At 52.9% G+C, this 212,163-nt stretch overlaps 17 protein-coding genes and 1 pseudogene across 35 annotated transcripts; 9 read left to right on the top strand and 9 right to left on the bottom strand.

Annotated features, from left to right (window-relative positions):
• Window positions 1–11,745: 11,745 nt before the first annotated feature.
• Window positions 11,746–14,329, top strand: TMEM218 (transmembrane protein 218). Its single transcript, XM_066203422.1, has 3 exons — window positions 11,746–11,852; window positions 12,119–12,221; window positions 13,804–14,329. Exons 1-3 carry the CDS (start codon window positions 11,749–11,751, stop codon window positions 13,936–13,938), a joined length of 342 nt encoding a protein of 113 aa, XP_066059519.1. The 5' UTR covers window positions 11,746–11,748; the 3' UTR covers window positions 13,939–14,329.
• A 5,085-nt stretch (window positions 14,330–19,414) lies between these two features.
• On the bottom strand, window positions 19,415–28,809 carry SLC37A2 (solute carrier family 37 member 2). Of its 4 annotated transcripts, XM_066203492.1 has the most exons (20): window positions 28,718–28,809; window positions 26,847–26,928; window positions 26,651–26,738; window positions 26,214–26,292; window positions 25,892–26,027; window positions 25,401–25,477; window positions 25,140–25,306; window positions 24,740–24,777; window positions 24,324–24,503; window positions 24,098–24,188; window positions 23,958–24,020; window positions 23,396–23,481; window positions 22,526–22,574; window positions 22,157–22,230; window positions 21,584–21,662; window positions 21,403–21,500; window positions 21,025–21,089; window positions 20,700–20,748; window positions 20,126–20,158; window positions 19,415–19,670 (listed from the first exon to the last, which is right to left on the bottom strand). In XM_066203492.1, exons 1-18 carry the CDS (start codon window positions 28,774–28,776, stop codon window positions 20,706–20,708), a joined length of 1,554 nt encoding a protein of 517 aa, XP_066059589.1. In that variant the 5' UTR covers window positions 28,777–28,809; the 3' UTR covers window positions 19,415–19,670; window positions 20,126–20,158; window positions 20,700–20,705. The 4 variants fall into 4 exon arrangements, with proteins under 4 accessions (XP_066059589.1, XP_066059591.1, XP_066059590.1 ...); XM_066203494.1 differs by lacking the exon at window positions 20,700–20,748; XM_066203493.1 differs by lacking the exons at window positions 20,126–20,158; window positions 20,700–20,748.
• Window positions 28,810–30,196: 1,387 nt separating this feature from the next.
• Window positions 30,197–44,030, bottom strand: CCDC15 (coiled-coil domain containing 15). Of its 3 annotated transcripts, XM_066203457.1 has the most exons (11): window positions 43,903–44,030; window positions 43,344–43,535; window positions 41,594–41,743; window positions 40,628–40,792; window positions 39,810–39,887; window positions 36,464–36,625; window positions 35,297–35,416; window positions 33,535–33,638; window positions 31,467–31,637; window positions 31,247–31,395; window positions 30,197–30,562 (listed from the first exon to the last, which is right to left on the bottom strand). In XM_066203457.1, the coding sequence occupies exons 1-11, from the start codon at window positions 43,906–43,908 to the stop codon at window positions 30,456–30,458; spliced, it is 1,404 nt and encodes a 467-aa protein (XP_066059554.1). In that variant the 5' UTR covers window positions 43,909–44,030; the 3' UTR covers window positions 30,197–30,455. The 3 variants fall into 3 exon arrangements, with proteins under 3 accessions (XP_066059554.1, XP_066059556.1, XP_066059555.1); XM_066203459.1 differs by lacking the exon at window positions 43,344–43,535 and having other exon boundaries at window positions 43,903–44,029; XM_066203458.1 differs by lacking the exons at window positions 43,344–43,535; window positions 43,903–44,030 and adding an exon at window positions 36,105–36,267 and having other exon boundaries at window positions 41,594–41,682.
• A 1,123-nt stretch (window positions 44,031–45,153) lies between these two features.
• HEPACAM (hepatic and glial cell adhesion molecule) lies at window positions 45,154–51,387 on the top strand. 2 transcript variants are annotated; one of them, XM_066203300.1, is made up of 7 exons: window positions 45,154–45,584; window positions 47,766–48,136; window positions 48,356–48,637; window positions 48,743–48,836; window positions 49,278–49,351; window positions 49,438–49,508; window positions 49,619–51,387. In XM_066203300.1, exons 1-7 carry the CDS (start codon window positions 45,214–45,216, stop codon window positions 49,904–49,906), a joined length of 1,551 nt encoding a protein of 516 aa, XP_066059397.1. In that variant the 5' UTR covers window positions 45,154–45,213; the 3' UTR covers window positions 49,907–51,387. The 2 variants fall into 2 exon arrangements, with proteins under 2 accessions (XP_066059397.1, XP_066059398.1); XM_066203301.1 differs by having other exon boundaries at window positions 45,427–45,584; window positions 47,795–48,136.
• Window positions 51,388–51,485: 98 nt separating this feature from the next.
• On the top strand, window positions 51,486–59,933 carry ROBO4 (roundabout guidance receptor 4). The gene is given in 21 exon segments (XM_066203299.1): window positions 51,486–51,765; window positions 51,768–51,819; window positions 51,822–51,962; window positions 52,084–52,128; window positions 52,218–52,496; window positions 52,574–52,712; window positions 52,787–52,914; window positions 53,609–53,721; window positions 53,816–54,035; window positions 54,124–54,245; window positions 54,638–54,809; window positions 54,889–55,039; window positions 55,126–55,256; window positions 55,919–56,095; window positions 56,176–56,467; window positions 56,552–57,103; window positions 57,191–57,343; window positions 57,434–57,793; window positions 57,874–58,205; window positions 58,323–58,460; window positions 58,548–59,933. Coding segments are annotated over 21 exon segments (3,855 nt in total). The 5' UTR covers window positions 51,486–51,732; the 3' UTR covers window positions 58,673–59,933.
• Window positions 59,934–59,988: 55 nt separating this feature from the next.
• On the bottom strand, window positions 59,989–71,745 carry ROBO3 (roundabout guidance receptor 3). The gene is made up of 25 exons (XM_066203298.1): window positions 71,598–71,745; window positions 68,477–68,803; window positions 67,552–67,709; window positions 66,970–67,090; window positions 66,757–66,895; window positions 66,101–66,228; window positions 65,896–66,020; window positions 65,390–65,561; window positions 65,088–65,299; window positions 64,796–64,877; window positions 64,543–64,711; window positions 64,290–64,456; window positions 63,925–64,049; window positions 63,625–63,844; window positions 63,432–63,544; window positions 62,840–63,320; window positions 62,633–62,759; window positions 62,449–62,552; window positions 62,164–62,373; window positions 61,918–62,074; window positions 61,682–61,849; window positions 60,626–60,732; window positions 60,466–60,543; window positions 60,283–60,390; window positions 59,989–60,203 (listed from the first exon to the last, which is right to left on the bottom strand). Exons 1-25 carry the CDS (start codon window positions 71,743–71,745, stop codon window positions 59,989–59,991), a joined length of 4,161 nt encoding a protein of 1,386 aa, XP_066059395.1.
• An 8,104-nt stretch (window positions 71,746–79,849) lies between these two features.
• Window positions 79,850–102,710, top strand: MSANTD2 (Myb/SANT DNA binding domain containing 2). 5 transcript variants are annotated; one of them, XM_066203679.1, is made up of 4 exons: window positions 79,850–80,329; window positions 92,174–92,432; window positions 94,137–94,197; window positions 100,818–102,710. In XM_066203679.1, exons 1-4 carry the CDS (start codon window positions 79,850–79,852, stop codon window positions 101,668–101,670), a joined length of 1,653 nt encoding a protein of 550 aa, XP_066059776.1. In that variant the 3' UTR covers window positions 101,671–102,710. The 5 variants fall into 5 exon arrangements, with proteins under 5 accessions (XP_066059776.1, XP_066059777.1, XP_066059778.1 ...); XM_066203680.1 differs by lacking the exon at window positions 100,818–102,710 and adding an exon at window positions 97,726–98,236; XM_066203681.1 differs by lacking the exon at window positions 100,818–102,710 and adding an exon at window positions 97,671–97,726.
• A 1,417-nt stretch (window positions 102,711–104,127) lies between these two features.
• On the top strand, window positions 104,128–112,908 carry ESAM (endothelial cell adhesion molecule). The gene is made up of 7 exons (XM_066203685.1): window positions 104,128–104,208; window positions 109,577–109,731; window positions 110,822–111,035; window positions 111,112–111,267; window positions 111,436–111,558; window positions 111,657–111,795; window positions 112,165–112,908. Exons 1-7 carry the CDS (start codon window positions 104,163–104,165, stop codon window positions 112,514–112,516), a joined length of 1,185 nt encoding a protein of 394 aa, XP_066059782.1. The 5' UTR covers window positions 104,128–104,162; the 3' UTR covers window positions 112,517–112,908.
• Window positions 112,909–113,700: 792 nt separating this feature from the next.
• On the bottom strand, window positions 113,701–118,722 carry NRGN (neurogranin). The gene is made up of 3 exons (XM_066203686.1): window positions 118,539–118,722; window positions 115,915–116,121; window positions 113,701–113,904 (listed from the first exon to the last, which is right to left on the bottom strand). Exons 1-2 carry the CDS (start codon window positions 118,551–118,553, stop codon window positions 115,915–115,917), a joined length of 222 nt encoding a protein of 73 aa, XP_066059783.1. The 5' UTR covers window positions 118,554–118,722; the 3' UTR covers window positions 113,701–113,904.
• A 4,485-nt stretch (window positions 118,723–123,207) lies between these two features.
• SIAE (sialic acid acetylesterase) lies at window positions 123,208–128,826 on the top strand. 3 transcript variants are annotated; one of them, XM_066203521.1, is made up of 10 exons: window positions 123,208–123,340; window positions 124,885–125,046; window positions 126,103–126,266; window positions 126,351–126,489; window positions 126,575–126,758; window positions 127,050–127,159; window positions 127,244–127,377; window positions 127,547–127,701; window positions 127,780–127,975; window positions 128,051–128,826. In XM_066203521.1, exons 1-10 carry the CDS (start codon window positions 123,289–123,291, stop codon window positions 128,330–128,332), a joined length of 1,578 nt encoding a protein of 525 aa, XP_066059618.1. In that variant the 5' UTR covers window positions 123,208–123,288; the 3' UTR covers window positions 128,333–128,826. The 3 variants fall into 3 exon arrangements, with proteins under 3 accessions (XP_066059618.1, XP_066059619.1, XP_066059620.1); XM_066203522.1 differs by lacking the exon at window positions 123,208–123,340 and adding an exon at window positions 123,386–124,345; XM_066203523.1 differs by lacking the exons at window positions 123,208–123,340; window positions 124,885–125,046 and adding an exon at window positions 125,937–126,015.
• A 168-nt stretch (window positions 128,827–128,994) lies between these two features.
• On the bottom strand, window positions 128,995–132,076 carry PANX3 (pannexin 3). The gene is made up of 5 exons (XM_066203535.1): window positions 131,896–132,076; window positions 131,091–131,233; window positions 130,777–130,991; window positions 130,018–130,652; window positions 128,995–129,165 (listed from the first exon to the last, which is right to left on the bottom strand). The coding sequence occupies exons 1-5, from the start codon at window positions 132,074–132,076 to the stop codon at window positions 129,119–129,121; spliced, it is 1,221 nt and encodes a 406-aa protein (XP_066059632.1). The 3' UTR covers window positions 128,995–129,118.
• A 1,064-nt stretch (window positions 132,077–133,140) lies between these two features.
• RPUSD4 (RNA pseudouridine synthase D4) lies at window positions 133,141–136,423 on the bottom strand. Its single transcript, XM_066203281.1, has 7 exons — window positions 136,236–136,423; window positions 135,076–135,241; window positions 134,666–134,867; window positions 134,366–134,459; window positions 134,123–134,273; window positions 133,748–133,845; window positions 133,141–133,608 (listed from the first exon to the last, which is right to left on the bottom strand). The coding sequence occupies exons 1-7, from the start codon at window positions 136,392–136,394 to the stop codon at window positions 133,423–133,425; spliced, it is 1,056 nt and encodes a 351-aa protein (XP_066059378.1). The 5' UTR covers window positions 136,395–136,423; the 3' UTR covers window positions 133,141–133,422.
• Window positions 136,424–136,534: 111 nt separating this feature from the next.
• Window positions 136,535–141,809, top strand: HYLS1 (HYLS1 centriolar and ciliogenesis associated). The gene is made up of 2 exons (XM_066203282.1): window positions 136,535–136,593; window positions 140,887–141,809. Exon 2 carries the CDS (start codon window positions 140,911–140,913, stop codon window positions 141,652–141,654), a length of 744 nt encoding a protein of 247 aa, XP_066059379.1. The 5' UTR covers window positions 136,535–136,593; window positions 140,887–140,910; the 3' UTR covers window positions 141,655–141,809.
• On the bottom strand, window positions 136,721–143,039 carry PUS3 (pseudouridine synthase 3). Of its 2 annotated transcripts, none has more exons than XM_066203279.1 (5): window positions 142,949–143,039; window positions 139,536–139,965; window positions 137,926–138,476; window positions 137,421–137,611; window positions 136,721–137,115 (listed from the first exon to the last, which is right to left on the bottom strand). In XM_066203279.1, exons 2-5 carry the CDS (start codon window positions 139,920–139,922, stop codon window positions 136,835–136,837), a joined length of 1,410 nt encoding a protein of 469 aa, XP_066059376.1. In that variant the 5' UTR covers window positions 139,923–139,965; window positions 142,949–143,039; the 3' UTR covers window positions 136,721–136,834. The 2 variants fall into 2 exon arrangements, with proteins under 2 accessions (XP_066059376.1, XP_066059377.1); XM_066203280.1 differs by having other exon boundaries at window positions 142,954–143,035.
• On the top strand, window positions 143,029–148,771 carry DDX25 (DEAD-box helicase 25). Of its 4 annotated transcripts, none has more exons than XR_010723726.1 (11): window positions 143,029–143,273; window positions 143,843–143,978; window positions 144,064–144,156; window positions 144,265–144,367; window positions 145,000–145,114; window positions 145,460–145,637; window positions 146,284–146,521; window positions 146,654–146,816; window positions 146,947–147,135; window positions 147,626–147,934; window positions 148,278–148,771. XR_010723726.1 is itself a non-coding variant. In XM_066203277.1 (10 exons), exons 1-10 carry the CDS (start codon window positions 143,048–143,050, stop codon window positions 148,340–148,342), a joined length of 1,506 nt encoding a protein of 501 aa, XP_066059374.1. In that variant the 5' UTR covers window positions 143,029–143,047; the 3' UTR covers window positions 148,343–148,771. The 4 variants fall into 4 exon arrangements, 2 of the variants coding, with proteins under 2 accessions (XP_066059374.1, XP_066059375.1); XR_010723727.1 differs by having other exon boundaries at window positions 147,626–147,968; XM_066203277.1 differs by lacking the exon at window positions 147,626–147,934.
• Window positions 148,772–149,703: 932 nt separating this feature from the next.
• VSIG10L2 (V-set and immunoglobulin domain containing 10 like 2) lies at window positions 149,704–154,832 on the top strand. The gene is made up of 12 exons (XM_066203290.1): window positions 149,704–149,779; window positions 149,855–150,208; window positions 150,952–151,236; window positions 151,742–152,017; window positions 152,168–152,452; window positions 152,752–153,012; window positions 153,101–153,394; window positions 153,489–153,791; window positions 153,992–154,114; window positions 154,198–154,222; window positions 154,294–154,472; window positions 154,565–154,832. The coding sequence occupies exons 1-12, from the start codon at window positions 149,704–149,706 to the stop codon at window positions 154,639–154,641; spliced, it is 2,538 nt and encodes an 845-aa protein (XP_066059387.1). The 3' UTR covers window positions 154,642–154,832.
• Window positions 154,833–157,148: 2,316 nt separating this feature from the next.
• Window positions 157,149–211,660, bottom strand: CDON (cell adhesion associated, oncogene regulated). Of its 3 annotated transcripts, XM_066203288.1 has the most exons (22): window positions 211,553–211,660; window positions 210,475–210,680; window positions 209,680–209,854; window positions 192,585–192,721; window positions 190,276–190,548; window positions 188,597–188,743; window positions 188,116–188,259; window positions 187,099–187,380; window positions 185,994–186,263; window positions 184,735–185,073; window positions 180,254–180,546; window positions 177,610–177,784; window positions 175,322–175,450; window positions 173,816–174,022; window positions 172,992–173,173; window positions 171,730–171,835; window positions 168,407–168,529; window positions 166,753–166,980; window positions 165,424–165,698; window positions 163,028–163,107; window positions 158,374–158,630; window positions 157,149–157,479 (listed from the first exon to the last, which is right to left on the bottom strand). In XM_066203288.1, the coding sequence occupies exons 4-22, from the start codon at window positions 192,658–192,660 to the stop codon at window positions 157,313–157,315; spliced, it is 3,753 nt and encodes a 1,250-aa protein (XP_066059385.1). In that variant the 5' UTR covers window positions 192,661–192,721; window positions 209,680–209,854; window positions 210,475–210,680; window positions 211,553–211,660; the 3' UTR covers window positions 157,149–157,312. The 3 variants fall into 3 exon arrangements, with proteins under 3 accessions (XP_066059385.1, XP_066059384.1, XP_066059386.1); XM_066203287.1 differs by lacking the exon at window positions 211,553–211,660 and having other exon boundaries at window positions 209,705–209,854; window positions 210,475–211,113; XM_066203289.1 differs by lacking the exons at window positions 209,680–209,854; window positions 210,475–210,680.
• LOC136300890 (cytochrome b-like) lies at window positions 175,517–176,855 on the bottom strand (annotated as a pseudogene).
• Window positions 211,661–212,163: the final 503 nt, after the last annotated feature.

Genomic DNA, 212,163 nt, shown 5'->3' with positions numbered 1-212,163 from the left:
TTGGGCTCCCCTGACTCCAGCCCGGACTCCCTCGGGGTCTCCCCTCCATCAACCCCCCGGGGGGTTTGACCAAACCCGTCCACCCCCTAGCACAACCTTGATATTTAGGGTACCAGTGAAATCCCACCCCAAACCCCTCCTGTGGTATTATCCCAGGCAAAATACTCCTATTTTGGAAATATCTATTCGTTATGGTTAATTGGGGGAGGGGGTCTTCTGACCAAGCTCCTCATACCCAAATTTTGGTCCATATGAGACGCCAACTGCCCTTCTCTGTCCCAAAGACCTGAAGTTGAGGTTTTCCTGGAATCACATTCATTGGGAGCACTGCGTCCTACAGCCAAATTTTCCCACATTTTGGTGCAAAAGCCACAGATTTTTCTGGATCTGTCTGGCCATAGTTTTTTTCTCCCAATTTTCCATCCCCTTCCCTAATGAAAAATGCCATCAAGAATGGCTTTAATGAGAAGCAAGCACTGAATTTCTGCCCATTTCCTAAAGATACTGGGTGGGGGACAGAGTCACTCAAAAGAGCCCCAGAATTCCTTTGGAATAGGTTAAGGTTGACAGATTAAGGAATAGGTTAAGGTTAACAGATTAAGGAATAGGTTAAAACTGATTCCAAAGAGTTTCAGAGGAGTGCACGAGCCAGGGCCACTAAATGGTGTGTAAGGGATGGCCATGGGGTCAAGAATGCAATGGGAAAGGTGGATAAACAAATTAAATTTAAGGCCAGGAACCCAAAACACTTTAATTTTTCCTCCTCGGTTTTCCAGAACAAATGGCCTCCTGAAAACTCAGCATTCCTGAATCCCTCCTTCTAGTTTCTCCCGAAAATAAGTCCATCCAGAAAATATTTGCTCCACTGTTTGTACTTCCTACTTGGGAGCAGGCTCTAACACACACTGATGTCCTTTGGGTTGGCCAATGGAGAGCGAGGGAAAATAGATGGCTCCCGCTTGGAATCCATCAATAAAATAACAGAGAGATGCAGTGGGTGGTTGGGATGAATCCCATCCACCCCCCTCCAAAAAAAAAAAAAAAAAAAAAAAAAATCACTGCATTGCATCACTGAGAAAACCAGCAGGAACTCAGAGCATCCCCCCAAGTCCTTTGGAGATGTTGGAATGATTTATAGGAATTTCTTGCCTTGTAAATCAGCCAGCGGGACATTTTTCCCCTCCCTTATTACTATTCCACAGAAGCGAGCAAAGATGAGGAGCCATAAAGCTGTCGCCGGTTGTTTCAACCAGCTGGGGATGCCAGACAGAAAATATTTCGGGTTTTTGCAGAAGCTGGAGAATTGGAAAGGAAGAGAGAAGGGGAGGCAGATGGAAAAGCCATCACCGTGATATCAAAGGACCACTGGATCATCCACACTTGGCGTCTCATCTTTCTCGCATCTCATCTTGGAAAACAGGGATGTAAAAGAGCAGGCACATGTGGGGCATATTTTAAGCTACATCATTGCCAAAAATATCCAAGAGCTCAAAATTTTAGGGTTCTCGTGGTACAGGGATATTTCTTATGGAGCCAGCAGCAAGAATCTCCTCACATTTGCTCCTCAAGCATCCCAAGTTCATTCCTCAATCATCCCACATTTAATCCTTGAATATCCCGCATTCACTCCTTGGGCATCCCTCATTTATCATCCCCAATTTGTTACCAATCACCAAAGCAATTCCTCCACTGGTTTTGGAATCTCACTTTTAAACTCCAGGGAAAGTATCCAGGCCCAGATTTTTCCTTCACAAAGGCAAAAGCTGCTTCTTCCCTGGAGAGTTTTTCCCAGAGGTTAATTATCATCAATTATCATCCCTGGTAAAAAAAAAAAATACATTTCCCTGTTGTATTGGCCACTTCATCACTCAGCCATGGGAGCTTGTTGGAGATTTTTTTGGTGATAAATTAAAATTCTCTCACACTCAATCTCATAATTCTTTTCAAAAAAAAATAGATAAAAGCATCTTTCTGCTGCAACAGGTCATTACTGAGTGATTTTTTTTTTTTTTTGGTCAGGTCTCATCCTACAAACCCTGAGCCTCCAGATCTCCAGGAGCAGGGATGCCTGGCTGCCTCCCTACTGAGAAGAGTTTGGGTACCAACACACTTCTTCCCACCCAGGGCTGCAGCTGGAAGGGTGGTCCAAACCCAAAAACCAGGAAACCCTCCTTCGGAGACCTTTTTCCATCCCTATTCCAATCCAGATTGCTGGAAAACCTCCCTGAAATTAAATGCCCTCCACTCAATATTCCCCCACATTCTGGGGGTCGTGCCATTTCCATGCCCCAGACTGGAGCATGGGCACCTCAGGGAGATGTTTTTGCACGTGTGGAGTCAGTGTTGTAAATATATAATTGCCACAAACTCACTGGCACTTCTTCCAGAGGACAGGGACGGGTCCCTTCCAAAAGAGACGAGTACTCAGAGCAGGTTTGATGAAATATTAAACATTTGGCAAGAGCAGCGACATACATAACCAGCAATATTTACATTTTTACATAACGGGCTTCAGGAGAAAACAAATTACATAAAATATAGAGGTTTAGTCTCCATCATTTCACTGCTCCTCCATAAATAATTCAATTCTCTTTCCAAGATTGTATTATTGCTCGTGTCAGATTTCTCTAAGAAAAACTGTGACGGGATTCTCCGCGAGATGCATAAGAGCAAAACCCAGTAAATCATTCAATGATAGATATTAAAAACAAGACAGGGTTTTGGGACATTTCCTTGAGGCTGAGCCTGGCTTAAGCACTGCAGCAGGTTGGAAAGGTACAATGTCCCTTCCAAATTGCTTACAGGGAGGGTGTCCAACCCGTCAGGAGTTAAAAGATGCTACAAAGGAATCCCTAAAGACAATTTAGGACTTGTTTCAGGCAGGGTGTTTCTCCAAACTGTCCCACCAGCCCTTCATCCCTCTGGCTCGGACACTACATTTGGATCTGTATCCAAATCACTCATTAAAATTTGTGCTGGATTTTTAGGAGATGTTTAAGGACAGGAATATTTCCCTACACCTTTCCAAACTCTCTCCAGTAATGACTTTTAAGAAGTGAGGAGAAAATTCAACATCAACCAATTCAGCCTTAAAAGCAACGTAGGGACCATCCACACAGAGAGTCGTCTGTCCAAACCCAACAATGCTTGGGCCAAATGTGGGATGAAATTAAAGGATTCCCTAAATTTCAACTGTTTAGCTCATGGAAGATTTCTATATAGCTTGATTTTCCCTCCATTTTTAGTACTTCACTTACTCACAGGACAACTCCTCTTTTTACCTGTGCACATGATCTTCCTGGAAATAATAAGAGTCAACCCCAAAAGATTTAAAACACCAAGACAACAGTGTTATTTTTGATGCCACCATCATTTAAAACTATCTCAGACACACAAACGAGCATGTAATTTCACAACTAATAGATAAATACATGGGAGAATATAATTAAAGGGTTTATCAATAATCCATAGGGACAAGGAGGATATATTAAGGATAAATGATCAATGCCAGGATGGCTCTAGATTCCCAGAGGTTTTCCTATGCAAGATTAAATAAGATTAGGTTTATTTCTTGTGAGAGGTTGATAGATTGATAATAAAGAAAGTTAAAGCCAAAACAAAGGATTTTTCCCAACTGATGGTTAAAAATCCACCAAACAGCTGGGATTGAGTGGGAAAACATGTGAAAAATGGGATTTCTCCCCTCCTCACGCTGGCTGAGTGGGGGTTAATGATGGCTTGTTGAGCCAGGAAAGCATTTTGGGGTCCTTCCAGAGGGCAAGTGATGAATAAATGGCAGGTTATATATATTTTGATTAGAAAATCCCTGCTGCCAACTTACTCCTCTTAAATGTTTAATTTCAAGGCATAATAAGTCCTCGGCTGGTTTTTGCTGCTCCTTCGGGCTCTCCTGTGCAAAGTTACTGAAAGCATCTGACTGACTGATCCTTTCCCAAGCATTTCCAGGGATAAATAATAAAAAAAGAAGGCTCTGGATGTTTAAAGTGACTTACCTCCAGCACTCGGACAAGCTTTGGAGTCTATTTTCCAGAGGCAATATCAGCTGATTGAGATAGAGATGGGCTGAAGGGATACCCATGGGTGGGAAACAAAAATTATAAATAATTGTAAAACTATGCCTTGTGCAAATACTGCAGAAAACCAAACCCAGGCTTGGTCAATAGGCTGAGCCCCCCCTCCAATTTATGTTTCCCTTGGATATCTGCAGTACCTGACAGTCGGCAAACGCGACGCGGAGATGCTGATCCTGCCCTTTTAAATTTTTGACTCCACCTGAGATGTTTCTTCACCTTGGCTGGGCTTTGGCGCTCATTCCCCATCCTCCTTGGGGTTCAGCTCGTGATGGGAGTTCAACCTTCACCTGCAGCATCTCCTCACTGAGCTATGCCAGCACCAGCCTGGCTTCCCGGGAGCTGGTGAAGGGAGAAGCGGAGAGATGGTCACAACTCTTTAAAGATGCAAATTGAGAAGCAGCCATCATAACAAGAGAGCTCTGCTAATTCTCTTACGAGTATGCAGATTTCGACGCTGACTTTTCCTAGGCTTATTTGTTTTATTTAGCAATAAATTTAATACCAGGTCCCTGAAGCAAAGAGACAGATGGACTATAAACTTTGAATTTTGAGTAGTTTTACTTCCTTAGGTTCGTGTCATCTCTGATGTCTTCTGAAATTACATCTTGGAAAGTTCTCAGGGATTGAATTCTGCTTTTTTACAGCCCTCAAAGCCATTTGATTAGCTGCCTTTTATTTTTTTTTTTTTCTTGTGCAGGTTACCTGAAGGATCTTAAATACCATCTCAGTGATTCACATCCTTGGCTGCCAGAGCTGTCTCAGGGAGTTGCCAGTGGACCTGAGGAAACCAAACCACTACACAATATCTTCTCCGCAGGCAAAGAAAAGCAAATTTAGTTTAATGCATCCTTTGGGATGGAAAACCTCTGAGATCTGAGACCAAAACCCCTGGGCTGAAATAAAATGGTGCCCTTGCGGAACACAGGGCAACTGGGGTGGGGTTTTGGAAGGACCACAAAGTCATAATGCAGCAGGAAGGATTCATCTCCTTTTTGTTATTTTTTGGTTTTTGTTTTTTTTGGGGGGTTTTTTTTTGGGTTTTTTTTGCCATCCATCAGCAATTAAAAAACTAGGTTGGAAATGAGGAGAAACAACTGAGAGGTTGGTGCAGCCCAGGGAAGCCCCTGGGAGGAGGGTGGTCTCCATCCTTCAGTTGTCCACAGGTGGCTGGATGAATCCATGCGTCCATTGAATATCATGATGGTCAGATACACAAGAACATCCTTTTTACCGACAGCCCTGAGGTGTGTGAAAATTTAAAATTTAATCTGGAGGTGTAAAAACCACATCCCATGTGCTCAGGAGTCAGGGAGAGGTGAACTTAAGGGTGACACCGTGACTTTTGAAGTTAACTGCTTCGACCCAGCAGATCTGGGCCCAGCCAGGTCCCATCATGACTAATCTCCTTACCGCCACACACAAATAGGGAAGGAAATTAAATTTAAAGAAAAAGAACAACAACAAAACCCCTGCATCATTTCCAAGCTCCAGCTCAGGAAACAGCGGGAAAAAAAAATCGATATGTGTCAAATGAAAAAGGGGAAGAACAAAGGTGTTGCAAGGAGCCAAGAATAAAACCAGAATGAAAATGCAAACGGGCTTGACTGCCAAAAAATCCACCTGCCTGAAAGTCCTGCAGGTCTCAGCAATAAATTTGGGCCATTTCAGCAGTTGTTGGTTGCTTTCAGTCATCCAACATCCCACCATGGGCGGGTGTTGCCATCACTCAACCCTTCCCAGTTTTAAGACATTATTGACTGCTCAATTGCAATGGAATTATGACAGATGATTATTACGGGCACATTAAAGTCTAATGAGCGGCCAGTGATTAATGAAATTGTGAAGAATACCAAAAGAACTAATGAGGATGAGCCACTTGAGATGAGGTGGTGTGGGTTTCATTATCAATGGCTCCTTGGTTTCTCACCTGCAAGCTCTTGGGTGAAAAGGAAGAGGAGGATTACACAGCTAAAGGCACAAGGATTCCAAAGTGATGTTGCAAGGAGGACCCATATTGGTACTCTTTAAAGGTAAGATTGGTGGGGAATAGCATTTCTTGGGGAAACGTGTGGGAAATAGAAGTTTCTTGGGAAAACGTTTGACTGTGGGCTTTAGAGCCTTTGGGAATGTCATTAGAAAAGCAAATTTTAATAGTTGCCATCTCTCCAGACCCTGTTCTTGACTTTCTTTTTCTCCTCGGTCTTCTTATACTCATTTTCCATTAATTCTTTACCTCTTTCCTTTAGCTTTGCCTCTTCTCCATCCCTTGCAGCACTAATGGAGGTCTCTACAGCCAAATTTCAATCTCTCAGGTAGTTTGTCTCCTCCTTCCTCTCCTCAACTGGAACAGATTTTGCCACAATATCAACCCATGTTGACTCCGTGGGGATATGTCATCCTGTGTGGGCCTGATGACATTAAAACACCCCCAGGAGACCACCACAGGAGCTTTCTTTTTGTAGGGTATTTAGGGAAATTGCAGCAGTTGCTTGAACTTCAGAGAACCAGGTGTCCAAAAGCACCAATTCACAAATTTACTGGACTGAACTAAAGTTGCATTTACTATAACAAGTCACCAAACCCAAATGATTATCAACTTCCTTCCTCTTGGGAGTGATGTGAACCACAAGAGGAATCATAAGGTGTGATGACAGAGACACCCGCTCTTCCTCCATCCACCTTCTCCAGGTGCTCCTGGGTTGAGGTCAGTCTTGTCCCACACAGGGAAATGTTTTCTCTCCCCCACCAACCAGGGCCTTTTAGAGGCATTTCCACTTGCTGGGATGGGATTTTTTTTTTCTTTTCCATTTGAAAAATGACTTCATATTCCATTTTATTATTTCTGAATGTTGCAGGATTTATTCTGTTTGAAGTCTTACATCCTCGTTTCCTGTCAGGATGATTAAAATTGATTTCCGCCATCAGCTAGAAAAAGATAATCTGAAGTGGGTTCCTGTGAGAGAGAGCTCTATCCCCACTGGAGACATTACTAACCCTCTCCTATTATTTTAGCTTTCTTTTTTGGGGGGTTGTCTCTTTGGAAGAGGACAACTCAGTGCTTCTCAGCCATAAGTGTCCTCCAGGTAAGCTGGGAAGAACGATTTAACCTCATTTTCCCCATCACAGAAAGTGGACTGAGGGATTTAAATAGCTCTTGTTTACCACTGCCACCCTCCTGGCAGTATTTTTAGAGAAGTAATTGGATCCTCCTGACGCCCTCGCTTTGCTTTCTTGACTCTACATCCTCTGACCCTACACCTGCACCTGTCCCAGTTTGTATCTGGGCAAGCTGAAACGGGATGGGTTTTTCCCCAGCATTAAGCTGGGTGGTTCCCAGTGCACTCAGAGACTTTGCAGGAGGAGGAGGGAGGGATTTGGGCTGGGAAACCATTGGGAAGCTGTAAAACATCTAGCCGACAAAGAAAACATGGAAAAAATTAGTTCAGAGGACAAGTGGCACTCAGGGATACAGCAGTTCCAACATTTACCCACCTCTTAAATCGACTAAACCTTGAATATTCTAAATAAAAAAATCAATCAAAAGAAATTAAATTATTTTTTTCTAAATCAAGTCAGTACATTTTTATAATTGATTAAATAAATTTTAACATTAATAAAATCAACTAAATGCTGGATATCCTGAATAATCTCCAAAATATCCCTAAAATATAACTAACATCGTTCCAAGCTGAAGGATCCTGGGGCCTCATGACCACGCTGGTCTGCAGCAAAACCCCATAAGCAAATTTATGCAAATGAGGGGGACCGGTTGTTCCTATCACACCAAGAATGAAACGTTATGTGTGCACTGACACTTTTTTCCCCAACCACCATCTCCAGCCTCCCAACCCACAAGGAATCCCCCCAAAAAAGGGGTCCCCAGACAGGTCCCCACCATCCAACAGATCCCCATCACAAGGCTTAAACACCCTTACAAGAGAGTAATTTAACGCCATTCCCAGCTTAAGCTCCATATCTACCGGGCGTGAAATTAGTTCCAGCAAGCTGCAAATTTGCCACTAATAAAAATATTTAGCAATTCGCTAGTCTTTAAATCAGGAGCAGAATATTTTCTTTCTTGCATCAACGCCTGTTTCTTTTTAATTCTAATATTGGAGCATCGGGGAGCTCCAGCCGTAAAACTGGAAGTCTCACGACGGCGCGAGCGGTTTTAAATCAGTTCCCTCAGCGCTTCCAGCTCCGCCACCAAGAGTTTGATCATTTATTATCGTTTGACACTAGGCCATGGTGGTTGTTTTGGCCACCAGGATGAGCTGGGCATGGTGGATTTGCAGGTTTGAACCCAAAAGAAGCCGTCCCCACCCGAACCCGCCCTGTGTCCAAGGGCTGCTCCTCTCACAAGAGAGCTTTGATCCATGTGATCCCATCTTGCAGGCCTTGAAGGAAGGTGACCTCTCTGTCCTGTGCCAAGTGTTTAATTAGCCTCAGCACTAATTGCATCTCTCTGCCAAGCCTGTTTCATCCAATGCCAGCCTCAGGATCTTTGTCACGCCTTTGCCAAGAAATGCCACAATTCCCTGATCTCTTCCTTGGAAAAAACTATGCACGGTGATGACACATCCTTCAAATCACTCCTTTTCCTTGGCAGGACAGCAGAACCCATCCACTGGACAGCACTGAATTATTTGTGCCCAAATAAATCCTTTGAATTGGGTTTTCTGGGCCACGAGCACCCAACAGCATCTGTATGACTCCGCTTCTCCTTATTTAAAGCAGATTATTGCTTGAGAGCCTTGCCAGGAAAGGCTTTATGATACCTGTATTGTGGATATCAAACACATTGGAGCTGGAATTAATCATCACCACGTCATTTGTCATCACTTTGATGTGTCCTGTCCCCAGCACAAGGGTTTGGGTGCAAATGCCACAGGGTGCAAATCAAAAGTCTTGGAGAAACCTGAATGTGTGACACCAGCAAACTTCCCAACATCAACAGTTATCCTGGAAAAAACCACCACAGATATGAAACTTCTCCCAGAGTCATTCAAACAACACAAAAATCCTCAATATTTGCTGCTCTCCCATGTTTTTTGGTTGACCTTTAATACCCAGTATTGCTTTTCTCCCACTTTCTGTTACTTCTTTTTTCCAGGTGCAATGCAAGACTGACACAAGCACTAAATGGGACGAAATCCCAGCAGGTAAAAGCTGGAAGGAAAAGTCATTTTAGGCCATCAATAAACGATTCTTTGGCAATAAACTCAGAGTTTTGCATTCAACTTATGGGCTGACAGAGCAGTCTGCAAGGCAAATCCCCAGCAAGGCATTTCTGACGCTGGGAGGCGGCTGAGATGCAGAAGAGTGACGTGTTTAGGGTGATGAGCTTTGCTGCAGATGAGTTGAAGAAATTTCTGGTGAAGGTTATGCTTGGAGATATCACACCAATGGGGTTGGTTTTCCCAGTTTTCCTTATCTGTGGGTTTATTCGCCTTCATTGTGCTCAGAGAAACCTGCAGCCTTGCTGTGATACCATATGGGCTGTGCAAAAACATATTATTAAATATTATGTATCATATGTATCATATGTGATATGTTCTATATTATATGAAATATTAAATATTGAATACATTCAATATTAAAGGGATAAATATATAAGTATTTTGGAGGGTGTTGGGCTGCTGGGCATCATTTAAACTCCAAAGTTGTGCTTGAGTTACCATCAGCTCTACTGCCATGGTGGGGTTAAAACCAAGAAGCAGCATGGCTCAGAGCTGGCCATTGGATGTACATATAAATGCAATATATACAATATACAGTTTGCCCGGCTGTCTATTGCATTTATTTTTCAACTTCTGGCCAAATATCTGGGCTGTGGCATGCTCCACCAGCCGGATCAATAGCTGGATGACTCAAGCTCTCTGCTTCAAACTCTTGAACTGGCTGGACATTGCTGCTGCTACTATGAAGAAACTATCAGGCAGCACCAAGACATGGAGAGGAGAAATAAAAACCCAATCAATATGGGAAGAGGTTAATGACGCCGTTGGAAAAGCTGTGGATAGGAGGTTCAAGAGAAAAATAAGGCAAGGAAAAGACTTACTGGCTGATGAATAAAAGTTATAACTTCTAGATGAAAAGCCAAAAGATACAAAAGGAATGGCAGAAGGAGAAAGCCCCAGTTGAAAACAGTTATGAGAAAGAAATTTGGGTTTTAAGAAACTACCACTTCCAAAAGAATGCAAAGAAGTGGGAAAACAGAGAAAAGCAAAGGGAGATTCCCAAACAATGGGAGCAAACGTTTAATTACTTATCACCAGCAGGAGCAGGAAGCACAGGGAACAACAGAAGAGAAAGACTGGGAAAAGAGCAGCAGAGATGGACATCAACAAGGCGGGGATTGCAGAGGGGGAAAACCCTGCCTGGTGGGATTAACAACACGAAGCGGAGCAGGAAGGAGTTTGCCATCAAACATACGTTTTTAATATGTTGGCAGCCGGTTGCCACTCTATGCCAAGTAAAGGCAGGTGTCGGAGACAGTTTGTGCTCTGCTTGCTGGAGCATTTGGTGTCATGCTGGCGACTCTGATCTCATCACAGAAAAAGGCAGGTCGGTGCTGCACAGAATAATTAACCGCTGGTTTATTCCTCCCCTTGAAAGGAGCGACAGAAAACGCCCACTCAGGTGACATTCTATGCAGCCAAAGTACTGCAGACTTCAAGCAGTTGAGACAAAAAATATCAGTGTTTAGGGTTTTTCGGGTTAACTGGTAGGTGAGCCTGGAGTGCCTGGGGTTGGAACAAGATCATCTTTAGAGTCCTTTCCAACCCAAACTATTATGTAATTCTGAGATTCTATGATAAAGTCACTCATCAAACCACACTGGCCTCGGTCTGATGGGCAAGATGTGATGGTGAAGAGACAGGATTTATAAACAAGCTGAAATATTTATTTTAAATGGAAATTCCTCTTGCGTTGATACCGGAAGATGCTTGTTAGCATTGACTACCCTCCCCAGCTTGGCTTGGCTGCCCCAGCATGACTGTTCCAGAACCCTGCTGTAGTCCCCATGTCAGCATTACTGTATTAACGAAATCTGCCTGATTTTGGCCCTAAATATAATTGACGGTGGGGACAGCTCAGTTTGGGGTTTTGGGGTGAAAGCGTGTTCAGAGGTGCTCCCTGGAGCAGGGTGGGCAGGAGCTGGGTGGCGCCGGCCAACGCGAGGTAGCGAAGCACCGATCTTTCTGCACCGGGAAAGGTGCAGGGAAAGGAGGGAAATTCACATTCCACCGGGAGCAGCTGCGAACTCCGGGACGGGGGCAGTGCCGCGGGCTGGGGAGCGGCCGGAGCGGGATCCTGGGGATTCCATGAGGCCAGGAGGGCCGGGGGTCAAGAGGACTGGGAACGGAGTGGTGGCCGGGATCGGGGCCGGGATTGGGATCGGGATCAGAGCCGTGGTCGGGCACTCGGTCCCCGCGGCGCGCCCCCGCCTCCGGCGGCGCGCGGAAACCCCGCCCACCCCTCCACCTTCAGCCAATGGGAAACGCCGAGAGGCGCCAGGCCGGGCAGGGAAAGCGGCGGCCACGCCCCTCACTCCGCCCCTCGACCAATAGACAGCGCGGGGCGCGCTGCGGGCAGCGCTGATTGGCCGGGGCGGTGCGGTTGCTAGGCAGAAGCGGCGGCGCGGGGCGGCATGGCGGGCGCGCTGGGCGTGGGGCCGGGGGTGCTGGCGCTGCTGCTGCTCTGGGCCATGGCGCTGCTGCTCGTGCTGGCGCTGGTCCGCGCCGGCCGCGCCCGGTGAGCGCGGGGACGGGGACGGGGCGGGACCGAGCCCGGTGAGCGCGGGGACGGGGACGGGGACGGGGCGGGACCGAGCCCGGTGAGCGCGGGGACGGGGACGGGGCGGGACCGAGCCCGGTGAGCGCGGGGACGGGGACGGGGACGGGAACGGGGCGGGACCGAGCCCGTGAGCGCGGGGCCGGGCCGGGCCGGGCCGGGAGGCGCGGTGAGGCGCGGCGGTGCGGGCCCGCCGGCGCTGAGCTCGCTCCCCGCTGTCCCCGCAGGGTCGCCGCGGTGCCGGTGGCGCTCGGAGCCGCCGCGCTCACGGCCGCGCTGCTGCTTTTCCCCCGGGAGGGCGAGAGTCCGGCCCCGGCCGGCGCTGAGGAGGTGAGCCCGGGCGGGAGCGGCGGAATCCCGGCGGTAGCGGCTGTGCCCCGGGGTGGGCCCCGAGAGCAATGCCTGGCCCCGGCTCCTGGCCCGAGGCCCCGGGGATGGGCCTTTTCCTTGGGAATGGCCCCGGATGGATCTTTGCCCCGGGGATGGGCCGCCAGGATGCCCTGAGGCCCCGGGAACGGGCTTTGACCTCAGCGATAGCCCCGGCAGCATCCCCGGTGCCCAGGAGATTGCCCCGGGCTGCCTTTCTGGTCTCCTGCGGCTCCTTCTCCGGCAGTGTCCCGCTGGCACAGGCTGTGTCGCTCGTGGAGCCGGTAACTATTAATTCCTCTGACTAAATTGCTGATTTACACACTGGTCGACCTGACCCGTGGGCTTTGGCTCCTCTCCCCCCGTCCCCAGGGGCTCTGTGCAGGGGTTGCTCTCCTGCTTCTGTCCCTCCCAGCTCCAGCAGCCTCTGCTCCCTCCCTGCCCTTGCCTTTCCTTATCGTTTCCCTTCCAATTCTGCAGCCTTTCACCTTCCCCTCAGCTCTGTTTTGTGATTCAAGCCCAGTAACAGCTCTTTAGCTCTCTTGTAGGTTCTTGCCGTGCTTGAGCGTGAAGCCATCCGCGCGGTCAGGCACAGGGATCTCCCCCAGTTTTTGGATCAGGCTGTCTGAGCTGCCACCTTGAGCTCCCCCAGAGCTCCTTGGGCTTTGAATACTCAAACTTTTGTGGCCTTTCAGGTGCCGTTTCCTCTGTTCTATTATTAATGCATGTTAATTATTGCTGTTCTTGTTCTGTGTAAATCGCTACTAAAAGATACTTGTAATGTTCTTTTCTTCTGCCTGTGTCACATCTGACCTGCTCGTGTGAAGGTTGGGAGTGAGATGAAGGGCAGCCCGGTGCGTGTTTGTTGCCTGGGAGGCAAATGGAATTGGAAAGCTTATTTTTTTTTACGGATCTTCAATTGGACTGGACCTGCCCTGCCTATCAATAATACATGACCTGGGCTTTCTGCACCAAAACTCTGCTAATTGGCTAATTAAAAAGTGAAACGTGCAGAAGGAGCCGGCGCTTGGCTCACCAGAGACTCTCTGCAGGAGCACCAGGGCTGAGCTAATGCGATGGATAAAGCTGAGCTGGGGCTGAGCAGAGCTCTGGGGGGTCTGGGGAGCAGAGAGGGGATTTCATAAACAGCCTCTTGCTTGGGGCTTCTCTTTGTGTCTTGCCTAGCTACCATAGCTTTCCTTTTTTTTTTTCCTTTTCTCACTATCTCCCTTCTGAAAGGGAATCAGGGCTGGAGGTTTGTGACTGGGGAGAACTGCTTTAGGGTTTGACTGCTGTCTCTTCCCTGTGCTCGGTACCGTGCTGCTCCACATTAGCATCCCCAATAGCTTTTTGCAGGGATCCTTGTTCTCGTTTGTCACACACCGTGCATCCCAGAGAGTGCCCATGGCCAAGGATGAAAAGCAAGGAGAGAAATCTGGGGGAGCCCCAGTGGTTCTTATTTCCAGGACACAGTGTGCTCCTTCCAGCTCCTGGAGCAGGCTGGGGCTGTGACGTGCTGGGATCTTTGTGTTTCTCTTCCCTGCAGATTGTGGACACCTTCCTCATCGGCCGCTTCATCCTCCTGGCTGTGATGAGCCTGGTCTTCCTCGGGTGCCTGTTCCTGTTCCTGATTTATCACCTCATGGAGCCTGTGTATGCCAAGCCACTCCACAGCAGCTAGAGACAGCAGTGTCTGCAAAGAGCAAATCCTGATTTCATGGGAATAAACCTGAAAGAGAGACCAGCAGACTGCTCTGGAGGTGACCATGATGTTCTTGCCAAGCTCAGAAAGAGCCAGCGAAGCAAGTGAAGTCTTTGCTTCATCTGAAAAAGCAAAGTTTGGTGTGAGCACGAGCCCCTTCCTCCCCAGGGGGTTCAAGCCTCTGCACCTGTAAAGGTGTGTGAACCTCTGAATCCTGCTCTCGTTTACGGGAGAGCTGAGATCCAGGCACTTGGTGCTGCTCCTGGTTCAGTGCAGTGAACTGAACCGAGATGGTTTGTTATTGTTATCCACAAGAGATGATTTGTTACTGCTCCTTTTTCACTGTGGTTTAATAAATTTCTTTGAGAAATCCCCGGCTCAGGCTTTATTTATTCCACAGGGATGTCACATTTGGCCACACTGTGGTGAAAGTGCCCATGAGAACTGCCTTTTTCTGAGGCAGATGTGGGGGTTTGAGAAAAAAAGAGCCAAACAAACATCAGTGTGTGGCTGTGGATTGTTTGGGATGGTGCCTTGGACTGGAAATCAGGGGCTTTGGAGTGGGGAGTGAATAACATGCAAAGTGATGCCAGAACAGCGAATGGAAAGCTGCCCTCCCCAGGAGTGAGGGAGAAGCTGTGTCTGACCTCCCTTGTGCTGAGCAGTCCTGCCAGCCATGGAAAAGCCCCTTGCTGATATCTGAGTGTTGCCTGCCTGTGAAAGCCCTGAGGTGACACTCTGGGTGCTGCCAAAGGCTGAGTTGCTGCTGCCCTAAAACTTCAAACCATTGCTGGATGCAGATCCTGCTGAAGCTGCTGATCAACACCTTCCCTGTCCCTCTTTTCCCCTCTTGCAGGAGAAAACACTCTCTATGTTTTGCAGGAGCAGCAATGGGGTTGAATCCCATTTTTGTCCCTGTTTTTGGGAGGAAGCCATTGGAAGAGTCTGTGCCCTCAGTGGCAGCAGTTTATTTTCTTGCCTGAAATCTCAAAAGGCTTTTAAATTGCAGGAGAGAAGCATTTTTGGTGGCCTGGAGCATCCTGTGACTGTTCTGTAGCAGGGAAGAAGCCTTTACCCTCCCTGCTGCACTGGGGAGAGGTTCCCACAGGTGCCCAGGTCACAGGTGGGTTGGTGGGTTCTGTTATGGTTTGTGTTCTCCAGCCCCACAGGGATGGAGCTGCTCAGCCTTCCATGGTTGAGCAGGCAGTGAGGTCAAAGCCAGTGAGACAGCCCTGAGCAGTGGCCAGGGTCAATACAGCCAAAAACTTGAGGGCAGAAAGTCAGATTTTTAATCTTTTCCTGTTTTGGAGATTTTTTTTTAAATTATTATTTTTCATTTTGAACTAAAGATAGTAAATTAAAGAACCGACTGGCTTTTTCCAGCCCTGTCCTGACAGCTGTCAGTCACCAAGCAGGGCTTTCAGGACATGAAAGATTGATAAGGCAGAGCCAGTGGGCGTGGAGGTGATGCTTCCCCGGCAGAAAATGCCCCAGCACCCCAGAGCACTGACTCAGTCAGCTAAAAAAATGTAAGTACAGTCCCGAAAAAAGCAGAGAAGAGGCATCTCCACTTTCCAGACTGCAGCCACGCTCAATCCCTTCCTGTCCTGATGCCCGTGTCCAAGGGAGCCGAACGAGCGTGTTGAGGAAATGCTGAGCATTTATGCAACACAAGCGTATTGGGGTCTCCTGGTGATTTTGATGTTACGCCTGAAACAAAATTCATATTTAATTCATCGTCTTAATAACGTTTATGAACACGGGGTTTGTCTGGCAGCTCCAGCTCTGTGCCTGCTGTGTTGTTATCCCTGTGTTTGTGGGATGATTCGGGGCGCCTCAGCGGCATTTCACCAGGGCTTCAGTCCAGCAAATGGGAGGGAAACCACGGCAAAAGCACCTGGGGCACGAAAAACCCAGCCCTAAAAACAGAAATGTGAAACTTCTCCCCAATTTGCACTGTAATTAAACCCAAATAAAGGCTTTTTCTGTCCCCTTAAACTGTTTGTGACTAAAATGGGTCTAAAGGCTGATAGTGCAGCAGTTATTTTGGGGAGAGCGGAAAGCCGTGCTGCAGGAGAGACACAGTAGCTCCTGCTAAAGGAAGCCATTTCAGCATTTTCCCAAAAACCCCATGAACGGGGGAAAGAGCCTCTTGTGTTTGCACCCCCACCGAGACATTCTGAGCTTCATCCTTCGCAACCCTTGGCAGTGGGGAACAACCAGCTGGATGAACTCAACCCGGGCTCTCCGTGTAGTTATTTGTTCTGGGGAGTTCTGCTCCTCCCCGCATAGGGGCTTTCCAAACGGTTCCTGTTTATTTTTGGAAAAGGAAAGACCACGTCAAGGAATTGGTATGAGTCAGAGCTCCTTCCCAACCAGCCCCAAATGGTGGGATTTTTGCTTCCATCCCCATCCCAAAGCTCCAGCTCCTGGAGGATAACCCCTTGCTGGCACATCTGCCTCCGTCTAGCAGCCTGATCCTTTATTTTGGAATAGATGTGCCACAGGAGGGCAGGTTTGTTTAAACCCCAACCTCTCAGTTGCTGGTGAGAATTCTGGGACCTCGGAGGGTGTTATAGCCAAGGAGCCCTGCTCCAGCCCGTTGGAATTCTGGAAACTTAGATTTTAAGATTTCAGTACATAGCAATAAATGTGAAGCAATATGGAGGATTTGGGGCGTTGTCTAAGTCCATTTTACCTCTGTTTTCCACCTTGCTAGTTACAGTTCACAACTCGTGAGCTCTAATAATAGTAATATAGATAAGAATTAATAACCACAGAGTCCAAACACGAAACTTCAGCTCCCGTGTATTAATCCCGGTTCAAACACGAAGAAGAAAAGAAGATAAGAAAACCAACATTAGCACAAACTGATCCAACCTTCCTCTTGCAGGATAAGAGAACCAGATCTGCTGAGTCCCGAAGTGCAAGCTCCATGTAGGCAAAAAATCAGGCTGAACCTCAGTGTAAAAAGCTGTTGTGCTAAAAGATCCCACGTGTGCCAGGATGAGGGCAGGCTGCTTTCAGGTCAGCTGGAAAACCAGTCCTTTTCTTTCCCTAAATTCTCTGCCTGGTTTGCTAGAAATGAGCGGGGATGCCCCTGCACCAGGATGCTCACCTGCCTGAGGGCCGAGAGCAGTGCCAAAGCAGAGATGGAAGGAGCGGGGGTGTCTGCAGGGGAAACTCCTCTCCTTGATTTAAGGTCCTTGAATGACGGCAATTCCTCATGTCTCACGCTGCTCTCTGCTGGCACTTAATTACCCTCACTGGAAAAACTGCCCTCAGATTTCCACCTTGACTTTGCTGACTTCAGCTTCCCTGCTGTTGGATCCTGATTTGCCTTTGGCTGCTAATTAAAAAGCCCTTCAGCCTTTGCCAGCTGCTCCTTGCATAGGTAATCACAGACCGTGCCCCAGCCACCTCTCCACCTTCCCAGCAGACCAGAGGCGTTCCTCCAAAATCTGTGCGGCCTCCTCCCAGTCTGCCTGCTGGTGAATGGCATTGCTGTGGTGGGGGACTGTGGGGGCACCTCTAGAAAAACGCAAATGCTGCCCTTACCGAACCTAAAGAGCCCGTCTGAGCTGGGATTTGTCCCATCACAGCACAGAGGTGGACACCTGTCCCTGCTCTCAGAGCAGTGCCAAAGGGGATCGTGGCAGAGGGAAAGCAGCAGCCCCTTATCCAGCAGAGGAGGAACAAGGCAAATTGTCTTCCAGACTCCTCCCAGAGGAGCTCAGCTCAATTTAAACAGTTTTTTTGGCTAAGGCAAACCCAGGGGATCCCCTCTCTGCCTTCCCGCTCACCCTTCAATTCCAAAACTCAGTGAGATCTGGAGTTTTCTTTGGCATTTGGCTCTTCTTAAGTTTAAAACTGCCATGGGCTGTGTGCCCTTTCTCCTCACTCCTGACAGCGGAGCCAAGGCTGCTCAGACTTTCCAAACATAAGTGGGACATGGCCCAGACCTAAATTTGTCCCGGAAAAAAAATGTAAGCAGCTGAAAGAACAAGCAAGAGGGGGTAAAGGAAAAAAAAAAAAAAAAAGGGGGGGGGGGGGAAGAAATCCCCCCCTTATTGCTGTTGCAATAAGCCCTCACGGGTGTCGGGACTTAAGGAAATTCTTGCTTAAAAAGGTATTTTGAACTCCCCTCTCTCTCCACAAGAGAATGGTCGTTAAGCATCGCTGACAGAGCCATTCTCAGCCCAGTTCATGGATCTCTGCTGAGGACAGACCCTGTTCTGACACCTCTCCCTATGGCTCTATCAGGGTTTAGCCCAGTGGGATTGACATTTTTCTGGGGAAAAGGGCAGTTGGGGATTTTATTTTTCTCTGCCTGCTCCATCATTTTTCCTGCTTTTTTTTCACCAAGGCCCATTGAACATCACTGGTCAGACTGGAGGGGATCAAAGGCCATCACTCTTTGGCCACCTCAAACCTGCAGCTGCCACGCTCCAAGCTGCCCAGTCCCCTGTGCCTTCACCTTCAGAGGTTTATAGGGAGCTGGTCCAACTGGCTAGCAAGTTTCCTCCTTTATTTCCCCCCCACCCTTCTTTCCCCTTTGCTGATGAAATCAGCACCTAATAAAATCACATCAGGCCCAGATGTTTTCTCCTCGGGTCAAGATCCAAGGAGGTGAAGTCAATTAGAGATGCAATTTATCCCAGGCACACACAGAGCCCCCGGCACCGGGCGCTGCTCTGCCCTGGGCAGGGAGCCCGAGCCCGCCCAGGAGCGATCCCCGGGTGGCGAGGGGATGCAAACACATCCCGGGGGATGCAGTCCCATCCCAGGGGACTGCAAACACATCCCGTGGCTCCCAAGCGCCCCACGCTCCCCGGCTCGGCGTACATCAAAGTCGGGCTCCCCCGGAGCACACAGCTGGCTGCACAGCTGGCCCTGGCTCCAGTCAACTGACACCGCGGGGGCTCCGGAGCCCCATCCCTGCCCGTGGAGCCCGCAGGGCTGGCAGCCAGCGGCACCGCCTGAACCCCCCGGGGCCCCTGCTAATTAGGAAGAGTCTAACTAAGATCATCAGCTGCCCGCATCGGACCGAGAGCAGCCGGAGCGTCTGAATAGTTCATCGTCCTGTGGGGGTGGATGCACGTCCTTCTTTTGGAGCTAAATGGGATGATTTTGGAGTATTAATAATCAGGAAAAACATGGGGTCTTTTTTTTTTCTTCTTTTTTTCAGTGGGATGAACCGAGGAGTAAACCCAGCTTAATTTTGCCTCAGCCCAGGGATGTTCCCGGTGTAGAATAAGCAGCACCTTGTCGGGGAGGCAGTGCCTAAAGTGATTTGGCATCATCCTCTCGATCCAGATCCTGCAATGCCAAGCACCTGGATGGGGCAGGCTCCCAAACCAGAGACTGCACGTGGAGGAAAGCAAGGAGAGGGGTGCGACCACTGCCCCCAGGTATTCACCGACTCGGCAGAGCCCTGGCACGGAGCGGCCACACAGATTTTGTACGTTTTTATTAATAAAACGGCCGATGGTGAAGAATTGACCCAGAAAACCGTTTGGCCAGGGCCCTTTGACTACTCCTCGCCCCTGCCTCCGTTGGAAGCAAACCCATGGCGGCAGTGAGCCCGCGGGGCCGTGCCCGAGGCCGGGCTGCAGCTTGGCCGAGACGCCGGCGCTCCCGGTGCGCCCCAGCCTCTCTCCTCCCTCTGGGCTTGGGGCGGCTCGCAGGGGGCGCGTCAAAACTCCTTAAACCTGCGGGGACAGAAGCGAGCGGCTGAGGGCACGGGGCATCGTCCCGCAGCTGGCGAGATGGGTGGTGGACACTGCGATGCTGCCAGAGACGGGAAGGGAAAACAGCTCTGCCGGGAAAGCCCAGCCCCATCCACGCCAAGAGTAGCAGGCGCAAGGAGGAGATCCAGCCATTGTTTTGTCTCCGGCCAAAGCTGAAATGTCCCCAAAAATCCTACAGCGTTTGTGCTTCCTCTCTGCAAGCTGCTCCAGAGACACTCCCCAAAGCCTCAAGACACTGCAGTACGGCCAGAAACTGAGCCAGCTGCTTCCCCCAGCAGAAACCAGCCAGTATTTGGTGCAAACATGGATGCTGCGAATCCTAGGACAGCGGTCACCCTAACCAGCCCTGGCACACCAGAGCAGAACCTGGCAGCCCTCCACCAGCAGCCGGAGAAGGAGATTTGGGCCACACTTACCGCAGCACGAGGACCAGACTATTGGTCTTTCACCTGCAAACACAAGACATGAGGGACTAAATGTTCCCAGGGGGTCGGGGTCTGGCAGCCCCACGGCCAGGACTGGCTGTGGCCCCTTCCTCTAGGTGTCACATGGGGATGTTGGTGGCAATCAGAGCCAGGCCAGTGCTGATTTGGAGATTATTTATACACTCACTGCAGTGATTCGGCTACAGATTTGATTAGTGAGCCCTGACTGTGTGTAATCAAGCTCAGTAGCACAGGTGGGCAAAGCCTATAAATTCAGATGCTTCAAGTGCATTAATCAATTCCAATCGATTGGGCATCTGGGCCAGAGACAAGGATGCACTGCCCAGCCACATCCCCCTCTCCCCCTTCCTCCCACACCCTCGCACCCTCCCACTCTTCCCCAGCCATTGCAATTCGATCTTTTGATTCCCAAATCTTGATCTCGGCCCTAAAAGATTGGGGGAGTGGCCATTTCTAGGCTGAGCCTGCAAAGCGAAACTCGGAATCAGAATGAATCAGGCTTCCGTTTGCTTTTAATCCTCAGGGCTCAAGTGAAGATACTTACACCGAGCTACTTCCCATCCATCACTGACTCTGTTAGCTGCACACTAGAGCTACAAAGACACAAGGACGCTGTGTTTAGCACCCCAAGTGGGGTTGTTTTTTTTTTTTGAGGTGCAGCTGGCTAAAATCCCCCAGGTGCTGCCTTGGCTCGAGGTGGAAATATCTCTGCGGCCACAGGAGCGAGGCATGGGGCAGGCGGCCTCGCGATGCCCGCGCGAAGATGCAGCAGCGACAGCAAGGGATAACAAACATCTTTCTGGAGCAGCACTGACACCGTGTTTGGGCACTGTGGGACCCGAGGCTGCCCCGGGGTGGTAACTACATACCCTCTCTGCCTCGCCATGGGGCCGCACCAGCCGCGCGCCTCTTTGACCACCACACGAGCCAGGAGCTGCAAGAGGAAGGGTGGAGGATGGCTGCAAGGCTGGTGGCACTGCAGCCTCCAGCCCTGGCATGAGTGTTCCCATCACCAGGAGATCAATTCTACAGCTCTTCCTAGCAAAGATCGTATGAACTAAACCTGTGCAAGGAGGAGGTTGTTGAGAAAAGCCAAGGGAAAGCAGAGGCTTGGAGTCAATACAGGCCTTTGCAGTTTGCCCTGTGCCTGGAGAACTATCTGTGCCCTCCACCAGAGAGCAGGCAGCTGAAAGGGAGCCTGTGACACCCCGGGGTAGAGAAAGGAGCCCTGCCAAGGAGAGACCTACCAGACAAGCCAGGACGTCGGCTGCTATCAACATGTAGAAGACGTTATTCCAGCCCGTGGGAGAGATGAGCCCCGCCAGCAGCGGCCCCAGCGCGGCACCTGAGGGGGCACACGAGGAACATCAGCCCCTGCTCACACAGGAGAGGGGCCCAGGACACCCCCCACACCCCGGCCATACACACCGACAGATCCCGTGCCGTCGATGATGGCCGTGACAGTAGAAAGGGCTTTGGCATTTCCTTTGAGAGATTCGTGGGTTCCCTGTAAGGATGGAGGAATAAAACATAAGGAGCAAAAGCAGCTTTGGGGTGCATGGCCGGCATATCCCGGAGTGAGGCCAATGCCCCAGGCAGCAATTTCCATGTGTCAGACCCAGCCACGGACAGGAAGACCAAACTCAAATGCTGCCTGCAGCCAAACCATGGCAAAACCTGGATCGCCAACAGTGGGCAGAAATTCCCAGGGGATTTTCCACCACATATTTCCACTCTGCTTGTGCTCAGAGGGAGATGCAGCAATGTTAAACACAGTCACGTGGCCAAGGTGAAAAAGCAAGAGTAAAAAACCCTGTGTTTGAGGGAAGGTGCAGAGCACAGCACCAGGTGTGACAGCTCTGCCCTTCTCCACTGGGCTTCAGAGGCATTGGACAACAAAGGTAAAGTGCAAAAATCCCAGCAGAACATCCCTCTGGGAAAGAGGGAACAGCCTCTGTGTGGGCAAGGGCAGCGTGGCGGAGTGTGAGGGGCACCTCTTACCAAATCTGCCGACACCGCTGTTGTGATGAGCGCGTAGGGCCCATTAACCAGAGCACCACAGATGATCAGCATCGCTGCAGAGGTACCCGGGAAGAGAATAAATCTTTCGATGCAGGGAGCAGCAGGACATTGAATCCATCATCCCCAGCCCGTGTGTGGACACTGCTGTCCCACGCATCCACCTCCTGTGCATCTCCACTCTCCCACGGAGATCCCACCCAGCAGGCAGTGAACACTCCCCCAACACCACCCTCCCCCAAATTCAGCCTGGGAGCCTGGCTCAAGAGGAGGAATAAAGGGAGGTGAATCCACAGTGTCTTCCATCACCACTTCAGTGACAGGACCAGTCTGCACCACAGAGCTCCTTACCTATTGATGTGCCAATGCCGTTCTGACCCACGTGGTTATACAGGAACAGCTGGAAAAGAGACACAAGGTGAACCAGTTATGGCTACTCCAGCTGTTTTACCGAGTGTTTTCCTTGCAGCAGTACCCTGGGGGTTGGATGGAGAATGTGGAGACCTGAATTAGTGCTCATGCCAAGCACCAGCTGGGATGGGGAGCTGAGTGGACCCCTGACCTCTGCATCCCACTGGCATGATGAAATACCTGGCAGCTGGCAGACAGAGGTGCTGCCACAATTTATGGCCAGTGAGGCTCTGCTGTCTCCCAGGGCTGCAGCCAGACATAATCTGGCCCAATGGTGCTCGTGGGGCTGCTGACGTGACACAGCCCCTCTGCTTCCCAGCGTGCGCCAGCTCCTTCGGCAGGAGAGGCTCCCACCCCAGAGCCAGCCAGGATTGGATTACAGCTAATTAGCCATGCTGTGGAAGCCAAAGCCAAATGAGCTCCGTGCAGGTGCTTGGGAAGGATGTCCAAGCCAAGCTCCAGCAGAGCATGAGGCTGCTAGCATGGGGGCTTTTGGGATGAAAATCAAAGAAACAAAAGCTGGACCGGCTCGGTGGGACCCCCAAGGCTTTGAGCAAAGTTACGGCAGGATGGAAAAACCTACAGGGTTTTTTTGAGTTGTCAAGGTCTCTGCAATCCCTTCCCAGCCCCTAGAGCTGGACATCCTTCCCAGGAACATCTGGGCACGCGAATCAATCCCAGCTCTCATCTCAGCCGAGCGCGTGACCAGCTTATCCCGGGCGCTTGGGAAGAGGAAGGCAGCTGTGACTCAAAGAAGCCGGGGCAGAGGAAACCCTCGTGACGGCGTTTGGAGCCCGCGTGACAGCTCACCATGGGAGCAGCGACCACCAGCATCACGCAGCACGTGGTGGCTCTGCCGCCCGTGTAGTCAGAGATGAGGCCGGCGAAGATCCCCCCTGCAAGAGTGGCAGGTGTCAGTCACACCACCCCAAAGGCAGAGCTTTGCCCTGGCTCAGCCTGAAATCCAACGTGATGCTCTTTCAGCCCCCACCTTCTGACCACTGTGCCCCCAAGGTTAATCATAATAAAATCAGAGTGGAGAGCTTTGATTTATCCCTCCCACTCCCTCCCTGCGGATGGTTTCTCAGCACTTCCATGCTCTTCTGGTCTCTTCCATGCTTGCAAACTGTAGGAAGAAGAGTGCCTGAGCAAGCGAGACCCGAGGAAAGAAGCTGTGATGGTCAAAACAAATGGATGTCAAAATAAAACCGAGGGGCGTTTGCTGCCTGCTGAGTGCTGTGAGCACTGAATAAACCTCTCGGGGGAAAGAGATGGTGTTGCTTGTGGGGGGGACCAGCCAAGGCTGGTCAAGGCCAGAATTGTCCCTAAATCATCCCTGATCCACCCCCTCCACGCCAGTATGTCAACCAACCTAAAATCCCCCCGACATCAAAGAGGGTCGACAGGTCCCCGGCTTCCTTGGCACCGAAATGAGCTGCGGGCGAGAGGAGAGGGGTGAGGAGATGCTTCCCTTGCAAGGCTCTCTCCCACCTCCCTGTCTCCAAAACTCACCAACATTGACAATGTAGAGGGGCAGCCAGTACAGGAAGGTGTAGCTCACCAGCTTGGCAAAGAGCAGGCACAGGGAGAACTCCACCACACCCTGGGAGGAGAGAAGGGGACATCAGAGGAGCCTCCTACCCCCAGCCTCCTCTGGATGGTGGATTTTTCCCATTTTCTGCCTTGTGGATGCTCTGAGCTGCTCTGGCTTTGCTCTTTCCTCCATCCCAGCACTCACAGGTATCCGAAGTGCCCCAAGGAAGCTGATGGCTTCAGGCTCCTCAGCTGGCTCCTTGGGGCTGCTGGAGTGATCCACACTGCTCTGGCCTGGAAGGCTGAGTGGGCCCTCATTGGAGGTGACTGCTTCGGGATCCTTCTCACTGGTGGTCACTCCTCCAGGATCATCATCAGAGGCCATCTAAAATCAAGCCGAAAGCAGCAGATGTGGCTCTCATGGCCGGAGGAGGCTGAAACATCGGCTCTGCTGCCGGGGCATGACCCAGAGGATGCTCCCAGTGGAAGAGCAACAACCATCCCCTGTGACAACTGAACATTGCTCTAATTCCTGCCGTTACAACCTGAGGACCCAGTTGTCTCACTGTGCCCTGAGCGACACCCAGCCCAGGACAGGCCCGTCGGGAATCAGCGACTCACGTGGTGCAGAGGTGGACTGCAGTCAACATCCTCAGGATCTGCAGGGAGAAAGAATACCCTGTGAGGAGAGCCTGGACCAACCCCACTCCATCTCACAGGGGCTGGGAACCCCCAGGTCTAGGCTGCACCTCTGGGTACCCTCTTCCCCAGTAAAAACCCAAAGGACTTCCCTGGCATTTCCTAGAAAGACAGGCTCAGAGGAGTGACTGGCATGGGGGATGAGCCTGCCTGGACAACTCCAATGATGCTGAGTATCCCCATGGTGGTCAGATCCACATCCTTGCTAGCCACGGGTTGGAAATAAGTATTAGGGATTGCCAAAAATGCTTGGAGATGGGCAAGGTGGAAAATTATAAATATTACACCGGTTGTCTGCTGTGCCCCAGATCACAACACTCACACTCCACGAGGAAGAAGAAGCAGATGATGCCCACGGCGATGATGATGATGCCGGGCACAACAAAGGACAGGCCCCAGGCAGAGGAAACCCAGGCACCAGCGATGAGCGACCCTAAGATGTTGCCAACGGAGGTGTGCGAGTTCCAGATGCCCATGATCAAACCTCTCCTGGTGGGGACACAGCCGGGTCAGTGCCACTGGGGTGGCTGCCAGGGTCAACAGGGACCAGGACTGGCATGGAACACATTGGAGAAAAACTCACTTTCCTTTGCCAAACCAGTTTCCGACACACGCCACGACAGCAGGCCAGCCGGTCGTCTGCACCAGCCCATTGCAGACCTGCCAAGAGATGGGGAGCATCACCCAGCAAGCACCGACCACAGCCACGCACCCCCTGCACTGTTTTTGGCAACTGGGCTCAAAAATAGCCACCCCTATTCCAAAGCTGTTAAGAAAACACTTGGTTTGTTCGGTTTTTTTCCCTGCTGGGGCAATCCTGGAGCCGTTTGCATCGTTCCCATGGCTAAACTGGGAGTGGCTGGTGTTGCCAAACCAGCTGCCCGCACTGCCTGGAGACGGGCACGCCCGGCGGTTTCGACGCCCACGCCACGCACAGCCAGGTTTTGCGGGGAGTGGAGATGCTCAGTGCTCCCCTGCTCAGAAACTGGGCCACCCCAATCCCTGAAGGCCACCGAAAAACTGGGACGATGCCATGGTGATAAAGCCTGGCATTTATCCTCCAGCACAACACACCTGCACAACGATGAAGTACCAGAGGACATGGATGTCCCAGAAGTAGCCGAGGCCAAAAAGGGCGGTGAAGAGCCCGCTCAGCACCATTCCCCCCGACAGGTAGTAACGCAGGGGGAGGCGCTCCCCAAAAATGCCGCTGCAGAGAGAGGGAAGAGCACAACATTGCTGGTGATGCCAGCAATGGGCATCATCACACCGAGCCAGTACCCGAATCCGGAGCGGATTGCTGGCTGCTTTCCTGTTAGCATGACCCCATCCCAATGGAAACCAGCTTCCGCCAGACTGCAGCAAACTGGTGAGTGGAGGGAACGGCCCTGGGTACCTGATAAACATCCCGATGGCGTAGGCCACCAGGAAGGCATTATCCAGCGCCCCAAAAAGTTCCTTGTAGTTGTCCCCATCTGGAAAACAAATATTAGGGCCACCTCAGCCTGGTCCCTATCTTGCGTCCCCTCCCCGTGGCTGCTGGCTCAGTTTTGGCCCCCATTCCCAAAAGTCTGGTCTCCGTGGGGGCTTCTGGGGGCATGGCCGGGTGCCACCACCCCTGGGACCTGGTCCGGTCCTCTCCTGGATTTCACCACGCACTGCTGCCCTTTGGCCCAGGGGCATGGGACAGACATTTATCACTTAATTACCTCCGGGTGCCTAATGAGCAGCCGGCCCCCTGCCAAACCGTGGCCACCACCTGGTTTTAGGGGGGAGCCCAGCTCGGCTGCCACGAGTGTGGGTTTTGGGGCACCTGGGGGGTCTCAGCCTTACCAAAGGGGGCCCAGCTGCACCAGTTGGTGCTGTTGGAGTCATTGTGGGGGTTCGGGCCCAAGGTCGAGCAGTTGGGGTGCAGCTGGCTCTGCAGGGAGAGAGAGAGGAGGTGAAATCGAGGTGCTGTCTGCACCCCCCTGCCATGTGCTCCCTCCAGGTTCTCTGTCCCCACAGTAGAGGTGAGGCTGGAGCTCACCTTGACGATGCTGATGGGTTTTCGGGAGAGGTGGTAGCTGGTGTAGGAGAGGAAGGTCAGTACCAGAGTCAGTCCCCGATAGCTGTGGGAGGAAGGAAGCAGAGAGGTCAGGGTTTGTGGGACAGGGATGAGTTGCCTCAGCACCCAATGGGATTCTTCTACTGGATTGGTGACCTGAATCAGCTCAGCTGAGCTGGTCAGGAAGTGAGGAGAGCACCCCAAAAAGCCCAGGATGTGGCTTAAGAAGATCAGCTGAGTTTTGTGGGGTGCATCAAGCAGTGTTTCCATCTCCTCAAGCAGTTACATCCCACCAAAACACGAAACACGGGGTGAGCAAGTGCCTTCCTGGTGTCATGAGTGGAAACTGTGCTGATTCATCATCACTCCCAGGGTTAATCAAAGATAAGCTGGGAAAAAAAAGCAGGGGGCGGGATGCCCTAGGCAATACCAGCTCCCCTTCCTCCACCAAAAACCCATTTCACCCTCTTTGCTTGGATTAAACGCAGGAAAATGGGGGAGTCGGGGCTCAGGAAATGGGGATGCTGCACCCATCAAAGCAGACAGATAAAGCCTGGAGAATCCCAAGCAGGATCGAGCATTCTCTGCAGCAAGATGAGTATCTCTGAAGGAGCTATCCTGCCTTCAGGAAGGGGTTTATGGCAGCACAGAGGATGCAAATGGTCAGGGGCAGCTGCAGCACACAGACGTCACAGGGTTGCTCTAAGTTTAAAATAAAACAACAACCTTTTTTTTGGTGGTTTTGTCCCATCCTGCTCCTCTTTGCAGTTTCACTTCTCCCTGGAGCTGCAGCAAGGACGGGTGCCTTGCAAATCCAGGGCAACTCCCTGTGCTGTGGTGCCGGCTCCAAGGCTGCACTGTGGCTGAGAAACTGCTGCTCCCCACCCCAAAAAATGAAGAAACCACCCAAAATCACTGCCAGTGACTGCAGGGCTGATCCAAGAGGAGCAGAAAGGCCAGAGGGAAGGGAAAGATAAACTTCTTATGCAGTGCCCCCCTGGGCCAGACACTTGGGTGTTGGGTTTTTTCTTTTTACCCTACATGTTCCGGCAGGGAAAATTCCAGCAGATGGAAAAGCAGGGGGAGTGTCTGGCAGTGGGCTTCCAAAAAACCCAAATATTAATTGAAATTAAACGGGCAGCGGTCCCATCACCTCGTTAAAAGAGAAGGCAGCAGGAGAGGTCTCTGTGTTGGCCACATCCCACTGAATTTTGAGTGTGAGGGCCTGAGACATCTGGAGGCTGGCGGGTGCCGCTGCCCACCTCGAGGTCCCCCCTCCCCAGGCCGACTCCAAAGCCCTGGGCTGCAGCCGGTCTGGGCTGATCCCATCTCACAGTGGGTCCAGTGCCTGAGGGCGATGCTGGGGGGGTCACCCGTCATCCATGTCCCCACCCCAGGTGTTGTCCCTGTCCCAGTGTCCCAGATAAAGTCAAGTGGTCTCCAGCCCGGCTGGTCGCCGTGCTGGTGCCGGTCCGTCGGTCCAAGGTCAGTCTCCATCCCAGTGCCAGCCCCCATGCCCAGGGCCCGTCTCTATCCCGGCTCCACTTCCAGCGCTTGCCAGTCCCCAGCGGCATGACACTCCCTCCTCCCTAACCCAGGGCTGATCCCTGCGCCGGCTCCGGTCCCCATCCCGGTGTCGGCTCCCACGTCCAGGGCCGGTCTCCATTCCAGCGCTGGTGCACGAAAGGGTGAGCCCCGTTCCAGAGAACGTCCCTATGGCGGTGCCGATGCCCTCCCTGCTCGATGTCAGTCCCTATGCCGGGTCCAGACCCGATCCCGGTGCCGGTCCCCATGCGCAGAGCCAGTCCCGCCGGCGGTGCCGTGCCCCCATCCCGCTCCCCGATCCCGCTCACCGGCTGTCCCGGGGGAGGGCGCGGAGCAGGCGAACCCCGGGGGCGAGCGCTGCCCTCATGGCGGGCGGCGGCGGCGGCGGCACTCGGGCAGCCCCCGGCTCCTTTTCACCGCCCCCGGGGCCGCCGCTCCCGCCCCGCCGGCCCCGGTCCCGCCCCGGCCCTGCCCGGGCGCGGCCCCGGTTCCTCGGGCCGCGAGGGGGGAACCAGGCTGTCCCTCGCTCCCTCTAAAGCAAAAATCCACTTCAAATCTGGCTGGAACGAGGGAACGGCCGCGCGGGGCAGTGGGAGGCGGCAGAGCCCCGAAGGGACCGACCGGCCCTTTCTATATCCCCCCGGGGCTCCGTGAGCTTCTCCCGATGCTGTATTTTCCAGCAGAAAAAAAAATGGATTCAACTTTTCGACTCCCAGCCCCAGCAATCCTTGAACAGGCTTCACTGCACTGATGGTGACCGAGCTACCCTAGACATGCTTTGGGGTTATTGCCAGGGATTTTGGGAGTCCTCCTCTAACCCCACCCCCTTTCAAAGTATCCCATTTATCCTGCTAGGGGCAGATTGAGGATGAGGAACAGACACAGCTTTATTGCTTTGACTAAGCCCCGATTCAGCCCACAGCCCCTTTGGGGATCACTCCAGAGAGGTTGGAACAGGGGTTCCCAGGGCTTGAGCAAGTTCCTTGGGGACTTGCCAAGGAACTGCTTGTCCTCAGCTGCCCTAGAGCTGAAATCAGTTACAAAAAGCCCATTGGCAGCTCTAGCCCTTTGCTTCCTTGCCCCCTCAAGGGGCAGATCCTGCCCCTTCCAAACCCACTCCAACACCCTGAATTAGGGCTGCAGCACCTTCCCCTGACGCAAGCGGCTGTTAATAAACAGCATCAGCCACCACAGATCCCTCAGTGAATGATTCTCCAGGAGGAACTGAGGAGCAGCCCCTGGCTCTGTGCCTCTGTGCTACCTCTGGACCAGGGGTGGGTTTGCTTTGTGCCCAATGGGATAGAAACAGGGAGAAGAAATGATCCGGCACGCTCGGCCACCCATCCTTCCTGCCATGGTTAATATTGGAGAGGGCGGCCAGCAAGGAGTAAATATTAATGACAGGGTATGGAGTAACCTCTGCCCAGGACCACGTTATCTCACCATAGGCAGTTCTGGGAAAACCCATCTTGCTGCAGTCATTCCTGCAAAGGCCTGCAGATTTTTCTTAGTAGAAAAATGCTCCTTCCTTTCAGGAGCAAAGTAGAGGCTGTGGGAGCATGGGTCAGGTACAAAGTTGTGCGGGTCTTGCTGGAAGAGAGGTCCTCACACAGAAAAGGAGGGAACAATAAATACCTGGAAGGTGATCCAAGTGGCAGGGGCTGGGAGAAGCCCTAGGAAAAGTGAGAGGAGGGAGCAGGGAAAGGTTAGAAATCCTCTCCTAGGAGATACTGACCCCTAGCACCTCATTTCTCCTCCTTTCACACTTCGAATGAGACAAACAATCCTTGAAAACAGTTTATTCCACAGTCAAATGCTGGAATGCAAGTGCCTGCCATAAACCAGCCCCACAGAGCAATTGCCTCTTTCACCTCGACCAACTGCACACCTGGAGCAGAGTGGGAGAGGCGCAGCACAAACCGGAACGCACAAACCAGGAGAGCAAAGGTGACACCGTCCTGGCAGCTGGCGTGGAGGGGGCAGGCAGGACACGGCACAGCCCCACTCTCTGCTCACCCCAGTCGCTGGGACACGGAGCTGCCTTGGTCACAGACGCTTCCCTGCACGAGCACAGAGAGCAGCCAGGTCCTGGAGAGGCCGTGTGGCCGCATGGGCGTAGGAGGAGATCACCGAGTGCAGCGCCTGGCTGTAGGCTGAGCGGGATGGGGACACAGAAACACTGTCAGGGCATGGGAATTGCACTTATGGCCCGAAACTGGGCTTGGCTCTAGCCTTTCACCACAACACAGAGACGATTGGGGTTTAAGGTAAATCGACATGCCTGTAGTTTTCCACACACTCGTTTGCACACTCTGTATGCTCCCGAACATAAAGCAGTACACAAGCGAAAGATTATTTTATGGACACAAATGTCTTCATTTTCACTCCCAGATGACTCCCAGTTTTCCAGCCAGGTATTTTTCCAAGCTGTGCTCAAGGTCAGAGCACTCCACCACCTAAGGAAGGCCCTTACCACACCTTTGTGCTTGTGCATCCTCCCAGCAGAAGATTCAGAATTTAAGGCAGAGGGCTCTGTGTCCCTAATGAGATGCTTTGCAGCATTTTCCTCATGGTTGTGTCCAAAGCCACATGTGGCTGTGTCACAGCTGCGTTATTTAACACACTGTAGGGACTGGCACGTTGCTGAGACTGCCACTACACTCCCTAAGAGACAGAGGCTGGCTCAAGCAGAAAAGCCCTGGCTTGACCTCTCCAGGGCGTATTTGGAGGAGCATCTCTGCCCAGCAGCCCAGGAGCATGGAAAAACCTATCCTGGCTTAATTTCTCCCTGTATAATCAGGCTCAGACGTCTCCTCTCTGAAAGCAGAAGCTCCTACCTTTGTGGTTTTTGTAGAAGACGCAGTTATTGGCACAGGTATCCGGGTGGGAATCCCAGAAATCAGACCCACAGGAACACAGCGGGGGCAAGTCGATGTTACAGAATTTGACTTTCTCTCTCATCTGGGCTCTCAGAGCTTCAACATACCTGCAAGGGATCAAACATTCACCTCTGCCAGTGACACCTGGCTCTGTACAAGGAGTGCACACTGGCTGTACCTCATGTGCTCCTTATCCCGCTGCTGTCTGTCCCTCACTCTCCTCTCCTCCAGCTGGAGCTGGGCCAGGGCTTCCCAGGCTCCCTCTCCCCGGGAAGGCTCTCGCTGCTCAGCCATGTCTCGCATCCTCTGCTCCTCTGCCCAGCGCTGATTCTCCTTCTGCCTCTTAATCCTGCAGGAACACACATGATTAGAGAAGGAGCTTCCCCATCCCAACTTCCATTCCTGGCAGGTCCCCAGCTGTGAGGTCAGGGCACAGGAATCTGGGTGATGCTGCTGCTTTCAAAGGCAAAAGTAATTCTGCACTAATCACAGCATTAAATATAAACAAATATAAACAAATATATTAGCTTTAAACATAGAATGGTCAAAAAAGCTCCCCAAGCCTCCATCTTTTCCCCATATGGCAACACCAGCCTGTGAATGGTCTCCTGCTCTCAGACTCTTCTTGCCTGCCTGTTTTCTCACCATCATGGACTTCCTCTTCCAGCTCCTTCCTGTATCACATCCACATGTCGTCCTGCCACCCTCAGTTCCCCAGAGCTGCACTTCTGTCCTTAAACAGAGCATGTAGGCTGGGCTCTTTAATACCACCCAGAAAGGACCAACACCTTGGCTTCCCAGCTTCCCCGCTTCCCCACTCCCCGTTGCTTCTGATCATGAGGCAGCTTCGATCCTTCTGGAAGCACCTTCCAGGACAGGGCAGCGTGACAGGGCTGGGTACAACAGAGACGTTCCAAGGATCCCACTCTTTACTCCAAAACAGGCTTTAAGATATACTTTTAACCAAGTTTTCCTAGGTCTCCCTTGCACCTACATGGCCCTCCAGCCCTTTAGTGGGACCTGGGTTGTGTAATTCCCACCAAACAACACACATTCCCCTGACAAGCAGCAATTGCAAAGCACAAAGACTTTACACCAAAGTATCTGACTTTTTATTCCCAAATGCAACGACATGTCACAGGCCACTCCTTGCCAGGGGGCATTAAAACCAAAATCAAGGTTGGGAAGAAGCCAGGACAAGACATTTCAGACCTGACTTCATACAGGGGGTCAATAGCCCCCCATAGTCATCCAGAAGGAAAGTGCTGAAGTCGAACTTCTCTGGTTGAGTTATAAACTCAGATTTTTTTTTTAATGAAATGTAGAACCCTAAGTACAGCACCATAAATCTGCTCCAGAAACTGAGGCAAAGGCCAGCTCGGGGCTTTACACCCCATAATTACAAACCCTGCTCCTCTCTGCACACACTCCAAGGGAAAAACTACTAATAAAAAAGTATCACACTACCTAGGAAATCCCTGGGCCCTTGCCAGCATTCCCAGGGTAGGACAAGCTCTCCCAAGGTCTCAAGTGCCATTGGAATGTCAGGATGTGGCTCAAGGAGCACTGCTTTAGACTGGCAGTTTTTGCCAAAAAATGCCTATGAAAATCCTGCCCTGTGGTGCCTGTCCCACTCCCCCAAAGCCTGATCACAGAAAAGCCAGGACAGTCAGCTTTAGGTCAGTTCAGTCAAAGCCAAGCTTAGAGGATCTTTCCTATTTGGCTGTGAATTTGCAGAGCGTCTCCTCAGTGAACCCTGTCACGGGAGCAGGTGAGAAAACTCCAGCACAATTGATACCTTTACACAGATACCAAGTGTTAACTCTGGAACAAAAGCCTGGAAATCATTTTATTACACTGTGTAAGTTTTTATGGCTATGAAGGTGAAGGGTCTGACACTAAAAATGCAGGGATAGTTACAGCTTAACACAATGACGTGACCTCACCCAAAAAGTTTCTAAACACAGGCTTAGGTTCCCGGAGTCATGGTTTGGGAAGCTGCACCCCCCTCCCAGCCCCATGATTTGGCTCCCAGCTCTTAAACAAGAGACTTCAAAACTAGACAGAGAAGCGCTAAAGGACTCATCATGGCCCAAGGGTCTCTGCTGGGGGCTTGGCTGTGTGAATCCCACCCTAGGGGGGTTACACAACAGTGCCTGGCTTACACCAGACAAGCTCACAAGACTTTTCCAACCTTCTGAAGGACCCTGATGCAGGAGGTGACCCCACCACCTGCAGGGACTCACTGGGCAACTCTGTGCTGCCTCTCTCGCTGCCGCTGCCGCTCCCTCACTCGCTCCCGCTCCACGGCCATGAACAGGCGCCGGCACCGCAGGAACTCTCTCTGCCGCTGTGGAGGAGAAGAGAAGGACGTTGGGGGAGGATGTCTGGGATAAATATCGAGCCATATCAGTGCTCAGCCTACTTTCTGGAGGATGGAACCTCGCTGTTTCCCCAAAAGACCCTCAAACATCTCCGAGTGCACGTGACCCAGGATTGGGAATTGGAGAGATGGCACCAAGGTAGGAAAGACCAAGTCATCTTGAAGCATTGGAGAGCTTTGTACTGGTATCCCTCCACTGAAGCTGCTTATGGATGGAAGCTCTGCCACCTGGCAAGTTCCTAAACTCTCACTTTGCTGAGGGGAAAAGAGCCAATTCCAACCGCAGCCCGCTTGAATTTGGATCCACCTGGACTCTGGTGCTTCCCTGCAGTGCACTGGAAGCCTGTATCTCCTCCAAAAGATGAACATATGACACCAAGCTGGATTCTCCACATGCAGGAGAACCACAGAGGTGGCAAAACCACTGCTGAGGCAAATCCAGGGGCCCTGCAGGAAAGAACTCCCATATGGGTACTGAGGGTTTAGTGTCTGGGCTTTGGCTGATCCCACTGATGCAGCAAGGGCAGGGAAACCTCCTGGCTAAAGCTCACATCAAAAACCCTCCTGCTGTGGGGTACAGAGATAGTTTGAGCTCCATGACTCCCAAAAGTTTAATGCATAGATTTTTCTTCATGTGAATGCCAAAACCTTTGAGCTGAGTTTGTCCACCTCACTCAGTGGAGAGAGCCCAGCACAGCTGGAGATAAAGGAGGAGAAGAAGAGATCACCAGGCTGCCAGTACAGAAAACCGGATGGAACAAACCCAGGCAGAGTGCTGCAAAACCAGTTATCTTAGATGGATCAGAGCCAAGGAGATTAAAAGCAAAGGGAAAGGGAACTGCAGGGTTAGGAGGAGCAACCTGAGAAGTCCCAGCTGTTGTCACACTGGCAAGAAACCACAACCGTATTTGAGATCAGTTGGCTGGAAAACACTTGAAGAAACAAAAAATACAAATTGTTCAGAGCTTTGCACTGCAGGCTGCAAGAAAGGCGACAAAAGGAGAGAGAAATGTTCCTCTCCATGGCAGGAGGAAGCAGGAAAATAAAAGTCATTGACTTTAGGCATCCAAGACAAACATCATCCCTCTGTATCACCAAGATTAGCCTGAGACAAACTGTCCAGGACACAGGCTGTAAGCCCTCACTGTGAAATCATCCACTTGGCCTGCAGGCTGGGCTTGAGGCTATTCCCAAAATCAGAGAAACCTTTATATTCCAGCCTTGTATTTAAACAAGATAAACTTGGCTTTGTTCTTTTTCTTTTTTTTTTTTTTTCTTTAAGCATTTTTGGCAGCTTCTTGGGCTCCCTGCAACTACAGCAAGCACCCCTTGGTTTTGCCAGGCAGAATGAAAGGAACCTGTTTCTCCTTCAAACTTCTGGTGTTACTGAGATCCCAGATTTTGAAGGAGGAGTAGGTAACAGTTGCACTTAGTCACAACAGATTTTAAAAAATAACCTGGTAGCTTTGCCCAAGACCTGAGACACCACTGAAGCTATCAAACTAAACCCAGTGGGGGTTTCACACATCAAAGCTCCTCTGAGGCTTCTTATTTGAGCCAGCAGCATTTCCAACACCCAATCCCTCTGAAACAAAACCACAAGGGCTTGGCTCCCCTGGACAGACCTGCTTCCTGGTTTCCTCTTGGTCAACACCAGCCCAGAGTTTGAGGGGAGGTTGGTATTCACTGTGTGGCCTCCCAGGAGGCCCAGGCAGGCTCGAGTTCTCCACCGACTCGTCACAGACCTGGGAGACAATGGATGGGAGCAGCATCAGCATCACCACAGTTCCCCCATCTTCCCCCAGAAAAATGCTCTTTGTTTGGAGGCAGGGCCTCAGTGTGATCCCTCCAGACCTCAATGGGATGACCCACCTTGGAAATGGGCTTTATCTGGGGTACAGGTTGGCCATGAACAGGAGTGATGTGCCACATCTCAACACAGGAGTCTCAGCACCAAAGCTTTGTCAAAACACCTCTGAAGATATCCTTGGGGGAGGCTTCTGGTTTAGTTTAAATATGGATGCACATCTCCCCATCTCAAACTTCTATTATGAACTTCTTGAAGTGTGAAAAAAATAACTAAATGTAAGGGGAATTCCACAGCCAACATCTCCCAAAACCTCAGTGTAAACCACAGCATAAATTTCCGCTGTGTCCCTATCTGCCCAGCCAGTATTTCTGCTCCAAGCTGGACTAATCCCCAGCCAAGGTTGGGCACACACTGCCACAGCCATAAAGCCTTTGCCAGCCACCCCGGGTAATCGGGATGAACCATTTCCACCCTCAGGATGCTCAAAAAAAGCTGCCTGAAAACAAAAGAGGAAGGATAAATACATCAAGCCCTCCTAACCCCTCCTAGGGCAGGGCCTGCCACCCCCAGGCACCGGAATTGCTACAGCCATCTCCCTCACCTGATACAAAGCTTTTTTTTACCCTTTTCAAGGAGGTTTCTGACTGATTTGATCTCCACACTTGGGTCTTTCGGAGTGGTCTGAGCTTGGCTCTGGGTATGATGTGACTGCACTCCCTCGGTTTCAGCTTGCACCTGGGCAGCTGCCAAGTGGCATCACAAGCAGGCAGGAATCCAAGGCCACAACTGCACATGAAAGCAGGGAATGGCAGTGCCGACCTCACTGAGATCCAGCACTGCTCCCGAGCCTGCTTTGATGGCAGGCTTAAGAGTTAAGCAGGCCTGAGGGAGGCACTGCTCTACTCCAAGAGTAGCCTCTTCCAGACACCAAAATAAATCTAATGATCCAAACCTCTTAAGACCAACTTTGCACGAGTCTTACTTTTTGAAATTCAATTTTGATGTAGAAGTCATCCTCCTGCCCGGTGCCATTTGGGGCTGTGCCCTGCTCCAGCAGTTCAGCAGGCAGATCGTGGTGTCCTGCCAGGAGCAGCTCCTCACTCTCCTCCATGGGCACTGCAGCTGCCAGGCAAGGGTCTGGTTTCTGGAGAAGGGAGGACATGGGTGTAAACATGGAATTGAAATCTGGTTGTTTTGGTGCCAAGGGAAAGCTGAACACCCTTGGAGCAGCTTTAACACTCAGGAGGCTGTGTGTGCTGTCACTTGGGATGTGATCTGGCAGCACCATGGGCCACCAGAGCTGGGAAACAGGAATGTAGCAGGGTGACTGTAACTGTGCCCTCCCCAACTGCAGAAGCAGCAGGACAGACGTGTGGGGTGAAGGGAAGGCAAGGGAAAAACCTCTCCAGGCACAATTTCACAGTGGCAAGGAGCTGGGATCTGAGCGACACCCAAGCACGGAGTACACTCCTTCAGATGGGAAGTGGGCAGGCTCCCCAGAGGCAATCCACAATATTTTGAGAGGCAACAGATTGTTTCCTACAAACTAAAGAATCAAAATGCCAGAAGCAAGCTTGAAGCCAGGATAATTTTTTTTTTCCCTTGCTTTCTTTTTTTCCTTCAGCATGGCGGGAAAGGAAGTGCAGGACTGCTGACAGAGGGAAAGGATGGATCAACAGGAGAACAGGTGATGCCAAGAATTCCTCGATATGGCTCTGCTACTGTTTGGGAAGGACAGAGAATAGCCTGAAGTCAGTCTGAACATGGACTTATTTGATAGGCACAGGAATTACTCCATCAATCCCATTGTGACAGAAGAGCTGCTTTGGGAAGGATAAGGGAATAGAGGGGAAGGATTATTGTTTGGGAAGGTTGCTCTGGAGCACTGGAGGTAGAAAGACATGAAACTGGAAAAACACCTCCAACTTGGTGGAATGAGACACTGGGGAAAAGAATTTGGGTGCTGCCATGCTGGGGAGCTACAGATGTCCACTAAAGCCTGAAGGCAAAGACTCAGTAACAGGATGAGCTGGAACACTGGACAGGTCATTTCCAGGCAATTACCATTCCGGTATCTGCTTGGGAAAGCAGGCAATTAACTCTTCGGATGTTTTTAACCTGAGAAGAAATCTTGGGGAGAGAGAAAGAGCAACAATTTTAGGAACATTTATTACTGATCACAGGGAATGCGACACTTTACAGGGAGAAAAGAAAAAGAAGAAAAAAGCAAAAAACGGGACTGAAGAAAAAAACATTTCAGCTAAAGACTCGCTTTGAGTTAGCGGCAGCAGGGAGAAAAATACTGCGAAGATCTATTATTGGGAAGAAAAAGTCAGGTTATTACTAAAGCTGAAGTTTTTAAGGAGGATGGACCTGCTCTGGGCCGCTGCCAGGAGCAGCAGCTAAGGTGCAAACAGCTCCCTGAAATCTAAGGAGCTCCAGATTATCAGAAAAGGGCACAAGGAGTGTCTTTCTTTATTTAAAGGAGAGGGAAAGGAAATACCAAATAGAAGATTTTAGCCTCAAGAGTTTAACTGTGACTTTTGAAAAAACAAGAGGAAATCACCTTGCAAACTGCCTGTAAGCCAAGAGAAAACAAGATAAGCAGCAACCAGCATAAATTTGTCAAGAGCGAGTCAGGTCAGGCTAAGCTGAATGTCTCCTGCAATAGAAAGAAAAGGCCTCAGGCAAAGAGCAGCAGAAGACTCTGGGGTTCAGCTGAGCTTTTGACTGGCCTAATTCAACACTGGGGTAAAGCAAAACCTGTTAGATGGAAGTCTGATGTGGGATGCACAAAACTGATTAAAGACATGCCCCAGATTAGGTCTCAGGAGTTCACTGCACAGAAATAGGGTAAGAACTAGGTGGGCCCTGCTCTTCCATTTCATTATCAGCCTGGATGAAGGAAGAAGCACCTTGATTAAGATACTGACCCCACTTGCACTGCCGAAGTATTGGGTGAAAAACCAAAGAAATGGGCTGGAATACAAAGCACAAGGAAAGCCAGGGAATACAAAAGCAGACACAGCACTACCAAGGGGATTAAGTCCGTGGTTATGTCTGTAGCAACCTTTTACACCTGAAGAGAAGGGAACATGCTGCTGTCCTGCCAGGCTGGGAACATGCCAAACCATACAGGGAGAGATTCAGATAAATATGGGAGCTTTTCCCTACTCATATATCACGGAGTAATAAAACAGCAATGCAATAAATCAATATATTCCTCCCAGAATAAACCAGGGAAGCTGTTAAACTTCCTTATGTAGATTAACTGCAGATGCAGTGAGGCTGGGATGGGAGGATGGTCCCAAACCCCTCCCAGTGTTTCTCACTGCTGTGGATGACTTGCCCAGGACTCCCACGGATCTCCTGTAACCTGGGCTCACCTGGGCAGTGGCTTTATTATTTGAGGTCATAAATCAACTCATCTCACTGATTGCACTAAGGCCTCAAACAAGAAGGATGTTTGCTGTTGGAAACAGGTAACAAGGTTTTTGAGACCATAATTATTGTGTTTCTCTCAGTCCTGTTTGCAGAGCTGACCGACTTAACCAGAAGTCCAAGAGTACAAAGAAGAGGAAGAGCCTGACCAGCCCTTCTATAAAGGGTAGTTTTTAGATAATCAGCAAAGCTCTACTTCACCTTTGGTGAACCTGAGAAAGAGAAGAGAATGAAGATTTACAGGATGGGCAGGAAACTGGCTCCAGAACCAAGAACACAAAACACCAGGCTGGGTTGCTCCTGGTGTTCTCCAAAGTACATCGGTTTATGAAAGGTCTTGGCATAGAGACCAGGAAAACAGCTACAACACAAAGGTGTTCTTGAGGACTGAAGGAGCAAAAGCAGGATGAAATGCAGCAGAACAAAAGGTGGGAGTGACCTTCTATGCACTGCTTAGAGGAAAGCAGCTGCATGCCAATCATTCTCTAGCAGAAGCCAGCCCCGGGTAAGGAAAAACCCTCCAGATCTTTGCCACCCACACAAAACAAGGGATTGATGCAATGGAAAGAGTTGTCGAGGTTTGAAGAAATGAAGGCACCTGAAGGGAGGGCTGGTCATCACATTCCTCCCAGATACCCAGATCACAATCTCAACCTTTAAAATCTTTTTTGCATTCTTGAGTTCATCTCAGAGATGTTTTCACACACTTTATCCTGCTGCCTTCTCTGAAATGGGTTACCCACGAGGTATGTCACGAAAGCACAGTTTATTTCATTCCTGCTGGAGAAACTTCCTCAATTATGCTTTGGCTTTGCTAATTAGAGCCAAACCTTCAGCAGTTTGCAAGGTGATTTGTCTGCCCTCAGCCCAGAGAACCCTCTGCTCACCTCCTGCCTCCAGGCGCCGGGGAACACGGTCCTGCAGGACGCCAGCCTGCGCCGCACCTGCTGCACAGCTCTGCTGAGCTGTGCCCAGAGCAGAGCCAAAGAAAACACAGGACAAGTTCAGGACATCTCCCAGTCACTCTCCTCCAGCCACGGAGCTCCATCAAGGCAGCACGACCCAATACACAATCAGCCAAGGGCCTTTCAGAGCTGCCCCAAGGAACTGAAATCCCGATCCAGGCAACTCATCTGCTCCCAAAACACGTTGCTGAGATGCCAGATCCCAAATTTTCTTGCTTGGTATCCAGCCAGAAGTGATTTTCCACCCCAAGGTACCTCAACTGGAATGCATCCCGTGGTGCTTCACCTGGAATAACTCCAGCTCCTAGGCGAGCACACAGGCTTTCTAAACCACCAAATGCACCATAAACATCACTATTACAGGGGGGGAAAAAAAAAAAGTTTAAACAATCCTGAAGGCAGGTTTTCCCAGATTTTGGTCTACACGAGACATGCTGCAATGAGCTGGCACCACCTAGTGCCACCTCTGTGCCAGGACACGGCTGGGAAAACACCGTGCCTGCCAGCAGCCAGACCAGCTCAGCCACAGCACCTGGGACGAGCCACCCAGCTGGATGCTCTGAGGAGCACAGCAACGTTCAGGGTGACGACGAGAGCTAACGTTTCATCCAATATCTAAACTCACATACTAGCGATGTGCCGTAGAAGAGTAAAGGTAAACATGGCCCGTTCCCCATTTCAAACACTGAGGATTCAAAATGCCGAAGCAGCGATGGAGGCGCTGGAGGGGCAGGGCTCACCTCGGCAGCTTGTTGCTGGAATGGCTCCCCATGCTCCTCTTCTGGCTGGGCTGGGCCAGAGCCAGCAGCAGGCCCACAGATGATGGGAGCAGGGAGATTCTGGAACAGGCACGTGTTTTTCCAGGGGGTCGAGTACTGCACAGCAACACAGCTCTCCCTCTCCGCCTGCCAGGAAAAAGCCAGTGGGATCTCCATGACCCGGCAGGATGTCAACCGTGCTGACATTTCACCACCCGTGGGTGAAATTTCTTGGGAGGGAGGTTTTGGCTCTCCATGCTGGGAGAATACAAAGAACCATCAGGCTCTTTGGGGCTGAGGGCATTTGCGGGCTTCCCGCTTGGAGCTGGCAGAGCTACATGAGGACATCCCTGGCCATGGAAACAGCCCAAACACCCCAACCGGTGGCCAAAGCTGGTGACATGTCAGTGCATTCTCTTTTCTGCCACAGTCAGATCCTGGCAAGTCTCCCCAGCACTTGTTTGAGAATAGAAAGAATTAAATACATTCACAGGATAATCCAAAACAAGCCCATGGGGGAAAAGGGAATGTGGAGACAGAGGGAAAGTGTTGTTTGAAAACTACTTGGCTGCTCTGGAAAAGGGAATAGAAGAGACAGAAAAACTGCTTTGCTTCAAATGCAGCCAGAACACATCCACATCATTCCCAACTCCTGCCTGGCTGTTTTTTCACTCCAGGCAATTCTGCAGAGAGCTTCAGAACTCTGGTCTGTTGTTGCCTGAGGGGGCCAGTTACCTTTCCCTGGGGAGGCTTCAAAGCACCTCCAGCACCAGCCAAAGCGTCACGCTGACCCAGCCTGTTTGCCACCACCAGGTCTGGAACCTCAGATTATTCTCATTTTTTCTCATTAACACCTTGACTTCAGGTGTTGACTTATGCTCCAGCGTTTGGATTTTTCCCATTTTATGTTGGGTTTGGAGGAGCTTCTCCTGACTTAGCCTCACTTACTGCTTCATACGCCTTCTGCAGCTCCTGCCTCCGGCGCTGCCTGACCTGCCGGTTCACCCGCTGCCTCACCTCGCCCTGGAATCTCCTCAGCCTGGCTGCCTTCTGCCGCTGCTGCTCCTTCAGCTCCTCCTCCACCCGGGATGCTGAAGCCTGGGAGAGAGGGAAGCAGATTTCACCAGGGTTTTGTTACACTGTAGCATTGGAGCAGCCTGTATCCCTGGTTTCCCCCATCTGGAGGGACCAGGCAGACATGCAGCACCCACAGCAAACTTCACGTTTTGTTTCAAAATATGTGGAATAACAGCTTGGACAATATCTTCTGGGTTAGCATGGGCTGGATTGAGATACAGAGCATGCACACTTCTGCCTTTGCCTCTCTACAACACATAGGGAAGGAAAGAAAAGGAGACCCACGGAGCAGCTCCTGGCTCCTGCTCCCACAAAAGGATGCTCAAATATCCAAAGCCTGGATCCAAAAGGAACAGGCCAGGCCCTCATCCTGTTAATGTTCTGCAAGGCTGGAAGCACATGAGGGAAGCAATTCACAGAGCACAGCACTGCTCAGGAATGTCTTCTACCATCTGAAGTGAAAGATTAAGAGCAATGACCTGAAAAACCAAAAAATCCCGTTTTATTCTCCTTGCAGTTTTGCCAAGCAACTCCGCAACACCACCATGGTTTAAATTAAAACAGCACTGCTCTCCCGGCTGCCAACACAGCAAGAGAAACCAGAGACTGAAGGGATGGAGCAAAGGGGTGAGGCCAAAGATGGACTTGGAACAGCAGGGTCAGCACAGCCCAACAAAGCTCCAAACTGGGGAGAAATCCACAATGATAGGGATGAAACTAAGACAGTGCTCCAGGGAACAGCCCAGTGCCAGCCCACCTCAGCAGCCACTCTGATACATGAGGCTATGGATTAATTAGAAGTGTATTAAATAAGCTCAGATAACCCTGGGCAGCTTCATTCCCCTCTGGAAGCCTCACATGGGAGGGCCCAGGAGCATCCAGGCCCCCTGAAGCTGTCAGGAAAAGTTCAGCTCCCCCAGAAGTTTCATAGTGTCAAGGTGGAAGTCCTGTGGAATATGGAGATGATTGATTTCCATCTCAACCTTTCAGGATTTAAATTACAATATAGAAATAAATCATCTCAGAAGGGAAGGAGCTTCTATAATGTTCAGACATTAATTACAGGGGACTGAGCTCATCATTCAACATTTAATGCACTTTTAGTCCTCTTAGAATAACCCTCAAAACAGAAATCCCTAAGATAAGCATCCACGAAGATCTCCTTAAGTGTTTCTAAAGGGGTACAGTGGAGATTGGCTCCAGACCCTGAAACACTCAGCTTATTTTTGTTTTTTAAATCAGCAACACAGGATAAAATCTTGACTCTTTGACATCCTTTAGGGATGAGTGGGAAAGTGAGAAGCAGCACTGGCTGGGTTCCCAACCTGATTAATGTACAACATTGCTGCATTTCTCCTCAAAATCACAGTTTACTGGAGGGGGATCAACTCAGAGAGATGTTGTGGGCTTGTGCAAAGGGGAGGCCAGACTACACGGACCTAACAGCGGCTTCTGACCCCGCTAAATCACATTAAAACAAATTATTATTTGAAGAGCCATGTTCGTGGTTGCCCTCAGGCTGTGAAAAAGATCACGTTTGGCTCTGAGCCCTCCTGGGAGTTTTACTGGCACATGGAAGGGCTGGCGATGCCCCGGCAGATGGTGCCCTCGGTGCACTCACAAAGGCCGGGCTTTGCTGCCCCGGCGCACTCTCCACCCAGGCGCCCACGGGGACCACGCTCTGGTTCCTCTCGGCCAGGAGCCGCCATCTGCGCTGCAGGGGTCTCGCCTGGAGCCTCCCCGGGGGCTGCCCGGCCCCCCGGCGCTGCTCCTTCGAGGGCAGCAGCATGCCGGCACCGCCGCGGGCCCGGCCCTGGGGAAGGGGAGCGGAGGTGAGGGTGTCACCCCAACCCGCGCCCTGCCCCATCTCCCGCCCTCAGCCGCCGGCCTGCCCAGTGCCCTCCCAGTTCTCCAGCCCCCCGCAGCCCACCCGCAGCTCCCCGCTGTGACCGGGGACCCCTGGTGGCTGAATGCCCCCTCCACCGCCATCACCGCACCCTCTCTCCCCACTGCCCCCCGTCACCCAACCCCACGGCACCCCACCTTCAGCTCCCTCCTTCCCCCGAGGGCCCTCGAATCTCCGATACCCCCAACTCTACTGCCCCCCCATCCCAACCAGCCGCCTCCCCAAGCTCCTCATCGGCCCCCACCCCCCCCGGGACTCCCCTGTGCCCCCGTACCCTCATCTTCTCATCCACCCCTGGGCAGTGCTCCACGGCCGCGGGCCCATCCTCCCGTACGCCTCCCCACAACCTCCTCCGCAGGGCTCTGCACCTTCTTCCCCCTCAACCCTCCCCTCGCCGAGCCCCGGGCCCCGCGGAGCCGCCTCAGGCCGCACCAACCGCCACTTCCGCCGCCACCGGCGCTTTGAATCCTGGCGCCACTTCCGCCGCACGGCCGCGCCCCGGCCACGCCCCTGAGGACCCGGCCACGCCCCGGCCACGCCTCGGTCACACCCCTTGGGGTCCCGGTCACGCCCCGGCCACGCCTCGGTCACGCCCCCAGAAGTCCCGGCCACGCCCATCCTCGCCTCGCTCAAGCCCCGCCCCCCGTCGCCATCTCCAGGCCGCCCCCAGCCCCGCAGCGTTCTGAGGTGCCCGGTTCGAGTCCCGCGTCCGGCGGAACGGGGGTGGAGGAACCGTGTCTGCCTCAGAGCATCCCCGAAACGGCCCCCTGAGCATCCCAGGAGCACCCCACACAGAGCATCCCCAGTGAAATCGCTTCCAATATCCTTATAGTGTCCCCTCATAGCGTCCCTCTGTCCCGAGCATCCCGGTACAACATCACCACACGGCATCCTCCCAAAGGCCCCCCCAAAACACCTCCCCATAGCGTGACCCCAAAGCATCCGCCTCACGAGTCTGCCCCCCTTAATGCCGCCCCAAAACTCCCTCAAAGCCTCCTTCTGTGACATCCCCCACACCCCTCCCTGTAGCATCTCCCTATAGCGTCCTCCCCAAAAGTCCCCCAAACCCCTCCCGTGTACCATCTCCCCACAACGCGTCTCCCCCAAAGCATCTCCCTCCCTCTGGGACAGGATTCTTGGAGGCATCGACCCCTTTTTGGGGTCCAGGGGACCTCCGGGGGTTGGGCGGTGGTCCCCTGGGACGATGAGCTTGGCAGGTCTCGGGAGGGGGGTGGGAAATGGCTCCGGGCGTCCTGCCTCACATCCCGCTGCCCTATTCAGCGATGCCCGGGGAACTAGCGCTAATTGGCATGAAGTTGGAATGAAGCCTGGATGCCGCCGGGCTTCGATTTAGAGCCTGGGAAGAGGAACAAAAAAAAAAAAAAAAAAAAAGCGGGGGGAGATCCTTTGGGGTGGGGGTTCAGCTTTGAAAAATACCCGCCCTAAAGAAAACCCCAGCTTCGGTTAATGGGGTGTTCGGAGCCCAAAATCCCATTGGATTGTCTGCGGAGGGGATGACAAACCTTGGTTGGGCTCGATGGGGTGATGCGCCCCACCCCAAGTGTGTCCTGGGGACTGGGAAAACATGGCACTGGGGGTCTGTAACCGGGGAAAAATTGCAACCCCGAGTGGTTTCTCCTCAAATAAATGTCAGCTCGAGGCCGCCGAGGAGGCGAAAGCCACCAGGACACAGGGCTCCATTGAGAAAGGAAAGAACAAAAAAAAAAAAAAAAAAAAAAAAAAAAAAAAAAAAAAAAAAAAAAAAAAAAGGGAAAAAAATAAATTAGCCGGGCGAAGCGCCAAGCCGGGAGCTCCGAGGGACGTGCCCGGAGTGGGGAAGCGGAGCAATTCGGGGGGCGAGCCTGCCCGAAATGTGGGGAGCGCCGGCTGCCCCGCGGGGCCACCCCGCTCCCCCCTGCTTGCTGCCGGTGACCTGGCTTCTGGCGCTGCATGCAGGTAGGGAGTTTTCCCATTTTTTTCCACGGTTTTCCTTGTTTTTTCCATGGGTTTTGGGGGGTATCCAGATGGAGGATGAGGGCCGGGGGGAGGTGATGAGGGTGGTGATAACCTATGGGGGGGTTGGAGGGAGGGTTGTTGCGCTGCCGAGCGTACCCTCTGCTTGGGAGCTGGGAAAAAGGGGGTAAAATTGGAAATGAAAACTGGGGAAAACACTTTTCGGGAGCCAAGCAGCTCCTGATGTGGGGGAGGATTTGGCACCGCCCCCACTCTAGGCTTCTCCCCAGTTTTTTTTCTTTCATGAACCCCACTTTTTCCGAATTGTTTAGCAGCTCCAAATATTTTCTCTTCCCCATTCTTCAGCTTTCCTTAAAAAGTCATTTTTCGCCCCATTTTAAGGCTTGCCTCATCCCACTGCAACCCTGGTTTTCTCCATCATTTATTCTCTAAATTCTCATCTTTTGGAATTCAGTGAGCCCCAAACCACCCCGTCCCAGGTCTGGCAACACAGAAAATCACCTTCAACAATTTTGTTCCATTTTACCGAAGTTTGCACTCAAAAGCAGCCCTGGGGAGGCCCTATTTCCCTTCAGATGAGGGGGATGGATGAAAAACAAAAGCAACTGGCTTTGATTTAGATCCTAAATACAGCCAGGGTTACAGCAAGGACACCCCAAAAACTCTTGCAGGGCCTTTTTAAAAAAAAAAAATACGGATTTGTGCCACAAAACAGTGTGAATATGAGGATTTTTGGTGGACTTTTTTCAACAAAAGCCATTGAAAAGGGCTGGGAGATCTCCATCCGAGCACGCTGTAGGAAAATGGAACGTTTCCTGATTTATTAATGAACTCCCAAATTTCTCTTTATCCGGAGTGGAGAAAAAGTTAGGAATAGGGTTAAAGAAAGGGAAGAAACAGTTAAAGAGCGGCGATTTGGCAGTGTGCACGGGGAGGGGGCAAGGATGCATTGCAGGCCACATCCCCATCCTATGCCTTGGCCTTCCCTGTGGAGTGAGGGTTCCCCGAAACTTGGCGAGTTGGGACATGTTTGTGGGGCCGAGCGCGGCGCTGCCGGGGAGGACGGACGGACGGATGCTGCATACCAATAGGTCCCATGACTTTTCAGGCTTGTTTAAGGCCTTTCTTGCTCCTGCTTCACTCTGCCCAGCTGCTTTTCCCACTCTCCCCTCCTCTTCAATATGGGGTTTGTTTGCTGTCGATGACGGTATCCATATGAGAGGGTCGCGGATGGGGCCTCTGGGATGTCAGGAGGGGGATGCTGAGGTATTTTGGGGAGGGAGAATGTTTTAGGGAGTCCCCTCCCCCAGAAAATCATGTTTTTTACATTTTTCCCCTGCCTTTCTTGGCTTAAAACCAGCGATGAGGAGCAATGCACGTGCACAGACTCCCGTGATGCAGTTTTGCATCTGAGGGGGCTTTGTCTGGACAGGAGCATCCAATGGAGATGGAGGTGGGATACAAAATCCTTCCCCCCCACCATTTTTGGGGGGAATTAAGGTATCATTGCAAAGCATTGCTCTGATCCAGGCACTGGCATCTCTCACTCCCCAGACAGCTTTTGCAGGGCGATGACACAACTTTGCCAAGGGTTGCCTCCCACCCCCTGCATTTTTACGACTGATTGTGTGCGTTTTTGCAAAGGGTTGCACCGACCTGGCTGCAGGAGCACTCCCCCTGCATTTTTTGGGGGTGATAGATGAATTTCTGCAAAGAGTTGCATTGACCCAGGTGCAGGAGAGCTCCTGCCCGACCCCTGCACATTTTGGGTGCACCACATGCATTTTTGCAGAACCCAGCAGGAGGAGCTACGCTGTGCACACCTCCTCCTTGCATTTTTGGGGTGGTGCATGCATTTTTGCAAAGGGTTGGTTGAATTGACCTGGCTGCAGGAGCACTCTCACCCCCAATGCAGCTTTGGGGAGTGATAATGCATCTTCACAGGGTGAAGATGACCCCCCTTCCATGCACAAAGCAATTTTAGGGGTGATTCCTTGATTTTTACCGCGTGTTGCATTGATCTGAGTGCGGGAAGGCTCCTACCCCTCATGCACTTTTGGGGTCATCCGTGCATCTTTGCAAAGGTTGAGGAACCAAGCCGGGCAGCTTGGGGGTGCTCAGCACAACTCCAGCTTGGGGTTCCCCTGTTTCCTCCTTGCTCAGCACCCCACTGTCTCTCCCCACACCCCAAGGTCTGCTGGCAGGGGTGAACATCACCAGCCCCACGCCGCTGGTCCGTGGCACGGCGGGCAAGGCGGCGCTGCTGTCGGTGCGCTACGCCAGTGCCAGCGCTGACAAGCCCGTGGTCAAGTGGCAGCTGAAGAGGGACAAACCCGTCACCGTCGTCCAGTCCATCGGCACCGAGATCATTGGCAACCTCCGGCCCGACTACCGCGACCGCATCCGCGTGCTGGAGAACGGCTCGCTGCTCATCAGCCCCTTGCAGCTGGCTGATGAAGGCGCCTATGAGGTGGAGGTGTCCATCACCGACGACACTTTCACCGGCGAGAAGACCATCAACCTCACCGTGGACAGTAAGGGCAAGAAGGACAGCCGGTGGAGGCTGGGTTATCCATGGGATGTCTTCCCTGAGCACATATTGGGAGGGTTTTCTCCAGCTGGGAGGTGGTTTGGGGGGTTTCAACTACCCTATGTAGCCAAGTTGAGGTGGTTTTGATGTCTCTCTTCCTGTCCCCTGAGCCCATCCGTCCCCTGAGACATGGCATCACTGTGGTTCCTCTGCTCGCCCACAGTTCCCATCTCAAAACCACAAGTGCTGGTGGCCTCCTCAACAGTGCTGGAGCTCAGTGAGTTCTTCACCCTCAACTGCTCACATGAGAATGGCACCAAGCCCACCTACACCTGGCTGAAGGATGGGCGGCCACTGAGCAACGACTCCCGCCTGCTCCTCTCCCCCGACCAGAAGATCCTCACCATCACCCGTGTTCTCATGGCTGACGATGATGTCTACAGTTGCCTGGTGGAGAACCCCATCAGCCATGGCCGCAGTATCCCTGTGAAGCTCACTGTTTACCGTAAGCCACCCCTTCTCCCCTCCTTCACTCCAGGTTTGGCCATGCCTTGCAGATGCTTTCAGCTAAAATTCTTGGGGGTTGTCCCCCCTCATTCCTCTCCTGCAGGCAGGAGTTCTCTCTACATCATCCTGTCCACAGGTGGCATCTTCCTTCTTGTCACCCTGGTGACAGTTTGTGCCTGCTGGAAACCCTCCAAGAAGTACGTGTGGGGATAACATGGGAGACAAAGGGGGTTGTCCCATCTTGTCCCATCCTGTCTTGTCCCATTCCATTTTGTCCCATTTCATCTCTTCCCATCCTACCTTGTTCTGTCCCATACCATCTGATCTCATCTTTACACATCCTACCCCATGTCATGTCATGTCATGTCATGTCATGTCATGTCATGTCATGCCATGCCATGCCATGCTGATCCATCTATTCTATTCTATTCTAATTCTATTCTGTTCTGTTCTGTTCCATTCCGTTCCGTTCCATTCCACTCCATTCCACTCCATTCTACCTCATCATCTCATTTCATCCCATCTTGTCCCATCCTATCTCTCCCTCCCTACAGTACTTGACCCTCCCCTCCCACAGGCAGTTCCCCCATTGCCCCCCACACGATGCCAGTACTGCCCCATCCCCTATCCCTTTCCAGGGAGAAGCGACAAGCGGAGACACAACCAACCTCTGACTACGCTGAGCAGGATGAGGAGCGCCTGAAGCACGAGGGTGAGTGCCAGCCCCAGCGTGTTGGCGGCGGGTTGGGGGAACACCAATGCTCCTGGCATGGTGAGCAGCACCTTGCTTCCACACAGCTGAAGGCATCCCGCGGAGCGGCGAGCACGAGCGCAAGAACCCAGTGGCTTTGTACATCCTTAAAGATAAGGTGAGAGCCAGAAGTACCAGGAGCACCAGTAGCACCAGTAGCACACCGGCAGTGTCCCAGCACAGGGTCTCGCACATGTCCCATGTTCTCCTCCTCTTGGCTCTTGGCAGGACTCGCCAGAGGCGGAGGAGGATTCACTACCTGAACCCCGCGGCACAGTTGAACCAGGCTACACCAGCTCGCCAGTACCAGCAGCCGGACGCTCGCCAGGACCGGTGGGGCGTTCCACTCGCCGTTACCATCGCTCGCCAGCTCGCTCACCCGCCTCGACGCGGACCCACAGGTCACCACCGGGCTCGCCGGCGCGTTCCCGCGGCGCTCCGCGGCTGCTGCGGACTGCCGGCGTCCACGTCATTCGGGAGCAGGAGGAGGCCAACGCCGTGGAGATCAGTGCCTGAGCAGGGAGGAGGACTGTGCGCGCTTTGGTGGCAGCGTGCAAGCGAGCAGGGGCACCAGCACGGCCACACTTCTGCCACCGAGCAAGCGGGGACACCGGCACAGCCCTGCTCCCACCACTGGGTGTCATTCTGCTCGGCGTAAAGTCACTAATTTCCTATTGATCCCACCCAGAGCTCCCCTCTTCCGTCCCCCGTCTTCCTGGGGCATCGCTTTAATGGCTTTCTCGCCGGGACGAGTGTGCAGGGAGCGTGCAGAAAGCACACACACATGTGCAGAGAGAACACGCAATCATTGCACGGAGAGAGTGTGTCAGAGGGTGTGCATGGAGCATGCAGAGAGAGCGTTGGAGCACTGCACAGAGTGCAGTACATGCATGGAGCGCGCAGGAGGGCACACGGACTGTGCACATAGGGTGCATGGGGGCAGGCACGAGGGTGTGCAGCAAGTGTGCACACAGTGTGCAAAGAGGATGCGCAGAGCATGCAAGAGAACATGTGGAGCCCATGGAGAGAACACACATGGAGTGTGCAGCTAAGACGGCACAGTGTGCACAGAGCGCGTATGGAGTGTGCAGAGTGTCCACTGAACCTCCACGGTCCTTGTGAGTGTGCCAGCACTGGAAGCGTGTTCCAAGTGTGCACAGAGTGTGCAGGGAGAGTCCATGCAGAGAGCACCTGTGCAGAGTGTGCACGGAGCATGCGGAGTGAACACGCACACAGCGTTTGCATGGGACATGCACACAGCCTGTGGCGAGTGTGCAAAGAGCATGAGCAAAGAGGGTGTGTGCAATGCTTGCACGAAGCACATACAGAGCGTGCATGGTGTGGGTGGAAAGAGTGTGCACAAAGCGAGCAGCTGAGTGTGCTCAGAGTGCACAAGAGTGAACCTGCAGTGCTGGCACAGGGCATGCGTGGAGCCTGCAGTGAGTGTGCAAAGGGTGCATGTGCTGTGCTTGCACAGTGTGTGTGGTGCATATGGAGAGAGTGAGCACAAAGCAGATGAGCATGCTTGGAGCGTGCACATGCACACGGGGAGCACACACGCTGCACACCCAGCAACCATGTGTGCACACGTGTGTAAGAGCACAGTGCCCGTGTGCCGTGGCACAGCCCCCCATGCATGGAGCAGGACATGCACTGGCACACAAGCTCGCCCAAGGGTGCAACATGCATCAGGCGGTCTAAACAGGGGGCTCCCTTCTGCCCCCCAGCTCCCCAGCTGCAATGTCCCCTAACCATGGGCTGGAAGCCCTGGCCCAGGCATTGCCCCTTTGCCATGGTTGGATTTTCTGTGAAAATCCCCCGGTTTGGGGGCACACGACGCTGTCTCTCCCCAAGACTTCATGGGAAATAGGTTTAGGATGAAGAGCAGAGAGTGGCCGGCCAAGTGAGCCGGGCCCTGGGGCACCCAGGGTGGGTGCCAGGGCACCCTGGAGTGCTCGGGGTGCACTACTAACCAATAAACTAAACGTACTACCCGTCTGGTGGTGGCACCCTTGGGTGTCTTGGGTGACAGGGGTCCCCCAGGGTGGGGGGACACGTGAGAACTGGCTGACAGGTAAGACCACACAAACCCGATGCACCTGGCTGGCACTCAAACTGGCACTTGAAGTGCCTGGGAGACCTTGGACTGCTCCCTCTGGTACCTGCTGATGGTATCCTCAGCTGAGAGCCCATTTCTTCTTAATTTGTCTTCCTCTGAACATGGCGAAGGAAAAGGGGAATTTATTCTGACTAATTAAATTCATTAACCGCTGGTGTCCCCCACTCTGCTGTCTGCGGGTGCTGCCAATGCCACCGTGGCCGGGCACTCCCACTGCCACAGGATGGCTGAGCTGTTTGTGTTCACCGTCACCTTCCCCCCCCCTTCGGCATTTCCCGGCCCCCGCATCCGGCTATTGTACCCCCCCATCCGGAGCCGGATCCAGCCCCGGTGCTGGCAGGGAGGAACCGGGATTTCGGGAAGAAACGGGAAGGCTGGCCAGGGCCGGCATGGCGGGCGGCTGGGAGACAGCACTGGGCCTGGGGCTCTGCCTCGCTGCCCTGCACCGCGGAGGTGAGTGCAGCCCGCGGGGGCCAAAATCCACCTAACTCAGCCCCCTGCCCCACCCCGGATCTGAGACCATGCCCATTTGGGGCACCTATTGGCATTCCCCCGCCTCCTTGTCACCCTGCAGGCTGCCGCCTCCCCAGCGTGGCTACGGCGCCCCAAACTTCAGCTGGTAAGGACACCTGGTGGGGGGGTGATGCAGGTGGGGAGACACCAGAAAATCCTGTTCCCCCCACCCACAGTGTGCCCTCCCCACCGCAGTGCTGCGGGACAATTTCCGCCTGCAGCCAGGTGATTTGGTGACCACAGCGGGGCAAGCACTGGAGCTGGATTGTGTCCCCCCTTTGGGGTACCCCGAACCCTACATTACCTGGAAGAAGGACGGGGTGACATTGGACTTGGTAGGTGGCAGGTACGTGGTCACCAAGGGGAAGTTGCAGGTGGCGTCAGCACAAAGGAGCGACTCCGGTCTCTACATCTGTGTGGCAGCCAACGCGGCAGGCAAGAGGGAGAGCCGGGGCGCCCGCGTCTCCGTGCTGGGTAAGCCAAGGGTCTCCCACAGGTGGTGGGCACATCACACCCAGCCGTGGTGCTATGTCCCTGATGTCCCCCTGCAGAGAAGCCAAGCATTGTGCGGCACCCAAGCGACGCCACGGCGGTGGCTGGCAGCACCGTGGAGCTGGGGTGCAGCGCCCGAGGTGACCCAGCACCGCAGGTGCAGTGGCACAAGGAGCATGGAGACCTGCCCTGGGGCAGGTAGGTGGTGGCAGGGGGGAGGTGTCCCATCCCTGCCGTGGGGGTGAGGCTGATGGAGAGCTGGTGACCCGCAGGCACGAGGTGGACCGGGAGCACACTCTGCGCCTTTATGCCGTGACGTCCGCCGATGCCGGCGCGTACGTGTGTACAGCACAAAGCCAGCTGGGCACCGCCGCCGCCACCACCTTCCTCCATGTGGAGGGTCAGTGGTGGGATTTCTGTGGCCTCCACCATCACAGGCCATCTTGGGGTTCATGCAAGGGGATTCATCTAACAGGGTCCATCTAATGGGGTTCATCCAAGGGGACCCTCCAAGGGCAGTCTGTCCATGGGGGTCCATCCAAGGCCATCCATCATCCATCAAATAAAGTCCACCCACAGCTGAGTCATTCGAGGGGATCCATCAAAGGGGGCACTTCCAAAGGTAGGTCCATCTAAACACATCCATCCAACAGGATCCATCCAAGGGTTCCATCCAAGAAGGTCCATGTAAGGGGATCCATCTAAGGAAATGCATCGAGGTGGGAGTCCATCCATCCTGGTTCTTCCAGGAGGATCCATTTAAGGGGATCTGTGCAAGGTGGAAGTACATTAAAGGAGAATAGAACAAGAAATATCCATCCAAAGGGTCCATTTAAGAAGGGCATATCACAGGGATGTATCATGGGATCCCATCCCCAGGGGCAATGTGTCAAAGGGGCCCCATCCATGAGGGATCCATTCAAGACAGACCCATCAAAGGGTGTCTGTCCAAAAGGGTGTCTGTCCATTTGACTGAGTCCATCCAGGTAGACATCAGGATCTCCATGTGCAGGTATCTGAGGTGGGCATCTGGGCAGGTGCCAGGGGACCTTGGTCCTGCTTGGTGCTGCCATTCGCCTTCTTCTACCTCACAGACCGGCTGGCAACGGTCCAGCAGCAGCCTGCACCACGGGACCTGCTGGCCGTGCGGCTGCACCTGGACAACGGCACTGCACTGCCCACTGCTGCTGTCCAGCTCCGCTGGCAGGTTGGTGCCACGCTCAGCTGCCCCCAGGGGATGGGGGAGATGGGACACATCCCCATGTCCCACCTTAACTTGGAATCCTTCCCATGCTCTTCAGATGCTGATGCCGGTGCCGGTGCCTGTGGGCTACGTGGTGCTGTACCGCAGCCTGCTCCCGGTCACCACCTCCTGGATCCAACACGATGCCGGCAGGGAGCTCAGTGCCATCATCCCTGCGCTCCGCAGGGGCTACAAGTACGAGTTCAAGGTCCGACCCTACACTGGAAGGACCCAGGGCTCCGACAGCAACAGCAGGCACCTCTGGATACCTGAGGAGGGTGCGTCGTGTGTCCCCTGGGATTTCTGGGTGGAGGACAGGGAGGTCGGCTGGGGGTCCCAGGGGTCTCATCTTCCCTGTCCTGGCAGTGCCCAGTGCAGCACCCGAGCGTGTCACCATCAGCCAAGCTGAGACGGGGAACGGCACCGTGGTCGTGAGCTGGGAGCCACCTCCTCCTGAAGCTCACAATGGCGTCATCCAGGGCTACCAGGTTTGGGGCAATGGGGCAAGGGGGCAGGGTTAGGAGGGTCAATCCAAGGGGATCCATCCAAACAGGGAGCCTGTCGTGGGTGGGGGTCTATCCAAGGGGGGAACCATCCAAGAAGTATTCACCCAAGGAGGTCCATCCTAGGGGCATGCAAGCAAGCCCATCCAAAGGGGTCCTTCCAAGGGGAGTCCATCAAGGAGATTCATCTAAGGGGACCCATCCAAGTGAATCTATCCATGGGGAATCCATCAATGGGAGTCTATCAAGGGATGTTCATCTGAAGGGGTCTGTCCAAAGGGGTCCATCCACAGGGGGTCCATCCAGAGGGGGGCCATCCAGAGGGGGGCCATCAAGGCAAATCATCCAAGGGGTCACATTCTCTTGTTGCTTGCCAGGTCTGGTCAGTGGGTGAGGGCTGGCAGCGTCCCACCAACAGGACAGTGGACGGAGCCACCCGCCGCCTGGAAACCCTCCTCCCACACCCTGGGGCCGAATTCTGTGTCCAGGTGGCAGCTTTCAACAGCGCAGGGCTGGGGGTTCCCAGCAATGCCACGTGTGGAGTACTGGGTAGGAGATGGAGAGCAAGGTGGCGTGCAGGTGGGGGCCAAGGTGGTGACATGAAGTGACACTGATGGGACCCTTGCAGGGCTGACAGCAGGGAGCAGCAGGGTGGTCCAGGCACTGCGGCAGCCTGCTGTCATTGCAGCCGCTGGTTCCATGCTCTGGTTGGCCTTACTCGCCCTCCTCCTCCTCCTCTGCCAGCGCCGTGCCAGCCAGGATGCCGCAGCTCGCCACAGGTGAGAGGCCATGGGGTGGGGGGCACGGTAGATTCCTGGTGTGGTGGGGATTGATGCACTCACTGACAGTACTTCTTGTCCTTCAGGCTGGTGGCTGGTGACTCACCATGGCTTGGTGGTCCCTGGAAACCCAGCTGTGCCCCCCGAAACCTCAGCAGCAGCAGCAGCCTCAGCAGTCGACTCCTGGGCAGTGACGGCAGGGACCCCCACCCCTCCAGTGAGCCCCATGGAGATCGGCATCCCCACCCACTGCCATGGGACCCCCACCCCTCCAGTGAGCCCCATGGAGATCAGCATCCCCACCCACTGCCATGGGACCCCCACCCCTCCAGTGAGCCCCATGGAGATCGGCATCCCCACCCACTGCCATGGGACCCCCACCCCTCCAGTGAGCCCCATGGGGACCGGCATCCCCACCCACTGCCCTGGGACCCCCACCCCTCCAGTGAGCCCCATGGGGACCGGCATCCCCACCCACTGCCCTGGGACCCCCACCCCCCAGTGAACACTAGGGTTGGCACCCCCACCTGGTGCCATAGAGCCCGCACTCTCTCCCATGGAACCCCCACCAGTACTCTGGGACCCCCATCCCTCCCATGTGATGCCACTGGATCCCCACCCAGTTCCATGGAACCCTGACCTCCTTCAAAAGGACCCCCAGCCCAGGCCCAGGACCATCACAGAGTGCCATGGGACCAGCAAAATGTACCCAAGACCCCCACGCTATGCCTGGGACCCCCAGTGTTATGGGACCCTCACCTTGATGTCCCCCATTGTCTGTCTGCAGGCAGCAAGGACTTGAGGACACACAGACCCAAGGACAGAGGGGACAGGGGACACGTGGCCCCATGGGTACCCTGACCTCTCTTACTCTTCCAGCCCTATCCTTGGAGCCGCCGAGCCTTGGGCCCCCCACACCCCCCATCCACAGCAGCCTCCATGGGGGATACCCACCGACCCTCGGGGACATGGGGTGCTGCGGTGGGGGGCACCCCGGGGTGCATTCCTCACCCAGCACCCCAAACCCAGCACCCTGGGAGCGTGTTCGCAAGAGAGGTGGGTGTGGGGGGCCAAGGGGGGACATGGGGACAGCAGGGTAATGGCCCATGGCTCTGTGTCCCTCATTCCCCTCACAGAGCTGCATCAAGTGCACAGCACCCCGGTGCTCATAGCTGGCACCAGCCACATCCCTGCCTCCGGAAGTGGAGGCGAGTGGGGGGCAGATTTTGGGCTGGCTGCCAGGCATCCTCAGCAAAGGGGACACGAGGGTGACACCGTCGCTGCCGTGATGGACAGCAGGGACCCGCGGCTACCGGCCTTCAGCTCTCCAAAACCATGTCGGGGCAGCACTTCACTGACCTCTGGTGTGACCAGGTCACCGGTGACACCCCCGAGACCACCCCATGCCTGGCACCCTCCAGTGACACGGTGAGTCTGAGTGTCCCCATCCAGATGGGTGCCCTGCAACCCAACCCTTTGCTGCAAAACCCAACATGCCCCTTGCACCTGCAGGTCCCCAGCCTCTCTGTGCCCCAGGGACACATCTCTGGACACCAGGCATCCCAAGGACACGTCCCCAGGCTCTGGGATCCCCAGGGACACGTCTCCAGTTGTGAGATGCCCCAGAGACACATCCCCAATCACTGAGAGCCCGGGTGTGTCACCGGCCACCAAGAGCCCTAGGGACATGTCCTTGGTCACTGAGCACCCCAAGGACATGTTCCTGGACAGCAGGCATCCTAAGGATGTGTCCTCAGTCAGCAGGACCCCCAGGGACATGTCACCACCCACCAGGCACCACAAGGATCCATCACCAGCAACCAAGCACCAGAGGGACACAGTCTTGGCCACCAGGCACCCTGAGGACACCTCCCTGGTCACCAGGTGCCCCAGAGACCCATTACCAGGGGCCAAGTGCCAGAGGGACATCTCACTGTCCACCAGGCACCCCAAGGACATGTCCCCAGCCAGCAGGCGCCCAAAGGACACATCCCCAGACACAAGGCTCCCCAAGGAGATGTCCCCAGAGACTAGGCACTGCAGGGACAAGTTCCTGGCCTCCAGGTATGCCAAGGACATGTCCCCAGCCAACAAGTACCCCAGGAAGCCACCACTGGTGACCATGCACACAAGGGATATGTCCCTGTGCAGCAGGTACCCTGAAAACATGTCACCAGCCTTGAGGCATCCCAGCGACGCATTGCCAGCCACTGGGCACCCCAGGGACACATCTCCACTCACCAGGCACCCTGAGGAGATGTCACCAGTCTCTGAGCACCACAGGGACATCTTCTTAGGCACCAGGTACTCTAAGGACGTGTCTCGGGCCACCAGAAACCCCAGGGACCCATCACTGGTGACCATGCACACAAAGGACACGTCCCTGTGCAACAGGTACCCTGAAAACGTGTCACCAGCAATAAGGCATCCCAAGGACACATCTCCAGCCACCAGACACCCCAGGGACACATCTCCAGGCACCAGGCATCCAGAAGAGGTGTCTCCACTCACTGGTCATCAGAAGGACATGTTCTTGGGCACCAGGTACCCCAAGGGCATGTCCCCAACCACCAGCCACACCAGGAACGTGTCACTAGAGACCAGGCACCCAAGGGACATATTCCTGGCTCCCAGGTACTCCAAGGACACATCCCTGGCCACCGGGCGCCTCTCGCCAGCATTCAGCGATGGGGTCCTCACACAACAGCAGGTGGCTGAGGTCCTGGAGATGGAGCAGGACACTACCTGCTGCAGGTATTCCCCGTCCCCCTGGGGCACTCCCATGATTGCAGCATCCCCTGGTGCCAGCAGTACCCGCACTGTGTTCCCCACAGACCCCCGGCACCAACCACACCACGGTCCTTCTCACCACTGCACACCTACGGCTACATCTATGGGCCACCAGCCTCTGAGCTGGGTGAGGAGGAGGAGGAGGAAGAGGAAGAAGAGGAGGAGGAAGAGCGTACAGCAACACAGGGCTCGCCGGGAGGGTCGCTGTTGAACGGCTGGGGGTCTGTCTCGGAGGACAACTTTGCCAGCACCCGCTGCAGCTTGGTGAGCTCCTGTGACGGCTCCTTCCTCCTGGATGCCAGCTTTGCCCGGGCACTGGCCATGGCTGTCGATGGCCTCTGCTACAGCCTTGAAGACACAGACGAGGCTTATGGGGGTGAGTGAAGGGTCCCTGAACCCCCTCTCTGGCCCTGAGCATTGTCACCTCCTCAAGGAGGATGGCTCCTTCATGACACCGTGGTGATGCCACCATCTCTTGCTTTCTTCCCTGCAGGTCCCTCACCACCACCATCGCCCTTGGAGCAGGTCTTCCCACCCAGAGTCCACACTGCCACCTGGGACTGGTGGTCAGTGCTGGACGTCCCACAGAGAACCAGGACAGAGACAGCCATGAACAGTAGCTCACAGAACGGTACGTAGTGACCCAGTGCCAGGGTGATGGGCACTGGGGATGGTGAGGTGTTGCAGGGTGTTGGAAAATGTTTCTTTTGCTTTCCAGGTGGCCAGGGGTCAGGGATTGGCAGCCCCTGGGCCAGGGAAGGTGGTGAGCTGAGGACAGGGGGGACAGGAGCGTGGCAGTCCCCAGGGCACAGGACGCAGCAAGGCCAGAGTCCCCTTGGCTGAGCTAAAATCCAGCTTTATTAGGCAGTTCCCCAAACAGGGGCTCTTCACTAGGAAAAGCCACCCACAAAGGGTGGGTGGCACCAAGGTGGGTGGGTGGGTGGGTGTTCCTCCTTATTCAGCATTCTTGTCCTTCCCAAGTGTCCTCCTTCTTCCACAGTGTCCCCATCCCTCCTCAGCGTCCCCACCCCTTCCCAAATTCCTCATTCCTCCCCAGCATCCTCATACTCCCCGAGTCTGCATTACTCCAAGTGTCCTTGTCCTTCCTCAGTGTCCTCCTCCTTCCCCAGCATCCTCATCCCCCCTAACTAATCCTTCTCCCACCCAAGCACTGCTATCCACCCTGTGTCTTTGTCTTTCCCTAGGGTTGTTGACCCCCAACCATCCCCATTCCTGCTGACTATTCCCATTTCTTCCAACTGTCCTTGTGCTGATAGTTCATGTCCTTCAGAATCCTTGTCCCATCCTTGTCTCTCCCAAGTGTTCTCATCCTTCCCAAGACACCTGAGTGGCCTTGTGCTCCCTGTAAATGTCCTTGTCCTTCCTAATCATCCTCATTCCCAGGCTTCTCAGCCCTCCTGAGTGTCCTCATCATCATCGTTTTGCCCCCCATGCCAAGTGTCCTTTTCCTTTCCCACTGTCCTCATCCCCCTGCAAGCATTCTCCTTGTCCCTTACTACTGTCCTTGTCCCTCCCAAGCAATCTTGTTTTTCCCAAGTGTCCTCTTGCCCCCAGCAATCCTCAGTGCCCTGGAAATCCTTGTCCTTCCTCCATGTCCTCTTCCCTCCAGGCATCCTTGTCCCCCAGCCTTCCTTGTCCTTCACTAGCACCCTCATCCATCTGCTGTGTCCTTGTCCCCCCCATGCAATCTTGTCCCCTGCCAACTGTCCCCTTCCCTTTCAATCACCTCACCCCTCCCAAACGTCCTCGTCCTTTCCCAGCATCCCTGTTCCTCCCAGCTGTCCTTGTCTCCAGGATCCTTGCCCCACTTAAGCATCCTCTTCATACCTCCCCAGTGCCCTCATCCCTCTTCTGCTCACCTGTCCCAACCTGTTTCTGTCCCCAGGGTTCATGTCCTCCCCTAAGCATCTTCCTTGTCCTACCTGAGCATCCTTGTCCCTCCCCAGGGTTCTCATTCCTTGTGAATTCCTTTCCCCACCCCAAGAATCCCTGCCGCCCCTCACGCTGACGCCCACTGGCCGCGATCTCTGTGCAAACCCTATTTGCGTGGAGCCACTCAGAAATTAAAGAACATCCCTCCGTGTCCCCTGTGTCCCCATCCCCATGTCCCCAACTCTGTCACCGACCCGCCCTCCCTTTTATCGCTTCTCCTGCGGCGGGCAGGGAAGCGGGGCCCCCGGGCGGCGGCAGTGGCCGGTCCCTTCGCCGCGGTCCCCCGGCGTCCGGCTGCGCCCCGAGCCGTGGCCGCGGGAGCTGGTGGAGCCGCGGGACGAGACGCTGCCGGTGGTGGAGCAGCTGCCGGACACCTGCCCGCGGGGCAGGCAGGAGGGTTTGCTGTACGGTGTGACCTCATCTGCAGGGGAGGGGACAAGGTTGGGGCTGGCAGTGACACCCCCGGCCCTTTCGTCGCGCAGTGGGTGGCTCTGGCTTACCGCCGCGGGGCGGGCGCTGGGTGACCCTGCGCTCAGCCCCGCTCGGCTCCAGCTCCGGGGAGGGGCCGGGGGTCTCGCCCGGCGGCGGCAGCGGCGGCGGCGGCAGGTCTGCGGCAGAGAGGGAGGAGAGGGCTGAGCTCCCCCGGGCCTCCTTGAACTCCCTGTTTTTTTCCTCCCACTCACCTCCCATCTGCTTCTCCCGGCGGTAGCGGCTGCATTTGGGCTTCGGGCGACTTTTGGAGATCACCCCGCGGGTTTTCCCTGGGGAGGTGGGGATGGCTGCGTCAGCCCCCCCAAGAGCCGGTGGGGCACCACCCACCCAAACTGGCCCCTCGGGGCTCACCTGTGCCAGGGGGGCAGCGGGCTCGGGGTGGGTGGCCCTCGCTGGCATCCGGAGTCACCGAGGGACTGGGTGCCTGTGGGGGGGTGCTGACGCCATGGGGGTGTCTCCTGGCAAAGAGGGGGGTGGAGTGAAGCCAGGGTGGGGGGAGAGGGATGTGACTCAGTGGCCACCACAGTGCTGGCACAAGCCCTCCACAGCCAGAAGAAGCCTTGTGGTATTGTCACAGCTGGATGGCACTGGTGTAGGTCGAGTGAAGCATCACAGCCGGATAGAAGTGCCACAGCTGGATCACAGCCACACAGCTGCCACAGGGGTGGCAAAGGGGGACTGGATCAGTGCAGTGGCACAGTTAGGGTGGAGGACCACAGCCTGGCATGGTTGTGATAGCATGGCTGGCCTGCAATGGCACAGCTGGATCACCGCACATCTGGATTGCAAGCACACTGGCAGATTGCAGCTGCACAGTCGTATCATGACACAGCTAGATCATAACACAACTGAATTGCAACCATGCAGTTTGACTGCAGCTGCCCAGCTGGGTCATAGCACAGCTGGATTGCAACCACGGAGCTTGATTGCAGCTGCACAGCTGGAGTGCAGTGACATGCCAGCATCGTGATGGCACAGGTGGATCACGGCAGAGCTGGATCACAACAGCACAGCTGGGTGATGATGGCCCACCTGTCTCATGATGGTGCAGCTGTATTGCATTTCCCCAGTCAGCCCACAATGTCATGGCAGCGTCATGACAGCATGACCAGAGCACAGCTGGAGAGCAGGGGTGGATGGTGACACCATGGATGGATCACAAAGAGATGCCTGGACCATGGTGGGGCATCCCCAGACAGAACATCTGGACACCAATGAGACACCTGGACCCTAATGGCATAGCTGGACCATGATGGCATGGCAGGGCTGGGCAGTGACAGCATGGCTGGATCGTGATGGAACACCCAGGCCATGGTGGGACATCTGGACCTCGATGGGACATCTGGACCCCAAAGGGACATCCAGACCCCAATGGCACGGCCATACCAAGCAAGGCCCATCTCCTACCGGGGCAGGAGGGAGCTATCGAAGTCGCGGAGGCGAGGGATGTCCTCCGTGGTGCGAGGTGATGGTGTCAGCGTGGCGGTGGAACGGCAGCCGGAGGAGGTGGTGGGTGAGGATGCAGCAGTGGCACAGGGGATGTCCTCACCAGGGTACCACGCCTCCATCCCCAACCTGCAGGGTGGAGACCACAGGGTAGGCGCTGGGGGCAGCGTGCCCAGTCCCCAAGCCTCCACACTCACCCTCCGGCTGCCTCTTCCTCTTCATCCTCCTCTTCCTCCTCCTTCTCCTCCTCCTGGGTACACTGGCTGAGCTCACTGGCTGAGGGCGGCGGGGGCAGCAGCTCTGTCCAGCTCACCACAGGCGGTTTCACTGGTTGCCCCAGCTTTGCTTTGGCCCCTGTGCCAAGGAGGGATGCTGGGGGGGCTGTGGGGAGGGCACCGCACCACGAGCACCCATGTGTGCCTCCACCCATCCAACCACCCTACCGTGCTCAGCCCGGCCACGGGGCACCTGGGAGGCTGCAGCATCCATTGGCTGGGAACCCACCCCAGGGTAGGAGGTCCCATATTGTGAGAAGGGACGGGGGAATGTGCAGTGCTCCTCACTGTCAACCTCGATGGTGCTGTAAACCGGCCCCTCGCCAGCCCCTGCTCCAAACTGCTCCGTCTGGGCGATGTAACGGGTGATGCCAGCGTCTGCAGAGGGTGACCAGCATCATCAGGGCTGATCATGATCAGTCAGGGCCACCCAGCCCCATGCTGACCCCTCACCGTTGTAGTATCTCTCAGTGGTCCCCAAGCAAGCGGCAGCACTGGCTGTGCTGCCACCACGCCACGCATCCATCAGCCACGGGTAACCACCGCCAGCAGCTGCCCTGCAAGGGGATGGGCAGAAGGAATGCTGGTGGTCAGCCCTGGGGCTCCTGGGGAGGGCAGGGGATGCCAGGGACGTTACCTGGGGTTGCTGCGCACTGGGGCTGGGAAGGCGACTGTGGAAAGAGATGGGGGTGAGGGCAGCGAGAGGCCGTACTGGGACCCCGCAGCACTTACAGGCTTACCGGTGGGTGTGTAGGCAAAGGATGCTGTAAAGAGAGGGACAGTGGGTGGCTGATGGGTGAGGGGTGAGGGGTGAGGGGTCCCAGGGGTAGCACCCCCCCTGTACCGGTGAAGTGGCTGAGCTCCTTCTTCCTCCGGCGGCGGCTGTAGAGCCAAGCAGCAAAGGCAGCAAGAATGACCCAGCAAGCACCACCAACGCCGGCAATGAAGGCTGGCTGCCTGGCCACCTCTGCTAAATGCTCAGCCAAGCTGCTCCCGCCTGCTGGCCCTGCATCTCGCTCCGCCAGGGGGGCTGCAAGTGACACAGGAAAGAGGGACACACCGGCAGGGTGCCAAGGAGCCATCCCCAGCACTGCAGTCGGTGACACCATCCTGCCCCACCCGTGGGTGCAAGTTGTGACAATGAGAGACTCACCGATGTGGATGGGGACAGGGGCACTGCGGGCGCCCACACCAGCACTGGTGGCAGCAGCAACTTCAGCACGGTAAGGGACCCCAGGGACTAGTCCCCGCAGCACTGTCGCCAGCACCGTCCCCTCCACGCTCTGGTTGATGTGGAAGCGGCTCTCATTGCCCAAGCACCAAATCTGGTGGGGATCAAGAAGAAAAGATGGGGAACACCCGTAAGGGACACCATGGCATGGTGTCATGAGTGGACAGAGTGAACCTGCCACATCCCTGCTGCTGACCACGCTTACCCGGTAATCACGGATGACACCATTCTGCTCTGCCAGAGGTGGTGGCTGCCATGAGATGTGAACACTGGTACCATTCCCAGCCACACTGACAGCTCGTGGCGGGGCGCTGGGGGCTGCCAGTGGAGGACACATGGGCTATCACCTCCAGGTTGTCCCTGGGGACCCACGCTATCCCCTCCATCCCTACACTCACCTGCTTCAGGGGTGTGCAGAGCTCGCACAGCGCTGTCAGGACCATTGAGGTGATAAAAATAGGGTCGGACCTTGACCTCGTAGTCCTGGCCTCGGAGCAGCTCGGTGAGCAGGGCCCCCCGCTCCCCTGGTGCCCACACCGTCCGTGCCTCCTCCCAGCGCCCACCGCGCTGCCGGTACAGCACCCGGTAGCCCTGAAGGAAGGGTGCCTGGTGCTCCACCTGAGGACCCGAGGGAAGGGTGGGATGGGGGGATGATCGACACTGGGAGCCCTGTTCCAGTAGGGAGGCTCAGCACTCACGGTCCAGGAGAGGTGGACGGTGCCCAGTGGCAGCACCACAGGTTCCTTCAGGTGCACAGCCATTTGTGCCAGCTCCTGCTGCACCTTCTCAGGATCCAGCCCTTGCTGCATGGGGTTGGTGTCTGCTGGAAACATGAGAGGGTGGGGAGTCCATGCATATCTCCACTGGTGTCACCAAGTGAAGGAGCCGTGGTGACAGCTCATACCCATGGCAGGTCCATGGGAAACTCCACTGGCATCACTGGGCAAGGATGGACCCAAAGACTGTGGGTCCATGGGCACCTCCGTTGGTGTCACCAAGTGGAGATGGACCCAAGGGTGGGGGGTTTGTGGACACCTCCACTGCTGTCAGTCCTGGATCTCACCTTGGGTGTGCACAGGCTCCGAGACGCCGCTGGGGTCACTGAGCCCGTAGGCATTGACCGCCCGCACCAAGAACAGGTAGACAGTGTCAGGGACAAGGCCGGTCACTGTGTGGGTCTCACCCTCCACATCAGTTGCCACTGTCTGCCATGGGCCACCTGCTGCCTGGCTGCCAGGGGACAGGGGTGACTCATGACAGGGTGGTATCAGGCCACCACATCATCCCTGCAGCCAGAGAAGAGGCTCGTGTGATACCTGAAAGCCTCCACTATGTAAGAGATGACATCAGTGGCACCACTGTCCTCGTTCCCTTTCCACCTCAGGGTGACACTGCTTTGGGTAACGTTGGTGACCACAGGGGCGGAGGGTGGCCCAGGGAGGAGACCAGGTGCAGGAGAAGGCAGGGAGAGGTCGGATTCATTACCTGCAGGGAGATGCATGGAGGTCTGGAGTGGCTTTGTTCCCAGTGCCTCGGTGTCCCCACTGCAGTGACATTTCCATGACCCACCTTGTACCTCCAAGGAGATGTCCCAGCGTGTCTCACCTGCTGGGTTGGTGGCCACACACTCGTAGAGCCCAGAGTCTCTCACCTGCAGGGGAAAGAGCTCCTGCCCCATCACCCTGAGCACCCATCACCTCAGCACCCGCCACCCTGAGCACCCACCACGCTTTGTACCCACCACCCTGAGCCCCAGCACTGCTTGTACCCAGCACCATAAGCATCCATCTCCCTTTGCTCCACCCCTCACAGCCACGGCCCTGCAGTACCCCCACGGGTGCCCCTGCCGGGGCCGGCTCACCCGGAGGCCGGTGATCTGCAGGGTGCCGTTCTCCAGCAGGCTGGCACGGGGCTGGACACCTACCAGGGCACTGCCATCCTTCAGCCACCCCACACTGCCGGGGGGGACATGGGCCCCTGCTCCACAAGGCAGCCGCACTGTGGCCCCCACTGGCAGCACTGTCCGGTTAGTGGGAAGCAGGCTGATCAGCGGTGGGTGGAGCTCAGGGAGTGCTACAGGGAGAAAATTGGGAATTGCTGGGTGGTGGGGTGGGTGTCACTCATACACTGAACGCGCCAGTTCTCCACTGGCACTGGACTTACCCCCCGTCACCTCCAGGCCTGCCCTGGCCAGGACACTGCCGGCCACGCTGATAGCCTGGCACAGGTAGTGACCGGCATCACTGGGCTGGACGTTGACGATGGTCAAAGCACCGCTGGGGCTCACCCAAACACGGCCGGAAGGGATTGGGGGCTGGCCCGGGAACAGCAGGGTCTGAGAGGGAGTGGGATTAGTGGGGGGATGAGGGAGGGAGAGGATGAGAAGCAGGGGATGAGAAGAGGACATAGTTAGGGATGGGAATGGGAATGAGATTGGGGATGGGGATGGGATGGGGACAGGGATGTAGTAGGAACTGTGATGGGATGGTGATGAGGATTGATATTGGTGTGAGGTTGAGATGGGAAGGAGATGAGATGGGGATGGGGTGGGATTTGGAATGAGGAAATAATGATAATCAGGACGAGATGGAATGGAAATGGTGATGGAATTGGGATGAGGATGGGGCTATGGTTGGGTGTGGGGTCAAGGATGCGGGAAGGAGACAGACCTGGCTCCCCTCCTTCTGCCAAAAGACAGCTGGTGGTGGGTTGCCCTTGCTCTGGCACTGGAAAGTCACGCTCTGGCCAGGGGTGACAGCTTGGTCATGGGGCCCGGTGACAAGCTGGGGGGGCACTGCAGCAGTGTGGGGAGAGACAAGGGCTTGTCTGGGCACTCCACCAGCACCCAAGGGTGCTCCCCAGGGCCCCCCTTACCGTGCACAGTCAGGGTGCCTGATGCCTCTGACCTGCCCACGCTGTTATCAGCCACACAGGTGTAGGTCCCCTCATCCTCCACCTGCAGCCGGCTGATCCTCAGGGTGTTGTCTGGCAGCACCTCCCACCTGGGGGGAACCCCCACAAGGCTGTGGCACCAGTGGTGCGCCGGGGCACCAGGAGGATGTAAGGTGCCATGGGGTTGGGATGTAGTGAGAACGCAGGATGTGACGGGGATGTGTGATGTGATGGGTACAGCGGAAGTCTGGGATGCAGGAAAATGGGAGATGCGATGGGGATGTGAAATCTGGTGATGTGGAATATGATGGGGATGTGGGATGCAGCAGGGATGTGGTGAGGATATAGGATGTGGTTGGGATTTGGGATGCTATAAGAATGTGGGATGCAAAGAAGATGTAATGAGGGATCTGGAATGTGATGGAGATGGGACACAATGGGAATGTGGAGTGCAATATGAATGCAGGATGTGCTGAGGATGGAGGATGCGCCAGGGTTATGGGATGCAATTACTTGATGCCATGAGGATGCCAGGTGCTCCAAGCACACCAGGCTGGCACACACTGATGCTGCCCAGCTTGGCACAGAACCCTGGCTGGCCTTGATGTCCCTGAGCCACCCCCTCGCCCCCTACTCACCTTCCCAGTGGCATTTCGCCCTCCTCCTTGCGCCAGCGCGCCGCCGGCTGCGGATCCCCCACTGCCTCGCAGGCAAACTCCGCCGTCCCCTCCACCAGCACCACCTGGTTGTGGGGCCTCTTGCCAAATGCTGGGCGCTCTGCAGAGTGGCTGTCAGTCCCACCAGGATAGCACCCACCTCCCTGACACCCCAAAAATTAAATCCCCACGCACCAAAGACGACCAGCTCGGCCGGCTCGCTGTCCCTCTCCCCCACCACGTTGGCAGCCACGCAGACATAGACACCAGCATCGCTCTTGTGAGTACTGGCCACCATCAGCTTCCCACCACGGATCTGCAGGAAGTAGAGCTCATCCCACATCCCCATCACATCCCACATCCACGCTGTATCCTACCCCCCATTGCATCTCATATCCCCACCGCATCCCAAATCCTCACTGCATCTCTCATCCTGACTGCATTCTGCATCCCCATCACATCCTGTATCCTCATTGCATCTCACATTCCCATTGCACCCACACTGTCATCACATCCCATGTTTCCATTGCATCCCAAATCTCTGCTGCATCCCATATCCCTATCCCGTCCTACATCCCCATCTCATCCCATACCCACCACATCACACAACTCTCTGCTCCATCCCACATCCCCATCACATTCCAGACCCTCACTGCATCCCGCATCCTCACAGCACCCACATCTATGTCACACCCTACATCCCCATGGCATCCTGTATCCCTGTAACATTCCAAACCTTCCTGGCATCACCTTGAGCCTAGTTCCGACCCCCCTCACCGTCAGGCGCTCGTCCCTGTCGCTGACCCGGACTCCGTTTTTCTTCCAAGAGACGCTGGGCTCGGGGTGGCCGCGGGGCGGGACGCACTCCAGCACGGCCGGTTCTCCCGCCGCCACCACCACGTCCCCGGGGGGCTGCCGGAAATCGTCCCGCAGCACTGCGGGGACACAGCGGCCTCAGCTCCCCAGCCCTGCGCCCCCCGGCCTGGGGGCAGCACCAGGGGTATCGTCTGAATTAGCTTTAACAGATTTTAATTCATCTTCATTGATTTTACTTGATTTTCAAACACTTTCAAATATTTTCTCTTTTTTTTTTCTCATTTATTTTCATGTATTTCCAATTATATTCACCTCTTTTAATTTATTTTACCATGTTTTCATTTATTTTCACTCCTTTTTAGTAATTTTCGCTTATTTTCCTTTCTTTCCAATTAAGTTTTTTTCATTATTTCTCTTCACTAACTGGTACTTCCTTTCATTTATTTTCACTTACTTTCAGTTATTTTCACTTTCTTTATTTAATTTCTCTTTTTTCCATGTTTTAATTTATTTTCTGTAATTTGCATTCATTTTCTCTTATTCCCTTGCTTTTATCTTAATTTATTTTCGCTTGTTTTCTTTTTTCATTTGTTTTCAGTTAGTTTCATTTATTTCCAATATTTCTCACTCCTTTGGATTCATTTTCATTTCTTTTCGCTTACTTTATTTACTTCTAATTATTTCCCCCTTATTTTCATTTCTTTTCACCTCTTCCCTTGCAAATAGAGGCCTGGGAATGTGAAAGCCCCTCGTCCCCCAGGCAGGCTCAGGGATGATACCAGGCTGAGTTCAGGGATGATATCCTGATGAGCAGGCTGGACTCAGGGATGATACCAGGACCCCAAATTTCCCCCTCTCAAATCCTCCCCGCCCCCTCAGGACTCACCGGCCACCTCCAGGGAAGCATTCCGGCTGGTGGCCTCCCCCAGGTAATTCCTGGCCACGCAGACATAAACCCCCTCGTCGGGCTTTCCCCGCCTCCCGTGCAGGATCCGGAGGAAGAAGAGGGACCCCCCCGGGAGGAGGGTGCGGTGGGAGCGGGGATCCTCCCGGTCCGTCTCCACCCGCTCCCCGTCCTTGTACCACTCCACCACCGGGGGCGGGCGCCCCTCGGCCTTGCAGCTCAGCGTGGCCGGTTCCCCCTTGGAGACCAGGACATCCGTGGGGTGCTCCACGATGCGGGGAGCCGTGTCCTCTAGCTGGGTGTTGGATCCTGCAGGAAAATCAGGAGGGGTAGGGAGCAGGGATCTGAGAGGCTGAGCATACTTGGCTTGTGTGGTGCTTTCCTGGCTCCAGACCCTGCTTTGCTTGGAAGGCAGGAGGTGAGAGACGAAGTGTGTCCCAGCCCAGCGTACCCCAGGGTGGGCGCCGCAGGGAGGGAACAGGATCACAGAATCACAGGATCACCAGGTTGGAAGAGACCTTTAAGATCATCGAGTCCAACCCATGCCATAACACCACCTGAACTAAACCATGGCACCGAGTGCCACATCCGATCTTTTTTTAAACACATCCAGGGATAGTGATTCCACCACCTCCTCAGGCAGACAATTCCTGTGCTTTATTGCCCTTTCAGTAAAAAAACTTTTTACTAACATCCAACCTAAATTTCCCTTAGCCCAACAAAATCTGATTGGGAGGCTGTCAAGTAAGGCCAGTGGGACAATGCAGCTTTGCTCCCAGCTAAGCCTTTTCCACCCAGTTTTCACCTGGGCATCCCTGAGGAAATGGGGTTGGGGCTAAATTCTCCCTACATAGGGATTTTTTCCATCAGCTGCAAGTGCTGACTTTCTGTAGCAGAACTGGTCATTCTGGGCTGCAGAAAATGCTTAATTTGAAGTTTTAAAAAGCCCCATATTTGGGTTGTGAGACTGTTCCAAAAAAAAAGAAAATCCAACACCCTGCTAGGGCAGGGGAATTAATGGTTGGTCATTAATGCCAGCATAATTAATGGTCATAAATGCTGGGGCCGGCTGGGCTGAACCACATGTGTCCCCAACACTGTCTGGGGTGGCTTGGTGGTTTGGTCCCCAAGTGTCACTGCTGGCCCAGTGGCACAGGCACACACCTGCACAATGTACATTACACACATGTGCATTACAAGTGCAGGGGGGTGTGTGCACACATGCATTGCACACATAGATGCATGAACATGTGTGGGCAGTCATGCAGAAGTGTGCACACACATGCAGCTACACATGTGTGCTTGCACTTACACACACACATGCACACATGTGCATCTTGACGGGGGGTGCATGCCCTGACAAGCACAGATGCATTCACATGTGTGTGCATTCATCCAGGGTGTGCATGCACACACACACGTTCACACAGGGGTGCACATGCACACACAGACGCACATGCACAGGGGCACACACAGGGACATGCACAGTCATGCACATTCCTGCCCATACACACACACACTCAGGTGGACCATGAGCCTACGCTTATCCACATTGCTGCACGCGCACACATGCACACACATGCAAACTGTACAGACACGCAAACACCTGCACAATGCACAGACACGCACACATGCACACTGCACCTAAATGCGCACACACATGCACACACATGCACAAAGCACATGCATGCACACATGCTCACTGCACATAAATGCACACACATGCACATATGCACACTGCACACACATGCACACACACACTGCCCATAAATGCACACATGCACATGTAGGCACACATGCACGCAAATGTACACATGCACACACATGCACACTGTACAGACATGCACAGGCATGCACACACATGCACTCTGCCCATAAATGCACACATGCACACGCGTGCAGGCTGCACATACACACACACCACACACGTGTCTCCCATTCGCACATGCCCTTCCCCTGATCCCCCACACCCCGGGGCAGGATGCAATTTGGGGTGCCCATGGGGTTGCCATGGGGATGGGATGTGGCTGCCATGGGGATGGAAGCAATGCTGCAGGGTACTGGGCACCCCTGGGGGGCACAGCAGGGACTGAGGGGGCCGCAGCTGGGCCCGGTGACTAATTGGGACAAGCAGGGGGTCAGGGCAGGCCCCTTCCTGTGCCCGGCTGGCTATGCAGGGGCAGGGGGTCCCGTGAGGTTTGGGAACACTCCCACCCCCTCATCAGCCACCCAGGACCAGCTAGAGGGGGACAGACTAAAAAAGAAAGGAGAAGTTCCAAATGGAGCCAAAATTCAGGCAGACACCCCTTCCCTCACCCTTCCTTCACCCCCACTCTGTCCCACTTAGGGGTCATGGGGCTGGTCTGGGGACATGGGGAGGATTAGGGCACACAGAGCTAGTTGGAGGACACTGGAATAGTTTAAGAATGTGGAGATAGTTTGGGAACATGGAGCCAGTTCCAGTTAGTAGTCTGGGGATTGGTTGGGGACACAGGACTGGTTTGGAGACATGGAGTCTCTCCTAGTTGTGTCTGGGAGTTGGTTTGGGGACACAAGGACCGTTTTGGGACACAGGGCTGGTCCTGGTTTGGAGACTGGGGATGGATGTGGGGACATGAAGGTTGTTTAAGGACATTGGGTTGCCCCTGGTTTGGGGTCTGAGGACTGGCCTGGGGATTTGGGGAGAATTTGGGGATGCCGTGTCTCCCCCAGCTCGTGGTCTGGCAGTTGATGTAGGAACACGGGACAGTTTGGGAACAGGGAGCTACTTGCAGTTCAGGATTTGGGAACACAAGACTGGTTTGGGAACACCGGGACAGTCCTGACTTGGGGAGTGGGCTGGTCTCGGTTTGGGGTCGTGGAGACGGACACCACATCACTCCCGAGAGTTGGTCTGGAGACAGGGAGCTGGTGTGGGGACACTGGGTCAGTTCTGGAGTAGGGAAATGGGGCAGGTCCCGGTTTGGGGACAGGCTGGGAATCCAGTGTCGGTGCTGGTGGCGTCCCAGCCGGGGCTGGGCTTTGCGGGCTACTTCCAGCATCCCGGCTGGACCAGGAGCAGGAACTCCGGGGCAGGGGGACAGGAAGACCGGGGACCACGTACCGTTACCGGGGACGAGATCGGGCAGGTGGAGCGCGGCGATGGAACGGTTGATGCCGAGCAGGAGCGAGGAGGAGTTGGAGCCTTCGGCTCCCAGCGAGTCGGCGAACAGGTTCATCTGCAGCAGCGTCTTCAGCAGGTACCGCAGCATCCTGCCCCGGCTCTGCTCGGCTTGGCTGAGATCGGCTCGGATCAGGTCGGCTCTGCACGACACTACCCGGCACGGCAAAGACTGGCTCGGCTCAGCCCGATCCGGCTCAGCTCAGTTCGGCTCTGCTCGGCTGGGCTCGCCTCAGTTCAGCCCAGTCAAGCTCAGCCTGGCCAGACTCAGCCCGATCCGGCTCAGCCCGGTCCGGCTCAGCTCAGTTCGGCTCTGCTCGGCTGCACTCGGCTCAGTTCAGCCCAGTCTGGCTCAGTTCAGCCCAGTCCGGCTCAGCCCGGCTCGACTCTGCTCAGTCCAGCGCGGCTCAGCATAGCCCGACTCAGTCCGGCTCAGCTCGCCTCGGCTTGGCTCGGCTCAGCCTGCGGCACCGCCCCCCGGGTGGGGGACGGGCCAGGGCGGTGCTGGGGCGGGGTGATGGGGGTGTCCCTGTGTTCCCTCCCCGTCCCTAAGAAGCGGGATGGGGGCGAAGGCGGGGGGTGTCCCGGATGGGATGGGGGCTTCCTGGTGGAGTGGAACTGGGATGACTTTTTGAGGGGGCAGAGGAAAAGGGGGCTCCTAAAGCTGGAGGGAGGAGAAAGAAGAGACGCAGCAGCTCCCTGGCTTCACTCCAAATTACGTGACACCACATGGGGCTGCTGTCACCCCCCCACTCGGGATCCCCCCCTCAGTAAATCCTGAACTCCACGGGGAAATGCTGCTGCTCGAGTGAGTAACACACCCCAACACCGGGGTGTGCTGGTAGGGATAGGGACACTTTGGGGGTGCTGGGACCACCAGTGGCCTTGAATTTGCTGGTGGGGGAGGTGGGAAACACGAAGGAATCAGCACACGGTGCCAGTGAATCCGTAAGTAGCAATTGGCCACTTAATTATTATGTCGGGGCTGATGTGGGAAGCAATGAGCCTCCTTCAGTGAGCGCCCGGGGTGGGGAAGGGTTTGGGGGAATTCGTTAGGGAGGTTCATTATGGGGGGGCTCGTTATGGGTCTTTGTTACAGTGGCACTTGGAATAGGGGAAAAGTGGGGGGGAAGGGGAAATCGAGAGTCTGGGGAACCTGGAAGGGACTCAGGGAAAAAGAGGAGGTGGGGAGGAGAAGGGGCAATGGGGAAGGACTGGGGGGACATGCATGTGGGTATGCACATCTGGGACATTGGGAGGGAGAAGGTTCCTCACATCTGCATGCACAGCAGCAAGTGAAATGTGCCCACATGTGTTTGCACATCTGGGTCCCCAAGGGCATTCACATCTGGAGGACTCTTGGGGCACAGCGGGGGGGGGGGGGGGGGGGGGGAAGGCTTTTCCACATACAACTGGGGCAGCAAAGATCTCCAGGATGCTCACATCTGGGAGGGTTGGGTGGTCTGGGGCATGCAGCTGCATTCAGTCCAACAGCTGGAGAAGTCTCTGATGTCATAGCTGAGCACACAGCTGAAGGCACAGGGATGCCCAAGCACATCTGGAGAACCAGGTGGTTTCCATGTGTGCGCATCTGGAGGCACAAGGTGAGTGCACATCTGGAGAGCTTGCCTAGACTTGCATTTTCACAGCCAGAGCTGTGCTGAGGCTGGAGATAGGTGCACATCTGGACTCAGCCTCACCAGCATCCTCTGGGCTCTCCATATCCCACCGAATCTGCCAGGTGTCCGGTGGGCAATGCATTATTCATCTGTCCCTAGGAGCCGGGCACAGAGAAAGTAAATAAATATTAATTTAGTAGGAGCACAAAGCTTTTCCGCTTCTCCTGCTGGCAATGCAGCAGCACAGGGATTTCTCAGTAGGATCAGGGGGAAAAAAATCCACAGAATAACAGGTTTATCCAACTGTTATCTGAGTACTTCTCTGGGATGGGAATTTATGGCAATGCTGGAATATCTAAACCTACATTTCGTTGCCTTCTCCTTTTGGGTCCCTCTGAAAAGCTGACCTGAGGAATGGGACATCTCCAACACAGAACTACAGGATGGGAAAGGGTGTTAATCCCCGGAAAGCCTTTGGGCCTCTTTTCATGGAGTTCTTGGAAAATGGGAGAATTTTTAATGGGAATCCTGGAGGTTTTGGGAGCCTCAGGGATTAAAGCACCTCTGTATTAATCCCACGATGAGCCCTGAGACTGCAGCGATGGGCTCCCAGGGGTGACACACGCGCATCCAATACCTCCTCTGAGAGAGCTTGTGATGGGGAATGGAGACAAAGGAGCCGCCTCATCCCGATGGATAATCCCCCTCAGATTCATCCCCGTTAATCAGCTGGGCAAACAGCGAGGGCGGGGGCATCGCCTCCTTGTTAGCAGATTTATTCTCACTGCCACGGCATTTAATTGCTGCTTGATTTGGCGATTAGCGGCTGTTTGCCCAGGCTTTGCCCAAATCACCCTCCTCAAAGTTTTTAGATGGGGGGAGGCTTCCTTCGTACTTTGTTGTCCTCATTATTCCACATCGGTTTTTGCTGCTTTCTTATTCCTCCTGTTTTTACCCAACCCTCGTTGGGTGGCATCGAGGGACTGGGGCAGGGGGGAAGGGAGAAACTGAGGCACGAAGTTTGGCCATAATGAGGAGCGACAAGATATTTGTCTGGGCAAATGAGCGGCTGGGTCCCCCCTCCCCGCTGCCAGGGGGGAATCCCTGGCAGCCCCGTTATTAACATTCCCCCCGGGAGCCCCCCACCCCAAGCCAGGCGCTTGGCCGGGAAATGCGGCTTTTTGAATATTTATAGAGGTTGTGGCAGCACTTGGGGTGGGGAGGAGGGAAAGGGGAGCACGGGGGCTGCTGGTGGGGGGGTAGGGAAAAGCAATGTTGAGGACTGGGGGTACTGGGGATGAAGGGGACGGAGCTGGAATCCTTTAGGGATGACACTGGGCTGGTGTAGGGAATGATGCTGGGCTGGTGTGGGGAATGACGCTGGGATGGTGCAGGGAATGATGCTGGGATGGTGCAGGGAATGATGCTGGGCTGGTGTGGGGAATGTCGCTGGGATATTGCAGGGAATGACGCTGGGATGGTGTAGGGAATGACGCTGGGATGGTGTAGGGAATGATGCTGGGATGGTGCAGGGAATGATGCTGGGATGGTGCAGGGAATGATGCTAGGATGCTGTAGGGGATGACTCTGGGATGGTGTAGGTGATGACACTGGGATGCATAAAGAGATGGCATTGGGATGCTGTCAGGAATGACTCTGGGATACTGTAGGGAATGATGGTGGCATGCTTGGGAGGACAGTGATGTGATGCTTTGAGGAATGATGCTGGGATGTTTTAGGAGAATGTAGTGAATGTTCTAGAGGATGACAGTAGGATCCTTTGGGAGGTGATGATGGAACTTCAGGAAGTGACAAGACTGGGATTGTTTGAGGGATAACAGTGTGATGCTTTAAGGAAAGATGCTGAGATGTTTTAGGGCAGCATATGGGAATGACTTCAGGATGCTTCAGGGGATGATTTAAAGGATGATGTTCGGATGCTCTAACAAATAGTGCTAGGATGTTTTAGGGCATGGAGCTGGAGCATTTTGGGGAGCATACTGTGATGTTGTAGGGAATGGCACTGGGATAGTGTGGGGAATGGCTCTGGGATGCTGTAGGGGATGACGCTGGGATGCTGTAGGGGATGATGCTGGGATGCTGTAGGGAATGGTGTCAGGATGTACTCATGGATAATGCTGTTTAAGAGGAGCGCTCTGGGATGTTTTAGGGGAAGATACTGACCTGCCCCAAGGAATGACACTGGGATTTTTTCAGAGAACAGACTGGAATGCTCTAGGAGATGATGGTGGGATGAATTAAGGAGACATGCTGCTCTATTTTAGAGGACCTTATGGGACTTTAGGGTGTGATGCTTGGATCCTCTAGGAGAGCAAACTATCATGCTTTAGAAAATGTCACTGGGATGCTTTAGGGGATGAGTCTGGGCTGCACGGAGGGATGCCAGGATGTATTAGGGGATGATAGTAAGACACTGTGCTGTAGTATGCTAGAATGCTGCAAGGAATAATGCTGGAATGATGTAGGGGATGGTGCTGGGATGCTTTAGGGGAATGATCCTGGGAAACTTTAGAGAAGCACACTGGAATGATTTAGAGGATGACAGTGAGAGGCTTTAGGGGACGATGCCAGGGTGTGTGAAGGAATAATGTTGGGATGTTTCAGATGAACATGCTGGCATGATCTAGGGGATGACACTGGGATGCTCTGAGGGTTGATGCCAGGATATTTTAGGGGATGGTGACAGAATGTTTTAGGGGATGATACTGGGATGCTTTAGGGGATGACTCTGAGAAGGTTTAGGGGCATGCACTGAAGTGCTTTAGGGGATGGTGCCAGGGTGTGCTAAAGGATAAAGCTGGGATATTCCAGGAAAGTGCGCTGGCATGCTTTAGGGGATGCTGCTGGGATGCTTTCAGTGAGCAGATTGAGATGCTTTAGGGGATGACCCATGGAGCCTCTGTGGAACGGTGTGGGGATGCCTCAGAGGACGGGTGTCAGTCTGTCTGTCCTCCGCACCTGGCAGGCGCAGGAGGCCGGTGGGTCGAGATCTCCTCGCGGGCATCCCAGCCTGCCTCATTACCAGCGTCTTTGGAAAGCCGGAGCCCATGTGTTCTCGAGACGAGCGACTTGGGGTATATTAACATCCCATTTCCACCTCTTTAATATAGAGTTTGTCGAGATCATTTATCAGCCGAGCTTCCCTTCAGGGCCAAGGGAAACCGGGCAGAGCTCGGCAGCTGGGTCATAGCGAGAGGCGAGGGATGCTCGTCCCCGAAGGAAGCCGAAGCCGGGTTTAACAGGTAGTGGCTCATGTGCGAATCGCTAGTTTGGGACCGCCACATCATTGGGAAAGGCTTTATCAAAGCTGGGCTTAATTGGGTGGAAGGCTTGTTTGCATGGCCGCTAATGGGGGATCAGAGGGCCGGGGACCCAGCGCTGACGGCCTCACAAAGGCAAGCAATTACTTGCTTGTCTGCATTATGTATTAACCCATCTGGGGTCGGGATATTGGCTGTGAAAGGGAGACAAAGAGGGGGGCGTGCCGGTTGCCCCTGCGCCGAATTAGCCCGCCTGGGTCCCCTTTGTGCAGCGGGCAGGGCAGCTGGATCGGGATGCAGGCGCTCAGGATGCTGATGGGCACCGGCGCGCGGCAGCAGGGCGCTGCCTCGCTCGGCATCCCCGCGTCCTTCCAAATATTGCATCGAGCGTCTTTTCTCTCCTTTCATCAGTTTCCTGCCTGCGGCCACATCTCGGAATAATTGCAGCTTTCGCTTTAATTAGCCACCGTCGCCACTAATAAGTTTATACTTCTTTTCAGCAGCGTATTTTGGCGGCGGGAGGTTAATTACAAGCAGGTCAGCAAATTGCGGAACACACTGCTCTGGGTCTAATGACTTGTCCGCTCGGCTTTTTGGCGGACTTTTAATTATGCCTATTGAATTGGAAGGTTGACTGGAACGAGGCGGCGGGGGAGCGTTGGGGACCAGGGAGGTGTTTCCCCACTGCCTCCCCAAGCTGCTTGTCCCGCCGCCCGCACACCCCCAGAGGCTGAGAACGGCCACAACTCATTGCATGGGCGAGCCCTGACTGAGAACGGTTACAATTCGTTTCCCGGGTGACCCCCGGCTGAGAACACCCAAAAATCCTTGCATAGGTGAGCCTGGCCTGAGAACAGACACAATTCGCTGCACGGATAAGCCTTGCCTGAGAGCAGTCACAAGTCTTTGCACAGGTGAGTCTCATTTGAGAATGGCCACAACTCATCGCGTGGCTGATCCTGGCTGAGCGCACCCACGGCCCATTTCGCAGGTGAGCCCAGCTGCGAACATCCATAACTCAGAGCACGGGGCGATCCTGGCCGAGAACTGCCGCAGCTCATGGCAGGGGTGAGCCGTGGCGGAGTACAATCCCAGCCCGTGGCAGGGCTGAACGCGGGCCCTGCTCATTCCAGGAATGACTGCGGAGGTGCTGTCGGCCTGGGGGGCCCCATGTCCCCCCGCTCAACCCTCGCCCCCCACCCCCATGTCATTAGCGCGCGGTCAAATGGCGCTGCCGGGACTCGGAGCTGCATCGCAATCAGCTGCTCTGGGCCGTAATGAGTGTTCAGGCCCTAATTAACCGCCACCCTCATTTGCATCCGGTCCGCCCCCCCCCCGCCCCCCTCCCCGGGCCTCTAATTGTGGTCTGGCCAGCTCCGGGGGGCTTGGGGATGGGGGTCTACAGCCGCGGGGACGCTGGCAGCTGATATGGCAGTCTGGGGACACACCAGCAGTGGGGACACCCCTCTAGAGACCCGGCTTTGGGGATACGTGGGAGGGCTGGTGGTGGGTGCAGCCCTCTGGGGTCACACAGCAGAGGTGGCTGGGGAGACATCCCTTTGGGGACCTGCCTCAGGAGTGGCAGTGGGGACACTTGAGTAGGGCCACCCCTTTGAGGACACTCCAGGGAAGTGGGTGCATACTTTTGGGGACATGGTGGCAGCAGAGACATTCCCTTGCGGTCACGCTAGCAGTGAGGACTTCTGTTTTGGGACATGGTGGTGACAGACACATCATTTTGGGGATATGATGTGGGGCTGGCACTGGGGACATCCCTCTGGGGACATGCTGGTAGTGGGAATATCCCTCTGGGTACACACCAGCTGTGTGTCCGTTTGGGTGCATGTCACAGTGGTGACAGTGGGTTGACATGCTGGCAGCAGGGACAACCTCTTGCGGATGTGGTGGCACAGGAACATTCCTTTGAGGACATGCCAGAGGCAGATGCATCCCTTTGGATGCCACAGGACTGCCATTGACACGTCCCTTTGGGGGCAGGCGGGCTCATTACACCCTCGGAGATGTGATGGCAGCAGGGACATCCTTTGGGGACATACACCAACAGTGGGGACATCCCTTTGAGGACATGTTGGCATTGGGGACGTCCCTTGTGGACACTCGCTGGGGACGGCAGTGACAAAGAGCCCGGTCGAGGTGGGGGATGGAGTGTGGGGTTAGCGCTCTCCCCCCAACCGCAGCCTCGCGCCGCTGCTAGTCCCTAATCCTGCTAATTAGAGGGGCATAATTACACTCCTGATCGCTTCGCGCCGTGCTGCGGGCAGGGACAGACAGAGGCGGGGGGGTGTCCCCTTCCATCCTTCCCTCACCGCCCCCCCCCCCCCGCCATTTGTTTAACCAACACGGCCCTAATTAAAGCGTTTAATTAACCAATCCGGCCAGGGGTCCCATAGGACCTCTCTAACCACCCCCCTTGGATGGGGGGGGGGCTTCTAAGGGGGTCTGGAGAGGTGGAATCTCCCCGATGCTCGTTAGTCTTGGCCTAACGAAGAGTTGGGGCGCAGCTGGGGTGTCCCCCCCACCCCCCGCGAGCTGCGCCCTGGCTCATCAATCACGGTCACCGTTAATTGGGGTCCCGGGGTTTCAGAGGCACCAGGGCCGGGGGCAGCAAGCGGTGGGGAAAAGAGAGCTCCCCGCCCCCCCGGAATCAGCCTCAGTCCTTGGGGGATGCTCAGTAACGACGTTTGGGAGTTCTGGAAGCCCAGACTTCATGGGTGCTCCACACCAGAGACAGGGGGCAAGTGTTTGGTCCGGCGGGGCGAGCTCAGCTCCAGTACGATGGGAATGCTCTGCCTCAAGGTTAGGGATGCTAAACCTCACTTTTGGGATGTTCGGCCGCACGTCTGGGGTCCTCGGGCCAAGGCAGTCCCCGGGCGGTGAGAGGGAAGAGTTGAAGGGTCCCTGCCCTCAGAGATCTGAGGGGACCCTGCCCGGTGGGGGCCCCGCCCACCACAGAGCCACGCCCACATCGGGGTGGTGCTGAGGCTACGGACCACGCCCACCATAGACCACGCCCACTCACTGCACACACACCACCCATTTACTGACCGCGCCCACTGCGCCCCCGCCCCTTGCCCACCGCTGACCACGCCCCCATTTCGCGGCCACACGCCCTTCTTGCTATGGCCACGCCTCCTCTGGCCACGCCCCATCCGCGCGTCACGGTCCCGCCCCTCCGGCACGGTCCCGCCCCGCCATGCGCCCCGCCCCGGGGCTGCCGGAAGTCCCGCCCCCGGGCCGTCGCGCCACTTCCGCCCGCTCGGTGCGCACCCCCATCATGGCGGCGCCCTGCGGCTCCTCGCAGCTCCCGCCGGCCGAGCCACCGCTCCGCGTCCCCAAGATGGAGGTGCTGTCGCCGGGCTCACCGGGCGCGCTCAGCGACGGCAACCCCAGCCTGTCCGACCCCTCCACGCCCAGCGGCGCCTCCCCCTTGGGCGCGGGGCCGGCGGCCGGCGGGGCCGCGCTGGGCGCCCGCGGCGGGGCCTCGCCCTCCGTCTCCTTCTCACCCGGCGGCGCCGCCGCCGCCGCCGCGGCCGCCGCCTGCCGCGGGATGTCCTGGACGCCGGCGGAGACCAACGCGCTGATCGCCGTGTGGGGCAATGAGCGGCTGGTGGAGGCGCGGTACCAGCAGCTGGAGGGTGCGGGCACCGTGTTCGGCAGCAAAGCGCCCGGGCCCGCCATGTACGAGCGCGTCTCCCGCGCCCTGGCCGAGCTGGGCTACGAGCGCACCCCGTCCCAGTGCCGGGAGCGCATCAAGGTACCCCGGCAGGGCTGGGCGGGAGGGGGGCCGGGGCTCCCCGTGCTCGGCCGCCGCCCGCGGGTGGGGGAGCTCCTGGGGCGGTCTGGGGTCGCTGCTCCGGGGAGGTTTCTCCTGAGCATTCTCTGCTCCGGGGCGCCGTGTCCCGGCAGTTCGGTTCCTTCGGGATCTGTCCTGAGCGTCCTTTGGCGCTGGCTGTGGGCTCCTCCTGGCTCAGCCTGTCCTTTGGCCCGGGCTTTGGGGCCACCGTGTCCCCAGGGTTTGCCCTTTCGGGGTCTCCGTGCTGCAGTTTTCTGGAGATTCTCTGCCGTTTGCACGGTTGTCCCCGGGTCTGAGCGCAGCCCTTGCCCTGGGTGCGGGGTGTCTCGTTCCCTGGCTCAGCCGCCTGGCTCCCGCGGTTCCTCTGGTGTCTCCTGGGTGCCGCGTCCTCTGGGTGCCTGCCTTGCTCCCGCAGCACCTTTGGGACACGGGCACTGCATCCCACGGGTTCAGTTCCTCTCCTGTGGGTGGGCTGTGGCAGCATCCCCTGGTGCCGAGTGGGGAGGGACACGGCATCCCATCCCAGCTGTTTGTGTCTCCTCATGGGAGACCCAGGATGTTTCCCCCGGGGTTTTGGACCACCACATCCCCTGGGTTTGCTGCTTTGGTCCCGAGTGTTGTGGGTGCTGTGGTTGGCTCTGTCCCCTCCTGTGTCCTCCAGCATCCCCTGTCCGTGAGGGGCTGGCACTGGCTGCTCCCTTGGGAAAACGGGGCTCCCAGTTCCCCCAGTAACAAGGGGTAGCTCCGGTTGCTCTTGTGCACTCCTGGCTCTGTCCTTTGCCGTGGAGTTGTTTTATGGTCTGATGCCTCCCCTGGCTCCACAGGAACGTGCTGTGGCTTCACAGACCTCTTGAGTAATTGATAAACAGCCCCATGGGCTGCATTTTCCAGAGGGGTCTTTCCAGTGCCATCATTCCCTGGGAAAAAAAGGGGCTGAGTTTGGCTCCTGGTTTGGGAGCTGTGGCTTTGTGCATCCTGCTTTTACAGAGAGGAGATGTTTGGATGATGTGGGACTCGCTGTGGGGTTTTGAGTTGGTAAATGTGGATGATGTTTGGGAGGATGAATTACAGCTCTGATCTCCCTCTAGGCTCTGATTTCTCCTTTCCTGACCCATCAGGCTCCTGTAGCCACTTCAAATGGTGATGGAGTGAAAAATGAACGTGTTGTTGTTGCTGGGGCCCAGTTGTTGTTGTTGGTTGGTTCTCCCTTTCTCTTCCAATCCCTTAAAAATACCTGCTGGCCAAGCTGGGCTGGGGCTGTCCAGGTGTGCACACCTGGGCTGCCTTTAATTTGGAAAATACATGGAGTAAGGGATGCTGCGGCATCAGGAGTGCCTGAGAGTGAGAGATTTCCACTTTGATCCCTGTTGGTTAGAACAGCCTGTCCTGGAAATAGAGAGTCAAAACAAACCCACTTTCTATGGAAGTTTTGAGTTCTCAATGTGTTTTTCTCATGTCTGTGGAAATGCTGCTCAGGGACCTTTTTCCCTTGAACACACCCAAATATTTTTGGAGAGGAGCGTTGCTGCGCTGCAAACCCTCTTGGAGTCCCTCATTTTCCTGGTGGCTTTCAAGGTGCTGAATCAGCTCTTACGCAAACCCGTGAGCTTTGCCACAGGCAGTTGCATGATGGAAAAGTTCCTCGAGGTGGTTTGGCTTTGGGCAGTGGCTATGAGCTGTGATGAGAGTCAGTGCAGTGGCTGTCGAGGCCCCCAGCCCCAGTTTTGGGGGATGCTGGCAGGTTGTCAGGTGTCATCTCGCTGTTAGAGCAGCCCAGAACTGGCTCTTTGGGTTTCAGTGGTGCTGTTGGATGGAGCATCTTGGTGACTCCCAGCAGTTTGAGCTCCTTGCAGCTGAGGATTCTCCCACTTGCCCTTCACAAGTGAGGCTTGAACTCATCTTTGTCTCTGAAATGTTCAAGCTTGGAAGAAACCACCCATCAAACAGCAGTAAAAGAGCTCAAGGCTGATATTTATCCCCGAGAGCAGCTCCTGACAGACCTGTTAGATGTTTCTAGGTTGCAGAACACTGGGGTGGGCTCTCCTTCAATGCCCAGCTGGGAGGGAGTTATCTGTGTTCCATCCCTCAGTGTTCTGTGCACAGCCTGGCCTCTTGTCAGGCTGTGTGCAGGACAGGAACAGCCAGCTAACTGAATGCTGCTGTCTCTGGCTCCACACACCCGAACTTTGCATCTCCTGGATCCCCACAGTGAGGACCTTCCTTAGCAGAGTCATCTGGAGCAGCAGAAATGTGCCTTTTCTGAAGCCTTTGGGCTCTCAGTGGGGTTTGGCCTGGACTTGCTGGGAAATGAGTGCTTGTTGAAAGCTCCAAGATCTCCTGGGTGTCAAGAATTTTCTTGTTACAGGGATTACTGAGGTAGTTGTGGTAGCTGTTGCCAACCCTAAAGTCCCAGTTTTTGTCAGATCCCAGGCAGGATTGGCTGCTTGACACGTCAATGGTCCACCACAAACAAAAGTCACTTCTGGATGTGGAGGGGTCATGCATGGAGTCTTCTCTGAGATGGAGCAGGAGGACTGTCACATGCTGCAGGAACAAGAGGAGGGCACAGGCTTTGGAATCCTCCACATTGAAAACAGGACTGTGGAGATGGTGGTGAAGGAACACGTGGCTGCCTTGTTCCATTTATTACCCAAAATGTTCTGGGTTTCCATGATTTTGTAGGATACTTAATGCCCATCAGAGGACAGAAGCTCGAGGCTTTGCTGCTGGATCATAAATGGTGCTTCAAACATTCCAGGTTCAGCTGGTTTTTAAATGAATTTTAGGTAAGGATGCCACACTGCTTTCCTTGGGATCACCTGCATTCCCTGGACACAGCCAAATCGTGAGTCTCAACAGCCAGTTGAGCTGGAAAGGGACAAGTCAACTTGTAGGCAGAGGGTTTTGCAGTTGTATGGCATGGATGCATTCTCTGTTAATTCAAACAGGGTGTGCAGAAAGGTCCTGCTGCAGATTTTTGCCTGTCTCTTACCATCTGCTTGTGCTTTTCTGCACATCAGCAGCTGGAACAAGGCTGCTGCTGTCGGATTGGAGCCGCTCTGGGAAGGTCTGTTTCAAATTTAGGGATTCACATGTAACTGTTCCAGCAGCTTTTCCTTTGTAAAGAGACCTTGAATCCCACTTGGTGGCTCTGAGGTAGGTGGGTTGGGGAGCTGTGCAGTTGGGAGCTGCAGGAAGAATGGAACATCTTGATTCCTGCCTGTTGCATTCCCAGAAAAGCTGCATTGTGTGCCATAGCATCCTCATCCTGACAAGTCATGTTCTGTCCTTAATTCTTGCTTGTTCAGTGACACACTCTGTTCTTTTCATCCAGCCCTTTCCTATTCCCTATGTTCCTGAACAAGGATTTAGCCTGGTTTTCTGTCCTGAAACTCATCACCTTCCCACAGCAGCACATGGAGAGCTTTTTGTTTTCAGGTTTGACCTTAGAGCTGGGATTTTAAGGCAGGTGATGGAGTTTTTGGCCAAACCCTTTCCAGCCTTGCCAGGATCCTGTGCCCTGCACCGGGCAATGCTGTTTCAACCAAGCAGCAGGAGGTTTGCTGGGAATTTCAACATGGGAAAACGAGCCCTTGCCTTGTGCTGGGAAGCTGTGTGTGAAGGCCACACAGCTTGGAGATCACAATGGGGTCATGGAACATGTTCCATAGGTGTGCTGGAACTTCATCATTTGTTCCTCTTCCAGCCACCCCAGTGGCTGCAGTGACAGGATGCTCTGGGAACGCTCAGGTGCTGCAGTTGGAGCTGTGCGAGTCAAGGGGTTTTGATTTTCAGGCAGCAAAGTCTTGTTTTGTTTTAAAGGAATGTTCTTGAAATGATGGGCTCCAGTTGTTTCTTCAATTCCAGATTTTAGACCTCTTTTAAAACCCATGGGAGATTTTCTGCTTCCCTTGCTTGCATCTGTATGGAAGGTGGAATCAAACACTCGTCCTCCTGATGGCACATGGCTCAGTTGGGCTGAGAGAGCATTTCAGGGCTGGAAATCCTCTGGAGAGTCTTTCCCCAGTAGAGACAAATCCCTTCTTAGGAGTTGCTGTTAAAACTAATTTGGAGGCATTTATAAAATGTCATTTCTTCAGCTACTGCAGAAATTTGAGGTCTGCTTTTATTTTGCCTTTCCCAGGGTCAGTGCCAACCCATTGATTCGAAGAGAAGCAGTTCCAACATCTTAACTCCTGACTGCAGGAATTCCCAAGTATCACTGCCAATCCAGTTCTGCTGATGGTTTTCCTGTGTGTAGCAACCTCCTCCTCCCCCCAGATGGGTGACTGGAGGTTTTGGCTGGGTTGTGGTTGACCACAAAACTAATTTGTTTTTCAAAAGGAAGATAGATACCTTGAAGATGCTGGTTCAGTGCTCGGAAAGAACAAAGCCTAGACGGGAGTGCCGCAAACCCACATGAAATGGGAAGGGGTGGGAAACCACACCTGACTATCAGCTGTTGGTATTTCTTGCTTTAGGCAACAAACGCTGATGGTGGCGGGGGCTTGTTTGTAACGAGGCTGTGGTTTTAGCTGCTCTGTGATGTAAACAGTCTGTTTGTAAATCTTGCTTGGAGTTGTTTTTTCAGGCAGGAAAAGCTGCTCCAGCAAAGCTGTCTGGGAAGCAATCCTTGCTGTGATCTAGTGTGAGCTGCTGGATGTTAGAGGATTTCAGCCAGAATTCCATCCTTGGGTCCAACGGGTGGAGTGGTTGTCTTTGTGATTCGAAGATGTCAAATGATGGAGCATTGGTGCATTTCATAGCGACCAGCCAACCATCCACCTTCTGAGCAACTTTGCCTTTGATTTGAGCTGACAAGAAGATTGGAGAGAGACTTTCTACAAGGGCCTGGAGTGGCAGGACAAGTGGGAATGTCTTCCCAGTGACTGGGCAGGGCTAGATTGGATATTAGAAAAAAATTGTTCCCTGTGAGGGTGGGGAGGTCCTGGCACAGGGGGCCCAGAGAAGCTGTGGCTGGAAGTGTCCGGGGTCAGGCTGGACAGGGCTTGGAGCAACCTGGGATAGTGAAAGGTGTCCCTGTCCAGGACAGGAGGGTTGGAACAAGATGAGCTTTAAGGTCACTTCCAAACCAATTCCATGATTCTGAGTTTCTATTTCCTTTGAATGTGGTTTATCTTTACCTTGAGTTTATCTCAGTCCCAGCTCCCCATGCCGTTAACTCCCTGGGCTCTGGTGTGTAGAGGTGTTGAAGTTACCTCCCGTTCTTCCCTTGGCTTAAATAGATTCAGATGTGCTGGGTTTTCCAGGCTGGGCTGCTTCTTGCCATTCCTTGAATCCTTCCCAGCAGCCCAGCTTCTCACTGAAGGATCTCACCTGCTCCAGTAGGTGGGAGCAACTTTTTTGTTGACATTTATAGCTGGGAAAAATAAACCCTTCAGTGACAAAGAGCAAATTTAATTGTTTCAGTCCTTTCTGGGGCTGTGGCAGAGGAGCATTTCTGGGATATGAGTGTCATGTGGAATGAACCCTCTTGGATTTGCTCTCAGCCAGGCTATTTGCAGAGTGCTGATGTGCTGGTAACAATCTGGCCTGAATTGCACATGCAGGACGAGTGTCTTTAGGATCCAGTGGCTTCTGCAGCCATGTTGTGTGTCTATAATCCTGTGGTCCGATCCTTTTTGTGTAGCTGGGCCATCCACTGCTCATTCCATGGTTGGAATGATTCCCACAGGGAGCTGGGGGATTATCTTGTTGAGACAGGAGCAGTTGATGGTCAGGAACTCATTGCAGGAGGACAGATTTGCAAAACTTGAGCATTAAATTTCATTTAGGGAGATTTGTGCACATTAAATCCTAGATTGGGCACAGTGCTTTTTTTCCTGTAGTGCTCTCTGACTATGGAGGACTTGAGAAGATGTTAAAACCTCTTCTGATTCTTGCACTGTGCTTCAAGCGCTGTCACAGGGCAGATCCCTGCTTACCTCCCCCTTGCTGAGCGTGTAAATTTGGGGGCCAAGCAGACAATGCTTTCTGGACTGCTGTGGTCTCACCTGTTACCAAACCTTTCCCCACTAGTGGTGAAAACTTGGGTTCAAGCCACTTTTGTATTTTAATTTCATCTTTTCCCACAGATTTAGAGATTGGTCTCCCTGGTAGTGTTTTCACACGATTGGAGCGGTGTGGACCTTCCTCTAGAGACCACAGGATCACCCACGGCTGGGACACTGTTGGATGTCAGGTGTTTCAGGGTTCTGAACTACACAAGCCATTTCCCCTGTGCTGCTGCCCATGTTGGTGCTTTTTGCCACTTCAGGGAAGCTCATTTTGGAGAGTTTCCAAAATGAGCTTCACTGAAGTTTGGAGTTTTCAGCTTGGAGTTTTCCCTCCCACCCGTGGAATGATTTGTGCTGCTCTCCCTCTGCTGGATGGGCTTGTGGTATCATTCCATTCACTTGAGAGTGAGGACCTGCAGGGATTTGAGTCTGTGGTCTCTGGAGGCTTGCACAGATGTGACTTCTGGTGTACATCTCAGACCTCTTTTCATCCGGGCTGCTGCAGTTTGGGTTTTCCTTCAAAGTCCATTTTTGTGAGTGGTGTAATGATGTTTGTCCTGATCACAGCATGAAACTTCCAGTTTGATTTTTGGAATACGCTGGTTTCTGAAGGCAAGGTGACCTACTCTGGTGTGGCTTTCATTGCTCCAAAGTAATGTTTGAATGGGTCATGCCAGGAGCAGGTTGAACCTTACTCAGGCATCTCGTCCAGTTAGGCTGGATATCAGGAAAAGGTTCTTTCCCCAGAGGGTGGTTGGGTACCTACACAGGCTTCCCAGGGAATGGTGATGGCCCTGACCCTGCAAGAGCTTCAGGAAGTGTCTGGGCAGGGCAGGAGTTGGACTGGATGATCCTTGTGGGTCCCTTCCAGCTCAGGATAATCTGTGATTCGGTGGTCTCTGCAAGCTGAGCTCCGTGTGGAGGACCTTCCCTACATCTGAGCTCTTTCCAAAGTCGTTGGCTTGGTGGGTCTGGAGGAGGGTTGTGTTTCTCTGCCTTCTCAAGCTCTAACAAGTTCATTCCTATTCTTTCCATCCAGTGCTGGCTTAAGAAAACCAGGAGCTCAGAGCATCAAGAGGCAGAGGTGCCCAGCTGCCAGCCTTTCTGCAGGCACTGCTGGAGTCTCCTCTCTAGGGGTCTGGCTCCATTAGCAACAAACCCCTAAGAGGGGTCTGAGTATCCTCAGCGTTCTGATAGCAGCAACCAATGGAGCATCTTCCCAGGCTGTGGATTTGAGACTGTGGGGTCTGTTGTCACAGCACCACACGTCACTGGTTTCCTCACCCTGGTGGGACACAGCCTGGTAAACCCCAGCTTCGTTCGCTCTTGGCTGCTGGCAAAGTCTTGTCTCATGGGGGCTGACCTCTGCAATTTTCTGTGGAGCTTCTGTTAATAATTCCCGTCCAGGCAAGAGCTTTATTATTATTATTATTATTATTATTATTATTATTATTATTATTATTATTATTGTATTTAATTGTGGTTTAGAAATTGGCAGTGAGTTTTTGTTCAGTTCCAGCTCTCCCTAACAAAAACCCGTGTCTGCCCTGCCTCAACTGATATCCCCCTGCCTGTGCTGCCAGGGTGACTTTGCTTCTTTGTTGTCCCAAGAGAGCTCTGGCTCTTACCTCAGTCAAGACAATCAACTTGCCTATATTTACCCCCCAACCCTTCTCCCCTCAGGGCATTCCCATCACTTTTCTACCGTACTGGAGCCAAATCCTTCAGGAAGTCCTTGTGTGTTTGGGTAAATCAGGATACAACCAAGGCCTTGCTCTTTGATGTAGGGAGTAACTCACTGCTACAGCTGTCGTGTCCCCAGGGCTGTGTCCCCAGGGCTGTGCTCAGGCAGATGTGCAGCCAGCTGTGGGGCTGGAGCCTTTGCAGACTGGGCTGTGGCAGCTCCTGGGACTGACCCTGAGCTCTTGGGGGCCTGTTTGAGCGCTGGGCTCTCGTTCTGCAGAGGGGTATTCCTGTTTGGATCCTCATGCTGGAGGTGCATTGATGTCATCAGCTGCCTTTCTGCAGTGGTGTGTGGCTCTCCCAAGAGTTTGAGGTGCTGCTCTTCTCATGTTATTTTTGATAAACCACCGAAATGGGGCATAACCCATGTAAGCCTTGTGTTCTCCTGCTTTGCACATAGCTTTTAACCTAAAAGTTCATGAGCTGAAGCTGTTGCACAGATTTGTTACCTTCTGCTCCCAGGAACTTAAAAATGGAGGCTTCAAGCCCTTTCACTGTCCCCTGCAACCACTCCAGGCTTCAAAAGCTGTTTCTTTTGTCCCAGTGTAGTTTCATCTTGTGTTTCCTGTGAGTATCCTGGCATGATGAGGGAGGGAGCTGTTGGGCACTGCTGTTCTTATTTCAGGATATCAAGCTGAGAGCTCCTCTCCATTAAGTAAAAGAGCATCTTTGAAGCTGAGTGTTGTGCTAAGTGGTGCTCTGGGACATCAGGACCTCTTTAGGCTGCTATCAATGAATCAGCTTAAACAGATGAATGTGGGCACAGCCACAGGCCACCAAACTGCTCTGCAGAGCCCATAGCTTCTCCCTGAGCAAGAGCATGTCTCAGATCAGGGATCTGGAATTCCATGCTGGATAACCTCAGGTTATATATAAAAAGTTTGCTGTGGTCTGGTTCTCCCTCATCTTATTTTTTTGCCGGAAGGAGGACCATGTCTGCAGCCTCCCTAAAGGTTTTTCTCATCCTCATCCTGCAGTTCCTGCAGAGCTCCAGGTTCTTCGGTGGCTTCACTTGTAGAGATGAGGACTCGTGAGTTAGAAATGGTGAGAAAATCCACATTGAGCTTTGTGACTGTCTCCTCCTTTGGTTTTCCTAACTATAAATTAAGCGGGGATAATGTGTGTTCGTGTTGCAGGCAGTGTTGCAGAACAATAAGCAAAAGCCTCGGTCTCTTCCAGTCTGAGCAGTCACTGGGCAGTGATCAGGTCTGTTTTCAGTTACTTGTCCTAAATTTCCTGCTTTCTGTATCTGTATCAATATGTGTATGTGCACTTCAGGAACCACGGAGCAGGAGTTGAGCTGGACACCGGGAGGAGTAGAGGAGGTGCGTAAGAAAAAAACAGATCTTAGATCCCGGAGATCAGAATAACCTGGTGAGAGGAGGGTTAAGGATTATAAAATGTCCAGGTTTCCTGAGGTCTGAGCAATTATTTAGGTCTTACCAGGCTCTCTGAAGAAAAGAAGCCTGTGGGCTTACATGAAACAAGGCTTACTCGTGGTATTTGGAGGGAACATCAGGAGAAGTTGTAGGGACTGCCTGTTGGAGACACTGGGGAGAGCCTCCAAGAAGAAAGAGCTAGCAGGAGTCTTGATTCTCCAGCACACAAGACCAAAGAGTCACCAACTGCTTAGCCACAGGCCTTTTGGTGCTTTGGAAAGCCCTGTATTTGAGATTATCTCCCTCAAATTTTAGGATATCTGCTTCCAGAAGTGGAGGTAACACAGCCAGGTGAGCATCTGGGTCCTGACCTTTAAGGGTAAGGAGCAGTCACACTATTGCTCATTTATTTTCATCCCCCTTCCTGTGTTGCTCCCTTTAGTTTTCCTACTAGTCTGCATTGACTTGCTGCTAAATTATTTTGATAGTAAAATAAGCCAGATTGCAGCCTGACTGAAATAATTAATTACTACTAGGCTGCTACCTAGTGTGGGATCCTCTGTGACCCCATTGGTGGGGAGAGATGTTTGAAGCACATGCTGAAAATAGGGTGTGAAAATAGAGTGGCTGAGGGTGTCGGGCATTCCCAGAGGGCTTGGCCGAGCGTAGGGATGCTTTGGAAACAGTTTGTTTCGCTTGAAGGCTGCTAATAAATTCAGCTGGAGGCTCTAAATCCATGTTTAACTCCTATGGATAAGCTGGGGCAGGTACAGGAACTGGGGTTTGGGAAATACATTTTTAAAAAAATCGAACTTGGGTGGATTTTAGAAAGAGTCTGGAAGCGAAATGACTTTGCCCTTATCGGTCAGTGAGATTTGAGCTGAAAGGAGAGAAACTGGAGTGAGAAAGCTGAATTCTAACAGCCAAATGTATCTATGCCCCAACCTGAGGGAACCCTCTTTGCACCAGTGAATGCCAACAGGTTTCTAGGCTGGGTTTTGGTTCTAGGTTGCCGTAGCAGGTTGTTTTCCACCCTGCTCACAGACAGAAAGTGGAAATGTGCTGGTGTCCATCCAAAGAGGATCTGCCTGTTTACCCTGAGGTAGTTACGGCAAAAGTGGGAAGGGTTCCACCTTAAACCGTGGAATAACTCATGCCTGTTGCTGCCTGTGTGTTTATATGGGTCATTTTTTATTTTGTGTTATTTTCGTGTGTTTTTGTTTAAAACAGCAGAGTAATACTGACTTGGCTGCTTAGCGGTTTTGCTTCTGCCCCCAGGGCTCTGAATCTCAGGAGGAAACTGGTTAGAAATGTATCCCTTTGCTGCTGATGCTGTTAAACCTGTGTGTGAGGAGCATTAGGTAGGTTCCAGCTTTCTGGAGTTTTAAAAGTTCCTTTCTTTGGGGGGAAAAAAAACCAAGTAGTTTTTGTAATGATATGTCCATTACAGTCCTCCTGCAGAAAGCAAGGTGACAGGACTAGTCCTTCCCAAATTAATGCCTCTCATGAATTCCAGAGACAGCTTTGCCATTCAAGTCAGAACCTCAGCAATCTGGTAAATTTAATTTCTAAAAAAAGGTAATGTTTTCTAGCAGTTTACCATTCTGAAAAAATACCCAAGACCCAGCAAACCTGGGGAATATCATTGTCTTTCAAAATCAGAGCAGTGGTAGAATTAAAACCCCATTGAGGGTTGTGTAGAAAGCTTTAGTTTTTTTACCCCCAAGTAGTTGTCTTTTGCTCCAGACGAGGGGGAAAACATGGATTGGAACCACGTTTTGGAACCATCCATTGGCTTATCCAGCAGCAGTGAAGTGGCTTAGCCCTTGATGTGAGATGTCAGAGGGGTCACCAGAACTGGATGAGGCTTTGGCACCGGTGTGGGAGGTTCTGCCGCAGCTCTGTTTGAGAGGCTGCTCACACCGAGCCACCTCAGTGCTGTTACTTACTTGATACTTGATATCAAAGTCTGGGAACTGGGAGCGTTATTGATTTGACCTCTTTTAAATTTCAGCAGCTTCACAAGAGACAGAGTGAGTTAGTAAGGAATGCAAAAAATATGTAAGTAATAAATATTTTCCTAGCTGAATAGCTTAGGCATATTCATTTTGTACCTTGTGTCTTCTTACCAAAGTAAGGAAGGTTGGACTGTCTTTGCTTTTGGGGGAAATCTTTCTGTTTTCCTTTCTCTCTCCCCCCTGCTTCCCCCTCTCCAAGCTGTGGGCACAACACCAGCTCTGCTTTCTCCTCCTTGTATTAGGTGTGCATTTTCCTGGCTGATTGGTGTCTCTGACTGGGGGGCTCTTGGTATTTTTGTTTTATTTTTTCCCTGCATCCATAGGAGATCCAGGGATTTTATTTTTTTTTTTTTTTTTTAAGTGAGAAAGAGAATAAATCACTCAAGTTAAATCTGAGGAATCTGTAGCTGCTACACGACTTGTCCTGTGTCATAGATGTTAACGCTAAGCGGGAATGTCGGATATGTACACGATGCTTCCTGGTGGGTGTAGATTAATTTGGGAGCATTGCTCATGAGCGTGGGGCAAATATGACCAACAGAAATAACCCCCAAAGCCCTAAACTCTGCCTTTGTGACTGTGTGTGAGTGCCTGTGTGCTCGTCCAGCCCCACACCCTCTGCCTGACTGAGCTGCTTGTCTCTCTCAGACCCTCCGCAGGTGCTACAGCCGCGTGAAGGAGCACGGCGTTGGCAAGAGGAAAAGCAGCTACACGTTTGAACAGCTGGAGCAGGTGTTTGGGCAGGGAGGATGGGACTCCCAGCCCTGCCAGCCCGTCCTCATCAACAGCAGTGGCTTGTACCAGGAGCTGGAGTCGGATGGCAGCACGATGGAGGAATACTCTCAGGAGGACTGGGGAAACCACAGTCAGGATCTTCACTGCTACCAGACCGGCGAGCAGGAATTGGGTAAGAAATCCCGTCTTGGCACATCTCCATCCTTGGATTGTACCTGTGCTCGCTGTCTGGCACACACATATCTCTGTACCAGCTTTCACCTCTCAGACAGAATGTGCTCACAGTGCTAAACACGTCCTTGGGGAGAAAAGAGACAGAAATTCCTCAATTAATCAAAAGCAAGCCGTGGGGGGGAAACCAAGTACTTCTTGAAGTACTTCAGGATGAGGACTGGAGAGAAGAAGAGCTGTTTGACCAGAAACAGTGGAGGTGGCACCTTCCCTGTGTCTCCTTTCACTCTCAGTTTTACTTTCCCTCATGGGATTTGGGAGATATTTTCCCTTTCGGTGGTACCTGGGTGTTGCCACTCAAGTACCATTTGCTTAAATTGTGAACAAGGCTTCAGCCTGCTGCTGGCAGCACCAGCAACTGTAAAAAACGTTGCTCTTTCTTATTTACCTTGATATATTAATATTAAACACCTTGATATATTAATATTAAACATGTCAATATATTTATATCCAGAGGTGTGGCCTATTTGAACTGAAAAAATAGCAAGCAAGCTCACACTCGAAGTTTGAGACTGAAACTCAACTCCTCCACGTGCTTTTCTTGCCCAAAGTATTGCTGTCTCTACCTAAAAGTCAGTATTTTAATAAATTTGGAGGTTTAATTGTTACCCATGGCTTTTGGAACTTTTTTAGACAGATCAGGGTACCACATCCTTGATAGAAAACACACTCCAGTCCGAGCAGTTCTGGGGAGAAGTGAGTTTCTTGAGGCGTATTTCTCTCAAGCTGCTGCTCTCATGGGTGTGTGTTCCTCCCTTGCCTGAGCAGGGTTTTTGTCACTGCAGAATCTTTAGGTTGATCAGATCCAGTGGAGACGCAGGTGAAGAAGGTGAATTGTACAAAGGCTTTTTTCCCGTTTGTAGGATGAAAGAGGGAGAGGAGATGCAGTCAGGTGTCTGTACACATCTGTGTTTGGGGGACTGGTGAGTCAGGATGCTTTGAAAGAGCCTTAGATCGCAGTTTAATGTTAAAATTTGCAAGTTGGCTGTTAACCGCATTCCTGATCCTCAGACTCCTTCCCTGGGGGATTTAAAAGTCAGAAATATGTGGGAGAGAAACAGTGGGGAGAAGAAAACGTTACAAAACGTATGTAAATGATGGCTAATTCTGTCTGGTGTGGCTGGTTATGGTGAGTCAAGCTGGGATCTCCTGGTTCGTCACCAGTTTCGGGGACATTTTCGTGCGCTTGGGCTGACGATGCCCTTCACACTCAGAAGTTGTGAGCAAAGCACTTGGCACACAGCTCCTGAATTGAGCACAGATGCAGTTCTGCTGCCGCTTCCTCTTCAAATGTGCAATTAGAAGCAGAGTTGCTTTTTCTTTTTTTTTTTTTCCTTGAAACTATGTAGTTTGCAATTGTGTCAATGTGTGATTTAATAGGAAGGATTGGAGCCTGAAAGGTTTTGCACTTGCAGAGAGAGATTCAGATCATAACTGGCCGTATCTCTTCCAAGTTAAAGAAAAACCCAATCAATTACAGCGGGTGTAGGAGCTGGAGCTGTCTCATGCAGAACTCCAGCAGACTGCCTGGCTTAGGAAGCAACTCAGATTTATTTTTTATTTAATTTCAACCTCTTAAAAAAAAAAAAAAAGCCCTAAGAACATTATTTAAAATCTAATTATGTGTTGGAATTTTACCTTTCAGATGAAATGCCTACCACGAAAAGAACATTAAAGATAAAACAAGAATCTTCAGAAGACACGCAGTAAGTAATTTATGAATGTTTTACCCTGGAATGTATTTCCCTGGGGATGTTGTGCAGGAGGGGAGGATATTTGAAACTTCTGTTTATAATTATAAATACATTGTGCAAGACTATTCATACAGTTGAATCTGCTTTATGCATTATTCCCATTACCTCAGAACAGCTGAAAAGCTTCACAACTCTGTTTCTCCTTGGCTTTGCCATTCAGTAAAGAAAACGAGACTTACTACATGGATGTGAGGACTTAAACCACGGATAGAATCCCTAAGAACAGCTCCCTTCTTTGGAGGGAAGGCATGCCAAAGCTTGGGAGTCTCTGATTTCCCTTTTTATAACTTTCCAGACCTTACTTGTAACCTTTTGGCTGGGTTTAATCTAACAAACACTGGAGCCTTTTGAATGCTTTGAGCATGCGGCTCTCCCTTGCCTCTCCAACAATAACACAGAGCATTCCCAAAAATGAAAGGAATTGTGCTGTGTTTACTCTGTCCAGGGCTGCTTTCTGCCAGCCTTTAGGGGTGGTTGTGGACCTGTCTGCAGTGGGAGTAAGCCCAGGCTCACAGATCCTTCGGGGTTCCACACAGGAGCTCCCACACCAGTGGGTTTTAGTGTCACTGGGGTTTTCCGTGGCAGAAAATCAGCTGCTGTAGGGTAGGAGGTCAGCAGCACTGGGAACAGCAACAGAACATCCCTGATGAGTCACACAGAGCAAAGATTTTTTGTACTGTGAGTCAATGAAAAAAAAAAATCCTCTAAAAAAGTAACATAAATATAAATGAGTAGAAATAGAAATATATTGAAAATAACTTAAGAAAATAAAAATATTTTTAAAAGAAAAAATAATTAACGAGAAGTTTCCATGGCAGTGGTGTAGCTTTGGCAGACTCCTCACTTCAGGTGGATATTCATGTAGCCAAAGGTGACTTTTTTCTTCACATGGAGCAAATTCAGTTTAACAGCTCAGGGGCAATCTGGACAAAAATAGCTTTTTTTGGTATAAACTTTCTTACTGCCTCCTTGAACAGTTTCTTGGTTCTGTTCTGGAGTAATTTTGCCTTTAAGGAGCTCCTTAGCAGATAATCCTGAATTTTCTGAGGTGAAGGCTTGGACCACATGAATCTTCTCTTCCAAATTTTAATGTGTACATGAACAGCTGAATTAGATTTTGATAAGTGAGACCTTTCAGAGTTTTATGTTCATTTTTTCTCCCCAAATTCCCTGTAAAATGCAGCGGAGTCTGAACTCTGGGGCATTTTGTGAAACATGCCAGCAATAAACTCATCCTACGTGCAGAGTGGAAGCACAGACCATTTTCCAATGCACAGATTTGCTGAAAGCTGCTTTTCCCCTTGTCTGTGAGGAGAAGGAACTTGTAAACTCTGACTCAGTAGGTTAAGAGCAGTCAGAAGATGCACAGCTGATACAAAGATAAGCTGGGTATTTATTTTTTATCTTAAAAAAATAAAATTTCATCTAAAAGCCACAGTAGATAAGTAGTTGTCGAACTCTTTCATCTCTTTGCACAGCATTTTAAAATGCAGATAGCCTAGTTCAAAGATGGGTTCATCTGCCTTCTTGGTCAAGGGCAGATTTTTAGCAGAATTTTTCTCCAGAAATCATTCAAATCCTGGTGAAACTTGTGTGCCTTTGGACACAGAGAAACAGAATTCTAGAATGGTTTGAGTCGGAAGGAACCTTAAAACTCACCTCACTCCATCCCCTGCCATGGGCAGGGACATTTTCCACTATCCCAGTTTGCTCCAAGCCCCGTCCAACCTGGCCTTGGGCACTTGCAGGGATCCAGGGGCAGCCACAGCTGGCACTGTGTGCCAGGGCCTCACCACCCTCACAGGGAAGGATTTTTTCCCAGTATCCCATCTTACCCTGACCTCTGGCAGTGGGAAGCCATTCCCTGTGTCCTGTTCCTCCATCCCTTGTCCCAGGTTGCTCTCTAGCTTTCCCTCAGAGCCTTCTCCTCTCCAGGTGAGCACCCCCAGCTCTCCCAGCCTGGCTCCAGGGCAGAGGGTCTCTGGCCCTGGAGCATCTCTGTGGCCCCCTCTGGACTGGCTCCAGGTGCTTCCTGTGCTGGGACCCCCGAGCTGGAGGCAGCTCTGCAGGTGGGGTCTCCCCTGAGGGGGCAGAGGGGCAGAATCCCCCCTCCCCTGCTGCCCACGCTGGGGGATCAGCCCAGCACAGGGCGGTTCTGGGCCAGGGCCTGTCCAGCTCTCACCCACCAGCGCCACAAGTGCTTCTCCCAGAGCTGCTCCCCATCCCTTCATCCCCAGCCTGGATTGATCCTGGGGTTGCCCTGATCCAGGTGCAGCGCCTGCCCTTGGCCTCGTTGAACCTCATGAGATTCCCCAAGGCCACTGACTGAGTTTGTCCTGATCCCTCTGGATTCCATGCTTTCCATCAGTCACGGAGCAGGAGCACATGGAAGGCGAGCACGTTGCTGCAGGTCACAGGGCAGGTTTGTGTGAAAGCCAAGAGCTGTTTGCATCCCACCACTGGTGTCTCGTTGTCTCCTCAGATCCCCAAGGACCCGACGCAGCGATGGCTCCGGGAACTCGCTGCACTGAGCAGGGCTGGGTTAATATTTGTGCTCATAACTGGCGGTTCTTTGCCATCAGCTCGTGTAGCCAGGTGCTATGGGCACAGGAGTGAATGTGAGCAAAGAGGAAAGCAAGGGATAGGGAACGTCTGCACCAGGTTCCCCAAGTACCAGTTAATAAATATGGTTGGATGGAGGAGGGCTGGAGGAAGATAAGGTGTAACGGAGCCCCAAAACACTGAAAGGACTGGGGAAAAGTGGGTTATAAACCTGGGAGGAAAAAAGAACAACTGCTGCTTTAGGGATTTAGTGGGCATCCTTTAGATAGCTTTTAGTTACAGCAAGTGTACAACCTGCCTGCGTGTCAGAGGGCAGAATTCCCATCTCCTCTGAACTTCCCAGCAATGTGGAACAGCACAGCTGCCCCCTCTGAGGCAGTGTGTCTGCAAGTGACACAGAGAGAGCCATGGGCTTCTCTAGGGGTAAAGGTGCTGCAAAGGCCAGAGCCCTCTGCTCTGGAGCCAGGCTGGGAAAGCTGGGAGTGTTTACCTGGAGGAGAGAAGGCTTCAGAGCCCCTTCCAGTGCCTAAAGATGCTCCAGGAGAGCTGGAGAGGGACTTGGGACAGGACACAGGGAATGCCTTCCCACAGCCAGAGGACAGGGTCAGATGCGATACCGGGAAGGAATTCCTCCCTGGGAGGGTGATGAGGCCCTGGCACAGGGTGCCCAGTGGTTGTCCCTGGATCCCTGGGAGTGCCCAAGGCCAGGCTGGACAGGGCGTGGATCAGCCTGGTCTAGTGGAAGGTGTCCTTGTCCATGGCAGAGATGGGAATGAGATGAGCTTTTTAGGTCCCTTGCAGGCCAAAGTGTTCTGAACCTGTGACACAGAGAGACTTCCCACCTTTCACTTTATTTTTGACAGTACAGGAAGCAAAGGGCAATAGGTAACCCGTGTCCATGTCTGATCCTCCATCAAGGTGCTCCTTCCCTATGTCAGCTCTGCTGTTGCCTGCCCTTGGCTGTTGTCTCCAAATAAACTGTTTTGAGAAATGAAATACTACTTAGAGACTTGGAGAAGTGGTTTGATTCACTGCCGGTTTTGGGAAGATGAACTAGAGAAAGCTTGTGGATCTTCACTGAAAGCAGCTGTTCTGGGCCCTTTGAAGTCTGCCTGCTTTGGAAACAGCGCCTTAGAACAAATTTGCGCCTACTCTTGTCTCAAGTCTTTCCTCATTTGAATTGCAAAAGCTTCCAAGGAGGAAGAAATGCAGGTCCCAGACTCCAGCAGGGAGGTGATGGTTTGATGATGAGGGAAAACCCAGCTCTAGGGCACCTTCTGCAGCTGAAAAGCGAGATTGTCCTGAGACACACAACAGGTTAAACCCTCTGCTCAGCTCCCACTGTCCTCCTGAAAAATGAATCATATTTACAATATAAATAAAGCAAATACATAAGTACATGTTTAATAAATAATTTTAAATAGTTGAATGAATGAAAATTGCATTTGAAATTAATAATTAAATAAAAGTAATTTTTTACTGCTTATGATGCCTTTGCTTGGCTAAGTCATCGAGATCCTGGATACAGCCTGGGAGTGCAAAGCTCAGCCAAGTCAGGTCCCAGCAAATGCGAGAAGATGCTAAACCTGAGAAGCAAAAAACCTCCTTAAAGTTGGTCTTTCCCTGTTTTCCTCTGTGCTGGAAGCTCTGGGTTCCCTGTGGAAGGCCCTTCTCTGTCTGCTGCAGAAGCTCTGCTCTCATGCAATGATTCCCATTCCCTGCAGGAGCAGTCACAGTGACTAATGCAGCCAAGCTCGGGCTCTGGGTTGTGCCGAGCTAAACCGAGCAGAGTATTTATAGTGCACTTAATAAAGGTGGGGGCTTTGCTTTCAGTTCCTCGCTCTGTTCCTCAGCTGTTGAATGAAAACCTGCCCACGCCGTGCTCTCCTGTCTTTGCCTTGGGAAGGGAATAACTGGAGCTCAGCTGTCGTCAGGAGTTGAGCGTGTGTGCCAGCGCTGACACCGAGTTGTGCTCCAGCACTGCCCTGTCTCTTTGTCTGTCCTACCCCCTTGTGCCCAGATGGTAAACTTGCACTTCCAGAAGCCTCCAAAAGATATTTTCCAAGCATGGCAAAGCTTTAAATCTGTTTTGCCACAATGTTTGAGGAAATGGAAGTGGGTTTGGGGTAAACACGCATTCTTCTTGTCTGGGATTTCTCTCTGTTGCTGCCGGGTAGTGGAACTGACTCCTCAGGAATCAGAATTTCGGTGCTGATGGAATCAGCATTTTTAAGAACCCCTGGCACAGACAGGGCTCTGCTTGTCCAGCCTGTCCCTCCTCAGTGCTCTAGAAACTCGGTTACACTCCAGTTGTGGTGGAAATGCACTTCCCAAAGTGCCTTTGAAGGTCTTTTCAGGGAACTTCTGCCATGTTTGGTGCTACAAGACGGGTGAGACAGATGAGGTGGTGATGGGTGTGATGCCAGTGTCACTGTGAGGAGGGGGCTGTCCCAACCTGGATGCTCAGAAACGCTCAGGGGGGCTTGGACAGCACAGGTGAGGTTTGCAGATGGTGTGCACCAGCCATCCATCATATGTCAAACCAGAGCTCTGTGTCCTGAGCCCAGTGCCCTCAGCCCGCTCCAGAGGCCTCCATCACCTGCAGGACATCCAGCAGTTGGAGAACCTTGCCAGAATCAGGTGCCTTGTATTTAGACCTATGAAAGCAGGTCTTCTGGGATGAAAGGCTCTAAAGTGGGGCCTCTCCAGCACCACAGGAAGGCTCTGCAGCTCCCAGTCCAGTTTTCTTTGAACCCTTATATACATTATGATGGAAAAAGACCTACTCCCCATAGGGATTTATTGGGCAGGGATGCATCTGCCAGAGTCAGCCTTGATTGTGGGTGTCGTATCTGCTCCTAGAGACCTTCATGTCCCTCACCAGTCTGATGCTGCTCTCCCGTGGGAAGCTGTTGGGAAGGGCTGGTTTTGGGGAGTTTGTGATCTTGAGGAGCCTGCAGGAGGAGGGAAGTTTGCCCCACAGAAGCAAACCTGTGTTGCCTGGTACAGTATGTCCTCCTGGTGGGATGTGGAAGGAGAAAAAAATCCTCCTGGGAGTGCAGTGGCCTCCACAGTTCAGCTTTCCAGGTTTGGCACAACGGATAAAGGAAGGAGAGTTGCACGGAAAGATCCTTTACATCCCGTTTGTTGGACCAAGAGAGATTTCTCTGTTAGCAAATGAGTTGCAGTATCTTCCTACAGCTTTGATTATAGGACAATAACTCCTCGAATTAGGAGTTCTCCCTACCAGCTAATTACACCCTAATGGTCTCATTTATCCTGGAGGAAGCTGTTCCAGCTCGCTGCAGGTGCACGCGGATGCTCTCTCCTGATGTAAACCCCTTTCTGAAACCTAGCTGCTGGGAGTGAAAGCAGATTTTTGGGAGCATGGGGATTTCTTTTTTGGCTATCTGGGGGGATTGCCGCTGTCTTTCCCTCAGCATCCAGGATGTGTCTGGGAGCATCTTCTGCTCCAGGGGGTTGGTCCCTTTGGCTATGTTTCCACCACAGCATCAGGATTGAACCCTTGGGAGTGGCTTCATGCTCCCATTGGGGGTTTTACAATTACAGTCCCATTTCCTGGCATTAATTCGGGGGTAACAATGAGGCAGAAGTGTTTTGAGTGGCAGTTGTGAGTTCAGGATGCAGCTCATGGACCATGTGCCAACAGAAGCCCAGGACTGTAAAGACCCAGTAGTTGAGTGTGTATTTATTCAGCAGTTCCAGATACATGTTTGTCCAGCCTGTCCCTCCTCATCTCCCTTGGAGATGCTTTGATCTCAGGAGGAGCTGGGGTTGGGCTTGGTTTGGTTTTGTCAAGATTAATTGAAAATTTCCCCATCAGGGCGTTGTTACAACCTATAAACTGCCTCAGAAATGTATATAGTACTAAGAAAAATCAGGCAAGAAAGCTGATGGGCATTAGTGTTTTCTGAAGGTTGGTGCGTTCGCTGGGAAAGTTTTTCAGCTCTGATGCCTTTATCCTTCTCTCCCTGTTTCTTAATTTCCAGGAAGCGCGACGTCATGCAGAACATTATGCAAATCTTGGAGTCGGTCCAGTTGAAGTGGGAGCTGTTTCAGAGCTGGACGGACTTCTCCAGGCTCCACCTTTCTAACAAACTGGCCATTTTCGGCATTGGGTACAACACCCGCTGGAAGGAGGATATCCGTTACCACTACGCAGAGATCAGCTCCCAGGTGCCCCTCGGCAAGCGGCTCCGGGAGTATTTCAACTCGGAAAAACCGGAGGGTCGGGTGATCATGACCCGAGTACAGAAAATGAACTGGAAGAATGTTTATTACAAATTCCTGGAGATCACCATCAGCGAAGCCCGATGCTTGGAGCTGCACATGGAGATCGACTGGATTCCCATCGCTCACTCCAAGCCCACTGGAGGGAACGTGGTGCAGTATTTATTACCGGGAGGGATCCCAAAAAGCCCTGGCCTGTATGCCATTGGATATGAGGAGTGCCACGAGAAACTCCCCTCCCCTCTGGCCGAGCACCGGGCACCCGACCCTGGCAATGAGACTCCAGGGGAACTCGAGGTCCCCTCCCCGCAGGCCTCCCTTCGGGTGGATATGGAATCTGCCCGGATTATCTACTGTTACCTCGGCATCGCCGAGGTCCGGACTCTCCAGCAGTGCCTGTTTTTACACTTCCAGGCAAACACCAAAACCTTCAGCAAAGATTGGGTCGGGATCAACGCCTTTTTATCTCAGAACTGCGTCGTAGAGCCCGGTGTCTCACCCAAATCCATCTACATCAAATTTGTGGAAGTGGAGAGGGATTTTCTGTCTGCCGGCTCTTTGGTAGAGTGCCTGGAAAAAGCCATCGGGTACCCCTTAAAATTTAACAACTGAGTCTCGTCCTTCATAAGGATCAGGGCTTTCCGCCCCATTTTCCATCTCACTGGGATCCTGTCCGTTCACATCCGGGCACAGGGGACTTTTCCGCCTGGGAGCGCGTTTCGGGGTGCGCAGAGGCTGGCGGGGCGCTCCCCACGCGCCGGGCCCGGCTCTGGCCGCACCGGCCGCTTCCCCACCGGAGCGGCGTGGCCAGGAGAGCGCCCGGCCCACGAGACGACTGTCGGTACATTCCACATGGGACAAGCTCGTACACACGGCGTTTTCATACCGAAACTGAGGGTCTGGTCTTTCCTTTATTCCACGGTGTCTCATTTGGATGCATCCGTCTCTAAGTGTTACTCTGGATCTGACTCAATAAGCAATAGATAACGGCGAGGGAAACCCCAACTCCCGGCCCGGGGACTGTTTTTCAAAGCCACCCTTAGATATCTTGTATATAATTTAGAACTTCACTTTTTTCACCATCGAGTGTTCTCCTCTCTCCAAACAGTGTTGCCTGCAAAGACTTTGGGTTCTGTGACGTATTCCACATCCTTAGTAGCGTTGCCATATCTACTTTTATTTTATTTTATTTTTTTAACATTAAAATAATTCCTGGCCTTTTTATTTTTTCTTTATTCTCATTAATTTTTCCTTACTTTTCTCTTTTTTGTCTTTTTTAATCTTTTTTTCCCCCTCTTATTTCTCCCATTTTCTCTTCTTTTTTTTCCTATTCCTCTTTTTTCTTCTTTTATCTTTTGATCTTGCCTTTTTTGCTGTTTTTTTTTTTAATTTCTTTATAATTTTCCTTTTCTTTCTTTTTCTTCTTTTAATTTTGGGTTTTTTTATCATTTCTATTTTCATTTTTTACCCTTTTTTTGTCTTTTTTCTGTTTTCTTTTTTTTCCCCTTTTTCTTTTTTTTTCTTCAATCGAGTTCCGAAACTCTCTGTGAGAACAACCTGGCAGCTGGGAAAAAAAAACGATGATTCTTTTTTATTTGTTTTGTTGTCGACCCATTGCTTATGGATACAATCAAAGCTGTGAGAAGGGGAAGGTGGGGAGGGGGAGGGAGTGGGAGGGGGGTGGGGGAGGACGCATTTATGCCTTTTCAGCGTGTTCCTGGTCCAGCCCCGCGCGCGGCCGCCGGGGCCGGTGGGTTTTATTTCCTGGAGCTCATCCATCGGTGACGTTGTGACATACGATGAATGTGTCGGTCCTAATAAAATCAAACAAACACGTACAGAGGCTTCCACGCATCCTTTTCCTTCTCTGGGGGAGTTTGGGGAGGTGCTGAGCTCTTTTTCCCTGTGGATATTCCCATCAGGCCTTTGTTCCTGGCGTCGTTGTTGAAGGAGTTGATTATTATCTTTATGTGGGGCCAGCACCGCCAGAGCCGGTTGCTTTCCCTGCAGGGGTTCCCAGGATCCGTGAAAGGAGTGAGGATCACTGCCCCTCTGGAAGTTGGCATCGCCTCTGGATGCGACTGAGCCCTGAGGTGGTGGAGTGAGGAAGGGGGGCAGGTCACCGGCGGGTCAGCCACGCACCCTCCTTGCTCCCAGTCTTCAGAATAGAGGGAAAACACGGTGAGTTGCCCCAAAGAGCCGCTGCCGGGTTGGAAGCATCGGATGTAGCAGAGGGTGAGAATGCTCTCAGGGAGAGGTGGGGTCCCGGTGGGATCAAGCCAGGTCGATCCCCCAAAGCCTCCTTGCTCCTGGGATCCCGCAGTCCTGCAGGCCAGGCTGGATTACGGGGGGTGGCGAGGGCGAGAAGGGATTAATCCTGCCCCCGCCGCCTCCTCCTCCACCAGTGTCTAATCTCCGCTGGTGCTTCGAGGTCTGACCCTGCTCTCATCGAGGACTGGGATAACCCTGGCTGAGCCGGGGAGGATCCCCCCGGGGCTCCCGAAAACCAGGTAGTCAAAATTGCCCTTTTTTTGGATACCGTGTTTATTTTACAGGATCGATGTGTTTATCTGCAGGGGTTGGGGGTGGGGGGGGCGTTGGACGAGGGTGAGGGATGCAGGACGGGATGTTCCCCCCTGCTGGCGTGGGAGGGATGAGAGTGGGGAGGATTTGGGGTCCCTGTTCTCCCCCTGGGGGGGTGAAATTTGACACTGACATGCCGCATCGAACCCACCCTTCACCCTAATATAAGTAATAATAACCCATATAACTAATTAATAATTGCGCACCGCGTGGCGGAGGCTGGAGAGGGGTTGGACCCCGAGGGGGAGGGTCAGTGCCGGGGACGGGACACCCACCCGGGGTGTGGTGGGCTCGGGGACACCCACCCGGGGTGTGGAGGGTTCGGGGACACCCACCCGGGGTGTGGCGGGTTCGGGGACACCCACGCGGGGTGTGATGGGCTCGGGGACACCCACCCGGGGTGTGGCGGGTTCGGGGACACCCACGCGGGGTGTGGCGGGCTCGGTCCCGCCCCCACCTGCGCGGCCCCGCCCCCGCCGCCCCCGGCCCCCCCGGCACCTGCTGCTGCGGCGGCTCCGGCCATGGGCGCGCTGCGACGGGCGGCGCTGGCGCTGGTGGCGCTGCTGGGTGAGCCCCGCGGGACCCGGGGGGCTCCGGGGGAACGGCGCGGGGCACCGGGGGAGGGGGGTACCGGGAGGGCGCCCGACGAGATGCGGGAGGAGCGGGGGGATACCGGGCGGGACGCGGGAGAGCTTTGGGGATGCAGCAGGCGGGGTCCGGCGGTGCTGGCGGCTGCAGCCGGCAAGGCGCGGGGGAATCGGGGGGAACCGCTCAGGACGCCGGGCGGCGCGGCGGGTACGGGGCAGGACGCGGTGGTACCGGGGGAGCGGCCGGCGGGACTCGGGAAAAGCGGGATGAACCGGGCGGGACGAGGGAGAGCTTTTGGGACGGCATCGGGCAGGACTCGGAGATACCGTGCGGGTCACCGGGCGGGGTGTGGGAGCAGCCGGAGGCGCACAGCAAGAAACCCGGGAGCCCTACACCGCCAGGCAGGACCCTGGGAAGCTTTAGGGTGGCACCGGGAAGGACCACGGGGTACCGGGGGCGGGGGTCACAGCACACACCTGTCTCTGTGCCCCCAGTCCCCTACCTCAGCAGGCAGGTTGGAGGGGGGGAGAGGGGGGAAGGATCCACCCCGCTCCCCTTCTAGGAGTGCCCAGAGTGGAGAAAGTCTGAGCCACCCCAGGAAATGCCATTTGTACCTTGGAGCTGCCAAACAGCTGCTTCCAGCACTCCCAAACCCAAAGCACCCCCAAACCCAAAGCACCCCCACATGGGGACACGCCAGGGACTCCAGTGTGAGTGTCCATAGTTCACCTCCCTGCATGGCATTGGGCAGGAAAAAAAATCCATTTGTTTTTTCTTGTTTACTGGTGCTCCACAGCCATCCCAGCTGGTTTTGAGGTGAGGGGTCTCAACCCTTCTCTGTCCATGGGTTTTTCCCTTCTTCCCCCCGTAAATTTCCCACCCTATTTGAGTTTTTTTGGAACTGCCACGGTTGCTTCAAAAGGAAACTTCCTTTGGCGTTCCCAGCGAAGGAGAGGCCTTTGGAGAAAGGAAACGGCCCCAAAAACAATGGCAGCAGCATTTCCTTCCAGCAGAACACTGGGTGGGGGTCCTGGAGCCGCCACTTGTTCCTCCTTGAAGGTTTTCTTCCTTGATAAAAGTTAGTTAAAGCATGTTGGTGTGAGGCGTGGGGGTCACTCAGCCGTTAAATCCCGCCAGGGCGCTCCTTTGCCGCATCCCGATGGCGTTTCTTACATGGAATCGTGATGGATTCCCACAAAAAAAAAATCATACTTGAGCCCTGGGATGTGACATCATGGGCACTGACAGCTCAAAAATGCAGCAAAAAGACCCTTTTGAACCCCAAATGTGTGTTGTTCCTTTAGTTTTGCTTTCAGGCAATCCTTCCTCGTCCCATGGGATCCTCATGGGGTTGTGATGGAGAAAAGCAAAATGAGGGATATTTGCCATTCCTGTTCTCTTCTCTGTCCCTATCCCATCCCATCCTCGATCCCAACCCCTATCCCTTCCTCAATCCTATTCCCATCCCATCTCCATCCCATCCCATCTCCGCCTCTCTCTCCCACACCAGGGGTGAAGCACGTTTCCATCTATAGCAAAGTCACATATGATTATTGCATTATTTAATTTTTTTTCCCCAAATTTGGTCTCTCTGGAGGATACGGCACTTGCTGCCCCCCCCCGCCCCCGGGGTCGTGAGAAATGCCTCTGTGGATTTTCCCAACGGACACTGCTCCACAGCCCGGCGTGTCCTATCTGCCCGTTTATAAATAGTCGAAGTTAAGGGAAGAAAAGGAAAAAAAAAAAAATCCACAAAAATAATTTTTAAAAAAAGGGAAAAGGGAAGGCGACTGACTGCGTCGCAGTGCCGAGATGCTCCTTGACCTTTTTCCAAGCTTTTTCAAGGGTCCCTTTTCCGGCCAGATTCCCGCTGTGTATTTTAAATCCCAAGCTTGATCTTTTGGGATTTAATTTGGGTCTGGGTTTCACATGACTCCAGCGCCTTAATCCTATCAAGCGGGGTCATCAAACCCCAAGCGCCTCCGGGATTTAATTCCCCGTACAGTTAATGGTTTAGAGACTTGGGGAGGGGGCTGGAGGGGGAGTTTGCTTTTTGGGGGGTTCAGGCTGTGCCAGAGCCGGGAAACAGCTTTTTTGGGGGGTGAAATGATGCAATTTTAGAGGATAGGGTGGTTGATATCAGCGCAGGGATTAATGTTAGGATTGCAGGGATTTAAAGGTGATTTTTTCCATAGGGAAGAAATTCAAAGGGAATTTAAAGCAGCTTTTTTATTTTTTGTCAAGGGAAAATTTAAAGTATTTTGGAATGCTAAATTGTAAGATATTTATTCTATAGGGGGAAAAAAATTATAGCTATTTCTAGAGGTAAATTTAAGTCTATTCTGTTTCTCCATATGCAAAAAAATGCCAGCAGATGGGCTGGGGCGGGGGGAAAACACCCGGGCAGGTGTTTAGCTCAGGGCAGCTGGATAAAAATCCAGGTTTTGAGCCCAAAGAGCAGGCGGGAGGGGCTGAGGGCCCCAGGCCCCCCCCGGATGTGTATGAGCACCGCGAGCGGCTTAATTTTTTCGATCTGGTTAAAGCATTAGAGGATTTGGAGAGTCGAGGTGGCCAAAGCCAGAGCTGTGCCAGGGGGTTCGGTCCCGAGCCTGCAGCTCCAGACCCAGCTCCACCAGCCTTTTCTAGGCTCACGTCTGTCGGAGATGAGGAATCGGGGTGAATTCTGCAAGAAAAAGGGGATTTTGGGCAGCTAGCGGCCTTCAGATGTGGATCCATCTCCCTCTCCCAGTACGCTGGAGGGGAGATGGTGGAGCCGGGATCTCCTGTTGCCACAGGAGTTTTGAGGATGACAGAGCAAAGCTGCAGCCCCAGAGCACAATTAACAGAATTAACGTGGTCATCATTAGGTTTCAGAGTTAGCACACCCTGGTTTGCAGTGCCGGGAGCAGCTTTGAGGCACACGGGGCTGTTTTAATGCCTTGGGGTGCGACAGGAAACCGCTGGTTGGTGCCAGGACATCTTTTCCCTCTCTGGAGCCTGGATTTCCCCAGGAATCCCCAGCACCCTTTGGCCCAGCACCCTTTTTGTGCCCAAATGATCATGCTGATGGAGGAGGTAGGATGAAAAACCTGGATTTTCCCAGCTGTTGGGGATGCACAGGGGGGCAGAAGCTGTGGAGTCATTTATCAATGCAATCTGCATCATTAATGAACTATATTACGAATAATATTTATTATTATTATCATCATCATTATACTTAATATCACTCTTTTATTACTATTATCATTATAATCACTGTTATAATTGGTATTATAACTGTTATAACTGCTACAATTCTTTTTATTAAATCATAATTACAATTATTCTACAAGGTCTATTACTTGTTATCACTAATATTTCTAATAGAAATTACAATACAATAATTGAATATAATCTGTTTTCTTCTAGATTATCCCAGTTTAACACACTTTTATAATAATGGGGGATTTGGGCTGAAAACACCTGGATTTTCCCAGCTATTGGGAATGCAGGGAGGTTTAGAGGCTGTGCCATCTGCATAATTAATGAACTGTATGATTTTGATCACTATTAGTATTAGTGTTACAATTATCATCAGTATTATAATTATTATGACCGTTATCATTATTGTATTGGAATCATTGTTATAATTATTATATTCACTATTACCATTATTATTATTATCATTATTAATATCATTTTTATCATTATTATTCCCACTTTTATAATTATTATTCTCACTTTGATCATTACTCTCATTATTCTGAGCACTATTATCACTCTCACATGGCCACTATTATCCCTATTCTTACAAAAATATACCTATATTTATAACTATTATAAATTATATGTTCTCGGTGTTCTGTTTTGTTCTGGAAATTCCAATTTAATGAGTCGCCATGCCGTATTTCTTTCCACTTTCTCTAAATTTAATACAATTATCTGTATAATTACATATAGATACACTATAATTACCATTATTTTTCCATATTGTCTATTGGATCTGATACCATCGCTTTGTGTAATTAATAAATAATACTGTCGATGATTTAGGACCTGCTGGCACCTGCAGCATCTCACCCCCCCCAAACCCTCCAGGATTTAAAGGTTTATGTTCTTAGCCTGGGTGAGCTATTTTTACGCATCCTCACCAGACTGGGCCTTATTTCTCCCAGTTTTTCACCAGAGAAAGGAAATTTAATTTTTTTTTTTTTAATTCCTGAGAAGACTTATCAGCCGGAGCAGAGTTTCCTGCCTGGAGCTGGAAGGCTCCGTCCGGAAATGGCACCAATGTCTTGCCAGGAGGGGGGATGAACGGATGCGGGAGGAGGCTAAAAATACCCCCCAGCGCCTTGTTTTCCTCTTCCCACCCTGGAAAAATCCAATTAAAACCTCTGAGCTCTTAGGGAAAAGTGCGAGGTTATTGAAAGCTCCTGAAATCCTTCAAACCCAGGGGTTTTACCCCCTCAAACCGAGGATTTGGGATGAGGGAGTAGCATCATCCTTTCCCCCCTGCATCCCAGTGTGCAGCATCCCTGGGGCAGTGGCAGGAGCAGGGCCAGGCGGGGTCACGGATCGATGGGTGGATGCAGGGATGGAGCCGCTGGGATGCAGGGCCTCGGTGATGTTCCCCGAGGGAAAACAAACCAAGCCCAGCACAAACCCAGCCTTGCCCAAGCCGATTAATTTTGCGGCTGAGCCTTACGGGCAAAGCTGGGGAACGATCTTCCCCCAGGAGCTGAGCATCTCTCTCCGGTCTGTGGTACCCACCCTTACCCCATTGCCTCCTCCCAGTGGGGCTTGGGGAGACGCTGGGAAAGCAGGGGACATAGTGGCCGAGGATTGGGATGGGATATTTGGGGTCAAATGGGATGGGGCACCAGAGGGAGCCACTCATGGATTATCCCAATTCAGTGCTGGCAGCAAAAAGGGGGGATACTGGGATGCCGGGGAAGGCTTGTGGGGGTGCATATGGGGGAGCCCTAAAAATAAATCCCGTGGGATCTGGTGCAGCATCATGGGGGACTGGGAGTACCCCAGTACTGAGCTTAGGGGGGGTGCCTGCCTGCTGGAGGTGGCTGTCTCCTGGGAGGAGGGACTTGGGCCTTAGGAATTCCCGAGCCGAGTGTGGGGCGGAAGCTGGGATGGGAGGGAACAGCAATGTCCTGCATCCTCCGGAGCAGGCGGAAAGCCCTTCCTGTGGCAGGGAAGGAGGCGGAATGTTCTCCTGGCCCAGCTTCCTGGCGATAACTTGGGATTGTTGGTTTTGTCTCGGGAATAGGGTTTTTTCTCACAATCAGTGAGGATTTGCGGAGAAGTAGCACCTGGGGTTGAGTCATTTCTCGATTTCTTCCCTCTCCATGGGCAGGTGTTCCCTTGGCTGTGCTGGAGGTGCACGTGGGGACGAGCTTGGTGTTCTCCGTGGAGGGGCAGCAGGCGGTGCTGCCTGCCTGGTACACCAGCCACTCCCAGAACAAGCCCTACATCACCTGGATGCTGAACAAGAATGCTGCTCCCTTCCACGTGAGAAGAGGGCAGGGGCTGCACAGTGGAGGGGGCCAAGCTGGGAGGAGACTTGGAGGGGGTGCTGGTGGTGCCCATGATGGTGCCAACCAAGGAGTAGTGGCCACAGTGCCCATGGTGGAAGGATGCCCATGATGGGGAGGTAGCCATGACAGAGGGAAACTCATGGTGCCCACCATGTGATGCTCCTGAGGGGATGAAGCTCATGGTGCCAGTGCAGGGAAGATGCTCACAATGGGTAAAAGTGCCCATGAGTGAGGGAACCTCATGGTGGCTGACAGTGGGTAAGTGTCCAGGGTAAGGACATGGCGCCTGTGATGGGGAGATGCCCACAATGGGGAGATGCTCATGGCGGGGATGTGCCATGGGGAGATGTGTGTGGTTCCCACTGTGGGGGCATGCTTCTGGTTCCCATGGTGGAGAGTTGGCCCATGATGGGGTGAAGTTCATGGTGCTCACCATGTGGAGATGACCACCATGGGGGACGTGCTCATGGTGCCCATGATGAGGACATACCCATGGTGCCATCCCCATACCTATGTAGCGCCCGTGATGGGATGGTGTCATGGTGGGGGAAACTCATAGTGCCCACCATGGGGGGTGCTCTTGGTGGAGGAAGCTCATGGTGATGTGTAGATGCCCACGATGAGATCATGCCCACAGTGCCTGCAGCAGGGAGGCGCTTGTGGTGCCCATAGCGGGAAATGCTTACAGTGGGGAGATGATGGTGGTCCTCATGATCAGGAGGTGCCCACGGTGGGGAGGTGCTCATACTGCCCTTGAGAGGAGATGCCCACACTGGGGACATGCCCAGGGTGCTTGTCATGCTCACAATGGGGGGACACCCACTTGTGATGCCCCTGATGGGGAGATGCTCATGATGGGACAGTTGCTCATGGTGCCCATGCCAGGGGTATTTGTGCCTGTGGTGGGGAGCTGCCTGCAATTCCCTTGTCCAGGATGCTCAGGGGAGGTAAGGCGGGAGGGGGCTTATGCAGCAACCACCGCTCTATGAAATTTGGGATCTGGGGGACTCTTCTCTCTAGCAACACCTTCCAGAAGTGAAAGCACGTGTTTTTCTCCTGTGCAGGTCCTGGCATACCTGGGCGGGGTGGTGAAGGTGGCGGAGACGGATCTGAAGCCCCGCATGGGGTTCCTGTACCCCATGCCCAATCACAACGTCTCGATACTCATCAACGCCACCCGGGAGCAGGACTCGGGTCAGTACATGTGCTCCGTCAACGTGGTGGATGACGCCATCAGTTTGGACAAGAACGTCGGCATCATCAACCTCACTGTCCTGGGTAAGGCTCTTCCAGTCACCCTGGCTCCCTTGGACCTCCCCTGGGTGCCCCTCGGGACTAACGTCAGTGCCCACAGTGACGCCGGCCGCCCCCACCTGCCAACTGCACGGCAACGCCATCGTGGGGGCCAACGTCACCTTGAGCTGCTCCTCCAAGAAGGGGAAGCCCTTGCCCATGTACCAGTGGCAGCGTGAGCCGCCCACCCTGCAGGTCTTCTTTCCCCCTGCCCAGGGTAAGGTGGCACCAGTGTGGGGCTGGGGAGTGGGGTGGGTGGGCTGGAGTATGCTGAGAAGATTCAGCTGAGGGATTCTTCGGCTTCATCCCCTCAACCACTTCTTGCACGAGGAGGTGGAGGGTTTAGGAGTGACTGTGAGGCAGCACCCGAATTTCTCACCTGCAGACCGCACCAGGGGCACCCTCAAGCTGACCAACCTCTCCCTGGAAATGTCAGGGGTCTACGTCTGCAGGGCTGAAAACCAAGCAGGTTCTAAGAACTGCAGCATTGTCCTGGAGGTACACTCAAGTGAGTACGTGTCCACAGGGTTGGGGAGGGGGACACAGTCCCCATGAGGTCCCTTGTGAGAATAAGGGAGTAAGGGAATCTCTGTCTCTCTCTGGCAGCAAGCACCAAAGCAGTCATTGCCGGCGCCGTGCTGGGCTCCCTGGGTGCCCTTGCCACCATCATCTTCTTTGCCCAGAAGGTGGTCGGCTACAGGAGGAAAAAACGTGACAGCCAGGAAGAGGGAGCCAATGAGATCAAGTGAGGCGCTCTTCCTGTGCAGGGGGTTCAAATCACCATTAGGCTTCGGGGTTAATGGGCGAGGAGAGCGTTTCTACCTCTGGCCCATCATTTCTCAGGTTGAGAGTTAATAGTGGGGAAGAGTTCTTGATCTCTGGCCAGTCATCAATATGCTCCAGAGGTAACAATCGGGAAGTTTCCACCTCTGGCCAGTCGTGGTTTCAGAGTTAACGAGGGCGTTTCCCACCTCTGTTTTCCCCTTTCCCTTTTGTCCCTCTGTCTGCGGGTCCGGGATGTCTGCACAACCTCGTTGCTCAGGGAGAGTATGCTGGGGCAGGGAATGGAAGGGTTCCCAGAGCCGATCCCTCTGACGCTCTCCCCTCTTGGCAGGGAAGACGCCGTGGCACCTAAAACCCCGTCGTGGGCAAGGAGGCCAGCTTCAGACACCATGTCCAAAACCAGCACCCTGTCCTCCATCGCGGGCACCCGGCAAACCTACGGAGCCAGAGCCCCCTCCGACACCGCCTCCATCCTCACCACCACCGGCAGCTACCGGGGACCCCCGCCCCGGGGAGGGGGGCGGCCCCCCAACCTCTCGCCCCCTGCCATTAACGGGACCCCCCGGCGCCACCAGGATCCAGCCACCGCTCCCGTGGGGTCGTTGCCCCCCTCCAGCCTGGCACGAGCAGGTGCCATTCCTGTCATGGTGCCAGCGCAGAGCCGAGCTGGCTCCTTGGTGTGAGCAGACCCCCAAAAAACAGGGGTGCCCATAGCCAACCCCACTCCTTGTTTCCTGGGGTGGTTTTGTCCCTTTTGGGGTTTCCTTTTCTTTTTAACAGATGCCTCGAGCAGCTGGACTCATCACGGGCGTGTTTAATGGGTGCAGAGGCTCTCTGGGTTTGGAGGGACCAAGTCTCCCCATAAATATCATCCCCCAAACCAGCCCCAGCCCTGCCTCAGGGGGGTCCCCTTCTTATTATTTTTTTCTGTATCTATATATCAGGTGAAATGAGGGATTTTTCATAAAAGAGCATTAAAAATGGGGGGTGGGTGACGGGGACACACACACACACACACACACAGACACACTTTTTTTAGGGGTTTTCTGATTAAAAGCTGCTGCGCTGCCCAGCACCGGCGCTTTGGGTGAGTTTGTGCGGATTTCGAGGCGGGGAGGGATGTCCCACGACCTTCTGGGTGACGTCATAGGGCAGGGTGATGTCACAGTGCACCAGCCAAGGTCCTCAGGGTGAGGTGACATCATGATGCACGTGTTGTCACACCCTGTGACTGTGATGTCACACCCTGTGTCAGGAGGTATGATGCCACAATGAGTGTGTGACATCACAGCATCTGACTGATGCCTGTATGATGCCATACAGGCATGTCACATGTCTATCAGGGATGTCACGTGTGCCTGCATGATGTCACACTTACCATAACAGAGCAGCAGTGACGTGACACGTGCCCGAATGATGTCACACCCACAGTCACTCCTAGTAGTGACATCACACACAGCGGAATGATGTCACCCCCGCCATCACACACACCTGTATGGTGCCACACATCCAGCAGTGATGTCACACACACCTGCATGGCGTCACACATCCAGCAGTGACATTACACACACCTGTATGGTGTCACAGCAGCTGTCACCTGCCCAGTAGTGACATCACCACACATCTCATGCCAGCACCTCACAAGTCAACTCCCACCCACGAGTGATGTCGCGCCACACCCTGTGCACCAGCGTGATGTCACGCCAGCTGTCACACGCTTGGCAGTGATGTCACACGTGCCTGTACGATGTCACACGTACACATGGGAGATCACTGCTGGGCACCACCTGCCCCACACCCCTCCCACCCCTGCCCGCTGTGACCTCACCGCTCTGCCGGTGACATCAAAAGGCACCGAGGACAGGCCGGGGCTCTGGCAGGGGTGTTTATTGGGGCGGGGGGTGTCTGGGGTGGGTGGGGGCAGCCAGGGACAGGGGCAGGGCCTGGCTGTGGGGGGACCCCGGGGGATGCATGCGGGGGGCAGGGGGTGAAGCGGGGGCTCCTGGGCCTCGGCGGGCGGCAGCGGGAGGGGGTCGGTGGCGAGGGGCTTCCGGTGAGCAGCTGGTGGCCCCTGCAAGCAAGGAGAGAGCGAGTGGTCAGCCTGGCCTGGCCTTGCCTGTACCCTGCACCCTGAGCCTTGCCTGTGCCCTGCCTCCACCCTTGGTCCTCTCTGTACTCTGTGCCTGCCTGCACCCTGCACCCTGCCCGTACCCTGCATCCTGTGCCCTGACTGCACCTGGAGCACTGTCTGCATCCTGTGCCCTGACTGCACCCTGCCGGTGCCCTGCCCACACCCTGCCCGTACCTTGTCTGCACTCTGTGCCCTGCACCCTGCTCACACCCTGCACCCTGCTCACATGCTGCTCCTGCAGCCTGCACCCTCTCCATTCCCTCCCCCTGCCCACACCCTGCCCGTGCCCTACTTGCAGCCCACCCACACCCTGCCTGCACCCTTGTCCTGCCTCCACTGCTGCCCACACTCTGCCCTCACCCAGCCCAAAGAACCTGGGGGGGAGATCCCTGCCTGCACCCCTCTAGGCAGTGCACCATGGCAGGAGGGGAACCTGGCTGCCCTGCTGCCAACCTGCTCAGCCTCCCCAGCAAAGCATCCCAAAAGAACCTCTGGGCCCTAAGAAGCTACACAGCACTTGCACTGGGCAGCTGCCTCCCCACTGCAGCCCTGTGACATCCTCACTGCAGCCCCAGTGCAGCCCCGGTGCATCCTCGCTCAGTCCTCACTGCAGCCCTATTGAATCCCCATTGCTTCCCCACTGCATCTTCAGTTCATTCCCACTGCATCCTCGCTGAATCTCCGCTGCTTCCCCACAGCATCCCCAGTTCATCCCCACCACATCCTCACTGCATCCCCTTTGCAGCCCCACTGCAGCCTCACTGTGTTTCCACTGTGTCCTCACTGGATCTTCACCAAATCCCCACCGCATCCTCAGTTCATTCTCATCCCAGCCCCACTGAATTCCCTCTGCATCCTCAGTGCATGCTCACTGCATTTTCACTGAATCTCCAGTGCATTCTCACTGCATCCCCATTGCTTCCCCACCACATCTCAGTTCTGTTCCCACTGTACCCTCAGTTCATCCCCACTGTGTCCCAGCTGAGTTCCAGTTCCATCCCCACTATATCCTCAGTTCCTTCCCACTGCAGCCTTGTTGAGACCCCACTGCATCCTCACTGCATCCTTCTTTTTCCCCCCACCGCATTCCCGGTGCATCTTCAGTCCATCCCCACTGTATCTTCAGTAAATCTCCATTGCATTCCTACTCCATCCTCACTGCATCCCAGTCTCAATCCCAGCTGCATCTCCACCAGCCCCGCCACACTCACGTGGCCGAGCCGGCAGCACGCCCTCCCCGCCGCTAACCCCGAGCCAGCCGTGCCGGTATCCGGGGCCATCCCGCGCTCCCGGCACCGGCAGGGCACAGGGCACGGCCCGGGCACGGCGCAGCCACCACCCAGGCTCCAGTGCCACACGGCCTCGGCACCGTGGGCGCTTTTTAAATTTACCTTTTCCTGCCAGGAGACTGTGACACAGGCTTTTAAAAATAGCATGTGCTGAGGCGAGGCGCTCGGGGTGGTGTTGCTAAGGGAGAGATTCAATCCAAATCTAGGGCTGCGCCTTCCCATCCTACTTCCCATCCTTCCCAACTACTACGGCGCGCACCCAAAATTAGGGCAAGGCAGGGGCTGCCTGCCTGTGTGTTTCCATCTCCTGGGAGGAAAAACCCCTTCTTCACCCTGAACCAGTGCGGGGAAGGTTGCTCCATCCCAAATCTGTGCAGGGAAGGTTGCTCCATCCCAAATCTACGTAGGGAAGGTTGCTCCATCCCAAATCTGTGCAGGGAAGGTTGCTCCATCCCAAATCAGTTTGGGGAAGGATGCTCCATCCCAAATCTGTGCAAGGAAGGTTGCTCTATCCCAAATCTGCACAGGGAAGAATGCTTCATCCCAAATCATCTTGGGGAAGGTTGCTCCATCCCAAATCAAGACACCAAAGGACGCTCAGAGCAGCATCCTTATAGAAATGACCCAGTTTTGGGGGGAAGAAGTGGGATTTGGGATGTACCTAGTCGCCGTTGCGGAGGTCGCCGCCGCGGGTGCTGTTGGCGCACTCGGCGTCCTTGGTTTTCCGATCAATCTCACCCCCTTTGATCTTCTTGCGGGTCATATGGCCACGGAAACTAGCCTGGATCTTGGCAGCTGCCGCGTTGGCATCAGGATCGTCCAAAGGGATGTCCAGGATGTCCTCGTCCAGCTTTGTGCAGGCTCCCTCCTGACGGTGGCAATGGCAGGGTTACAGCTGGTGGGACCTCAAACAGCGCAGCCCCCTCCCCGAATTAATCCATTCAAGAAGGTCTTAAATGAGCCCCTGTTCTAAAAATAAGGGGGAGGGCTGCTAAAAATTAGGTTTACTCATTAAAAATTAGGCTCCTTTCCTAAAAATGAGGGGTTTTGCTAAAAATTCGGGTCCCTTGCAACCAAAAATGGCAACCAAAGCTGCAGGAAGGGGAAGATGCTTCACCTCCTGCTCATCCCTAAATCCCACCCTGGACCACACAGTTGTAGGAAGCCAGACTCCAGCCAAGGTAATGATGCAGGGAGAGGAGAATCCATGAGAGCAGAGGATGGGTTCTGGGGGGTATTTTTGGCACAGAGCTGGGGGCCATCCTGCACAAAATGAGCTGGTCGTGCCTCAGTTTCCCCTTCCCTCGTAGCCCATTGCATCCTCCTGCATCCCTCCTCAGGGCTTTGGCTGAAAACACCAGGAAATTTGGGAAAGGAGTGATGCCAGAAGGGAGGAAAAGCCCCACCAAGAACAAATCACTGTAACCCATTCCCCTCCTGCCACATCCCACCGGAGCAGTTGGACTCAGCACCAAGTTCAACAGGGAAAAAAACCTGGGAAAATGAAATGAGGTGGAAATGAGCTGGCATTGGATGATCCAGTGCCGGCAGCTGTCGGGGTGAAGCCTTTGTGTTGCCCCACGAGCACTTGAAAGGACTTGAAGGAGTCTGGGGGGCTTATTTGGAAGCTGTACATTTGGGGGGAGGAGAAAGCTCATCCTGTTGGAGCGTGTCACAGCTCCAAGAAGTTGCTCAGGTTGTTTTACCATTGCGAAAGGTGAGGACGGGTCCAAGGTGGAAATGATATGTCCAGAGTGGAAATGTTATAGCCAGGGCTGGAAATCCTATAGCCAAGGAAGAAATCCTATAGCCAAGGAAGAAATCCTATAGCCAAGGAAGAAATCCTATAGCCAGGGGAAGGAAATCCTATATCTAGGAAAGAAAGCCTATATTCAGGAGAGAAATCCTATATTATGCAGAGGTGGGGGAGAACAACCTATATCCAGGGCAGAAATCATATATACAGGTAGGAGAAACCTATATCCAGGGAAGAAATACTATATCTGGAGAAGGGAATCCTACAGTCAAGGGAGAAAACCTATACCTGTAGGGGCATATCCTATATCCAGGCGAGAAATCCTATATCCAAGCGAGAAATCCTATATTAGGAGAGAGGAAATCCTATATCCAGCGGAGAAATACCATATACAGGTGGAGGAAATCTATCTATGCGGGGGCATTTCCTATATCCAGGGGAGAAATCATATATTCAGAGAAGAAATCCTACATACAGGTGGCAGAAACCTATATCCTAGTTGAGAAATCCTGTAGGATTAGGTATATACGTAGGAAAATACAGGTAGGAAAAACATATACTCAGGAGAAAAAATCCTATATCCAAGGGAGACATCCTATATTCAGGAGAGAAAATCAATAAACGGGGGGCCATATCCTATATCAACAGGAGAAATCCTATTTCCAGTGGAAAAACACCATATCCATGGGGTGAAAACCTCTATGCAGCTGATGAAAACTTGTATCTAGGGGAGAAATCCTATATTCAGAAGCAGAAATTCTACATATGAGAGGAAAAGTCCTATGCATAGCAGAGAAATCCTATATCCAGGCAGGGTAAATCCTATATCCAGGCAGGATAAATCCCATATACAGGGTGGGCTTTGCCTCTCTGGAGGTGCCCAGGAGGAGAGATGGGGGCTTTTCCCTGTGCTGCTGTCTTAGCAGGAGGGGGAAAACAGGGGCAAAAAAGTGGGGAAAGGGAAAAAGAAAAAAGGGGAAAGGGGGAGAAAAAGGAGGAAAGGGGCAGGAAAAGTCAGGGGATCAGGGAGAAAGAGGAAAAGGATGTGGTTTTCTCCCCAAGCCGGCTGGTGGCCAAGAGGGAGGGGAGCTCACCCTCGGGTGAAGGGAGAGGGGCGCAACCCCAATTAAGCCCTTTATCCATATGCAACCCCCGATCCCACCTGTAGAGCAATTGTGCGGCGGTGGGGAAGAAAAAGCTAAATAAAAGCCGGATTCGAGGACAGGGGGATTTTCCTCAGTGGGCTGTGGGGTGCAGGATGCTGGCCGCGCTGTGGCCCCGGTGGGATGGATTCCAAACTGGTGCGAGGCAGGAGTGGGCATTCGGGGGGTCTGGGGGGAAGAAGGGCCTGGGGGGCTGCAGCAGCGCTGGGGGGGTCGCGGAGTTGGTTGAGCTCTCGGTGGCCGCAGCACCCATCGCACCCCCCGCCCCCACCACCCCAAACCCCCCGGCCGCCCGCAGCCCGGAGCACTGAGAATGGATTAAAGGCAGGAGCGGGTGCTGGGGGGATCGGGGGAAGGGGGACCTACATTGCAGCAGTCCATGGCGGAGGGCGGGTGGGCGGCCAGCGGCGGGCGAGGGGCTCCGGCAGGATCTCGCTTCCCCGGCAGCTCTCCCGGCGCAGGTGGCAAGTTGAGCGGAGCCGCTTGCCTACGTAATGCGCTTTCCTCCGGGCGAGCCTATCAGCCCGACACCCCTGCCAGGCTTTTGGGGGGGAAGGAGGGGTGCCTTATTTTTTTTCCTCCCTTTCTCCTCTTTTTTTATTTTTTTTTTTATTTTTTTATTTTTTTATTTTCCCTCCTCCAATTTTATTTCACAGCCTCCAACTCCCTCCTAACATTTAAAGGAGCCGGCAGCTCGCCTTGGAGTTTCGTGGAACACAACATCACATGCAGAGGATGCGAGCCAAGATGTGATGAGCCTTGCCTTCGGTGTGGAGGGTTTTTCTGGGGGTAAAGCTATAGGAAATGGGGGTAATGGGTTCATTTTTGGGGGGATACATGACCCACAGTGATGCTGGAGGCAGGTTTTGCCCCCCTGGTTGACTTGCACGGGGGTGGGGGGAACCTTCTTGACCTACTTAAGACTTGGTCCTGAAGAAGGGTGAGGATGAGGATGGCGAGATTGAAGACGGTGAGGAAGGGTGGGCATGGTGGGACACAGCGTCCCACTGAGCACCCGCAGAACCCCGGGGCTGATGTGCCCAGCTGCAGGCTCCAAGCAGAGGAGTGGGCTCCACTTCTGCTGTCTGGGGATCCCTTCCCCACTCATAGGAGCATCTGAGCCCCCCACATTTGGGGTGTTCTCCAACCAGATCTGCAGTCCCAGTCACTTTCACAGCCCTTGGTGCTCCCTGCAGACCCCGCCGCTGCCCCTGGACCGTGCTGAGGTGCTGGGACCGGCAGGATGAGCTGGGGCACCCCGGGAAACAGGAGGGACCCCCAGGGCAATGCGGGGGGCTGCAGCCCACAGCCCCCCCATCGCCTGCCTCGCTCGCCTCTAATCCGGGTTTGGGAGTTGCTAAGCAACTGCATAAATCGCCCGTGGGCTCCGCGCCTAAGCTGCTCCAGCCAGCCCCCAAAACACGGTGTGGCCCCCCCAAGGCGCGCACCAGCACCCCCCGACCCATCTGCACAGCCGGGCCCCACTGGCTCTCCCTGGCCAAGTTTGCTCACAGGGGTCATCCTGTCTGGGGGCCTGGTGGCACTGACCTTCCTCTTTGCCACCACCACCACCATCATCATCATCATCCCCATTAGCATCCCTGTCCCACTGACATCACTGTTTCTGGCAGTGGAACAGGCAGTGTCCCTACTGCTGCCACCAGCCCTGTCTGTCCCCATCCTTGACCTCATCCCCATCACCTCCACCACCTTCTCCATCCCTACATTGTCCCTGTCCCCCTCTCTCTCACCATCTCTGTCATGATCCCCATCCCACTTCTTGCCCCCATCCTCTTCATAATGCCAATCCCCGCCCCCATTCCCAGCTTCAACCCCATCATCTCTGTCCCCATCCCCATCATCCCCCTCATCCTTGGCCCTGTCTCCTGCCCTATCGCCATCCTTGTTCCAATTCCCATCCCATCTCCATCTCTTTCTCCAAGGCCACTCCTGCTGGGTGCAGTTGGTGGCACCTCTTGTCCCCTGACATCCCAGCTCCCCAGGACACCCACACACCCCACTCCCCATCCCAAGCACATCCCACCACTGCCACCTCCCTTAACTGCTTCACCCACACTTGGAGGTTGATGGAGGTCACCCCTGCTCCAGCACCAGCCAGGCAGCCAATCTGCCCCTTGGGAAATGCTCCCAAACATCCCTCAAATTCCCCTGCGAGCCACTGGCACCCAGCTCTCCCCACTGGAGCCACTTTTCCACTGCCACTTCTTCCCACCAGCACACCAGGGTGGGGGGGGCAGGGGGGATGGGAATAGATCTGCTCCAGAAAACCCTGCTCCAGCTTCCAGGAGCCTTGGCAGCTCTGCTGGGATTTTTCATGGAAAGAGATCATTTTCCCCGGGTTTTAGACCCTCAAGACCCATCACTACCTGCTCCAATGAGAGGTGTTTTGGGCGAGTCAAGTGGGAAGGGTTTTTGAGGTGATTCATCCATCATGGATCTGAGAAGTTAGCCCCCCAGTTAGGATTAGTCCCTCAATTAGCCCCCAAAAACTGCTCCATCCGTGGCACCCGGGTCCTGGCACAGCCGCCGAGCGCCGCCGTCTCCCGCAGGCTGTGGCTGCGGAGGAGGGACGCGAAATGCCAGAACATTTCTAATCATTAATGGCGGGTTTTGAGCCTGTTCCAGGCTCTGCATTTTTCCTCCCTGGACCCCTTCATCTGGATGATGCTTTTTCAGGTGCTCCAGCACCTCCAAAATGTGGATTCCAGGGAAACAACTCAGATTTTGAAAGGGGAGGACGGGAAGTGCAGCTGGCGAGACCTGCGGAGTACATCCCGCCGTCGTGGTTTGAGATGGTGGCACCGAGGTGTTAAAAAAATCTTTTAAAAAAAGGGAAAAAAATCCTTAAAAGAAAAGGGAATTGGATGCTGGAATGATGCCCTGGGCGGGCAGTGTTGCCGGCTGCCGAAGCAGGAGCCGGCAGCCGGCGAGGCGGTGCTGGAGGGGGGGTCAAGGCGTAGCTGGTTGGCATCAGCCCCGGCACGGGGTCCCCGCCAGCTTTCTTTCCCCATCCCTCCTTCCTGTTTTTCCCGGGGGAGCCGCTGTCATGCCCCATGCCGTGGGCGAGCACCGCATATGGCGATGGAAAACAGGAAAAGAGGGGGTAAAAAAGGGGTGAGGATGGATGGGGGGGTTCAGTCCTCTCCAAAAATAGAGCAGCCGGCTTCAATGCCATCCCCACTTTTTTTTTTTGGGGGGGGGGGATTTTGAAATCACCTTGTGTGGGAAGATATGAATTTCACTGGTAGGAATAGGACTGGGGGGGCCCTTGCGTGCACCCCAAAACTCCATGGAGGTATTTCATGGAGGAGCTTATAGAGGGGGGTAGGAGAGGAGCAATGTCACATCATTCCTTCACGCTGGGATGTTATGAAGTTTCTTCCAACCTCCAGGGATGCAGGGGCCTAAATATAGAGGCTAAAAATATCATCTGGTGCTCAGCTCAGCCCCAAACCCAGGATTTTTCGGGGAGAAATCTCAGGTGATCGGTGCTAATAATGGAGGGGACCTCGTTAATAAAGTTTCTCATTAAAACAGCACCGCAGGGGTGGGATGGGAGTGCAGCACCCACCCACGGGAAAAGCGCAGGAGCCAGGGGAGGACCAAAGGGGTTTTTTTTAATTTTGGGGTTGGACGGTGGGAAATGGGGGATTTGGGGCAAGTGCTGTGGTTGCATCCAGAGAGGTGTCCCAGTTCATAAGGGTTATGGGGACATATGGACCCCCACGCGTTTTGGGGCGGGATCACGGTGATCCAGAGCTGTGTGTGCTACCTGCTCCCCCTGGAGCTACCCACTCCTCCTCCGTGTCCTTGGCCTCCTTCAGGTCCCAGAGGAAAGCAAATTTAGATGATGTGGCACAAGGGTGGCAGGGACAGGGTGGGAGCAGGGAGCCAGTGCAGGTTTTGGCACCTCAGATTCTCTGGAGGGGCCTGGAGTGGAGGGCAGCCTACCTGGGAAGGGGGCCAGGTGAGACGGTCGTCCTCCAGCATGGCTCCCCACGCCACCGGGTCAATGCCACCAGCTGGGGAAGGAGGAGACTTGATGCCACATGCAACGGGCACCTGGTACCACAGGCACAACATCCTGGGTGATGGCACGAATGGAAGACCTGATGGCCATAGGTGGTGGGCATTTGGGACAGGCACAAGGCCATGGGCAATGGACACAAGGGGCAGGTTTGATGCCCCGGGTGATGGGCACAGCGGAGAGACCTGATGCTGTAGATGGTGGGCATATGGGGCAGGACTGACAACCCGGGCAAGGGACACGTGGGGCAGGCCTGATGCACTGGTGATGGGCATACAGAACAGGCTGGGCAGGCAATGCAGCATGGGGCAGGGGATGGCAGTGTGAGGGTGGGTGCTGGGCGAGGCCACTCACCCTCTCTCTGCTCCAGCAGCTTTTGGAAGTACCGAGCAGCAAAGGCCACCACATTGGTGGGCTGCTCCCGCAGCACTTCCCGCGCCAGCCCCTCCAGCAGGTTCCGGAAGCCGGCCGGCACTCTCATATTGGTGTTGGAGTAGGCGATGGACATGGTCGCTTCTCCAGGACTCCCTGCAGCGGCACAGCCCGAGATTAACCACAGCCCCCAGCGCCCGGTGCCAGCGGGCAGCGCCGGGACTCGAACCCGGGGCCCACCGGCTGCGGGGGGCCAGAGCCGCCGCTAGGGGGCGACACTCTCCCTGCCCGCCGCGCACGCGCGCGGCCGCCTCTCGCTGCGCGCGCGCGGCCCCGGCCTGGGCGGGGCGAGCGGCCGCGGGGGGCCGCGGTTCCCTCCCCCGGTGTGCCCCGGCTGCCCTCCCCCGGTGTGCCCCGGCTCCCCTCCCGCAGCCCCGAGCCCTCGGGCCCGCGCTCCCGGCCTTTCCCCTCGGCCTCTCCCGTCAGACGCGCACCGGGCCGCGCCGGCGCCTCAGGCCGCGGTGGTGCGGACGCCGTCGCGTGGCAACCGCCCCCTCCCCCGACGGGCGGTGCGTGCTCAGGCCACGCCCCCGCGCGGGGCGGGGCGGGCCGGGGGGCGCCGGAGGGGACGGGCCGGTGCCGGGGGTGCGGGTAGTGGCGGCCGTCCCGGCGCCCTCAGCCCGTTGTCCCCCCAGGATGGCGGCGTGGGCGCTGTTGGCGCTGCTGGCTCTGGCTCCGGCGGCGGCAGGTAAAGGGCTGGGGAGGGCCAACCTCCGGCCCCGCGGGCACCCTCTGCAGCCAGGCCCGGGGCCTCCCCTCAGACCCCGCCGAGACCCGCTTCGGGCCACTTGGCACCGCCAGAGCCCTTGGCATCACAGCAGCCCCGCTCACATGCCCAAGGAATTCCCTAAGCCCTCCCAAGCCCTGGTGTTCTTTGCACACTCCCGGCCTCGTATGTGCATTGGCATTTCCCCAGCCCTTCTTTTCGGGTGCCCCTCTTGGCACCTCCCGCAAACCCCCCCAGGCCCACTTTGATACCCTTTGAACCCCCAGACCCTCCTTGATGACGTTGGCTCTACTCTGAGCCCCGCTTTGGGGCCCTTGCTGCCCTCCCAACCCCATTTTGATGCCTTTGGCATCCCCTTTGGCCCAGTTTTGATGCCCTTGTTACCTCTCACTTGTCTTTCACACTCTTTGCACCCCCAAGCTCTGCTTCTATGCCCTCTGCACTCCCAGAGCCCCAGTTTGACGCCCTCTGCGCACCCTGAGTCCCACTTTGACACCTATGGCATCCCCCCAAGCCCCAGTTCAATGCCCTTTGCATGCTCTGAGTCCCACTTTGATACCCTTCACACCCCCAGCCCTTCTCCAACACCCTTCACACCGCCAGCCCCTCCCCAACGCCCTTGGCCCAGCACTGCTGCCGTGGGACGATGCTTTACGTAAGGTGGGAGCCGCATGCGGCTCCTTGGTGGTGTCTCGTGGGCTCTCCTCCCTTCCCTCCTCCCTTCTTCTTGCCTTCCCTCCTCCCAGCTGCTTTTTATAGCCTCCACTCTTCCCTAGCGTCTCCGTTTTAATTTTTTTTTTCTCCTCCGACTTGTTTTTTATATAACTCCCGGAGCCTCGTGGCATGAGGCAGTGGGACCAGCGATGCAGCTGACTCCTGAGGGGCCGAGGACGTCGTTCCTTTCCTTCCTAAAACCCAGCCTAGGATGAGCTGCGGGGAAGATGAGGCTCCATGAGCTCTGATTTGGTCACCGGAGTTCTCTGCTCGGATCACCCCTCACACATTGCTCCTGACCCCCTTTTCAAACATGATTTTCTTTTCACACTGCAAAAATGGGGCTTTTGGGGGTGCCAGCTCTGAGCCTTCTGCTTCCGTACCCACGGAAGGGGCCTTTGCCAATGCTGCACACCCGATGCTTTCCATCCCACCCCTTGACAAAATTTTTTCCAAGGGAAAAATACATCAGAACATTCATTAGCAAGGCTGGGCTGGGAGAGACACTTCAATGCTCTTGTTATTAAAGGAATTTTTACCAAAATCTGTATCCAAATCCGTGTAATACAAGATGTAACATGCTCCCTGTTCTTTGGGAGGTGAATTCCCTCTTGTGGACTTTAAATTCTGCCTCTTCCTCAGCTCTGTGGTGATTTTAACCACCTTAAAGCTGACCAGGAAGCTGTAAATTAAGTGGGATCTCAAATAGTCTGTATTTAAGAGGGGGTTAGAGCCCATGCTGAAGGTGTTTTTCTCTCAGAGCTGATGTTTGCACTGTTTGCTGATTCCAGGGGGAATGCTCGGCTTTGCCTCCTACTATGGTGACCACATGGTGCTGCAGAAGAAGCCATCAGGGGCCGTGGTGTGGGGCCACGGGGAGCTGGGGGCCGTGGTGACCGTGACTCTCTCAGGGCCCAGTGGCCTCATCATGGAGAAAACAGCACAAGTTAAAGGTCAGTCCCACTGACCTTTTCACTAGAAACCGGGGCCGATGGTTTTGGTGGCCAAAGAACTTGTCTGAGCCCAAATGAGAGCTGATGGTGGGGTGAGACAGGGTTTGGCACCACCCCTGTGTTGGTCACAGTGCCGCCCTGGGGCTGCAGAGGTGCTGGTGACATCTCCAGCTCATGCTTTTCCCTCTCCAGGAGACCTGGGGGGGTTCAGCCATTCCCCTCCCCAGCAGCACCAGCCTTTGCTCACTTTGGTTCCCAGCAGCGGATCCCGTGGGCGCCCAGCGGGAGCCGAGCCGCTGCTGGAGTGGGTGGCACCGCACAGGCGGAAGCCGAGCGGTGAGGCTGTGGAGGGGAGAAGGGGAATTTAGCTTCTCTCCACATCTAAACCAGGTCTGAGGAATCTCCAGAGCACTCCCAGTTTCATTTTTGATCTGTTCCACCTTAGAGGATCCTGTGGGATCTCTAAGCCCTGGAGGATGTTGTCTGTGGAAGCAGAGCCTTCCTGGAGCTGGGAGGGCTCAGAGGCACCTCCAATCCCAGCTACAACCCTGCCTGAAGAGTTGGGAGGGAGCTCATTACCTTTGGAAGGTAAAAGTGCTGCCCAAGGGCACCTCCAAGAGATGAAGAGCCTGGAGGTGGCTTGTGGGAGAGCAGCGATCCAGGAGATCTGCAGGATCCAGCCAGAAAATCCACACTAAGCTCCAGCAGAATATCTTTACGCTTTGATTTGGCGCCTCTAAAATTAGCCGGAGACATCTCAGTGTCACACACACCAAGCTGCTCCTGTAATCCCAGTTCCTCCCAGCAGCTTCTGCTCTGACACACATTTGTTTTCCAGGTTTTCTTGTTTAACCCCTAAATTCCTGCAGGAGGAAGGTCCCTCTGATGCCAGAGAGCTTCTGAAATCCACTTCTCCAACATGTCTCTGTGGTGGGGAAGCTCTTTCCTGTTGCCTGTCCTTCCCCACAGGTTGTTGGCTGTTCATCCAACATCTTGGTGAAGGTCTTGAGGCCTCTAAGAGGGTGATGGAAGATAAGCACCATCCTCTTCCTCCAGGGCCTTCTAGGACTTGGACAACTGTCCTGGACCCAATGGAGCAGGGCGGTCCCTATGCACTGACAGCTGAGCAGGGCTTGGAGAACGTGACACTGCGGGACATCTACTTTGGAGACGTGTGGCTTTGCAGCGGGCAGAGCAACATGGCAATGACAGTCCTGCAGGTAAGGCCCCCACAGCACACATCGGGTGGCACCAGGTAGGGATCAGGCAGGGAAGCTCCTTGCATGCTCCTGGCCCTTCCTCAGGTGGCCAATGCCAGCCAGGAGCTCGCTGCTGCTGCTCACTATCCCTACGTGCGTATCTTTGCTGCGGCGCCTGCCCGCTCTGATGTGGAGCTGGAGGACCTGGAGCAGATTGACTTGCCATGGTCCATTCCAACAGCTGGTGAGTGCAATGTGCCTCCAAAAGGGAGCTTGGAAATGGCCTTTCCCCCGCTGTTTCCCTTTGCAGCCTGCTGTTTCTTGAGCAGAAAACCTGGGCCACGGGAATTTCACCTACTTCTCGGCCGTGTGCTGGCTGTTGGGGCGCTCCCTGTATGAGGCTCTGGGGTCCCCCATCGGGCTGGTGGAGGTGGCCTGGGGGGGGACCCCCATCGAGGCCTGGTCGTCCCGCCGGGTTCTGCAGGCATGTGGGCTCCCAGAGGACACGGGGAGGTGAGAGAAGGTGCAGTGGAAACACCTCCTGCCCCGTACCACACTGCTTTTGGGGAGTGTCCTCACCAAATTCCTTCTCACCCCGCCTCCTCTCCTGGAACCTCACAGCCCACTCTGTGCATCATTATGCCCCCTCTGGGTAAAAACCTCTCATGCCGAGAGAGTCAGGCACATCTGGGTGGGTAAAGAGGGAAGGGAGGGACCCCAGATCTCCCTTTGGCATGGTGCTTGCTTTAACCTAAAGCCTGCCTTGTGCTTTGCTCCCCCCTTAAACCTAGCTTTGTCTTCCAGCACCTCCCCACATCAGCATTTCTCTGGCCCACAAGTGCCCTCCGTGCTCTGGAACGCCATGATCCACCCACTGCTCAACATGACCCTGCGGGGTGTGGCTTGGTACCAGGGTGAGCCCCCATTTCTATCCCCTGGGGTGGAACAGTCCCCACTGTCCCACCGAGCTCTCACCAGCCCTTCTTTTTGGGGGGCAGGTGAGGCCAATACCTTCCTGAACACAGACCAGTACAACTGCACCTTCCCTGCACTCATTGCTGACTGGCGCCGGGCGTTCCACACTGGATCAGCCGGACAGACAGAGCCACTTCTCCCCTTTGGCTTCGTGCAGGTGTGGGGGGGGTGAGAGGCAAGAACCCCCATTGTCCTGGGGGGATGCCCTGGGAGAGGACAGTGTAAACACACGGACGCATCCTGCCAAGTGGTAAAAATCCCAGGCATGGACCACAGTGGCCAGTTTTGGGGTCTGAGCCACTCCCCCGTTCCCCTGTGCATTGCAGCTGTCCACCTACCGCCACCGGAGTGCAGATGACAGCTTCGCCCGGCTCCGCTGGCACCAAACAGCCGACCTGGGGGTTGTTCCCAATGCCAGGATGCCCAACACTTTCATGGCCGTAGCCATGGATCTGGGCGATGAGCAGTCTCCCTATGGCAGGTGTGTCCTGGGCTGGGGTGAGGGTGTAGGGATGGAGCTTTTGAGTACCAGCCCCATCTTCCTCCTCTTCCTGGGCAGTATCCACCCCCGGGACAAGCAGAATGTGGCGCACCGACTGCTGCTGGGTGCCAGGGCTGTGGCCTATGGGGACAAGGACCTTGTGTTCCAGGGACCATATCCCACCCGCGCTATCCTGGAGGTGACCAGGGGGCTGCTGAATGTCACCTACAGCCAGGAGCTCATCTGCCGTCAGAGGGATGCCCAGGCATTTGAGGTGAGGAGTGGGATATCCTCTCCAAAGAGCTGCCGAGGGGACGGCAACACTGTTGTGGGTTTCTCCCTTCCCCAGGTGTGCTGCTCCAGCCAGGCATCCCCGTGCCAGTGGCTTCGAGCACCAGTGGTGGCAGTAGGGTCCCACACGGTGACGCTGGCCCTGGGTGGCTGCAGGACGCTGGTGCTGGGCCTGCGCTATGCCTGGGCCGAGTGGCCGTGTGAGTACCAGGCCTGCCCCCTCTACAACCTCCAGGGGCTGCCTGCACCCCCCTTCCTGCTGGACACCCTCCCTGCAGGGAATGCAGCTGGAGGGAGGGAGCTGCTGCTCCTCCCCGGCTCCAGCTTCCCTCTAAATTAGGGAGATGAGGGAGCTCAGGCCTCTGGCAAAGCGCTCATGGCTCCTGGCACTGTCCCTTCCTAAGCCAGGGAATCAGAGGCTTCATTAGCACCTTATTAATTAAACAACTTTTCAGCTCCTCTGTGGACTCAAGCCAAGGCTACGGGGTGGGGGGAAGGAGAAAAAGATTTTAAAATTAAATATACGAAAAATTATATAAGGAGAAGCAGAAAGACGCACCAATGGGAGCTGAACCCCTCAGTGCTGCTCCCTTGGCCATGGAGCTGGTCCTGGCCCCCCAGACTCCCCATTTCTCTGGGCACGGACTGCTGATCCCCAGGGTATCAGGATCCAGGGATCAGCTTCCAGCTGCAGGGTGGAGAGGGGAAGAGAGGAGCTCTGCTAAAAACCACAATCAAACACTAAGGCTGGGCTGGGACAGGGAGCTGTGGAGGGCTGCGAGTGCCTTCCACCTCTCTCTCATAATAAACAGTTAATAAACCACCTCATTTTATTCCTGGATCCTTTTTTTCTTCAGAGAAGCATTCGTAATCCTCCATTCTCCACCTCTTGCCATAAAAGCAGGGAAATTTGTGTGGAAGAGGCAAAGTGTTTCACCCAGCACTTAAGAGACTCGAGAGGTTCTGCACAAAACATGGATTGTTTAACTCTTTATTGCTGGACAAATGTACATAAGAAGGGAAAGGCCAGGTGCAGGAAGCGCAGGTGGGTTCAGCCCGGCTGCTCTGGGGCAGCTGTGTCAGAAAAGTGGATCCTGGGATCATGGGATCCCTGCCTGCTCCTGGGTCAGGCAGAGCCAAGCGAGTCTCGTGAGGCTTTTCCCATCGTTTCCACTCCAGGCTTTGGTTCTAGACAAGGGGGGAAGAGCAGGCAGTTAATTAGCTGGGCAATGGCAGACTAGGATCTGGGCTTTTTCCAGCACTGAGTAACTGGCCCAGGAGCCAGCTGTGCTGGCCCTGGGTTGCCATGGTAACGAGAATGCAGAATCCGGCTCAGTCTGGATTTTTTTAAACCATAATTCAGACTGTGTTCAGGGCCAGGAATGAAGCCCAGGCCTCTTGGCTCCTATCTGTGGGACTGGGCTGTCTCACACAGCCTGCAGACCACTTGCCATGGGCACCAGGGCTCCCTGTGAGACCCCAAAGGAGGCATCCATCTCCCCAAAATGCAAAGCACATGGGAGAGGGAGCAGTGCAGGTCCTGGGAATGCAGGAACCCATCTCCATCTCCACACACAGCCCCACTGTGCCTACCAGTGCCTTGTGAACGGGAGAAGGGGGCGGGCATGGCATCCTTAGCATCAGCCTCCCAGGATTTAAAACTCCCAACCCCACTCCCAGCAGGATGAGCTTCCAAAACCAGGGACCCTCCCAGCCCTGCAGTTTGCCCAGAGCTTGGATTTAAGCAGCATTCTCTTGGCTTGCTGTTCCTATAGCAACCCCTGCCCACACCTTGGATCGCAGTAACATCACACTCTGGATGCCAGAACCCCTTTCAGGATTTGTCAGCCCTCACAGTGACCCCCAGCTATGCCCCTAACACCTTAAGGTCTTGGCAAAGGATTTTGGGTGGTCCAGCCACATTTCTAGGGTGGGATCCTGCGGTGTGGGAGCCAAGAGAAGAGGGAAGAAGTTGTCGCTACCCAAAAAGCCTACCTAGGGCTGCACCATTGGAGAGGGCTGTACTGCCTTCGGCCTCGGGGCTGCAAGCTTGGTGTTTGGGCTTGGTGGTCTCCAGCCCAGCCAGCAGGGTCATGAAATCAATGACAGTATCGATGTCCTCCTTGTTGGCAGTGGCTTCCCTCAGGGCACTGACGGCATTGAGGCGGCTGAAGGAGGTCAGCTCAGAGATGTTGGCGCGGAGGAAGAGAAGGATGACGTTGAGGTCGTTGAGGGGGCAGGTGAGCATCCTGCGACTGAGCAGGTCGAAGGCAGGCAGCATCTCATAGACAGAGAGCAGCCCCTTGTCCCACTGGCAGAGCTGCAGGGCATTGTAGATGACAACGGGGATGAGGAGGACATAGACACTGCCAACTGAGACGCTGATGATCTGGAACACGGAGAAGAAGACCAGCTTGCAAGGGATGAGCGGGGGGATGTGCGGCTCTGCTTGGAGCAGCCCCGTTTTGATGGAGCAGCTGAATTCATCCTGGAAGAAGATGTTAAGGTGGAGAAAGACCAGGTAGAGGCAGGTGGCAGCCAGGAACAGGAGCAGCAGCAGGTTCCGCAGGATGTAGATGAACACCAGGGCATGGGCGTGCTGCTTGCAGGTCAGGTACCGCTCCAGCAATGGGAACTCAAAATACCTCTCCCGGCGGGCCCTGGGGGTGGAGGGATACAGGGGGAGTGAGAGGCACCCCGCATTTCACCCAGCTCCATGCTGGGCGCAGCTACAATGCCACATGGAGGGACTCTAAGGGCCACGGTGACCTGGCCTGGCCTCACCTCTCGTACTCCTCCCAGAATTGCTCCGGCTCGGCACTGGCCTGCTGGATCTTCTTCATGTGCTGCACCAGGCGCACGGAGCGGTTGTAGGATTTATCCAGCTCATCGATGATGAAGAGAAGGTCGCAGTGCAGGGCAGGGGCAGCAGCGTAACGCCACAGCAGGTACGGCAGGTACATCAGCACCGCCACCACCAGCAGCGAGTAGGGGAAGACCTGGGCAAAGAAGACAAATGGCATTGAGGATGCGGAGTTGCTCTTGCTGTGGACATCCTGATGGGATGCAGGAGCACCCAGACATGATTTTGACCCTACCTTGAGAGCCCAGAGGGACTTGGTGATGGCACGTCCCTCGGCATCGAAGCCATGGTGGATGAGGGAGTCCCAGCAAGCCGTGTCAGTGTAGGCGGACTGCTTTCCCGTGAAGTTGGTGGGAGAGAAGCAGCTGATCTGGGAGCCTGGGGTGAGGAGGAGGAGAGCAAACCTCAGCCATGGAAGGTGGAGGAACACTCCAAAGCCACGAGCCAATGCCTTACAGGAGGGTAATTACATCTCAGACATTGCTTTGAATCAAAAAAAGCGTTTTTCATGGTCATTTTGGAGCTGCTGTTTTTCTAGCGAGGACTTTTCCATCTCTTCCCAAACACAAACCCTTTGTGCGTAGTGGTGTGTACACAGTGTAGGGAATTATAGGCTAACCAGCCAGAAACTGGAGTAAAACCAAATCCTCAGGGAGAGCAGCTGGATGTTGGCCGAGGCCAGATTTAGCCTGAGGTCACAATGCATCCATGCTGTTGGCACCCTCCTCCTCCTCTTCCTCCTTGGAAACAAGCCCGTGGCACCCAAAGGTGCTGGGCGCAAGCAACTGATGCTGGGCATTGACTCGGTGCTGCTCCTGGGGTTAGCACAGCTGTTCCCAGGCTCTCCCAGTCAATTATGATCCATTAAAAACAATCTATGATCACCCATGAGGCAGAACAGCTCCTAAAACCAGACTTCAGGCTGTTCCGCTTTGGATCACGACACCATCAGGAATACAAGGGGGTTTTGCCACAACAACCAAACCACCGCTGGTGATTGCCCACGACCCGAAGAACACATTGGAAAAGCTGCAACTCACCAGCAGAGAACTCCCGGGCGAAAGCCAGTGAGACGAGGAAGAGGGGCAGCCCCACGGTGACAAACTTCAGCAGGCGATCGCTCGGCAGCTCCAGCCGCAAGCCCTTGGCTCGGGAACTGCTGGCATCCGGGAGCAGAGCATCAGAGAGCATGTACTCGGCAGCCGTGTGTGAGAGGGACATTTTGAAGTGAGGAGGGGACACCGGCGAGGGCTGCCTGAAGTGTGACTGGCTCAAGGAGCGACTTTGCAGGACTGAGGAGTCCCTGCTGAGCTCTGTGTGTCCGGCAGCTGTGAACGACAGCTCAGACAGGGCGTTAAATCACCTCGTAATTACAGGGGAAGCCTTTTCACAAATAGAAATAGAAAAACCCACCCCAGCAGCCGCAGCAGCGAGCTGGGAAGGCAGCAGGCTGGGAAGGCAGCTTTTCTCCCTGACAGCATTCCTGCAGGGCAGCGTTCCTGCCCGGCCACGGCTGCTCCTGGCTCCCCGTGGTTTTATGTCCCTCTCTCATCAGCCAACAAGTTTCTGGCGCTGTGGCCTGAGGGCATGGGGGTCCCCAGCTATTTTCAGCAGGGAGCCAGGGGACTGGGCCCTCCCACAGCAAGAAGCCCCAGCCAGACACACAGTGGCCCCGTGGGGTACAAAAAGCCCTTTTCAGCACCCAAACCAGCCAGGGGGGCCAGAGAACATTCTGCTGCCCAGCCTCAAGCTCCTCAGACAGGTCAGGAGACACCAAATGAGATAATTTTGAGGCAGAACCTCAGCTGCAATTCCCCAGATCATCAATCGCTCCTCTTGCCTCCCTCTCAGGGCACAGGGGAAGAATCTGCCTCCAAGGAAAGCTCCCAAGGGCAAGGGATCCCAATAAGGGGTTCTAGAAATAAGGGATAGGGTGACTGAAGGAGCAGTGGGACAGAACAGTTTCCCAGCAGCACAGTGCTGAGAAACTCACACCAATGCTGCTGGCAGCACAGAGCAAGGGCAGTCTCAGGGCTGCTCAGCCCAGCTAAGCCAAGGAACTCCCTGTGCAGTCTCTCCACACAGCAAAAAAGTAGCACAGCCACTGCCAAATTGCACTTTCGATGAATTTACCAATGAAGGGACTCTCCAAATCTGAGCTAAACAACTCTGGAGAGACAAGTGAAAGTTCCAAAATCTGGGAGGGGCAGCAGCCAGGTCTGCTAAAACCTCCACAGGGACTGAGCCCCACCTGGGTAGAGCACAGAGACACACAACACGTTCCCTCAAAGGAACTGGAGCTTTTATTGCCCAGAGACAAGTTCAAAACCCAGATCAGGCAAAGCCCATCTTCCACACAGCCTTGTTTGTCTCAACTAGAGGCTCTTCAGTGTGTCCAGCTGTTTTCCTGGGCCAGAAGCACATGCAGGCATCCAATCTGAATCCAGCAAATTCAGCACCAGCACAGAGACTGCAGGCTTCACCCCAGCACTGGCTCCAAGGTGGGCACAGCTGCTGTCATGTGCGGGAGATGCAGAGATACACGGCATCATTCCAGTCCTGCCTCATCAGTCCTTAGGGATGTCCAGCTCTAGTTTCCTCAGGGTTTTTTGGAAGAAGAAGGGTGGCTTGCAGACAAAGTCTAAGGGCTGGCCCAGGGGCAGGCAGAGCCTGTGGGCGTGCAGGTGCAGGGGCAGGTGCCGAGCTTTACTCTGCTCCAGCTTCAGCCTCCTCAGGGTGAGCTCAGGAAGCTTCTGCAGCAAGAACAGAAAATGTTCCCTTCAAAACTGCAGCTTTTCAGCTGGGACTTGAAATCCCTAGCACACGAGGAGCTGGGGGACACAAGGGGCTGTATCCAGCTCCAGCTGCTCTCCAGTGCAAGACCTGCCTTACCTGGGGCGCCAGTTTGCTCCAGTGTGAGTATTTGTGATCCCCCAGGATGGGACATCCCAATCCATAGGCCAGGTGAACCCGGATCTGGTGCTTCACCCCTGAGAAGAAAAGGGGAAGAAGAGAAAGGTGGCATCCAGCTGTGCCAGGCCTTGGCACCCACCACCCTCAGTGCTGGACAAAGCCCTGGCACTGCCGAAATCGCTGGCAGTGGCAAATAGCTCGGCAGCAAAGCCTTGCCCCAGCAGGGCTTATTCCCAGAGCTTTGTCCCAAAAAGGATTCCACTCATGTCTAATGACAAGTTCCCCCTTCCAGAGCTGCTGCTGACTGCACAGGGAGCAGATCCAGCCCCGGGACAGCCGGCAGGCCTGACGCACCGGTGATGGGCTGGAGCTCCAGCAGCGAGCAGGCGGAGGCAGAGGCCAGCCGGCGGTACCGGGTCACCGCGCTCTCAGCGTTCCGGTTCCTGCGGATTTTCACCACCTTCCCATCCTCTGGACACAGGCGGTAGTTGGGAGCCAGCGTCATCTGAAGGGTGGTGAGAGGGGGAGTTGGGGGAGACCGGAGGGGATGCTGGGGCTGCCTGGCCAGAATGGTGGCCGAGGGAACACGGGACTCACCTTGTAGTGGGACTGGTGGCTCTGCACCTCCTTTTCCACAATGGGGATATCCACAACACCCTCAACAGGGTCCGGGTCGCCCAGTACAACTGCCCTGGAAAGAGAAAGCAGAGGTCTGCAGGGTGTTGCTCTCACAGGATGGGAACCATCCCCTCAGCCCCTCTCCCATGACACAGTCCCATAAAATGGTGTAGAAGGGGAAGTTAACCAACACCCCCTATTTCCCCAAAGCCCCCACACCCCAGGGATTGTCCCCTCACCCTTTTCTTAAACCCCCTTCTTCACTCAAACCTTTCCTACCAGTAGATCTTCTCCACCTGACGGGTTTTGAAGAGCAGACGGATCTTCTCCGCTGCCTCCTTGCTCCGTGCCAGCACCATCGCACCCGTGGTCTCCTTGTCCAGCCGGTGGCAGAGGTGGAGGGGGTCAGCTTTCATGTTCTCCAGCATCTTGGCCAAAATGGGCAGCACATCAGCGATGCAGTTCTTGATGCCGGGGCCGCCTGCGTGACCCAGGGCAGCAAGGAGTCTCACCTCTCGTACTCCCCATGCACCCTAAATCACCCCAAAATGCGAGGGGAAGGCCGAGATCTGACAGTGACAAAGTCCCTGGAACCCTCCCTGGAAAGGCAAACCCCAGCACAGGAAGGACAGAGACAGAGGATCCCTGTCAGCACCACAGATCCATTTCCATTCCCCACTGCCCCTCACCGTGCACAGGGAGCCCGTAGGGTTTGTCTATCACCACAATCTCCTCATTCTGGTAGACAGTTCTCTCCTTAAGGATCTTGGCCAGGACATTGGGGTGAACCTGCTGCAGCTGCTGGCTCAGTCCAGTGAGTTCCCGGAGCCATCGCTGCGTCGGGTCCTTGGGGATCTGAGGAGACAACGAGACACCAGTGGTGGGGTGCAAACAGCTCTTGGCTTTCACACAAACCTGCCCTGTGACCTGCAGCAACGTGCTCGCCTTCCATGTGCTCCTGCTCCGTGACTGATGGAAAGCATGGAATCCAGAGGGATCAGGACAAACTCAGTCAGTGGCCTTGGGGAATCTCATGAGGTTCAACGAGGCCAAGGGCAGGCGCTGCACCTGGATCAGGGCAACCCCAGGATCAATCCAGGCTGGGGATGAAGGGATGGAGAGCAGCTCTGGGAGAAGCACTTGTGGCGCTGGTGGGTGAGAGCTGGACAGGCCCTGGCCCAGAACCGCCCTGTGCTGGGCTGATCCCCCAGCGTGGGCAGCAGGGGAGGGGGGATTCTGCCCCTCTGCCCCCTCAGGGGAGACCCCCACCTGCAGAGCTCCCTCCAGCTTGGGGGTCCCAGCACAGGAAGGACCTGGAGCTGCTGGACAGAGTCCAGAGGAGGCCACAGAAATGCTCCCAGGGCCGGAGCCCCTCTGCTCTGGGAGAGATGCAGGTGTTCACCAGGACGAGACTCCAGAGAGAGCTCAGAGCCCCTTCCAGTTGCCTAAAGGGGCTTCAAGAGAGCTGGAGAGGGACTTTGGACAAGGGTCTGGAGGGACAGGATAAGGAGAATGACTTCACACTGACAAAAGACGGAGTTAGAGCGGATATTGGGAAGTAAATCTTCCCTGTGCGGGTGGGGAGGCCCTGGCACAGGCTGTCCAGAGAAGCTGTGGCTGCCCCATCCCTGGCAGTGTCCAAGGCCAGGCTGGACGGGGCTTGGAGCAACCTGGGATAGAGGAAGGTGTCCCTGCCCATGGCAGGGGTGGTGGGACTGGATGTTTTTTCTCCCATCCCACCCGATCCCTCTCACCCGCCGAGTCCCGCTCCCCGTGACGGCCCGCGCTGCGCACGCCGGGAGTTGTAGTCCGGGGGCTCCAGGCCTCCAGCGGCCCGCACTCCGCTCACCTCTCGCTGTTGCTCCTCGCTCTTCCGCAGCCTCTCCGCCAGCTCCTCTGCCCGCAGAGCCGCCGCCGCCCGCCCGCTCCCGCAGACGCCACGCACCGCCTGCGCCAGCCCCGCGCCGCTCCGCCAACAGCGCCTCGCCGCGCCGCCGCCCGCCGCCATCTTCTGCCTCTTCTCCGCGTCCCTCTGGCGGCCAATGGCGACGCCGCGGGTGCGGCACCGCGGAGCGCCTGTCCAATGGGAAGGTGCCGCCAGCTGAGCGACAGCCGCGCTGGCCAATGGTAGCGCGCGGGGGTGTTTAAACCGCGGCGGCGGTTGCGGGTCGCAACGGAGCGCTGGGAGCGTCGCGGCCGGGCCGCAGGTACCGGGGGGCGAGAGGGGTGGGGGATCCCGGCCCAGAACGCCCTCAGCCGTCCCCTCAGGGCTGCCCCGCCGGGGGCGCTGAGCCCCCTCCCACTGCCCCCAAGCCGGAACACGACACCCTTACACCGGTTTTCTTGAGATTTATAAAAAATAGCACTGAAAAAAACGAAATTTTTTTCAATAACAGTAATTTAAAAAAAGGGTGAAGCCTCAGCTGCCCCCCATGGCGACGTGCCCCGTCACTCGGTGTCCATACAGACCCTCTTGGGCAGCTGCTCGGGGGCTCCAGTGCTGCCCCGTTTGCCTTCGGGGGGCTCCCCGGCCCACTCCCCCGGCCCCTGGGGCGGCTCGATGCGGCCCCTCCGCACGAAGTGCTCGATCCGCGCCTCCAGCCCCTCGCATCTGGGCCGGGCCAGCAGCGGCTTGTAGGTGCGGGCTTGGACCCCTTCCACGAAGCCGCTGACCTGGCTGTGGAGCGGGGGCTGCAGCTCACCCCAGGGCACCAGGCTGCTCCCTGGACCTGTGACATCACGGAAAAACAACAAGTTAATCCTCCGTAATTCACAGAATCCCGTAATGGTTGTGTTGGAATGGACCTTAAAAGCTTATCTTGTTCCACCCTCTGCCATGGACTATGCCAGGTTGCTCCAAGCTCTGTCCAGCCTGGCTTTCAACACTTCCAGGGATGGGGCAGCCACAGCTTCTCTGGACACCCTGTGCCAGGGCCTCCCCACCCTCACTGGGGAGAATTTCTTCCCAATATCCCATCTAACCCTGCTGTTTGTCAGCGTGCATTCCAAGTTACTTCCCCCAAACTCCCTCTACCTTTTCTGGTGGCCACGGGAGCAGCATCCAGCCCAGCCAACATGTCCCGTAGCACGTGGGTTTTGACAGCATGGCTGGCCCAGAGCTGCTGCAAGTGTGTCACATTGAAGCCTTGCACCTCTGGGTCGTAGAGCCACTGCAGGTCTGGGAACTCGCAGTTGTACAGGACCAGGGGGAACTCGACCGCCATGCTGGGGACAAGGACAGGAGGTGGGACCACAAAACGGCTCAAGAACAAGGGATCTGCCACAACCAGCCCCAACCTTCACAGAACTTCCTTTCTGAGTAAAAAGCGACTTAATTTTCACCAAATACCAAGGACTACAGCTATCAAAACTTTTCTCAAGAGCAAGAAAACAGAGATCCTTGTGGATACATTCCAGTGAGGCCACTGGCAGCCTGTTTGCGTGCGTCAGACTGCTTCATGTGCTGGCATGGCTTGCCAGTGGCACTCCACACGTTGCTCTGAAGAGCAGCCCACTGGGTTTTCCAGACCAATCCCTACCTGTACTGTGGTTTCCGGGGGTTCTTCTCCACGTTCAGCAGCTCATCAATGACATCCGGGCTCTCCATGCCCTGGCCAATGAGGAAGAGCACGGCCATCATGCAGCGCACTTGGTGGTACAGGAACGCCTGCCCTGTCACCTCAAACTGGCACAGCCGGAAGGGATCCCGTGGCCCGGCTTCTCCTCCCCTGTCCACCCACGTCACCCTGGCGCTGAGGATCGTCCTCTGGAAGTTGAGCACCCCGTTGGCCACGTCCATCTTGCAGAGGTTGCGGAAGTCGTGGGTGCCCACGTAGCGCTGGGCCGCGGCGTCCATGAGGGCCACGTCCAGCTGGGCGCAGGGGAAGAAGTACCGGTAGGTCCGGCTCAGGCAGCTGAAGCGGGCGCTGAACTCCGGCTCCACGGGGGCCCAGGCCAGCACCCGGATGTCGGGCGGCAGCACCCTGTTCAGCATGTGGGTATAGCGGAGCTCCTCCTGCTGCCCCTCGCCCTCGTGGCCGTTGAGCTGCTGCCCCTCTGGCAGGCTGGAGCGGAGATCCAGGGAGATCACCTGCAGAAATGAGGAAAGCCAGGATTAGAGCATGGATGGATGGATGGATGGATGGGCACAGCGGCATGTGCAGCCAAGTCTTCCCACACCTCTGGGAAATAAATCCAGGATCTCCTACAGATCCTACAGATGAAGGTGGCTTCAGACAGGCAATCCTACCATGGCAGAGCTGTGAGTGCCTCTGAGGACCTGAGCAGATGCCATGGATTCCATTAATAAAACAGGGAAAGTTGCAGGCTGCCTACGTAGCGCGGTCTCGGAATGGCTTCATCTTTAGTCACTGGGTTATAATGTGCTTTTTTTTTTCCAAGCTGGAGGTGATGACTGGAAGGCAGTAACAGCCTGGCTGGCCGGGAAGCCTGGTGTAGGAACAAGTTCATTCCCACCGTGGGTGCTGTGTGCTGAAGCGGTGCAAGAGAAGGCACCAAATGCCCTGATTTCATGTGGCTCATCGTGTGAAGGAGAGCAGAGCAGCCATTTGAAGCTAAACTTATGCCAGCTTTGCTTTCTGTGCCGGGAGGGAAGGAGACCCAGCCCTGTGGTGAAGCCACCAAGGTTGTGCTCTCCCCAGTGTCTCAGCCAGCCTGATGGCTCCATGCCCACCAAGCAGGCCAGCTTGCTTCCCTCCCTCCAGCTCCCACTCCCACGCTCCCTTCCGCTGGCTGCAGCTCCCCTCAAACCCTTCTGTGCAAGAATTCAGCTGCCTGATGCTGCAGGAACGGAGCCAATTCCTGGAGATTTTGGATTTTTGTAGGGTTGGTAAGTTAAATCAGCTGAGAGGGCAGGGCATCACTGAGCTATTGGGGAATCTGCAGCCTAAAACACATTTTACCTTCCTAAAACAGGGCCCTGGAAAACAACTAATATGGGGGGAAAATGGCACTAAAAAGGTCTGAAATCATCATTGCACCTGAAGGAAGCCATTGTCAGGTTCACCTCCAGGATTAAGAGCTGATGGCTTTTAAAGAACAAATCCCAAGCTGTGCTGTGGGACAGCAATCCCATCAGAACTCCATCCCACCCAGAGAAACCAACAGGAACCTCCATGGAGATGCTGACCTGCCCGAAGGCACTGACTCCCTTGTCCGTGCGCCCGCAGCGGTGGTAGTTGGACGTCTGTCTGTCGTCCACCAGCCGTGTCTTCTTCAGGGCTTCAAAGAGCTTCTCCTCGATGGTGTTGGGGGTGTTCTCCTGGCTGGCAAAGCCCTGGTAGCCCCAGCCCAGGTAGGCGATGCGCAGGGCCACGTGTCTGCGGCCGTGGGCACCGAAATCGAAGGGCCGTTGTTGGCGTTTCCTGGCTTTCCCAGGGGCTGGAGGAGCCTCTCTCCTCCCAGCACCCTCCTTGTCCTCCCGGAGCTTCTCCTGCAGCCGTTTCACCTCCACTTCCAGTTCCTGCACCCTCCTCAGGAGCTGCTCATGGTCAGTAGCTGTGCTCTCCTCAGCCATAGCCACCACCTTGGAGTGTCAGATCCTGGTGGATCCTTGGGGTCTGCAGGGAAAGAAAAAAATGGTGGATTTCCATTTTTATGTGCTTTTTATTAGATCTCTAGGCTTGTTCTGCAAAATAACTGTTACCAACAGAGTCAGTCCTTATTGTCTGAGCCCCTTGGTGTTCCCAGGGGAGCACAGGCAGGGCAGGGCCACTGGTGCTTAGCTCAGGCAGCTTCATCTCACTCATATCTCTTTTTTTGGACTCTTCAATCACTCCTCTTCCCCCAGCTGATGGGATCTGCTCCGTCAGCAGCAGCACGTTCCCGGCGAGCCCGTCACGGAGCCCTTGTCACTTTCACACCTGCATCCCCGCTGCAGACAGCGTGCTGATGGCTGCCACTCATCCCGCCCCACCATCTGCTCCCACTGTTCCCAGCGGCACCGGCAACACTTGCGGCTTTTCAAATTGCCTTAAAGAGATCTTAAACCCGTGCTGAGAGTGGAATCTGTGTCTGGATCCCTTTTTGTCGCAGGGCTGGAGGTTTACTATCACCAGACTCATAAATGAGCATCTAAACACACTGCACTGAGCCCTTCTCTCCTCTGGAAATAAAACACCCTCTTGGATGTCTCTTGATCAAATTATGACCAAATATTGTGGATTTAGAAGCAGAGGTACGAGAAAAGACCATTAATCTTTTGCCCAGTGCATGGAACCTGCCTTGTGTTTTTCCATCAGGACTTAATTTATCACATAATTATTTCTAGTGTAGTTTCCCAGCAGGAATTTAGGGGTTGTGTTTGTGTTACAGTAGGGAGGAGCCTTCTGCTGGTAGCAGGAGGTTTAGCAGCACACTGAGGACACCCCCAACCTAAACCAACACCCCTGAACCCAAAAATTTGAGTGTCAGAGGCCTCTGACATCTTTAGGCAGCCTGAATTTACTGCAATAAATTAACCCTGGTTTCTTTTTCTGCAGAATCCACCCAGTTTGGTGGGAACCATGGAGAACATCCTAGGAGTAGATAGTGAGGATGAGCTGGCAGCCAGTCTGAGCCAGCTGAGGGCCTGGCAGGGACACGGCGAGAGGCCGTCATGTTCCCACCATGATCCCTATGCCGACTCATCCATCGATTTTGGCGCACAGCCAGCCTATCCCATGGATCAGACAGAAGCCAAGATGTTGGTGATGAAGAGGAAGGTGCTGAGGCACAGACCCGATGGAAGGGTGGAGGTTTTTGATGAGTCAGCGAACGCCAAGCCACGGAGCCTGGGCCATCGCAGCGCTTATGTGGATGATGGCATCCCTGAAGAGGAAATAGGGACCAGCAGTGGCACCCTGCAGAACTACCTGCACTGTGATGATGACCCTGAGGACCGCCCCTACTCTCTCCGTGGGGATTATGAGAGCGACACTATATCCGAGTACCCCATTCCAGGGCTAGTGCCCATGAACTACATTGCTCCAAAGGCCGTTAGACAGAAGAGAACTGACCCAGTGGCCAAACTTAACGGATATAAACAAGACTGGGAAAGATTCAGCATTCCCGGGCAGGACACACATCAGGGCTTGCGCTGGGCCGTGCGGATGCAGATGCAGCAGTCGGGGCTGCCGCGCCGGGCACAGAAACGCCTCGTCCCCAACATGTACGAGGTGCCCACGACCAAGAAGCGCGACTCCCTGCGCTTCAGTGTGCGCTGGTACCTGGCCCACGGCCTCATGCCCCGCCACAACAGCTCTTCCTAGAGCCCCGGCCCTGCTGCTTTCTCCTCCTCAACAACCTCCATAGTCTGGAAAATCCCCCTGGTGAGCTTCAAGCGGGTTAAGTTTTGGTGTGGAGGAGGTTTTCTTTGCAACGTCTCGGCAATATCTTTTCTTCTCAATAAAGCACCTGCAAAGATTCCTTATTGTTCTGTGGGTTCATTAGGAACACTGCAGGCAACATCCATTATTCCAGACTTATCTCTGCATCACCTAACTCTGCTGCCTTTGCCTTATTTTACCTCATCTTTAAAATAAAGGAGCTTTAGGATGGAAGCAAGGTATTATTAGCACTACTAGGAGTGTTATTACTATTGTTAGCATTAATTTTTTCCCGGATATGGGAACGGACTGAAAAGGTGGCAGTTCTGGTGCAGGAAAGGGTCCCCAAAAGCTCAGTGGGACATCTGGAAAAGGGAGCGGGATGATGGGAAGCATGTGACAGCTGCAGCCTGGAGTCCCGTGTCCAACTTCCCCTGAACTTCCCCTGGGGGTGATCCCAGATGGGGGACACACAGGCTTGACGACCTGGCTGTCACCCCCCAGTGCAGGGGTTCTGGCATCTCAGGGGACCTTCCAGGTTGGTGGTCCCTGGCTCTCCAGCACCCTGTGGATCACCATCCGTCTGTGAAGGGGTCTTTGCCCCCCAGAACCCTTGAAACCCTCCCCCAGTCCTATAGTTTCTCTGCTCCTTCAGCACCCAAGGGTCCCTTCCCTCCCCTCTCAGACCCTGTGGGGACCCTGTCTGCAGCAGGGACCTTCCTACTCTGCAGGGTCCCTGTCATCCAACTCCCCAGGGACCCCACTATCCTATGGGGCAGTCTCTATTCCCCAGAGACCCCCAAAACCTTATGGGGACCAGTGCTGGCACCATGTAGGATCCCTCTGTGCAACTGGGCACCCTCACTGCCCTGTGGGGTCCCTGTCCCCCAACACCCCGGGGACCCTCCCAAAGCCCCATGAGATTCCTGCATCTCCATCACCCTGGGGACACCTCCTTTCCTCTCAGTGTCCCAGGACTCAGCATCCTTGAGGGGGGGGTGGAACACACAGCCCCGAACCCTGCAGGGTCCCTCTCTACAGCAGGGGACTCTCCCTCCTCCATGGTCCCTGTCCCCAGCTCCCCAGTGCTTCCCGGCACGCCATGCGACAGGCTGTGTCCAGGAACCCCCTCAACCTTATCGGGACGAGTGCTGGCACCCGATGGAGTCCCTGTGTGCAGCAGAGGACCCTCCCCGCCCTAGGAGGTGCCGGCGCCCAGCACCCCAAGGACGCGCACCCTACCGCGGGGGTCTCCGCTGCGCCCGGCCGCTCCCGCCGCTGCCCCTGCCGGATGTTCCCGCCCCATCCGGCGCTCCGGGCGCTGTGGGACGGCTGCATGGCGGGCTCGGGTCGCGGGCTCGGCGGGCTCGGCGGGCTCGGCGGGCTCGGCCTGGCCCGCGGCGACTCCGGCCCGGACTGGCCCTGGCAGGGGAGCACGCTGCGCCGCTCGGCCTCCCGCTGCCCCGGGCGGCCCGGCCGCGCCGCGGCCCGCGGCCTCCACCCGCTCCCCGCGGCCCCCGCCCTGGCCGCGCCTCGGGCCGAGGCGGAGGACGGGGAGACAGGTGAGTCCCGGAGGGGAGCTCGGTGTGCGCCCCGCCGAGCACGGACCGGCCCCCGCGGCGTCCCGAGGGAGGGGCGGCCCGCAATATTTAGTCGTAAGTTGATCAAGAGACATGCAAGGGGGTGTTTAACTTCCTGAGGAGGGAAGGGCTCAGTGCAGTGTGTTTAGATGCTCGTTTATGCTTATGGTGATAGTGAGTCTGGAATAATGGATGTTACCTGCAGTGCTTCTGATGAACCCACAGAACAATATATCCTCTGGAGAGAGAAGAGGATTCTCATTGCAAGCCTTTTGTTGTAAACTAAAACACAAGGAGTTCCACCTCAACATGAGGGAGAACTTCCTGACGTGGAGAGTGGCAGAGCGCTGGGACAGGCTGCCCAGGGAGGTCCTGGATTCTCCCTCTTCAGAGACATTCCAGACCTAAAGGAACACATCCCTGTGTCGCCTGCCCCAGTTGAGCCTGCCTTGGCAGAGGGTTTGGACCGGATGATTTCCAGAGATCCCTTCCAACCCTAACGATTTCTGTGACTGCATTTGTTTTATTTACGGAGTTGCTGCCTTTCCCAGTGCCACTGGCGGAGCTCTCACTGATGAACAAGTTGATCCACACATCCCTGGTGGAGTCCCAGCAGCATGTGGAGATCCTGCAGCGGGACCCCACCTCCCCACTCTATTCCATCAAGACCTTTGAGGAGCTGTTCCTGTGAGTTGCCACAGCCCCAGAGCCCACCATGCTCCAGGGCACCAGCCTCCTTCACACGGGCACTTGGGATGCTTTGTTTCCACAGGAAGAAGGAACTCTTGCAGGGGATTTACATGATGGGCTTCAACAGACCATCCAAAATCCAGGAGCAGGCTCTGCCACTCATGCTGGCATACCCGTGAGTAGGAACGCGGCGTGGCTGAGCCCCTCGTGCCATCCCAACCCTGTGGTGCCAGGCAGGAGCGCCCTGACCCCTGCATTCCACTAAGCTGCTTTTGCCTTGCAGGCCCCAAAATCTGATTGCCCAGAGCCAGTCAGGGACAGGGAAAACAGCAGCTTTTGTCTTGGCCATGTTGAGCAGAGCCAATGCCAACGAGAAATATCCTCAGGTAATGCAGGACAGGGAGAGCTGCTGCAGAAGGGGTCGGCCCAAGTGCCCAGGACACTGCCACGGGCAGAGCTCCGGGCTTTGTCCCTGTTCCTGTGTGACTTTACCTACCGGAGCAGGATGATAAATCACCAAGGCCCGTCACAGTGGCAGGTAGGACCGAAAGCACGGTGCCCACCTCAGGGAGGTGCTTTGACTTGCCAGAGTGGATCAATCCAGGCCTCAGTTATCCTGGAATTTAGGTTTTGAGGAGCAACTGCAGACACTGCTGGTTTCTGGTGGTCAGATACTCCCAGTCCCCTCTCTGGGTGCAGAGCCAGCTTTGTCGGCTGTTTCCTGCCACGTAAGATCTCCTCTTGTATGTATGGACAGTGTGACTGAACCAGGGCACAGGAGCAAGCTGCACCATGCTTCTGAGAGGGGAATTTCCTCCTCACAAATAGCAGCAGCAGCTTCTTTCTGCCCCTTTGGCTGGAGCTGGTAACACAGCCCAGCTCCTGAACCTCCAGCTGTGCCGTGCTGCCCCATCCCCTGCACCTCAGTGCTGTGGGATGCTCCTGAGCTGCTCTTGCTGTCCCTGCCCGGTGTGCCTCATCCTGGGCCTGACAGCTCCTTCCTGTGCTCTCCTGCCAGTGCCTCTGCCTGGCTCCCACCTACGAGCTGGCTCTGCAGATCGGGCAGGTGGTGAGAGCCATTGGGAAATTCTGCACTGACATCAAGGTGAACTACGCTGTCCGGGGAAACCGAGGTGAGTGCGGCCCTGCACAGCTACCAGCACTGCCCCAGAAATGGGAAGGGAGAACAGGGATCCCCTCTTAGAGCCTGGAGCTACCAGGGACTGCCCAGACATCCATGAAGGGCAATGAAGTAGTGTTACTCCCCCTCTTCTACTGAGGAGGCTTTTTCACCACCACTGGCTGCTTGCAGACTCCCTTTTCCCAAATGGGGGTGGTTCCCACACCCCAGGGCTGTAGGGAAGTGTCACGATGACACCTTGACGGCATCACTGAGCAGCCAGGGTCTGAGCAAGCCAAGGGAAAACACAGAGAGCTCTGTGCCTGGAGGCAGCCAAATGCCTTTTGCCCCCTTGCAGTTCTGAAGGGCACAGCGCTGGAGGAGCAGATCATCATCGGAACACCGGGCACCACACTGGACTGGTGCTTCAAGCAACGCATCCTGGACCTGACAAAGATCTCCTTGTTCGTGCTGGACGAGGCTGACATCATGATTGACATGCAGGGCCTCTCCTGTCAGAGCATCCGCATCCACAGGTGAGGATTGCTGAGAGCTGGTGTCCTGATTCCCTGCTTCCCCTTCTCTCCTTCAGCTTTAAAGGAATCTGTCACCAAAGAAGTGTAAAAGTGTCCCCATGGTGCCCAAGAGGCTTGTCCACAGGCCTGTCTTTCTGTAAAACTGCATGCACTGGACACACAGGAACACACTTCACCTTGTTTACCTTTCCTTTGAGCTGTTACAGGCCTCACTCAGATTGACTCATGGAATCATAGAATGGCCTCAGGTGGAAGGGACCTTACAGCCCGTCTTGTTCCCACCCTTTCCCATGGGCAGGGACACGTTCCATTAGATCAGATTGCTCAGAGCTCCATCCAGGTTGGACTTGAACACTTCCAGAGATGGGGCAGCCACAGCTACTCTGTGCAACCTGTGCCAGGGCCTCACCTTCCTCCCAGGGAAGAACTTCCTCCTAGTATATAAATCTGGTTTTTTTCAGTGTGAAGCCATTCCCCCCTTTTCCTGTCACTCCAGACTCTTGTAAAAAGTCCGTCTCCATCTTTCTTGTCAGCCCTCTTGGCTTTCCTTTCCAAGGCAATACAAAATCAGTTTCAATTAGGGTTTCTGCCCTTCTCCTGGGCAGCAGCTCTCTCTGGGGCTGACAGAGCTTTTTCTCTGCCCCAGGGCTCTTCCCAAGAGCTGCCAAGTGCTGCTGTTCTCAGCCACTTACAAGGAACCCGTGCGGGCCTTTGCGGAGCGGATCATCCCCGACCCCATCATGATCAAGCTGCGTGAGGAGGAGCTCACCCTGAGCAACATCAGGCAGTACTTCATGGTGTGCCAGAGCTCGGATGAGCAGTACAGGGCCCTCTGCAACCTCTATGGCAGCTTCACCATCGGTCAGGTCATGATCTTCTGCCAGGTAAGGCCCCTTGGGCCCCAAACAAAGGAGCAGACCCCAGGGGAATGTTGAAAACTGCCATGAGCTCCCTCAAAAGGAGCAGGGGACTCTGGAGGGGGAACTGTTGGCCTCAGCCTCTCCCTGTGTGTGCAGACCCGGAGGCTGGCAGACTGGCTGTCGGGGAAGATGAGCCGGGACGGGCACCAGGTTGCCGTCCTGACGGCGGAGCTGACGGTGGTGCAGCGGGCCAGCGTCATCCAGCGCTTCCGCGAGGGCAAGGAGAAGGTGCTCATCGCCACCAACGTCTGTGCCAGAGGTATCCTGGGACCCCCAGCGCCCCTCTGATGGCCCAAAATGCACCGGGCCTGCTGTTCCTCCACGTGGGCTTGAGCAGCTGGTCCTGTGCGACGGGGTATCCCAAGAGGATCCTTTCCCTCTCTTTCCAGGCATTGATGTGCAGCAGGTCACCACCGTGGTGAACTTCGGCCTCCCCGTGGATCAGGACGGCCAGCCGGATTTTGAGACCTACCTGCACCGCATTGGGAGGGCAGGACGCTTCGGGCACCGCGGCATCGCCTTCAGCATGGTGGAGAGAGGGGCCGTGGGGCTGGTGCACAAGATAGAGGAGTATTTCCGTGAGTATCCGCACGGATGAACCGCTCTGGGAGGCGGGGTTGGGACTGTGATCCCCTCCAGCTCATTTCCTGTTCTCAAATAGTCCTTGTCGGGCTGCTCCTCTCCCCAGGGCTCATCTCGCTGGGAACAAGTGACAGATGCAGCTTTTAGGGTGATTTTTGCTCTCCAGCAGGCAAATTTCCCAAGAAACAGGCCTGGTGGTTGTGTGCAACTTGGCAGGGATGTTACCAGTACCCAGGATGCCTCAGCATCCCTACTTCAGGCATATTTGCGGTTTTTCCTTGCAAGCTCTTGTCCCAGGGGATCTGGTGTCCCAGCTTAGCTCAGCCCTGGCTGTGGGAGAGGAGGTGGCAGCTGTGGAAATCTTTCCTGAGTGGAAATTGATTGTCAGTTGTTAACATCAAGAGGATTTTCATGGGATTTGCCAGATGCCAGGGCTGCACTGATGGCTTTTTGAATCCCAGTGCCTGTTTTCCTTGTGATTTTTAGAGGAAGCCTTCTGATGGGCAGGAAACGGTGTCCCTTCCTTATCTCCAGCCTCAGAGCCACTCAGCCCTCTTGGTTCCTTTAAATGTCCACCTGTCCTTGGAACCTGGAGTGAGCCTGAGGCGGACACCAGGCAGAGAAGACACACAGCCACACATTCTGGCAAAGATTGTTGCTGTGGAGTAGAAGCAATGAGCAGCTGGAACAACTGGCATGTGGATGAACACAGCCACGGCCAGAAGGAGCCAGTGTGAGGATGAACTCCCAGCGATCTGACCTGAGCTTTTCACGTTGTGACGTTGCAGTTGGAGGGTACAAACCTTCCCTGTCCCGCATGGCCGTGGAGGTGGGAACAGGGAGCGCGGGCACATCAGAGGCTGAGCTCTGCCTGCTGCTGCCGTGGGGCTGCTGCTTGTGCTTGCTGCCGTGGCTGCTGCCCTGATCCAGTTCCCCTCCCGCTTTCTCCCAGCTGATCCTTCCGCTGACCCAGTTCCCCCTGCACTTCCTCCCAGTCCATTTCCCTGCAGAGGGAAAAGCTGCAGTGGGCATTCCGGGAGCTTCCCAGCTGCTGTGGGGCACTCAGGTGGTGCAGACACCGGCTCAGGGGAACGAGCTCTGTGCTCACATCCCAACAATTGCTCTTTCCTTCCTACAGAGACCACGATCAAGCAGCTGGATCCGTACAACATGGACGAGCTGGAGAAGCTTGCAGCTGAGTGAGGAGCAGGGATTCGTTCTCCCAAATCCAAGTTCTAGTTCTAAACAGGAGGAAAAGTCACAGGGGAAAACTTCCCAGTTCTCGTGTATCCTCCTGAAGCTGTTGAGTTCTGTTGTGTTGCCTGAGAAGAGGCTGGAGCGAACCTTGTTTCGCTAGATGGCAGCAGGAATCCACTGCTGCCATCCCAGATCCCGGGGCAAAACCCGGCAGGTTGTTCAGGGTCCCAGCAGTGCAGGAGAGAGTTTGGAGCCCCGAGGGTCTGAAATCCAAGTATTTGGGATCCCATCAGTTGGGGAGAGAGGTTGGACCCCAGGGACCTGAAATCCAAGTGTTTGGGGTCCCAGCAGTGAGGACAGAAGTTGGACTCCAGGGACTGGGCTGTGTTTGTGCCTTTGTTAATCTTTAATAAATGAAACTGTTTGTTATCACCAGGGTGGCTCCTTCTTTGCCAGATTTCTCTGAAATATATCAACCCTCGCAGGTGGGGTTTGATTGGCTCAGTGGTGTCATTTGTCAGGTTGGCTACGGCACCGTGCTCTCCTCATCCAAATTTCTATCCAAACCTGACCTGAAGGGGCACAAAAAGTAACCAAAAGGCGATGAGAGCACAGCCAGAGGCGTGTGTCAGTGGGAGCAGGACCTGGTCATAGAGGGAGGGGGGCTTGGCCCTGGCTCTGCAGCTCCTCGCTGCCATCTTTAACACTCTGGGGCATTTCAAGCCCCAAATCCTCTTTGTGGGGAGTACACACATTTGGTATCAACAGTGTGATTTTGGTAACAAGCATTGAATTCTAATTAAAGGATCAGTGAGGGAGATGGGAGATGACAGGTAGTTTTCCAGACTTTGCTGAGTGTTCCGTGATCCCCCTCACCATGTGCACCCCCAAATCCCCCCTGGTTTGCTCCAGCCCCCTGGAATTGCGTTACAGCACAGTCGCCCCTATGAATGTTTGATGGTCTGGGCCGTGGCAGACAGTGGGAGATGAAATATCAAACCTTGCTCCTTGCCTGGCTTCCCCAGCTCCAAACCCCCCAGCTCTGATCACAGGGGATTGGCAGTGTATTTTCCCCTCCTTTAGCCAAAAAACATTTGTGTGCGGAGGGGGGAACACTCGGGAATTAAATTCCCACGTGAGGGGAATGCAAGGATGCTGCCGTTCCCGAGGCAAGTGCACCCCTCCTCGGCCCTGAGATTGCAGGCGCCCAGGCGGCAGCAGTGGCGTCGGGTTCCCCCTGTGCTGTCAGGTTGATAAATAATTAACAGTTAATCAGGGCCGGGCTTAATTACCTGGGGGTAACTGGAGAGCAGGTCGTGCCGGAGAGCGCAGCCCTGCTTCGGCGTGCCGGCGCTGGACATGGCGCCATGGAGCGTGGCCGGGCAGCGCCGCCGCCTTGGAGGGGGCCCTGGATCCTGTGCCTGCTGCCGGCGCTGGCGGGGGGTGAGCACCGACCTGTCCCCGCGTTTCCCGGGTGGGGGGCGGCGGGGCCCTGACGGACGCGCCGCCCCGGGGCAGGGCAGCCGCTGGCGGCCGGCGAGGCGGCCTACGAGGAATGGCGGGCCACGGGCGTGCGAGGCCGGGCGGTGGAGCTGAGCTGTGGGCCGGCGGCCGCGGCCCCGCCGGCCGTGGTCTTCTGGAGCTTCACGCCCCAGGGAGAGGGGCTCCCGCGGGCCGTGGCAGTGGGCTCGGGCAGGGAGGTGGCCGTGGCCCCCGGCACGGGGATGCTGGGCCGGGCGACGCTGCGCAACGGGACGCTGGAGCTGCGGGAGCTGCGCGTGGCCGCCCAGGGCCGCTTCCTCTGCCAGGGGCTCTTCCCAGAGCGGGGCCGGCTCCGTGTGGGCTATGCCGCCGTCCTCCTGCGTGTCCTGGGTAAGTCCCTGGCTGTGGCCGACCTGGGGGGACCTGCTGGCCAGCAGCAGCCAGCATCACACTCCCCTAGATCGAGGTCAAGCCCAGCCCCTTGCCCAGTAGCCATCCACTGGCCAACAGAACGTGCCGCTGGCCAACAAAGGGCTCCCCAAGTCAATAAAGCATAGCACGAGCCAGCGTAGTGCCCCACTAGCCAGTGCAGAGTCCCACTAGCCAACAGAGCGGTTCACTAGCAACTGTGGTGCCCCATCACCAACAAAGCACCCCACTACTTAGAGAAGTACCCTACTTGCCAACGTAGTCTGCCACTGGCCAGCAAAGCCTCCTATTAGCCAACATAACATATTGCTAGCCACTATAGCATCCCATCAGCCAACGTAGCCCAACATGAGCCAACATAGCACTCCTCAGCCAGCCCAGAGCCCCACTAGCCACCACAGGACACCATTAGCCAGCAAACCTCCCTTGCCTCCAACTAGCGTAGCCCCCTACTAGCCAACAGAGTAGCCCTCCAAGCCACTCTCATTTCCTTGCCCCAAGCATCCCAGCACCACAAGCTGGTCCCAGTAGCTATCCCAGCTAGTAGCCATGCCCACAGCCTCACTAGCCTGCAGGTGTCCTCACTAGCCATTCCACGGCTGCTATGGCACTTCCTGGGCCGAACAATCAGTCTGGGCGGGGGAGATGGGTGGGCCCCGGGCATTCTGATGCCTGTGGGGGCTGCTCACACTCGGTGTCCCCAGTGCCTGTCTCCAAGCCCTTCGTGCGGCCGACGGCAGCAGCAGCAGCGGAGGGGGCAGCGGTGGCCCTGACGTGCACTGTGCGGGAGGGGACGGAGCCGCTGAGCTTCTCCTGGCAGCACCAGCAGCCCCGGGGGGGTCCCTCAGTGTCCCCTGCAGGGCTGGGGAGCTCCGGGGCAGAACTGCGGCTGACGCCTGCCAACCGCAGCCACACGGGCTGGTACATCTGCACCGTGCGCAACGAGGTCAACAACCACACCAGCGACCCCGTCTACCTGGACATCGTCTGTGAGTGCCCTGGGTGCCACCCACCTCGGGGGGGCCCTCAGCCACCAGCTGGGGGGGATCTTCAGGGCTGGTGACATCAATAGCATGTCTGTGGCCACCAAAATGCTCCATGGTTTGTCCATGGTCACTGAGCGCCCTGCCACCATGGTATGTCCATAGCTGTCATGGAACCCCCATGGACATCATGTATCCTGCCACCGTGATGCCTCTGTGGCCACCACCATGTCTCTATGGCCACCAGGGTATGGCTTGTTGTTGCTTTGACATTTTCGTGGCCATCATACACCCCAGCAGCACAATGCCTCTCTAGCCACCATGGCCTCGGTGTGCGCTGCCACCACGATGCATCCGTGGCCACTGTGCATCGTGGTGTGCTCACAGCCCCAGGGTGCACCTTTCTAAGGGGGCTTTGCTGCCCGGCTTCCCACCAGTGGAGGAAGCCCCAGGGAGGGCTGTGCCCCCTCTGTGGGGATGTCCCTGTCTAAAGGGCCCTGTGTCCCCACAGACGGCCCTGATGAGCCGGCCATCCGTGTGGAGCCCTTCTCCCCTGAGCAGGGGGGCTTCTCGGCGGGCGAGCGGGAGGACGTGGTGCTGAGCTGCCTGGCTCCCTCCAACCCCCCGAGCCGCTACGTCTGGCTGCACAACGGCTCCCAGGTGCACGTGGGGCAGACCTATGTCATCGCTGCCATCGCCCGCGCCCAGGCGGGCACATACACCTGCCTGGCCGAGAACAGCCACCTGCAGACCCGCACCCAGGCCACCATCGTCCTCACTGTGTACTGTAAGTAGCCCCGCGGGGGGGGCCGGTAGGTCCCCATGGGGTGAGACGGACCAGCGCGGCTCCCTGGTGAGGATGGGGGCGGGAGGGGCAATTGGAGGTGGGGCTGGGGAGGAGCCCACGCTCTCCCCCAGTGCCGATGGTCTCCGGCAGATCCACCAGCCGGGAGCCCCAGCTGCTCTGCCCTGGCCTCCGATGATCAGCGGGATGTGGCCCTGCGGTGCCGCTGGCTGGGGGGCTTCCCCCTGGCCCGGCTGCGCTGGGTGGGCTCCCAGGAGGAGGAGGAGGAGGAGGAGGAGGAAGAGGGGTTGATGGGGACCAGTTTTTCCATGGCCACCAGGATCCAGCCAGGGGCAGCCACAAGGAACGGCAGCTCCTTCTCCTGCCTGGCCTCCCACCCCGCGCTGCCACTGGGGGCTGCATGTGGGACCACCCTGTGTGAGTGACAATGCGCCCATCTTCCCCCCAACCCCCTTTCTGACCCCCTGGTGTCACAGCAGAGCTGCAGTGACCCCGTGCCGTGGGCAAACCATGGGGTGGGCACTCCAGGGTGCTGCTGCCTTTCCCGGGACCTCCAGCACCTCTAGCTTGCTCCAAAACGGGGGACGCTGTGGCACAGCCGGGATTGCCAAACCCCCTCGCCCTCGGGAGCGGGGGGGGTCGGTTTGCGTCTCCTTCTTGGGGGTGCTTTGGCAGAGCGCGGCAGTGCCCCGCTCCGACGCCGCTGCATCCCACAGGGGTCCCGTCCGGCAGCCCCACCTGCGCGGCGGCGGCCACCAAGGGTGACGAGTATGTGATGCTGCGGTGCCGGTGGGAGGGGGGCACGCCGCTCGTCACCCTTCGCTGGCGGGACAGTGCGGGCCGGACCTTGGGCGACCCCGCACCCTCCACCGCCGTGCTGGTGCTGAGCACCGACGGCAGCCTGGGGGGCCGGGAGTTCGTCTGCGTGGCCGCACACCCGCTGCGGGCCGCTGCCGCCGAGTGCCGCCTGCGGCTGGGTAAGCTGGAGCCGTCCCCAGTGCCCCCTCCGTGCCACGGCGGGGTGGCACGTCCCTGCCGGAGCTGTCCTCCCCTCTCGTCGAGTAGAGGTCCCCGAGCTGGAGGCGGAGAGCGAGGTGGCGGTGCTGGAGGGCGGCGAGGCACAGCTCCCGTGCCGGCAACGGGGCAGCAGCGCCGGTCTCGGTGCCACAGTGGCTTGGTACGACCCAAAGGAGCGGGAGGTGACACCGGGGCTGGCCAAGTACCGGCTGGAGCAGGGAGAAGCGTGGGTCAACCTCACCGTCCGGGATGCCGAGTGGCCGGGGGACAGCGGTACCTACCGCTGCACCGCGACCAATGCCGTGGGCACTGCCAGCCTCCCCGTCCGCCTCCGCGTGGACCGTGAGTCGTGGGACGGGTGGCAAGGGTGGCCTGGGGGCACCTAGGGTGGGCTGGGGACATCGAGCCCCTCCTGCCGGGTGCCATCTCTCCGCAGGGTACCCAGCCCCGCCCAACGTCACCATCAGTAAGCTGCGGTACACGCGGGCGCGCACCGAGGTGCGGCTGGAGTGGCGGACGCAGGGCGCCGGCAACCTCACCGGCTTCGTGGTGCAGCGGCGCCAAACCAAGAAGCCCCTCCGGGAGCCCCCCAGCCCCTGGGAAACAGCCGCCGGCGACATCGAGCCGCACTCCCGCGACCGGCGCCTGGGGGGGCTGGACCCCGCGGTGCTCTATGCTTTCCGCGTCCTGGCCGTCAACCACCGCACGGCCGGGCACCCCTCCGAGGTGCAGACGCCAGGTGAAGTGGGCAGGGGCTGCTGCTCCGTGGGGGCAGAGCGAGGGTTGAGTGGAGAAGGGCAGCGTTTCCATCCTGGTGGAGCTGAGGAGCCGAGTGTGAGCAGCCGTCAGTAGGTTTCAGGCACAGGCTCGCACCTTCCCCGGCCTTTCTGGGCTCTGCCCGTCCCTGCTGCCTGCTATGTTCCCTCTGCTCTCTTGCAGCCGAGCCTCCCTTCGAGGCCTACCCGGCGGTGACGGGGGCGGCGGTGGCAGGGATGCTGGTGGCCACCGCAGCATCGCTCCTGGCCGTGCACTGCATCGCCCGCCACCGGGAGACGCTCCCACGTGAGTGCCACGGCCGCGGGGGCTCATCGGGGGCCACAGCTCGACCCCTGACCCCCTCACCTCACAGCCATCTGTCTCCCCAGGGCTGCACGACCTGCTCTTCCGCACGTGAGTGCCCAAACCCCTCTGCCCCACCGCTCCCGCGCCCGGGCACCAGCGAGACCCGCGCGTCCCCCCAGGGCTGGTCCTGGCGCCCAGGAGCCCGTGGGCACAGCGGAGGATGCTGAGGCAGCCGCAGGCGGGGAGGAGGAAGCAGGGCCAGCTCAGGGAGACTCGTCTGTCCCCGACACGGCAGCAGGTGCCGAAGCAGCAGCAGCAGCAGCACAGGGAGACCCGTCTGTCGCCGGCACAGCAGCAGGTACTGGGGGCGAGCAGAGGACTGAGCCACCTGCCCCGCGGACCCAGCGCCCACCTGGTGGCACTCGGCGCCCATCGCCCCATCCCTTGCAGAGCCACTCTCGGCAGCACCAGGCACCACCGATGACCCACCAGTTAATGTCACCATCACCGTGACAGCGACACCGTGACCACTCCGGCTTTTGCTCTTTATTTCCCTTTCCTCCTTTCCTCCAACCACGGGACGGCAGCACCCACCTGTGCCGTGTCGGGCTGGGAGGCAGCTGGCTCCAAACGCAGCACCCGGCGAAAGCCCCTCCGGCTCAGCCTCGGGCCTGCAGTTACTGCTGGAGCTAAAATAAATATTTAGGCTACAATAAATAGTTTCTCACCGATGGCAAAAAAAATAAAAAGCCCGAGGGTTGAAGCGCCGCTCTCAGCTCCAGGGCTGGCATCGAGTGGAGATGCTGCTTTGGGACTGTGCTGAGGTTTCCGTGGTGCAAAAACAGCCACAAAGCTTTTTGTGGGAAGGGGCCTCATCTTCACCCCAAACTCCCCAATTTCAGGCCAAACCGCAGGAGGTTAAAAATAGTGATTGGAGATGGTTTTTCACTGCATTGGTGCAAGCACGAAGGGAAGCAGGGTCCAAGGAAAGTGTCAGGCAGTTCCCAGCCTTCCTGAGTCCTCATGTTCTGGTGCGTGTGGAAACAAGGGCACCTTGGGCCATTTTCTCCTGTATTTGGTAATATTAACCCACTGGGAAGTATCAAGCCACATGAACCAACCCTGATCAGTGCCCACAGAGTATCAATCCCCACACCAGCCATAAAGCAGCATCGATCCCTTTATCAAATCACCCCCAGAAATACAAACCCTACCCAAAGCCCCTGCAAAACCATCACTTCCAAACACATAACATTCCAAAGGAATATTACAGCTTCTCTGGAAAACAGAGCACCTTTATCTGACACACCCACAATACAGGGGATATTTAAGCAAAGTTGTTTAAAACCAGGGTTAAATTTCAGCGTTTGGGGGAAACGAAGCAGTTGGAGTTAAATCCCAACCACTCCCCTGCCAATCTCTGTTGGAAAAGGGGAAAGCCTTGCAACAGGTTCTGCGAAAGGAAAATCCAGGCTGTGAGGATGAGATAAACAAAAAAGGAGGAGGGAGATCTGTGGTGACTCTGGGGTACGTGGCAGCCAAAGCCCAGGGTGTGAAGTTCATGGTGTGTAGAGAACTTTGGAATAAGGCAGCTCTAGCTGGGAGGATGCACAACCCTAAAAAAAAAAGGCAAAATAATAAATATAAGCACAAATAATGCAATAGAGGAGAAAGCTTTGGGGAGAGCTCATTGTGGCCTTCAACTACCTGAAGGGGGCTTACAGAAAGGAGGGAGAGGGATTCCTCATACAAGCAGATAGTGACAGGACAAGGGAGAATGGTTTCACACAGGGCGGGTTAGATGGAATATGGAGGGAAAATTCTTCCCTGTGAGGGTGGTGAGGCCCTGGCACAGGGTACCCAGAAAATCTGTGGCTGCCTCAGTCTTGGAAGTGCCCGAGGACAAGTTGGACGGGGCTTGGAGCAATGTGGGATAGTGGAAGGTGTCCCTGCCCATGGCAGGGGGTGGAACTGGATGAGCTTTAAGATCTCTCCCAAATCAAACTGTTCTAGGATTCTATGAAACGTAAAAACCCCAGTGTTGGGATAACACTCGGACTAGCCCACAGAGCTGCTGCTACCAAAGGGCTTCCTCCTCACACAGACATCACTCCCCAAACCCTGTGACTGGTGAAGCTGCACCAGTAGCCCTGAGCTCTCCAGGGCTTCGGAGCAGCTGCAGCCGGTCTGGCACAGCTCCCTCCCTTCCCAGACTGGCCAGGGACACACTGCCATGGGCTGTGCCACCTCAGGGTGGCCGTAACTGTAAATGGTGCTTCATTTCTGGGGCTTTGCACTGTGACTCCTGTGGGGGGAGGGAGTGTTTTGCAAGCACTGGTTTGGTTTATTTACTGGATTAAATTTGGAGTGGAAAAATTAAAACACCCACCCAAGCCCTGCAGTCAAGGTTGCAGCACCTCCATCGTGCTGTGTCGGGGATGGGCGGGTTCCTGACAGCTGTTCCCAGGGCTGGTGGGAGCTGCTTCACCATGACTGGTTTCATTTCAGAGCTATCCAAGCTGTTAGTAATCCCTCAAACCAAGAGCTGAACTGGATTTTGTCTTCTGTGAGTGGGAAAGAGAGATAGGCTGGATTTCCACCTGTATTTCTGTAGAAGGGTTATTGAGCACCTAACGACAGTCACTGACTCAAGTTCTGCTTCAAGCTGCACAGGACAGACTCAACCAAGGCACATTTTTCTTATTAATCTTCTGATTTCCTCATCAAGATCTTCCCAGAGAAACCAAAAGAGGCCAGGAGGTGCTCATGGAAAGGAGGGTTCAAGTACCATGTCACAGAGCTGCCTGGGAGGTGGCAGGTGTTGGTCACTTCAGACCTGCTTAAATCCCTCTCTTGTGCTCCTCGGAAGCGCTTGTCCTGCTGGTAAATTGCCATGGAAACACTCTACATTTCCCATCCTCATTCTTTATATTATTGCAATTCTTTTTTATAGACACAATCAGGCTAGTTTTGTGGTGTGTGGGGGAAGAAAAAAAAAAAACCCAACAACAAAAAAGGGATTTCAAGGCATAAATAATATAAAAAGGCAACCATTTTTAAACCAAGATACATTCATATGACACTACTACAAAAAATAAATAGTGACTCTCTCTGTTATAATTAACATCCCCCCGTGACTCCCTTTCAGCGAAGCTGCGGTGCAGTTCCTGGCGTTAAGTGGGGACAACGGTCACTGCCTCAGGTTTCCCGCAGCTGGAGCTGACAAAGGTCCCCAGAACCATTTAGGGTGAGTCTGGATGAACTCCATCCTGGTTTTTCCTTACAGTCCTTGGAAACAGGCTGAAGAATGAGGGGACTCCAACTCAAAATGTGGTTCGATGTTTCCGAGTGCACACAGCTGCCGCCTGCAAAGCAAGAGCGGGGCGGGTGGTTGGGTCGGGTATTTCAGGAGATTCTCTGTCAGCTCAACAGACTCACATGCCCCAAAAACTCTTTAATTCCAGTGGTTGATACTCTTTGGGCTCAGGCTCATTCCCACCATACCAAGCACGGGGCATGGGCTCTATCCCACCACAGCACCCGTATGGAACAGCTCATGCTGAGGAGGTCAGCCCAGCACTGGAATAATAAAACCTGCTCCGAGATGGCTGTTGCTGAAAACAGCTATGAAATAACGCTGAACCTTCAGGATTCATTTGCACGTGGTCACAATTCACATAACTGCTACAATCACCCCAAATCAGCAACAGCTCCAGGCATTTGGTGGAAATGGGTCAGTGAGGAGTTCATGGCATCGAGGCCACACTCCTGATGTGGCACAGCCTGCCAGAGGTGTGTTTCCCCTGAACCTCCCTTCCCCTCCTGCCACGGGGGCGCACAGGGAACTGCCTGATTTCAGCACACAGGGTGCAAAGATTCCAGGGTGGGACGAGGAACAGGTGACCGGGACTCTCTGTGTCAGTTCCTGCCTCCAGGATGGCTCTGGAATGCCTGTGTGTCCTGCGTTGGGGCCAATGGGTGTGCTGTGAGTGCAGCATCCATCAGTCACAGCCTCCTTAAGTGCTCAGTGAGCCCTTTTTAGAGGCATTAATCACAAGGGCATGACAGGACCAGGCACTGCAGCAGCACTGCTCCCGCTTTCCATGATGGAAAAGGCGGGACGCTTCACTTTCCTCCAAGCCTGCTCTTATACAAGGGTTTAGTTACTGGCTTCCCTGCAATAAATCAGCTCTCTACAGACGTCCTACAGAATATTCTCAGCTTCCCAGCCAGGTGCTATCCTCTGTGGGATGCCTCACCGTCCATGCAGTCCACAGAGAGCTGGCTCATGCCCTCCCGACAGCAGGGATGCTGCGCCGGGGGCTGCTCCGCGCTCTCCCTGCCGCCCTCCTCCAGCCGGGCGCTGCACTCGGGGGCGGCCGAGGCCAGGCACATGGCCACCATGACGTGGGGGCTCAGGGGCTTCATCTCCACACCCTCCTGCTGGAAAGGGGCTCCCAGGGGCACGACGGGCAGAGCGCTGCTGCCGAAAGTGCCGTTGGTTTTGGTGAAACACCTGTGGGAGGGACAGAGGCTGAAGTTACTCAGAGCGGCTTCTTCCTCTCCTTCTTCTCCCCACCCTCAACCTTAAAGTGTTTTACCATGTCAACAATCAGAGCATTTGTCAAATCAGTTTTCAATATATTTGTGCAGCGATTCTGACATTAGGAAAAGGACTGAGTGCTTTTTTTTTCTCCCAGCAGACAGCTGAAAACATTCAAAACACGCTCAGTTCCTTCCCCCATCAATTGAGACCCAATGACCTGACTTGTGAGTCCATTTCTCCATCAAAGCAACTCCATAAAACATGTTTTCACTGCCAAGATAAAGAGCTCAAATTTGAAACCCAAGCTGCACACTTAAGAACCTTGAAAAATAAATGCTAAGTGTTATTGGAGTGAATGCAAATTAGAAAAATAGATGCAGTATAACAAATTTAACCTCCCCCTTTCTGCTGTGTAGAGTCAGATTGTGGCCCTGTAGTACCTGTGTAAAGCTGTGAAACTGAAGTTAAAGTGCTGAATCAATTGTTACAGCTGAGGTATTTGAGCTTTAAACAAAAAGGAGCAGGACTTTGACACACATACCATTGTGGCACAAGGGAAAACACCTCAGTGTTTGTGGCCCCATGAACAATGTGGACTCAGGGAACGTTTATACAAACAATTCCTACGTAACAAAGCCATAGCTACCCCAAAACTAAAAGGTTCACTCGCACAGCTACCACAAACTTTGAGAAACTACACGTCAAAATGCTCCTTGTTAGGCGGTGCAGGACAGAGATGGATGTGCAGATAAACCCATGGAAATAAGGATGGATGGAGAGTGCTCACACCCTCCAGTGACACTCCAAAATGCTCCTGTGAAAGCTGAACAGGCTTCAGGTCTGTATGTACGAGTGCACTCTGAGCACTTTTCTTCCCTTTCTTTCCTAGCAGATGTAAACCCATCCCTCACCTGCTTTGCTCACAGGGACCATCAGCCCAATCTATTTGCTATATATCATCCTGTTTAAGGCTGGCATTTGGAAACACAAAAACTGAACCCTGGGACCTGCCTGCTCAGCTGCTGCCTCAGCAAGTAGCACTGTGTGCTGCTCCAGACTGATTCTGGCCCAAAACTGAGCAGAGTGGATGAAAAATTGCTGGAAAAGGAGGAAAGATGGACTGGGACACCAGCAGTGCCAGGGCAGCAGCCAGCAGAGCTGACCTCGACAGCAGCCCAGCAGTGAGCTCAGAAGGGTTTAAAACCAGGACATGTTAAGCTTGGCAGTCTCAGTTAAGTCCTGCCCAAGTCCCAGAAACCACTTTTATGCCATTAAAAAAGTCATGGCAGTAAGGAAAACCATCACGCTGGAGGGACCCGTCCTACAGCCCTGCCTAGAGCCTCAGTTCATACCTGAAACCTGATGAAAACCTGGGATCAGTATTGCCAGAACGGAAAGAGCAACAAAGCACCCAGCAACACAAAAAAACTTGTCAGAGGAGGAACTGTAGTGAGCTTCCCCTCTGGCAGATGCTTCACCTGCAAAGCCAGAACAGGACAAATGCCTGCTCCCCTCCCAAAAGCTGTGAGGATGGAGCAGCACTAAGCTTCAACCTTTACTCTCCTATTTTGTCCTTCTGCTCCTGTAACTGCCTCCAAAATCATTATTCCAAGTACCAAAATACCACAGAAGCCACTGGAGAATCCACATGAAACACATCTGGTCCTCAAACAAATCCATTTATTAGTTTGCCTTTCTCTCCGCAGAGGTTTTGACTGCACTCACTTATTATTTAGAAAAAAAAGCTCAGAGAAACCCATCTAAACGTTTGGGTCTGCATGTTTCTGGGGGTTTCTTCTTAAAGATACAAAGTCAGTGGAGTTCTCTGTATTATTGTAAGAGCTTGAAGGATGTTTCAACACAGCACTTCAGCCTTCTAAGCTTCAATAACCACATTTTGATGGAAGCTAGCCATGGGGATATCCAGAGCAGAGTGTGGAGAAAGAGTGATGTAAAATCCTTGCTGTGGAAAACACATCTTCTATCAGTTCTTAATACTGAAACCCTACTAAATCATAATCTACAAAAACCAGTAATTTAGATAAAAAAAGCTGGAAAAAAAACTCTGATGTTCCTACATTTGAATTGTGCATTTTAGATTTCTGATCAAAATACAGAGAATTTGCAAAGGAAAGAGAGCTGTGAAAGTATAAATTCCTCTGCAAATGTCAGGTATCTTGAGAGCTTTAGCACAAAGGCACAAGAGAAGAAAAAAGATCAGTTCTCAACCCTGTCAACCACAGGCTTTGTCCACTATAGCAAAGTGGGTCTCCAGTTTTCAGCAGCTTCTCCCTCTGGCAAGGCTCCACGAGCAGTTATGAGGGATAAAGTGCTAATTTAAACAGAAGACCCAGGGATTTCAGCACTGGAATAATAAAACCTGCTCCGAGATGGCTGTTGCTGAAAACAGCAATGAAATAACGCTGAACCTTCAGGATTCATTTGCACGTGGTCACAATTCACATAACTGCTACAATCACCCCAAATCAGCAACAGCTCCAGGCATTTGGTGGAAATGGGTCAGTGAGGAGTTCATGGCATCGAGGCCACACTCCTGATGTGGCACAGCCTGCCAGAGGTGTGTTTCCCCTGAACCTCCCTTCCCCTCCTGCCACGGGGGCGCAGAGGGAACTGCCTGATTTCAGCACATGACTCCAGGGTGGGACAAGGTACAAGTTCTCTTTCCACCAACAGAAATCGGGTCAGGGGGACAACCCTCAGCTGTGCAATGAGGTTGAACAAAATGGGGAAAACACTCCAGCCTCAAACACCAACTCGCCGAAACCTACTGAGCTGACTGCACTAACCCAACAGGCCTTCCTCCTCCTTCTCCTCTTCCTCCTCCTCACCCTGGCCATAGACCCAAATCCCTGGTGTAATGCTGAGGCACGTTCTGGTCCTCTCCATTCCCCTCTCCCATGTCCTCTTTCCATTCCCCCAGCGCCAGGACAGGAACGGAGCGGTCCCTGCTGTGCAGCTCTCTGCCAAACCGAGGTTAATGATCCCCTCCGGGGCAAGGCAGCTGTAAGGGACAACTTGTTTCTCTATCAAGCAGTCAAATATAGAAAGGGGCTGTGAAAGCTCAAAGTTCAGGCCCTGCTGATGACCTGTCTGGGAGGAGCAGTGCAGTTGCAGAGGACAGAACTCTTTCCCTCGCTTTCTTAGGGGAAAAAAAAAAGAGCAAATAAAAACCTACATGTGTTTAAAACTGGAAGCAAGCTCTTAATTACAGTGTAACACATATGGCATGTTCCAAATTACTGCAAGTCTCAGACATCCTGGTGAGAGCCGCTGCACAGCCTGCTTGAAATCACAGCACTGGTGTGTGAGGGAACGTATTGTGCTTTCCTGAGACCTGCCAGAGACACTGGGCCAGGCAAGGCATGCCCAGCTCCACCTGCGAGCAGAAGCCATGCTCACTGTCATGCGCATATTTACAGAAGGAAGAAGGATTCAAAGCTCATTATAAGTGGTATTTTAAAAAGTAAGACTATGAAAATAAAGTGAACGTGTTTTCTGCCTTCAACAACAGCTTTATTGCTCAACAGGTGTTGGACTCGATGATGCTTGTGAGCACAACTCAGAATAGTCAATGATTCTGTGATTAATTTCAACTCAGCTTACCTGAAATGCCCACCTAAAAGCAGCTGAAGATTTTAACCATACCGAAAAATCAAAGTATGATTGAAAAAACAGCCCAGAACGTCTGACTTCCAGTCCTATTTCTAATCATTAAAATAACCAGAGATTTAGTCAGAAGCCTAGGAGGATAATAATTCCAAAAGTGAAAACTTCACAATTTTTATTAGGTTTCCGACTCTGAGCTACAGTGCAGAAGACAAATTCTCCCTTAGTCTACACAAGAATCCTTTTACCCATGAAAAAAAATGTATTCCACTCTGACAATGGCTGGCCAATCTCCTCCTGAAGGCCTCAAGAACTTCAAATCCCATGTTTTACAAAGGATAGCATTGTGAAGGCAAAGGGGCAAGTTGGTTAGTGTTCTTAAGGGAATGTCAGGAAGTGTAAAATATAGAAGACCAATTAAATCCGATTTGACAAGCTCCATATGGAATGATTCTGTTATCTCAAAACCGAAGAAAACACAGGAAATATGGATTTTTTAAAAAATGCACTGCCCAACCAGCCTCCCTTCCTAGAGAGCATCAGAGGAGCATGTTGAGCAAAGTGAGCTCTGGGGCTTTAACAACTTGTTTTAGTTTACTCTGTGGACAATCCTCAACTGCTCTCTAGGTGATCCATGGAGCTCTTCATGCCAGCCAGGCCTCCAGCTCTCAGTTTTTGTCAGCCCCAGCTTCACCCCAGCACACAGAGGGAGGCTGTTCTCCGGGCAGGTTATTTCTCACCTGTTATTGTTCCGACAATTCCGGCAGCTGATGCACTCCGAGGGGTCGGCCTGAGGCACTGCCGTGTACAGCCCACCACCCTGCAGCAGGAAGGAATATCAATAAATAATTAGAAATCAAGTCACTATTGGGACACCCAAGAGCTCTTTGACTCAGTTTCCCCACTCCGATCACGTTATCGATGCCCCGCTCCGGGCTGTACGTGGCACGGCAACACTGAGCGATTGTCCAAAGGCCAGGGGAGGGCTTTGCCAGTGTGTGTGTCAGGGAAAAGTAAATAACTGCAGCTTAGACAAGTATGTGGTCATTTCCCTGGTCTGTTTTCAGCTTAATATGCTGAGGTTTAATTTAATAAACACACTGTAAATATATTTATTTTTAACGCTGATGACAGACATGAAAGCGAATTGCTGTTCATTAGCACGCAAGGCTTGTCTAGGGAGACAGAGGATTAAATTTGGAGGGCTGATGTCACATACAAACCCATCCCACTTTCCTGTAATTACTCCGATTAGATCAGTTTACTTCACTACACTGATTTTTGAACCATTTCGTATTTGTACAGATGGGGTAATTCCTCAGCCAGCAATGACTCCGGGTGAGAGGGATTTTGTGTTGTTGGTTTTGGCTAACGGGGCCATTACAAGCCAGTTGAAATGCCCAGATTAACACATACCTCATTGTTAGGGACCAGGCAGACAGTGATGCAGGAGCCACTCCAAGAGGGCTGCAGAGCCAGGCTCCCGCACCAGGCTCCAGGAGGGAGCCAGGCAGGGGAAGGCTCACCTGGCTTTTGGCAGCTCAAATGCTAGGGAACTTCTAGCAATCCCAAGTTTTGCAAAAACCAGAGCTCATCCTTAAGTTTTTGAGGGATCGGGAGCACTGAGGAAATGCCTAATTAGTCTTGATTGCCATCCTGGCCAGTTTCTCCCTTCCTCATTTAACCCAATTATTGAAACAATAAAGAGCGACCTAACAAGGATCAGAACATCCTGTTCCTCTGCCTAGCCTCGCCCACGTGCCAGTCCCAGCCCTTCTCCACATGGTGTGACATTGTGTGACTCAAACTTTCTACAACAGGGATTGGGGAAAGAAAAACTCAACCCCGTCACCTGCTCTCAGCAAGACAAGGGCGTTGGGTGTACACCTCGTGGCACAGAGGAGCTCCAGGCACCAAGACCTGTGTCATCACACATGTATTTCCTTCTTTCCCCACAAACAAAATAGAAATGGGGGGGACAAAACATAATGCAAACTCCCAGTTTTTCTCCCGGGCAAGTTTTTGAGCACTGCAAATGTTCCCTTCCTGAAGGCTTGGGAGATTTTTGGAGAGTTTCACCCACTGGGTGGTTGGACAGGTCAAAAAAACCCAGTTTGGGCCTTGGCTGCTCTTGAAAACAACCAAAAGTGGGCACTTCTTGCTACATGGGTAGGCCAATGGCAGAATGGGGTGAAGAATTGACTGGTCTGGGCTCAGACTGGAGGGAACTGAAGTGGCAACTACTGTGCAAGTGCTAATTTGTTGTTCAATAAAATGAAGTGCTTGTGCTCAATTACCAACACAAACAATAGACCCGTTTTTTTTCTCCAGAAACAGCATGGGTTATTCAGACTTTTGAACTTTTTCTTTCAGTTTTCCTGGGCAATGTTCACAGTTTTGAGTAAGTTTAGTAAGTTTGAATGCAAGCCATCTGTTTCCATAGACAATAATGAAATCATTATTCTCTCTTGGAAACAGGACACGTTTCAGCAAATGAAGTATTTTTCCACAGCATACAAAGGCTGGATCGCAGACTGAAATTAGTTTTTAATTTTATTTTCAATTTCTAAACAAAAAACGAGCCTGTCTCCACAGTCACAAACAGGGGACTGAAAAAAAAAAAGCAGTGTTCCTGCTCTGCTGCAGCTCAAGATGTATGGGGCACTTCATTCCATGGAACCTCCTGCGCCATTCGTGCTTTGCCATAATTAATAGCATTGCTCAGAGTTACAGATCTGAAACAGGTGGGGGAAAAACGGGTGATCCATAAAGCTGCAGAATAAGCAGCTATAATTAAATGTATTTAACTTGGAGATTGAGAAATACCATATGTACAAGTAAAGTATCTCAGCCCAGCAATAAGGCATTCTCAGAGCTTACATGCTGTTAGGAGGAGGGTAGAGGCAGATTTCCCAGAGTAAGTGGAATTCTTGCTGTCATCTGATATTCTCAAATGAAAACCATGATGTTTGTATCACAAAAATCAGCCCAGTTGCTTCCTCTGGGATAAGGAATTCAATAGAACTGGCTGTTATCAATGGATGAGTATTCCCCCACCCAAATTAAACATGCTTCCACAGCCCCTGAGTGAATCTCAAGGTCTGGGCTGAGCCTCCCAGCCGGTGTAGGACCTTACGTTCACGAGGTGATGGGGATGTTCATAGTCCACGTGAGTTCTGGACAGGGAGTTGGTGTGCCCTGGGTACAGTCCTGCTCCTCCTCCACTGATGATCCCATTGACACCGTTGGCAACTTTGTGATGGACATGGGGACAGCCGTTGCTGAGGCCGTTGCTGAGGAAGTTTCCGTGGATGCTGCCATTGACTCGACTCGTCCCGGGTAAGGTCGTGTACTCAATCATCTGTCCATTGATATCTGCCCCTTGGTAGAGGTAGCCAGGAGGGTCATATTCTGCAAAAGACATTATTACCAAAAGCACTTTTATTGCTAAGTTAAAAGCTAAAAGAGCATCTCTACAAAATAAAGAAGCTTATTTTTTCTTTCTCCAGTCTGCAAACTAAATCTGATATTCAACTGCTTAGCATACAAATGCAGACATGGAAAACAGCCACATCCTGGAGAGCAGACCAGAAATGTTGGTCTGGAAGGACCTGGCTGATGTCAATCACTACAAGAGCATCCTAAAACCAGACCTTTTGTATCACCAACAGCCCCTCTGCTATAGGCTGCTTCCAGAAGATCTCTCTGGGCTGCAGCTGAAGATCCTATCTTATCTTGCAAGAAGATTTGTTTCATTTCTCTCTGTAGGAGAGTAAGAACATTTTAAAAATAACCACAGGCCATGGCAAGAGCAAGGCTGATTTATGCAGAAGGAGCAGAAAAGGCCAGTGCAGAGATTCTGCTGGCTCTGGGTTGTTGCTGGGTGTAGAGCACCTTGCAAAGCCCCTGCTCCAGGCTCCTGCTCACTAATGAACAGGTTTTCCTTATTAACACCTCTCTGGAAGATTTGGCCATTGAATGCCATCTCATTGTGCAGGGACTAAGAGGTAACAAGGGACTTGTCCTAGAGCTGCAAGTTTGCTTTCTTTCCAGATGCACTCAAGAAAGGGAGAGACCCAGGGTTGAACTCTCCACAATTTTAACAAGTGATTACGATTACACACATTCTGCCTCTGCAATCATCAGAGACCTATGCAGGGGCTTAAAGTTAAAAACAAACTGCAGAAACTTTGCCCAGGCCTTTCCTACACCACTCTCAGGGTGAAACTGCAGCACAATCCTCCAGGGATGCAGCAGGACAGGGAGCATCAGTGTGAAGAAATGGAGACATTGCCGCTCTTAAAAACCCAAGTCTGCACCTAAGGCACACCTGGAATTACAAGTCTCTACAGAAACGCAGGTTGGCTCCTAACAGGAAACTGCATCCCATCCATAAAACGCAGCACGGACATTCCTAATTTTACTCTGGTAACATTTTCCTCATGAAACCAACGCCCCCACTCACTCTGCATGGCGTTCTGCTGCCGGTTCTTCCAGAGGCACATGGCGATGAAGACGATGAGGATGAGGACCATGACCCCCAGGACACAGCCCACGATCAGGTAGAGCATGTCACTGCTGCGCACGGGGCCGCTGGCGGGCACGGCCCCGCTGCCCCCGGCCCGCTCGGGAGGGTTGGGTGGAGTGCTCAGGTCTCTCACTGGATATTCAGACGCTCCCGGCGTGCGTTTCACTGGATGAGTGGAGACAAGCACGTGTACATGCACTAAATGCATTTTCTAAATGCGTTTTTTCATCATGAAATGAAAATAATTATTGCTGAGTCTACCTCGCAAAGAAAGCTTCCAAGTCAGTGTTAAATCCTACAATGAGAATGTCAGCTCCTATTGGGTAATAACTGTTTGCCTTGGAAAATGGTGATTATCCCGCCTGCTCACCCGCTCTTTGAGGTCACTGGAACTTTAACGAGCCGCTCGAGGTACCCGTGGCTGCAACTGCTCTAACTCTCAACTTGAAAAAGCAAAAATCTTTCCACTTCTGAGGTCAGGAAAAACCACAACACTCATTTCTCTCGCCCATGCTCTGCCAGATGACCTACTCTTATCTGATGTGAACCCTGCTAACCCCCTTTACAAAACCACACAGTTGAAAATCAACCAAGAGACGAACAGAAAATCACTGAAAATTAGATGCTAGTTTAACCCAGGAACTGCATTTACATTCGTTTCCAGTACACCACAGTTCAGATTTATTTCATTTGACACTAGAAACCTAAAAGAGGCGCCTGGCTTAGAAGTGAAGCCGGTCAGAGAGATACAAACACCTCCATGCAGGTACGTTGGATAAGCTGGATCACCCTTATAAGCCTGGGGGAGATAAATTTTAAGGAAGAGGCAATATGAATGACAGATTACATCTCGCCCATTTTAAAATTAGAGAAGAAAGTTATATTCCCTGCAGGAGGGAGACCAACTGTGCGCTCAGCCTTGCAGCCCTGCACCTCCTACTCCTTCCCTCAAAGGTTTCACTACTCACTTTGCTGAATTTTGATGCTTCCGCTCCCAGAGGGCTTTTTTCTTTTTTTTTTTTCCAACATTTTTCATAGCACTGCATTTGAAGTTTACTGTCTGCATTTTCCCTTTACAGCCTTACTTGGTTTTAGAGATTAAAGGAGACAGGAATTCTTTGCAAAATAAATGTGACTGCCATATCTGACACTTCCCGAGAACAGTACAAACTTTGTGCCAGAGGCATGCAGGATTAGGGATGGAGGCAGCCAACACAGCCATCAATTGCTGTGGTCTGCACTTATACAACATGTCACAGAGCCCTGAAGACATAAAACAGACGTACAAATCAATTCTGTCATCTTCAGGCGCATGGTTGTCTCCTAAGGAGAGGCCATCAGCTCCGCAGAGGCAGCAGCGCTATCTCTGAGGGCAGGCAAAGCTGCAGAGCTCTGCTGAGAGCCTCAGGAGTGCAAGGGATCACTTTCCATATGTTCAAAACAATCCCAGCTTCAGAAGACAAAACAATCCTCCGAAACATTCCAGAAAATTATGGTCGTCATCGCAGCTGACTTTTGTGCTGCATAAAAAATTCCCCCAGTGGACCTTTCCCATCCCAAAGGGCACCTTGGCTCGGGCCCGCAGCCTCACCTTTGGTCTCGCAGATCATCACGTTGCTGTACTCACTCTCCCCCCCCTCGTTGTAGCACTGCATCTTGATGTCATAAGAAGTTTCAGGCTGCAGGTGATTTATCAGGTGCCACTGCTTTGTACCTGTGGGGGGACAAAAAGTAAATTGACTGGAGTCCAACTACCCACAGGAGCCAGAATTATGGACGAGTGTATTGCAGGGACCTTTTCTACCACATGCAGGGGCACTGCAGCTTGTCTTGTTAGCACAAAAATCTTTAGTAACAGTTTATGGACTTAGCTGAAACCATGGTCCATGAGTGGCATCCCTGGTCATGGCAGAGGGTTGGAACTAGATAATCTCGAAGGTCCCTTTCAACCCAAATTATTGCATGATTCTTGCCTTATCTTGTGAAATTGATTATTAGAAGGACCTTTGATGAATTAAAGTGAGGTTTTTTCAGTATTTTCTTTTAAAGAAAGTCTTTCTCTACAAAAGCCAGAACTCAGTAAACTCAAAACCCAGACATACAAGTGCTCACACATGTAATTTAAATTCAACAGCAGCCCTGCGCACCCTAAACATGGAACTGCCAACACGATGGGTTTAGGGTGGATAATACTGACTATTTACAGTACACTGGGGAATTAACAAGAAAAACTGGCACAGAGAGCTTGGGACAAGGGAAGAACTTGGCTGTGAGCAGACCTTCTCGAGGTGCGGGGTACCACAGCAGCCATCGGTGTCTGGACACATCTGGGCTGCTCAGTTTGGCCAAACCCCCAAATAATTGAACGTGCGTTTTATGAACCATCCTGGGAATGCAGCAAGGCTGTCCCGGTGCCACTGCCCCTGCGGAGCCCGAGCCAAGCAATCTTCTCTAATAGGATGGTTTTGTCACCTCTGGCCCCCGGCCAGCATTTCATTTAGACACCCTCCTGAAGTACTGAGCACTTCAGGATAAATCACTCCCAGTTTTTACTTTCACGGGCTTGTGACAAATTTTACTAAACAGCGACTTTTTTTTTTTTTTTTTTTTTTTTTTTTTTTTTTTTAAGAGAGTTTAATTAACTGTTTGAGTGCTCTTAATCCCTCTTGGAAAATACCACCTTGAACTGTTTCCACTGTTTCTAAGGAACTGTCTACCACCTACTGATTTAAGCGTTAATAAAAAGGCTCGGGCGTGCTCGGCAGGCAGGGGCTGTCACCGTGATGCTGCTCAAACTCCTCCGGGACCCCAGCGCAGGTCCAGACCCTCTGCCCGGCCCCAGCAGGGCCCCTCCGGACCAGGGGCTGCCCAGCACGGTCCGCGTCCAGCTCTCGCCTGCTGCACGTCCCAGCGAGGGCGGACAAGCCCTGGCTGAAGCTGGAACCGCCTTTCCCTAAATCGCACGTTTTCCCAAGATTCAGACTCGGTTTTCCCGGCGCCCCCACCCCCAAGCATTCCTTTCGGTAATTACTACACCAGGTTTTAGGTTTCCGCTTCAAACCATTAGTGGAACTGGAATCAGTACAGGCACTTTAACTGTCCTCTCCGTGCACCATTAGCAAGGGAAAACATTTAAACAACTGACATCAGACTGCATTTACATTTAAAATTCAATCTCCAGAATCGTCGAAACAGAGAAATTCAGACCAGAAACAGAGAAATGCAGAGACCATCGCTGCAGGACAGGGGTGATTTTTTTGCTCTTGCTTAAAGCGGCTGAGAGATACCGAGGAGCCATCAGAGCCAAGCTTTTTGCTTGGTTTTTTTTTTCCTTCAAATAAAATCTGATTTTGCCTGTAGCGGCATTTATAAGGGGGGGGGAAAAGGTTTCTGCCGAGTTTTGAATGTCTCGAAAGACAAGACTTAACAGGAAGCGGTGAGGAAAGCCTGCGGCAAGCACTCAGCTAGCACAGGCATCACAACACTTTTTCCACAACTCGTGCAGTCATTTCAAGATAAAATTCCTTGTCAAAAACCAGATGAATTCAAAGGTAACAGAAGGGGGGAAAAAAGTGAGGAACAAGTGATTTATGGCAAAAATACCTTAAGTCACATGTTCCTCTACATATTTCACATCAAGAGCTTCCAATCACAACTTAATTGAAAATAGTTCTCTCTCCTTTTCTTTTTTTTTTTTTTTTTTTTTTTTTTTCCCTCCTGAAAAGCTAATTTAGGGGAGCACAGTAAAGAAAAGCAGAAGTTTAAATCTTTCCACCAAGTGATTTCTGTTGCAGGCTCTGGCAGAGCAGAGCAGCTGCTAATGGTTTCAGACTGCCACAAAGAGTTCAATACACACACGCTCGGAAAAAAAAACCCCCGAAACAAGCTAATTTCACAGCACAGTGGAGCCCACTTAAACAACTAACTGCTCAGTGTATAAGATTTATAAACACACAAGTTCTGTCTAGCAAAGGCTAAAATACATTTGCAGATGAAGGTGCAGCCTGCACAAGGTCCGTTAAAGCCTCTGAGCTCAAACTCTGGATCTTTAATAGCTTTATAGTGTGCAAAAGCTTATGTCATGCATCAAAGTACTATGGTGTAGTATTGTCTGGCAGGGGAGAATTTTCAAAATAAAGGTCCATTCCTCTTGTAACTGAATAAATGAGGGGGAAAAAAATAATTAACGTCATCGGGCCAGAATGAGATCACTGCGTTTGCTCAGGCCGAGCAATAAGGACATTAAATAAAATATTTTTAAAAGGGTTTTCCACTTCTGGACTAATATAGACATTATCTAATAACTTCTTCCAGGAAAATGATGATCTAATATGCACAGGGGAAAAAAAATAACTTGATTAAAAGGCAAAATGAAGCACAAACATACTTGCATTTGCAGAGTGCTACAGCACTTGAGGCTAAAAGCAACTTCCTTATAGCAGGAGAAGTGATTAGGCGAGGTAAGAGCAGAGAAGGGCAATTACACACAAGGTACTACCAGCTCAGAAAGTCCATGCTGGGGTAAATAATTTTAAAAGCCAGCTATAGCTGTTAGTACAGTCTGTAACCCAGATGTTTTTATCCCGGGTTAAACCTCATTTACACTGCTTTCTCTTTATACAACTTGAAGCTACACCAGTTTAAATAGACCTTCATTAAGGATTTGCAGCTGTGTAACAAGCCAAACTTAAGCCCAGTATTTAGTTCTCAAGCTTCCACGTCAAAGAGGCTTCAGAAGGAAGAAACCAGCTCACGTGTGGGCAAAACCCAACGTTAGGGAGTTGAGATAGCTCCTTCTGTGAGATATATTATAAAGACTGCTTGGGAAAAGCAGTTTAGATTTCATATAAACACAGCCAACGTGGCTACAGGGTGTCCTGCCCCTTCTCCAAGCATGCGTGCCCGGCACCATACCATCCACGATATCCCGCTTGTAGTCGCTGTCGTTGTCGCTGTCCGTGGGCCGGTAATAGATATAAAACCCTTGGATGGGCGTGTTGTTGTTGCTCGATGTGATGTACTGCAAAAGAATTTTAAGAGACTGCATGAGAGAAGAAAAGTTTTAACTGAGTTCCCGCTGAGTTGTCATCACCGAGTATCTCGTCCTCTGCAAATATGAGTATTTTTAATAAGGTTGTGTAAGCAAAGGTGACTTAACTCTCTGGAGTAGCCAGAGAGTTGGATGGGGACAAGAGACTGAGCTCGGGCCAACACTTTCCTCCCACTTCACTTCCCAAACCCTCAGTTAGGGTTTGACCATGCACAGCCCAAAAATCTGCATGATTGATGGAAATGAAAAAGTTAAAACCATAAAACTCTTCAGAAAGAGTTAAGGTCACTCTAAAAATCAGCTCAAGGATCTTTAAGTTATGCAGCCTCCTGAGGAACCAGAGGTTATTTTAAGTTTATTATCCTTAACATCTCTTAAGGCTGAGCTAGCAGAGCAAACTAACACAGGGAACTCTACACATTAAATCCTCCAAAGTATACCAGGGGGTTAGATTTCAAAACAAGAGCAAAGAATTTCTGTGGGTTTCAATAAGGACTTTAAAGTACTTGTTTACAATAGACGAGGTAACAGGGGAAAGGAAAATGTTTCTCTAACATGAAACCTCCACTGGATGTGAGGCAAGACGGCGGGTATGAAACACGCTCCCAGCCAACCCAGCCTGGATTGACAAAAGCAGCAGGAATTGCAGGAAACAGAGCCAACTTACTCACAACTCATAGCATGAACAGGGCTTGGGACAGAGTTAAGCCCACTGGTGCCTCTGGTATGTCTGTGCCAGAGCAGGTGGACTGGGGCGGCTGCAGGCTCTCACTGGAGCTGCCAGTTGGGCACATCTGGCGTAACCCGAGGAGGGGTGTGTGGGGTCCCCGGGGAGCTGGAAGGGGAGTGGGGTGGAGGGAAGCTGGGAGATGGTGCAATAGGCAACGGACAACTGACAGGGCTGCCTCTGAGCAGGAAAAAGGGTCTGGAAATGGGGGCAAAGGGCTCGAGAGGCACACGTCCCATTAACTCCCCCACTTCTACCATAGGGACGTGAAGTGCCTCAGCCTAGTCTTAGGAACACGATCATCTCCAGGTCTCGGCGGGAGGAAAACCCCCACTCCCCACCCTGCAAACAGCTCCTACTCCTCAAACGGTGGGAAGAGGAGGCAAGAACTACACCCACCGTCCATTTGAGCATGATCTGGGTGTCGCTGATGGCCTCGGTGTAGGCGATGTGCGGGCCGGCGATGGGCCGGCTGGAGAAGCGGCCGGTGAATCCGGCCACCTGGTAGGGGCGCGACGCCGCGCTCCGCGGGCTCTCCCCGTAGTTGTTCACTGCGATCACTCGGAACCTATACATTTCTCCTTTTAAGGGAAAGAGGGAAAGAAAGAAGCCCTTGTAGCAAAACAAATGCTGGAAAGAGGATTCAAGGAGAGACTAAACAGATTAGGAAGTACTCTTTGCACAACAGTTAGAAAAGGAGAGGAGTGCTTGCCACAGACTGATGTGGAGATAGAAACGGCTTCTGGAAGTCACTCAAGGAAAATCCAAGGGCTAATGTACACACAGATGGAGACACCTCCATCAGCTCAGGAAGTCCCTAAACTGGTGGGCACTGAGAAGATGCTTCAAAGGATCCCTATCACCATCTACTCCATCTTCTCTTGTGCTTTTTGCCTGAGCTTTCAGGGCTGGACACTGGAAGAAGTCAGGACAGACATTTTTCCATTAATGCATTTTTCTCTACATTCTGAGTGTTCACTAGAAGGACAATTAAGTTAAAAATAGCAGTGATACACAACCCTCCTCTCCACATGAACACGTATTAAATTATGGTGGGGCTTTTTTCCACTTGGAAAGCCAGAAATCAACTTGAATTCATGTAACGAGCTCCTAGGCCATACACAAAACCCAAACCTAATCGAGCAGAAACGGGGTAATCCAAGCAGAAGTTAAAACCAAAAAAACGCCAAAGAGCTGCAGTAATGAAAGATCATTCCTAATACCTGGCTCCAAGTTCCGAACTTCCACAGACAGCTTGGAGGGAGAGATGTTGCCAGCTGCGACGAGCCAGTCGCTGTTGCGGCCCAGACGTTTGTACTCCACTTTGAAGGCAGTGATGGGGGAGCCCCCGTTGGCACGGGGGATCCACGTGACGTAGACGGACGATTCCGATGCCGTGGATATCGTGGGTCGGTCAGGAGCTTCTGGAACTGAAAGGGGAAATTCGGTTACAAGAGGATTATAGTCTGCTGAAACTTAATTTTCACTAACAACAGATTAGACTTGTAGCTGTGAATTACATTGGATTTCACATATTAACAAGGAGAATCTTAAATCCTCCTGAAATCACCACTGCCCTTACTCTGCTGAAAAGGATGGATGATGAGCAGACAACAGAGGAATTGATTATCTTATCAATATAATATTAAAAAATTATATGATATTGCACTACTCCAACCATTTCTACGTGAAAACAGACACACACACTAAGTGAACAGGAAAAACATGGTTATTATGTTCAAGCCCCCAAAATTCCCCCCAGACCCAATGAAACTTCAACCCATCCGCATTTACAGGTGCTTGAAAAATGAGAAGGAAGAGAGAACAAAGCATGCACCAGGATGTACTTACGGAACTCACTGAAGTTACAGGCAGCAGTGGGACAGAGAGAAGGGAAAGAGGGGTGTTAGTAAATCTGGTTGTAAGAGCTGTGAGGCTTTACTAAACCAGCCTGGATTCATGAGCATGGAGCTGGTGCTGAGGAGAGGAGTGGAGCAAGGAGCAGGAGGCTGGCAGCCCTGGGGCATGAAGCAGCTGAGCATTTGCTGCCAGGCACAAGTAAGGCCCTTGTGTGGCTCCTGTGACATTCAGTGCTGCCACAAGCTCAGTTCCTTGCCTGTGTTATTAAACCTCTCCACTCACCTTTGGCTTTACCCCAAATTTTAGATACCTTTGAGATCTCAGCCCCTGAGTAAATCTGCCTGAACCAGGTCAAGGAGTTCAAAGGCTTGGGGAAGGGGGGATGAGAACAAGGAGTATAAACGTGCTCTTTTCACTGGAAACCAGGCCAAACGTCACATCTACTGGGAAGTGCTTATATCTCTTCACCAGCAGAAATAAGCCTGTCCCTGGGAAGCTGCAGGAAACATTCAGAACAGATATCACACACTTTGAGAACTTAAAGCTCTGACACAGCCATTTCCCATTTCCTCTTCCTCTGGCTCTTTCTCAGTGGAAGGAAAGAGTATTTAGCAAAAAGAAACCACAGGTTTAAAAATGAGCAGCAAGAACATGGGTTGTAAGTGAAAATTCTCTTGATTCTTGAGAGCCACACATGCAGGCAGCAGCATCCTTGGAAATATCCTATGTAACAGAGTAACCTCAGAATAAACAGGAAATAGAGGGGGCAATACGAGCACCTGGAGCAGTAATAAACACAGGTTAATTCAGATGCAGCTCTTTGCAACACAACTTTGAACACCTGAATCACAAACCGTCCACACTCTTACCTCCACTGTGACGAGACGGGTCTGGAAGGATGACACCGAAATTATTTGTGCCTTCGTGAACAATGGGATGTTTGGGGATTCCCACGGGTGGAGATGGAGCCTGAGTGTTTTTCGAGGATGATGTTCTTTCTGAGAAGATTTGACAGACATTATATGAGTATAGGGCCTGCATGAGGAAATGCTGCTTGTCAATGCTCACTCTACAAGGTCACTCGCTATTGTGCTGCCCTGGCTCCAAATCCCAGGTTGAGCAGTCAGAATAGCAGTCAGGGAGTTTCTCTGGGAGAGCAAGAAAGATTTCCCACCCAGGCACTTGGCTGTGGGTGAGTGACCATCCATTTGCAGTACTGACATCCACAGTGCTTAGTGGTGATGCCGCCAGCTCCTGCCTGTGCTGCCGAGCCCGCTCATCACATCACCAGGTGGAGAAGATTACACACTGAAATCCATTTCTAAAGAAGGAGTAAAAATGCCGTGGAAGCAGCTGGAGCCAGTACACCAAGCTGAGAGGGCTTTGGACCTGCTGCAGTGGGGGCAGCAGAACAGTACGGAGCAGGGTAGGGGTGGCAGTACTGACTCCTGTGAGTTTGTCAGGGATTGACCACAGGACTGTGAAGAGGAAGCATCATCTGGGTTTAATATGATGGGCTGTGACAAGTGGCTTTGGTGGTGGGAAGTTTGCTCGGCCCCCCAGTAAGCTGTTAGCAGTAGGAGGAACATGAGTATGAACACTAGGATGTCTTTTATGGGAAAGTATGGGTGGAATGGGATTTTGCCACAGTTTTGAACCTGACTTGTGGAGGAAGGTGGGGTGGAGGAATGTGCACCTGTGATGATAAAGGGAGGAGGTGTAAGGCAAAAAATCAGGTAAGTATGGGGTTTTCTATAGAGAATCCTCTTCAGACTCATGCTCCGAGGGTCTGTGCAAGGAAGGGGATGGCTGAGAACAGGCTGGGGATGGATGACTGTGGCCTCTCAAAATGGTGTTTGGCCTCATGGCAGGACACCGCCTATGAAGGGGCAGCAGGAGAAGGACTCCTGTGTTAGAGGTTTCTTTGTGTAAGTAGGAGCCAAAGTAAAATCCTCATCCAGCCTGCTGATGGATGCAGATGAAGAATGAGGCTCCCTTTGGAGCAGGTGAGGGACCGATCAGCCACACTGAACATTTCTGTGTGTCTAGGCGAGGCTGGTGCAGGCTGGGGCTGTGTCTGCTGGGCCGTGTAGGGTGAGTAGTAGGTCAGCCAGTGCCTGAGAGGGACCCAAAGTTTCATCAGGCAGAGATATTCTGGGGGGTGGGGAGGTCACAATTAGGGAGTTGTTGACATTTTTAGAGGGGGGAAGATTTTCAGAGGTGGGGGGCCATCAGTGTTGTATCTGCTCATTGACAGAATGATGATAAGGATGAATAGGGCAAAGGATCCAAGTATGTTTCACAAATTTCATGAAGACATGAAATTCTTAAAAAAAATTTAAGCTATCCTGTCCTTCACAGAATTCCAGAAGGGTTTGAGTCAGAAGGAACCTTTAAGCTCATCTTGGTCCACCCCCTCCCCTGGGCAGGGACAGCTTCCACCATTCCAGGTTGCTCCAAGCCCCATACAACCTGGCCTTGAATATTTCCAGGGAGGGGGCAACCTCAGCTTCTCTGGGCACCCTGTGCCATGGCCTCAGCACTCTCACAGGGAAGAATTTATTCCAAATATCTCCTCTAACCCTGCCCTCTGTCACTTAAAAGTCATTCTTATACAGTAGTACAAAAAAATATCTACTTATTTGTGTGCTAAAGAGCACAGGCACTAGCATCCAAGCTTGAAAGAAAAAAATGCTGTGATTAGGAATGTTGTGCTTGTTGCTGTCTGCACACAACTATCAGAACAGCTGGCTCGTGGTCAGCAGAGATTGTCACTGAGGTGTCTGCAAAGCAAACCAGGAACAGCTTTGTTGATACATGAAAACTCACTGGTGCAGAGTTTCTTCTGTGATTAAAAACCTCAGCAAGGACAGGCTGCTCCCAACTTTGCTCCTTAAAGCAAGAGAAACCTCACAGTACAAATCTTAACAATCACCCCAAAAATAATATTATCAAGCTTTTAATAGCTTCTACTTACCAACAGCCTCACGCTCAGGGAAGTTTGCCCTACAGCAATTTTAGCTATTAGAGGCTGTTCTTTAGCAAATAAATTGCAGAATATTTCACATATGGCTGAGCAGATGCCATTAAACGACTGATGTCATTAAATAAATGTCTCTGGAAGGCCAGGACACAGGGCACATTGTGCTGCACCTACCCTTGCTGGTGCGGAACGTCAGCATGGCCGGCTGGCCCTCGCCCGCGGCGCTCCTGGCCACCATCAGCACTTCGTAGAGGCTGGAGGGCTCCAGCTCGGTGAGGCGCAGCTCGTTCTCGCTGCCGGGCACTCGCACCGTGTGCCAGCCGCCTGCCGCGCTCACGCCGTCCTCCAGCTGCGCACAAGGGAGAGACCGTCAGCACTGCGTGCTCGGAGCCAGGGGCTGCTCACACCCTGATCAAGAACCAGAGCATCTGTCCCTCACCAAAACTCCTGCTCTTCTCCTACATTTACCTCGGGTTTACCTCCAGCTGCACACAAGGGAGAGACTGTCAGCACAGCATGCTCGGAACCAGGGGCTGCTCACACCCTGATCAAGAACCAGAGCATCTCTGTCCCTCACCAAAACTCCTGCTCTTCTCCTACATTTATCTCTGGTTTACCACCAGCTGCACACAAGGGAGAGACTGTCAGCACAGCATGCTCGGAACCAGGGGCTGCTCACACCCTGCATCGCGCCCCTCACCGAAACTCCTGCTCTCCTACATTTACCTATGGTTTGTCTCCAGCTGCACACAAGGGAGAAACCATCAGCACTGCATGCTCGGAACCAGGGACTGCTCACTTCTACTACAAATCAGCAGCTTTGCACCCACTTTCACAGCACTCCTTGGATAAACTGATTTTCCCTCTCCATGCACATACACACAGGTGGTTTTGACTGGCTTTTTTTTTTTCATTTTCACTTGTAGCTAAAACTACAAGAGCCCAAATGATTTTCAAGCCTTCAATCAGCCTTCAGCTGTGTGCTACTAAAGGGCTGGACCCAATACCCTAATGAGAAGGAGACTTTCCCTGTACTAGCCCAGCTTTCCCTGCACTGCAGCATTTAAAAATATTTATTGGCTAAAATGGGCAACAAAAATTATGTTTTAGTTACTCCTTAAAGATGGGAAAAAAGTTGGCAGGGAGACCAAAGATTTGGGTTTATCACTGCATGTTTCCTTTTTTTTTTTTTTTTAAACAGAAACACTTTTTAACTTAGCAGTGTAACCACCAGCTCCGTTAAAGAAAAGAAAGATATTCTGGGTAGTCTCTTAATGCTTGACCTTTGCAGGAAAACATTACCCCAAATCCCAAAGGAAAAGACAAAGATTCCACCAAAAATAAACTACTAAACAATATAAGACTTTAATAAAACATTGGAGGCAGATCTAAATGCTGTGGATTATCAAAGGTTATGCCAGAGGTCTTTGTTCAACTATTTTCTTCTACAGCAACCACTCCAAGGCTTTTATTCCCCCAGCTTTTTTTTTTTCTTTTAAAAGAGGGAAATCAATAAAATAATTTAATGACATAAGGAGAGCACCACCCTAAAAACCAGGATAAATTTAATGCTGAGAAATGCATGAGTGAGCACATTTAATGTGGAAAGGATTGGTGTGAGAGAAGGGAGAGCGTCAAAAAGGTCAAAAAAGCATTCAGAGCTTCCAGGGCTTATGTGAACCAACTGCCTTTGGATGAGAAATTATCACCAACAAACTCTGGCACTTGGTTTTCAGGAATCAACAGGCCAAAAATCTAAGGATTCCCTCCAGGCTAAGACAAGATCAGGATGTAGAGGATTAAAAAGCTTATGAAAAATAAATCAAACAGCTTTGCCACGCAGAAAACTGGTTTGCTTGGAAGAACAGATGGAAGCGTTGCTTGGTTCTGATTTTAGAATCACAGAACCTCCTGTGTTGAAAGTGACCCACGAGGCTCACAGAGTCCAACTCCTGCCTCTGCACAAGAGACCCCAGGAATCCCATCACGTGATGTTAAGCAAAAGACCTCAGTGTTGACACACCATTTTTAACGCTATAGCAGGTACTGCCCCGCAAATTTCAGTTCACTTTCATATTTGATAACTTCAGTTTAATTGAATCCCTTTGGGACCAAGAGCAGCAAACTCAGTGATGTACTAAGGTAAGACTCTGCTTCCCTTCTGCTCTCGCTCACAGATTCAAACTGGCTCACGTTTAAATGTATTTTTAACCCCACTGACTCTGCACACAACATGCCCTGGAGCCCCATTCTCCATAATGACACTGCAAAGGACAGAAAAGCCTAGATAAACCTCACTTAAAACTAGGCAGAGCAGTGTATTGGTGACAATGTCAGCCATCCCTCAAACAAGCTGTTTGTGGGCACAGGAACGTTGTGCTTCAACTACCTGCTGTGTTCTGCCTGGCCTGAGCCCGTGTCCTGGTTAACACCAGCACTGCTGGTTCCTTGGGAAACCCAACAGACCTGTGATATGTCTGCACCGTGTCCCCACCCGGGGGCTAGGGATGGCTGGGGACGGCTGGGGACGGCTGGGGACGGCTGGGGATGGCTGGGGATGGCTGAGGACGGCTGGGGATGGCTGGGGACGGCTGGGGACGGCTGGGGACGGCTGGGGACGGCTGGGGACGGCTGGGGACGGCTGAGGACGGCTGGGGATGGCTGGGGATGGCTGAGGATGGCTGGGGATGGCTGGGGATGGCTGGGGACGGCTGGGGATGGCTGGGGACGGCTGAGGATGGCTGGGGATGGCTGGGGATAACTGGGGATGGCTGGGGATAACTGGGGATGGCTGAGGATGGCTGGCTGGGGACAGTACCTTGCGGTATTTGACAAAGTAGGCGTTGATGGGCAGGCCCCCGGCGCGGCCCGGCCGCCACACCAGGCTGTACGTGTCCGGCTTGGGCGTCTGCGGGGGGCTCAGGATGATGGGGGCCTCGGGTGGGGTGGCCGCACTCGACGCTTTTTCCATCCCAGCCGCATCCAGAGGAGATTTTGTTGGAGGAGAGCTCGAAAATGCCATTTCTGCACCAAAATCAGCGCCGCTCTCGTCGCTTTGGGCGAGCTCCAGAGGAGCTGTTTCTCCTGCTCTCGTGCCAGTTGCCGAAGGAACTGCAAAGGGAGGGTCTGGTTACATCCCCACGATGACGTACGTTCGCCCCACGCCGAGGGGACACTAAATCATTTCAGAGTGACATTTCCAAACAAGCCCTGCTGCAAAACGCCAGGTCCAGAGGTGTCCACACAGATCTGAGCCTGGTGCCAAGCTGTGGCCTGGGTGTTTTTTCAGGGCGCAGCAGTGGGGTTCGGTTTGTTTTATTTGGTTTGGTGTTTTTTTCACAGCAGCAGAGAGAGAAAACCTGAAACTCAAGGTCTGCAGGCACAGTTTGACTGTATCGCCACTAAATTAAGTCATGGCAATGCATCTTAAAGAAATAAATAAGTATATAGCTAAATTTGTGAGACAAACAGAGTAATTTGTATGCCAGTGTACAAGGAACTTTTCATGGCCTGCACTGGCATGCACACAAGAAGACATTCTCCCATCCCAGTTTCTGAGGTTTTAGCTGTAATTTAGAGAAGCTTTGAAAGCTGTACAACTCAACTACTTCATTTGAAAATTTATGCTGAGAATAAACTCAGTTTACAGGAAGATCTACATGCAATTTAATACCAACGCATTTCTAGAAATCCTTCTCCAGCCTCTTCCATCCTATTTACTTTTGCTGGTATGAAAAAGAAATCTATGTAGCATCAGTAGTCTAAAAGAGGTCGCAAGACCAAAAAAAAAGCCCTGTTCGGCTGATGCAGGGCTCGTCATAAATCCAGGCAGGAAAAGGGTGGCAGGTTGGACATCTGAGATTATCCAGGACAAGAAAACATCAGTATTTAAAGCAAGAAGCTTTGGGAAGCAGCGCAGCTCCTCAAGGCTGCACACGGCAACAGCGGGACAGCCAGATGTTCAGAGCCCTGTCCGTCCTTTCAGATTTGTGTAGGTTTATGTTACGTGCCGGGGTCTGGAAGGGGAAGGGAATGAAGGGAACTTGGTTTACAAAACAAACAAATTCCTTGGTAATGTAAAGCCTAGGCAGTGTTAGCCTGGCTGACTCAGATTCCTTCAAACCTCCATTAAAATACCAGCAGCAAGTGTGGCTGCTATTTTTGGCCACTTTTAAAAAAGCTGGGAAGGAAAGTTCTCTTTTCAAATTGAAGACACGCTCTCGGCAAGCATTCCTTGTTTGTTTCTTCTCGTTTATTTAGCAATGCCACAAAATTCAGAGACAGGAAGAAGGCAACAACGTGGGGAGGGTGTCCCCAAAGCCCAGATGGTCTTAAAATGCCAGACACTCCCAGAACAATCCCTGAGTGAAAGGGTATCTCTGCTGTCAGTGGAGCAGCGGGAAGGGCGTGATATTGGAAACAAGTGGGAGGAGGTGGAAGGCCCTCAGCGCCGTGGTGGACCCCGAGGATGTGGGTGGGCACGGTCTGGTTTGACGCCTGCTGGCACTGGGGACACAGACTCTTGCAGTGGAGAATGAGTTGTGGTTTCAGCTGGTGACAGCAGACCCACAGCCAGCACTGTGTTCATTGCTGCAGGAGGGGAGTCGTCAACAACTGCTGGGTTGTTGTATTTTTGCTTTGGAAAACAACCCCCGGGTAACAATTCCCATTAAGTAATTCAGATCTAAGCTCTTTTTGCAAAGTTTCTGGTATAATTACTGCCCATATAACCCAGCACATCAGCCTTCCCTCTGCTGCTGTGTCATTATGCAACTTTTTTTGGCTGTTGCTCTCAGTGCCATCCCTTTCCCCTTAGCCATGGAGATTTTTCTTCCTCAGCTTCCCAATCCCACTGAGGTACACCAGCAGCACTGAGCTGAGTCAGGCCAAAGGCAGCGTGCACCCCAAATCCTGATCCCACCAGCAACCCGAGAAGGACTGAATGTCCCACCAGCAACCCGAGAAGGACTGAATGTCCCAAATTTGGATATTAAAAGAACATATTCATAGAATCTTAGAATGATTTGGGTTGGAAGGGACCTTAAAGACCATCCAGTTCCATGCCCCACTGACCTTCCACCAGGCCAGGTTGCTCCAAGCCCTGTCCAACCTGGCCTGGAATGTTCCCAGGGATGGGGCAGCCACGGCTTCTCTGGGCACCCTGTGCCAGGGTCTCACCACCCTCACAGGGAAGAATTTCTCCCCAGTATGCCATCTAACCCTGCCCTCTGGCAGTGGGAAGCCATTCCCACTTGTCCTATCACTCCAAGCCCTTGTACAAAACCCCTCTCCCACTCTCTTAGGCATGGGAAGGGTGTTTAAGATCTTCCCAGATCCTTCTCCAGGATGAACCATCCCAGCTCTCCCAGTTGGCTCCAACTCACACATTCCATAATACCCGGTACTCTACTGCCTGCTGTTGTTTCTCCCCTTCAGCTGCCTCATTTTGAAGGGGAAGAGCCCTCACTTTTTCAGCCTCTCCTCCTGCAGAAACCTTTCCCCACCTGCTGTGTTTCACAGCACCTTTGCTTGTTCTCCTGACCAGGGTACAGCCACAGGCAGAGCCCAGCCCGCTGCCGTGCCCTGGCTGTGCCCTGGGTTTTATCTCTGCTGTGCAAACAGGTCACATTCCCCAGGCACTTCTTCCCTGCTTCTGTAACAGCCAGAGGATCCTCCCTGCTTTGCAAGCTCTCCAAACACCTCAGCACAAGCTGGGAAAGCCCTCTGAAAACCAGGATGCAGCACACCAGTGAGGTCACCCACACCTGGCACGTGGTTCACATTAGGACTTCTCAGAGCTTCTCTAAGGTTTCTGTGGGAGCAACTTCAAGCCATTTGTCCCTGAAACACCCACTGTGTAGACTAAATGGTCCTTGTGTTTTTCTCTCCCTCTCCTGCTACTCAGATTGCCTGCAGGGTATTTTTCTCCTTCATTTCCATTAGATGAAGTTATTTGGGAGATTTAACCTTGTGTTCAGTAGCTCTGGGAAGCTCCTGCCATGCAGGCCAACCCCACAACTGTCTAAAAAAGACTCAGAAAAGGGAGGACCGTGGGTACAGGATCCAGAGGCATCATTTTACATTTTGGTGGTTTCTCACTATGATGGCAGCTGAAGTTGTCCTGCCTGCTCTAACACCATGCAATGAATCACAGCCTGGAATAGATCCAGCAGAAGGAAAGGAAAAAAAGATCTATTTTTCAGCCGAACGGGCTCTCTTACTGTGTGCTGGGACAAGGCAAATTAAGGGACTGGGTACTGAGGCTGAGAGGTGCTTAAGCTGATCCTCCTACCAAAGAAATGCGCTGGAATTTCAGCTGAAGTCATTCAGGTGCTTCGGAACTGTTACCTGGTGGGAATTCTTCATTAAACAGCTGAGTGTCTGAGCATGTCTTTGGCATGGCTGGGAGCTGTTCTAAACCCCTAACAGCTCCCAGAAAGTCCTCAGGGACTTTTATATCAAAACCAAATGCCTTAACCACCCTCTGCACCATAATCAGCAGCCAGTACAACATATTAGAAACCGATAAAAGTTAATAAACAAAGCATTAAAATTGAACTCACTGCCATAAAATTCTGAGGCAAAGCAGTGGGATTTTTCTCTTTAACACAGGCTGAATTCTGGGATGATATTTAGTTTCGTGTTTCCACTCAGCAAGGTCCAAAAATAACTGATTTATAAAACTACATGATGGGATCACTTTCTTGAGGTTTCTTCTTTCTTTTTTCCCCCTAAGTGAACCTTTAAGCATCTTTTCATGTTATTTACAGGAGTTTTAAACTCTAACCAAAGAACTTTAAATATGGGGCCATGTATTTCCCACTGACCTGAAATCTCCCTGCCATTCAGCAAAATTAACTAAGGCAAGGTGCTGAAAGAGCTGAGAAACTTAAGTAACTTCACGTAACTAAAAATCTGTACCTCAGTTCTTGTGAAGGGAATTTGGGGGAGCTCAAACCTGATATTAATGTCACGTAATATTCCAGTGTGAGGAAAGGCTCTTTCCCATCTTGCTTTAGTGTAAGTACTGTCTATTCCTAGTAGCAATTTCAAGGAATAGATAAAAAATACCACCTTTGGACAGTTTTTATCACACGGAAGATGCTAAGTCCGTGCAATGCACACAGCATTCCTCCTTTGCGTAAGGTGGGAGGGAGGAACTGCTCCATGAAGACAATTAAGACTCCTCTGCTCCCTTTCCCTGAGACTCTGCCCCACCCACCTGCCACTCATTTCTTATTTTGAGGCATTTCTCACCTAAATCAGGGAGTCAAGAGGGCAGTCGGGGGCTCAACTCACCGACTGTGAGGAAGGCTGTGGACAGGGCAGAGCCGTGCTGGTTGCTGGCCTCGCAGCGGATCTCCCCGGCACGCTCAGGGGTGACGTTCCGCAGGCGCAGGGAGCCCCAGCCCAGGCGGGGCACCGAGGGGCAGGAGAGCTCTGGCCCTGCCGGGGGAGGGCTCTGTGGTTTGGGGTGAAGCCCCTGGGCAGGGTGGCTGATGACGAGGCCTCTGCTGTCGTACCAGCGGATCAGAGGAGCGGGCAGGCCGGTGGCATTGCAGGACAGGGTCACGTCCCCACCAGCCACCACAGTGGTGTTGGCTGGGGAAGAGATGATGATGGGGACAGAGTCTTCGCCTGGGGGGAAATACAACCAAAGAATGAATTCAACGAAGGGATATGACACTTAATGCCAAAACAAGTCAATACAATTTAAAAAACCACACGTGGTTCTTTCTAACCATTTTAACAATTATTTCTTCCCTACACAGCATCTTTAGACTCCCCTTCCAGACTGAAGAGATCAACACAGACTCCTCCTTAGAGAAGGCTGATAAAAACCTGCACTCAAACCACACTTTAAATTCTCTAAATGACAAAGACTTGACTGTCAGTGAGGAAAACAGCGCAGGCAAGACTGGCTCACTCCATTCCACACACACACAGGCCACGAAATCTCTGCTCAGCCAGGCTCTGCACAGCTCACACCAGCCATAACTGGTCCAGAGAAGGTTCAAAGCTTCAACTACACATTAGAGGGAGAGAACAGGGACAGCAACAGTCTTGCCAGCATCTTTGTGCCAGCAGAAATCAAATTCCCTGGGTATTAGAAGGTATCTTAGACAGAAAAGAGATCAAAAAGACTACTGGTACCTGATCCTGCCAATCTGATAGAGGAGAAGTGTGCATTAATCCCAAACCTGATGATTGTTGTGTAAACTTGATTATGGAACAGGCTTAACTACTCACCAGCCAATACTACTAGGAGTACCAGCTCATCCAGCACAACAGGATCCTGATTCTATTTAAAAATAAATCCCATCAAATCCAATCATAAGCTGATTTGATTGCAGCTGATAATCCAGGTTTTAAGTATCAAGTAGCCACACTACACCAGAAATCCCTACATCTCTTAAAATCCAGCTGAAAGCACCTTCTTTGTAAGATTAGTGGTCAGAAACAAATTAATACATAATCCAGGGGCAAAAACCACCACAGAATAAAGCTTAAAGTATAAATGCTTAATGTGAGCTCTTGAGGGCTGCAAGTGCTCCTACCTGGCTGGACACGGAGTCTCCCCGTGGACTGCACAAACCCAATTCCATTGTTTGCCACACACTGGTACAAGCCAGAGTCCTCCGGGGTGACCCCGCAGATCCGCAGGTGGTTCCCCATGGGGAAATGTCGTGGGGAGGGACGGAGAGGGGCCGCGTTGTGGAGCCAGGTGAGGGTGGGAGCAGGGCTGCCACCAACATCACACCAGAAATGGACGCTCGCTCCAGCAGCCACGGTTTCGTCCCGCAGTCCCCTGGAGAGTGAGGCAGGTTCTGGAAAGGGAAATGATTCTACATAAACGACTTAGGCTAAGTCCTGAAAAAACTGCTGTGAAACATTACACAGGCTTATCACATCCAAAGGCTGAGCAAGTACCACAAACTGCACAGCCCGAAGCTGGTTTTCCCACACATGGGCTTATTTGAATGGTTTCTCCCTTTTATTCCAACAGCCGCATGTTTGCATTAATCTTGTAAATAAAACACTTCTATTTTCAAAACAATTAATTAGTGACATCCCCCGAAAAGAGGAGTGTTGTGTGCCAACACCCTGTTTTCTGAGTAAATCTAACCTACACATTTTAGAACCCAAACAAAATCCGTCATGAATGCAGAAAAATTCAAATACCAGGAAAATCTGCTACAATGGAAAGCGGGGGGGAGGAACAACTAGCAGCCAAACAAAAGAGGCCAAATATATGATTATGTTTCTTCTGCTTTTGTTTAGCTTCTCATCCAAACATATCACCTTCCCTCGCCAGCTTTTTGTTCACATACAGCCTCAAAAGAAGCAAATCTGGTTCCCTGGCACATTACTGACACTGGCACTCTGTAGGAAAATAAATGGATCAGTTCTTCCCTTGGAGTTTGTTATCTTTCACTGTTTCATTACTTCAGACTGCAAATGGTTTAAAGAGATAAATAATTACGGATTTTAACTTGGGAGAAATGATGGGATATGGTCATTACAAACAGATCTCTAATCTTTATTTTAATACGCTTGAAGGCTGAGAAGGAATGCACGGCTGTTTGGAAGCACATGCCAAAACTAGCAGGTATACGAAGGGTACGTTTGCTGCCTGGATGTGAAAATGTCTTTACTTCTTACCAAGTACAGTAAGCGAATAGTTAACATATTTCACTGTTCCAGAGTCACTTCCCACCACGCAGGAGTAATTTCCAGAATCCGATGGCTCCAGCCGTTCCGCCACCAGGTGAGAGTGCAGCAGCTTCCACCTGCCTCCCCTCAGCACATCCCGGCCGTCCTGCACCCAGCGGATGGGGGCTGACCCACTGACCACACACTCCAGGGTCAGGGCGCTGTGCTGGGGCACTGCCAGCCTCTGGGGAGCCAGCGGGTGAAGGATGCGGGGGCCACCTGAAGAAGGGCCTGGAGGAAAGGAGATGGATCGTGGAATATAATCACAGAATGGTTTGGGCTTCTGGTCACCTTCCACTGGACCGGGTTGTTCCAAGCCCTGTCGAGCCTGGCACTGAGCACTTCCAGGGATGGGACAGCCACAGCTTCTCTTGGCAGAAAGGCTCACAGGGCCTCACCACCCTCACAGAGACCCAATAGCTAATATCAACCTGCTCTCTATCAGAGCCATTCCCTCTTGTCCCGTCACTCCAGGCCCTCTCTCTCCATTTTTCTTGTAGGCTCCCTTCAGGTACTGGGAGGTCACAATTAGGTCACCCCTAAAGCTTCTATTTTATGGGCTGACCAATCCCAATTCCCTTAGCTTGTCCTTGCAGGAGAAACCAACCAAGCTTTTAAACCACACCCTCCCATCCCATTCTCTGTCTTCCTCCATGTCTTTCAAACACCGCACTTGGGACTGAGCACAATGTTTTAACACTGTCTAACAGGAGTTCTGCTCCAAAATAGATTTGGGAACAGAAGTATTAGCAGCATTCCCTTCCCAAAGGTGACTGCCTGGGATTTGCAAAGCAGTCACACTGCTCCTCCACAGTGAGGGGAAATAACTGAATGTACAAAGAACGCAGGAGAGATCTTACATAACCTGGTGTTGGAGGCACTGATATGCCCTTGCTAAAAACCTTAGGGATGTTATTTATTCTGTTTGAACTGTATTAATTCTGGAAAGCTGAACTGAATACTCACGTGTGACTGTGAGCTTCCGTCCAGTGAGCTCTACTCTGAGGTCGTGAGTAACTGGGTTGTACACTGCACACTTGTAGGAACCTTTGTCTTCTAAAGATACATTCAAAATTTGCAGGTTTCCAGATGGAAGAATTAGGTAGTTGTCTAAACAAGTGGGGAAGGCAAAAAGAGGATTAAATTGAATTTATTTTCAAAAGATTTTTGTTATTTTTAAAGTCAATTAGTCTGCTATACCTATTTATATATACATATACATTTATGTAAATATTATATGATAAATATTATGTAAATATTTATATTGACATATACAATCACAAAAAAATCACCATGCAAAGGAGACTCATTTCCAAGGGCAGGTTTAGATAAAGACATTTGCACAGGAAATTCTGCAAGCTTCCAGAGGATTTTTTTCCTTTAGGTTCAAAGAAAAAAACTCCAGGTAAGCTTTTGTTGAATACTTGCACTGCACAAAACACCTCACCTGTTGATTGTTCCAGCCATTTCCCCCGCACTAGGAAGCGAACCTGTGCTTTGGGGTGACTTTCTGGCACCTTACACCTGATGAGAGCTGTGCCTCCTTCCTCTGCTGCAACAGGAGCCGGCCCCAAAGCATCAAAGTCAGCTAAACCTGGAGAGAGTTGGGAACAGGGTAAGAGCAGCCACGGCTTGGGAAAGGGCAGTAAGCTCAGTGTTTGTGTTCAGAATACAGTTGGTTTCATGCTGATCATCTTCTCTGGTGCAGTTTTTGGACATTCACATCAACAGGCCTGGTCCACCCTGCAGCCCATAACAGCATAAACCCTCCTTATCCACCTCCTTACTACAAAAAGCACCAGCTTTTACATGGGAACAGTGAGGAGAAAAAATAATTCCTACATCCCTTCAGCTGCTCCCAGAAAAGCCAGCAGAGACACTGGAGAGGCTGCAGGACTGCTCACAGGCTCAGCAGGCACTACAGAAGACAATTCACACTGACAGCAGGAAGCCTGTCCATAAAAACATGGAATTGTCGTTCTGGGATGATAATCAACACAGCAGTGCTGTGAGGCAGGCAGAGAGCTCCCAGCACCTTCCTGTGTGCTGCCAAAACCTTCAAGGGAAGAGGGAAGTGTGAAAGCTGCTCTTCCACTCCCTTCATGTTCAGACTTCTTTGAGGCTGTGAAGTTTTCCTATGTTGGCCACCCTTGGAGCTCTCTTGAGAGGGGCTGGCCATGGGTCAGTACTTTACCAAAACACTTACAAGAGATTTTCCTCCCAAGGGGATTTTGGACATGCTCCATAGATGAGGTGCCCTTCCAGAGAAATCACTCAAACCCTGCTTTGACAAAGACCTGATTCAGACAGCCCACAGATCCCAAGCAGCCAAATCACGCTCATGCAGGAATATTGTGCTCCCATTCTAAGCACCACATCGTCCTTTCCATGTGGAAGACATTGTCCTTCCTCTTTCAAATCCCTTGAGGTCACATAATTTACAGATGAAGCATCAAGGCAAAGACTGATCAGAACCAGTGCAACTAAGAGAAGGGAAGCTGTCCCTAAGAGGAGAGAAGACTATCCCCACCTGAAGAACATCAACACCGGTTAGATCAAATCAAATTAAAATGAAAATCTGCAGCTCCCATTTATTTCTCAGGCAACAATTCCCACAGATTTCTCCTCAACCCTCAAGCACTCTTCTGCAATGGCATGGCAGCTCAGCTTCTCTTTCAACATCTTTTGTGAAGGGAAGCATTTGGGAATCTTGTCTTTTCAGGCCAATTCATGGAAATGAATGTTATTTCATTGAATAACATTTGTGTTTGCTGAAGGAGACCCTTGAGGTCCTTCAACTCGAAATGAGGCTGACACCACCACTAAATCCATCAGGCATGGTTTGGTCTAGCTAAGGATTTAAAAGCCTCCAAGGATGGGGATCCACAAGCTTTCTGGGGAATATGTTCCAGGCCTGCATCACCTGACAGGTCTCAGATGATGCAATTTAAAAAAAGGCAAGACGTGTATAATCCATCATATTGTATGTACTGGCTGAGGAAAAAACCACCCCAGAACATTTTGATCTAGGCGCTTTCTAAAAGTCAAAGAAGAACAAACCATACAAGCCAGCTGAGGTCTATAGAATTGGCAAGGAGCAAAGCACAGAAATGGAGGTGAACTTACTGCCCATGGACACGGTGGCCGGGCGGCTCAGCACGGCGCCCACGGCGCTGCTCGCCACGCACTGATAGCGCCCACACGTCGCCGGGCTCAGGGACACGATTGTCAGAGATCCTGACTGGATTTCCACTTCTCCCACCCTGCTGTCCAGAGGTTCCTCATTAAACAGCCAGGAAATGTGAGCTGTGGAGGGCTCGGCAGAGCAGTGGAGTTGGACAGGCTCACCAGACTTCTGGACAGTAGATGAGGGCTCAGAAATAAAACGAGGAGTTAAATCTAAAAGGAAAAGTAGACATATCTTGAGTTAGAGACCAGAATTTTGCATGGACACAGTTGATAAGGTTAACGATCTGCTGATTGGTAGGAAAGACTCACCATATAAAGGGTCTCTAAACTCTGAGTTGCAAGTGATACTCAAGCAAGTGTTGCCTTTTCCTTGGCAAGAGGAACTCAGGAGAGATTCCTGCTCGCTCTCAAACACTGGGAAAACGTCAAGACTCAAACCCCACAAAGGGGGTAACAACAATTAAATGGAGGTAGGTGTAGTAAGGGGGAGGTACATCCCCAAGCGTGCACAAGGCAGAGGTGTCACACTTGCCAGGGCCAGCAAAAATTACAATCCCACTGGATTTCTCCAGAGGAAAACAGCACCCGTCACCTGAAGAGATGGAGCACAGGAACACGCAGCTGTAGCTGATCTGTCCCATATGAAGCAGGCCCGGACGTGACTTGTAAAATGCTAGAAATGGCAGGAGCCTGCCAGGTATTTACACAGAACCGTCTCCAAGTCTGCAGAACTAATTAAAAATAGCCAGATAAAAAAAGCTGGACGAACAGCAAAGGCTCTTGCTAATTCCAAATACATGGACTTCATCAGGACAAGGATGATGAATTGGGCATCCATTATCTTTACTGAGTAAAGATGAACAGAAACAGGAAGAGCTGCTAATAAATAAAAGGTTCAATTCCACAGAACTTGGTTATGAAAATCCATTTATTTGCCAGAAGAAAATTCCTGCTTGTTGGAAGAGATTTTTTCCTATCCTGGCCAATGAAACACTGGGAAGTATTTCCATTTGTTTTCTATTGAATTCTCCTCTAAAGATTTTGGATGAAGGAAGCGAGCAGAAGGCAATTAACACCAGTAATACTTAATTGGTTAGTAATATAAATTAGGAGAAAAAACCAAATTAAAAATAGACACACTGGCAGGGAAAAACAACTTCTATTTTGTAAAGGATCTAAGGAATTCCAGATAGTACGGGTCAAGATGATATTAAATGACATCCAAGTCAGAGACAGTTTTCTTATAGGTGGGGCCCAGGGTTCATGCTTTTCTTCTCAAGTCAGTCCATCCCAGCTCTGGTTATGAGTTTCAGATGAGAAACTGCACATTTTTAACTGAACCATAAACTATCTGCATAAACATAAAAATAAAACTGGAAATTAAAGTGTGGCTTCACTTAACAAAAAAAGATGAAATCCATAAAAATGGTATCCAAGCATTTCGCAGGACTCCAGATGTCCATTTCTAGCTTTTAATTAGAAAACTGTTTTTCCTATTAGTTCAGTTTGAATTTCCAGGGATAAGAAAGAAGCACTGACCTTTCAGTTTGCTTGCCACCAATTGCTATGAAATCATACTGCTACTTTCATCTTCGCCCCTGCCCTCGCTTCTGACACCAACACTGCACTTCGCGTAAAAGGCAAAATTGGTAGCAGTGACCCTGCAGCTGGAATTTATCTCCTATGACTGCTTGAAAAATAAAATTTATCCCATTTGCTCGTAACGATTGGCTATGAAGTGCTAAAAGTAGTAAAAGCTTCTTTTTTGTGTGGTTACGTTAAGACAAGCTGACTACACAGAGCAGATGTGTCAATTAAAACCATCCCTCTTCTTTTTTTCAATACCAGAGCTGTTCCAACTGCAGCCACGCATCAGCTTTCACATTTCAAAGGGCTGATTCCCCTCTCCCCCTGCAAATCTAAACCCCTCCCGACCCCTGGGAACACAAGATGCGCTGCATGCAGCAGAATTAGCGTCCAGCTGAATCCATGGAGATCCCAAGGAACAAACCCAAGTAATCCAGTTACTTCCATGTTCTGGCGCTCGTCTTGAGCCAAGTTTTCACAAGCAAAGTCATATATTGAGTGTAAGGCTGCGTTTCAGTGCTCCATGCTTCCTTAAAAGCAGTTTATTGACAATATCCATTAAAGTTGGCCACTTTGAAATGCACTCCCAAGCGTTGTTTGTTCCAAAGTTTGGGCTCAACCCCAAAACCTCCAAGTCCCCGGCTTAGGCGAGGCCATACCTGTGCTGGTGACAGTGACAAGGCTGGTGGCAGCGATGACGAGCAGTGCCTGGAAGCGCCCGGGGGCTGGATGCATAGCGCTAGATTTTCCAAATTGAAAGCCCAAAGCTCCAGACTAAGACGAGGCACGGAAACAGCTACAAAACAAACAGGCACATGTCTACTGTGACTTTCAGGAGTTCGTCTTTTAACTCTCTTACAACAAAGTGTTTGGGGTTTAAAAGAAAAAAAAAAAAAAAAGCACAACCAGGAAACAGCCAATATTCTTTGCAATATAGAAACCATCTGTAAAAGTGAGTTAGAGCTGAACTTCACTGTGGTTCCAAGTACTATTCTTAATGTAAGAGTTTTTCCACAGCTGGGGCACGAGGCATCCGCATTGAACCGCTCTGCCTTGATAAATTAGACTCCGTTCCACCCAGAGGAGCTGGAGTCCAAAGTAAACAGCTTATCTATTGGAGATAATATTGTTTGCAAACAATAATCATTTGACCATCTATCATCAGGCTGCACTTGTTTTACAAGTTTCTATGAATCTACTGCTGCAATGCCGCTACTGCTCTCAGTTGCTCGAAACCTGCTCACTGCGACCTGTCATCTGCTGGCTCTTTCTGCGGGGCTTCACAGGCAAACCATAGCAATTAAAAAACACCAATATTAGTCTTGTTCTCATTTATATTCCCAAAAAAATGGTGCTTTCTCCTATATCCTTTTGGGGTATCCATTATATCCAGTTTTATCTCCATGGCTCCTTCTAGAGAGAGCAGTCCCTTCCTTGGCCATATCACAAATGACTATTCAGCTGTGTGAGATCTCACTTTCATCATCAAAAAAAAAACTACATCAGAAAACTAGCAAAACACAAACTAAATATGATCCCAGGGGAATGACTCCACAATAAATTGTTAAACCAGCAAAATACGAACTAAATCATGGAACCAGCAAGAGAACTTGCACGAGGTGAATCTCAGGAACGGTGTTTCTGACACTCTGAGTCTCAATCAAACACTGGTTTCTCCAAGAAAACAATAAATCCACAGCTGTCGTTCATGTAAATGTCCTACTGGCCTTGTGTAACACTATGATGGATAAGATCTGAGCTCATTTAGCACAGTTACTTCATTTATCAGCCCGGCCATACAATTCCGCTGCTGATAACACTCAACATAGACTTTAAACATCTCATCTATCAGCTGCGTATATAAACACGTATCCAACACACACACAATAACTGGGAGTTTTACTTGAGCACAGAAACAAGTGCAGCAATACACATGCTTGGTAGGAATAAGTCCCCAGTTTATTGAGTGTTCACAGAGCCACTTGCTTTCCAAGAAGCTGGATCCAGATATCAACAGCAAAATTTTTCCTGCGGTTTATTTAAAAATAACCATATTTTATCATCACAGCATCACTGTAAAGCATATATGTAAATTAAGCATCAGGAAAAGCCTCCAATCATAATTAAATAATCACTCTGGATTTTATGGAGCTGTTTGCCCACTGCCACTTCTGCCCACAAACGGCACTCCGGGTTACACTGACAGCTCGAGAGGGTGGCAAGAAATGCTGTGAAGCTCTGCTCCCGTTTCTGGGCAGTTTTATCTGATCCGGCAAATTTATTTCAGCTGTTGGGAAGACCCGGCGATCCTGTGGCCCAGGCTGGTTCCCAAGGCGAGCCGGGGCTGTTTTGGGAAGCCGCAGATGGCAGAAGAGCCCAGCTGTGCCGAAGGGGTTGGTTTATTTGAATTCTCCCTCGGTTCAAGGGCAGGAGCACCGCTCCACCAGCGTGCGCAGAGGACAAAGTAAACACCCAGAGAACTTGTTAACATCAAACACTTTGCTGAAGAGGGCTGGGGGCAATGTTGCTTTTTGCCAAATCTTCCCTCCACTATTTATTTATCAAAAGCAATGAAACGTATATTCTGGGTCAACTTTAACCCCAGCACATGGAGCTACTGGGTTATTTTGCAGCTGTCTTTTTAAACAAGGCCAGCTCATTATCTTTAACTAAACTTTATCTTTGGAGATCTACTTTATCCAGGCTCTGATTTCCCTCTGTTTATCTTTCTCCTTACATGTTCCTCGCTGCCAGTGTCAACAGCTACTCCTCTTTTGACCTACCAGTTTGGCTTTTGCAGGCTTGTGGAGTGGTAAGATCAACTGCAAAGCAGTGAGTACACACAGCAAGCCACAAAGACCAAAGTTCTTTGACTGGGAGGAAAAAAGGAAAAATATTGGCTTTAACTGGAGTAGGATTGTTCAGCATCAACACTCGGGCATCTGAATGAAGCATCTCAACATCTGCTTCTGAAGGGATGGCAGAAACATCTTGCTCGTTGGTACATCTGGGAACACACGGGAAGATAAGACCCAGCAACACAACATAACCCAAAAATCCTTCTTTTTCTTCTGCAGATGGTAAAACTCCAGAAGCCCCTTGTTAAATACAGAAAAGAGGGCAAGACCACAGCTTGTAGTTTTTTGGTCTTTAGAAATCCTGTGGAGAAATTTTGCCTCTTTAACATTGAATTAAAAAAGCCCTAGGGAAGGAAAAACACAAGTCTTTCCCTTTGCCATCTTTTCAATAACCCTGAGGGGTTATTTTGACAGCAAATTTGGGACATTTTGACAGCAAGGACCAGTCACTGGGGTCCTGTTGGGGTCTGAAAGAGGAGCACCTTGGTTAAATGCGGCTCCATTTTAGTACTCTAGACTCCCAAGATGAGCTCTGCTCAGAACAACTCTGCCCACTGTTCACTGTTCCTGGATTGGGAGGATGTATCACCATCACTTGTGGATCAAATAGTCAAAATTATTTTGAAGTAAGAGGTGTCACTGTCTGAGCATTTTAAACTAAAAGAGGAGTTATTAATATAAATAATATTCAAGGTTGAATAGAGACAGACGTGGTTTTCATGGAACAGGAAAATATACATTTCACTTTCACTGGCCATTTCTCCAGCCCAGAAGAAAGGCACAGCATGGCAAAGGCCACATTTCTCCCACTTCCACCCAGACCTCTTCACCTAAAGTCATCCTCCAGTTATCTTCATGCAGCACTTGACCTCCTTGTCAGCTCTAAAGTAGATTATTGCTCTTGGATCAAGGGAAACAAGGAAGATAACAGACTTGTGTCAGGGGGAGGGGTCATCCCAACCATTCCAATGGATTCCTGCCCCTCAGAAGCATGCTGCACACACAGGGGCACCCAGAAACCTGTGCCTGGTACTTCTGGACGTAATTAATAAGATGAATTCTAGCTGTGTACCTCATTTGTCACAGACCCTTTATATGAAAGGAAGCCCTGGGCACAGAGCTGTGGGGACAGGTGCCCAGCAGCACCCAGTTTCAGCCCCACATTCCCCACAATGACATGCACAGGCAAGAAAATAAAGCATCACCTCTAACTCCAGACAGAGGGAAAGGGACAGTGATTTCCCAGCACAGGAGCAGGGCTGCCCCAACACCAGAATGGCACATCAGCCTGGCACACAGGATGCTGCAGGGCAGCTGGCACAGGCTCACACGCCTGGCACGGCCTGGAGACCTCACCAGGATGGACATGGGTCATCCCGGACCAGGGAGCAGCCTGTGGGCTCACTGAAGCACCCTACTGAGCCATGATGGGGAGGCACAGGCACCAGAGCAGCTGGGATTTCTGCAGCCCTGGCAGTGACCCTCTTGTCTCTTCCCAAAGCTTCATGTTTGTCGCTGTTTCTCCAGAAACCAGCGGTCTTTAATGTGCAGCTCCACAGGTCTGGTCCTGGCACCGTAACTTAACCCTCACCTCCAAATTAACTCACTCCTACCCATGTTTGCCCCCAAATAAGGTTTCACACTCTAAAAGATGACAAAATGCTGTTTTCCATGCATTCCCGTGGTGCCAAGCTCCAGTGTCCTTCCATACACAGCTGAGATCCTGCCCCACTTATTTACTGGACCGTGAACTTCTCCTCTCCACCCTTGCAGCTGAGGGCAGGGTGACTATGAAAAGAGCATTATCTCATCCCCATTTTGGTTTAGCTCCCTGAATCATCTTCCTGCCATCTCAAACCAGCTGGCAGGACAACACCAGGACCTCCCTTCCCAACAGTCACCACCCCATCTCGATCTGTTACTGCACTCGTGCTCCATCACTCCCCACTCCAACACTCTTCCAACTTTCAGCGAGCTGTTCCACGAGGAGCAGCTAAATGAGGAAGGGTTTCTGCACCACCCAAACGCTCCAGGTCCTATAAATGTCGGGTAGAGCAGGAGGAGGAGGAGGAGGAAGGAAACAGCATGCTCAGGAACAGAGGCAGTTATTGAGGTTGCCCACTCCACCTCCAGGAGTTGACGGCCTTTGCTAAGAAGCCCAAGGAAAAAGTGACTGAGCCTCTGGGGCGGCACTGCCCGCCAGCTGCATCGTGACAGCCCTCTGGAGTACACCAGCTTTGGATACACAGATTTCCCATTTCTCTTAAACAGCAGCAACTCAAAATTGATTCATCCCACATCACTTTATAATACCATATGTGATTAAACACTCAAAGCTCTGCAAAATGGTTTTTTTCCCCTAGGTCATCTATTAGCATTACCAAGAAAAATATCGTTTTAACCTGCTATCGGTACAACAAAAGCCACAAATTTTCAAACCACCTAAATTTAGAGCAAATGAATCCCCTTGAAATAACTAAAATACTCTGGCTTCAGCGTGAGCAAGCTGAGTTAGATCATTAAATCTCACACCAAGACACCTTAAAAAAAAAAAAAGAAAGAAAGAAAAAAAGGAGGTATTGAAGCCTGTGGCATTCCAAGAGAAAGCAATCAGACATTCCTGCCGCTCGGCTCCTCAGTGATCTCCAGAGCCTTTGATCACTGACTGTCTTCATGCTGTCCTCCTGGGGTCTGGCAAAATGAGTGTAACAGCTGGCACATAGACTTCATTAGCTTTCTGGGCTGGGAGGAGCGGGCTCCAGCCCGGGAGCCACCGGCAGCCTGCCCGCGGCTTCACGGACGAACGTCCCCGGTTCATTCCCGGCGTTTCGGGGCCGGGGCACCCCGGCGGGGGCGCGCAGGTGACAGCGGAGCGCTCGGCGCTCCCCGCGCTGCTCCCGAAGCCACCGCCGTCCCCGGGGTGCGACAGACGCGCTCCCGACGCCAACCCGCGGGGCTCGCAGTGCCAAAAGGCGACGGAGCCGGCCGAAGCCTCATTTTTATGAATGCCTAATGACCACTCAATCATTAACATCAACCTTTAAAAAGCAAATGCAGCACCTACAGTGTTCATTACCCTCCCCCTCCCCCCCTTTCAGGGTCTCAATCGAGTCAGTCAAGCGTGCAAACCGATCCTGTCGCCAGCAAAAGCATTTCCTTTCACTGTGGTCAGCCAAAAGCAGGGGAAAAAAATGGAAGTGACTTGGAGTTATGGCACCAAAAAGGCCAGACAAGCAAGGAAATAATCAACTCCACATGAGCCACTTCGAGCCCATCACAATGAAAAGGGCCTACGACTAACCCCAGGAAAGGTCAGCGGGACTATGGGGGTCAGAAGCTGAAAAAGGCAATAGCGAGCAGCTGCCAGCTGCAATAAGAATCAATGTGTTCCTAATTACACTCCGAAGAGAGGGCTCGAGCGCCGGGAAACGCCGGGCTGTAATCACAGCTTGGGCAAAAAACATTCAAGTGCTCCCGTTTTACTCTTCTCCACCTCGAGCACTGGAGCTGCAGTTTGTGTGTTACTAAATCACAGGAAGCCCAGCGCTGGAGATAAGGAGCCAGGCAGCTACAGAAGGGTTGGGGATTTTGTAACAAAATACCGTAATTAAGCATTTGTGTTGGAATTATGGCATCACCAAAGAGAGGATTTCGTGAGTGTAAGCAATAAAATTACATTCTTCAAAGGGATTTTGCACGTGCTTTTAGGAAACACGCGGAACTCTGCCGAGTAGTCCCACAGGCCTGGGATCTTCTCAATCCCCAAAAAAAAAATGTGAAAGGGAAAACCCCAGAAAAATCAGTTTGCTGACAGTAACCCTATAAACCAAGTGTGAGAGACACAAACTGGTCAGAACACAATGAAATGGATGCCAAGGGATCCACAGAAACACTGTGTAGAGAGGCAGTTAAAAATTACAAGAAAAAGCATCCTTTGATGTTCTGTTCATATTTATTTATTGCATTTTAAACAAATGAAAGTGCACCCTCCAGATCCTTATCAGAAGGATAAGGATCTCCTGAATAAAGAAGAGAAATTACAGTTGCCTAAACTTTGCAATCCTCAGCTTGGATTTCAGTAATGCCTCCACATCTCTGCCCATCCCCATGCCTGGCACCCACACCCATCAGTGCTAAGCCAGATCCAAGCGCTTCCTATGCCAATTCCCATCTAAGGATTCAATGGTGTTTTCACTTCTTTTTAGGTAACATGTATTTTTATAAGCAGCCCTGCATGGAGCTTTTTTCTTGCTTCACACAGTTTAAACCCCCCATGAATCAGTGGTGAATCCAAAGAACAATTCTGGGGACTAAAGTCCCTTATCAATTGCGCAGCAATTTCTAACGGCACCTCACTTCTCACAGAATGGCTTGAATTGGAAGGGATCTTAAAGACCTGAAAGTTGATATTTTTGTCAAAACACAGAGCAAGTGTTTGCTCGGGTGCAGATGGCAGGAAAAACAAACAGTGCTGAGCAAACGAGACAGTGACTGAGTTCCAGAGAGGACAAGGGATATCACGTCCTGATGGCCTTCCTCAATGATCAGGCAGATGTGTTTCCTACAAAGCTATAAAACACCCTAAATAATGTCATTAATTTATTCAAACTGCTCTAGGTAAGGTCCAGTGGCACAGGACAAAGGTGACATAAGAACAGGTTAAGTAACTGAGGAAAAAATAGCAGTATTAGCCCAAACCATGGCCAAGAGGCTGTGTGCCTCAAAGATGGAGAAGGAGGTATTTTTTATTGGATTTTTCTATTTTGCTTTCAGGCCTGTAAAGTCTCATGGTTGGTATCAGCTGTTGGACTTGGATCAAAGTTTAGCCTTCCATTAATCTTTTGAGTTATATGTGAGGCTGATAGAGAATTCTTTTTTTTAGAAGACAGTTAAGATTACTCAGATACATAATTTGCACTCCAATATTTCAAAAACACCTTGACTTTAGAACCTTGGTCTTGGCGTACATATGGTCTTGATAGAAGAACGCATGCTTTGGCATGAACTGGAGGAATGGATTTGGGAGCTGATGGAAGGAAATTTAACAGTTTGTGTACTGTGCCACGGCACACACAGATGAAAACACTCCAGAGTCACGATTCTGCTCCCGAGACACATCTGTGCTCCGAGGGAGGAGAGCTGGGGTTCCCACCCTGCCATTCCAACACCGGTCACAGCAAGACAGGCATCAGGAGAAAAAGAAATAAATCATCCCAGAAGCCACACTTTCTTCTCCACAAACAGGCATAACAATTAGTTTAATTTTATTATTAGCTTCAGCAAAAGAGCTGGGACAGTCCCCCTGCTGCCATACTAATGAAGTGGGAATGGCTCCTGCCTCCTCTGGCCTCCGGGGAAGTGAGAGAACAGAGCATTAGCCTGATACACAGTTCTGCTGGGCTGCAATTATGCTTAAATGCCTAAATCAGGGCTTTGAGCCCCCAAGGGAGCTAAGGGTATCATTAGTTTAACAGTTCCATCACAGTAGGCCAAATACATACAAAATTCTCACCCTTTGCTCTTCGAAGCCCCCCAGGTCTCCCCTGCTTCGGCACTACTTTGCTTCATATTTCCACTTTCTTCCCCACATTTAGCTCAACACCTGTGCCATACCACTGAAGGGACACCTGTGACAGCTCTGCTGCCTTTAGCCATGTCTCCAAGGGTCCTTGGGCCAACAGCCCCTCCTCCCCTCCTTCCTCAGGGCTGGCCTCAGCCTCGGAGAGAGGCGCCTGCTTTACTTCTTCAGCTCTGGTTTTTAGCAAGAATGAGATTTCGCAACCAGTTTTTCAGCCAATTTAAAGATGGGCTGTTGCCGAGGAGGGCAGCAACACCTTCCTTCAGGACCTGGCTTGCATTCTGCTATCTGCACCAGGGATCCTGCGGCCAGCAAGTGAGTCAGATCTGCTGGCAGATCCAGCTGAAAACTCAGCCAGAGAAAAAATGAGGTTCAGTTTTCACCTGGATGAGGGAGCAGTTTCAGCTCCCCATGCAGTCCTGGAGCACGAGCCCAAAGGAGGGGCTGGGAACGGACATCCAAGAACAGGAACTTTGCACTTGAACAGCATGAGGCCTCAGCTCAACTCATGAAGCACCACACCCCAGTACGTTGAATAAACCTTGGACTGTAAGAATGTGTGCAAAAACGAAGAAAAATATACAAAACCAAACTCCAAGTGAGCCATGCGCCCCTCTTCTCAAGGGAGCTAAAGAACTCACCATCCTAATTACCCGAGCTACAGGTGCACACACCACAGCAAGCTGGAGTAACCGCCTCAGGGGGTGTTCTTTTCCCTCCAAAAAGTTTGCATTTTGGATGTCAAGGACCATCACCCATGATAAAAATTTGTCTATGGTTTCTAAAACCAGAATCCAGCATGAATAAACAATAAAAAGGACTAGAATCACTGTCTTGTTCCGGGCATCAGAAAAAGCTGTCAGACTCTCAAAGGTGCTTGTGTACAAAAGGCCTCCTAAAGGTCCACTTCCAGTGGCACGCTCGCACCTGGGCAGTTTAGCTGCAAGAGAACATTGATGGAAAGAATTGAAACCCTGGCTGAGCTCTATTAGAGGACAGCGAGCTCATTCCCCAGGCAATTCCAGATGAACACTGACACCTCGTCCTTTGGTAGCCTCCAGCAAGCAACAGCTCTAAAAAACGCAGACAAATGGGTTCTTTTAGCTGCACTAGCCCGAGTCCAACTCGGTCTGTTGTAACTTGCAGGGATCCATGCTATCCGTGAGCCCTTAAAGGGAAGCACAGCCATTAAATCCACACCTGCAGCCAGAATTTATAGCAACCTCATCTACTGCTGTCTTACATCATAGGCAATTAGGAGCCTGTGAACTCATGGCTGCAGGATATGGGAGGTGCACTGGAACCAGAGAGCCGAGCCTGTGTTACAGCACAGTCGTTAGTCACCTCAGAATTCACCGTGCCTGCAGACGGCGGGAACTGTGCACAGATTGGAGCAACAGACCCATTTGGACTCTGCTTTCTAAACAAAAGTGCTGCCCTGCACTCCAAGTCACTGCTTCCCCTCTTGTTACAGCTGTCCACACGCTGTCACAGGCAATGCCAACACTCCCTGCTGCTGGACCCCGGCTCCAGGCAGAACAATGCTTATTAAAAAGCAAACCAGCTAACCAGGGACAGCTGAGGGAGAGAGCAGGAAAGACCCCGGCCTTTCCTCCCCCGATTAAAACAAGCCTTCACACAATCCATCCTCCAGCCTTACAGTAATTCAGTTTTACTGCTCTCCTCCCCTCCCTTCCCCCATGCTCAAAAGACCAAACCTGGTTTCAAAATTGAAGTCCGAGCTCTCCGGCAAACACACGCTTCTGCACTTCTTCACCTCGAGGGAAGGAATCCTGACACAACCGACAATACCGCTTAGCAAAAGGAGCCCCTTTGCCTCAGGCCCAGATAAAAGCAGCAGCTAGGTAGAAAAATAAATGAAAAAACTGTGGTGGTCAGGCCAGGTTTGCTACAACAAACCAACCCGGCTCCCAGGCAAGGAGAGGGGTAGTGGAACATGGGGGAAAGAGAGAGAGGCTTTGGGTTGGCTGTGCTCAGTGGTGTTGCACAACCAAGCACCGGTGTAGCTTCCCGCCTCCTTCCTCATGCCAGCAGAGCCGAAGGAGAGCATTCATCCAAGGGAGGGAGGCAGCAGTCATCGTGAAGCTCTGGCCTGAGGGTTTGGCTCCTCCAGCCCTCCTGCTTCACTCACTGCAACCAAGCTCAAGCCGCTGCCAACTCAGCCCTGCCAGCAGCAGGGACCCCTGCCCAGGGCCGGGGGCACTCGGGGCAGCACCCTCACAGCGGCAGGTCGTGAGTCAGAGCCCAAACCTCCTCTTGCGAATCAGGGCCATGGCAGCTGTTCCCAGCAGAACCAGTTCAAACACGAGCAACCGATACGAAAGGAGTTAAGTTTCATCACAGGGACACCAGGGAGAAATTTCCGCCAGGTTCACCTGACTGTGCCCTGTTCTCACTCGCACAGGCATATCCCGCTTTGCCAAACAGGATTTCTGTTCGGATGTCCAACGGTAGACCGGCAATTCCTGGAGACACCTTCCCAAAGGAAGATGGATGCCACAGCCACAGCTTCGCCACATAGGAAGAAAGTTCCAGACTCTTCATAGCATATCAACTCCCCCACGAGACTTTAATGCCGAGCTCAGCAACATGGGGGCCCTGCAAAGATAACCGGCTGCCGGGATTGATTCCATCCCACGTTAGCATCCATCAGATAGCAAGAAAAACAAGATTAAGCAGCACCACGGCATTAGTCTTCATTTAAACTTGGCAAAGAAAGCAAATGTTTCTTTTCTGTTGGCTTCTCTCTGTGTGTTTTTTAAAGCAGTCCCAGGCTCAGCCAAGGAAAGGTGCCTGGACTGTTTAATGTTGGGGGATTAGAAGGGACAACACTTGTACACTCGCCAGAGCAGAGATAAGCAGCGAGTGCTTGGGTTAAGCAGGCAAGCATCTGCCTCCTGCAATATATACATTGTCCCAGTGAAAATAAACAGCTTCACACCTTTGGCTCAGAGAAGGACTTGAGCTTCTTCTGCATCCTCAACCTGCAGCCTCTCGACTCGAGGACGAGGGGTCAGAAGGGTGAAGGTTATTCGCAGTTCCCTTATTCCAAGTCTAAGGCTGGAAGCTTTCTGTCTCCTCTCGCACTGGGTAGAGTCTTTGCTGCTGCACATCAGATCTGGTGTTGCTTCCTTGTGTTCACTGTGCCCAGAGCTGTTTCAGACAAACTCTGAACACGAACACTTTCCACATGTGCTGCTTACATACAAGCCATGACAAATGCACTAATTAGGAAAAATGCTAACTTGGAGACTGGGACCCTTTTCTAAGTGTTTAGCCACAAAGTCCATAATCTGGAAAAAACACACCTCAATTTAATACTGCCACCCCAGTCACTGGAAATCACAGGGCTGAAGACTCCAGCCACACCACTGCAGTACCCACCACCTCCAGTGTGCTCCAAACTCCTCTCTGGTCCATCTCAATGCACAATTTGGAAGTGCAGTCTGCACCCCAAAACCATGCCTCAGTCTGAATAGCTGAATTTAAAATTATATCATTAAGTTTGAAATTTCAACATACTTAGAGAGTTTTGATAATAACATTTTTGATTACATCCGTTGCCAGCTTCCTTCTACACCCTGACAGATTTAAAGTATACATTCCTATTTCATTCTGCAACAGAGATTAGTGGCAGGAACAGAAAACATCTTCTGTTCCAAAAAACCCTCAGGGTTTTCCTCCTTCTCTTGCATTTTATTAGAGGAGTCTCAAATCTCCATCAAGCTGTGATACACTGACACTGCAAAGCATTTAAGGCAACAAGTATCTGAGTGCTACACTGAAACACACCTTCGGAAAAAGCTCCTGAGGAACAAAGAGATTTCCAAAGCTATCCCAAAGGTGAAAGCGCTCCCCAGCAGTAACAGCCCTCAGCAAGCCTTATGAAAATTCGAGCCTACGCTCGAGCGTATGGCACGCAGAGCCCTAATTCAAGAACTTTTGTGAACTCTTATTGTGGGGAAGAGGGGGGAACAAAGGAAAACCACATGCTATTGTTTATTTTGACTCCGCAATACATTTAATCTACATGGAGTTGGAACATTACGCAGCAAAACTCCTCAGCTCCCACAAATTATGTACAGCCAACAGCAGCAAAGCCCGTCCTCCAAAGGGAGAATGCCATTTTAAGTATGTTATCTTCACCCCACACAGCACAGAAACTCGCCAAAACGCAGCTGAAAGCTGCCACCAATGCTTCCAATCCCACACCCCAAGAGCATGGGATCAAGGCAAGGCTACTGGCGTTCATGACACAAAGAAAGTCAAAGCTGGGGACTTCCACCAACTTGACCTTGAGCTACCACAGCTTTTCTCAGTAAGACTATGATTGCCTGGGGGGTCCCTGAGCAGGAGGAGCCCCAGGCATCTCACACCCTTCACACCCTCTTTGAGGAGGAGCAGACCTTAATCTGCGTTTAAAGCAACAAGACCCAGCATATGAGCTCCAAAAAATTATACCAGTGTATCCACAGGGATGATAACAGATCTCACTACAGGAATTCCACTGCTGTAGCTGCACAACTCCCTTCCAGCCTTGTATCCTACTGGAGGTGTGCTAGCAAGGACTGCCCGTGTGTCACTGAAGGGTCTTGGTGTCTGGCTCCAGGACACCCCAGGCAGCTCCACAAGCCATGGCTCTGCTGATGAGTTACAGATCTGCCCTGGCACAACTGAAGAACCATCTTCCTAAATATCATATTTCGATTCAAAGCCACCCACTGCCATTCCCTTGTGCCTAGTGAGCTCACTCCCCCAAGCCCAATATTCCAGTTCCTTTACACAACTTCTCCTGGACACAGAGCCCGCTGCCTCTGTTGGGGTGCAGTCATTGCCACTGAGGGACTGGAGCTGTGCAAGCTCACCCCGGGCAGGTGCCAGCATCAACACTCCCACCTACAGCCAGGAGAACGTGCAGACAGGTGATGTCATGGCCAGAGCAGACAGGTGACATCACAGCCCCAGCAGCCCACAGGCACCTTCTCTCCATCCTGGTTTATCTCCTCCTGCACCTGGGAGCAGAGGCCTTTGGCACAGCCCCATCCTCGCCCTGCGCTGGGCCCGGGGCTGGCGCAGACACAGGTTGCTGTGAGGTTTCAACAGGCTGAATGAAACGGTGAAGAAAGACATTTTTCAGAGGGGGAGGGGAGGCACACACGTACTGAACAAATCATCTGTTTGGAGCGCTGACTCCTACTTGTTCTCAGTTATATTATTCACTCAAGGGTGGATTAATCCATCACTGCAAAGGAATCTCCTGATCTCAGAGATAAAGGCAACAAGTCATGCACTGACTGTCTGTGGATCCTCCTGGAAATGGCCAGCCTTTCTCATGGCCTTATTTGGGCCGGTCTATCAGCTCTCAACTAACAACAAGCAAGAAAAAAATAAAAAGAAAAATTAAAAACTGAAAACATACCACCTGTCTACGGTAACTTCAAGTGGATTGATATGGAAGCACGCAAGGGATTTCAACTCCAAACAATCCCCGTTTGTTTCAGAAGGGGCCACATGAACTGTCTCCTTCCCTTGTAGTTGCTCCCCAGGAGAAGAACAGTCACCCGAGTCCTTACCTTCCAAACTGGCATGGAAAAAAGATTAATTTCTTGCAAGATTCTTTAGAGTAAGGCCTTTTACCCAGATAAATGGTTTCTTTTACTCACTGGGGAACAGGAGCATCCCCAGATAGAACAGGCTGCACTCGGACACAAGGTGCCTACACAGAATATACCAGCAATTTCAGGAGGTTGGACATCTCCAGCATGTCTGTACTTCAGTGCTTCAACAGATGCCACAGAGCGATTACAGAGACATTCAGGATCTGTCTGTCCTTCACCTAAGATTAAGGGGGCAGAAAAGCTCCCCACAGCTCCCCTCTGGCTGGAGCTGGCAGCCCACCATGCCCAGGCCTCACCAGCACACGGAAGGTGAGCTGGCAGGGAATACTTCACACGCAACACAACCCACAAACACCTCTGCAGAGACAAAACACCCTCAAACCCCTCCAAAAATGTAGATTTGTAGTGCTCAGCCTCTTTGCCAAGACCGTCTCAATGACGAGCTGCTCATGGCTCAAGCCTTTTAGTCCTTGTCTTGGCATTTTACAGGTTCACTGCAAGGAAAACCACAGGCTGCGAGGCAGAGCCTCCATACACTGCAGGAAGGAAGCATTAAACTCCTCTTTGAATTAAACAAATAAGACTCAACCACTTGGTTCATTATCAGATTCAATGGTTGGAGTCTGTGGGGAAAGCTAAACAGCAGAACCCAGGGTATAAATCAAAGACGTGATCAGAGAGACAGGTGAGGCCAAGGGTGTGGTTTCACCTCTCAGCTCAGCCAAAGGGATGGTCTCCTTCTCCTTTCCCAGCACGCTTGGCTCCCCTGCCCCAGCTCCCTTCCTGCTGCCAAGCTGCTCTTGCTCACTCTGAGCTTTAGGGAGTTATTCTTTTCCTGTGCTCTTTCTGTGAGCTGGACTGGTTCAACTGGGCATTTCCAGAGTCAGAGGCTGGAGGGAGCTGGCCAGAACCCCTCCCTCTCTGCAAGGCACCCACCCTTGGCTCAGCAGCAGTGAGCGCACAGGATCAGGAGACAGCAAAGCCAATTTACAAGCCAGAGCTGCCGAAAGGGGCCATCCCCCACCAGCCCCTCCAGCCCCCCAGGGCCTTCCCAGTCATCCAAGTGGAAGATTTAGCAGCTCTAACTGCAGGGCAAGATCCAAGAAAGTTTGGGGCTTGGGTACTTGTTTTTTTTTTTTTGAAGGGTTAGCTGGAGTCACTCCCCTGCGGCTGCTCCAGCGCTGGATTCCCGCAGCGGGGAAGAGGCAGGAATGTACCTGCCACCTCCTGCAGCAGCGAGTCCTCGGATGGAGCTGTAACGTGAAACTGCTCCCAAGGAGCTGGGGAGAGGGGAAAAGAAGAAAAAAAAAAAAAATAGAGTCCCACCTGGCTAGAAGAGCTCTGAGATATCTCATAGGTATGGAAAATGGGACAACAACCTACCTTACGTGATTATTTTCCCTCCTGTTGAAAGACAGCAGATATTTCTCACACAGAAAGAATGAGTATGGGCTTAATGGAAATGGCAGGTGGTCTGGATGTACAAGGCTCAATTCCCTTACTAGGCTGAACAAGCATTTCCCCTAAAGTGATCACTGTCACACTGGAGAATCATCATCCCCACCAGAAAGGGAGAAGTGAGCAGGGGAACCTAAGTGGAAAACTCTGACACACTCAGCCCTGGAAGATGTACTGAGCCATCTACTAAGGAAATTACTGGAAGAACACTCAACTGAAAAAAGAGAACATAGATACACACACACACAGAGGAAAGTATCTAGTCTAGAAATTCTTGAGCCAGTGTAGTTGGAGACCTCCCACCAGCCAAAGTAATACAGCAAAGAGGTTTTTGCTGACTTTGCCAAAGACAAACATCATCCCAGTGCAAATGATGCAGGATAAGGGGACACACAATAGCAGGGTTTGCTCAGGGAGGCCTCCAGGAGAGCAGAAAGTGAGTAGGAAAGGGAAAACACCTGGAGAACCAACCAAGTACCAGCCCAAACAACAAAATAGGTCAAAATAGCAAAAATAGTGGACAGAGAACACAGTTTGGTGTCCATGTACCAGCTTTAAGAGTCAGGATTGCAAGGCGAGCTGCAAATTCCCATTTAAGGAGGAAATTTGACCAGTTCCATTTGAAACAAGCCTTTTAGCTCAGTCTCACCCCAGCTGCAGATAACAACTGGCTCTGAAGCTCCCCAGCCCACTGAAACACCAAAACCAGAGAACTGACAGCAAACCACTGCAGTAAGGAGGAAGGAGCAGTACTCAGCTCAAGGGAGCCACTCACTAGTCAGCAGCTCTTAAGCAAGGCAGGAGAACAAAACTTGACTCTGCATACGAAGGGCAAATTTACAGTATCAATTAGTTTATACAAATGAGACGTTGCCTAACAAAAGACGTTCGGCAGGTTTCTGAGCTGCCGATCAAAGCGATTCCATAGAAAACATTACCTGAGATACCCAATCCCAGCAGGTTTGTGGGTGAAGACCTGCTCAGTCTCAGGGCTTCTGGGACTAAACCAAAGGTTTCAAAGCCTCATGGAAGCTCACCAATGGGTTCATCACATTTCCCTGTCATTTTGCAAAGGATTATGTGCCAAGACCACAGCACAGCAATGAAACCCCTCAAGAGTCACATCTGTGGACATGGGAACAAGGAAGATGCAGACTGGAGGTCTCCCACCACAGGCTAAAAGGCCTAGCAGAAGCTCTTGGAGAAGGTGTGAAGAGTGGGTTTGGTGGGTGATATGGGAAATCCAGGCAAAGTTCAATATCCTTTTACACACAGAACTAGAAACAGCTCACATGACCTGCAGGGAACCTTTTCATTATAGTTAATTCTATGTGCACATACAAACTCTCAGAGATCAGCCCCTGACCCACAACTCCTCACACCCAGCCCTGCAAAGAACCTGAAATCACAGCAGTTGGTCCCGTACACACCCAGTCACACCAACACCACCAACAACCATATGGGAGAAGGCGCTGCTGACTGTCCCATCGCATCAGAAAACAGCTTTATTCCCAAAATGATTTAATCATCACATGCTTCCCAGTTAGTTTTTTTGGCACCGAGACTTTGCTGGTTTTGCAGTTCATGGTAGTGCCTCATCTTGAGCACCCAGCAATTAATGCCCCAGTCATGGTACACCCGAGGCCTCGTTAGGCAGAGCGGGTCTGCTGTGGGACAGGCAGAGGGGGATTTATGAGATGCTGAACCCTGACGTGGCTGTGCACTCACAATCCATTGCTTTGCTTCCCCATTTTCACATCTGCAGAAGCAGTCTTTAAACAAGCCAGGGTATTTTTAAGCTCTGACAGTTAAAATCCTCAAGTGACATCACCTGAAGTCTGAGCACAGCTGCCTTATTCCTCTGGCACACCAGCAAGCCAAAGTAAGCAGGAGCCTCGTTTATGGGCTTACAGCACACCTTGAGATAATGAAAGCACTGGTGGGACTTGCCCTGCACAGACAGGCCTCTCCTTGCAAGGCTTTTCTTCCCCCCTCCTCAGTTTTGGGGGTAAAACCCAAAAATTTTAGCACCAGAGCAGCCCAGTGATCCAGCAGAGGGGGCACACGGGGGCCCTGGCCCAAACCCCACTGCCACTATCCCAGGGGTTTGGTGGCAAAGAACGCAGAGCTGGTCTCCCACCAGAGAAAGTGGATGAAAAATCACCAAGACTACATGAAGGATGGCGAAAACCAACCCCTCAAGCTACTTCCCGTGGTGTACCTGAGCCTGCCCGCCCACACTTCACCTTGCACACATGGGCACGGCTGTTTACGAGCACTCGGTGCAGCTTAAGGGTGTAAATCACATTAATCCAGGCGACAAAGCCACCGCGCTCATCCTCGGGTGAGTTACTAATCCCTCCGCACCGCAGCAGTTCCCATCTCACTTCCTACCCCTTGAGGAGGAAGAAAAAGAAAAAAGACCTTTTAACATGGTAGGTAACTCAGTGGATCCCACCTTCTATCTGAGTCCACCTTTCAACAGCTTTGAGCAACAGCCACGGGTGTCCCCGCAAGCCTCAGGATTTTCTGGGATGCAGACCAAGCCAGTCAGAGACTTTCCTCTTCTTATGGGAAGGGGAATACAGGTCAAAAATATTTATTCCTTTTTAATCACTCCATCACCAAGTCCTCCCCACAAGATAGGCTCGCAGCTGCTTCAAAAAAGCAGGGTTTGGTTTCAATGTGTTTGACTCATGCTCTCAGCACCTATTTTAACTTGGTGGAAACAAAAGCATGCTGGCTGCAATTAAGGCAAATGATATCAAGTTCAACAGAAAAGCGTTAAGAAATTGTGCCGGGAAACGTTCACTGCAAATTTTTGGAATATAGAAGGAGCTGGCCGTCGCCCACAGCAACCGCTACCACAAAAGCACTTTTTCTCCTTAAAGCAGCCACGGGCAGGCTGCACATCCCATAAATCGCAACTGTCAAAACACCCGAGTCGTGGGAGATGAGGAGAAAAGCAAACGGGCTGCACACAGCTCGGCTGGGAGCGCCAGCACCCCAGGATTACCTGCTTTGTTCACGGAAAACGCCGGGCCACGCGGGATAAAACGCCAGAGGAGCAAAGCTTCCACGCTGCCGGTAACCTCGGTGACCGTGGCTGGTGTTTGGGTTGGTAAATTGTATTTCTGGTGCACGTGTGAAAGATACAACTCACTGAGTAAACAGCCCTTCAGAGCTGACAGCTTTACAGCCGCAGGCTCGGCGCGACTACTCCTTCCCAGAGGCAGCAAAGCAGTTGGGGGAAAGCAGTAAAATAATAATTAAAAAGAAAGAGCTACATAAAGCCATCACATTTACCCTTTCACCAACCCTTTACGCAGTTACGAGGCGGGAGCAAAATAAACATCGCTTGTTTTCTGCCCGACAGCGTGTCACGGCTGAAAAACACGTCCCTTTTGGTTTAAAAAACATCAGTATTGGGAGCATGGGATAGACGACTGGAAAGTTCTTCCATTAGAAGTCAGGAACTATATAACTTATATTTGATTTTGGCAAAGCGACAGACAGAGCAAGGGAAAGTAATTTAAAATTCACGAATCGCGTGGCTTTAAGAAGGTAGGCAGCTTAATGCAATAAAAATAATAACAACAGAGATAAGATGTCAGGATGCTTTACAGCCAGAGACCTCAGGCATCACACACCACCTCCTGCCTTAGGGAATGACTTTCCACAGCTCTAATTGCAGAGAAAAGTGACCTTACAGGTTAAAAACATTGAGATTAACCATTTTAAAGCGGTTAAGAGGCTGGGCGCGACCCCAAACCCATCCCCTACGGCACCTCCTTCGAGCAGCGCAGCGCTTAAATGACAAATAGAGCGGAGCGGAGGCGCGTTCCCTGCGAAATTAGACCATAAATCAGAGCCAGGCAGCTCGGAGGGCTCGTCCCGCTCCTCGGAGCGCCGCGCACCGGGGGCACGGAGCGCGGAGCCCGGCGGCGCGGGCGAGCCCCGCGGGGTGACAGGAGCCGCCACCTGCGCCCGCCCCGGGCCGCGCTCGCCCCTCACGGAGGAGCCGCGCGCGCCCCTCCCGCGCGCGCCCGCCCGCGCCCCCTCAGCGCGCCGGCGGCGGGAAGCGCGCGCGTTACCTCTCCGCCGCGCCCCCTCCCTGGTCCCGGTCCTGGTGCCGGTGCCGCTCGGCGGCGGCTCGCCAGGACATTCCAGGCTGGGGCGGGCGTCCCGGCGGGCGGGAGCCTCCATCCAGCGCCGCCCGGCCGCTCGGCGCCGCTTATCTCCCCCCGCGCCGCGCTCCCCGCCCCGCTCCCACCGGCGCCCCGTGTCGGGGGAGGCGCCGCCGCCCCGCCCCGCCCCGCGGAGCGAACCAACGCCGGCCGGGGGGGAGGGAGCACGGGCGCCCCGCGGGCGGACCCACCGCCCGAGGAGGGGAGGGAGCGGGCGGCGGCGAGCGCGACCCGAGCGTGCGGCCCGCGGGGCGCTGCGGGCCCTTTAAGGGGAGCGGGAGGGGTGGAGGGGATGCACGTGCGCGCGGGGTCCCCGCGCTGCCGGGCCGAGCGCGGCCCCGATCCGCCGGCACCGGGCCCCGAGCCCCGAACCGCCGGCGCCCGCGGGGCCGCGCCCCCCGACAACAGGTGCACCCGCGGGACTGGGAGGGCGGGCGGCGGGCACCCGGCCAGCCGCCGTGCCCACGTGTGTCCGGGCACCGAGCGGCCGCGCACCCGCGGGACCGCTGGCTTGTGCG

The sequence above is a fragment of the Chamaea fasciata genome, unplaced genomic scaffold (genome assembly GCF_029207755.1).
Source record: "Chamaea fasciata isolate MVZ Bird 193981 ecotype frontalis unplaced genomic scaffold, bChaFas1.0.hap1 SCAF_24, whole genome shotgun sequence".
Taxonomy (NCBI): domain Eukaryota; kingdom Metazoa; phylum Chordata; class Aves; order Passeriformes; family Sylviidae; genus Chamaea; species Chamaea fasciata.
The sequence above is the reverse complement of the archived record's forward strand: the minus strand, read 5'-3'. Positions and strand labels throughout refer to the sequence as shown.

Excerpts from the sequence above, each read along its gene's own strand:
- HYLS1 (XM_066203282.1), top strand. The coding sequence starts at position 140,911 with ATGGAGAACATCCTAGGAGTAGATAGTGAGGATGAGCTGGCAGCCAGT.
- SLC37A2 (XM_066203491.1), bottom strand. The coding sequence starts at position 28,776 with ATGAGGGCAGCGCTCGCCCCCGGGGTTCGCCTGCTCCGCGCCCTCCCC. Across the intron at positions 26,739-26,846 it reads AACCCATCAGCATCGTCAAG|AGCCAGCTGCACCCCAACTG; the intron begins GTGAGCTCCAGC and ends CTCTCCCTGCAG. Across the intron at positions 24,504-24,739 it reads GCAGTCCACCTCTGCACCAC|ATGGCCTCTGATGATGATCC; the intron begins GTGAGTCGCTGA and ends GCTTGATTTTAG.
- SIAE (XM_066203521.1), top strand. The coding sequence starts at position 123,289 with ATGGCGGCGTGGGCGCTGTTGGCGCTGCTGGCTCTGGCTCCGGCGGCG. Across the intron at positions 127,378-127,546 it reads TCCCCTTTGGCTTCGTGCAG|CTGTCCACCTACCGCCACCG; the intron begins GTGTGGGGGGGG and ends TGTGCATTGCAG. Across the intron at positions 127,976-128,050 it reads GGGATGCCCAGGCATTTGAG|GTGTGCTGCTCCAGCCAGGC; the intron begins GTGAGGAGTGGG and ends TCCCTTCCCCAG.
- RPUSD4 (XM_066203281.1), bottom strand. The coding sequence starts at position 136,394 with ATGGCGGCGGGCGGCGGCGCGGCGAGGCGCTGTTGGCGGAGCGGCGCG. Across the intron at positions 134,274-134,365 it reads GCCACCAGTCCCACTACAAG|ATGACGCTGGCTCCCAACTA; the intron begins GTGAGTCCCGTG and ends ACCACCCTTCAG. Across the intron at positions 133,609-133,747 it reads GGAGCAAACTGGCGCCCCAG|AAGCTTCCTGAGCTCACCCT; the intron begins GTAAGGCAGGTC and ends TTCTTGCTGCAG.
- HEPACAM (XM_066203300.1), top strand. The coding sequence starts at position 45,214 with ATGGCACTGGGGGTCTGTAACCGGGGAAAAATTGCAACCCCGAGTGGT. Across the intron at positions 48,638-48,742 it reads TGTGAAGCTCACTGTTTACC|GCAGGAGTTCTCTCTACATC; the intron begins GTAAGCCACCCC and ends CCTCTCCTGCAG. Across the intron at positions 49,352-49,437 it reads GGAGCGCCTGAAGCACGAGG|CTGAAGGCATCCCGCGGAGC; the intron begins GTGAGTGCCAGC and ends GCTTCCACACAG.
- PANX3 (XM_066203535.1), bottom strand. The coding sequence starts at position 132,076 with ATGTCCCTCTCACACACGGCTGCCGAGTACATGCTCTCTGATGCTCTG. Across the intron at positions 131,234-131,895 it reads CGCCCGGGAGTTCTCTGCTG|GCTCCCAGATCAGCTGCTTC; the intron begins GTGAGTTGCAGC and ends TCCTCACCCCAG. Across the intron at positions 130,992-131,090 it reads AGTCCCTCTGGGCTCTCAAG|GTCTTCCCCTACTCGCTGCT; the intron begins GTAGGGTCAAAA and ends TTCTTTGCCCAG.
- ROBO3 (XM_066203298.1), bottom strand. The coding sequence starts at position 71,745 with ATGCTGCGGTACCTGCTGAAGACGCTGCTGCAGATGAACCTGTTCGCC. Across the intron at positions 66,229-66,756 it reads GGCGAAATGCCACTGGGAAG|GTGGGAGGTGCTGCCAGACA; the intron begins GTGAGTAGGGGG and ends GGTTCCCCCCAG. Across the intron at positions 63,545-63,624 it reads TCTGCACACCCCTGAAGCAG|CCCCCAGCGCCCCGCCACGA; the intron begins GTGAGTGTAGGG and ends CTCCACTGGCAG.
- CCDC15 (XM_066203457.1), bottom strand. Across the intron at positions 35,417-36,463 it reads TCAAAATTGAATTTCAAAAA|GTCTGTGACGAGTCGGTGGA; the intron begins GTAAGACTCGTG and ends ATTGTCTCCCAG. Across the intron at positions 33,639-35,296 it reads AAGAGGAAACCAGGAAGCAG|CGGCAGAGAGAGTTCCTGCG; the intron begins GTCTGTCCAGGG and ends TCTCCTCCACAG.
- DDX25 (XM_066203277.1), top strand. The coding sequence starts at position 143,048 with ATGGCGGGCTCGGGTCGCGGGCTCGGCGGGCTCGGCGGGCTCGGCGGG. Across the intron at positions 145,115-145,459 it reads CGCTGTCCGGGGAAACCGAG|TTCTGAAGGGCACAGCGCTG; the intron begins GTGAGTGCGGCC and ends GCCCCCTTGCAG. Across the intron at positions 145,638-146,283 it reads CAGAGCATCCGCATCCACAG|GGCTCTTCCCAAGAGCTGCC; the intron begins GTGAGGATTGCT and ends TCTCTGCCCCAG.
- CDON (XM_066203288.1), bottom strand. The coding sequence starts at position 192,660 with ATGCATCCAGCCCCCGGGCGCTTCCAGGCACTGCTCGTCATCGCTGCC. Across the intron at positions 180,547-184,734 it reads CACAGCCTTCCTCACAGTCG|TTCCTTCGGCAACTGGCACG; the intron begins GTGAGTTGAGCC and ends CTCCCTTTGCAG. Across the intron at positions 158,631-163,027 it reads AATTGTCGGAACAATAACAG|GTGTTTCACCAAAACCAACG; the intron begins GTGAGAAATAAC and ends TCCCTCCCACAG.
- VSIG10L2 (XM_066203290.1), top strand. The coding sequence starts at position 149,704 with ATGGAGCGTGGCCGGGCAGCGCCGCCGCCTTGGAGGGGGCCCTGGATC. Across the intron at positions 150,209-150,951 it reads CGTCCTCCTGCGTGTCCTGG|TGCCTGTCTCCAAGCCCTTC; the intron begins GTAAGTCCCTGG and ends CGGTGTCCCCAG. Across the intron at positions 152,453-152,751 it reads TGCATGTGGGACCACCCTGT|GGGTCCCGTCCGGCAGCCCC; the intron begins GTGAGTGACAAT and ends TGCATCCCACAG.
- ESAM (XM_066203685.1), top strand. The coding sequence starts at position 104,163 with ATGGGCGCGCTGCGACGGGCGGCGCTGGCGCTGGTGGCGCTGCTGG. Across the intron at positions 104,209-109,576 it reads GGCGCTGGTGGCGCTGCTGG|GTGTTCCCTTGGCTGTGCTG; the intron begins GTGAGCCCCGCG and ends CTCCATGGGCAG. Across the intron at positions 109,732-110,821 it reads AGAATGCTGCTCCCTTCCAC|GTCCTGGCATACCTGGGCGG; the intron begins GTGAGAAGAGGG and ends TCTCCTGTGCAG.
- MSANTD2 (XM_066203679.1), top strand. The coding sequence starts at position 79,850 with ATGGCGGCGCCCTGCGGCTCCTCGCAGCTCCCGCCGGCCGAGCCACCG. Across the intron at positions 92,433-94,136 it reads GACCGGCGAGCAGGAATTGG|ATGAAATGCCTACCACGAAA; the intron begins GTAAGAAATCCC and ends TTTACCTTTCAG. Across the intron at positions 94,198-100,817 it reads GAATCTTCAGAAGACACGCA|GAAGCGCGACGTCATGCAGA; the intron begins GTAAGTAATTTA and ends CTTAATTTCCAG.
- PUS3 (XM_066203279.1), bottom strand. The coding sequence starts at position 139,922 with ATGGCTGAGGAGAGCACAGCTACTGACCATGAGCAGCTCCTGAGGAGG. Across the intron at positions 137,612-137,925 it reads CCCCGGAAACCACAGTACAG|CATGGCGGTCGAGTTCCCCC; the intron begins GTAGGGATTGGT and ends CCTTGTCCCCAG. Across the intron at positions 137,116-137,420 it reads TCCCGTGGCCACCAGAAAAG|GTCCAGGGAGCAGCCTGGTG; the intron begins GTAGAGGGAGTT and ends GTGATGTCACAG.
- TMEM218 (XM_066203422.1), top strand. The coding sequence starts at position 11,749 with ATGGCGGGCGCGCTGGGCGTGGGGCCGGGGGTGCTGGCGCTGCTGCTG. Across the intron at positions 11,853-12,118 it reads GTCCGCGCCGGCCGCGCCCG|GGTCGCCGCGGTGCCGGTGG; the intron begins GTGAGCGCGGGG and ends CTGTCCCCGCAG. Across the intron at positions 12,222-13,803 it reads CCCCGGCCGGCGCTGAGGAG|ATTGTGGACACCTTCCTCAT; the intron begins GTGAGCCCGGGC and ends TCTTCCCTGCAG.